Here is a 240,522-nt window from a genome sequence, read left to right as displayed (position 1 = left end):
TTTTTTTGTTCTCTTAGGACATTGTTGATAAAGCTGAAACATTTACTCAAGTTCTGCAGAATGTCATAGAGTGGATGAGACAGCGAGAACTGGGAACAAAGTATAGCTATTCCATGTTGACAGATGGGTATGTTGTTACGCAACCTTCAGCACAATCTAAAACTGCGAAACAGTGCCTAATCTTTGTGAGAGCGTTGTTAAATGTGGATCATGACACTGCCATTTTGCCATTTTATTACAGTTTTAACTTTTGGGAAAATCAGACAAGATGAACTAAACAATTTGAAATGAAGCTTAAATCCATTAGATGGCACTGTTTCTTCCCCAACTCTCTTCATGCAACTAAATGATACTGAATAGACTTTTTATCCTTTTTTTTTTTTTTTGGTTGTGATCTGTTTACATCTAGCTTTCATATAGCACATAATACCTGAAAATAACATAGTGCAGTTTCAGTTCTAAACACCTCCTGTGCTCTCCTGAATCTGAGGTTTCAGAGATGTGTGGTGGTTGTGTTATATCCTTTGCTTGTCAGTATTGCTGTTAATACATCCTGCATATTTCACAAGAAAGCAATAATGATTATGCTGTTTATAGAACAAGGAGAAATGGCTAGCACAGAAACCTCCCTGTATAGCTCTTGGTGAGTCCCACCTCTGACAAGCTTTGTGAGTGGGGGATTGACTAGTCCTTTTAACTGCCATCTGAACTTGCTCTCTTGCAAGGTCTGTGTGGAAAATCAAGTTCCCTAATGACTGCAGAGTGAACAGATCTTGAGATCTAGATATATCTGTGGTGCGGTATTTTCTTGTGACCTTAGCTGTGTTACATGATGAAAGGTACTGTTGAGCCTTATGTAGTACTGGCCAGAGGATTTTTCTGTAGGTGGTGCTTGCTTTTTAGCTGTGAAACATTACTCTTTTGTTAATATGTCTGCTTTCCTCCTTCTTTTGGAATGAGGTATTCAGGTAGAACAGGGAGTTTTTAACATCAGCCATGGTTGTGATTTAACCCCAGCTGGCAACCAAGTATCGTGCAGCCACTTGTTCACTCCTTACACCAAGTGGGATAGGAAAGAGAATTGGGGAAAAAAAGTAAAACCTGTGGGTTGAGATAAGAACAGTTTAATAATTACAATAAATATAATTTAATAGTACTACTAGTAATTATGACGATGAAAAGGGAAATAACAAGGAGAGAGATGTAAAGCTAAAAGGTGGAGGGGGGAACTCAAACAAACAAATAAAAGCCCCTCAACGCAACAAACAGCAGTGATGCACAGTACAATTGCTTAGCACCTGCTGACCAATACCCAGCCCATTCCTAAGCAGCAATTGATCGTTTATGGCCAGCTCCCCTAAATTTATACACTGGGCATGACATGCTGTGGTATGGAATATCCCTTTGGTTAGTTTGGGTCAGGGGTCCTGTCTCTGCTTCCTCCTGACTTCTTGTGCCTGTTCTCATGGGCAGAACATGAGAGACTGAAACGTCCTTGATCAGGGTAAGTGCTACTGAGCAAAAACTAAAACATCGGTGTGTTATCAGCATTATTCCCAGACTAAATTCAAAACACTGCACCAGCTACTACGAAATAACTCTATCCCAGCTGAAACCTGGACACCTGTGTTGAGGTAAATGTTGCATTTTCATGTTGCTGTGCCTGTTTTGTCTTCTGCTGTGCTGAATTAAAAAGGCAGTTCTCTGCTGCTCTGCTACAGTGACGATATTGATACAGAGGGAGATGAATCCCAAAACAAAACTGGAGTTTATGAAAAAAGAGCGTGGGGGGTCTTAGTATGATTTCCTCACACAGGTAAAACACAGATAAACAGTGGTGTGAAAAATATTGTATCATAGGAGATTAATGGATACATAACAGAAGCTTTTTTAACTAACCCATCTTAGTGACTGGGAAATTGTTTTTTTGCCATGACACTTTTTTCTTAAACCTCCTAAAGATTTGGACAATGATTACAAATCACATCTTTTCAGCTGAAGAACCCCTATCAATGAAATATGATTGTGTCCAGTGTGAACAGTGAAGGCATGTAGAAGCTGTCACACAAGATTGGAGGTGTACAGTTTAGCTCTGTGTACACCTTAAAAATAAGGAATTAAAATAATGTCATTCCAACTTTAATTTAAGGACCTGTGGTAAATACTGCTGTTTGACTATTTTTTAGGTTTCTGTCTTTGGAAGCAACAGTAAATTACAAAACTGGTGCAAGACTGATTATATTACTGGGCCTAACTGTGTCTGGAATTCCCATCCAGAGGAATCCCCTCTAGGAAATTCCCCAAGGAATATAGGTGCAGTGAAACCTCTGCCATATGGATGAGATTGTACAGATAGCTGCAAGAGAGGGGAAAGGGGGCTTTATCTTAGCTTGAAGCTTAGAAACTTGCTGGGGTGCAGGCTAGAAGTGCATAGGGTTGTAGTTTCATCTTCTTTCCATGAAGGTCTGGTTTCTCCTACAAGTAGGTGCAGTCTTGTTTCAGTGATCTATGTGAAGCAGATTGATGCATGCATACCCATTTAACTAGGAAAATTAGGAAACTTAAGGTGGCACTTGCTTCCCCAAGGGTTGCATAAGCATCTAGTTTATTGGCAGTTTTTGGAGTAGACATTATAAGTGGAGAGGTTGGCATGCTGTTTTTTTTTTTAACCATGCTGGACGTGAAACCATACTCGTGAAAACCTTGTCACGAGAAAATAATGACACAAAAACCATGTCATTATTTGTTCTCCCCACGATTAACAAATTCGTATTAAAAAATCCTTTACCATAAGTGTAGGAAAAGAGCTTTTCCTAAACTGTTTTCCTTCTACTAGTCACCGAAGAAAAGGCAACTTTTTATGCTACAGCTGTGCAATATGTAGAAAGCAGAGCATCCAAATAACATATTACTAATGTTTTTCTCTTTTGGCTTTTTAAGATCTTGGGATATGAGTAAATTTCTGAACACCCAGTGCCGTATTAGCCGTATCAAATACCCTTCTTTTGCCAAAAGATGGATCAATATTCGCAAATCATATGGGAACTTCTATAAGGTTTGTACAAATTGTTATTTCTCTTGCAGGAAGTTTTGATTTAAAAGTCTAGAATGTCCTGTTGTGCTTGTCATCTTGTGTAGTATCAAATTACCGTACTTAAGGAAGTTGCCTAAGGCCTGATTTTTAATTCTGCTTCATGCCTAAATCTCACTTTCCTAATTGAAGATCATATCATTTATGGCATTTTGATTGTAATCTTGTTTTCAAGAATCAGGTGCTCCATGAAAGGTTGTCTAGAGATAACATACCAGTGCTCTTTAAACAAGTTCGACTGAAGTAGTTGACCTAAAAAGACTCTATATTGATTTTTTGTTTCAATTCTTTTTTCTTGGTTTGTACTATAAAATTAACTTGCACCACTACCCTCAGATATCTGTGCTTTTGACAGTGTAATGGGAGACATGGGAGAGAAAGATTAGGACATACCTAATGTGGAATCAAATTGCCAAGAGAAAAGTAGCACCAAGTTCATTGCTGATCCTTATTACTGCTTTCTTTCACTGTCAGGTTACCATAAAAGGGGTTATTCGAGTTTCTAGCAAATTCCTAATCAGTCTACACTAAACCATTTGTTTGAACATGATTTCAGCCTAGCTTATGATCTTCTGTTGAAGGGCTTTTCCATACTTAATGTAACCTTTAGGAAAAAAAGAGGTTAACATTTAACAGGAGAAGAGCTTTACATTGTGCTGGGCAAATATTACAGGGTTATTCCATGTCTCCTATTATTGTGCCTTCTCTGCATAAGCATTTCTGTTGGAAACATGCTGAAACACAGAACAGTCTTGTTAGACCTATCAGCTTTAACCTAGACAGACCTTTCTTCTTTTTGCATTGAGCAGTAAGGGTGCTCGATGAAGAGCAATGAAAGATAGGTTGTAACTTAGAAGGAGTCAGCTTTGTTTTATTTTGTATGTTTTTTTTACAAGCAAACTATTTAAGCATTTATAGTTGTTCAGTGCTTCTATTTAGCTATTCTGTGCTGCTGTCAAATCTGTTGTTAAGTAATAGTAATAGGTAAAATTAAGGACAAGGAATGTATTATAACTTCCCTGTGGAATATCTCACAACATGCAGCATGTCTCCCCTGCCAGTTTGTGGGTATTGTTTTTGGAGTTGCACATTGCCAGGTTTTGGCAACTGTGTAGTCACCATTGTGCCTGGCTATTGCATCCAGCAGTATGGTGCAATATCCTGGAACTTGTCATGTCCCACATTCCCCCACCCCAACCACCCCAAGAGCAAACTGAAGTTTTCCTTTGAAGTTACCCTTATGTTTTCCTGTGGCACTTCAAAAGAACAAATGTATAGCAGTTAATCAGAAGAACACTTGGGTGTTTTGCTGGTGTAGCACTTTGCCATGGGTAAGTCAGTTAAGCTTCCTCGTCTGTTCATGCTGTTTGTCATCCATGTAAACATGGGTTGCTCTAGGTATTCTTGATCAGTTCTTTTGGTGTTTGGGGGCACCCAGAAGGTTGAACACCAAAATCTGATACCCTCTGCAATGCCACTTTGGGTGGTAGTTCCTTTTATATAAGGCTGATTAAAGCTAGCTAGACCATGGCTTCCACTGTTGCCAGTGTTGGCACATCTTGAACTGGTGCTGGTAATGGTGAGAGGCTCTTAACATCGTTCTGAGTCTAGACAAGCCCCTGTTGACTGTGTCTCCTCTGTAAAAATGAGAGTGTCTGTCTCACCAAGGTGCTTTGAAGTTAAATTGTTAGTAATCTGTCAAAAGGCAACATGAAAGTAGTATGTGACTTAAGTAAACTTAAAATCTGCATATGTTTCTGCTGCATTGTGTTACATTAAAAAGATTTTGTACAGAATCTAATTCTTGAATGCACTTCACTTTCTCCCATCAGGTTCCTAGGAACCAGACCAAGCTAACAATGATGCTTGAAAATCTGGGTATGAATTATGATGGGAGACCTCACAGTGGACTTGATGATTCTAAAAACATTGCAAGGATAGCTATAAGGATGCTACAGGATGGCTGTGAACTGCGGGTGAATGAGAGAATGCATGCTGGACAACTTATGACAGTCTCCTCCTTGGCCCCCTTAGAGGGAGCCCCTGCTCCACAGATGCCCCGCTACAGAAACTAGCAATACAGGGATTCTGCCTTAGGAACTGCTCTCAGATACCCATGAAGGACTGCTACAAAGCTTACTGAACAGACACCTCAGCCAACCTGTCTGCAGTGCAGAATCCAGAAGCACCTTAACAGATCATTTCTGTTGAAATAAAGAGTGTGGAAGCTCTTTGCTCTTTGCAGCCTGTGTTACAGCATTTTTTTTTCCTTATGATATTTTGCTGTTGCTTGCAACTTACCCAGCAGTAAGGTTGATATGTGGGATCTAGGCAATGTGTTAAGCTTTAACGAACATGTAATTTAAACACATGTAAAGATCAATTTGCCCTGTGCACGGCTGTTCCACCCCAGCCTGTGGGTAGTATATATTCGCTATGCCCTACTCTTAATGATATCTAGCATCTGATTATTCATTGCACACAAATAAGGCATGGCTGGAAGAACTGAAATAGTGAGTGGTTGGGCTGGCCTTTCCTGGTAAGGCAGTCTTCTAAGGGCTCCTGCTGGTAACTTTCTGGGGTTTTTTACAAAGTCTAGAAGAAATGGGAGAATGTTCATCAGTTCTAAAGCAGTAGAAAAGTATTGTGTTGTCTGGGTGTTGGTTTTGTTTTCCTTTGAGGGATATGTTTGTCTGCTTCCATGTTGAACAGAAGAGCTGTGTGTTGAATAAAAATTCCATTAATGCGGCATGGTAGTAATCTCCTTTTAACTTGTACTTGAGAAGGATCCAGATTTTCCCTTTGAGGATCATATCTCTTATTCCTGCTATACTCATAGCTGCACTTCATTTAATGTCACTTTTGGACACTGTCAGCCATGAGTGAAGTAAAAATAGGTTCAAAACATGCCAGGCCATCAAAATTTTGTGCTGTGTGGTTATTGCGCAAAACAAACCAAGAAGTTTCTAGTTCATAAGTAAATACATGCTCAACTATTTTTGGTAACATCCTGTGCCTCTGCCATCATAAAGCTGTGTCTTTTAATACAATTTTATTAGTGAAGGCCACATCTAATTATTAGCAACCTCTGCTTTCTTCTTCTGCCCCAGATAAGGTGATACTGAAAACAGGCCATGCTGTTAATTTGCTTTGCTTCCATGGGCTTTTAATGAAGTACAGCATTAATGTGATCAGCTTTGAATTGGAATGGCTTGTTCTCCAATGTGGGATTATGTATTTTGGTTGCTCTTAAGTCAAAAAAGAAGTTAGATTGGTATCCCTATATTACAGTTCAGTCATTCTTGCTGTGATTTGCATCCAGGAAACAAAATAACCAATTCATAATGAAGCTTTGTTGAGAACATTCACTGCTTGGCTAAAACTCTTCCCAGCTCCCCTTGCTCTTCCTGCTACTAAATTGGAATGTGAAAACATTATTTCACATTCATGTAAGAGAGAGAAATATTAGTCAAGTTTCAGTTGCTTCATATGGAGGTGGAAAGAGTTCTCAGATTTGGACAGCCACAACTGCTTTAGAATGATGTTCATTTCTTTTCCTGAAAGTAAATACTTGTACTTGCAGGGTTTTTACTTCAGAACTTTGTAAGTTCCAGCCTCTGATGTATTTTCAGAATTCATTTTTTTTTATTATTTTATCTTATTTAGAAGGATAAAATCCAGATCTCTGATATGCTTACTCTGAAAATACCATTTGTTAGCCCATGTTTGTACAAATTGTTAATTATATATTTGCTTTTCACTATAGCAACCACACTCGTTGTTTCTGAAGAACCACAGTAATTTACTACTTTGGAGTTACTGTGATGCACGTTCCTATGATAAAATTTAGTCTAGCTCAGCAGATCTCCCCTTGGGTGCGGGCAGTATCATAGACTTTGTCACTAGTCTTTTATTTACAGGTCTGTAACCAGGCTCGCAGACCAATGAAAAGGTCTGACAAGGAAAAGCTTTGGTATGGATTATACTGCAAGTTTCCTAAATGAAGAGCTTTTGTAATTTTACATCATTTATTTTAAGTACAGAGTTGTTTATTTTTGTTAAATAACTTCAGAAAGATATTTTTTAGATAAGGGTTAAATAATAATTGTTTTCTGGTTGCTGCTTAAGTAGTTTTTTATCAGTAAGTTGCAGAAATCTATAGAATTACTCCAGATATTATTTTATCTTAGTTGGATTAATGTCAAGCTAATCTGTAACTATTTTCACAAAAATGTCTGATTCGGTGACTTTGAAGTGAATTTTATGAATGTTTGCTGATTTATTTGAAATGTAAAGAAACTTATTAAAATAAGTTGGTATTTATTAACACGTCAGGTTATGAATTCACTCTACAAAGCATGAGATGACTCCAGCAGTCCTGGGGGCCTTGGTCTCTGCATGGCCCAGGGTTACTCTTCTTGAATGGACTAGTAACATTGCTGTGTACAGGTAGTTTAAATCTCACAAACATGACTAGTTCACAACGCTCAGTAACAGGATAAATCTTCCTGCATGGTTTCATCCTAAAGGGGAAGGAGGCCCTTGAGGGAAGCAAAATGTGGCACGATGATTTTAGTGACACTTGTGTTCAGCCAAATGATGTTTTTTCAGGTTGATCTTGTTTGTTTGCCCACAGAAGCTTGCTGAGTGCATCCCTGCTGTAATGAATGCTTTTATTTATTAGAGGAGTCACCCCATGCTGAAAAAAGTCATTGACACCCATGTAAGAAACAATCTCCTTTTTATGCAGAAAAAAAACCCATGCAGACACTCTCCTGCTGAGATAGTAAAAGGCCTTGTTTTGTTGTCTTATTCCACATTTCAGGAGCTGTACTTGAGCAACTCTAATGCTACTGTAGACAGACTTTGGAAAAAACACTCACAAACTAAACAAAGGAGTTGCAAGCAAATTTCAACACAAGCACTTTCAAGTCCATTTCTTAATAAGTATTTATATGAATAGGAGAGGCATTAACAAAATCTTGGGGTTAGTGAGGAAAAAAGGCCTCAGACAGGTTAAAGGCAGTAACCTCTCTTGGTGAACAAACATCGGAATAAATGTGGCTAGTTGCATGGGGAAGAAGAGGCCACAACAGCTTGTAGCCTCCCATCAGACTAGTGTGGTATGGCTACAGGGACAAGTCTCAGCAGGTCAGTTGTCCATAGAAACTGCTTCTGTCTGTGCTTGTCTTATAATAAGGTAATTTAATAATTCAGTTTAACAAGGTGGTTGTTTCCATATTTTGTTGGAAATTAACATTGCGATGAGGAGGGACTGTTCTCAGCAGTGGAAGTAAGTAAAAACCCTCAGTTTACCTTGAGCTGAGGTCATCGTGCCCTTGTAGAGCTCTGTGCCTCACTGCAGCCTTTGCTGCTCTTCGGTGACCTTGCAGAAGTAGTGCTTTTTCACCATGACTTTGCTAAAGAGCAGCTCATTTCTCTTGCCCTTCAGTTCCCAAGGCTGATTTTAAGGCCTCCCTTTCCCTTTTTCTTCCATTAGTGAACTTTTGCCTCCCCTGGAAAGAAGTTTGTCCTAGTTAAGATCTTTTCAATCTGGGAAAACAAACAAGCCCTTTCAAAAGAAGTTAGAGGTCTTACCTGGCTGGAAAGATAGTTGTCAAGAGGCCCAGGTACTGACTGGAGGCTTTTGAAATGGGCTAAATGCATACAATATCATTTCTGTTGCAACCAAAGTCATTCTAGCAAGCTAAGACCTAGTTCCCTCTCAAGAGCTTCATGTTTGACAGCCCTATGGGTAACAGTGCAGCATACCAGAAAGAATGGCAATATGTGAAGTAGCAAGGTGGTGGTTTGTCCATGCTTCTGCTCAATCTTGTATTGAGCTGTGGCCTATCTGAACAGCCGTAGTAGGGAGCTGGCTAACACTTGGTTTTAGAAGATCTTCCTGCCCATCCAGTAGAGAGTGGGGTGCTGGCCTGCAGGTATGGATGCACACATGAGGATGAGAAGCCATTTCTCTCTTGGGTTCCTTCCAGTTTGGGCTTTGCGTATTCAGAGCCCCCAACTCTGACTGGCTTTTGCCCTCTTTTAATTGGAGGACTCTGTTGTGGGAGAAAAGCCTGAAGCAGTTTTGGGTGTGTGCTCCTTAAATTTAAGGAGCGTGACTGCTTTGCACCAAGTGGCCGCACATGGAGGAGAGGCTTTTTTTGAATGAATGACAGGAGTCTCAGACACCTCTTCATGGCAGAGGTGACCTCTGGGTGTGTTCTGATTAGGGGTATGATTGCATTAGGGGTAGCTTAGGCAGCTCTCCTCTGTGGCCACTCAGTCCAAGGGTGCCCTGTGGGTAGTACCATGCCCTGCTCCCGTGATGTTAACTCAGTGCAGTCACAACCGCACATGATAATTGTAAATCTTGTAATGCTGCTTGCAGATATATGGTGGTTTGGGGTATTTTTTCCTACTTTCCAGCTATGTTATTGCTAATCGTAGGGGGTTTTGCTGTTTGAAGTGAATGGTGATAATTATCTTGCGTTAGTAAAGTACTTGCAATGATTCTGACCTCCTTTGTTTATGTTCCCTGTTTCAGCGATGTTGTTGAAGAGCACACGTAGCCAAATGGACCCAGAGATGTCCCAATAAGCAGGAATTGCTTCATCATGCTTGTGCTCAGCTTTGGGGTGGTGTGCAGGTCCAGGGCTGCAGGCTGGCCAGGAAGCATGCATGACACACCTTCCCAGACAGCTTACATGCTCAGCAAAACACCGTGCTTGGGCATCTCTTCTTTTCACTTACAACTGCAATCATTGCGATTTGAAGGTCTCCTTGCTGTGTTCTTGTCTTTATTTCATAATGTTTCATAGTTTGAATTGATAAAGAGTTGAATACTTATGCTCTGAGTAGCATGAAAGCACTTTATGTGTAGTTCAGAGGCAGGTGTAGCAGCCAGCAGTCTGAGACTCATACTGCTTCCCTTTCTCACATGAAAACACTTATATGCTTGTGATTAATTTCCATTCATGCAGATATGGGCTAAGGTGATAGACACCTAAAAAGAAGGAGAAATGACATGTTATTAGCTGATCTATGCAGGGTAAGCCAAGTGTATGCTTATAACTATCAATACAGTCTGAGTGTTTAATACAGTTGATGAACTTTGATAACAGGCTTTCTGGGATGCTTAATGCCATGTACAGAGGGGTAAAGTGACTGCTTCTGCACTAAGCGTGGCTGTACGTAAGTAGAATCTGGGGGATAGCACAGTCATATGTTGCTGTCCTCCACAAAGAGAGGGAAGATGGAGTCAGCCCCCCAGCCTTGTGTTAGTGGTAGCTCTGCTCCAAATGGGAGTCTTGACAAGAGACCTTTCCCAAATGGTTCTGTAAAAACCAGCCGGGGGAAGAACAAGGAATAGTTTATCCAGTAGTTTTAATCTGCCACTGGGATCACTTTTCTGGGAATTTTCCATGTGTTTTGAGGCACAGGCATGGCCTTCAGACCAGCTTTACTCTTCAGAGGACTCTGTTTCTTGTTTCTGATAGAGAGCTCTGCTTTCCTACCAGCAGTGTCTGGTGATGTATTAGTTTGGAAAGTTAAGCTGTGTCCTGCCTGAGAGCAGTATCCCCAGAGCTGGTCACCACACTTGACAGTCTTCACTGAACAGGCAGCCCTGTAAATAAGGGAAGGGGCATTTACTAGAGCTGAGAAGCCTGGGTGGGCATGGCTGAAAAAGAAACCAGGCATCCTTATCCAGCATGGGAAGGAGGTGCTGTGGTGCCTGCAAAGCCCATCTGCGGGTGTGCTGTACATCTTTGGGAGCAGTTTCCTTCAGCTATCTTGGTGCTTGGTCTCCCCCCGTTAAGCCATACAGGCATGTTTCTTCTTCAGACCTTTTTCATACACCTCAAATGTGCTGGTTTATGGGATGGCTTCTCTGGAATTTACTGGCTTGCTCCTTGTTCGTGCTTGTTTTCCTTACCTGAAATAGTCCTTCCCTGACCCTGCTTGTACTGATTTTCTAACAGTCATGTCTGGAAGCAGCTGTACTCTGTGTTGTAATCTTGTCTGTGCTTCTGGCTGAACTGTTATGAGCAGCTCCTACAGAAGCCTTATCAGACCAGGGACTGCTGTCTGGTTAGGAGCTTGTATAGTGTGGTGCTGCAGCTCCTCAATACTGCAGCCATTTAACAGGTACTAACAGTGTAAGTTAATGGAGAGTCTCTCAGCCTCCTTCACAAGTCATGGCAAAAAGCTTGTGGCAAGTTCTCATGCTTTAATGGTGCTTTCATTCATATGTGCTTTCATTCATGTATGCCGTCATATGTACATCTGCTCTGGGGCTGCTGCCACCATCAGTGATTAAAACTCATGGCAAGGACAGGATCATTTTGAAACTGAATGCCAGTGAAGTCAGATATGTGATGGGTATTTGTTTGTGTGATGGGTATTTGCTTCTATGCTAGAGCTGTGTTGGTAAGTGTAGCATCATGTTGAGGAGGTACAGTGATGCTTTACTAGATTCAGTGAGTAAGCATATTCAAAATGCCTTTGATTTCTGGAACATATTGTCATTAGCCTTCCAGCATGGGAAACTTGTGTTAGCCTTGAAAGAAGAAACTAATGGTTTTAAACTTACAAAAAATGTTTTTAAAGTTCGTATCTGAGGGACTGGGAAGATGAAGAGAGATGCATATGTTTTCAGGAGAACTGGGAAATTTGAAGCACTTCAGAAGAAACACAGTAGTGCTGAAAAAGTGTTTTTGTGCTGTTGAATTCCCCAGTATGTGACAAGCAAAATGGATTTTGTTCAGAGAGAGCTGTGGTAGCTGTGCAGCATTTAGAGTTGTGTAGCTGCTTAACACTTTGGAGTGCAGCACCGTGGTGCTCTGCAGGACCTTTATCAGCCTTGCTGGCTGGTTTTGTGGAGCCATCCTAGCAGGTGTGCAGCTTTTAGCACAGTGGAAGGTATGATCAGGGTGAGATGGTGGCAGCTCCATAGAAGAAGTCACTTGTATTATAAATACAATGCCTCAACGTATCAGCGGGAAGCTTTCTTCCGTAGTTCAGTCATCACAGAAATGGTGATGATCTTGTAAGCATTGGGTCAAGGCTTCCAAAATGAATGATCCTCAGACAGTGCGCTTTCACTCTGAAAACAGAATCACCATAACAGCCTGTGTTCCCTGTGGTAGGGAACAAAATACTTTGTGGTGGAAACATCAGCTTTTGTGTCTGAGAGCTGAAGAACATAGAGCTTGGCTGTGTGCCACTGGGTAAGAAGCTTGTTCAACTGTGTTTATACTGTATATGAAAGGGCTTCACAGCTTAGCGTCTTAGCTGGTGGCTGCAGCCAGGTGGCCATTGCTATGGGGAGCTTTCCATCTGTTCCTTCTCTTCTGCATCACCTTTTAAAAATTGCCAGAAATCTCAAGCACATCCTGCAGCTCAGCAGTTCCTCATGCTTTGGAGTCCTTTGTACATACAGTTGTCTCTCTTTTAGAATATAGGAGTCTTGAAAGTGCTTCCACGCACCATCCCTTCCAACCTTTGAGCTCTGGAGCACATGTGGAATGGACTGAATTGTCTTCATGTACTCTACATAACCTGTGTTCCTCCATTCACAACAACTACTCTTCCACCAGGCAGACAACCACTGCTCATTCACTGGTAGGTTTTTGGCAGGACACAGTGTCTGTAACATACCTCAAAGAACAACTGACTGCTTTCTGTCCCCCTTTTGCTTTTCTGTTCAAGCTTTCCACTCTGTCCTACACCAGCTGTGATGTTCATGTGTGGGTAAAGGTTCCCTTTTCTTTTTCCCTTTCTCCCTCTTGTTTTCTTTTCCCTAAACTGTGGTACTGACCATGGCATCCTAGTTCAGCAACTCCTCAATGTCAAGAATATAACCTCCCAAAGTATGTGTGTTGGGGTGAGCCTTATGCTTGCTTTAAGGAGAGGGACAAGTATAGTAAGTTTCATATGCTGTGGTTTACAGCGAAGCTACTAACCCTGTTCTAAAGAGCATGAAATTCGGGCATAGAATTAAATTGCTATTCAGGTTTATGCAGTAAATAAGGATAGTGTTAGAAGTGGAAATCACCTGCCTTGTCTCCTCAGCTGCTGTCTCCTCAAAACCCTCTACTATTCCTTTTTAGTAAACAACATCTTAATGTAGGTTACCACTAAAGGAAGAGGCTATGGAACTGCTGTTTTGATTTTGAATGAGGTCTTCTTTGAGACAGGCCCTTGCCTGAGGGAATTCCCCTCAAGCTCCTGGTCTCCAGAGCAGCTGGCTCTGCATCTCATCTCTGGACATGCAGGATGTATCTTCTGCACATGCTTTCTGGAGCAATGGGACGTTGCAGTCTGCCTACCCTGGTCTTAGTCCTGAGACTTCCAAGAGCTTTGAGTGGATGCAGTCACTTGGCCTGAAAACATAAAACCCTATAGATGGTGTTTGTGATGACTGCAAAGGAACATCAGCAATTGCTCTTCAGCTCTTTCATGCTACCAGTTCTTGAGATTTGTAACAGACACACTGATAGGAATGGTGAAGGAATGGGAGTGTCTAGAAGCAGCAGAAATAAGGTGTTAGTGGAGTATGGGAATGACAGGTGCTGATGGTGCATGTGTTAGCAGGTCACCAAAATTACAGTGCACCTACAGCTCTTTGGAATACCTAGATGGGATGAACAAGGGGCAGCCTAAACCAAGACAAACCTGAAATTTTAAGGCATAAAAGTATGCTGGTTGGATGAGAAAAGAATGGGTGAAAAGTGGTCTTGGGAGCATATCTGCAGCCAAATCCTCAGGTTGTGAGGTGTCTGTGGACCACTTTGCACAACACTAAGGCACCAATGACCTACTGGACAGCTGGGATCCCACATGATGTAGAGAGAAGTCTGGCTGTGCTTGGAGCCATCCATCCACAATCTGCCAGTATGAGGGCAAGCTCAGAGGATGGCACTGGCCTGCAGCATTCCACTACAAAGCAGCCTTGGTGATGCACTCTGAAGGCTACAACATCGAATGATGTGTCTCAAAATGGAAAAGGAGCCTGTGAGTCTTTCCAGGCACAGCCTACAGAACATCTCAAGGAAGCTCAATGAAGTGTGCATTATTGGCAGAGTTTAATGGGCAAGTGGAGACCAACTAGAAGGTTGTTTTCTCAAGGAGACAGAAGGGCTCTTGTTAATGGTTTAGTGTGAGGTGTCCCTGCCCATGGCAGGGGGGTTGGAACTAGATGATCTTAAGGTCCTTTCCAACCCTAACTATTCTATGGTTCTATGATTAGAAATGGTTCCCACTTGCTTGGTTTGCCACAGATTTATAGTTTTTACTCTAGTCCCATTTCCAACTCCACTTTGTTTCTTTTTATCTCAGAAGAACTTGGCACAACCAGCATATAATTTGATCTGTCTTAAGCTCTTAAGATTTAGACCTGTAGGGCCTGCTAGGGGAAAGTCTTTGTTGCCTAAACATAGGTGTCTGGTGCCCTTTTTTATCTGAGCTGTCTGTATAAGGCCTGCAGATACTATATGGGACCTGCAGGAGTCCTCCAGTGTCCTGAAGCAGCAGCTGGAGGCCAGACTGGAGACCTCAGATTATCTCCGGTAGCACTATTGCTCATACCTATGTGTGGGCACTGGAATGGTGCCCCTGGAGCAAACCAGTGGCCCAGTCAGATTAACAGGAAGAGACAAGTTCCTCTAGAGGATGAGCTGTCCCATTGGTCTTTGCTGCCTCTTAATATAACTTACCTGGAAGGTAGAAGCTCTGCTGCTTGTGTGCAGTGTATGAGCTTCTACAGACCCTTTGCCAGAGACATGGGGATTTCAGGCAGCCAGGAGAGAGAATGCAATTCAGAGGCCAAGCCATCATCTCCCACACACCAAAGCCTTTGGAAATTGAGGAGTGAAACAGAGTTCTGTTTGGCTCACTCACTAGCCTTTGCAGAAAATATGGGAGGAATTGTAGAGTGATTTGAATAGGAAGGGACTTCAAAGCTCATCCAGTCCCAACCCCTTCTGTGGGCAGGGACACCTTCCACTAGACCAGGATGCTCCAAGCCCCATCCAACCTGGCCTTGAACACTGCCAGGGATGGGCAGCCACAACTTCCCTGGGCAACCTGTGCCAGTGCCTCACCACCATCACAGGGAAGAATTTCTTCCTTTAATCTAAATCTCCCCTCTGTCAGTTTAAAGCCATTGCCCTGTCACTCCATGGCCCTTGTAAAAAGCCCCTCTCCAGCATTCTTGTAGGCCCCCTTTAGGTGCTGAAAGGCTGCTATAAGGTCTCCTGGAGCCTGCTCTTCTCCAGGCTGAACAAGCCCAACTCTCTCAACCTGTCTTTACAGAAGAGGTGCTCCAGCCCTTGGATCATCTTTATGGCCTCCTCTGGACTCACTTGAGCATGTCCGCATCCCTCTTATGTTGGTGCCCCCAGAGCTGGATGCTCCAGGTGGGATATTATGAGAGTGGAGCAGAAGAGAATTGCCTCTCCCAGCGTACTGCTCACACTCTTTTTGATGCAGCCCAGCACACAATTGGCTTTCTGGGCTGCAAGTGCATATTGCCAGGTCATGTTGAGCTTCATGTCAACCAACACCCCAAGTCCTTCTCCTCAGGGATGCTCTCAGTCCATTCTCCATCCAGCCTGTATTTGTGCTTGGGATTGCCCCAACCCATGTGTGGGATCTTGCACTTGGCCCTGCTGAAGACAGCTAGATCTGGATTTAGTTGTTTTGTTTTTGCACTTCAGTGAAAATTAGTAGAGCTAGCTGCTATACAATTGTTAAGATTGGCATTGCCTTCTGCAGTACTGCCTGATTGCACAAGGGTGGTGGAGGAGCTGGTCTATGTGGAAATCAGTTACCTGCCAAGGTCCTCAATTGCAGGCTGGCCTGCTTCTCCTTTGGCCTTTAGGAGGTCTTGAAGTGATTCAAAGTTCTGAAAAGTCTCTGAAGCATTTGCTGAAGTGAGGAAAGAGTGCTGCTTATTTTGTTGTAGTGGTTTGGTGCAAGTATTTAAGCTGGGATGAAGGATTTCAGCTTTTCAGTTTCTTAGAGCAAAATGCTTCATTTGGGATGCCTTGTCTTAGTGCTTTCGGTATTAAGCATCACTCTCTCTCAGGGCAACTTTTGCCTGCCAAACTATATCTGTGGTTGTCTGCACAAATCACAGAGCCTGAGACTTTTCTCCTTTCTGCTGGTAGAATACGAAAAGGCACTTCTTGCATGAGCAGGACAGAGCTGCTTCCTGTGCAACTGAACAAGTGGAGCAAACTAGCGTGCTAGGCAGTGAATCCAGCCTTGGAAGACACAGATATGCCTTCAGCTCCATCCTCCCTCTTCCCAGAAAGCAATCATTTATGTGCTAAAGACTGTCCCTGTGACGGAGCTCTGCTTCTGGAAAGGTTAGTGGAAGGCTTCAGAGGGATGTGCCTGCAACACGGATAGCAGAGCACTATCCTCTTGCGCAAGCAAGAGAATACTTTGTTTTGATTATCTAGCCAGGAGAGTTGGAAGTGGCTGGGAGGCTGTTGAAAGCAGAAAGGGACAGAGCACTGGCTGCAGACAGAAGGACAGCACTAGAAGTGCAGCTAATGATGGATTCTCATCACAGTGTCCAGTCTAGTTGTCCAGACAGGCAAAAAAAGCCCCAGACCCTCTGGAGAAAGATAATAACCTCCCAGAGGAGAACAAGAAAAAGTGAAAAATGGATGCAAGCAAATACATGTATAAACATCTGCAAGAAAGGACAGTGAAATCTACCCATGTGCTTCACAAGCAGAATCCTCCTCCTCCATGGGGTGTATCTGTCTTCTGCCCATGGATAGGACTTAGAGGTACTGCACGAATACCACTCTGTTATCTGAGACGTGGTATAACTCATGGCCAGGGAGTTGCAGAAGTAAAGGACTGGCAGACAGCTCCTAGGCTTTTGCATGAACAGTTTCTACACTTCTGCATAGCAGACGTCTGTAAACAGAAGGCAGTTTGCCCATAGTCTGTTAACAGGTAGCAGAGCTAAGGTTTGATGGGGAGTTTTCTTGCTATGAATAATTCAACCAGTTCTGCTGCCTTTAAATTTAGAGAATAGTGCTGCAGTCAAAGGCTTTCTGAGCTTGGCAACAAATGCTGCTGTGGGCTTGTCTCTGTGTTTGACCTGAGGCTGGCACTGTTACACATGTGGCTTTGACCTTGTGTGACAGCATCACTACAAACCGATCCCCTTTCTACCTGGTAAACCAGGCACAGGTTCTTTCACCAGCTTGCCAATACCAGACTTGTAAAGCAGCCAATGTTACTCTGGAAGAGACTGAAAACAGCTGGACTTGGGGGATGCTGGCTACAGACTGCCATCTGAAATACCTTCCCAGAGTTCAGCCGGGTGACACTTTTTCTTCCACATCACCATCTTATCATTGGTGGTGGTATTTGTTCAGGGCCCACCCAGAGCTTAGTTAGCATCCATTTCTCAGACTCTGAATCCTGTCTCTGTAGGTCATATCACCCCTCTCTTTGCCTTTTCTGATAACTGAAAGACATCTACTGTCCACAGAGCTACCTATAGGTTTCATTCCAGGTCATTTTAATCCCAATACTGTCAGGCTTAATATGAAAAGGAGTCTTAAGTGAGTACTAAGGGACTCAGAAAACAAGATTTCACAAGATGGAAAAGAAAGGGACTTCTGAATAGATTATATGCAAAGTAATTCTAGCATAACTTTAACACCCAGAGGCATTTTGGCCGGTGGCAAAGCCTTTCCTGCAGTCCGTGTTCCTAGGGATCCAGTGTCCACAAGAACACCCTCTCTCCCAGTTGCTGCTCTGACTTCTGTAGAGGTTGCCAGCATTGAGTGTACCAGTCTGTCTTTCAGAATAAGCACCACATTTCTAACCATAGTCCTAGGTGGTGCTCACCTGGCTTCACTCCAGTTTTTGGATGAGCCAGAAGTATCCTCGATGTGCTGGAGCTACACATCTTCTGTCCTCAGCAGTGATTTCTCCTGCCTACCTTGCACTAAGGTGATGGGCGCTGAGGAGCTGACTGGTCTCCCTCTGCTTGGTGCTTGTAGGGTTGTATCAGAAGTGCGGTGTCCAGTTTGAGGACCCTCAGAAGAAAGATGTCATCAAGCTGGAGTGAGAGAGGTAGCGATTATGTGTAAACAGGCCCCCAAAATAATAAGTTGTCAGAAAACCACACTCTAAGCTGTAAGGCAGGAGCAGCCCTTGGACAGGGTGGTTTCTGTTATAAATGGTGTACGTGTGATGGACAGAGACATGCCTTTCTCCTGAGCCATAACTGCAGGGGAGAGGCAGAGTGTGTGGAAATAGTGCTACTCCCATCTTTTACTCAAGGCACTCCTGAGCACCTGGAGAAATGTCACGTCAGGCAGGGAGGGTCTGAACGTGCTCAGAGAGAGGCAGGACTGAGGAAAGACTTCTGACAGGATGTGGAGCTTAACGGTTTTGCTTAGTGCCAACTTGAGATGCATTACTTGAGATGCTCAGTTTTAACTTTCAGCATTTTCTGAGGCTCCCCAAAAAGCATCCGGGTTTTTCCCAAGTTGCTGGTGCTTTTTTACTTTGTCCTGCTCTATATTCTCTTCTAAACTTGACAATATTTGATGGTAGAGGCTCTTGATTTGTTTGTGGACTGCTGAAACAGAGAACTCTTGCTTTATTAATGTACAGAAATTGTTTTGATCACTAGCAAGGAAAATATAAGGAAGTGGCAAAGTAGTGCTTACCCTACACATTGTGCCAGTTTCGCAGAGCCATTGTTCGTAAGAATCAGCTGAGGGTAAATTTCTATGCTGGGCATGTTCAAGATGTCATCAAACAGCTGAAAAAGTCCCTGGGGTGATGAGGGTCTCATCCTGAGAAAGGTCACTGCATTTTGAGATGTCCTTTTTTGCCAGCTCTGACTGAAGCAAAATGTTGGCCAGTCTTTCTCAGAGAGGCAATCACAGCTGGCAGTGAGAGGTGAAAAACACTGATGTAGCTGAGGGCAGTAACCTCCAGAAAATAGGTCCCACTGGATGTTTGCACCGCTGTAGGCATTTTCACAATGGTTGCCCATCACATCACCCGGTTGCAATAGTTTCTACTTGCACTGCTGAAAACACACTGTGTTTAAGGATTGTGCTTAACGAAAAATAACATCCAAGAAGGAAGCTTTGGGTTTCAGGGTTGTTGGGAAATTCAGGGCCTGTCCCTTGTCCGTGTTTGCCCAGTACTAAGTCTTCCCTTCAGAATTTGTTTTCTTGGCATTGCCACACAAGGCTGTAGGGCTCTGGATATTTTTGAACACTTCTGAGAGCCTTTTTCTGCTTGAGAAGACCTTCCAGTTCCTGGTGAGCTGCTCTTGTTCTGGGTTCTGCCTAGCATGGTCTACTTGGAGGCAAGCGTTTGACTTGGAGGTGGTCTGTACTCTGTTTGTCCTCAGCAACAAAAGAAAGGTCTCTGAGTGAGAAAGCACAGTGAAGTCACCTTGCTCAACTGCTCAGAGTTAAGAGTGGAGAGCATGTATTCTGTCAGAAGCAAGTCATTGGTTCTACACCTTGGACACACTGTCACTTGTACATGTAGCTCCTTCTTGGGGGTCTCATATTATGCGATTATAGTGCCGTATGATGGACATATACTGACAACCACAGCCCAGCTGTGTCCCTCCTTGGTGTGCTTGCATGTAGTGTTGCTAGCCAGTGTTCTGTGGGGCTCTGGCAGTAGGTCACATCTTTTCAGATTTGGCACCAGGACTTCCTTCCCTGCCCTCTTCCTGGGAATGGGCTGAAGGCTGCTGTGGTGGCTGCCAAATGGCATGGGGCAACATGAGCATCCTGGATCTCGTTACTTCCGGCATGGCTTCTCTGCAGTCAGGAGCCAGCAGCGACAGGGAATCTCTCATTGCCAGCTGTCCTGTATCAAGTCATGTGGAGTGTGAGATCCTTAGATGATTCCCACTACCGGTATGCTCAGTCTTGACTTTTGCTTTAAAGAAGTTGCATGTGTGTTTTCTGCTGCAGCAGACTGAAAGCCTACTGTAGCAGTTCCCTCCTCCCTGTATACTTTCAACCTTCCTAGGAGCAGTATTTGACCAAGGCGGATCTGGGTGACAGAAAGACTACAGATAGCTTATTCAGCTGTCCTGTCCCTATCTCACAGCATCAGGGACTGAGAAACTACCCAGACCTGATGTCCCTGTGCTGCTGGAGGGAGAAGAGAAAGAGAGCTAAGCACAAGTGACCACGCTGCGTGCTTTTCTCTTTTGTTGGCTGGCTGTGTCATTACAACTTTATGGGAGGCAGTGCTGCTGCAGAAGCAGTGACTGTGGGGTTTTTCTCATTGTGTTGCAAATGCTGGCCCCGTTCCCATGTTTGCATACTTCTCTCTCTCCTAAAGTGCACGTAAGCCAAACATGCAGGGACCCGGTGAAACACGGATTGCTAGCTTTTGCTCTTGTGCACGGCAAAGATGCTTCTTGAAGGAAGTGTAGTATGTTTGTTTAAAGGAAAGGGCAAAGATATAAGACTTCAGCTATGTTGGTATTTAGCCTATTTAATGACTTTGGGGGAAGAATAACTTTAAGGCATTCGCCTCCTTTGTCAGGCGCTGGCTGAGAAAGGAGCACATTAGAATAGAGACAGAGTAGATTTGTCATTTTAACCTCTTCTGAGGTCACTGGCTTTCTGCACTCCAGTCTCACAGTCCTTCAGTATACACAGCTCACGACAACAGTGTTTTGGATAGCAACTGTTCATATGGCTTTCACCAGGGGAGGCTGAACTCAGAAACATCCTATTTTTAAACAGGATTTAGAAATGCAGGGGAAGGGGGGCAGGGAGTTACACAAGGTTTGATTCCCTATATGGAAGATGGTGAGGTTCTGGCTCCAGCATGAGTCCATCAGATGACTTCACAGGGAAAATTCCACGTCTGGAAGCCTTGCCAACAGGCTTAAAACCCGGTAATCATCACCAAAATGTCCACCATGGCCTCCACCTCTTGGGAATGCCTTTGCTTCGCAGCATTCCTCTGCGGTCACATCCAGGTCCATCAATGTGAACTGGGAGCCTGTCACATACCTCTCGCTGCAAAAGCAAACCCAGAGACGTGGTGCTGGGCCATGGAGCTGATCTTGCCCGGTCAGCTGCTCCTCAGTGGTCCTGGGCAGATGTCCGGGCTTCCCTCTTCTCTGCCTCCTGTTTGACCTTCGTTCTGCCTGCACTCAGCCATCTGCACAGAAGGCTGCCTGGGGCTGCACTGGTGCTTTCTGCATGACCCCTTTATCTGCCTGCTGCTTCTTTCATCCTGAAATCCTTTGAGGTCCTCCAGGCTGGGTCTAGACAGTTGGAGACCCCTTTCTGTGGGGCTTTTGCTGTCTGTGGGGGTGATGGCTCCTTTGCACCAAGGCCCAGAGCACTGTGTATCCATTCACATCTCTGCAGGCTGCCTCACAAACTCACTGAAGACATACACCTCACCTTCTCTGCTTTTCCAGGCTTCTCCCATCTCCATTTCTCAGACCCATCTGGATCAGTCCTCGCTGTGGAAGGTCTGTGAGTCAGTGCTGGTTACCTCCATGCAAGACACTGGTTTCAGTGCTTTAACAGCATGGCCACGTGGGTCTGCAGTGGGCTCTGTTCATTTTATCTCAAAGGAGGGAATAGCTGGCACATGTTCCCTTTAGCCTGTGCCATGGAGGCAGTAAGAAGGAGGGTTGTATCCTCTCTGTCTCCTGGGAAAACCCAAAGAAATCTGGGATTCACACTGAGGGACAGGACAGGTAAGCTGTGAGTGCACAGCTGTCTCTGCTGGGAGGGTTAACCGCTGAGGAAAGGACATTGGAGCAGCTGGAGAACATACGGCTGCTTCACCAGAGGGAAGGTTTGGAGCCAACAAGCAGTAACAGCCCTGCCTGGGCAGGGAGGAGCTGGCTCACAGCCTGGCAGAGCCCTTCCAGGCAGCGGGGCCTGAGTCCCACTGGGATCTTAGAGTATCCAAGGCCTGGGTCCAGCTTTGAAGTCCAGTTTGGGTTGCTCTGCCAGCATTATGAATCAAGGAAGCCCTCCACTCCAACACAGTACCAGAGTGGTTTTTTCCATGCCAATCCCTCTTTCTGCTTAAAAGCCTCCTTGAAGAGCGAACATGAGGCCTAAGCTGAGTGCCTTGGGTTTCAGTGTGGAGAACGCCATAGCTGTTCCTTATGCAGGCACCGCTCCCTGCCAGCCTGCATGATTCTGTCATGGTAAATTCAAACACTGTGTAGAGAGGAGGTTGCTTGTGCCAAGAAGACTTCAGTTTTCACTCTTTCCTGGCCCCAAACCAGGATGGGGTCAAAGCGAATGTGCATCAAGCCTCAGGGGACACTTGATATTTGGTCTTTTAAAAATCTGGTGGTTTTCCTTGTAACTGAGCCATGGCTTAGCCCAGCCTTTTCCTATGACAGCTTAACACTAAGCAACCTCACGCTATATGGAATCACAGAATAGTTAGGGTTGGAAAGGACCTTAAGATAATCAAGTTCCAGCCCCCCTGCCATGGGCAGGGACACCTCACACTAAACCATATCACCCAAGGCTTCATCCAACCTGACCTTGAACACTGCCAGGGATGGAGCATTCACACTTCCCTGGGCAACCCATTCCAGTACCTCACCACCCTTACAGTAAAGAATTTCTTCCTTATATCCAATCTAAACTTCCCCTGTTTCAGTTTTAACCCATTACCCCTTGTCCTATAACTACAGTCCCTAATGAAGAGTCCCTCCCCAGCATCCTTGTAGGCCCCCTTCAGATAGTGGGTATCTCATGGGGAGAATTTTTTGCCTCCAAAGTCTAACTGGCTCCAGCAAAATCACAGCTGATTCTGCTGCCATTCATGAGCATCCAAGGAATGCCTTCTTAACCTACCCTACAAGCAACTTTGAGAGCACTTTATGCCTCTCTTTTGGGGTGTTTCCCATGGGCCTTCTGAGTCGAGCTGCATGTGTTTTCCTAATGAATCTCAGAGCAGTGGGGTTTGGCTCAGCTAAGCCAGAAGGCTATTTTGCAGCTTTATGACAGCTGATGTGACTGTGAGCTGCTGGCTGCCTTGTGGTCAGGGTGTGACATGCATTCTTCTCCTCTTTTCCTCAGGGGAATCTGTTGGGCAGAGCTGTTTGCTGGGCGGATGAGAAACGTGCACCTTACCTCACCTTGAGGCATCCTCATCTGTGGTTGCTGCTGTGTCTTGGGCTGAGGAGTGACCTCTTGCTAATTCCTCACTCTCCTCTGTGGAGCACTGTGGTGGAGTCAGATGGCTGTGGTGAGCCTGGGGAACCCTGCTGTCCTTCCTCGGACCTGGGAGGGCATGCAGTGCAAACAGAAAAGGCCATTTCTTTCAGACTCCCATCATTCATGGTGCTGCAGCATCTCCACCTGCCTTTCTGGCCCTGGGGCTCCTTCTCCAGGTCCCTGCCTCCTCCTGTAGCCCAAAAGCACACCCTCATACCAGGACAGTTACTTCCCTGGTGGCTGTGTACTGGAAGTGGCAGGAGGAAAGAGCAAAGCCACCAAGGAGGAGGGGGTGGGCTTTCTCCGCTTTTCCCTACCAGCCTCCTCCAGCTTTTCCCAGGCTGCCTTTCCTGTCCCTCTGCATGGCTGCCAGTCTCTCCCAGATCCCTCGCCTCTTTCCGTTTCTCTCCATGAAGGGGAGCGTATTTAGCTGTGCCCCAAGGTATCTGCCCTGTGCAGAGCACCTCAGCAGGGTGGACATGTGGATGGAGTCACCACTGAGGATATCCCCCCTCTTGCTCTAGCAGTCATGGGGAGCAAGTAGTGCTGGAAGCTGTCCTGGTTCCTGTGTGGGCAGCTGGGCTTTCCCTGGAGGCCACACCATGAGCAGCAAGAAGCTGGTTCTCTGGGCAGATGTGTTTGTTCCTGAAGGCAGCCTGGCCACCAGCAGATCTGGCTGTTTAACCATGCCGTGCTCTGCTCTTCAGCTGCGTGCTAAATGCTTCTTCAAGCAGAGTAAACCAGAGTAGCATCTTCCTCCTGTTCCTGGTCAAAATGAAATGTGAGAAGAAGGATATTTTGGCAAATGCTGTAAAATAATTTCATTTCCTCATAGCACAATGAAATAAAGAGATCTGCTTTTTACTGCTGTAAAGCAGGAGCCAGCTGTGGTTTGCGGAAGAGAAAATACTGCTGGGAAGGAGTGTGCCATTGTATCTGCATGGTGCTGGCAGGAAAGGGAGACACTCAGACTCCACAGAGGAATGGTTTGTGCTTCATGTATTAACCAGAGGTCCATGAGGTGTTGGATAGCAGACTGGATCCTATGGAAAGAGGGCTGTGGTCTGCATGCAAAAACACATTGTGTAAAGGGGAGTTTGAGACTGCACATCTCAATGGCAAGTGAAGGGGCTGACTTGCAATAACTTTCCAGGATTTTGAACATGGCAGGAAACAACAACCCAAGTTGCTCCGGAAGAAAACTAGGAAGCTGGCCAGAAAACAAGACAAGGAAAGTTACTGAGGTACTACAAATAAATGCAGTATAATTCTGAGGAAAAGGCATCTGGATCTTCAGTCCTGAGGAGGGAGGGACTTTCACGACAGTGAGCAGCTGCAGTGGATGGGCAGTCAGGTCACTGACCCATTGCCTTGTGTCCCACAGGACCAAGATCCACATGCTGCAGGGGAAAGCCTGCCTTCCTGTCTGCTGGACTTGCTGCCTGCTTTGCCCAGCCACACAGCCTCTGTGTGCTCCTGTATCACCCTGCAGGGTGAGCTGCCAATGGAGGAGTCGGGAGCAATTGCCCAGAGTGAGCCAAAGGCTTTTCCAGGCTGTGTCTAGGTACAGCAGTTCAGCTAAGTGAGGAGTGAGAAGGGTGATGCCTGCCTTTGTGACATCCTCTGCAGTGGTATGGTATTGCCACAGGACCAAACAAAGGTTGTTCATAGAAGAAGGGAACCCTCCTGGCTGTTCTGTGGTGTTTCCCTCCCAAGAACACCACAAAGCACCAGGATATTCAGTGTAAAGGTTGAGCAGGTTCACAGTACTGAGGGTTACATGTACCTCCCCATGAAGGCACAGTGAGTTGCACATACCACACGATGATGGCCTCACCATGAGGCCTGGTGACATGTGGCCTGCAGGTTACATCTCACCTATTATTACTAGCCCCATCTTGATGTCTCTTTGTGATACTCTTGCAAACAATATTTTTCTCCTTCTTCTTAGAGCCAACTATTGGGCGAGAAGCCAGGCCCTTGGACAGCATGGCTGTCACGTTTCTCACGTCACGGCATGGCTTGCTGCTCAGCCTGCACGGACAGCAGGATGCTGCAGATGCTCAGGTACCGCTTGTCTGTGGACATCACAGGAGAAACCTGGGCCATGGTTTGGCCTCTGGTAGAAGTGAGGATGAAATTATGAGCTTCTCTATCAGCAGTGGATTTCCAGAGGGAAACTGAGGTGGAGAGGGAGACCAGAAGGGGAGTGGGACAACTGAAAGGGGGGATTCTAGAAGAGAAATTTCCAGGGGAGCACAGAGCAAGGGGAAGATGGGAGCATGAGGGAGGCAAAGAGAATCAGTTTCTCTGGCCAGAAGTGGATTTGTCTTTACCTCACAAACCTGTCCTGTAGAGCCCTTTAAACATTTGTTTTCTTTTTAGGCATGTGCATTTTCAGTGCCAAACTGTATCAAAAGGAAACAGAACTACCCTCTCTCTCTCTTTGCCTCCTCTTCAGCTTCTCCCCATCCGACAGACAGATAACAGTGACCTTCACCCCTTGTTCACCTTTTCTTGGAAGGGCAGTAAGCCACGTGTCAGGCATGTCAATTTTGACATGTATATAAGGCAAAGAGAGGGGGACAATTACAGAATCTAGTTTAGATGGAGGAAGCTGAACCTGCCCTTGGAAGTAGGTGATTTTTCCAGTCTGCCAGTGATAAGGTGTTGGGTGGGACTCTGTTAATAATTTACACTGTAGACATTACATAGTGGTATCAGGTTCCATTAGAAAGTCATGTGCTGCCAGCTTTTTGTTGCCGAACTAATGGACTTTGGCTGCAGTGCAAACTATGCACTGCGTTGTCAAATGCCTTGGGGCAGAAGTGGCTGTGGCTGTCTCTTCTTCCTGCTGGGCTGATTTGCCAAAAAGCCATGGTCACCCTGGGAGAAGGAAGTTCTGTCCTTCTAACCAGCCCCTGCTGGTTAGAAATGTTCTCATCCTACCGCTCAGGCAGTTCTGTGCTAGAAGTCACTCAGCAGAGTTGCCAGGCCTGGTTTGTTACAGGCTGCTGGAGGCAGCTTGTAAGACCTACACAGGAGATGGGAAGTTAAGCACAAAAAAACCTTTACTGATCAAAAATCAAAAGTCAATGGGGAGATCTGATTTGTGCCACTCGGTTTAGAGAACTTCTTCCTGCCATTCCTACAGATGGAGACCTTGGTCAGTGTGCACTTGGTCAGAACTTGTGCTGGGCTCTGAAATTCAAGCTTGCAGTTTCTTTTTCACCCCTTGCTTACAATCAAGTTTCTCAGCTCCTGCCAAGCCGTGCTGTGCCAGTGATGACCTTTTGGCTAGCTCCTGTGGTTTGCACATGCAGAGTTGACACAGGTAATTAGAAAATCACCCAGAATAAGGCACCCACTCCCTTTGCTGGACTGGTTCTCCCTGGGTTCAGAGGAGCAACAGGAGAACCAGCAATGAATCCATATGAGAGCCACTAACCTCAGCAGGTCTGGCTTAGATCTCACACAGAAAACAGATTTCATACATAAGCAGATAGAGTTTCACAAAATCATCTCTCAGAGCACAGCTTTAACTTTAAACTGCTTTAAACCAACAGAAAAGCAATTTAAGATGAGTGGAGGCTAAGGAATAAAGATTATATTGCTTCTAACAATTCACACAGCTTCGAAGCACAAACAATAGGACAAAATTCATGTTGACATTGCAGAAAATAGCACGATTAACTTGCACTGGGTGGGTCAGAATTTGTATTGCTGCCTGAAGGAACTGGGAAGAAGCAGGCTGTCAGTGTATCTAGTTCTGGCTGCCTGTCAGCGTGAGGCCACCAAGTCTCCAATGGGAATGCAGGAAGCTGAAAAGGAGCCTGTCACCAAGATGTTTTGTCCTGGGTGAATGCCTGTCCTCAAGGAGAGTGCCACTCAAAAGGACATGCTTTAATCTCAGTTGGTTTGGCTTGGGTTCAAAACCAGAGGTATAAATATGCTTCCTCAGATACTCTCTTTCAGCACATGGGTCACCAGGGTTTGGTATCAGTGTTTGCCTCTGGCCCTTCAGTCCCTTGCCCCTGGCTGCCATGTGGGCAGTGCAGCAGAAGATATAGGAATGATCTGTGGATGCAGTGAAGAAAGATGAACATGGTGCACTCCAGAAGGCCCATGCCCTCCACAGCACTTTGCTTGGTGGTTGTCTCCAGCACACCAGCATTTTGGAGGGGAAGCCAGAAGCAGGGAGACCCCTGGATCTCATTTGCCATGTGGAGTGTTCATATATGAATACCACGTCTTTGTGCCATGAATCTTTCCCTTGGGTCTTCCTCCCCTGTTTTTGTTGAGTGGATGCTGTGCTGTTTTCTAGCACTTCAGGGGAGGAATAATAGTTTCCTTGTAGGCCACTGTGCCGGGAGTACGTGCTCAGCACTGGCTTACTGCATCCATCTCTCCTGGGAGTGCTCTAGTCTGGCTGAGCAGGACATGGTAAGGAAGTGATTCCAGGAAAATAGGAGTCACCATCAGAGGAAGATATTCACAAAACTACCCTTGGCAAGCTGACCGAAGCAGGGAGGGCTGCCTGGCAGGTTAGTTAGCCATGCAGTGCTATGAAGAGAGAGACAGCCTGGCCAACTCTACAGCTCAAGGGACCAGGAGTGGTCAAACAATGGAGCTTTTGCTAACTCTGTGGTGTGAGGTTTGTGGCACTGAGATGGGGAGAGCTCTGTGAGCTACGATGGAAAAAACAGAAACTGTCCCAAAATCTGCTGAATAGGGAAATGCCATCCCAACCATTCAGAAAAGAAAAATAATTAGAAAAGAAATCCGAAGTGCTTTCAAAGTAGCACAATGCCAGAGAAAGCCAGTGCAGAAAGGTTCCAGAGATCTAATTATAGCCTGCAATCAATGCTGCTCTTATCTGTGCTGCTAATGAACATAGATGAAAAGAGCAGTTTTGCTGCTCCAGGGTTTCCTGCAGTAGAAATAGCAGCTTGGTAATAACTATCTGCTTTACTTGATTAGGGCTTGCTTTGCCTTCTCCCAGTTTCACAGCCTTTGGTGCATGCCTTCCAGAGACATAGGAGTTATAGTCGAGGCTGTTCAGAATGGGGTAATCAGGCCAGAACGTCAGGGAAGCATGCATATGTGGCTCCACTACTGGCACACAGAGACCCAAATAGTGAGAGACAGGCCTCTCAAGAGCTGGAAAATGCCATCTTTCAGGACATGAAAGATCCCCAAATACCCAAAAACTAATTGCACAGTGGAAGAACCCTTTTCAGGTGCTAGGCTATGTCTGGCAGCTTCCTCATGGAAAGAAAAAGCAACCATCGCCCTGCTTCTTGAGGCAATGAAGCACAGAGAGCAGGGATCTGTTATCAGATCAGCTGTTAAAGTGCACAGTGAAGCGTTTTCTGGCAAGGTCTATGCCACACAACTGCTTCTCCTTTGCACACTCAGCAGTAAATAGATCCTGCACCTATGGCGCTGGTCCAGACAGCACCTGCCAAGCAAAAGAGATGCCACTTCTGCCATGGAGGAGTTGCCTTCATGCACAGATAGAGGAGGCCAGAGGCAGTTCCCTGGCATCTGTCTTTTCCCATCCTTCATTTTTTTGCTAATAAAAAAGCACAAGCTTTGCCTTGGCCTGGAAGGACCTGCAGCCTTTCATGAGGTGCTTTGGAAAAGTATTCACTGCGCTGGCTGCCGTGAATATGATGACCAAAGATCAGAGTGTCCCTGGAGCAGAAGAAGAGGACCTGCTTTGCCAGGGGCTGACCTGGGAACCAGCGTTGTCAAGAACACTCCTCTCAGAGAGCTTCCTGGAAACATGTGGTCTCAGTTTTCACATGGTTGGTGACATTTCTTCTCTGCATCACCTGGAGAAAGCTATTTGGATGATTGTCCATCTCCACAGTTCAGTCATTGCACCAGTTTGGAGTGGTCCTGCTCCCTGGGGCTGTATTTACAGCTTGGTCTGCTGAGCCGCAGAGCCACTCCGTACCAAATTGTCCATCCTCTGATAGCTTTCCTGGATCAGTGGGAAGGTTTGAGTTCTGGAGATCACCAGGATTCAGATTTGCCAGTGTTTTGTAAACTGTAGAACTTTTTTGTACCAGGAACTCCCCTTGGTCACTGCTCACCCATTCTTCTTGCTTGGACATTTGCACCTTGGAAAAAATCTGGCTACTGATTCAGGTTCAGATGGGTTAAGGCTCTGATTTATCTTCAGTGCCCCCTTTGTACAAGATGCTATAAATTGCATCCACTCTTTATTCCTGTAAGACCATATCCAAACTTCTTCACATCATTAAGGAAACAAAGGCAATTCACTGCTGGAGTCTGCAACAGGGAGAAGCAGCCAAGCACGAACACAAGCAGCAGAGCTGAAGAGCAACGTCAGAGCTGAAAATGCAGTTCCAAGGTAGTTTATTACCTCCTGTGTATTTCAGAAGAAAAGAGCCTTTGCTTTTGTTTGGCTGCAGCTAGAGCTGGGTAGAGCTTTTTTTAGGGTAAGTTGTACAGAACTGGCCACAAATCTCTGTGCTCGCAGCTGATGCTGGAAGGGTGCTCTCTCAAGTAGGCAGATTGAGTGTCAGAAATGCAAATTCCCTGCGGGTGGAGCGGCAGGGTTCTGCCAGATGGGTGCCTTTTCCAGCCTCTGCCAGGTTTCTCATTTTGTTAATTAGAAAGCTGATCTGAAGCCTTGTTGCTTTTCCTGCCTGTGATGGAGGAAGATACTTGTCATTGCTGAGGGGGCTTTGCTGTAAGGAGCCGGCTGATGGCAAGAGAAGGCGAATAACTGCATGTGCCAGAATGCCATCTTCCCTCCATTCACCAAAGGGACCACTGAGACAGAGAGGCCCAAGAGGATCAGTCAGGACTGACCTGCAGCTCCTTCCTGGCCCCATGAAAATCATGACTCAACTTGACAGCTAACTTAGGGGTGTTCAGAGAATCTGCTCCTTCTGCATTGTGGCTGTACAACTGCAATGTGTGGAGGTCTAAGCAGTGCTTTAATGCTGAGCATGGACTTAGCTGTACTAAGAAAGAGGGAACCTGAGACCTGTGCTGGCTCAGCACAGCACAGTGTGTAGGCATGGTGGTACTCTTTAATCTCAGACCTCCATCCATGAGGCAGGATTTCCCCAAACTGACATACTCCAGCTGCAGTTTTGATGGACTTAGGCCTTCCAGAGCACAGCAGGCAAGAGGAGTGTTTTTGATGCCTAGTCGTGTAAGCCAGCACAAGGACTTGTCCCAGGCCCTACAGCTTGAGACCAAGTTCTCCACTCAACAACAGGAGTCAGAGATGGCATGGCCCTGCCACCTCCCTGGGACTTGGGCTTCTCTGTCTACTCAGTAGGAGTGTAACCCATCCTATGGCTTTACACAGGGTACTGAGATGACCTGGAGCCATGGCTTCCACATGCATCGTTTTGCTTGGTAAGGCGGGTTATATGTGTATGCTATGTATATGTTATATATATATGTATATTTGGAGGTTGGTTAACATAGCCAGAACTTGGCCACTTCCATCTTGGCACCCACAAATCAGCCTAGCAAGCCATCTCTATAAAAAGGGCTATTTTGCCAGTTCTGGCTGGTACTGCTGCTGGACCAGGGGGACCATACAAGAATTACATCTTGTGCTGAAAAGACCCCACTCAATTAATCATGCTTTCTGAAAGACATCCTACAAGACAGCAACGTAGCAGCACGACAAGTAACAGCAAACATCCAGAAATAATGCCTGTTCTAGTAGACATCCATGGGTGAATAATCCAGGCTGCAGGCAAGTGGAAGGTTAGCTTTACCAAACAGCATGGAACCATCCTGGGGAACAGCATAAAACCTGTTTTGGAAGGATGCACACAACATGAAGCACACCAGCCTGAGGGTAACTGTATCATTGCTTTCTGCCTGTCAGTGTTTCTGCCTGGCTATTGGGAGGCAGGTTGATGCTCTGCTCTTGGACAGAGTACATTCTTGGGGGGGAGCAGACAGTGTTGCTCCCGCATTACCTGAGACCTGATCTGGCAGGAAAGGGGACAGGCAGACTTGGGGCACCACAGTTCAGATGCTGGCAGGTAGCATGGTAGCAAGAGATGCCTATCTTTTCCCAGCACAGCTGAGTTGCTCTATGTTGCCAGTGTGCCAGAAGAGGATGGCTAATGCAAGCTCCTGGTCCCCTCACCCAGGGAACACCTACATCCTACAGGCATTACTGTGGTCAAGACAAAACCCTGGGAGATCTTTCCTTGCTAGCAGACACTGCTCTGATTTCAGAAGGAGATAGTTCTGCTTTTCTTTCCCAGCTTTTCCAAGATGGCAGCTGCAGCCATACCAGACATCCTTGGGTTCTAATGGTCCTAAGCAGCCTGAGACTGCTGTGGGTATCCCAGGTCTCAGAGAGGGCCACTGAATCAAGTGTGCAGTGCCTGTATTTGTTGAGGTAAGTGGTTAAACACTAAATCCAGTTTGATGCAGGTAAGTAATGACAAAAGCCTTTTGTACTGAACCGTTAACAAATACTCAATTTTAGACTAAAATGGCAGAAATAGCCACTCACAAGACAGCTTGCCTGAACAAAAACCATGTTCCCGTGCAGTAACACTGACACTAAAAAAAGTAAAAATTACGAAAATGCTCAGTCATCCTGCTTGTATGGCCCAGTGAGTGCATCCCTGCTGGCTTTATGGCTCACTGTTTACCAACACTGAGCTGTTATTGCAGGGCATTTAGAAGCACTGAAAGATTTGTGTGTAGGTTCATTGCTTGTCTAAGGAATCTGTAGACCACCAACTTAAAAGTTAGTGCGTGTCTGCTGTAATTGCTTGTGTGGCTATAAAGCATTCAAATGGTAATTGTTCTGGTCTCTGAAGTGAAGTTCTCCTGCAGAAGCCACCATGGAGGCAGAAGGGTTCAATGGATTTATTTAGTTTTAGTTTGCCTCCTGTTGTGAGCTGATCTGCTTGGAGACAGCTCTTTGGAGAAAGTAGAGCCGGGCTGTGACAGTCCCCAGCCATAGGGGAGGCCTGTTCCAACATTTCCCACGCCAGTGACCAAGTGTAGTGTTGAGTGAGGGTTGGGAGGTGCCGCTCATAGTTTTTATCACCACATCACGTATAGCTGCCCTGACCCCTGGCTTGCAATGCCATCAAGGACACATTCAGCTAAACTCATAGATGAAGAAATGGTCTGCATTTCTGATGGCCACCCAGATGGCAATAACTCACAGCAAGCAGGGAAATGCAGAAGAAACACCTATCAGGTGCCCAGGGGAACACAGTGTGAAAAGGGTATGGTCATAAACCCCTAAGTTTTACGGGGCTAGAGAGGGCTATTATATTTCTTCCTAAAAAAAAGTGCCTGTCTCCATAGCACTCGAGTGTCATCACACAAACACTGAGGAATTACACTCCTGCTGATAATGCTCCATTTTTGTTCTGGCAGGGACCATAAAGATGGAAAGCAGGTGCAGGAGATCATGAGTTCCCTGCTCCTGAGTACTGAGTGCTGGGAAAGAAACTGGGGTCTGGTTTGCTCAGACTGGCCTTAATGTGTATTCTTGGAAGGTGGGCTTTAGGTCAATTTAGGTCTTCAGCTCTTGACAGCAAGGTTTTTGAGCAGCTGTATTGGGAATATGGCTCTGCCATATACTATAGGATGCCTTGGGGGATGCCAAGCGCCTTCCTGCATGTATCTCCATCATCGATGCCATCAGCATCCACATGGATGAGACCTTGACTGACCTCACCTAGCTGTGAGAGTGGTTCTGATTGGAGATCAAGAGATCTCTTCCCACTTGAACCTGTCTACTATTAATTAAAAGCACATCACCATGGTCTCCAGAATACTCCCACACCAGAAATAGCTGGCAGCTATAAAAACATTTATGGAAATATTCTCAGCATTTCTCCCTCTTTCTATGCTCTTTTGAGAAGATTTTTCCTGGGTTATGGAGTTCGAGCTTTTCCCCTCCCAAAACCACAAAGCAGCATTGGAGCAGAGAGGAGATCTGTGACTAATGCATCGTCTCAAAGGGCTTGCCCGTATCCTTGCTGCAGGAGCCAAGTACTTAACTTGGTGACTGCTCTGACTTATCTGTACCAAAGGGACAGCCAGATGCAATTATTTTCAACAAAGCAACCCTTTTTCTTTTTTATAAGCCTTGTAAAATGTCAATAACAAGTCTTTAAAGACAGCTAACTGCCTGGCACAGTACCCCTCCAAGGGGGAGGATAAAGACAGGCGAGGCAGCTTCTCTGGCTGCAGTGTAGTAGAACCTTGCTGGGCCAGAGCAGCTGGTCTGAAGCTTAGCTCTGTCAAAAAGAGACAAGGACATAAATATGTTTTATTGCAATAGCTTAGAGCCAGCTGAACTGCCCAGTAGGAGCAAGTCTGTGGAAGCACCAGGGGAGTGTTGGATCATCCCAACCCAGCCCCATGCTGCTGGCTTTAGGGCAAAGCTCTGTGCTGTTCTCAGGGGTGCAGGGTGCTCCTGAGAGCTGTGTCCTTAGCACAGCCTCCTCCCACTGCACACAAGTGCCCTTCCTGCCTGCAGACCACACACAAGCTTGTGGAAGACATCATGAAGACAAATGCAAGCATGAGTTTGGTAGTGGTTATGCTGGCAGTGACAGAAACAGTGTCATGATGTGTAAGAAAAGGGCAATGCCCTGCTATAATGCATGAGAGAGACACTACTGAGCAACAGGTAGCCCTGTTAAAAGGGCTTCAAATGCCCCCAAAGACCTTGTCTCTTTGTGAGCCTCATTTGCTGACAGTTTGTGAAGGAGAAACCGAAGAAATGCTGTCTGCTCCTGGGAAATGATGTGCTCTCTCTTCCTCCCCTCTTATGCTCCCACTGCCTGCTGTTACCAAGGCAAACACATCGTCCACGGGTCACTCTCCATTTTGAGTGCCTGTAAGAGCTACATTTAACACCAAAGTAAAATTTGCTCCAGCAGCAAAGGACTATCGGATGCATTTACACTCCCATGGTTTGGCAGTGGTGTTATTCCAGCCCTCTGCATCTAACCTTGCTGTGGGCAGTTTTTCACCAGAGCATCCCCCATGCCCCATCCTCTGGCCTGGCAAACACCTAAGGCTGTGGGATGCTCATACAACATGTGTACAGACAGATCAAGCTGAACCATCCTTTGGGATTGAAAGGATTAAAAGGAAATACAGACTTTGGATTTCCTACATTTTTGCCCATCACCTCCTCACGTTGAGGCTCATGTGTCTCAGCTGTAGCTCTGTTTGCACTGCTGCTTGGTGCTCAGTTAGCAACAGAGCCTCACTTCCTGATTAAGCAGAGCCTAGCTAAGCATGTGTTGAAACCTGAACTCAAGGACCTTCTCCAATGCATGAGCAAACTTTCTCAGCCAATCACCAGCCCTGCTCTGGAAGCCAGACAAGGCTGGGAACAACTCTAGCAGCCCACATTCCCCATCAAGGACCCTCTTGGCAATCAGAATGGGAAGAGAGCAGCCAAATCTCACCTGTGCTCTTCCTGAGGTGCTTGGATCTACTTTTAACAATGCTATTAAACACTTCTGATCTGCCAGGATGCAGGTGCAGAGATCCCATACGCTTCCTATAGGACCTGTAGGACAGCATCCCTGGGACAGTGGGAGATTGAGCTTGGCAGAGGGAGTTGGATATGAACCAGGGGAGCACCTGCCCCTTTCAGAGCTGTCCATGGAGCGCAGACGTAGGAAACCTGAACCTCAAAACACCTCTGCTGAGATCAAGACATCCCAGCTTAATTATTACTGCCAAGAGGTGGCAACAAAACCCCTCAGGATACAGAGGTTTGGGAACCTCAGGGCAAAGGCTGGGGATGCCAGGAGCATTCCAAGAAGTCTTTGCATATTAAGCAGCAAGTGAACAATCACACCTGCCACCAAAGGCTTTATAAATATAGTAATTGCATCATCTGTATCCTCTAGTATGTAACACCTGGGCATCAGGAGAGAAACCCAAGAGCATTCTCAGCTCTTGCACATCTCCTTGGCTGCACCAGATGTCATTAGGCTTAGCTTGGACTTCCTTATCTCTCAGAAACCAGTGTCACACAGGGTTTTCAGCCACAAAACTGTTACAGGAAAGGGCTCACAGCAGCTGTCTCACTCATGAGCTTGGAGCAGTGTTCAGATGTGAAAGCAGCCCTAGCCAAGCCCCCCAAATCACCTGGAGATGTGTTGGGGCAGGGGCATAATTGACTTCTAAAAATGTACTTTTTTTCTCCCCTACAACCAGAAAAACAATCAGATGGGCTTTTAAGAGAGATCTGTGCTTTGGGCTTGATTAAAAGAACAGCAGTAATAAAAGCCTGAAGCATTTTTAATGGAGAAAAGAGAGTGGCAAATGGTTGCCAAGAAAGCAAAGCCTTTTGTCTCATGCTATTTCTCATGGCAAAACTGCTGTTCTATCTGCGAGTGAAAAAATCACACGCATTAACATTTCCACCCTTCAGCACATCCTGAATCTGTGCTCTTCCCTTGCCCAGGACCCAAGCACTCCTATGGGAGCATGGGCAGCTGGAAGGATCCCACCAAGGACACTACCACAAGAATCTCTGGGCACAAATTGCAGTGGGTGACACCAACACAGGCTCCCCTGAGCCACAGAGGAAGAAAATGTCAGAAAATGTCAACAAGAAACATCATGCAATTCCCTTTTCCCAAGTGCATCCAGATCACATACTCCTTTTTTCATAACTTGGTGGAAGAGCTTGCACCTCACTATATCAGCACGCTTGGTTTTGCAATACAAAGACTGAGGGAAGGAACCTGAGAAACATGGAGTTATATCTTACCCCATTGCCAGGAAGCAAAGCACCCTGGAAAGACAATTCATCTTATGGAAGTGAAAGACTCAGAAATGGCCACATTCTGAAGGTGCTCACATTTATTTCTGTATAGAGCAAAGGCTAAGCTTGATCTCTGCAAGGCTTTGTAGCAAGGAAGTACTGCCTGCATAGCCCCCCAAGCCAGCCTCATCAAGCCTGTGCTTTTTACTCTTCCCTCTTTCCAGCTTTCCTTACCTGTAAGTGACAAAAGCCACCCAGCTCAGTAGCAGCACCTTCAGGGCATCACCAAGATCTTGTCTCTGTGGTCAAAGCCAGGTCAAATCCTGAAACTAGCCCTGGCTGGCATTTACAGCAGGATTGTTCCCTTTCTGCAAAGGGGCATATTTCCTGCCAGTGTTTTGTCTGGAACAGCTAGTTTGAGATGAAGAAGAATCTAGCTTTCACTTGATCTTGGTATTAGAAAAGAGCCTGACACTCCTCCTGCAACACCCCTCCTAGCATTCATCATACCCCAGTGCCCAGGCAGAGAGAAGGCATTAATAATCCCAGATGAAGGCAGATGTGGAAGGACAAGGACTGACCCAATGTAAACACATAAAACCCTGAAAAGGCTGTTCCTGGCACTGCAAACAGGGGAAGAATGAAGAGGAGCACAGTGGTTAGTAGAAAACTTCAGAGCACAGAGAGAAGGAACTAGCTCCTCTTGTCCTTCCCGTGGCTCCAGAGGCTCTGGAAGCATTTGTGTTGGCAGGAAGGCAGCAGGAACAGGCAGCGCTTTCCTGTTTCAGGCAGCAGAGTCCACTGCGGATGTGTGCTCCTCCCCACCAATGGCCACTTGCAGGAAGCTAGTCCCATATGCTAATTGCCTCCTCAGTCCCATGGGAGTTTAAATGAGATGACTGCAAAATACACGGCCAACATTTTGTTCCACCTTTATTTTAACAATCAGATAAAAACAGAGCCATAGTTTTAAAAGTCATTACATGGCAATTATAAAGTGCTTTTTTCCACTTGAATGTTGTGTACAAAAATATCTTTAAAAACAAACATGCAACAAACCTCCCACAAGGCACTTCCAGGCACAGAGCGAGGAAAGCGATCCCTCACTTCTATGTTCACATTGGCAATGTAAAAAGCGAAAAAGGGAAAGGCCACAAGTAGTATTTTTAAAATGCTATTGGTCAAATAGTCAGTTCCCAGCCTAGCTTTTACTTATGGCATTGCTCTTCTAGCTTATCTTCCTCCCTAAGCACTCCCCAGCCCCAGCCTGAAAGCCAACAGGCCCCATAAGGAGATACCACCATCCACAGCACCCCAGACATACATGCCTCTTTTCGGTCTACAAGCAGCTCTCCATAGGCACAAGAACACACCAGGAGAACATGACTTTTCTACAGTCTGTGTCTTACAGCATTAACACCATACACTAAAAAACTAAAAGAAAATCAGTGTCAGTCAGACTTGCTTGAAGTTTAAAATGAGGATCAAGCCAATCTAGGCAACAGTCCCATCAAGAGAGACCTGATGCAAATTGTAAGGGCTGACTCGTGAAGCTGTTTAAACAAAGGAAACAAGCCTGATGAGCTCTGGGCTAGTAAATAGATTTACCACCTTGACTAAATGATCAGGCACAGTGGTGACGTGCATTGAAGTTGGGTTTTGAGAAAGCAGCAGTTAAAGGCCAAGTATTCTTCCTGCAATCTCTTGTTCCTTTTGGCGTCCAACAGTGATCACAGTATGCCTTCTAGGTTAGGGTAAAACAGTGTGTAAGTATTTCACACAATAGAATCCAGAATTAAAAGCTGAGTTTAAAAAGTTAAGTACCCTAGCCCATTGCTTCTCTCCAGCCCACCCATAGGCTATTATAGGTACCCCAAAAATTATATAAAGCTTATACACTAGAAAAGGTAAGATTCCTGTGACCTCTATTTCTACAAACTACTCAGAACTCTAGCTTTGAGATGAGGGATTAAATTATTTTGCTCAACTAATATTCAAGAAGCTTTGTGAGGCTGCTTGGCACTGCACAAGCTGGCCACCTCACCTCAGCACAGGCCCAGGTGATGAGCAACCTCTTTGAGGATAGGGATGGCTCACACCCATGATCTGTTTCACATCCAGAGTGATGTCAGGATAACCCCACATCTCACATACCTAATGGCTAGTTTTCTGCACAGGAGGAGCTGCTTCTTATGGACACAGAGATGCAAAGCTTGGGCATTTACAGGTTGAAAAGGCAGCTACTGCTACAACAGCAAGGGAAGCCCGGCATGATGATGTTCACCCAGTATAGCCACAACATCCTTGCATGTGAGCAGGGCCACACCATTAGCTGTCAAGCAGTCCATGGCATGGAGTAACAAGCCATTGGAAGATCTTTTTTTAAAACCAGTGTCATTTCCAAAGCCTGTTTATCCCAAAACATCACTGGGATCACACATACCACCCCTTTCTCAGTCAAGGCACTTCCACCATTAGGTACACAACAGTTACCTTCTTGTAACCGGACACAGCACAGAATAGCCTTATGATCCACCTGCATTTAGCTCCTGTAACACCTGACCACAGCCTCCTGCTTATGACTCTGGGCCCCAGCCAGACAAAGCCCTGTTTTACAGTCCACAGGAGGAAGAACTGTGTTTTCAGGGCCCAACATGGCCAACAGCAGATGTCAGATGTCAATCAAAGGGAAAAAGCATCATTGATGACTTGTGATTATTAAATTTAAGAAGTCATTCAAGGCTGTCAACCCACAGCAGTACTACAAGCACCACACAGCTACAGCTAATCTCTATTTTAGGTAACACCACAAGAGATTTTTAGAGATCAGCTGATAAAAAACTGGTGACTAAGCATGAGATCTTCTCCCACAGGCACACAAGTCTCCAAATATGGCAGCCTGTAGGACAACATTTCCTGTCATCACAGTTGCATTTTCACTTCCAAAACACCCTTTCTGGATCCAGTAGGAAGGACCTCACACTACAAGGTCGCATGCAAGGATGGTACTCCATTCCATGCAAGCCACCCCCTCTACTACTTGACAAGCACAGGCCAGCTTTGCAAGGAGAGCCCTGCAGCTGAAGTACAGCTCACTAAAACTATAATAGAACATACTTTGAAAAAGCTTTTTAGCACTAGGTAAGGAATACAAACCAACCACCACTACATAGTTTGGACATGTGATACAAGCACTGTAGTGTTTCCCAGGAGACTAGCAGCTTTACAGATGAGGAGGGAGTAGCAGCACTGAAGAGAAATGCGAGCAACAGCTCCTGGTTCTTTGAGCATCTGGAGAGCCAGTTATCCAAGCTGGGGCACGGAAGGCAGCCCTTTGAGCCAGAGACACTTCCCTAGCAATTCAGTCCACCGCCAGCAGAGCATTCCACAACTGGTTTTGCTCCAAGGCTCATGCAGAGCTGCCCAAAACCATACATCTTTGTCCTTTTCATACACCTTGCATTCAGACCAGCTCTCAGGCCTGCGGACATGCCAACAACAGCTAGTCAGTCAGGACTCTGTCCTTGGGTCAGTAGTAAGGCCCTAGCTTCTCATAGCCTGAATAGCTGGGCCACTCAGGAAAGAGGCCGTAGGAGCACCGAGGGCTCCCAAATTGGTCAAAGGCACTGCCAAAGTCAGGGCCCTGGGGGGGGCAGACAGCATCCTGGGCAGACTTCAGTTCTGACCTTATGATCCTGTAATTTGTGCCTCTGTTGCTGTCCCAGTACATCTTCCCATTGCACTCAAAGGAGATGGCGAACTCCACTCTTTCATGGGACTGAATCCCCTCTGGCAAACTGATGTCAAAGGAAAAGGTGTCCCGATCTGACCCTCCATACGTATCCTTGACATACTGGCATGGGTAATCTACGAAGTTTTTCCAGGTGTCAAACGTCATCCTGATCTTCACAGTCTTTTCAAAAGCCAGGTTCCTCACCTTCACTGTTCCCACAACGGATCGCTCCTTCAACATACAGTTTTCAAGGCAGACACAGTCCACCTGGAGGCGGTTTCTGAAGTCCAGGTAGTCCACAGAGGGCTGAACAAAATCCAGGACAAAGCTGTCCCGCTCCACTGTTGTCAGGCCCACAATATTGTTTATCAGCTCTGTGATGTTGAAAGGAATATCTAGTGTATCGTCAAACTCTGAGAACACCTTCACCATTGTCAGAGCGAAGCCCCTGCTGTCTGCAAACGACACCCTCTTCTTCGCTTTGTTGTGTGTGAAGGAGTTTGCTGCCTCTTCTGGTCCGGTCAGTGCAGTTTTGCTGCTCAGCTGGATGCAGGGCCGCAGTGGCTTGCTTGGCTTCGGAGCAATTTTGCAGGCACACTTGTCTCTTAGCAAGGGTGAAGAGCAAAGGTATAGCTGCATTGCTACATCCACAGCCATTGCTTGTTTGTGAGGAAAATAGTCTAATACTCTGGAAGATAAGAAGGGTCAGTAGATGTTAGAAAATTTTAATATGACTTTTGTCAGACAAGTGCTACACCACTTCCCCCCAAGTCATCCCAAAGCAGCTTGCTTTCATCAACCCCACAAGCTACTCAACCTTAAGAAAGCAGGTACTCACACAGCAAGATTCACATACACAGTGAGAAACACACTGCAACACAAATGGCAGACGCAGAGCGTGCTGTACCTTTGAACAAGATCTGTTCCAATTGCTACAGGGCAGAATTACATCTGAAGACATGCACATAGGCACCACTCTGCTAGGCTAGCAATAACAGGCTCCAGAGCAAAGCCCATAGCTCAGTCCTGCTGATGTCCACAAAACCCAGAAATTACTAAATTTCAACGCTACATAAAGCAGTATTCCTGCTGTACTCTCTGCCCTCAAGGAAAGACTCTCCCCAGGGTATTGGCTGCTTTTGTAAGAGCACAAATTCAGTTTGCCACAACCTACTGTAAGCAACTGACCCCTCCTTTCATAGAGCCCCAGATGTCTAGTATTTTTAGAGGCTACAAGCCATCATTTGGTTGAGCTACATACTTTGCTCACTGTCTACATGATCTGCTCTATCTAAAATGCCTGCAAGTGGTATTGTAAGGATAGCAAGTGTCATACAGCAGCAGGGTAGAGATTTAGCCAACATTACACCCACTGAAGAGCCTTTCTTCCCTCTACCGCACTTTAAAATAAAAGTCAGCTCAGATGGCCCCACAGGCTTTACCTCCAGCAGAGTTCACACCTCAAGCCTTCACAGTGCTTGCACTGAACCCCCGGGAATCACATGTGTAACCACAGGGGTCTGCCAAACACAACTCACCTACCCCGGGTTGACCAAGCCTTTAGAAGCAAGTCCTTTCCCTGGGAGGAGCAGGCCATGTGTCCCTCCATCATTTCTTTCCCTTCACCAGTACCAAGCCCATTCCTCCAGGGATGCAGCACCATCTCTCTCTGTTCACCCACTATAGAACAGCTCCCACCCAGCATGTTCATGGATGTAGCCCTGGAGTTGCCCCTGCAGGCAGCAAGGCAGCTCACAAGAGCATACCTATCGCTCCTGCCCTTACACTGAGGTTAGGCTGAATACCTTTGGCAGAGTCTTTGGCCTGGCTCCAGACAAACTGCTGGACAGATTTATCACATACATCCCCCTTAAGTCAACCATATCACAGCTGACCTTAAACACAGTATTCCCTTAATAAAGATCCCTGCTTTGGCTGCAGGCCAGGCTCCAAAGCTGCTCCCACCACACAGAGCAGGACAAGCCAGCAGCAGTAGCAGTGACCGCCAGCCACGTGACACAGCAGAGCACTAGCTGCCAAAACCATGCACAGCCAGCTCTAGTACTTGACTGCTGCCCTGTGCCAAGAAAAAGCAAGACCTATGCTATCCAATTCAGTGCTTTAGCTCCCCACCCTGCAACACCAACAGAGCAGCTCTGAGCAGGCTTTCACAGCATCCATTCAGCAAGGGCATCTGCTTATTTAAAGCACATGTGCCAAGGCTTGCTTCCCAACACACCCACCAGCTAACTCCTTCTGCAGTGCCTCCTTCAGCCTCCTTTCAGCTCAAGGGCAGCTGTGCATTACAGAGAGCAGATCCACCTGTCTGCTAACACAGTTCTGATCATCTCTACCTGGTTTTACCAAGTTTTTATTCACGCACACTTTATATAGGTCATTTCCTTCTTTATGTTAATGCAGCCTTCAATGCTTCCCTCTTACTTGGGCCAGCTCAGTCTGCAGTGCATCTTTTCCCAGGGAAAAGTGTTCAGCTGGATTCCTATAACTGCTAAGAAGACAGGTTTCTTAGTAAGCCTGGGTTATTCAAGTTTTTAGAATGAAAAGGCATGAAATAACCAGCATGATCTGCATCACTTGGAGCTTTTTTCCAAGCTACAAACTATAGTAAGAGCTTTTCATACCTACTATTAGGTTGAGCTCTGAGCTTTTGCAAATTGGTTTTTTTTTTCAGCTCATTTAATACCACAGACATCTTTTCCTGCACTTGAGAACCTGCTGATGCCCAACTCGCAGCCAGCAGAGGAAGGTTTGCCTTTTAATGCTAGCATTGGCTGTCTTGAACTTCAGATGCTTTGAAGGTGGGAGCAGGGAAGCACTTCCAAGCACTCACACTGGAAAGGGTGCTCTAGGAAGCAAGCAGGGCAGGGTAGGCAGCCCTATGCAGGTGCAGAGACTAATCCATTTCCCCCTCCTCTCAGACTAGATTCTGCCTCTGGACATCCTCCCACAGCTCTACCCTCTCCAGAAGAGGATCACTGCTCACTCTTCCCTCCTCTATTTCTAGGTAGGGGAAACAAGTCAGAGTAAATGAATCATTTACAGCCACACTTACCAAGCCCCTTCAGTTGCCCCTATTCTGTTTCCAGCACTGCCTGTGAACAGGTAACCTTCTTGCAAAGGGCTCAACAAGCAGCAGCTGCTAAGCCAGAAGCTTTCAGATGTGACACACTGCTGGATGAAGCAGCGCTCGGGTTCTCTGCCTTTTCCTCCTCTCTGATGAAGGAAAGCCAAGCTGCTCTGAGGGCACAGCCCAGCTCCCGCAGGCATTTCCCTGATGGGATGCGTTAATCCTGCTGCAGCCCGGCCCTTCTGCAAACCCGAACCAAGGCGAGCCGACCACCCCGGAGAGGATACAGCAGGTCTCCGGAGAGCCCCAGGAGCCAAGCACGGAGCACCCCTTCCCCCTCAGTAGGAAGCACTGGTCCCGCTCCCGCACACCCGAAGAGGCTGCGACCCTGCACCGGGGACCACAGGAGGCACCGGGGGCAGCCAAACGGCGGCGAAGGGCAGGAGGACGCGATCCACGGGACCATACCTGGTGCAGTGCATGAGGCCAGCCCCGGCACCCTACAACTCGCCACTGCCCCGGCAGCGCGGAGCCCGGTGACTTAAGAGCGACAGCGGACACCGCCCCGCCCCGCCCGCCCGGCCAGCCCGCGCCTCAGCCAATGAGCGCGCCCCCAGCTCAGCGCGGGGCCAATCGGCAGCCGGGGGCCCAGCACGCGGAGAGCCACGAGCTGCGGCGGGGGAGCCAGTGGCGAGCGGGTGGGCAGCGGCGTGGAGTGGGCAGCGGCAGGCAGCGGGGGGCAGCGGCAGGCAGCGGGCAGCGGGGGGCGGCGGGCAGCGGGGGGCAGCGAGGGGCAGCGGGGGGCAGCGGGCAGCGGAAGGCAGCGAGGGGCAGCGAGGGGCAGCGGGGGGCAGCGGGGGGCATCGGGCAGCGGAAGGCAGCGGGGGGCAGCGGGGGCAGCGGGCAGCGGGGGGCAGCGGGCAGCGGAAGGCAGCGAGGGGCAGCGGCGGGCAGCGGGGGGCCAGGCTGCTCAGAAGGAACTGAGCGGGAGGAGCGGACTCGGTCTGGCAGCAGCAGCAAAGCTGAGGGGCGGCGGCAGCGCTTCCCCAGTCCTTCTGACCTAAGGGACCCGGTCCTCTGTGGGAAGAGCTTGTGAAGTCAGCCCCTCCGCCTTTCCCTGAGCGGACAGAGCTTCACAGAGTCACAGCATCAGCTGGGTTAGAAAGACCTTTAAGAGCATCAAGTCCAACCGTTACCCCAGGACGGCCAAGTTCACCACTAAACTGTATCACTGAGGGTCTCACCTACACGGCTTTTGGACATTTCCAGGGACAATGGCTCCACCACTCCCCTGGGCAGCCTGTTCCAACGCCAGAGCACCCTTTCAGTGAAGAAATCTTTCCTGATACCCAATCTAAAGCTCCCCTGGCACAGCCTGAGGCTGTTTCGTCTTGTCCTGTCACTTGTTACTCTCGAGAAGAGACCGACCCCCACCTCACTACAACCTCCTTTCAGATAGCTGTAGAGAGCAATAAGGTCCCCCTGAGCCTTCTGTTCTCCAGACTAAACAATCCCAGGTCCCTCAGCTGTTCCTCATCAGACTGGTGCTCCAGGCCCTTCACCAGCTTTGTGGCCCTCTTCCAGATACACTCCAGCACCTCAATGTCTTTTTTTGTCATAAGGAGCCCAGAACTGAACACGGTATTTGAGGTGCGGCCTCACCAGTGCTGAGCACAGCACTTGCTGTGGAAGAAGATGCCAGCTCTGTGTCAGGCCTTGGACACTAACAGCCGCTCTGTGTCCTGTGGCGACACATGGCTGCTGTGCCACAGTGCAGTCTCTACCCATCCAGGAAGGGGAGAGTGCAGCTGTGCAGGCATTGCAGATAAGCAGATAAGGTCTAAAGTGACTAGAATGTGTTCTTGAGGCAGGAAAGACTCTCTGGGCACTGATCTTCTCAGCTGAGCTGGCCTGGGGTGGTGGGGAGGAGGGTTACACAAATCTTGCGACCGCGGCTCCAGTCTGTGTTGGCACTGGGTAGAAAGCTCCAGAGGATACTCCAAAATCCTCTGTCCAGACAATATTTATGGTGTGGAGCGGAAAAAATTACTACCATAAGGTGACTTACAATAGGAAAGAAAACCTGCGGGGCCCTGCTGGCACAGAGACCTGCCCTGCCCCTGTCCCAAAGCTGGGAAGGTGCTTCCAACACCCTGCAAATATCTGCCAGGCAAACTGATGCTCTGAAATGGGCTATCCAGGGCCACTGGGCCAAGGTCTTCTCAGCTGCCCTTCTGTTGCCAGTTTCTATCTCTGCTCCAGAATCCACTTCAGTGCAGAGCCCAACATCCTCAGCCATATGAAAAATGCACATGGAGGTGGCTGCCCCAACAGGTAAGCAGCTCTGGGGACAAATGCCACCTCCATGAGCAAGCAGCCAAGGCCGTAAGGCTTGCTGTGGGGTGTAGATGGTGCATCTACCTCCTCCCATGATGAAGATAATAGTATTTGCCTAGTTTTGTGCCGCATGTGGTAACTGCACAGCTGTGCACGATGCTGCTCTCTCTCAATGCCCTTGCAGAGCATAAAAGCAGGATTGAAGTGTCAACATTTGTTTTCAATCAACTTGTGGAAACACACACAGAGCTATTGTTAAAGCCAGATACTTCCTGCTGCAAGCCGCCATTTCATAAACTTATTACTCTGTAAGAGAGAAGGGTTTAGTTGAGGGAAAAAAAACCCTAGCACCATCATTTTTATTTGATAAACCCTTTCTAGGTATAGGCAGTGATAAGATTTAAAGTTGGAGAGAGAGCTGAAGGATGTGCTCACTGCAGGAGTCTTGCAGACTTACAGTAGTATTTCACACACTGAGGGTGAGCCTCCCATTCTCCAGGCAGGGCCACTGCAGCCTGCCTCAGTGCTGATCTTGGGATGCGAGGGAGATTCAGGTGGAAGCAGTGAGTTTAATGGGATGAGCCCCAAAACTGGTAAGCCCTGCGCTTGCTTACAGTTGTCACTCTGCTCTGTGGCAGGTTTCTCCTGCACACTGCTGGCTGCTCATCACCACCAAAGTGCTGAGGGAGATGTGGTTAGCCTCTGGGCTGGCGGCCAGCCCCCTGCATGGGGGAGGAATGCATACAAGGTGTCTTTCTGCCCCTCGATCCAAGCCCTGTTTGCCATGAGTGGGGCAGGGTGTTTCACAACTGCTGCTTGGTGTTTGCTCCTGAAGCAAAGGTGGGTGGAAGTTGAGCCAGGGCGTTGTGGCCGGCTGTGGACACAGTCTGTTATCTCTGGGGAGCTGAAATAGTGGCTATATTTAGCTCTGTGATAGGCCCTTGCACAGTGGTCTTTGTGATTGCCCCAGAGCTTTCCACCCCTCCTGCCCTGCTGAGGGAAGAGGCAGAGCTTGCTCGCTGGCATGGGGAAAAGGTTCTGAGAGTGTCTATCCCTTAGGAAGCGGTGCAGAACTGGTTCCATCCATGACAGACAGCCCTGAAATGAAGGTCCCACTCTCCTGTCAGGTCTCATCTGGGTTTTGTTCCTGGCTCACCAGGAGGATTTATCCCAGGCCCCTCTGGGACAGGACATGGTGGTTCCCACACCACTGGGGTTCAGCCCTGCTCCCTTACTGCAGGAGGGGAGGCAGAGCTTCTCCATCCCTCCTGTGGGGCAGCCCTCCTTCCGCTGCCACTGTCCCTCAAGGACCACCTCCACCAACAGGCTTGAGCAGGTTCCTGGGGACCCTTACTGGTCCTGCCACCTCCTCCAGTGCCCTGCTAGAGGCAGTGGTGGATGCAGCATCTTCTCCTCCCGGTCGGGAAGTGGCATGCTGCTGTGACACCTCAGCCTCCCAGCAGCCACCCGTGGGGCAGCCCCGGCGGGGAAGGGGAGCAGGGCCAGGGGTGTTGTGCAATGTGTCCACACCACAGCAGGCTGTGGGGCCAAGGCTCAAGGGCGAGTGTTGTAAACTGATGGAGCAGCTGATGTAACAGTGCTGCCCAGGGAGCTACGCTGGGCTGGCTGCCATGGGGCACCCCAACCCACACCTCAGCAGACCCCTCCTGCTACCTTCTCCCTACCATCTTTCTGCCATCACCCATCACTGCCAATGGGCACCTCCACACCCAACTGTGGTCCCAGCCCAGGCAATGGCATGGCTGGGGGAAGTAATCAGTGGCTACTGGAAGTCCTTCGGGTGGTGGCAAAGTTACCACACTCCTTGTGCTTGTCACTGCATCCCATGGAGGCAGAGGGTGCACACCATGGTGATGTGGCTGATGCTGTTGCAATGTTGGTGCTTTCTAACAATTTCCAAATCACTGATGTTGAGCCAGGCCACGATTCTTACACCAAGCAGAGGAGGGGGTTTGTTAAAGTCCACCTGCCTGTGACAGGGCTGCGAGGGTAAGCAAAGTCATTTTAATCAGATGTTGCCTCAAAGCTAAAGGATAAACCAATTTTGGAGTCATTTTGGGCAGCAATGGGCACTGCAAGAGCATTGGCCAGGTCAGTGCATAGCCCCACGCGCAGTGGTGGTTGGCAGCATGGTTTGCCATCCTTCAGAAAGGGTGTATCTGAGCCTGAGCTGGGTATCTGTCCGGCTGTTGTCATTCCTTGTCTCTTCTGCATGTGCTGGTGGGTTTCAGTCACACTTGACGGGAGTAGGAAGCTTACAGACCCTTCTTAAGTTTTGTGAGCTTCAGAAGCTTGTGGGAAAGACCCAGTGAGCAAAAGCAGAATGGAGCATGGCTGTGGTTGCTTACTGGCCTGTTGGTGTTGGCACCAGCTGGCCAGCCAGCACTGACAGCCCCTTGGCTAGCTACAGTGTATTTCACAGAGCAGTGGAAAAAGCTGGGATAACAGAAGTGGAAAAGAAGGACAGCATGATAGGAATCTGTAGGAAGCACGGCTTCTCTCGCTCTGTGGTTCACCATCAACTTGGTCTTAGCTGCAATTATGTGCTGAGGCCTGATATGTTGCTTGGGGTCTCCTTGTGGTCCCAGGACCCTGTCCAGCTCCTGTAGGGCCACAGCAAACACAGCTCCACCAAAGAAAAGACTTGAGAAGTCCTGTTGGTTGATGGGATTACCCTCTTTTATTTCCATAGGTCTCAAACTCCTGTGGCCATCCCAGGAAATCAAGCAAAGAGCATTGAATGTGCCCCAGTATCAAAGGAAATCCCAGTCAGGCTTAAGGCTCTTGACTGGGTTTTGGGAAGCTGTGCGCCAAGGCAGAGGCCCCAGTGCTTCTCCTGGCTCTGTTCCCAGGTAGGATCTTTACCTTGGCATTGCTCCCTTTGGATCTCATATGCCCTTACGATCAAACACCGAGCAGAACATGTACTCTGCCCAGCTGAAGACCATGGCACCTTCACTTCCAGCCCAATGGGCACAGAGAAAGTAGTGTAGGGTTGGATGCAAAGCCTTTTCTACAATACTGTGTGTTGTAGAAAAAGACTGTGTATTATAAAACTGTGGTTTTTAGTAATAAATATGCTCAGCAAGAGGGACCATAAAAATCCTTGCAAAAAAGCGTGAGAGAATGGATGCAAATAAACTATTACAAGTGCCTTAAGGAAAGCTGCTACCCAGAGAGAAAAAAGGGAATGGGCTTCCAGCTAAGAAAAACCCCAAAGGGAAGGACAAGGAGACAAAATGACAGAAGGACAACTAAATGATAGGCAGGAACAACAAAAGGATAAGTCCTTGGCCAGGCACAAACATGCTGTAGAAAATGTTATAGCGGTGCTAAGGTGAGGCACTATATGCAGGGTACCAGGTTAAAACAATCTCTTCCCTGGAGATTGGGACCCAAGAGTGGGCAAGTCCCTTCACGAGCAGAGTACCTCCTGCTTTCTCAACATCTATGATGTTCCCCAAAGAGAGCTGCTCCGAGACTTTGCTTCTTTTCAGCCTGCAGATTTCATTCCTATCTTGAGCTCATGGAGAAATTATAGCAAAAGAAAGCAGGTTGGTTGTCTTTGTGCCCCAAGATTGCACAAAGCAGCACAACAATTGTGTACCTATCCTTACTGGTTTCTTCTTAAGAGCATCCCTTCCCCTAGTGAACATGCACTGTACAGATGTCTGGCTTCATCTCCCAGGCACTTTTCACTATTGCTCTTCAGCTGATGCAGAGAAGCACAGTGTTTTTACACAGCTTCTGCTGTTCGCTTGAACCCAGGAACTCCTGGTTGTGCAGATACGACGTTTTAATAAAAAAGGATCTGTAAGCAGTACATTCCCTCCTACATGAAGTGAAAAAGGAGCATAAAGACACAGCCTGGACTACAACCTCAAATCCCCCAATTTCCCCATGTGCAGGAGAGGGACAGCAACGGCTGGGCTGGTGTGGCAAGAGTATGAAAAGGAATCAGGGATATTTCTATTGATGCACTGATGTGACTACAGAGACAAAGGAATGCACAGCTCCTCTCAGGCAGGCTGAATCAGTCCGGCTGCATTGACAGGTTGCCTTGTTTACACTGTATAAGTGTCTGACTGGCTGAACTTGGATCTGCCTTAGATGCACAAGCTATAGCGAAGCAATGTACATTTTAACTTCAGTGCCCTACAAAGACTGCAAACTTTAATGAGTTGGACAGACATCTTGGGAACCCGTATGTATCCAGCCCTGGAACTCAGAGGGCTAATCTTTGTGTGGGAGACTGCACTTTACCTGAAAATCGCTGAAGGTGAGAAAAGGTCAGACTGAGGCGTGCATGTAGCTCTTGATGACAAATGCTATCCAAAGCTCCTTTCAGGGGTTCATGCTCTTCATCTAAGTCTCTGTCTGTATCCAGCCTCTCTCTGCTGCTGCAGAGAATGGTCCATGCCTCCATGAGGCATTTTGTATTATCCTAAGATTAGCATCAACAAAAGATGGGATCTGTTGCTTTCTGGACTCGCCTATCTCTGTGCATTCACTATAGAGGGAATCTGAAAATCAGCAGGAGCAAGATACCTGACTTTTAAATGGCATCTCAAGCAAGTACCAAAGGCAGTATCAATGGTAAAAGAGCTGAGCAGAGGGTTATGGGGAAGGAGGTCAGCTGGAGCAACCCCCATCATCAGTCTTTGCATTCTGTGAAAATGTTTTTCATGTGTAAACAGGCCTTTTTATTTGCAAGTTTTAATTTAATCCTAGAGAAACATAATGGTGATATTTAACGATTTACCCAGTTAACCAGAAGCTTGAATTTTCCCTCTTGCAGACTGCTAGCAAAAATTAGCCCTCTGGGGTTCTTGCACATATGAAGTTGCACATTAAATACAGCTAAGTAGGTCACTTGAGATCCCAGGTTTGGTGCATACAAATACCTCCACTGTCTGCAGGTAGCTTGGCGCTGTCGCCTTCCCTGAATGCTTAGAATTCTTCAGAGACAGCTCTCTCCCTGCCTCATCTCACAAGACTGGGCTAATCTCATCTGCACATAGCAGGAATCAGTTATGCACAGCATATTTGCACCAGAGCAAGGGCTTCTAAACTTGGATTGGATGAGACACACCCAGGGCAGGAATAACTCTGACGGGACCTGGAAAGCAGGCTAGATATTCATAGGAAGCATGCCTCTGGCTCTGGCCGGGAAGGAAGAAGTCAGGCCATAGGATGATCCGGTAAGCAGCGTTCCAGTGCTGACAGCTGGGAGCAGTGCATGTCCCAGGCGCATGGAGCCTGTGAACATTTTTGGCTGTTTCCTTCACCCCTCCTCCTCTAGTCTTTGCTCATCTCCTATTACTGACCTGCTCAGCTTCTCACTGCTGCATGGGCTGGCACACAAGAAGAGGCAGGTGCTGCCAGCCTTCAACAGCAGCCACCATGACATGGCTGAAAACCAGTATAGTGAAAATGCAACCCCTTCCCAAAAGTAAAACAAACTGTTCGGTCTCCATCACGTTCCCTTGATGCCACTGGCTTCTGAGCAGAAGTTAAAGTGCTAGATGCAAGTCAGGGTGGTGCAGACACAGCAGGTGGTGAAGGAGGTTTCTCTTTGTAAGATGGGAGACCAGCTTATAGTGTTCTGAAGCAGGTGGCATGGGGAAGGCTGGGAAAAAGCAGCAGTAGGCAGGGGCTGCAGGAGAATCAGTAAGTTGAAATACATGTGATGGTTCTGAAAGTCATCACAAGTAGGCTGGGAATTGAATCTGCTGACTTGCCTGCTCCTGATAAAGGAGAGACAAATCTAGAAGACTTGCAATAGCGCATAGCAGTTGAACATCCCCCATTGACTGCTGTATTTCAGATGGCTGTTTTCTGAGAAAGGAAGTGAATGCAATATTGCTTTTTCATTTCTTGTGCAAGAGGACAGCAATGTAGGCATCAGTGTGACTTTCACATATACGTAGGCACGCACGTACATATGTACTTGCATCAGCATGCTCCCGCACAAAGATGTGCATGGGAGGATGTAAGGGTTCAGTGTCATACTCTGTGCTCAAATAAGCTCAAAGAGTAGAACATCGTTCACCACTGAGCTTTTCAGTTGCAGAGAAAAAAAAAGAAACCTGGTTGCAGGCATTTTGAGCTGTCTTAGGTTTTGATCTTTTTTTGACCTCCAGAACTGCAGTGATGACTCAGGTTTTCTTTCCCTTTCCCAAAGCCAAATGCCCCTTGGTCTCTACTGATAGGTCATCTTTTCTAATCTTTCAAAAATGCTTTTACCACCACTGCAATAGTGCAGTTTTGTGCAGGACCACTCCGTCAAAACTCATACTGCAATGCTGAAAAATTACAGGCATCACCCAACTATCTGCACTGATTGTTTCCATTCATGTAAGAGTCACTTCAGAACATAAGGTCTCCTGTGACATTCAGGCTCCCAGTGTATCAACAACCTGGAAAAGACCAAACACACTGGTTTCTGAAGCTGGTGGCTGTGACGTTATCATCTGAGACTCACCATTGCCAGCATGTCCCAGAGACAGGAAGGTGCTGTCACATCCTGACAGGGGCTGCCCCATGGAGGGCTGCCCCACTTCCTATCCTGGCAACTTTTTCGTCTCTCTTTGATTGCATGGTGTTGAAATTACTTAGAATCATAGAATGGTTTGGGTTGGAAGGGACCGTACAGATCGTCTAGTTCCAAACCCCCTGCCATGGGCAGGGACACCTTCCACTAAACCAGATTGCTCAAAGCTCTTTCCTGGACTTCAAGTCCAGTCTTCCAGCTTCCACTCACTCAAGGTCACTGCTTGTTGGATCATCCATGGGAGCTCTTACAAGACCTAATGCAGGTCATTGGTGCTGTGAGATAGGTTTGAGCTATTTGACAATTTTAGGGTAACATTTGTAGCCCTTGGTCCCCAGCCACTAGAGCCGTGGTTGTGGTAGGGTTTGCTGAGGTAAAGGATTTGCTTGGGTCCTCCAAAAGGTAGGCAGAGTTAGCACAATCAAATCAAATAATCCAGCACTGTTTGATTAACAGCTCAACCCAAGCTGTCTGTGGGCAGCCAGGGCAGTGACAGGTTTTGCACCATGGTTGTGCAAAGAATGCTGTGCCACATGTGCAGGACAGAGCTACCCTGGCCCCTAAACTGCCTCTGAGCTTTTAAAACCTCCGCTTAAACGTGAGCTAAGGCAGCTATAATTAGCAAACAGTGGCCCCTGGTTAACCCAGGGGCTTTGATCACAGAGCTGGCTCTGCGTGTCAATGCTTGGCTGCTCTCAGCCCTCACATCACTTGGGGGCCAAGTTCATGAGTACTCCTGGCTCATTGCTGCCTTGTAGTCTGGGTAATGGGGGGTGGGCATATGCTTCATTAGATGCCTGTAAATATGAAAATACATATATATGACAACAAATACACTTGTACACAACTACAACATACAATTTGTAATAAAAAATATACAGCATAAATTGCTAAAAGACCTGTAGAGATTTCTAATGTTAAATAATATATTGAAAATAAATCTCTAAATAAAAGGTTAGAGGCAGCTGCCTCAAGGGTAGGGAGGATGTTTGACACCAACACTGCAAAGCAGTCAATGTCCCCATCCGGTATAGATGCTACAGTGGACAATCTATCATGTGCTGCACCACAGCCTATCGTGGTGCTGCTGGCCCCACCATTTCTTATCTTCATGAGCATGCATCCTATTTATTGAGAGGACTTCCTTTGTTTGGCAGCCCACTTGCCATTATGGGTGTGTTATCGCCTCATGATCAGACGGTTGTGATATGTCAGGCACTGTACACCAGCTTTAATTGCCTTTTCCAGATCATTCCAAAGTCTGAGGCTCTTAAACCATCATCAGGCTGTTTTCCCCCCCGCCGGGCACTGCCAAAGATGCATGTGGAGCACTGTGTCCAGTCTGGGTCCCCAGCACAAGAGTGATGGTGACAATCTGCAGCCACCAGGTTGGAGAGAGTTTAGAGCACGTGGCACATAAGGAGAGACCAAAAGGGCTGAGTTTCTTCAGCCCAGAGGGGAGATGGCTGATGGGGCTGCAGGTGCATCTTCCGCTGCCTGAGAGGCAGACAGGGAATACAAGCCAAACCTTCTCAGAGTTGTCCAGTGAAAGCACAAAAGCCAACAGGCACTTCTGCAGCACAGGGGCCTGACACAGGTGGAAAGAAAGGCTGGATCTTAAAATGGTTTAGTAAAGGTCTCAAAGGTTTTGCAGATAAGAAGTGGCAGATGAACTCACTACACTGTCTCAGAGCCCTTTAACTAATTGGTACTAATATAAAATTGTCATAACCTCTAGGAAGCAATCAAATATACAAAAGCCAAGTTACCCTAATCTAGGGCAAACACATGCATCTCTTACCAATACAGAGGTATCTGACTCTGCATAAAGCAAACAAACCTACCTGTGGGCTGTCTGCAAGTGATCTGGCTCACAGACCTTTGCCCATAGCATGTGATGCGACTCTTGCACCTCTGGAGATTGCTGCCTGCCTTAGCTCCCACTATGGGGTTGTGCTGGGTGTTGCTGGTAGCCACAACATGCTCAGCTGCCATCTGCGCTGTTGTCTTAAGTAAGTTGGGCTGGTTTGTTTCACCGCTCACTCTGGTCTGACTTTCTATGTGAATGAAGATTGTATCAGAGATCCTGTCATCCCATCCACTGCTAGCATCAGACCACCCTTGTTTTTTCCCATTTGTAAAGGAGGTGTATGTAAAATGTGCAACTCCCTGTCACAGGGCCTTGTGCATGCTAAAAACTGAGGCGAGTACAAGAAGGGACCAGACACATTCACAGAAGTAAAAATGTCACTGTTACACATAAAGACACTCCCACCTTTTCAGGGAATCCTTGATCTGCAAATTGAGCTGCTGGGAAAGTAATCCAAAGAGGAACTACTACAGGCTTGTCCAGCTCTCCTCTTTCCTCAGACATCTGCCATAGCTCCATACCAGATTGTGCGGGAGGAGATGGACAACATTTGAGCATAAGGACTCAGAGAAAAGCTTGCTCAGTGTCACAAGGATGTTGGGATTTCTCCCTAGAAATGTTCACAGTAGGAAACATCGCATGGGCAGAGGGACAGCTGCAGATCGAAGAGCAAGGCTGCCCAACTCTTCCTCCCTACCTTAGAGCTCACGTGTAGAAATGCTCCCGGGGTTTGCAAAGACCTTGAAATCACTGTGGGGACAGGTAGTGATGGCCATCCTGAGATAATGCTTCCCACATGCTTCAGCTGGAGAACCTGGGCAGCATTGGTATCTCCAACCACCCTGTACTGGAAGAACTGGGACTTGCAATGAGGGCACTGATGAGCACCACTGGTGTAGAATGCAAAGGTGCCTGCCCTGTGGCAGGAGAAAAGAGTCTCTGCTTAATAATGAACAGGGCCATGAGAAGGTGCAGCCTGAGAGCCTATGATTTCTGTGATCTGAGCAAAAAACAGCTCATCATCCAAAAGCTGCTCTTTATGTCAATGCTGGCACCCCAGCTTCTGTGCAGCTGGCTCAGTGCATGGGTAGTGAAGGGCCCAGATGTGGCTTGGTGGCATTTGAGCTCCAGGGCTCATGTGTCTAGAAAAAACCTGATAAGAGACAGGAATTCAAGTGGTCCTGAAATAGTGATAAGGGCAGCTGGGGAATGCCTCATATGGACACACGGACTGGCACTGGGGCTCGGTATGCAAGGAGGTGACACCTGCCCCACACACTCAGTGTCACATTTCCCTCCCGAGGAGTCTTGCATGGGGCAAGTGACATGTGCTGTGTCTCAAAGGCACTGTGGAGACTGTCCTTTGTCTGCCCTACACAGAGCTGCAGGAAGAGGTGGATCATTCTCCCAGGCCATCTGCAGAGCTTGAGCTGGCCTCCATGGAACCCCTGGGTGATGAGGAAGGTCCTGCCTGCCGAGCCATGCACACTGGGCTGCTTTTCTCAGTCCAGCTGCTTGCTGACTCTGTTTCTTATTGCTTCCTAGAGAGCCAGGCAGCCCTCAAACTGTGTGGCATGTGCCCTATGCTTCAGATGCAAAAGCATTGAATGTCATGCAAGAAGTCACAAAGCTTGGTCACAAAGTAGAGCCCCAGAAGCTGCACATCTCTCCCTCTGGGATGTTGCAGGCCCCATGGTGGGGCATAGCTCTCCCTGCTGCCTTCCAAGCTCCTCAGCTTCAACCTTTGCCTCCCAGGGTGAGGTTTTGGAGACACATGGAGCATTCCCATCACAGCTTGCTACTCTGCTGGCCTGGTTTAGGGAACATCACAGGGAGAAGGGAAAAAATGGTTTCCATAAGTTTCCAAGTCTCACAGGACTCTGTGGTGGTGCTTATCATTGTACTGTCCACAGGCAATCCCCTGGAGTCTGGGCTGAAGCGTCTGACCCAAAGCCACTGTAGACACTGGCATCAAAGCCAAGTGGAAATTCAGGGGCAGATCAAAGTCAGGTTTTAGCTCCAAAAACTGGAGCAGCAACTGGAGTCTCTCTCATGGTTTGTCTTAGCTATGCTGGATGAGTTTTGCTCTTACCAGAGGTTGTGACCCAGTTTCTGTTTCAGTGACCAGGTCCAACAGTGACCCAAGCTCATCCAAAAGAAGCCCCTGAGCTTTACTGAGCTCTTTTACTAGGGTCATCTCAGATATTTTGGTCTGTGGACCCCAGCATGGTTTAAAGCAGACTCCTTCCTGGGATAAGCTAGGCACTGCAAGAGACAGGCAAGGGCTGGTATCTGGGAGGAACATGGTAGATAAGCACAATGCCAAACAGAGTGGCAGCCAAGTTACCGCGTTGCCATGTGATTGTTGGAGACTACTATTTAACCTGTAAGTAAACTGTGTCCCAACCTTACTCTCCCTTTCATCTTATGAAAATGAGTATTCAAGCTCTGTCCAATTTTTTATCTACAGTTATTTATTTGTTCAATGCCTTTCAGTCTCAGCCTGGACTCAGCTGGGAGGAAAAGGGATCACATTGAGCACTTGCAGCCAACAAAGACATGGACTCTGTGGATATTGTGCGAAGTCCCCTGTGTTGGTGGTGGGTGTTTCTTTGGGGTGCTCAGGGCTAATGTCTGATTAGTTCAATCTTGAGCTGAGGTTTCAAACAAACATGTAAGCAAATGCCTTTCAGAAGATGCCTCCAGCAAGCAGCATTGTGGCCTCCCTGTCATCCCTCTGGGGGACTCAGATTTTCCCTTTCCCTAACTCTCTGGGTTTCCTGGGAGGTCCTTGCTGATCCACCTCAGGCACAGGCAGCTGCATCTTAAGCAAGCACCTCTATGCAGCCTTTTCCTCAGGGTCCCTGTTGGCACAGGGTCTAGTCTAACCCAGACTTCTCCTTTAGGCAGTCCAGGGGATGACAGCGGAAACCCATATTTCCCTTCTTGTAAATGCAAGAGGAACATGGGAGACCCAGCCCTGCAGGGGTGGTTGAAAGGCTGGCAGAGTCCATTGAGTTAAAGGGCCTGTTTTGTATCCGGTGGAGATGCAATGTAAACATGCCGAAAATCCTCTGGCAGCAATCCTCTCCCCAAACTCACAGAGTTATTGGGAAACCAGCTGCAGACAGTTGTCCAGCCTTCTCCTCCCTACTTCTCCTGGCTCCATTCTCTCTGTCTCTCTGTACCCTGTACATTCAAGAGCAATGTGAAAGAAGGGCTGAACATAGCAGTAGAAAGCTTTGCTATCTCCACAGAAATGCAGGATACTGAGCATGGCCACGGAGTAAGCTCCAAAAACCAGAAACGGAACACCAAAGGAATTAATTCTAAATCATCTTAATTCTGCCCAGTGCTGAGCTGATGGGAATAGTCCCTCTGCTTTATCTGATGGCAGGACTGTGGTGGTGAAACAGGGGATCTGAGGAAGGGTCTTGAAGGTCTTGAAGCTCCCTGTTTGTAGGTGGCAAGTATTACAGGCCTTTCCCTGCCTGGCTTGGAGCATCCACTGCCCTCATTGCCAGGGGCACAGGAGGGGGCTCTGGGGTCTGTGCTGACTGCCGATCATGTGAAGGCTGCGTGCTGTGAGTGCTTCCAGCTTCAGGGCTGAAGTCCCAGCTCCATTCTGCTGCACAGGGTGGTGAGCCCTGTACACGTGCCTGAGCAGCCCTGGAGCACAAAGTCAACACAGCCGCTGCCAGGACTTGAGCTGCAGCTACATAGAGGAACTGCTAGGTTCCCATGTCCCTCTCAGATGGCTGGGGAGTCATCCAGAAGCCTTCCCCCGGCATCCTGCTGGGATGCAGCCAGGCCTTCGTGGGTGCTCGATTGCCTCTTGGGCACCCTTGGGACAAAGTGCTTGGGCCCTGCCAGGCTGGCATGGCTCAGCAGTGAATGAGCAACACCAGCTACCCCCAGAGGGGCTAAACCCTGGGTGTCTGCACTGACACTGAGCATCTTGCTTCTTCCCTTCCCTACCCTGCATAGGATGCTTGAAGAAACATCTGGCAACTGGTTTCAGGGTAGTCCTGCATGACCAAAGCTGGCAAAGTCTCACTCCTGCTGTTTTAGCTTTTGCTGGCAGGCTGGGCCTGTTTAAATAGCCACAGTTACTTACCATGCCCTCTGGTCCCTGCGCTGTGTTATGCTCTACCCTGGAGGCTGCCTGGGCGTGGGGCTCTCAGGGAGGCTGGGAGGTGCTGGCAGGCTCAGACAGACTGTGCTCCTGAGTGTGTAACCCCAGGGTTATCTGGAAAGCCAAACAGCCTGACAGGTTATATACATACACAGCTAATGGGGGAGGAAGTTTCACAGCCCTTGAGCTTGTCGCAGTTATCTTTCATCTCCTATAGCCTCTATCATTTCCCCAAAGGGCCTGGGAGAGCTTAAATTGGAAGTGGGGGCTGTGAGGGTAGATACTAGTCTAAATGTGTGTTTTCTTCATGAATAAGGCAATCTGCATTCTGGTGTACGTTAGATATACAGGCAGCTCACACATGCTGAAGATTTTGTGCTGCCTTGTCTTCGCCATGGTATCTCCACACCACATAGCCACTCAGAACAGCTTCTGCCCCCAGTCATATGGGATGAAATGCCAATCACACCCAGCATTTCCTACATGACAGCATCCCATGCACCTTCCCCATCTTCTTCCCAGCCAGCTCAGGCAGCACTGCCTGCTTGTATTGGTGTCATCTGCCCCTTGGTACTTGCTAAAAAGCCACAGGGAACATGTTTGGCTGGATCAGCAGAGCTTCACTCCTAGGAAGCAAGAGCCCAGCAGTCATGGTCCCAAGGCTCTCACGTCTTTGTTTTCCAGAAAAAAACAATAGCCAGGTCATGCATTCATGCTAGATGCTGCAATCTGTGGCTGCCCAGGCTCTAGTTTGCAGTAGATGTGCTGCTACAGCCAGCCCCAGGGGTTCCCAAAGCAATTGGCAGCATTCATTTACTGCAGGAAAGAGACATGATGACAGCCACAAGTCTACTATTCCCTGCAAAGCTCTTCCTTCATGGTGGCAAGAGTGTATCCTGAAGGTACTCGGGGCAGGAGAAAAGCAAGCGGTCGTGTGGGCAGCAGAGCTAACATCCCACATTGCCTTGTTGCTCTGTGTCTTTGGCTGATGGGACTGCAGGGATGAAGGGGGGTCCTGTCAGGAAGTCCCCTGCCTCTGCTGGGCTTGATTGTCCTGGAACCAGGATGTACTGAAGACCTTTATGCTTGAGTCTAATCTTCACTTACTGCTTGCCATTGCCCTGTGGGTTTAAAAGGTTTTGAGAAAGGGACCCACCCCCTGAATGGCCAGTATCAAACAACCCCTGCTTGTAGGAAAGGGAGTTAAACGAGAGTGAGCTGGGAGGAATGAAAGAGGGTGCCACTCTATAAGAGTGCTTTATGTCCTGGGCATAGTCCCTCCAAGGGACACCAAAATGCTCAGCACCGACACTCCCACATTGCTCCGAAGGAAAAATGCAGAGCCTGCCTCCTTCCTGAGAGGCGGCTGTCAGCACTTCCCGGTGCATTTGGGCACCTCCTGGGAGACTGCCAGTCTCTAAGAAAGGCCTTGCACACCTTAAAAACCAGGACCTCGGTAGCTGCTGGGCATCCCACTTGAACAGACAACCCAAATTAGAGGAGATGTAAAACTCTTCCCTCGGGTTTTCCAGGGAGAGTTGGTGGAGCATCTTACCAGCAGCCACCTGAGACAATATGAGCTCACAGCGAGCAGTAGCGAGCATGTAGGCAAATCTTTTGCATGTATTCATTTGAAATGCATTAAAATTCTGGCAGTGAAATGAAAGAAAGACTACATCTTGGAAATGAAAACCCTGCCCTGAGATGGGAGACTGGCCTCCAAAGCAGCCGTGGCAAGCCCATTTGAATATTTCTCATATGAAAATTGAGGCAGCGCCAGAGTCGTGGCTACAGGGCTCTCTCCTCTGCTTGTTTCCCAGCCTCATTCCAGTGCATTTGCTATGGCAGCATTGTCCCATATGTTGAGCTCTGGAGCTCATGTGCTAACTACAGGGCCTGCTGGAGGTTTGGAATTGGTTTAAATAATGTGGGCAGCTTGATGAGCTGAGCAGCCTCTCTTGCCAACGTGCTCGCTATGTATGGCAAACACGCTCCTTTTTTGGCTTCAAGCACACTTTCCATGTCATCATTGCAAAGAATTCAGTGGGCACAATATGTCATAAAGCCACAGACATACTCCAAACCCCCCTGCCACCACAAAACACACATATATTTGATATTAGAAGAACAAAAAAAACATTTCATCTAGCGGTCACAAAGATAATACTAATTTATCCTGGTTGCTGTGTGCACTAGAAACTTGATACAGCAAGCTCCTCTGTGAGAAGGCGATTGTTTCTATTTTTGTGGGGACTGGTATTTATGGGATTAAGCAAGATGCTCTGGACACAGCCCCAGCTCCCCTGGTGCCTGCTTTGGGGCAGTACAGCAGCATTTTGCATGAGACTAAAAACCCAGTGAGTGTGAAGCAGTGTGCAGTGCAGTTTGGCACTGCAAAGCTGCCGTAAGTCATGAAATAAAGCCACAATGCTCATCTTTCATGAGACTTGCAATCAGTAAGATTTAGGCAGTGTTATTCCAGGGAGGAATACCAATCCTGCCTGTGTCTCTTGCTTCCATCAGATCTTCCCAGAGTGCTCCTCCCCTTTGGCTGAGCATTGGGATTTCTCTTCTTGTTCCAGAGGCAAACAGACACACAACAGCAAAGACTAAATACAGCACATACCTAAGCCCATTGCAAAATGTGGGCCCCCCATCACAAATGGCTGTAGATGCCTGGGCTAATGCTTTTCTTGCTCCAACTGCTGACCTTCCAAGTATCTGTTAGGTAAGAAGAAGCTTCTGGTGGTTGGCTTTAGCAGCAGGGGCTGCATGGTGATGCCAAACTGCAGGCGGCTGGCTTCATCCTGCTGCTTTTCATCTCTTAGTCCTGTGGTCTGGAGGCCTAGCAGGAGAGAGGAAGGTGACAAAAATCCCTGAACAAAATATGTGCTTGGGAAAGCACCAGAACTCATACCAAGCCCAGTCAGTATGGTCATAGAATCATAAAGTAGCTAGAACTGGAAGGGAATGATCACAACTGTTGGATCTCCTAGGCTAATATCTTCAAGGTGATCTGTGGACAGCCTGATGTTAGCATGCCATTCCTGGAACCCCACACCAAAAGGTGTCTTCTATGCTCTTGTGGTATGAGAAGCAGACAGCAAGGCACATTCCCCATTGTTTCCAGAAGTGCCAATCAAGAAAGAAGACATGAATGGGCTGTGATGAACAAAACCACACATGCATGCACTTTAAAGCAATTTGGGTCTCCAGCACTTGCCACTCTCTCCCCTGGAGTGCACAGTGCCATCTGCTCCAGTAAATGCAAGTGCTGATGCTGAAGAGCAGCATCCTGCAAGGCAATGAGTGAGCTTTCATGGTCAGTGCTAACCATGGTCAGTGGTCTTGTCATCTGTGTGTATGTGTGTGTCAGGTTGAGGAAACTCGGTTGTTTAGCACAACATGCTCTTGGCTGCCTCTGAAGAGCTTTTGGAGGAGAAGAATTAGTCTGAAAATACGTGGTAATTTGTTGCATGGTAGAGGCAGAGATGCAAGGAGTGCTCGGGTACATGAAATCCTACAGCTGGGATTTGATGGTGCAAGGTGAGAAGTCTTTGTTCTAACTGAAGAATGAGGGTTGGCCACACCACAACCCAGCAGAGCACCTGATCAACAGGAAGCTGTGCAGGTATGTGCCAGCAGAAGGGATGCACTGTTTCACCTCCTATCTGCAGTTCTTGGGATGCCAAGGAATGGATTAACCCCTACCATGTCTGAGACAGACAGACCTTAGGAATAGCTAGGAAAGGAACAAAATGTAAATGCCCCTTGCAGCAGTGTATCTGCAGCCACAGCACGCTCATGTCTCAGATACTCTGCACAGCTATGGTCATCTTATGTCAGAGGAGAGCACCAATGAGTTTCAAAGGTCTGGGATGGAAACAGGGCAGGGTTATTCAGCCTTGAGAGGACAGATGAGGTACAGCTGTGAGCAGGCAAGGAGAAACTGTCCTTCACCAGGTTAAGCTCTTGTGCATCCTGTCACAAGGAAACAAGCGGAGCTGGTTTCTGCCCACAGTGCAGAGCTGAGAGGAGGAAGTCCTTGCTGTGGAATATTGAGGTTTGCAAGAGTTCAAAAAGGGATACCTTGAAGAAAAAGCCATCAAGGTTTATTAGTTGGAGACACCTTGTCTGGCTCAAGAAAAGCTGATCACTGGAAGCTGGGTGAGGTTTCAGGGGGAACTGCGTGTTTTCCCAGTTCTCTCCTCCTTAAGCAACATTTCTTTTTCTTTGTGGCTTTTCCTCTTAATTTTGTTCAAAGCTCCTTGGGGAGCAAGAAAGGGAGCTGATGTGTGGAGCAGAGGCTCTCCCAGGGTTATAACGCTTTATTGCTCACTGGCAGTAAGATCTGCTGTGATTGCCTGAGAGGAGAGTAGATTGGCCTGGTTTATGGCCTTTTTTGTCTCCCTGCAGCTCTCAATATTGTCTAGAGTCATTAGAGAAGTGATCCTAGAAGCACTGGCAGAGGAGGTTTGCTGTTGATTCCTGCATGATTGCCTTTATGATGTGCTTCACATCACAGGGGCTCCACCATCGCCTCAGGTCTGGAGCAATCAAAGTAGGTGAGGTTTTAATGCAAACACTGAAAACAGGTATCAGTTACTCCAGGGCAATATCATGAGTTGAGGAGGACGTTCTGGTCCAGGACACCAACTGTGCCTCTGGCACTGAGGACTGAGTGTACCCAGATCCCAACCAGCACCATGGAAGGAACATGCATGGCGGGCTGGACAAGAAGCCATGATGTATGTGAGCTGGTCCCTGCTCTGACTGAGCCTTGCAGCAGTGCCAAAGTGCAGATGCACCCTTCAGTACATGTAGAAGGCTGAAAGATCTGCAGACTGTTAGAAATCAGGAAGCTAAATTCCTTTCTGAAAACCAGTCAAAGATGTGTGAGGAGGAACTGTTCTAGGAGTATGTTAAATAAAGCCAGGCTGCTTTTCCAAGCAATAATGAATCATATTTTCTTGTGGAGTTACATGTGTCTAGAGAAGAGGTGATAAAGGCTATTGTTTATCTTGGTATGCCTTACTAAGCAGATAATAAAAAAGATGTAATGCTGATGAGTATCTGTGGTGCTGCAGCAATGTTGGTTTTGCAGCTTCTGGAAGAGGAGGGCCTTTTCTCATGATGTGGGTTTTTACTCTGTTAGATAATGAACACAACCAAGGGACACAGTGAGAATGAGTCTTTGCCAGGGGTTTGCTCTATGTGTTGAATGCAGAATCAGAGACAGGGTATGGACAAGGAAGAACTTGGAGCTGTTAAGAGAGGATGGCAAAACTGTGGAGACAGTGTTCTCACAGGAGAATGGATATTTGGTACATGAGCTCTGAATATGGTACATGATCTCTGACTGAGTCCTTTCCGCGGCACAAAACAGAATAGAAAGGAAGACCTCTGCCACTTCTTTAGCAAAGAGTTTTACTTCTGTCTGGGGAAGGGCAAGGTGTAACCGGCTAGTTATTCTGGGGTAAGGAGTCCCTGACTTTTCTGCCAGGTCTTGAGAGGTAGAAACATGTTAATGTGAGGTGACAGCTTAGTTTAGCGCAGGACTGGCTGGAGAGGTGAGCAGGAAGCCTGTGTAACTGTCACTGCTGTGAAGGGTGAAGGCACTGTGCCAGAAAGCATGGCAGGGCACAGAGATGAGGCCAGAGGAGATAGTGAAGGGTCAGCCACTGCCCATGAGAGCCAACAAGACATCCATAATGATGAATTAAACGTGCATTCATTATAAGAGGCAGTGAATACTGACCCTTATCCAGCCACAGTGTTGCTTATTCGTTGCAGGCAATCTGTGCAAGGGACACTCAGCTGCTCATGGGTAGGTTGCCCATCGTCCCACACTCTTGACCATAACCTGCAGCAAGGGTAGACAGCAGCACTTCATGTTGCTTTAAATATCATGTCCAGGATAAACTGACCTCATGGACCTGTGTGGCAGGAGGCACACCAGTGGAACAGTGTATCAAAGGACTGGAAGCAATCCCTCAACATCCATATAGGTGTATGAAAAAATATATATGCATCTGTCTATATATGTGTATGTATATAGGCACACACACGAGTGTGTGGGTCACCAAGCGGGAAGCCCCTAATGTCTTACTAGCACAGCTGTCTCCCAGAGAGACCTGCATGCCTGCAACCCTGGAGAGATGCTTCTGCCCTACTGGTGTTGGCTGAAGGTGATTTTCCTTCCTGCTCCCAAGGTGGAAAGGTCAGAGCCCCAGAGCCAGGTCAGAGCTGCCAGAGCTAGGGAGCTTCCCCAACATCATCATGTCCTGGGCTAAACCTGGGGATGGCCTCCTAGCAGAGGCTGTATTGCCTTGTTGCACCTCAGCGAGGGTCCAGGGAAGCTTTGAGAAGGGTTTTGTGGTAGCCTGCGTGGCTGGAAGGTGGGATGTGTGACAGGGGTGCTGTATGGCTGGCTGTGGGCTATGGCATCTCAAAAGGAGGTCCGGATTTCCTTCTCTGTTCTCCCTGAGTGTTACAGATAACTCGCAGAACCTGAGGAGGAGGATGCTTACTCAGCAGCGGGCATCTCTGCAAAGCCAGGACATTCCTGCAGCTTTCGGCTGCTCCCCAGTGGCGGCATGGAGAGGCTCCACAGGCAGATCCTGGTGGTGAAGCCCTGATGGCAGGTGTCGAATGGGGGCTGTGGCACCTGTAAGTGGAGGTCCCAGTTGCCTTCTCCATCTTTCCCCAGGTCTCACAGATAACTGGGCTAGGGAAGAGCAGGATGACAAGGATGTGGGGGAGATACAATCACAAGACCAGAGTTTTCTGAAAATAAGCAAACTTTTTAGACCATTTTGGGCACCTAAAGCAGAAGCTTTATTTTCCAGAATCAGTGAAAGAGGTGAAAACCAGCTTAATTTCCTTATCCTGATAGTTCACTCTCTTAAAAAGATCTTTGTCTCCTGTTCTGTTCTGAAACAAACCCAATGAGGGCAAATGCATCAGGTTTCCAACCCCTTCTAGGGTGATGAGAGTAGTGTAGCTCTTGTTGTTACTGCTGACAGCAACGAATTGCTTCCTCAGTGCATTCATAAAATCAGTCCTCCAGATGGCCTTGTCTTGCAATTCCTTTCATTCCTTCCAAAATCAACCCTCTTAAATAATGGAAAGAGCACTCTGGTAAAGGATGCTGTTTGAGTTTCTTGCCAGGCTGCATCACAGCAGATGCTAATATCTCCTAGTTCTCCCCAACAGTGCCTTAGATTTGTAATTTTATTTTTCCAGAGCTGTTTGGCCTTCAGGAAGTGGGAGGATTTGTTCCAAGGTCTCAATATTTGTGCTTCTCCTGCCTGTGCTGAGCATCTTGGAGGCTGAAGGTACTGCTTGTGGGACCATTTTGTTGCTTATTAAAACATCCACCGAGGCAAATGCTGCTGCCACTGCCTTTGCATGCTTTGTGGCTGGCTCTGGACATGTGTGCTGAACAGGGGTACAGGTTGGAGGGATGTTTAAGCAAAAGAAAGACAGTGCTGCTAAGAGAAACAGGTGGAAACATGAGAGATTAAGGACAGTGTCTCCAGCTGTTTCCTATCCTACTGGTAAAGCATCTGTCACCCACTTTGCAAGGCTGTCCCAGGCCAGAGATACTGGGATTGCCTGGTGTGTCAGGGAGGCTTCCAGCACAGGGGCACCGCTCTATGTGGCTGTTTTAGGTTGCTGTGGACCAGATCTTGAAGTAGGAGTTGTTCTTGGGAGTAAAGTATTCAGCCTGTGTGTTTAGGACCGAAAAGGGGGTTTTGTTGTCTAGGAAAAGCTTCAGCTTTTGAAACCGAAATAGGAAATATCTTTATTAAAATAGTTTGGAATGCTCTGGAACTCTGGTTAAAGGAACTTAAACATTAAATAAGATGTTTCCTTGGGAAGAAATGGGTGTTTCATGAAATCCAGTTTTCCTGCTGGAATATATTTCAGACAGCTGATTGCAGGAAGTTTAGTTTTGAGCACAGATCCGCAGCACAAAGTCAAGTAGAACTGTACTTTCTTTATGGGAGCAAGGCTGCAGAGGTTTAATAACTGATGTGGGGGAGGGTGTCCCACTGAAGTACTCTTTTTAGAAACATGACATCCCTCATTTTTGGGAAAAGAATGCTTAAAAGTCACTTAAAGGAACTGAAATAGTTTTTAAAACTTCTTACACCAATAGTGAGAAAAGAATTGATTCATCATATAGCAGAAAGGATACCCTGCCCATGGCAGGGGGGTTGGAACTAGACGATCTTTAGGTCCTTTCCAACCCTAACTATTCTATGATTCTATGATAACAACATAAAATCAATCACACTGTTTAATGTGAAACTGCCTTTGGATATTCACCGTACCAGGAATAGTTAAAGGTGAAAATGTTATTTTTCACTACTGGGACATGGTGCTGGACTTTTGTATAGCATTTTGCATGCTGTTGTTCAAGCACAGATTTTCTCCCACTCATCATTTCAGCAGGAGCCTTTTCCTATCTTCAAGCCCTCCTTAGCTTTTGGAGGCAGAGAATAGAGAACTTAAGTGTCACTGAGAAAAGGGAACTTCCTAACTGATGGAATTGTAATGAAAACGCCGAAAATATAAAGCAAATCTCTCCAGAAGGTGGGGCAAAAAGAGCAAAAGCCACTCTATGCATGGGAATGTAATTAAGTACAGTGGGCCATTGCCTGTGTGTCCATACACCTGTATGCTCTTATATCTATACACGTGTATTTAAAATACTTCTATTTTAAAATCATGTTTTTAAAACAATCTTCTGCGTTTTAAGGGGCCGGCCACAGCAGATGTCCTCTTCATCACTGCTGCCGCAGCTCCCCAGACTGATGCTCGGGTGCACTGGGGATTGCTGCTGCACCCACTAACTTCTGGAGCCCTTTCCCACAGTGCCTCTGCTGCCACCTGCCTTTCCCAGGCTGCTGCTGCGGTCTGTCACTGCTTCGGTGCTGTAGCTACACCATGCAGGAGTCTGATACCAAGGAAAGGCGAAGGCCATGCTGAATTAAACTGAACGCAAGGACAGGGGGGCAAGGAGAGCCCACTAGTCCCGCAGAAGTGGGTGACTAGGATTTGGAAGTCAGTTGGACACCCCAGGGGGGCAGGAGGGTCCCTACTGGGTCCTGCTCAAAGTGCTGCCCTCCTCCTGCCCATCACAGAGGTATTTTTCCTGGGGGGAGTCTCTTTGCTCCCTTCCTTGGGTTTGCTCTCGCAGTGGTGCAGACTCACTGCTCGGGTGGAGGCTGTGCTGGACAGAAGAGTATGCTGGGGGTGGCAGAGCTGGGGTGGCCCCTGGAGGTGCCTGAATACTGCTCTGCTGTCTGTCCATCTGTCCTTTCCACTCCCTCCACCAAACACTAGGGACCCCCTTACCTGGTGTCCATGCCCCGGAGATGCTCATCATCCCTGGGCCATGCACGCTCAGGTACCCTGCACATTGCCTGGGGAAACCAGTTGCCTGGGGCTGCTGGGAGGCTGCCCCAGAGGATGGGGACAGCCAGTGAATCTGCCCCCTGGGCTGCAGCACTGGCAGGGGCATGTATGAGGGCTGTGCTGTAATGCTGTTGGTGCAAGCAGACACCTAGCAGTCATGGGCCACCACATCCTGAAACAAACGGTTTCTGGAGCATCTCCCTTGTGCCAATGCTCAGGGCCACCTGACAGAGCTGTGCAATACCTTGGTCTTTCCATCTACCTCACAGTACCTCTGCCCTGAGCTCCCAACTGACTTGACTGTGCCACAGCTCTTCTGTGCCGACCCCGTACAGCACGCAGGGGGTCATCACAGAGCTTTTCCTTCCCGAGCAAACATCCCTTGTATGTGCTCAAACATCTCACAGACAGACAGTGTTGCCAATGAGTGTGTACCCGCAGCAGCAACCACCTGGTTTCAGCTAATGAGCAGCGAGGTTCTGTGGGAGATATAAGAGGATGAATGCAGAGCATCCACATCCAGTGCATGTGCCTGAAGGACAGACTAGTCTTGGGGGTGCACAGACACTTATGCCATTATATGCAACTGGCTGGCAAGCCAAAAATTTGAGGGACAACACACTGGCAGCTTCCCCAGGGTGTGCAGCAAGAGGCCTGCTACCCCCAGTGCCCATCTCCTCGGCTTAGGTGATGCTCCTCAGCTTTCCCCTGTCAGAGGGGGCTCTTTCCCAGGTGGCAGCAGCAGGTGCCTTATCCTCTTGCAGGGCTGTTTCCTCCCCCCAGCCACTGCCTTTGCTCTCCTTGTTGTGCTCCAACGGCTTCTCCGCAGCCCTCAAGGTCGAGGCTCCCCCCGGCGCCTGTGTTTTCAGAGTGTGCCCCTCGTCCAAGGCTGCCGCTGCCTTCACACGCGGGCGCAGATGCTGCGGGGCCCGGTTCACACGGCCGGCTCTCATAACAACCGCTGGCGATAAGGCAGCCCCGGGTCAGCGGCTGTGGGCCTGGGGACCCTACGCACCCCCAACCCCCCCACACCTCTTCGGGGGGTGCTGGCACCGAGCGCGCCCGGCCCTGGCACCGCAGGTGCCCCACCGAGGTCACCCCCCCCGGGCCGCGGGTGGGGGCTCTGCGGGCGGCCCGGCGCAGCCCCAGCGGCTGCGGGGCGGGCCAGGGTCTCTGCCGGCGGCGGGCGGTGCCCGCGGTGCCCAATGGCTGCCCGCGCCCAGGCATAAAAGCGGCGGCGGCGGTCGCGGTGCGCTCCCCTCCGCTGGCCGGGCCCCCCGGAGCCCCCTCCTCATCCCCCCGCCGCAGCCATGTGCCGGCCCCCGCCGCCGCTCCGCCTGCTCCTCTGCCTCCTCAGCATCCTCCTGCCGCCGGTGCTGCTGCTGCTGCTGCTGCCGCCGCCGCGCCCGGCCGCGACCGCCGCCGGAGCCGGGACCCGCCGCGCCCGTGAGCCTGGACTGGGGAGGGTGGGCTGGGCTGGGGAGGTCCCTGCCCCATCCCGAGGGATTGCGGTGGGCGCCCGCTGCCTCCTGGCTGCCTGCTGCACCCCGTGATGCTCTATGGGAGGTCCCTATGGGCTACTATGGGTGTCTCTGTTCTCCCCCCTTCGCGGTGATGTAGCGGTCCCTGCCTCCAGTACCATGCTTCCCACCATCAGGGTGGGAAGCAGCATGGTGGGGATCTGCATCCTGTAGAGCCCTGTCCGGCTGCCTGGGGAAGCTAGGGGGTCTCTACTTTTGCGGGGCGGGGAGGAGAGGCAGCAGTTCTTCCTCCGGCCCTACAGCAGGTCCTGGAGTGCCCTTGGCTGGTGCCAGCCTCCCTCCCGATGGGGCTGTGTTGGGACTCTCAAGCGGGAATCTGCATGGGGTGGGTGCCGGAGGGTGAGCTGCATGGGGGGAGTGCTGACGGGTGAGCTGCATGGGGTGGGTGCCGGCTGGTCCGTATCCCGGCCACGCAGGCTGACCACGGGCCGGGGTCCCTCTGTCCCACAGTGCCCTCCGACCCCACATGTGCAGCCTCACGCCAAGCTGCCTGCGGTGCCAGCTGCATCCCCGTACCCTGGCTCTGCGATGGCGAGCAGCAATGTCCTGACGGGACGGACGAGCAGTGCGGTGAGCGGGGACAAGGCTGCCACCCCTCCCCTATAGTGGGGTGGCCTGGGGGATCTGCTCTGCATGGACATGTAGGGGCGCTGGTGCTCTGGGTATGGTGGGGCAGGGCAGGGCAGAGGCACCGCTCTGGCTCTGCAAGTGGCTCCCGTGTGGCACCCTGAAGGGACCCTAGAGCTCCTGGGGGATATCTGGGGCATCGGGACATATTCTGGGTCCCGTGCTGAGCGAGGCAGCACCCCACCTGCTAGAGCATCCTGACTGGGGTCAGATCCTGTGGTCCAGATCCTTGGCAGAGCCCCTTGGGCGTTGCCAGCGCCTGCCCCAGACAGGACGGTGGGGACCCTTGTAGCTGTGCCCTGTAGCTGTGCAGAACGGGAGGTCCCAGTGACTGTGTGCTGTCCCTGCAGACGTTGCCTGTGGTGGGGACCCCCATGTTTGGCAGTGTGACGATGGCCGGTGTGTTTCTAGCAGTTGGCGTTGTGATGGTGTTGCTGACTGCATGGATGGCTCTGATGAGCAGGACTGTGGTAGGTGGTCTCTGCTGGGGAGGGCTGAGGAGGGTGCCTAGGGCATAGGGTAGGGTGTGAGTGCTGCTCTGTTCCCCCAGTGTGCGGGGCAAAGAAGGTGCAGTGTCCTGGCACCCACCACTGCATCCCACACTGGGAGCTATGTGATCGGCACCAGGACTGTGAGGACGGCTGGGATGAGGAGGGGTGTCCCCAGCAGCCATGTCTGCCTGGGCAGTGGCAGTGCAGGAACAGGGTGTGCATCATGGCTGAGTGGAAATGCAATGGGATTGATGACTGTGGCGATTCCTCAGATGAAGATGTCTGTGGTAAGTATGCTCCTCAGTGGGGTGAGACCCGTCCAGACCATATGTAATGTAGGGGGCATTTTGCCTTCCTGGGCCCCAGTTTACCTTGGGATGGTGGCAAGCATTGCAGGAACCTGTTGATGCTTTGTGGGACTCTCCCCACGAATCTGGGACCCATGGCTTCCCCTGTGAGCTCTTGACAGAAGCCTTGTGTGCCATAGCTCCCTGCCCACCTGGCATGGTGCGGTGCGACGAGGGAAAGTGTATCCTGGAGTCCCTGATGTGCAATGATGAGGATGACTGCCTGGACGGCACCGATGAACCCAGCACATGCGGTGAGCTACTTGTGGCTGCAGGCACTGCCCGTGTGGCTGGGGCCAGGGGGAGCTGCAGAGCTGTTCTGTGCCGTGTCACCCCTGGGCTGTGTTCCCGTAGGTCGGAGCTGCTTTGTACGCAACGGGGGCTGCGCGGAGACGTGTACTGACACGCACTGGGGAGTGCAGTGCTCCTGTGGGGCTGGCTGGGTGCTGCAGGCGGATGGACAGAGCTGTGCTGGTAAGGAGTGGTCAGGGTGTGCATGCTTCAGGCATGTGTGGTTTCAGCTGCCAAGAGTGGAGTCTCCCTCTGGAGTGCTCCTGTGGGAACACCTACCTCCACCCTACTCCTGCCTGCGTGTCATGCCTGGCCCTGCAAAGCCTGTGTCCAGTCATGTCCTATTAGCAGCTAGTGCATTTTGGGGTTGGGACCCAGGTCCTGGTATCTAGGGAGCCTGCCTCTGGTCCCTAAGGAGAGGTAGTGATGCTGTGTGCTCCTGGCTGCACCTATCCCTGCAGATGTGGATGAGTGCTCCCTGGAGTACAGCCCCTGCAGCCAGCTGTGCAGCAACACACCGGGTGCTTTCAGCTGCTCCTGCCTCCCAGGCTACACCCTGTGGCACAGCACCACCTGCGAAGTGTCAGGTAGGGTGAGCCAAGGAGCCCGGGATGGCTGGGGGCTGCACAATGCCCAGCTAGCCATAGCCCCACTCACCTGGTGACATCCGCCTTGCCCTGGCAGACAACGCAACGCAGATCCTGGTGGCTGTGGGGCAGGACCTGGCCCTTCTAGATGTGCGGACCCAAGTCTACCGGCCGCTGCTCTCCACTGAGACTGAGCCCCGTGCCCTTGTGTACGACCTGCTCCGAGAAACTTACTACTGGCTCACAGAGGACGGCGAGCTCCGTGTTCACCACCCTGGGAAGGGCACACAGCCCCTCTACCCAGGTGGGGAGGAGTAAGGATGCTGGGTGCTTTAGTGGGGCTGAGAGAGTTGCTGAGATCTGGGCTGCCACCCCAGTCCTGCCCTACCATAGAGGAAGGAGCATCTTGGGCTTTGCTTCTCAGCCTTGAGCAGGGGTGGCATGCCTTAAACTGCTCTGTCCCTATAGATGCCGAGGAAGTGAACAGCATCTCCGTGGACTGGTTCACAGGGCAGCTGTACTGGGCCAGCAGCCACCCTCCAGCCATTTGTGCAGGGCTGGCTGATGGCCGGGGCTATGTGACAGTGCTGGGTAAGGATGTGGTACCAGAGCAACTGACAGTGCATCCTGCTGCAAGGTGAGGAGCCAGTGAGCCAGGGTTGACCTGGGCTCCTGGGTGAGCAATGTTGGTGCTGACCACATCATGCCTGCTGTGGAGCTGTGGCAGCACTGGTATTATGCCATGAAGTGGGTGCTTAGTGCTTTCCCCCAGGTCCCTGTACTGGGTCAACCGTGGGCAGAGGGGCCGAACAGTCATTGCTGCAGCTGGCATGGACGGCTCAAACCGGCAGGAGCTCACTGTGGTGTCCATGGAGGAGCCTGTGGGGCTGAGCCTGGACCATGTGGCTGGCAGGCTGTACTGGATCAGCGAGTATAAGGAGGTAGGGGTATGATGCAGTTGCCGGATGGTGATGAGGTGGGATCTGGGAGGATGGCCCTGGTTGCACTGTGCTTATGGCTAATGCACTGGGGTCAGGGAACAGTGCCCAGGTCTGGCACACATCCCTGGGCTGGGAGGGAGAAGGCACCATTGTCACCACTGTGCCTGCAGGACAGTGCCGGGTTGTGCGAGTGCCACGCAGTCACTGTGCCTTGCCTTGTCCCCAGTCCATCGAGACGCTGCGGGTGGATGGCGGCGGGCGGCACTCCTTTCCCGCTGTCCTGCGGAGCCACACGGAGCCGCTGGGCCTGGCTGTGTTCGAGAGCCGGTTCTTCTGGACCGATGGCATGGAGCTGGTGTCGGCCACCAGGGCCTCTCCCCAGGAGCATGCAGTATTGCTCCGTGCCCCTGTCTCAGCTTTTACTGTCCTACACATGCTGCAGCAGCCTCCCCGTGAGTACCCTGAGGGTACTGTGATACTCTGATGCAACTTGCCCGCACCAGTGCAGGGCTTGTAGCATCCCTACTGCTTCCTGGGGTGCTGTGGAGGACTACTGTGTGTCCTGGAGCTCACTGGCTCCTGCCTAACGTCTTCTGGTTCTGTGGTGAGGGGGTGTTGGGTTGTAACAGAAGGGATGCTGCAGAGTCCTATGGCTTCGGGTAGAGCTGAGCCCTCCTGCCTCATGTGATACTGCTACCCTGCGTGGGGTAGGCAGCCACCCCAGGACAGCCAGAGGTTTTGGGGGATCAGGAGAGGCACATGGTGTCATGGCTAACTGAGCTCTTAATGTTCCCTTGCTCCCAGGGGACACTGCTGCTTGTGCTCCTGGCCTGTGCAGCCACCTTTGCCTCCTGTCCCCTGTGCACCCTCGGGGCTACAAGTGTGCGTGTCCAGAGGGCCTCTTCCTTCTGCCCTCTGGGAAGTGTGCAGGTGAGTGGGGTCTACGAGGTGGGCTTGGCTGTCTGGGGTGGGATGAATCCCTGTGAAACTCAGAGAGGGGCCATATGGGGCTATGGCTTTGGTGGGATGAGGTTTGGTGGGAGTCAGAGGGGGGCCATAAGGGGCTGTGGCTTTGGTGGGATGAGGTTCCTGGCACACACCAGTGCTGTTGCATTTATGTCTTTGTTTATGCTGGTGACCCTGTCTGGTGCCCCTGGGGCTGCACTCACACACTGCTCTTGTACCCCACAGAGCTGTCCATTGCATATGCATCAGGGAAGACAATCTCCCTAGTGCAGGTGGGTCCTGGAGCCCACAGCAAACGGGTGCAGGAGTGGCAGGAGCCCCTCCATCTGCAGGATGTGGACTGGCAGAGGTCAGTGCTCTATGGGACAGATGACCATGGGACACTGCTACGTGTTGTGGGACACCCTGGCCGGAGAGAGGCCATTGCGATTGGGCTGCCAGGTAAGACCCTATGGTGATGGAAGGCATGCTCCCTTTCCTGGTGCTCCATGAGGCCTGAGGATCTCCTGGCTGCAGAGCACACTCCGTCCTGGAGCTGTGCTGAGGCACTGGATAGCTATGGCCTGGTTTTAGGGGCAGGGAAACCCAGGTGGAGGAGCAGGGTCATGGGACAGTCCCATAACTGCTTGTCTGCCTGCTCTCGCCAAGTGTGCTCTGCTCGTGTGGACATCCGCTCAGGAGATCTGTACTGGCTCGCATGTAACCGGAGGGACATTGGGGTGATCCAGGCGTCTGACATGTCCCCGCGCATCCTGCACCGTTCTTACAGCAGCATTCAGCACCTCTTCCTGGACTGGCAGCGGGGCACTCTGTACTGGCTAGCTGGTGGACAGCCCCTGCAGCAGCTCAGCCTGGCTGGGGGTGATCCGTGGGATGCATGGAACGAGACATGGCCTGGAGACCTGCCTGCAGCCATGGATAGCAGAGCCTTCAGCTTGCTCTGGAGCTCATCCCTAGGTGAGCCCTGGTGGTCTGGAGCAGGGAGCAGAGGTGGTCACTATAGGCAGGAGTGACCTACATGCAGCAGGTCCCTGCCCAGGCAGTGTGATGCTCATGGCTGAGCCCCTGGCCTCAGCTCAGAGGTCCTTGCCATAGCTGTGGGGCCACTGGCTGGTGCCTGCAGTCCTCATGCTCCTACCATTCCTCTGCCTTGCAGGCCTGCGGGCACTGAGTTTGACCAAGCAGCAAGCAGTCACCCTGGCACCCAGCTGGTCCCATGGCCTTGTGGCTGCCTTCGAGCCATACCTGGTGTCTGCAAATGGGACAGCTCTGCTGCTGTGGGACCGGAGGACACTGGCCCTTGTGCTGTCCATCCCAGCAGCAGGTGTGCAGGGAGTGGTGGCCTTCGTGGTCTCGGAGCCGCAGACTGGTAAGAGTGGCTGTGACTGTGTGCCTGGCACTGGTGCTGTACATGATGGGGTTGGGTGGCCTGTGCTGCTATGAGCTGGGGCAGGGTGCCTGGCTGCTGACAGCCAATATGGGGTGTTCTCAGAGGGGTCAGAAGGGACAGCTCCAAATCCAGGCTCATGTTTTCATCCCTCTACCAGAGCTACCGAGCAAGGAGTCTGCCCTGCCACTCCCTCCCCCTGTGACTACCGCTACAAGAACAGCTACAAGTACCACTGCTGCTAGGCCCACCACCTCCACCATGAGACCTGTGCCAAGCAAGACCACCACCACTGCCCTCACCACTACTACACCAACCAAAAAGGCTACCACAACATCAACTGCTACCAGCCAGTCCACATCAACCAAAACCACTCCTGCACTAACCACTGTCCAGACCATACCAACCAGGACCACCACTGTGCGGCAAGCCACCAGCACCACCACCATCACCAGCACCACCACCATCACCAGCACCACCACCACTCAGTCCTTGCCAACCAGGACCAGCACCACACGACCAACTACTACCACCCAGCACCCAACCAGTCCTGCACGGGTAGTGCCATCTACTTCATCCCTCCCATCCAGCCCTGCATACCACCTGACCCCAGTCCTCCATCTGTCCTGTCCTCGCACACATGTGCCCTGCCGTGACGGCACCGAGTGCGTGGCCCAGGAGTATGTGTGTGATGGGGAGAAAGACTGTGCCGATGGCTCTGATGAGGACGGGTGTGCCCAGCTCTGTGACACCCCAGGTAGGAGATGTTCTTCTGTCCTCTGTGCTGGGGCTTCTGGCTGCTTCCTGGTGGGTTTGGTGGGACGGGGCACTGGGGAAGTCTGAGTGTGTGCTGGGCTCTGATGCCTGTGTTGTGGCATGCTGATTTCTCCTGAGCTTGGGACTGGGCTGGAGGTGTTGTTGGAAGGGAACACTGCTGCTCACAGTGACCTTGGTATGGCTGAGCTGAGCCTGCCTCAGTTGCTTTGCTTGGGTCCTAGGCTGCTGGAGGTGTGCTGACTAGTAGGGACGAAGTCCTCCTAGTTGCTGTTGTGTGGGACCATTCTATGTCTTGGGGGGCTAGCAAAGGGTCTGGGCACTCTGGCTGCCTACTGCAGGCTTAGTAAGGTCCCTTTTGTCTCCAGGGGCCTTTCACTGTGCAAGCAGAGGTGTGTGCATTGGGGCTGGAGAGCGCTGCGATGGGGTGCCCCAATGCCCCGATGCCTCAGATGAGACGGGCTGCTGGAGCCCCACGCAGGAGTGTGCCCTGCGCTGTGACAGTGCCACCCGCTGCATCCCAGAGAGCTGGCTGTGTGATGGCCATGCCGACTGCCTGGACCACACCGATGAGCAGGGCTGTGGTGAGGCCTTGGGGCTGGATGGGACAGGGGCTCCTGGGGGATGCATGCCCCAGAGGAGGGTGACCTGGGATTCCTCTGGGTCCAGGAGCATGCACTGCCCTGGGGAACCTGCTGAGTGGCCAGAGGGGCTATATTCTGAGCTGGTGAGATGGGGATGGGGATTGTGCCACCTCTCAGCCCTCTCCCTGTCTGCAGTGTCAAAGGAGTGTGGCCCAGCCGAGTTCCCCTGCCAGAACGGGCAGTGTGTGGCCCTGGCCGTGCGCTGTGACGGTGACCATGACTGCCGGGATGGCTCGGATGAGGAGGGCTGTGCCATGCCCCGGCCACTGCTCTGCCGTACAGGCGAGGTGGCATGTCCCCACAGTGGGGAGTGTGTGCCGGAGGCCTGGCGCTGTGACGGTGCTGCTGACTGCACGGATGGCTCAGATGAGCAGGTTAGTGGGTGGTGGGGACATTGCCTGTCCCCCCCTCGGCCCTGGGAGGGCTGGTGGCCCTGCTCACCTTCTGTCTTTGCAGGGCTGTCCCTGGGAGGAGGGACTGTGCAGGGACCGGCAGTGGGGCTGCTCCCATGGCCATAAGTGCATTCCTGATATCTGGCGCTGTGATGGAGAGAGTGACTGCACAGACGACAGCGACGAGGCTGGCTGTGAGCAATAACCTTCTTTATCCCCTCTGTGTCTTGTCCAGGGGAGTTGGTGGGTGCCCAGCACAGAGGGAGGTGATGATGTGTCTGTGCTGAGGTAAAAGGCCCTGTGTGCTCTTCCTAGTATCTGTGGTGGCTCCGGGTCCTGGATAGCTGTTGTTCCTCTAAGGCTGGTGGCCCTAAGATTAGGATAGCCTAAAGCCAGGCTGCAGGCACAGCTTTGGATATGGCTGCAGTGATCCCAGGGTATCTTGTGGGAGCAGCTAAGTCTGCCAAAGCTGAGAAAAGCATCTGGTGGATGAGGCTCAAGGCAGCACTCCCTGTGTGTCCCTGCAGGCCAACCTGCTCCCTGCCAGAGTGATGAGTACCCATGTGGGCTGGGGTCCTGCCTGAATGCTTCCTTGGTGTGTGATGGCCAGCAGGACTGCGTGGATGGCTCAGACGAGGGGGGGAACTGCTCGGCGCCCTGCCAGCGGTCCTGTGCTCATCTCTGCTACCCATCACCCCAGGGCCCTGTGAGTGCCAGCAGCCCTGGTCCAGGGGCTTACCCCTGGTCTAGTTGTAGAAAGGGAGCCTCATGTGTCTCCCAAGCAGGGACCCTGACAGCCTCTTTCCCCACAGCGGTGTTGGTGTGGCTCGGGCTATCGTCTGGCTGATGACAGTCTGTCCTGTATGGACATAGACGAGTGCACAGAGCAGGGTGAGGAAGCCTGCAGCCAGACATGCCTCAATACTCCAGGGTCTTACAACTGTAGCTGTCTCCCTGGCTACCTGCTGGAGCCTGATGGCCGCACCTGCAAACTCACTGGTAAGACGTGGGATGGTCAAGCAGTGCTGTGGGTCCCTGGCACTCTGGGGTATACCAGCAGCTGGTGGGTACCTGTGCCCCCATGCCTGCTGCTAATGGGAGGAGCCTTGTAGCCTTCCCATGAATGGCCCTGTCCCCTCTGCCTCTGAGGTTCCACTCAGCTTTGAGCTGATTGGAAGATCCATCTATACTAGTTGGAAAACATGCTGTGCGGTAGGGCCAAGTCCCAGCAGGCTCCAGTGGCTGAGTGCTGCATTCCCTGCCTGCATGTGCTGAGGCCATGGGGCCATCAGTGCTGAGCAGTGTCTGGGTGGCTCTATGTTGCCCCAGGACCAGAGCCCCTGTTACTGGTGGCTGTGCTGTCAGAAGTGTTGTCCTATGGCCTGCGGAGCGGACGTGAGGAGGTGCTGCTGGCTGCTGACAAGGATCGCGTTGTCTTCTCGCTTGACTATGACCTGATGGAGAGGAAGATCTTCTGGATGGACCTGGCCACAGAAAGCATCCGCTGGGAGGGCCTCGACTCGGGCAAGAAAGGCACACTGGTGAAAGGTATGCTGACAGTTAACAGGCTTGGCTGCTCTGTGACTCTGTACTCTCCAGGTTGCAGTGGGGTGCCAGACTGTGTCCCCTTGCATGGAGAGGTGCTGGTGGGAACAGGACTGGGAGGAACTGGAGCTCATGGGATGAAGGAGATCTGGGCTGGGAGTATTGTGTCAGAAGGCCACACAGGAATCAGCACTCACCCCATGGGTGCATTGCAGGTGTAAAATCGGACTGTATAGCAGTGGACTGGCTGGGGAGGAACCTGTACTGGACTGATGGGGCAGCAGGGCAAGTGCTGGCTACTCGCCTGGCGGCTACCTGGAGAGGGACACCAGAGTACACTGTGGTGATGGATGGAGACCTGGACCAGCCCCACTCCCTAGTGCTCCAGCCTCTGGCAGGGTAAGGCTGGGACAAGAGGACATGGGGACCTCCTTGCCATCCCTGCCCTACTTTCCTCCATGGAGTCAGGCAAGAAGCTGGGGAAAAGTTGGGATCACCCCACCTGGGTGCTATTAGAGCTATGTAACTGGGGCAGGAGACAGGCACCTTCTCCTGTCCTGGGTGGAGGCTCTCTGCACACCTGATGAGATGGGAAGTTCCATACTGTTCTTCTGGGCTGCCCATGATGCTGTGGCAAGTCCATGTGCTAGCACCTCTCTTCCCACCAGGCTGCTGTACTGGTCAGAGGTGGGGAGCCATCCACGGCTGATGGAGGCCACTATGGACGGGAGTAGGCGGCGTGTGCTGCTGGCCCGGGGGCTGGGCTGGCCCACTGCACTGGCCCTCGACCTCCCCACCTGGAGGATCTTCTGGATGGATGAGAAGCTGGGCAGCATCGGTTCTGTACATCTGGATGGCACTGGTGTAAAGGTGTGTGTGGTGGGGCACTAACAATGGGGCCCTGATGGGGACCAGGGTGGGCACTCATGGCCTCTCTGCCAGGTCCTGCAGCTGAGCTGGGTCAGGAGCCCCTTCGCAGCAGCTGTGTGCGAGGGGCAGCTCTACTGGTCCGAGAGGAAGGCATGGTCTGTGCAGCAGGTGGACAAGGCCAGCGGCAAGAACAGGACTGTGCTGCTCAAGAGACACGGGCAGCCCCACGGCCTCCAGGTACCTACCTGAGGGACTCCCAAACCCTGCTGTGCCAGCCCTACTGAGGCTCCCACCACACATGGCCCTGCTGTCCTCTGAGTGTGGAGCTGCACCCCCATCCCAGTGGTCCTTGGGCAGCAGTTCCTGTGGTGAAGAGTCTCTCTTGGAGCATTCCTGCCCCACCGTCCTGCCCCCAGCCAGGCTGTGTCCAGGCCTTGGGAGCATGGCATGTTGTGGGTCATGCTCAGCTCCACTGCTGGTGCTGGGGGTCTGGTAGGGCTGAGAGGCTGAGCCTGCTCTTCTACAGGTGATGCACCCAGAGCTGCGCCCCATGGTCTCTAACCCATGCATGGCACGTGGCTGCTCCCACCTTTGCCTGCTGAGCACCAGACACATTGGGCAGTGCCGGTGCCCCACTGGGCTGACGCTGGCTGCCGATGAGACCACCTGCCTGCCCCTCCGCGACTCAGCCTTTGCCCTCCTGGTGTCCCCAGCAGCCGTGGTGCAGGTACCATCTTCTGGAGCCTGCCGTTGGGGGCTGCTGCCCTCATCACTGTCAGAGGAGCAGGGTCTACATCCTACTGCTGCCTCCTTCCCCCAGATTTACCTGAAGGACCTGCCCACAACAGCTGGATCCCAAGGTTTCCCTCCCCACCGGGCCCTGCCCTTGGCCAAAGTGGTCCACCTGACAGCCATCGACTACGCAGTGAAAGACAAGAGCCTGTACTTTGCAGAGGTGGGGGGTGACTCCATCGGGCTTCTGCGCCTGAAGGACTCGGGCCGGCTGTCCTGGAAGCAGGCGGTGGCTGTGGATGGCGCGGTGACATCCCTGGCCCTGGACTGGCTGAGTGGGAACCTGTACTGGATTGGGGGGCAGCCGTCCAGCATCCACGTGGCAGCTCCTGGGGGGCGGTGGGCCCTGGCACTGCTCAGCAAGGGGCTGCAGGGCGCTGCCTGGCTGGCGCTGTGCCCTCGTGCCTCCACCATGTGCTTTGTCACAGCGGCTGGCAACCGCAGGCCCGGTGCTGCCGTGGAGTGTGCAGCCATGGATGGCACCGGCCGCAGGGTGCTCTGGAGGAGAGCCCGGGCTCCCACTGGCCTCGCCTTTGGGGGTGTTGGCACCCGGTTGTACTGGGCAGACCGCGGTGAGTATGGGCTGAGCAGGGGCACTGCTGGGGGTAACGGTGGTGCAGGCGCTCGGCCTGGAGCCCCTTGTGTACCCACGTCTGATGTCCCTGCGTCTGTGCCCTGCAGAGAGAGGCACCATCAGCAGCATCGAGCTGGACGGGTCCCGCCCCCGGGTGGTGCGGGAGGGCCTGCATGGCCTCTCGCTCTTTGCCATTGGAGAAGGCTTTCTGCTCTGGGGTACAACCTCCACCAATGGTGAGTCCATCTGCTGTGCTCTGCCCAGCTCCTTCCACTGCACCAGAACACGGGGTCTCTGCAGCCCCTGGGGTTGCAGGCTGCTCCTCCTGGGGGGTCCCCACCTCCCATCCTGAGCACCCTTGTGGTAGAAGATGGAGCAATGCCAACCCCATGTATCCTCAGGGTCTAGCAGGATCTGGCACAGCCGTCTGGAGCGGGCTGAGAGCTGGTGGTTCCCAATGGAGCAGGAGTTGATAGCCATGAAGATTTACAGCCAGTTCTCACAGGAAGGTGGGTCGGGGGCATCTGGGCAGTTGAGCCATTCCCTGTGGTGGCCATGCTAATCCATGCTGTTCTGGCAGGCACCAACGGCTGTGCGAAGAGCAATGGAGGCTGTGCCCAGCTCTGCCTGCCCAACCCTGCAGGGCGGCTGTGCCGCTGCTCCCCTGGCTACCGCCTGGTGCAAGGGGTGGAATGCACGAAGGCACTGCCCTGCCCGGCCCCGCTCCAGGCCTGTGCTGACCTCCAGACCTGCATCTCCAGAGAGCAGGTCTGCGATGGACACCCCAACTGTGCTGATGGCTCTGATGAGTCTGACTGTGAGTGCCTGCCCGCAGCCGGTGTGTGCAGGGGTCCTGCCTGCCCAGTTTCCCCCAGTTTGGGAAGGGGGGTCTCACTTATGACTCTATGTCCATCCATCTAGGCCCTTCTCTGGAGGTGGGGACGCAGATCCCCGCAATGGCGACATCAGGAATGTCTCATGTGGAAGAACAGAAACCAACCTTACCCACAGCTGCACACAAGTCTCGGCAGCCTGGCCCCAGCATGCCTGCAGCCCCTGGTCCTAGGGAGTATGAACAGCCCTTCCTGGTACCCCCCAGCACTGAAGAGGTGCTGGGGGCTGTGCCATGCAGCAGTGATATGTGTAACCTACATGGGGACTGTGCTATCGAGGCTGGGCAAGTGACCTGCCACTGTGCCCTGGGCTACCGTGGTGACTACTGCGAGGAGGCAGAGGTGCAGCCAGTTGCAGGACCTATTGCCTTGGGGGTGGCTGTGCTCCTGCTGCTTGCTGCTGCTGGTGTGGGGGCCCTGGCCTACATGCGGAGGAGGGACAGGCGGAGGAGGTGAGCTCTGGGGTTCTGCTGGGACAGGTACAACTGGGGATGGAAAGGGATGGGGTCTGCCTGTCCAAGGGCAGCCTGGTGTCCTGAGGCATTCTTGAAAGCTCCCATCACCCTTGCAGGCTACTGCTGGGGATTGTGGCAGGATCTTGGGATCTGCCCCATCTCCAGGAGGTGGCCATGCCGTTCTCAGTTGTATTTTTGTTTTCCTTGCCAGGACATCAAGCACTGCCTCTACCCGGGTGCTGACCTTGTACCACCGTGAAAGCGATCCCGAGGAAGAGGATGAAGAGGAAGAAGAGCTTCCCCCAAAGAGTGATACCTTCATAAATGAAGCTTATGATGGGAAAGAGGTGAGAGGCATCTGGAGCAGGCTCTGATAGGGGCCTCCCTGCCACCCGAGTGTGCCCCAAGGCTCCCCTGATACGCAGATCCCTCCCCAGGCCATTGGTGCCCACTCCTGAAGTAATATCTGCTCTCCTGCCGGGAGAGAGGGAGGGTTTCTGAGCTCTGTCTGGTACAGGGACTGTCCCACTCTACCTGTGGCTGCAGCCCCTGTACCAAGGTGTAGGGTGGGCTCTGAAAAGCCAGCTCAGACTCATCCCTGATGCAGCTTCTCTGATCTCTGCAGGAGCTGCCAGCCCCGCTAAGGAAAGGAACATCTCGCTCAGATACTATATGTTCATAAAGGAACATTGTGCAGCATCTCTGGTGCCATTGTCATTTGTGTGTGGGCTGGGGAGGGGAGAATGGGTTGCTCTTCCCAGCTTTCTAAGCTCTAGGGAGCTTACAGTCCAGAGCAAAAAGCTCTGGGAGGTGTTTCAGGAAGTTTCCAGCTGCAACACAGCCTGTGAACCACTTGAATTTGATCCTCCACTGCAAGGGTACACCTTGTGCCATCCCTTAACCACACTTGAAGCCCCTTCATAGAATCATGGAATGGTTTGAGTTGGAAGGGACTTCAGAGCTCATCCACTTCCAACTCCCCTGCCATGGGCAGGGACACCTTCCACTAGACCAGGGTGCTCCAAGCCCCATGCAGCCTGGCCTTGAACACTCTCAGGGATGGGGCAGCCACAGCTTCTCTGGGCAACCTGTGCCAGCGCCTCACCACCCTCACAGGGAAGAATTTTCTTCTTTCTGTCTAATCTAAATCTCCCTTCTATCAGTTTAAAGCCACCCCCTTTGTTCTACCACTATACTCCTTGTAAAAAATCCTTCTTCAACATTTCTGTAGGCCCCATTTAGGTATTGGAAGATTGTTGAAAGGTCTCTCAAAAGCCTTCTCTGCTCCAGGGTGTACAACCCCAACTCTCTCAGCCTGTCCTCATGGGAGAGGTGTTCCAGCCCCCAGATCATCTTTGTATCCCTCCTCTGGACTCACTTGAGCAGGTTCACATCCCTCTTGTGTTGGTGCCCCCAGAGCTGGATACAATACTCCAGGTGGGGTCTCACAAGAGCAGAGTAGAGGGGCAGGATCACCTCCTTCAACCTGCTGGTCACGCTCCTTTTGATGCAGCCCAGAATAAGGTTGGTTTTCTGGGCTGTGAGTACACACTGATGGTTCATGTTGAGCTTCTTGTCACACAACACCCTCAAGTCCTTCTCCTCAGGGCTGCTCTCAATCCATTCTCCATCCAGCTGGTATTTGTGCTTGGGATTGCCCCAACCCATCTGCAGGACCTTGTACTTCACCTTGTTGAACTTTGTGAGATACATGTGAGCTCACCTCTCTAGCCTATCAAGGTCCTCTTGATGGCACCCCTTCCTGCTTCCTTTCATCTTGATCCACTGTCCCTCTACAGCAAGGCTTAGCTTGTTCACCAGGGTGTTTCGGGCTTGCCTGGCAAGCTCTGTCTGAATAGCTCTGCAAGGAAGCTGGATTAGCTCTTGCCCTGTTATTCTGGGTGCTGAGCAGGGTTTTATAGTGCATTTCTGACCTCCTGAGTGTCCCTCACAAACCAGTGAGACCAGTTTTACTGCCTCACACCAAGCTAATGATGAAAGGGGAAATATCACAGGGTAAGAAAATAGTGTATCTCTTCTCCCCTCCTCTGAAGTGACTGTGGTCAAGGAAGGAGAAACTTCTTTCAGAGCTGAATTTTGACCGTGGGGGAAAAGTCCCTGAGGAAGGTGCTATAAAAGCAACCTGTCTTCTTTTACAAACCTTTTCTCCCTGCTTCAGGCAAAGCACAAGGGAGCTGGGTTAGCTGTACCCCCTGGCTCTCAGCCTAGCCTGCTTGGCAGAAAGCCCATGCCCATACCACAGCACAGATCCGTTCCTCTTCATTTATTCTGCTGTTTGCACAGTCCTGAGTTGAGCAGAGATGTGGGAGGTGCTCCCCATCCCTATTCTCAGCCCAGAAGGCTGTACATTGCTAACCTGTACCTTGCTCGTGTTAAAGAGAAAGGTCTTTGCCTGAGGTTTCCTTCAGCAGTGTCAGACATCCAATTTCAGTGAAAACAATAATGCAATAATTGAGTGGTAGAACAATAGGGACAGCTTGAGCTGGATGTCTCTGGAGAGGGACCCAGAACAAAGAAATCCCTGGGGTTTTATACCCTTGCTATCTATGTACCTGTTCTTCGTAAGTTCTTCACATGCCTTGCACATGCCTCTTGGTCCAGTGGTGATTTTTGGTCTGGGGTGTTCTTATTTCTTATTGGATTCTTCCTCTGTCTCCAGGCATGCCATTAGCTGCTCTATCTGGACAGGTTGCAGCTTTGGAAGCACAGGTTTTCCTCTAATTGTCCCTACTCCTTTGGCATCTTGGTTTGTTTCTCATTTTCCCAATTGTTTCTTCTGCTGAGCAACCCTTCTTTTGCTCTGGTTCCCAGATTCCCACAAAAATAACATTTTTTTCCTGACATTTTCTGTTCTCTTCTATCTCCTGGACTTAGTCTGAAGACCATGCTTGATCTTTCTCTTCCTTGGCTCCTACCACTTCTCACTTGCAAATTCCTGGCTAATGCTGCTGCCAACAAATGAATCTCCTGCTATTTTGTGTTCCTTTCTTTCATTAATTTAACTTTCTGCTTCTCTTCAAGACCATCATACGTGAATACAGACACACACAAAATCTCTTGCAAACTTTCTCTTTGCCATGCTGCCAATCTTGAGTGTGTCATTAAAGGTCTGTGGTGTCATTCCTCTGTATTTGAACAGAGCTGGTTGGAGCCATCCACAGAAGTCACGAGGATGCTCATCAGGTCTCTACCTGTATTCTTGCACTGAGCTGATGGTCCAGTTCACTCCTAGCTCCCCACATGCTTTAATGGCTTCAACTGGATTTCAGAGCCATGTCTGACAAACAGCTCGATCTCATGCCCAGTTATAGTCCCAGTCTGGATCATTTGCTGGTGGGAGTTTCTCTTCCCTCCCATCTGTTGAGTCAGTTCAGCATCCTTGTTAATGATTTTTTCCCTCTCATCAGGTCTGAATACCTCCACAACTGAGATTGTACTCAGGGCATATGTTAAAGAATAGCTGAGCATTCTCCCTGAGTCTCAGCATTTTACTTCCCCGTAGGGCTGTCACTAGGATTCCAAGGTTGGTTAGTAAATACATGCAATACAGGTGGGGCTCCACCTGCCACTCCTGGTTGCATGGCAGCAGGATTAGGCACAACATTAGAAGTCAGAGGACAGACTCTGGCAGCAGAACAGTATCAGAAAACTGAGAAAGAACATTAGACATAAAAGGTGGGGTGGGACATGTTTAGGGAGTCAAAGTCCATGACCACAACTGTTACCCCAAGTCTAATTCCTCTTCCCTTGGCTGGATGCCTCCTTGCCCATGCCAAATTATCCCACACATACCAATAATCCATTTGACAAGGGCTTTCTAAGTGGTACTGTAAATAAGTGAGTCTTAATTGACCGAGTGTTCCATGAGATGGCCGAATTTCCAAGAGGGCCCCACCAGCTTCCCTAGTAATAAACAGCCATTCATTCCGGCACATGGTCACTGCTTGCTTTTTAGATAATTGAGCTGTGCTATAAATCTTTCCCCAGTTTTGCACTACATGGCCAAGTGTGTCCCCTTTCCTATGCTCAATTTATGCACCATTACCAGAGAAAAAAAACCCTGTCAGGGAGACCCAAGGTTTAGAAAGGACCATCTTGCTTTCTAGACTCCTTCTCAGAAAGAAATCTATGTGTGGATAAATGCAATCTTCATTGCAGTCTTGGTCAATAGTCTGTATCTAAAAGATTGTATTTCTTATTGCTAAGAGGAACTCAGACCCTTCTATGTGCATCTAATGCTGATCAGGCTGCGCACCCATAAGCAAGCTGCAGCAAGGAGGGACTCAAACTCACCACAGCATTGTTTCAGAATCTGCTTAGAGAATTTTTAATACTCACCTTTTGATGCCTCCTGCTCCAAAGGTCCCAGGAGCAGAATTCACCCAATGCCAGCAGCTGGATGGACAACAGAGGATCTGGAGGTGGTGGCCTAGGATCCTACCTGGGTCACCAAGCTGTTAAAGAAAGATCTTTGCCCTAAGTTTCCTGCAGCAGAGTGTCAGACATCTAATGCCAGGGGAAAAATAATGTAATAATTGAGTGGTAGGTCCTAGGGACAGCTTGAGCTGGGTGCCTCTGGAGAAGGACTGGGAACAATGAAATCCCTGGGTTTAATACCCTTACAGTCTATGTATCTGTTCTTCAAATGCCTTGCACATGCCTCCTGGTCAAACTGGGATTTTTGTTCTGGAGGTTTCTTGTTCCGTATTGGATTCTTCTTCTGTCTCCAGGCAGGTTGTTAGCAGCTTTTATCTGGATAGGTTGCAGCTCCTGCTGATGATCATGGCTTTCTTATCTTCCAGTTTGCACTGGTCTCAAGGACTCCTTTGACATAACTAAGCAACAGTTCAAGACAAGTCCAACTTTTCTAGGTTGCAGCTTGCAGCTGAAAGCTTCAGCAATGTTAGCTACTCATGCTAAGCAAAACTAATAATACAAAAGAATACAGTTAAAAGAATTCATCTGACTGAACTTTATTTACAACACCACTCACGTGGGAACACTTGAGCTACCTTTGCCCAAGCTGCTGCACAGTGCAGGAAGATGAGCTAAAAGCTGCATGGAGAGACTGCAGCCAGGGCTGATCCTCAGCCCAGCACGGCTTTGGCACAGTTGAGGGACCTGGAGCACAGCAGGCTTTTGAGGAGGTTGCAGAGACTCAAGCCGAGTCCTTGGTTTCGTTTCCAGCCTGCTCTGAGGTACCCCAAGAGAAGAACATGGCTTGGAGGGGCAGGAGCCAGTGCTCCTCTCAGTGCCAGGCAGGTACGGTGCCCACTGCTGTCCTTGTGCTGGGGCTACAAGTCAGAGTCACAAGGCAGGGTGCTCCTCCACTGCTGTCCATGTCGCTCGTCCTCCAACACATCCCAGGGATTGCGGTAAGCCCCTGTGGTGGGGCACGGCTCAACCGCCAGCACAGGGCTGGGGGGCAGTTTGGGGGCCCTGAGCTTCTTGCAACAGTGGTGGAAGCTGAGGGCAAGGGCCAGCCCCCCCAAGATCTCAAAGCAGCTTCCCAAGTAGCTCAGCACCAAGCTGTAGCCCACAACCAGTGTGCTGCCAGCCGGTGCAGGCAGTGCCCGCAGCTCATGGGTGTACCAGGAGGCAGGCACAAGGCTCAGCAGTCCTGAAAGGAGCAACACAATCCCTGCCACGCCAGCCAGCGTGTGCCGGGGCTCCTCCTGCCAGCAGCGAACCCCCAGGGCAGCCACCAGCAAGCCCACGAGGGTGAGCACCAGGGAGGAGGGCATCATCCCTTGGGCCACCTGCACAGGCACCTGTTTGAAGTAGCCCAGCTCATCAGCTTGCCCGCAGAGGCGGTTGTGGCTGCTCTGGCGCTCCGTGCAGATGTCCCAGATGCCCTGCTCCGTGACGAGGTCAATGGGCTGGTCGGGTATAAGGCTCACCTGCCGCCAGTTGGGTGCCAGTGTGCCCGTGAGCGTCAGCAGGAGTCCGCAGGGGCACAGGACCAGCCCCACGATCATCGCTGTCGGTGTCCGCATGCTGCGGAGGTGGGTGAAGGGGCACAGAGGTCCGCGGGGAGGTCCGGGGGAGCCGGGGCTCAGTGCTCGTCAGCCGGGCAGAGGTGTCCCTGGTGCCCCAGCCCTGCTCGGCACAGGCAGCGGTGCCCCGAGGAGGTGCAGCAGCCCCGGAGCCCCGCAGGGTGGTCGGTCAGTCCGGAGCCCAGCCTGTGCCCGGGGCATAGGGAGGTGCCAGCGGGAGGAGGAAGTGCGGGCAGGGAGGAGCCCGGCACAGGCAGGGCTGGCCGGCACCCAGCCCCGAGAGCCTGCACCGGCACCGGGGGCAGTCAGCCGGCACGAGATAGGGTCATGCCGGTGTCACACCCGGGCTGGGCAGCGCTCCGTTCCCACGCTTCCCTGCTGGGGAGGCACAGGACCCTGCTATAGCTCCATCCATTAAGCTATCTACTGGATTAATGTGTGAAAGTCATTGATTAAGATGAAATGCTAGCGGTTCTCACAGTTCGTAAGGACCCCGTGGTACCCCCAAGGCCCAGGAGGCCTGCCCAGACCCTGGTCTACGTTTTCATAGAATCACAGAATCATTTATCTTCTTGCTCTTCATCCCAGCAAGCATCTCCTTGGTCCCTCGAAGACCAATCCCGAGATCAGCCCTGCTCTTCCTTTCCCAGGCTGCGCTCAGAGACCACCCGCAGGGACAGCAGCCCGGCTCCCAGTGGGAAAAGTCCCTGGGATGTCCATTGAGAGAGGTACAGGAAATTACCGCATTTGAGAACCCCTGTGTGGGATTTTGAGCCACAAAGGCATTGGTTTGGGGCCTTTGAATTTCATACTGCCAGTCACGCTGAGCCCAAAAGAGGGCAGCATTCTCTGTGTATTATTTTGGGATGATGAACCCCAGCTGATCTGGAGGGCCGGCTGCATGCGTGCTCCGCAGCACCTCTGCACTGCCACGGGGTCTGCTTGGGTCTGTGTTGCAACAGCTGCTCCCCAGCAACCTTCCCTATGCCTCTGTCCTACAGCTATTCCTGTGTGTCCCCAAAGCCGTGCTGCTCTGTGGATGCCACATCATTTCAAGGACAGACAGCAGAGCTGTTAAACACTGGATCTCAGCCCAGCTGGAAGGCAGAGTGGATTGGGCTCAGTCAGAGGCTCACATCCCCAGCTGCACCTGCAGGGTAGCAATGCTGATAGCCAGCTGTGCATAGCTTCAGATGGGGGACACCTGGCTTTGCTGTAAGCAGGTAGTAGTTTGCTGAAAATTGGCACTCCTCAGCTAAGAAACTAAGCTGTTAGTCTCATTAACTTTCACCCTACTCCAGACATGCCAAGCCACCCATTTCTGCCTATGGAGCTGTGGGTCCAACCAACACACCAACTGCTGCCTGCCTCTTGTGTTGTCCAAGGCTGCCTTCTGCCATAGGACCCCAGCCCTGACCAGAGCTGAAAAAGCCTGAAATCTTCTAGTTCCGGCTCTCAGAGGAGGCTGGTTTTTTCTTTCCATTTGGACACGAGGTGCAGGTTAGGTGTGAGAAGATATAGTTCCCCTTGGGGAGAGAGAGGCAGAAGGAATGGGCTGGAAGGGAGCTGGGTGGCACAGTGATCCTGGGTGCCATGGATGAGTACTTGTCAGTGCCATTTGGCTCCTCCCAAGCTCAGGAAGCTTTTACTGAGGTGACAAGATGCAGCTTGGTATCAGTGCTGGCAGGTAAAGCACTGGTCACCTGTGGACCAGCCAGGCTGAGCTGTAGCTGTGAGCACATGGGAGCAAGCCCCAAGCCCTGTGTGGCTGACAAGGGCTTTGCTCCCCATCCCAGATGTTTGTGTGTGGGCCATGCTCCAGCTCTGCTGGAAAGTGAGGAATTCTGCATCTTGTCAGATTTGCCCTCATTTTGTCCAGCCAGGCCAAGAAACCTAGAGGCCTGTGGCTCAGGATGCAGGGGTCCCACAGGTACCCCAGTCTTGGGCTTTGCAGTGCCTGCCCTAGGATGCCTCTCTATACAGCACCTTCCTTCTCCCCTTGTCTGCTCCCCCAGCAGTGGTCAGCCCCTCCTGCCCTCATTCCCACAGGGCTGGGTATGGGAGGTGGCCAGTGCTTGGATCTGCACCAGCAAGTAGAAGCTGGGTGCTGGGAGCATTGCAATTAAGCACCAGGGTCAGGTTTAACAACCTGGGCTTTTGCAATTTATTAATTATGCCTGGGAGGATGCATCTGCCCTTTGGGCTGGTGCCCAGGCTCCTGACTGTGGGGCAGTGGTAAGGAGATTAGGTGATGTGGCCCTGATGCTAGATGACCCACCCTGAGTAAGCTCAGGAAGGAAACGGGATTAACAGAGCTGTTTCCCGATGCCACAGAGTTATAGATTGTTCATTTCTTCCCTTTTACTTTCTAATGAGGCAGTATGAAAAGCAATTCAAATCAGAGCCTGGCCTTCTCCAAGCTCTGGGGAAGCATTTAGAGCCATCTGGGCTCAGAGATAAAATGGCCTGGCTGAAACTGCCTTCCTTCCCACATTTCCCTAGCTGCTGGGTGGGAAGAGCCACCTTTCTTGGTGTTTCCTACTTCTCCAAGGCTGTGACTTACTTTTTCCTACCTTGGCAGAGTCACCTCTTTAAGAACGTGATAGAAACTTTATCCAGACCTGGCTGAGTTAGCTTGCTTTGTATTATTCTCTTTTAACCCTCCTTGTAGATTGGAGGAGCAGCAGAAGGCCTTGAACTAACTGGAACTGGAAAAGATCCAGGGCATGGTGGTCAGAGCTTGAGATTGACTACAAAGGAAAAAAAAAAAGACTAAAAAAGAAATCCATGGTGGGCTATTGGGTATTGAGTGGCTACTTCCAGACTCAGATACTCTGTGTTGTTGAAGGCTGGGAATGCACTCAAGGCAGTATTGCTGTGTTCAGCCTGTTCTCTGCCTCCCTAGGTGTCTGCTTGCAGCCACTGGTGGTGACGGGACCCCAGACTGGACAAGTATTGGTGTCTCTTATGTGACAGTGGCTCAGTGTAGGATCAGCAAGGATAAGACTAGTGGCATTTGGGTTACACCGTTATCATACAACTGAGCAGAGCTTGGTGTAATAGCTGGGCCTTTCCTAATGCCAGAAATGGCCTCAGCTGGGGAGCGCATGCACACAACAGTCTCCATAGCTTCCTCTGTAATCCTTAGTGCTTTCAAAAAGTGGCTCTCTGCATGAAGGCTTCACTGCCTGCTGTGCTCATGACACTGAGACCAGGATGGGACAGGGTGTGTGCTTGTGAAGGGGTTACTGTGACTCCTTCCCCTCACTTGCAGAGCTTGTCCCCAGCAGCAGCAGGATTTCTCAGCATCCTGTTTGTTGTGTGGGGAAGAGCAGGGGCCAGGGCTGCTCAGCAGAAGCCTGCAGCTGGCAATTCCTGTTTACATCCCACTGACCCTGGGGCTTTGCCTGCATTGTATACAGCAAGGTCCCCCCATTCCACCACTCTGCCTGCATGTCATGCAAGTTATACTGTACCTGACCGCTTCTTGGGTTCCAAGAGGCCATGCTGGACTCTGAGCCATGTGGCATTCAGGGCTGCAGGCATGACAAACACAGTGTGTGCGCTGTGCCCCGCTGGGCTCCCCTGTGCCTGGCAGATGCCCAGCAGGCACAGTGCTTGATCTGGGCTATATCTTTCACCCTCTCTCACCTTAGGAGAATTCCTTTTGCAGAGCACCACATCCTGCCTGCTGTATGAGATTGGGACTGACTGGGAATGGCACTTCGGGGGCTGCAGTTTCCCCTGGTCTAGCCCCTTGGACAGATCTACCAGCCACCTGTATTTGCCTCTCTTTTGTGGTTGAAACCCTGCAGGCTGGAAGCAAAGCAGGATGGCTCCAACAGCCCATGCTGGATTCGTTTAGCATAAGACCTGGTTGTCTCAGCCTCTCCTCAGACTCCATCCTGCAGGAAGGTCTCATTAAACAGGTGTCTGGATTGAAGGAATTGGCTCTGACCATTCCAATTTTGCTGCTTTTTATTCTAGAATTTGGAGTAGGGGAAGGGTGTCTCATTGACAACTCATTACTTTCAAGCTATGGCCCAAGCAGTGTGTGAGTGTAGCCAGGACATGCTCTACATTGTGCAAACAGCTGCAGTTGCAATGAGCTTCTCCCAGGCTGGCTCCCAGCTTCCTCCCTACACACACACACTACTGCTTTTGTGCCTGCTGGGAGGCCAAGGACAAGCCCCCAGGAAAGACAGGGTCCTCTTTGCTCTCTAAATGTGGAACAGACATCTGTGTGTCCTTCCCAGAGCATGGGCAGTGGTGGTCGGCACCCAGTATGTGGCTCCATGCTCCAGCTCTTCAGCCTTCACCGCAAGATGTCTGCAGACAGATTTATTAGCCTTCCATTTGCCAATTGACCTGCCACACTCCAGACTGGCCATGGTGCTGATGGTAGCCTTGAGGATGCACTTCAGAGGGGCTATCAGAGACTAGGGGATGTATTGAGTGTGCAATGGCTTGCAAGCCCTGTGCTGGCAGGTCCCACTCTGGGGCTGTGACCCAGCAGTGGCTTATCATGTTCAGGCCTGTGGCCCACAGGAGTCTTGGCTGTTCAACCTGCTCAAAACTCAGCATGAGGGAGCTGCATAAACCCGTGAAATTTGGGGGCAGCATCCTGTAATGCCTGCAGGGAGCAGTAAATCCATCAGTGAGCACTGAGGCTGTTCCCGCTTTGTTTCTGCAGCCCAGCTGTGACTGAACACTATTCAGACTAGGTCTTGGGAATGAGTTGCTGAAAGCCTTATTAGGTGCCCCCCAGGTATTCAGTCACCCGTTAAACTCCTTCACTTTCAAACTGCTGCACTTGAACTTGCCAGATTGCCAGTGCTGCTTCTGAGTCTTTGCTTTCAGTTCAGAGAATATCTGAAAAACATTTTTGCATCTATATCTACTTTTGTCTGGCTCAATGCTGAAATGGCTGAGAGTGGTTTGGACATGCAGTCCTCGTGATGGGTTTCAGACAGGGAGAAGAGAGCAGCTGAAGCTGTGTCAGTCTGCATGTTTGTCCAGTTCCTGGGCCACAGAGCTTGGGAGCTAAAGGGCAATGCCAATGCCCGTAGGTGCAGAGCACGTTGCAACTAGCAAGGCAAAAGCAGCACTTCATGTTGGGGTTCATGTAGTTATTGTACATGTGACTCATCTGCGCTTACTTTGATCTCTTGTTGGGCTGAAAGGCCTGAAACCAAAGCACAGATGGCTCATGACTGTGCCTTTATGTATTTTCTAGCAGTTGGGTCAGCTCTGTGAGCCAAACCGCTGGATGTATGGCCAAGGCTAAAGGAGAAAAGGCCTGCTTAAACCTCTCCTCTTGAGAAAGCCCTGGGCAGGAGACAGTTGGGTTCCATGCCTGTTCTGGGAACTGAGAAACAGCGTGACTTCTGGGCTATGGGAATTTTGTTCTGATAGTTTGAGATGGGAAGATAGTCGTGTCTCTCTCCCATGTTACTCACTGGTGAATGGATTGCCCAGGTTTGATCCACAGTAGGATCCTGCCCCTTTTGGAGAAAAGCACAGGACTCTTCCAGGTTAGTCAGGAAAATCTTGCAAATGAAAGGAAAATAATAGAAAATCATAGAATAGTTAGGGTTGGAAAGGACCTTAAAATCATTTAGTTCCAAACCCCCTGCTAACACTTCTCTTCTTAGCAAAGATTCAGATCCATGCAGCACATCCTGCCTTCAATGTACTTGATACCATCAACACATACTTTTGAGGCAGTCATTACATCAGTGGAGACAAAACTAATTGATATTGGCATGGAAAAGCCAGTGAAATCACCAGCCACAGAGAATGTGAAGTATAGGTACAAGAAAAGCAGGATTAGTCTTGGGTATCTTGTGCCTTCCCTTTTATATCAAGGTAAAATACCACCCCTCTAGACCTGTGCCCTGCAGTTCTGCCACTGTCTGCTTCTTTCTAGCCTTGTGTCCCCTTGGGGAAAACAATTGTGTGTGCTGCCTGGGCCTGTCATCTGAATGTTTGAACACACATTCATGGCCAAAAAGCCACTGGCATATGGGCTGGAGCAGGAGGAGAGTGTGTGAGGTGTAATATCACCATTTGCCATGCTTCTTATCCTCTCATAATATAAATTCACTGGGTAAACAGCATTACTGGTAGCCCTCATCAGAGGGCTTTCTGCTGCTGTGTTTCAAAGACTAATGCTAAATCATCAGGGTGAGGAAGTTCTTTATGAAGTCTTACAGAAGTCCTGTCTTGCCCTAAAATTCTAGGCTGCTTCAAAGCTTCAAGAGACTCCTCTTCTCCTAGAACGATTCCCCGTGTGCTACATGTATGAAGTGCCTGGCAGGACTTTTTTCCATGAAAGCTCACATGCGCTACAGGATCACTTGGCCCTGGGATAAACAGGTGCCCTCACTCAGAGACTGGGAAGCTTAATACCAGTGACAGCTGTCATGTAGGTGGATGGGATTTTGGTCACCTGATAAAACATGGAGGACTGCAGGATGGGGGTCTTTCCTCCAGGATGGGGTGGCCTGACCACTCTTGCCCTGGGAGGTAGGAGAGATTTCTACTGGTGATATTGGCCTGTGCCCCACTCAGATGGGGCTTTCTCACTGATGTGGCTGGGTGTTCATAGCTGGCTGCAGGGCTGCCCTTCTCTGTGGGTGTCTAGGGCAGCCATCCTTGGCCACAGATTCTTTCCAGAATCAGCTCCCTTTCAAAGCCGGCAAACCCTGCAGGCTACATGGAAACTTGGTATCCAACAGTATTTCCATCCTGGTGGAGTTCCATTAAGGGTAAGCTGTAATGAGAGCAGCTGGCCCTGGCTAGCTGCCTGTCCCCATCACCCTTGCCTCTGCCCGCCACTTGGGCAGGAAGTAGAGGGCAGGTAGACACAGTAGTCATGGACAGGGAAAGCTAGGGTCAACCATTTCCATGCTCTAAGTATGAATCCCTCTGTGGCACTAGTTTGGTCCCTAACACTTATTCAGTGATGGGAATAGAGCTGCAAACATCCTTAAAACGTGTGATGTATCCTCCTCTCCACCACTGGAGGAAGGCTTGCTTCCAGCATGTTCCCCTGTCTGGCTTGTGGCCTGTGTCATACTACATCCCACTCTTCCCTTGGGTTGGATTGATCTGATTTCAAAGCATTTCACACCTCACTTGATTGAATTTCATCTGACCGATGTCAAATCTTTACTCTGCCAGGTCTTCAAGGTTATCCAATGAATCTACTTTCTGGTAGTCCTCTGGTCTTATTTTCTTTAACATTATCCACAATATTTCTGATGCAGCATAGCATGGCTATGTCTGCAATATGCAAACATTGAATAATGCCAAAGCCATTTTCCTGCTGTTCCTTTCTACATATGTCCTTCCAGTCTGACTGTAAGCCATGAATAGCTCTCGTCATCAGATCAAGGTGCTATTTTTGCACTGCTTTTACATTCATCTTTCATCTAGATGGTATTTCCCATTCTGACAAGTATGAATGGGTTAACACAAAGCCTTCTATGGAGGTCAAAATGACCACGTCTGCTGCTTACCCTGTATCTGCTAAATCTTTGAGAGAGGAAATTTAAATGGTTCGTATAAAATAGTTCTCAAGAAATCCCAATTGTCCACTTCTCAGCCCCCATGTTAGCTTCTCAGTGCCTCTGAATTAATCCTTTGTGCAAATCAGATTTCCAGGCACTGAACTTTGGATCTATATAACTTGACTTCAAGCCTTTTAAACAGAATGCTGTGCTCGTTCTGTGCCATTTCCTTGGTTCTGCTCCAGCCCTCCAGCAGTTCTTGGAGAGCATGGCTTGGGAACTGGAGACAGCTCCCCGTCTGGTAATGAGTGTTGCTGCAGCTCATACACATTCACCTAGCTGAAAGTTCGTGAACCTCCTCTTTCGCAATCCTGGCCCATTTTCCAGCCCTTTTCTGCTCATCATCATGGCTAAATGTCGAGGTAAGAGCTTGGCTGTAGGTGCCTGAGAGGGAGACTGCAAAGTCTCAGCTAGTTATCTTTTTATCTTGGTGGTTTGTGGAGGGTAATTGATCCCTTCGGTGAGTTATTCGCCTCTAGATTCAACTTTAATGTGAAAATTAAATGCAAGAAAGGCAGCAGAGTCATTAGTTTCTTCCATTTGCTTTCCTCAAATGAACAACAGTGATAGTCTCACCCACTCCTTGGTCCTTCCTCTTCACCCTTCTGCAGTTGCTTCTCATGTCCCATCACTAGCTTTTCAGCACACAAGCTATCTTCTCACTGGTAAGCACTCATTGGCAACGAAAACACTGGGCACAGAGTTAGCTAATTCAGTCTAAGGCCACCTCCAAACATTTGAGCTTTGCTAATTCACAGATCTTTCCTCTGATCCTCTCTTTTCCTCCCTCCTCCCTTTTATAAAAAGCTGCTTGCAAGGAATTACTCGTGCAGCATTGGGATTTCAGCATGGACATTAGGAAACATCTCCCCTGAGAGGAGAAGCAGCCCTGGGACAGGTCTTCAGAGGGGTTGTGATGGCTTGCCACCTTTGGGGCTTTCTGAGTGTTGGTTAGACAAAGCTGTCTGCATCAGTGTTGGCGACAGTCTTGCTTCCAGATGGAGGTTAGATCAGAGATTGTGGAGGGCTCTTCCAGACAATGCTGCCATGAAGATATCCAACACATACCAAAGCTGGGTTATTGTCCTGCATCAGGAGCACATCTGCATTGCAGTTAGGCACAACAGCCCTTTCTTTTTTTTGGCTAGGTGTTAGTACCCTGTGAAGTGGCCCTATATTGCTCGTATGTACAATGGAAACACAACACATGCAGAAGAGCTGACCTTGCATTCCTCCCTCAGGCCTGCCACTGTATGTGAAATAGCCTTAATGAAATGTCTGAACTTGCAAACTTGCTGCTGAGATCCTGAGCACCAGAATCTGTGATTTAATAGCCCAGGCTGGGAATGGTTGCATCTTTTCCCATGGCCAGGACTGCCCTATGTGCCCTGGGTGCTGGTGCCTGTTCCATTGTTTTGCTGTCTTTGCTGTTGCAGCAGTAATTAGGATGAGGTATAATTACAAACTCTGCCCTGGGACATACGCAAGACCACTGAGCTGCATTACAAAATCCTCTGTGTTTTCTGCTTTTTTTTTGCTCTGTGACAAGCCTGACCCCTGGTTTAAAGTGAGAAGCTAGTGGTAATGTAGGTATGAGCTGGTACTGTGTTCCTTGCTCCCAACTTCATCCTCCGGACCTTGCCATTCATCTGGCCTCTCCAGAGTAACCTGTACTCTTGGCAGTTGTAGAGGCAAACAAATTCTTGTAGCTTAGGTGTCTGGCAGAGAAACCAAGGCCGAAGAATCTGGAGCTGTGTCTTGGAGGCCAGCAGGAAAGGGAAGGAAAGGTGCTGCCATATTTTGGAGACACAGAGGGTCATCCAGGCAACACCACTAAGACCTTGTCTCTTACTGCCTGGCACAGAGCAGACGTGTTCGGAGAGTGGGCAGAAGGTATCACATACAGATGGCTCAGCCTGGCTCTTCTAACCTTTCATGCCAGTGCCTACCTTTGGAGGATGGAGCAAGGGGCTTCCTCCCAATGCACACCCCAAATCTGGCAGCAAAGAAAACCAAGTTTTTCCAGGAAGTGCACTGTAGACCTTGGAAAATGGTGGCAGTTTACAGCTTGGTCCCTTAACAAACTTGTGCATGTCTCCGCTAACTACCACCGATAACTGTTCCCTGGGCCCTCTGATTTACTCAGACCTACATTGTCCTTGCATGCCAGCAATGCCTCAGGAGCTGGGCAGTTATCAGAAGACAATGAATCACCTAAAACATCCGCTAACTCATTCTGTGAGAGCTCATCTTACTCACAGCACAAATTCCAGCTCTCAGCTGCTCTGAACATTTTCTACCCACATTAAATGCAGCCGCTCCCAGTTGCATTTTGATCCATCTCCATGAGGGACATGGGCACATACAGCTACAAGACAAGGTCAGCAGCTGGAATCAGGGAGCAAGGCTTTCCTTTCCATTCAGGAAGAGTCTGGTACCAGTCCCTGACGTTTGTTTTTAAAGAAGGTAGAGGGGTTTTGTGGCAGAGGTTTCCTTTTGGATCTGAGTTTGTCTGGCATTACAACAGATGGAGAATTTCACTGGGTGATGAGTGACTCTAGCCCAGTAATGTTCCAGTAGGCTTTTCTTTGCAAGACTGACCTTTCCAAGAGATGTTCAACTAGATGTCAGCTATAGCTGCAAAGCCAAACAAGAGCCAGCTCTGATCCAGCTTTTTTTGTCTGCCTTGGCTGGAGCTGCTCTTAGACTGCTCCATAAATCACTGCCCAGTGGTAAAATACCAAGGGTGATCTGGTTTGTCTGCTGTTGCTCTTGAGAGGTCAAATCTTGACTTAGCAAAAACAGCCCCTGGGAAAGGTAATAGCACAGAAACATACTGTGTGTCTTCTCACCCCTCTGTGGGTGCACTGCTCCAAGAGCCAGTTTGCATCGACACCAGTATAAACCAGCATGGTACAGTGACTATTGCACATTACAGCCTGGCACAGTATCTTGGCATTTTGTCACTCCTGGCAATGATCAAACTGGTGTCTCCTGTCCCTACCCTGATTCAGTGCTTGTGGGGCTCTTACCACACTCTACAAGAGCCTTCTCTATAGCGATAGTCACCCAGAGACAGATGGTATTGCACTCTGCTTATAAACCAGTCTTCTCACCAGTGCTGCTCCAACGTGCAGTGCCTTGTCTCACCCCGGCATGCTGTTTGTTGCCAGGTGCTGCTTTGTTTAGGCTGTGAATACACTCCACAGGGGAACACCAGCAGCCTGGGGCAGTGCCTAGGAGGAAGAAAGAGGGGATGTCTGAGAGGCAGTATGAGAAACATTGATAAATCCATGTATACGGAAGAAGGCATGAGTGTGCACTGCCTTTCCAATACAAGAGCTAGGATCTGAATCTGCAGTGAGCCCTTCCTTGTTGGTGAGTATGAGGTCCAGCAGAGCACCTCTCCTTGTTGGCTCCCCAGTCACTTGAGAAAGAAATTTATGATCAGTGCACTTTGGGAGCCTTCTGGATTGCTTTATGTCCTGCTGTGTTATCCCTCCAGCATGTGTCATGGTGGTTGAAGTCTCCCATCACGACACCAGGGCCTGTGAAATGAGGCCTTTCTGTAGAGAGCTTAATCCACTTGTTCTTCCTGGTCAGATGGTCTACAGCAGACACCCACCTTTACCCATTCTCCCTTTGGTCCTAGCACCTAAGCTCTTGTCTGGTTCCTTTTCCATCCCCAGGCAGAGTTCCACATGCACAGCTGCTCTCTCATATGAAGGGCAACTCCCGCTCTTCATCTTCCCGTCATGTCTTTCCTGAAGACCCTGTATCCCTCCGTTACATTCCAGTCATGGGAACCATCCCACCACAAGATCACGGCCCTGCACACAGATCTCCAGGTCCTCATGTTTATTCCCTGTACTTCATGTACTACTGTACAGCCACCTTAGAGAGGCTCTCCAGCATACTGAGTTCCTGGAGAGGGTCTGGGGGATTTCTCCCTTGTAGGCAATTCCTTACCTATGTGCAGACGCTTATGGCAATCTTGCTTAAGCCCTATTTTGTTGATTTTGTGATCCATTCCCATCACACCACCTGCTCAGCCTTCCTATCTGTTGTTCACTCACAGCACTGCTGGCTATATTCCCATCATCCCTAGCTCAGAAGGTGGCTTTGAAATACAAGGGGTGTGAGCACACAGAAACTCTGACGTTTCCTCACAGACACTCCTGTGCCCATGGGTGTGTGCGCTGCCACTGACTGTGCCCATGAGCTGATGGAGTCTTGCTGCAGTTTTCTCACTCTGCACTGAAACAGCTTGTGTTCAGCTGTCTCCATTCTCCTGTGAGTACTGCTGGCTGCAGCCTGGTAGGAGCAGCAGACCTCCAGGAAGCAGATAAGTCGCCGTTTTGCATCTTCCCACAACTGAGAGAGCCCACACTGGGTGTAAGAAGGTTTGTTCTCATCCTGGGCACCTTGCTGATATGTTTATAGGGTTGGCCCAGTCCTGCTGAAGGCTAAGTGACTGCTGACTGCATTCAAACAACCCTGCTGCAGGTGAGATGGTGCCTCTGTTCCCTCCTGGGGGTAACTCCAGTGAAAGGTAAAAGGAGACATATCTGCAAATCTCTTGCAAATACATCTGAGCTCTGAAATCCACTGATTTTCCCCCAGATAAGCCCTCCTTCGGGATTTCTCAGGCTGGGTGCAGCCTAGGGTGGGATGTTCTCTGCACTTGTTGCTCCTAGGCAAATTGCTTCAGCTGCTCTTCCTTGAGTTATTGCAAACACTCAGAATGTGTCAGCACAGATGCTAGCTGTGCTAAGTAACATGTTTTTGCAGGGAAACCTGGTCATGAACGTAGCCCTGCACGGTCTCTTTTGGAGCGGGAAGTGACCCTGAAGCTGATACCAGGTTGATCTCCCTCCATGGATAGCTCCAGACTCAAAATCACCTTCATAAATTGCCCCACGTTCATGTACGCCTAAAGCTCAGTGGTTGTGCTCCCTCAAACCCTGTGCAGGTCTGTGCACTCTGGGGTCCCCTCAGGCTTGTCTCTGCAGGACAGTACAGGTCAGCTGCCTGAACTGCCCCAGACATCCCCCCTGCCTTACACTCATGTCAAAAGATTTCTGTCTTCCACATCACGAGGGCTGCTGTCCCTGCCCTGGAACTCCTTGCCTGTGCACTTCCAGTCTGTGTGGGCCTATGTGCCTTCAGCTGTGTGTTTTCGTTTGGCTCTCTTCCTTTCCCCACTTCACTTGAGTCAGGCCACTCTGTTTTGGAGGTCAAACACTACAGTATCCCCAGGGATTTTACCAACTCATACTTATGCCACCCTCTTTTCCATGTCTTCACCCTCCCTTTCCTGATGGCACAGGATATGAGGGTTGCAGCCTGCACCTTCTCAATATCCTTCCAGCAGCCCCAGGATGACATGTACCACTGGGGCCAGTTCAGCAGGTAAATGGGAAGTGACGATCTGGGAAGGAGCTGTGCAAGCTGCTCAGTACCAACACAGATCCCCACTACCTGGAACACAGAGTTTTTGGTTGATGTTCTGCCCGTGGTGTGGGAGCAGACGCTGGAACATCACCAGAAGCTGCCAGCTCCCCTGTGGCAGGATGCCTGGAGATGCAGAGCTCAGCTTCTTGCCTTGGCCTTTCTGTGTTGCTGGCCTGAGTTCAAAGATCTCTATGGCCAGAGCATTTCCCTTGTGTGAGGGAAGTGCTGTGCTGTTTGCAGCTTTGGGGTGGGGAGGCAGGGAGTCAAGGAACAGTGTGAGATACTAAGAAGCAGCAAAGCTAAGGGGTATTTTCTGTCTGAGCTCACAGACACTTCCAAACCCTCCTTGGGAAATTCCTCTTGGGAAATACCTCTTCTGTTTCACTCTGTCCTCACTTTCTGGGACACTAGTTTTGTTTGCCTTTTGTTTACTGGCTGTAGTCCTTGGGTGCTATCAGAATCTCTCTGTTTGGGCTAACCCAAGTGCTTTGCCTTATTTTCATACTTTTCCTATCAACACATGCCCTGGGGCATAGAGAACTCTCTCCTACCTTCCAGCCCTTGAAATCACAGCTGGGACAGTCCATTGGTCTCATGGCTGTTAACATGCAATACAACCAGTGGCTGGGGAAATTTCTTCCCTAAGGCAGTGTGTGGAGACAGGGACTAGGTCACAGCATTCAGTAGGTATCCTATAGGTTCATGTAGCTCTGGTCCTCCTAGGCCTTCCCATCTGGTCCAGCGAGCTGGCACGTTCCTCTGCTAGCGCTCATCCTTTGAGGGAGCTGTGTTTGGAGGCTTGCTGCTTCCTCTGAGTCATGTCAAAATCAGTCCCAAATATTCTCTTTGAAGCTCTTCACGCAGCACTGAAGCAATCTTGCCTTCAAAGCAGTTGCTGGAGACAGGCAGGCTGCTTAAAAGACACTTGATCGCTCTCACATCATGTTCAGGCTGTATTATAATTTTACTGCGCTGTTTGCACCTCAGATGAATCACAGTCACTCCTGAAAAGCATTGGGGGCTGGAGGGGGAGGGATGCGTGCGAGGAAGTGGGCTTTTGAAAGGGGTTATTAATGCACAGAGATGTTTTGGTGTCTGAAGAGGCCCTGAATGGCAGCTCTGTGCTTTTTTGCTCTGGGCTCATTAACAGTGAAGAGAGGAGCAGAGCACGGGGAGGACGCGGCTGCTGCTCAGGCAGGGATGAGCAGGGGGAGAGGACGTGGGAACAGAGGGAGGTGCGTGCTGTCTGTCTCCCTCAGAGGCAGTTTCAGGTTACTAGTTCAGTGCCTGCCTCCCTTTGGGAGGCTGCGGTACGGCAAGTTGTTTCTTGATGTGCAAACAATTAAAAGGAGGGTGTGTGCGTGGGGAAGATGGGGAGAGCAAACACCTCCGCTGGGACCTGGCTGCCTCTGCAGCTGCTCACCTAAGGCACCTCTTGCAGAGGGAGTTTCACACAAGAGAAACTGTGCTGAGGGCACCAGGTGACTTGCAGGATGGGGGTTGAAAGTGTGGGAGATCTGCCTTTGGCCTCAAGGTATAAAGGGTATTCCTCCCTCTTTTGCCTGGGCATAGAGTGGGTCTCTTGGATCGTATTAGGGTTTACAGTTGTCCTTTTGCTGGTCCCCACAGTTGCCCTGTAATACTGGAAAGAGGGGGAGGAAGGCGAGTGGGCAGGGGTGCCTTTATTCCTCTCCTAGCAGCATCCTTGGGCATGGAGACCACCTTTGCAGCAGTACTTGCCTGCAGGGGAGCAGCAGCCAGCTCACAGAGAGCTCTGCTTTCTCCAGGTTTGATGCTGTCTTGTGAGTCCTGCAGACTCCTGTTGCCTTGTTTTCTGGAGAAGAGTTTACTGGTCCCGCAGGCAAGGAAGCACATGGCTTTGCCTCTTTGTGCTTGAAAGTTCCCTGCCTCCTTGCATCATCCTCGCCTTGTCACAAATAGGCCAGTTGCCCTCCTGCAGGCTTGCCTAGCAAGAGCCCTGGACCATGTGGAGAGGCCAGGAGAGGAGGCAGGCATTGGCTGGTGGGATGGGAAGCCTCCTCCTGCCAGCACTCTAAAGGCTGAGGTGCTGGTAAGGACTGAGCAGCTGGACTGGTGTGCGTTCCCATTCCAGCCCTCAGCACATAGGGCTGACGGCACCTGATGCCTGTATGTGGCATGTCCTGGTGCAGGGGCTACCTTTGCTGGACAGATCCAGCACAGAGTAGCTGGATGAGCGATGGGAGAAACCCTGATGTTGCTGCTAACAGGGAAGGATGCTTTTGTGTTTCTATTCACTACCTTTTCACTCCAGAGCCAGTAAGCAGAGAACACAACCTCCTTTTTAATTTTCATGCTAATTTTCCTTTCTTCTTTTCTTGCCTCTGTGAGCCAAGCACCAGACCAACGGCTTTATATACCCTTCGGGAGTAAAGTGCCCCCCATATCAAGCCCTTATTTATTTCTACTGAAGCTGAAATGTGCCATTGCCCTTACCTAAAAGGGGGGGGAGGTACACACACGTCCCGTCTGCGCTGCTACCACTCCCTCCGTCCTGGTTGATTTACCACTGCCCCTCAGCTTGTACTGATGCCTGTCACTCTGCTGACAACATGAGAGACAAATGCCAGTTTCCCTTGGCCAGAAAACTTGCCTTGCAAAGAAAAAAAAGCCAGCTCAGGGCTTTTCACTTGGAGAGAAAAAGAGTGAGAAGAATAGACTTGAAAGCAAAATCCCGTGTTTTTTTTGTTTCGGGTGAGAGCTTTTCCCACGCTCCATTGGAAGGAGTGCAAGGAGCAAATGTTTCCCAGTGCTGGTAAACACCAGACACTGCTGAGGAACAAGGAAAAAAGCCAGTCCTATTGGAGAGAGTGAGAAATCAGTGGTGTGCCCTCCTACAGTGCCTCGTGTCCGTGCGTCTGCTCCTTCCATGGCAATGGATTTTCCAGACCTAGCTATGCTTTCTGGGTGCAGCTGGCGCATCAGACCATGGGGTACTCTGACATGCAGCCATGTGGTATTGCAAAGCTTCCCCACAGTGCTTCTTCCGTGAGAGTCCCAGCAGCTGCACTGGGAAGAGGCTGGTGGGATTATTTCCCTAGCTGGCACCTGGAAGGTGCTTGACATGTGTTTGCATTTGCTTGGCACTGGTCAAGGACCATTAGCTTGCTCTGCAAGACTTTTGCTTCTCCATCCAAGGAAGTCTGGGAAATCATGTCTGGTTTGCTGCATCTCCTGTATAGTCGCTTTGCCTGGCCCAAGACCTGTCCCTCACCACCTCCCTCTCTTCAGAGGACTGAAGAATCAATTCACATCTTGCTTTTTGGCAGTGGTCAGCCCTGGCTTCGGGAGCAACCTTTCCCAAAGCACCAAGTGCTTGCACCCCCAACCCATGCTTTCTAAGCCCACTTCCACACAGAGCTGGTGTTTAACAGCCGTTCTCCAGCAGGGCGATGTGAAACCCATCCGTGCATGGGAGAGCTTGCCCATGCAGCTCGCACCCCAGGAACCGGTTCACCAGCTCTGCAAGCGGAGGCCTGTCTCTGGCAAGGGAGTCTCTGTGTCTTGGCACATGAGGGGCTATGTGTCTTTAAAACATCCCAGAAAGGCAGGTGAGAGATTTGAGGGCAGCTTTTGGAAATGAGGAACCAGCTGAGGCCGAGGATGCTCAACTGGCATCCACATGGATTTCGTTCAGCTTTTGAAGGAGACTGGTATGTGGGTAAGTTTGGAAGACAGTGCCCATTAAACTTCTTAGAGTTGTGGGCCCTGCTTTATCCCAAAGTGGCCAGAAGAGCTTGGAAGTCTGTCCTGAAGAATGCCTCAGCAGCCTGGTGAGCCCACTGCTTTTCCCTACTGGCCAACAAAGAGCATTCATGACAGCAAAAGCCCTGCCCAGGAGTCCCACTTTCAAATGAAGCACTGGCATCCCATTGCTGGTGCATATTAGCACCTTCCCATCAATGAGAAATCGTTTCCTTCACCCCCTTCCCCTTGCCTTTGGTCTTGCTCATAGAAAGCCAAGACTGGAGCCTGCATGTGCCCATATCTGCTCCTGCAATCTCCCTTTGTTTGGCTGCCAGCTCTTTGCACCTGCATGCACGCCTGCTCTCCCTCCCCACTGTGGTTAGTCCTTCCTTCTCCCATCCCATGGGCAGGAAAGCGGGTTTTGGCCAGGTCCAGGGGGGAAGGCGGTGTTTGGCAAGGGCAAGCATTCCCACTCCAACAGCAGCCATGGGTGGGACGGGGGGGCATAGTCAGCTTGGTTATTTGTGGATGAAGCATCAGTTGCCCTGTGATTAACCCTCTGGAGGTCCTTCCCACATCTGTCCTGATGAGAGCTGGAATATCCATGCTTCCTTTGCTAATTGAGCCTGGATTGTATTAGCTAATCCATCTCCAAATCCCCCAGCTGTTCAGAGCTTAATAAGAGCAACCATACAGGCTGGCTGTGAGGCTGTGCTCATGTCCTGTTGGGACAGAGATTACAGAAACAAAGTGTGTGTGCGTTTTGGGCTGTGGGTTTCTGCTTGGGTGGGTTTTCCGGGGGAGGGCGGAGTATTTTTTGGCAATCTAGCCATCATCATCATCTCCCCATCCACACAGAATATGCTCACAAGAAAAAACACTGTCATCAGTCATGTAGGTGATGATAGGTGATGTAAAACCAGGGATAGATTGAGTTAATATCGATTAGGTACTGTGTGCTCTGGTGGTCATCCCGGTGCCTTGGTGCCCACCGCCAGGCTTGTCCCTTTTCTTGCACAGCTCCCTGGGACAGGCTGGTTTGGAGACAGCAGTCTATCCTGCCCTTTCCCAGGGGGATGCTCCTGTTTACCACCAGGCTCCCTCTCACACCAAGTCCCTTGAGTGATGGCAAGAAGCAAGTGAAGGCCTTGGTGAGCATGGGCAGCAGGTATTCACCAGATACACAGGGAGAGGAAGCAAACTGGACAGACACATTTGAGGGCATTCCCTGTCCAGAAGGCACCACAGCCAGACCACCAGCCCAGAGCAGCCTGTCCCCTCCAGAGCCCCTGCCTGAATAGCAGGAGGAGATGCTCTGCCAGTTTTTCCTTTTAAAGAGATTCAGGGACTGAACCATTAAAATCCTATCTATCATTCCTGTTCTCTTGAGCTTTTGTAGCCTCTTCTTCCAGTCAAATTACCTCAAGCGGGAGAGGGCACTGGAGCAGCTGTGGGAGCCCCTGGCTATGGCATACAAAGCTCACTTGTTATCAGCACTGTCATATGCCTTTCTGCCTCCTCCCCCCCTCCCAGCCCCACCACAACCGCTACATCCCGAAAGCACAAACAGAGCATCCATCAAAAGGGCTATTATCCTAAGATTTCTGAACAGCCACTGTTGCTCTTGGGTACGGAGAGCTGAGCTCCCCCCTTGACACAGTCCCCCAAGCAAAGGAATAGCAGAATAGCAGTGCCTGTCGCTGGTTGGCATACTGATTTGCAGCCTGTTGCAGCAGCCAGGGTGGGACAAGGGGCTGCTGCCTGCACATGGAGCTGCATTAGTGATTTAGGCCTTCACTTCAGTCCTACAAGGTAGATAGATCCTACTGAGATCATACTTTGGGCCTCCAGATGTTAGCAGTGGGGGTAAGTCCCATGGACACTGGTTAAGAGATCACATTAGTGTTTCATTCTTTATGGCTGATGCTTTTAATCTGCTCTTCCCAGGAAAGAGGAACTGGATTTTGAGCGGGTTTTGAGTTGGATGTTTTAAATACAGGTGGCACCTATGGCCCCAGGTATATTCTCTTCCTATAGCAAGATGGGGTGTCAGGATGGCAACAGTGTCCCCAGGGCCAAGGGGAAATCCTGGAGGTAGGAGACAGGTGCTGTGATGGGCAGCCAGCACCTCTGCTCTGGAAGGAAAGGGAGGGCTGGTGGAGAAATGGTGCATTTCAAACAAAGCCATCACCCTCTGGGGCAGGAGGAGGGTCTGCAGTGCATGGAGAGGCAGTTTCTAGGGAGGTGAACATCAACCAAAGCGGCTTGTCGACAGGCAGCAGCTATTACCATTCCCAGAGCTGCCAAAGGACGACCCTTTACTCTTTTGCCAGGCAGGCAGAGAGGGTTCTGGCACTGGCTGCCCCTGGCTCCATCACAGGTGAATTTCTCTTGCTGCTGATTACAGCACAGATGGGGCCACTCCACTTCCACCCAGAAGATCATCCAGCTGTGACACCAGGGGTGAGCTGGAGTCCTGGCAGGGAAAGGTAGATGCTCTTGTACATGTTGACCAGAAGATCTGTACACCACAGCTGGAAACTAGGGTTTGCTCATTGACACAGTGTGGAGTGTAACTGATAAGAAGTGTCACGTATTTTCCTGTTGCTGTGTTTTTTTCAGGTCCCCTGGAGTACTACTGCACTAGCAGCCTTGGGAACAGGGCAGCTTTGCTGGCCAGGAGCGATGCTGAACCCATCTTCAGAAAGCTTTGCTCTCTTTGTCTACCCACAGAGAAACTCCCTGTTGGTTTATACCTGTTTGTCTTCCTGTTAAGGGGGGTTCTCTTATAGCTGAAACACTTTGAAAGCAAGACTCAGAGATGCCCTTACTCCTTCCAGCCAGGGATAGTGCTTAAAGCTCCAGTCGGCCTGAGGTTTCCCTTTGTGCCTTCAGGGTTGCTCCAAGCCATGTGTCTTGTTGCTGAGTCAGCATTCCGGAAAACAATACATTGGAAGATATATGGCTGGTCAGGACACGTGGTTGTGTCTTAGCAGGCTTTGTGTACTGCTTTCCACATGAGAGGGCTTCTTCAGTGTGAGTTTTCTTGGACATTGAGGAAATACCTAAAATGAACAATGATGGATATCGTACTGGAGAACCCATGAGACTTTATAGCCATGCAAACAGCCATCACGTTTCAGACCTTGCAGAACAACTGTTTTATGAAAACTCGAGGCTGTTCAATCCTCCACTGAAATCTGTGGACATTAACAGGCTGACTTCACTGGAAATGTTCGTTATCCCATAATCCCGAGGCCTCTGGCACAGAACAGATCACACTCTACCTGGGATGAACACCTCAGGACAGTTCACTCAGCAGGTCCAGTGCTGTTCCAGTGTGAGCACAGGATGAATCTTAAATCTGTTTTTCTTTCCCTAAGCTGTCCCTGACTCTTCCCTAAGGGAATGCTGAGAACCTTATAGCACCTTAGCTGTTAGAAGATTCTAGTGCTCTTATTGGAGAGAACAGAGGCTCTTTTTGAAGCTCCAGGCATGAAATTCAGACTGCTCCAATCTGGGGAAGTTCACTAAAATTAACCAGCCCTGCAGACCTCAGCTACAACCCCAGCTGGGCTCTTTCATCCAAACCTTTTCAAATAAGGAAAACGTTGGACATTTGGGCCCCTCATTTTCCCCTCTCACCCATGAGATGTGGCTCTGTGCTACAAGAGAGGTTTCTCTCCTGATGAAGGTGTTTCTCAAAGCTTATTTAACCAGTAGACAGGGCACGGGGATCCTGCATGCAAAAAAAGATGCAGCACATTGAATGCGAGTGGTTTGCTTGAAAGAAGAAGTGGAAGGTGTGTTAAGCAGATGTCTTCGTGGCAATGTGGCAAGTTAAGTGGAGAAGTTCCCATATTTTCCTGTGTTTCTGCTTACTGTGGTGCCTCTGGACTGTTTAATAGTTGATCGAGAAATGAAGGGAAAGCACAGGCAGGGAGCCGTGACTGCGAAAGAGCAGCCAGCAGCGATGTTTGCAAGCAGAAAGGTTTGTGAGCTGCAGCACTGCCAAAATTCCCGAAGGAGAAGAAATTACTGAGATGATTGGTTCCTGAGAAGGAAATTTTTTCTGTGGTAAGTACTGTGTGTATCACCAGCTTCTGTTTTTCTATATGGTGCTTGGGTTTCCCATGAAGCAAGCCTATTTGCCTTTTAATCCACTATTTTCTCAGGAAATGTATGAGACCAGAAATGCTTTGTTGAGGTAAAAGAGAGAGAGCTTAAGTAAGGAATGGGGATAATGCCCTGACTAGAGCAGGGGGATACCTGGGGGGGGTTTCCCTGGTTTTTGAGAATTTAGGTGCTCAAAACCAGACACCACAGAGGAAGCACTAGGGTGAGAAAGACCACTCCAATTCCCACCCACTCTCAAGCACAGCTCAGTCACTACAGGGAGCAAAATCTCATCCCCTCCCTTTTCATGATTCCCAGCCCCACAGGCGAATGGGATTTTGGGATTTTCCCGAGATGCTGTTTGCATTTTTCCCACGGTGGGGGTCAAATCCCGCTTTCCATCCCAGCAAACTTCTCTCCCCAGCATCCCCTCGGGGTGAACTTCACCTGGCACGCTCGTCCAGGATGAGTGAATGCTCTAGTTCCCAGCATCTTCCATCTGGGCCCAGAACAAGTGTGGTGTGGAGTGTTGGGGAGGGGGCATGTGCGCCCGCTGGCTCTGCCCCTGCAAGGGGCGTGGGACCCCATGGGGTCCGTACGGGGCTGCTGGGGTATTTGGGTGCCCGCCCCCCCCGATGGGGTTGGTACCCTCTGGGGGTGCCCCCGGTGAGCGCTGCCCGCTGGTGCCCCTTCCTGCGGGGCGGGGTGGGGCGGGCGCGCTTTGTGCCTGGGGGAGACGCTTGTGTTCAGAGCGGTGCCGCCCGCCCGGGCTGGGCCCACTCCATGCCCCGAGGGGGCGGGACGGAGGCGGGACGGGGCGGAGCGGCCGCTGCCCCCGACCCACGCGGGGCCCCGCTTGCCACTCGCCCGGTGGCGGCGGCGGCCGTGGCCGGGCTCAGTGGGGAGCGGAGCGGAGCCGAGGCGAGCTCCGCCGCTGCCGCCGGAGGCTGGTGAGCGGGGAGCGAGGCAGCGCCGCGCTGGGGTGGGCACCGGGACACCGCCTCCCGGGACAAAGCCGGGCTGGGAGGGACTCCGCCGCCGCCGCTTGGGGCTGGGGCGGGGCCGCCGGGGGTCCGAGGCGGCGGGGCCGTACCGGTGCCCACCGAGTATGCGGGCGGAGGGCGGCGAGGGAGGGTGAAGCCGATCTGAGGGGCGCACCGGTCGCGACCGGCACCGCCGCCAGCCCCGGAAGCCCCGGTGGGCCCTGCCCGGTAAACTTTTCCCAGTCCCAGTGGACGCCCGGGGCCGTCCGGCAGCCAGAGCTGCTTGGGCTGCGGGTTTGGGTTTTTTCTCGCCGGAGCATCCTTGTGCCGCAGCCAGCATCTCTACCTTGGGTAGCAGGTAGCCTTTGTATGGGGCCCTCGCCGGTGTCCCGGAGGCACGGGGGTGCCTCAGACCCAGCTCCTGGCTTTCGGCGCTGGCCGGGGGGCCGAGCCGGTGTCCCCGCGCTGCGGCGTGCTGGCTGCCCCGCCGGTGTGAGGACACCGCGCCGCCTGCCCCGGCGTCTGGGCAGCGAGAGACAACGGCTGGCTTAGCTGCAGAAAGGGAAATCCCGGTCTTTAAAAGGCAGTTGGCAGCGCCGATTATTAAACCAGAAGTGAAGAGTTTTTTCTGGCTCGGGTCCCTGCTTTCCTCCCTTTGATTTTTCTTTTTTTTTTCTGGGCTGGCTCTTCTCAGGACACTTGTTCAGCTTTGGGGGTCGCCGGACACTGCCTGATAGACCTGAGAGGAAACAACGGACTATTTTTTTAAAGGTGCTTTCCCTGTAAATAATGTCCTTGAAGGTGCTGGGGTATGTCCAAGAGTGATTTGCTGTCCTTTGGTTCATTTGGTCTCTGAAGTCCATGGAAAAACCTGTCTGAAACAGCCTCTTCCCTAAAAAGAAAAAGGCATGAGCCAATCTGATTTGTGAATCCCATTGATATCCCTCTTTCTTCTGCTCTTTCATGAAATGGACTCTAATCTATCAGCCTACCAGACAGAACTACTCTGCAGGTACTAATGTGATAGCGGATCAAAGCCTCTCTTACCAAAGGTAGCATCTGAATTCAGATGATGCTTGTGGGGCAGTGGCTCTCCCACTAAGAGAGAATACTCTTACAAGTATTCTTTCTTTTTGTCATACGATAAGGTGGCTGTTGGAGAGGCTGGCCAGGGCATCTCTGAGCCCAGAGGCAAGAGGCTTTATTTAAGTGCAGGTTGGTTTAGAGGTGCAAAGGTGTCTGTGGCTACCGTGGTGTTGCAGTATACCTGCAGGGAGGAAGTGCTGAAGGAGCAGGCTGGTAAATTTTGCTCTTGTGCCGTCAGGATTGGGATGTAAAAGTGCCTGTTTGCTTGGAAGACCTCGGGGAAGGGGTCTCGGTTTGCATGGGGGTCAGCTGGCTGGGAGATGATGACCTGAAATTGGTTGGGTGCAGAAGAGCTCTGGAGCCAGGCAGGGAAATTGTGTGCCCTGACACCTATAGCAGCTGCTGCAGTTTCCCTCATCTAGTTGCATTTTCTTATCTTCCCTAATCCACGGAGCTTTGTGGGAGTCCTTGTCTGAAGTATCTCCAAAGTTGTTAGCTCCAGGTAGCTACTGGCAGAGTGCAGTCAGACCTGGCCGTGTGGGGAGGGGGGGCACAGGAATGCAGGAATGTCTTGTTCCTGGGGCATTTCCTCTTGGGGAAGGAAGATGGGACGGGATCCTCGCCTGTAAGTAATCCAAGAGAAAACGTTTCTCCTCTTGCAGACAATGAATCGTTTCAGCGAGCTGACACTGTTATTTGTGGCTCCTGGCAAACCAGATAAGAGCTTTCTGCCAGGCACTTGCTCAAATCAGTGCCAGCCCCAGCCTTGCTGATTGCTTTCTCCATTGCACTGGGTGGGAGAGAAGCCTTTGTGTCTCACAGCAGTAATCATAGTGGTGCTTCTGGGTGAAGGAAGGTTGTTACCTGTCCCCTTGGTTACACAGTCGCTGATTCTGGTCCTTGTATCTCCAGTCCTTTTTTTTATTTTCCAAAGGGAAGATGTCACTTTGGAGACAGGAATTTTTCCTGCCTGGCTTTGCTCTGTGGGGCTGTCAACAGCTATTTCCAAGACCTCTTTCCTTTACCCTTGATCTAAACCTTGCACGAGGCTGGTTATGCATGCTCATTAAACAGGGAATTAAATCACATAGGAATGCTGCTTGCTTGATGTCTTCTCTATTACAGAGCTACGCTTAGAAGTTGAGGCTTTTCAAGTGATTGTGTGGGCTTTAGCTCAGTTGTGAAAAAAGCCTTGTAAACAATAAGCCCTTGTGAAAGGCAGAGTAAGTGTAATTATCACCTGTCTTACTAAAAACCATCCCATTTTGGGGCATAACCAAACTAATCGGACAGTGTTGTACTTTTCCAGATAACTAGGTGATCCTTAAGAGCGGCTCTGGGGAGCAAATGCAAAATGAGTGGCGGACGACAGTGCAGAAGACGCAGAGGGCTCTCGGTCTGACCCACGAGGATTTGAAGATGTCTGCGTGCAGTGACTTTGTAGAACACGTTTGGAAGCCTGGCTCCTGCAAAAACTGCTTCAACCCAAAGAGTTCCCATTGGCTGCAAACACCCCCAGACGTGGGAGCTTGTGCCGTGCTCCCGAATGGAGTTAGGACCAAGCCTGAGAGCTTGGAAGACGAAGGTGTAAACACTTCTCCCTTCTCAAAGCCAACAATTGCCGTGAAGCCAACTATGATAAACTCAGATGTTTCTGACTCGTGGGCGGACGTGAATATGAATGCAGATCTGTCACAGGTAATGATTAATCCAGTCAAACATGACTTCCTTGTACTTACCTCCCCTCAGGAGTGCTAGGAATATCTGTTTAAACCATTTCCTTCCCTTTGTTTTTAATTCTGATCTTGACTCAGGTCTTTAAGACATATGTTGGCTTGTCAAAGTACCTTTGGCTGAAGCTGAATGAGCTGTTGCTCACCAAGCATGTGCAAAGGAGCTTAAATATGTGTTGTTTGTTTAGGTACTTCCGGATTGTAAATGAGGATGTAGGTTATTTTCCTGGGGAGATGTACTGGAAAGAAGCCCTGTCTGATTGCAGACAGTGCTAACTGGATCTATGGTCCTCATGGGTGAGGAAGAAAAGCCCCCTGCCTTCCTAGCCCAGCTCTTTGGGGTCCCAAGCTCTGCCAGAGCAGTAGTGCCCTCTGGGTGTAGCACTGCTGCCAACCCCAGTGCTTTGTGTTGCAATCCAGGTGGGTGATTCATATCCCTGACCAGTTGATAACAGTACTGCCCGGTGAAACATGGGCTGCGCGTCACCTTGCCCGTCGTGTAGGTGTGCTCTGTCTCACACCCTTGCCCCAGAGGAGTGTCAGAGCTCACAGCTCTCTTCTTAGCCTCCCACTGGTCAACTTTGCTTTCCTTCTGGGGGTGCAGGGCACCTGAGCACAGGCTGCCATCACTGGTGGGGTTCAATCTGTGTGCGCAGAGTTGTCCCCAGGCTGAATGTTGTGCTATGGGAGAGGGTATGGGGGGGTTGTTTTGCAGGCACAAATCAGGCACTCTGCCTTGCCCAATTCCTCCCTTGGCAAGCAGGATAGATGTCCCTCAAACTTTTATTTGGTGGCCTTTCAGTACCTTCATTTCAATAGTTAATACATATAATAATTAATTTCAGTACCTAAAGGGAGGCTACAAGAAATCTGGAGAAGGACTTTGTACAAGGGAATGTAGTGATAGTTCAAGGGGTAATGGCTTCAAGCTCAAAGAGGGTAGATTTAGATTAGATATACTGAAGAGGTTCTTTACTTATGAGGGTATTGAGGCACTGGCACAGGTTGCCCAGAGAAGTTGTGGATGCCCCATCCCTGTCAGTTTTCAAGGCAAGGTTGGATAGGGCTTGGAGCAGCTTCGCCTAGTGAAAAGTGTCCCTGCCTATATCAAGGGGGCTGGAACTTGACAATCTTTAAGGTCCCTTCCAACCCAACTCATTCTATAATTCTATGAAATGAAGAGATTTTGGATGTATTTCCCCACCTGCTTCCCAGTCCTTTGTGCTGAGCGTAGCCAAGTTGCTATCCCAGGATAACCTGTGATAGTCTGTGTCTGTGCTCTGGAGTAGAACTCCAGAGCAGCAGTGTGAAATGAAATGAAAATAAGCAGAGAGAAGTGCAAATATTCCTTCCCTCTGATTATTTTTTTCCCCTAATTGCACGGTGATTCACAGGCAGGATGACAGGTTGGACATGTTTCTGGCACAGAACCCATAGAAAGAGAAAGGAGAGTGCCTTATTTCAGTTGCCATTGATGGTAATGCAATGATTGCAAATGGTCCAGGAAATAGGACAAGTGTAGGTTAAGTAGAAAAGGCTGCCAGTAGTTATTGGTGAGCACAGAGCAAAACAGATGATGAACACCAGAGGACTTTTTTACAGAGCTGAGCTGGTTTTTATTGTTATAATTTTATTATTATTTATTATTATTATATTAATTTCTCTTCCATTCTGCCTATGCACATCCTGACAGTGCACTTGTCTTTTTGGCCTGCACAGGTTAGCTGGGGCATGGTTTCTGGCAAACAGCTCCTTCTGAGATCAGGAGATGCGCAGCGGATCTGTCTTGACACTTTTGGCAACGGAGGTGTGAGAAAGCCCTTCCTTCACAACCCGCCCAGCGACTGCTTGTCTTGCTGTCCTCCTAGCTACTCCATGGTGGGCTTGCGCAGCTTGGAGAGTCACGTGGAGAGAAATGTCTCCATCCACAGCCTGGTGCTTGTGGGTGAGGTGGGCAAGCAGGAGGACAGAGCCAAAGACAAGTTTGTCCTGCCGCATCATGCCCCCTGCCCTAGTCTGTCTGCATTGAGGGACAGAAGCACCACAAACCCCAACAGAAACCCTTCTTCCCAAGCCAGAGAAGGAGCAGCGCTCCCCTTGGAGGGTGACTGTGGTCACCTCTCCTCCAGCTTTGAAAGCGAGGGGGGCGAGTACTGCTCAATCACGGAGTGCCACGGAGAGCACCCTGTCTCGTGGGAGCCGTGCTGCATGGAGGGGAAGGGCACCCGGTGTGAGGAGGGCTCTGCTCCATGCGGATGGAGGCAGCGGGATGCTCCTGAGATTCCCAGGCCAAGTGGCAGGGCAGTCAAGTTCAGTGATGAGGAGTGCAGAGCTGTGAATGTGGCCTTCTGCATCACGAAAAACCAGGGTGATCATCTCCCCTATGCCTTGTGTTCAGAGAGGAAAAAGCTGGCTTTCCATGGTGAGCCTGCTGCCCTCCCTGAGAGCACAGGGAGCAGCAGCGCAGCTGCCTTTGCTTTGTCCCCAGAGGACGAGGACTCGCCTCTCCCTGGAGAGGCCTCCGTCACTGAAGGCCCCCGGCCTGAGGGTTCAAGCCCCCCTCAGCAGGCTCTGGTGGAGCCGCAGCGTCCTTGCCTCGCTGCACCAGCCCGCAGTGATCCCATCTACGCCGAGAGCACCAAGAGGAAGAAGGTGCAGCTGAAGGCTAGTGGAGGACAGGCAAAAGCAGAGAAGCTGGCTCGCAGCACTGGCAAGGAGCAAGCCGATGGGATGTGGAGGGATGGCAGCTGGGCTTCAGGTGGTGAGAAGGAATACCAGGACTCCACTGGCCAGGTGGCAGCCAAGATAACTGTAATGACAGCGCACACTGAAGATGATCACAAGACAATATTCCTCAGCAGCCCTGACTCAGCAGTGGGAGTTCAGTGGCCATGTATCAGCCCCACTTCCCACCCTGATTACGGGACTTCATCACCTGCCATTGAGCATGGAGAGATTTTTCAAGCGTCTGGAAGCGAAAACAGCACCAGATTTCATCTGGCAGCTCCTGCCAAGGCCTCAGTTACTGAGAGCCCCGCCATTCCCCCAAAGATGTCCCGAAATGGCCAGCTGGGCAGTGAGGGCAACCGTGTGCCCCCAGTAAGCTCCCATGTGGCAAGGCTTGGTGACGACAACAGCCACGATGGAGCTGGTGTTCAGCTGCTGCCAAGGAGCTATACGGATACAGGCACCTTTGGGGCGTCCCCTTCTCTGTGCACTCATGTCAATGGAGTCTCAGTGGAGGAGTCCAGCAGAGCCCTGGCAGGCTTATCCTATGACAGAAGGCAGAAATACTTCACCCCAACATGGACCAAGCAGTGCCGGATAGAGGAGGAGGAGGAGGAGGAGCAGGAGGAGGAAGAGCAGGAGCTCTCAAGGCACCCATGGACAGTGGGAGCTGAGAATGGAAGAGCTCGGGCTGACCTTGTGGATGATGGCCCGATGTTGGAGAACCAGGCTAGGATCAGCAAATCATCATCTTTCTCCTTTGATTTCCCTAAGGACAAGAGTAATGGAGTGGAGTTTGCACCACCGCCGCCACCGCCGAAAAAGCAGTCCAGGTACAGCCCTGTGAGTGTGTGTGCTGGTCTATTAAACACTTGCAATGGTGATGTTTGCTGCAAGGATTCATTTTCCTGAAGATGCTTCCCATTCTTTTTTGTCTTCTGTTCAAAGGTGGGCTTTCAGGAGGGTGGGACGTGACTGCATGGCTGAAAAGCTATTTACCTTCTTAGTCCAAACTGCTGCCAGATCTTTGCAAGTCCCAGTTTGAATGCTGTGTGTATTTGCAAAAGCCCTTCAAGGGCTGCAAGGTGCAGCCTTGGGTTCCACTATTCAAATGCGAACAAGGTCTGCGCTCAGAATGGCTGATGTTTCCCAGGTCAGCTTCATTCTGTCTCAGCACAATTCCTTCTCGTTGAATAGGATAGAAAATCTGGGGTTGTGAGCAGCTACTGTAGGTAGAACACTCTGGAATCCACATTTGCAGTTTGGCTCTGATGTCTTTTGGCTTTCAAGGTTAATTCTTGAAGATGCAGTTTCCCAGGGAGGGCTCCTTGCCTGCAAGCAGGTAACTGGAGCTTGCCCAACATGCGCTCACGGTGTGCGGGAGCTGCTTGGCTTCAGGCAGCCTTCCCCTCCCAGCTCTCCTGAAGTCAGGTTTGCACACAGGGCCACCGCAGGCCCTAGAAAACAAACGTGAATGAGGGAGAGCTGTCCATCTGGGAAGGAAGTAGCTCTGTGAAGCAACTGAAAACCCAGGCTTCCGATACTTTGTGTGCATTCAGTGTCTGCAGCTGTGTTTGTCACCAAAAAAAAGGGAAAAAAAGGGGAAGAAAATCGGCAAAGAAAAATTTATTTCCTCTCCATGCAACTAATGGGCTAGGTTGTCTGTGCATACTGGGGAGGGATACATCTCACATTCTGTAGTGCCCTGTATTTGCTTTATTGTGTGTTTTCAGTTTCGTTACCTGACTGTGCATTGCACAGCAGATTTGACTTCAGCTCCTTGATGTAAAAGTTCACAGAAGAAGGGATGGGTGCTCAGAGAGAGCACCCATGTCAATGAGTCACAAGTGCACCTAGCACTTGCTCTTGGAGTCCATGGTCAGGCTTATGCACAGGCCTCCATGACCTCCAGGCTGAGACTGTGGTTGAGTTGGCCCACCCTATGTTCATTCTCATACTGAATTGTCAGTGTTTTAGAGATTAGCTAGCCCATGGAACTAGTGTTTTCAGTTGACCAAGTGGTGAACAAATTAGGTTCCTCAAGGAAAGGGGAAAGATGAATGAGAGGTTTTAGTTCTCTGTAGTGCTGGACTTCCTGCTGTGATGCTGCATGTCTGCTAGAGTCAGAGCAAAGCAAAAGTCCACAAGTAACTGAGCACACAGATGAGCTTTATTGCCTTTAAAAGCAAAGAGAGCAGTAAGATGTGCTTAGTTTCGATCCTGTGAACTTTCCTCCTTGGCTGCTGCCACTTGTTGTCTCTTATCAGCTTGTGGCTTGGGGTTGTATTTGTCACACAAGGTGTTGCAGAGATGAGATGATGCTAGAGAGGAGTTATCATTTAGGAAATGCCTAGTTGCCTGGCAAAAGTCCTCTAGAACTTAATTCCTTCCTCTGCAGAGCAGAGGTCACTGGGTAGGCCAGAAGGGTGGTGGCACTCAAACTCAGCAATATATCTCCCAGCAGCATCTTCCACTTGCAGTGCTGGGACCTCCTCCCACTCATGGAGAAAAGAAAGCCCTCTCTGTACTGGGGAAAAAGATGCTTCCCTGGCAGAGCTTGGAGTCTCCTTTCTCCTTTCATGAGGGCTGGGAATGGAGGCAAGGGGCTCCTTGATGTGTCAGGGTGTTACCTTGGCTGGGTGACTTGGACCAACTCTGCTCCAAAGCAGGAGCATGCCCTGCTGTTGCCTTCCATAAGGAGTTATGACACTCTGTCCTGAGGGGTGTGGAACATTTTCTTCTCTTTGGAGGGGCTGTTTCACGCTCCTGGTGTGATCTGTCTTTGCCAACTGTAATGCTGCTTCTGAGTCATGCTACAAGCATCTGTGTGCTAGAAAGCCTGTGTGAAAATGGGCAGGGAAGCTAAGGTCAGGGAACAAGTGGCATTGATAGTCATGATCAGGATCCCTGGCATAAACCCTGCCAGGTGGTTCAGGTAGGTGATGGCATTGCTACTCCCTGGGGCTGTAGGCCATGTGTTGTGCTGCATGTATTTGCCTCCTGAACACCTTGATAGCTGCAGCTGAGCCGTGGGGCACCTTACTTAAAGAGCACAGCCCTCCCTCTGGCTACCAAACCCCTGCACCGCCAGCCTGAGCAGCAGTTTCATCAGATGGCAGGTTTCACAAGCTGTGAAAAGCCAGCTGGTTGCTTTGTTTGTTTGCTTTGAGGGTGCTCTTGTTTTCATCTCGAGCGTGGCTTCTTTGAGCATGTCGATGCAGGAACCAGGGTGTTGTTACCTGCGTGTGATGGTGGGAGGGATGGCTACATGCACAACTGCTTAAAATCACCATAGCAGGATTGTGTTACCCTGGGCAGTCATTGCTTGTAGCTTTGGGTCATGACATGGCTCTGATGTGGTGCTGGGAGAACATCTCCTCTGGTCCTCCTGGGCTGCAGCCAAATGCCTTAAGAAGGGAGGAGGTCTTATACACAAAGATAACTCTGAGACATATCCATACTCTCCTGTGCCAGGGCAGTCTGTGGGTATGTCCTTGCCTGTAATGGAAGAACTACCAATACTTCTGTTATGCTTATGTAGTCCTTGACACAAAGAGAGCACCTTGGCACAGCTGGAAAGGCTCCTTTTAGGTGTGGATGGAGATGAAGCCAGTGTAGACCTGGTTGTGACACAGTCTTGGGGCTTGGGACTTAGCAAATCAGGATTCATGTCAGCAGCAGGAAAGTCATGTAACCATCCTTTCCCTTCTAGATCTCAAAATGCAGCAAAGTAGTTGATTGCATGCTGGAAAATGAAGCCTGCCTGATTGACCTTCCTAATTAAACTTAATTGCTCATTTTAAAGAAAAAGGCGCATGTGTGTTCAAGCTAATTTCAAAGCAGAGAAGGAGAAAGCAAGTCTGTATATTTTGTTTTGTTCAACTGGGCTCTAACAGTTAAAAGGAAAAAAGTTTTAAAAGGGTAAATTCCTGCCAGGCACTGAGGGAACTCTGGTTTTGCAGTAAGTTTCTCTTAGTGTGGCGGAAGGAAAGATTTTAGGGATTTTGAGAATTGGTGCAAAAAATGAAAGCAACAAATTCATGCCTATTTCATCCTATGTAAAGCTACCCTGGACCTCTTGCAACTGTTTCTTCATACAGTCCTTTTTTTCCTGCTTGTTTGAAAGATTATAGATATTTAAGGTTCGCGTGGTCTGAAATGGAACAGAAAGTGAGCTTCATTACAAGAGATTGGACGGGGAAGATGGTGGCTGGTCTTCTTCCAAAAGCTGGGAAGATAGTTGGCTAAGGAAAGGGCTCACCAGGGGAACTGGGATCCCCAGGACTTGTATGTGCAATGATGATTTAAAGATTCTTCGCTGTGAAATGCGTGGCCTTCAGTTTCTTGGCACGAGCAATAAATCTTTGCTGAAATTTATGTCTCTCTTATGCAGAGGGTCAGGCTAAATGATCCTCACGGTTCCTTCTAGCCTGCAAAGCCTTGATGGTAATATATTGCATGTGCCTCAAAGCAAGGAAACGGCGATGCTGTTTTGCATCTCACACTGTTGGCTCTTGAGCTGTTTTTATCATAATTAATGCCAGCTTCCAGAGGCAGTGCCATAGATAGCTTCTGAAATATGCTGAACGTGCTTGCTTGGGGTAACAAAGGTGTACAGCACAGCACATCCCCACACCTGCCGTCGCTGAAAACACAAATGAGCATGAGCTGTGCCAAGACTGCAGGTTACTGTGCTGCTGCTGCCACCGCCGCTTTTTGCCAGAGGGATCACAGCAAGAGCATCACAAAAAAACCAACCAAGTTTGGAATTGGATCACCAGGAAAAGAGGCAGGTTTGTTCCTTGCTGGGGAGGTGGTGCTGGCTGGCGGGACTGTGCTGTGTTCTTTGCCAGGAATCGGTTTGTGACAGAGCACCTGAGATGGAATGTTCCCTGTTTCTTACCCTTCCCGAGGCAGCTGTTTCTCTTTTGGAGCTCAGTGTCAGGGTTTAACCTCTAACTAAAGCAGACTGGTTACATGGAGCTGCTGTGGCAAATACAGATGCAGTCGGAAGTCATCCGTGTCCCAAGTTCTGACCCTCCTGTCCATGACAGTAAATGACAGCAGGGACTTGACTTGTCTAGGACAAGACAGATTTATTACTTTGAAAATAATAAATAATAATAAGAAATTGAGTAGAGTCTATTTAAATACATAAATAAGTAAATAAAGAAAATAAAGGAGGATATGGCTCAAGCAGGAGAGAGAATCACACTCCAGGACAGGGAGGGAATATACCTTTTGGATTCCTCCTGTGTTGCTTTTTTTGTCCAAAACTAATCAGGAATTTCTCATGCTGCTTTTGCAGTGAATATCTTTTTAAAGGTGGTGATTTATCAGCCCATCTTTTGAGAGAGTTTGTTTCTTTTAAATGAATGTCATTTGCTTTGCTGTGTGGCTCCTATTCTTACCACTTAAAAAAGCAGAGCTGGAAATGAGCTGGTTTGTCCTCTTCACCACATTGGAGCATGCAGTGATGTTAATTTTTGACCCATCTACTGTCTTAATTCTGCACCTTATCTGAATTTTCCGTTGCACCTCCAGACCCCAAACCCTTGTTTCAACTTAACCTGCACTACATAAAACCTATTTGGTATAGGAAGGAGCCTCACAGTCCTCTGGACAGAGCTAGGACAGTTTCAAATCCTGCCTTTCCCTCACCTCGATTTTGGTTTCTAAACACTTGCCAACTGGTAGCATAAGGATAAGTACAAATCCAAGCCTCAAGTGTTGTAAGCTGCTGTATGCAGGTTTGTAACTGCCTTGTGCATCTGGGAGAAGATGCTGGAAAAAACAGCAGCGGAGGGAGGAGGAATTTGTAATTATTCACATTTCATGATAGACAAGCATATGGTACAACGGTGCTTCCTCTTGTGTAATAATTATGTCCAGCCATATGTTGTATTTGATGCTGTCATGCAGTCTGGCTTTTCTTTCTGCCTGCATTTATTTTGGGACAGGGTGTCCTGTTCACATTGTCACCAGACCTCTCCTGGACTGTGGTTTGGTTTGTGGTGATGTGTAGGTGGTTTTCTGCTCTCCTCTGCTTCCTTCCCCTGTTGCGTGACTTAAAAGCTCAGCATCTCTGTTATCTGTTCAGGTCCTGCCATATGTGCTGAGGAGGAGTGACCCCTCCTGCCAGCACAGCAGGCACAGAAACCCCTGTGATGGGGCTGCAGAGCTGGTGCTCCTTGTGATCAGGTTTGTGAGTAAGGGAGAGATGCTTTCCAACATCTTCCACTGCTGTCAACAGGCTGTGTGTGTGTGATGGCTGCTGAAATGGAGCAAGGGGGAGTATTCTCCACTGTCAAGACCTCCCTGTCCTTTGCACTTTTGGAAGGTAACCAGATCTCCATGTCAAATCTCAGGCAGGAAATTCAAGCTGAAAGCATGCCTAGAGTCTGAGGGATCCGTGGGGTGGTACCCCAAGGCACATATGTCTGCTGCAGTTACAAGAGCCAGGCTTTGGTGCCCATATCCATTCTCTCTCTCTGAGAAGTGTAAGGTGTGCAGTCAGCAGCACTGGAGTCCCGCAGCAGCATTAGGTAGAATCCCTCTCTGTTAGGAAATGTGAGATTAAACACATGGCTACTGCTCAAACACAAACTGTGGGAAAGGCAAAGCACTCCCTGGCGAGAGATGCAATGTGGGGCACGGCAAATGATCCGGGTCCCTTTGCAATGTTACAAACCTCCACACTGGTGGGGTTTTGTTTGGTTGGGGTATTTTTTTGTTTTCTGTTTGTTGTTTTTTTTATTTTTCCCAAGACCACTATTTTCCACCTTCCTTAATTTTAGGCAGGACTGTGGGAATCGTGTGCTAAGCCAGCTGGATGAAATTGTTTAGGGTGAGAAAACTGGGGAATAGTGAACGGGAAGGGTTGCCTGAATTTGCCAGCGTGTTGCATAGAGGATGTTGAGTAATTGAAGTGTATTTAAAGCCACCAGAGTAATTTGGAGAGCTGGAAATCCTGTCTTTTATGGTAACTAGGTTGGGAGAGCTGACTCTTGTGACGTGTTTTCTGTGCGCTGGCACATGAAGGAGGCTCTGGTGCTACTTTTGAAGGTGCCATTTACATTGAAGGCACTGAGATTGTATTTTTTTAAATGGAGGTAGATTAAGAACTGCCACATCTCTCTGAAGGGGAGTGGAGCCCATGGACGTTAGCAAGCTACAGTGGGGGAAATCCCAGTTATTCTTTCAGGTTTAAGATGGGTTGATGCTCTTTATTTCCAGTCTTCTCTGGTGAAAAGAGCAAGAGAGGAGCATAGTCACCTCTGCCCTTGCAGTCACGCGTGGTGGAAGGAACACTAGTGAAGCAGAGGAGGTTTGGGCTAGCTGTGAATCAGGATCCCGCAGGCTGCCGCAGTGATGAGCTGTTCCGCTTTGGGGTGGAATTTTACTGAACTGGGAGAGTTTGAGCCCATTGAGTGTTTTCAGTAAATCTCTGGTATAGTGGCCAGTATTTCAATCTGTGGAGGCTGCAGTCCGGGCTTCAGGCAGCCCATAGGAAAAGAGGGAGATGTAAAGCAGCACTATTTCCAGGCGGCATTAGCTGGCCCGGCTGTAATATCTGAAACAAGAGCAGGATGTCGTTTAAGCGGCAAACAATTTCTATTTCAGTGCCTATTCAGGAACTGCATTTTACATAAGTCACGGCGGCGCGGAGAGGAAACGGGGCTCTCTGTGCATCCGACTTCACCGCGGAGCTGAGCTCAGCAGAGGCAGCAGCCAGCACGGTTCTGGCAGGCGCCGCGTTGCGCCCAGGTTGCTCGGAGGAATAGGTGTGGCTGTGTGCGGTGGACCTTGGACCCCGCCGAGCAAAGTCCCATCTCTCTCTGAGTGCAGGAATGGTAAGGCAGCTCTGTGCATTTGTGTTTAAGTGATGGGAAGGAAACAAATGCACCAACTGTTTTGGGGGGGGGGGCGGTGGGGAAGGGAGGAATGTGTTAGAAAACCTCTCATCTGTGCAAATGGAGACCAGCTCTGGTGCAAAATCTTCTTCCTTTCTTATGGGTTCAATCGCTTTCTTGGTTCTTGCCAGGTCAGAGAGTGCACCCACACAGGTGTTCACCCATGCGCTTTTTACCCCCAAATTACTAAAAGTTGAATGTCTGAGAAAGTTATAGGATAAGTATGTATCTTTATGTACATATGTGGATATTTATATGCATATATAAAATTGAAGACCAGTTGGTTGCTTTCAACAGCATCAACCATAGCAGAGCTAAACCCCTCAGTGTGTGTGTCTCACTGTCACTCTGTCTCTATTTTCCAACTGTCACTTGTGTGGCGCATTGCAAAGTCCTGCAAATCACCCCCAGGAGGCTTGAGAGGTAAACTCATCACTGGTGCAAGACCAGTGTCTCTGCTGCTCTCCACCTGAGCTGGGTTTACAGCTTCGCTTTCATCACTGCCTGAATATTTTTAGACTGAGGCTGCTCGGGCAAATGAGGAAGTCTGGCAGAAGTTTCTTCCGGGCTTCTCGTGCACTCTGCTCCCCATGTGGTGGTGTGGGCAGGAGAGTAAGTGCTTTGTCTGGATGGGGAACAAAACTGTTCTCGGTCTTCAAATAGAGGTCGCTTGTGGCATCTGCCGTGTTTGGGGGTTGTGGAAGAGGAGGGATCCCGTGCGCGTGAACAGGGTGCCACAAGAAAACGGTCTTGCGCGTCTTTTGTTTGTCCTTCTCAGCAGCCATTCAGCCTCCTGATTAGGAAACGCTGGATACCTTCCTGCAGGACAACTGAGGGAAGTCCTTTTTCTTTCCTTACGAGTCTGCCACTAACCTTTTTACATTCTTAATCAACAACGTGTTGAATTCTGTCAGCAGATTGGCAATGCTACTGAAAAAACCGTGGACTGATAGCCTTCATTTGCTGGATGATAGAGTCTGAACTGTACCAGGCTGGGAGGAGTCTTGGTGCTCTGATGTGCTGCCTGGTTTCAACAGTTTCTGTTGTTTTCCAAGGGAGAAAAACCAAAGAAAATGCAGGGGAAATTCTTTATCTTAGTAAAAAGTTCTGCTTGCCTACAATGGATCACTTGAACTGTGACCTGGCAGGTTATGAGCCCAGTTTATCTTTCGTTTATTTATTATTTAAGTAGAAGCTGCATGGGAAACAGTAGCTCTTGCATTAAAAGCTGCATGGTAGGTCCTGAGTCTGGCAGACACTTGTTTTCCGCAAAGGCACTTCTTCTTTTCAGGGTATTGGTTGTAACTGTGATGCACTGAGGGGACAACAGCTGCTGGGGATGGACCTTTCTTCCACTAATGTCTCCATGAAGGAACTGGGTTCTGACACGCAGCCTCAATCTGTAAAGGAATGAAGAAGGGAGATGTGATGTCACTCCCTTCCTTTAAGAACTTTACTGAAGGCAGACACTGGTGGGTCCCCACTCCCTGTGATGGTAGCCAAGATGGGATGTGGTCCAGGACCCCACATGTGCTGGATAAAGTAGTCAAACACTGGGGCTGGATGCTGTTGGTTCAGTGCACTCTGCTCAAGCACAGCTGGTTTGTCATGGGGGGCTGGCATGGGGGCTGCAAGCCTATAACCTGCTCAGTGTCAGGGAGATGTGATCCCTGGGTGCCAAAGAAGAAAAGTGCACAGGAATGAGCTGCTGTGATGTGGTACAAGGCTGCCCAGTGTCTGCATGCATGTGCAGAGACCAAGGCTGTTCTCAGCTGGAGTCTTCATGCACAAGTGCGTGCAGGGTATTTTTTGCCATCTGTCTCCTGACTCTTCTTTTTCACTCTCTCTAGGCATGCTCTGAAAATGAACTCAAATAACGCTGAGTTGGAGAGGGCCAGCAACAGCTCTGCCGAGAGCCTCAGCCCACCATTCAGGAGCGTCCACGTCAGCTTCACAGCTGGCTCCAGTGACAGCCTCGACTCAGACACACAGACTGGCAGCGACGGCAGTAAGTGACCATTGGGAGAGGTGGCACTGGACCTGAGGAAGGAGGTATCTCCATCCTGAGGCCCACTGCTGGGGCAGCATCCTCAAAGCAGAGATCACAAGGGTTCAATCACCTAGTTCACTCAGCAACCCTTCACCTTTCCACTTCTACCTTTCTGCCTCTTAATGCACTTAAGATGAATGTGACAGAGTCAAGCCAACATCGTGGGATTTTCCCTCTTTCATTTGGCAAGTGCCAAAATTGTTCATCCTGTAGCTCTCCTCTTCTTTGGATAAAACCTCTGTTTGAAAGCAGTTGTCTTTATCCTGCTCGTGCTTCATACATTGCACAAGGTCACAGGTAGCCCTACCATAGAACATCCTTCATAGATTTGAGGAGTACCAGGAGGAGTCTTGTGTGAGAGGTGATCTCTCCCTCTCATTGTGTTGCCAGTTATTTCTTGAAGGGGAAAAATCTGCCTGCACTCGTTTAACTGAGATTAAAAAATACTATGAAGTCACTTTTTTCATCAGTGCGTAACTTAGACATGCACTAACGTGTTCAGCAGCTCAGAAAATATTTCCTTTGCAAAAGCAACCTTCGTGTAGTGGAAGTTCTGCCTTTCCAAGAGCAACAATGTGCAGCAATAAAATTAAGAGCCAGGGCTCTGGAAACTCCATTTTTCCACCGCTAACTTGGAGCCTGAGAATAAAACTGTGCCAGGAAATTGTATGGGGGAAGAAGAACTCACATGTGTTGGATCTTTACTTGCTGGGCACAGAAGCAATTTGCTGTCCAAAGTGATATTGGACAAGATGATTTCACTGCCTCCACTAACAGGAGCAACTGTTTCAACTCACCTTGGGAAAGCTGAGTTTTTAAGTGAATAACCCAAATGCAGTTTTTCTTGCTGATGCAAGCAAGAAGCTGTGCAGTCAGTCACTGAGTCAGGTGAGCTCCAATTAATTGCCTGTGCTGTCAGATGTATGGGGGGGGCTAGTTTTTAAGCCCTTGACAGGCAGAAGGACTCTATGCTGAAGGTGCAAAGCAATGGCAGGAAAGTTGTGAAAGGTTTCTGTTAGTTACCCTGTGCTTGGGGCAGAGCCCAGCACCGCATGAATAAAGGTGAGAGCAGTTTAGCGTTTGCTGGCCAGGTATGTGGACCAGTTGCCAAAGTTTCCAGTGCTGACGTTTGTTCTGTAAGACTCTGTCAAGTAAATCTTGCCTCTTGAAACAGGGATTCAGCTGCATGTCCTGGCAGAGATGCCTTTGTTGAGTTGCTCTTGAGCTGCGCCCTGAGGAATTTCTGTTGGCTGTATCCTCTGTCAAAGCCCCTGGGACTGGAAGTGGCAAGAGATGCCATGCTGAGTGATCCCTGCCTGTGGATTTGACAGGGTTTTAATGGAAGGGATCTTTCTCATGGACCTGGCAGCGTATGATGCAGATGTCTGGCTTTCACTAAAGCTTGGGGCACGCATCTCTGTTGAGCTGTGAGCTCCACAGTTAACTGTGCAGCCGCAGAGCAGCTGAAACTGGAGAGAGACTGGGTGTACAATGCAGGCAGACACCTGGAGCAGGGGCTCAACAGGGGGCAAATAGCTTGGCACCCAGGAACAAGAGCAAGAGAGACGTGTGCTGATTCACAGCATTTCCCACAGAGCTGTTCTTGAACATGTTGTCAGAAATGGGGGTGCCAAAATTGCCTTGCTTGGGAAACTCATCATCTGCAGAAGGCGAAATTGGTGCTGCTCATTCCTGGGGTGTGTCTCAACACTGCTGCTTAGGATGGGGTGTACTGCAGCAGGAGCATACAGCCAGTCTTAGCAGTGGAGGGGACAAATGAAAACAGATGTCCTGCTACCAGACTCTGGTGAGGAAGGACCAGGACAGGTCATCTGTGGTCTCAGGTGGTGAGCAGGTAGCGGGGTCTGCTGCTCTGGCACAGCTGGTATGGCTTTGAGCCTGTATGTGACATGCCAGGACAGGCTGTGAGCTCAGGGATCTGAGTCCCTGCACTTGAAGGAGGTTGTGCATGAGAGCTGGTGAGTCACTAGGGTTGTGATGGAGACAAGTGCCTGCTTCAGGCTGACATGAAACTGCCCCAGGGCATTCCTGTGGAGCAAGCAGAAAGCTACTGTGAGTGAGGAAGTGCCTGCTGGCATCTGAACCCTCACCAGCAGGATGGCTTGCTACCGCTCTGCAGCTTTGGAAGCTGGGTGCAAAGAAAGCAATAGGTCCCACTATCTGCTGAGCTTCCTTGGAGCAAAATTCCACCATACATCTTCAAAGGTCTCCACTTGCATGAAGTATGTTAGCAGAGCTCAAGTTTATCAAGAGTCCTGCCTGTCATTCAAATGGCATAGAAAATTCCGTGCAATAATTATGTCTCTTTTTTACTTCCCCCTGCAGACCCCTTCACTCATTATTCATTCTGTCTCTTTGAGCTGAAATTATTGCTATTTATTTCAATGTTAAATCATCCATTTTTCCTTTTCTTTCCCTTTCTTCCATGACATGCAACTGTATTACCTGTCTCCAGTCTGCCCACGGTAGGAAAACAGCTGGGATAGCTAGCCGAAATGAGACAGCTATCCCAGCCCAATCCATGTGCAGATGGCATGTGAAGCTGCTAGGGGTTTAGTGGTGTGTAGTGGGGCCAGGCTGCCCTCTGAGCAAAGAGGTCTGGCAATAAGCGTGGGCACAGGCAGTGACGAGGAGGCCAGATTTTTGCAGGAGGATGGACATTGCCAAAATCCTAAGTCTTGCCCTGTGGCTCTTGCCCAGTGTGAGGCAGAGAGACAGGTTCAATATACTCCTTGGGCTGCTCTGGTAAAGCTGGAGGGCTGGAGCTGTGTAGCCTGAGTCACTGTCCTTATCACACTATGGCACTGAAGCACTGGGTGGCAGCTCCCAGGTGAAACATTCAGGCTGTTTAGAGATTGTCCTCGTATCCAGAGTGCTTCATTCTCATCTCCCCATGGATGACATCACAGCTTAAATATTTACCATCTACTAGCATTTTACTACTGTGTGTGCAGCCCATAGGGGAGTGGTTTTGGGGGGGGGGGGGGGAAGGGGTGGACACTTGCATCCTGTTTTGCAAACCTGCTGTATTAAAGCAGATTAAATCCCTAACCCCTTCTGTGAAGCTTTGCAGTCATGAATAGATGAGGCTTGGGTGCTGGGGTTAGGTGTAACCTGACTTGCTGCTTTATTCCCAGCCAGGAGCCTGGAAGAAGTAGCCTGTGCAGGTGGCTGGGAGATGGAGGGGGAATTGTGCTTCCAGCCCACAAGGGACACTCATGGCATCTTCTTGTGTGTTGCTGTCTCCTAGGGCACTCCTCTGAGCTGAACCACTCACCTCCTCCAGCTGAGAACCAAGTGTTTCCCCCTGTCCCTTTCCTTCCTGTCTCCGCTGAGGATGGTCCCTCCTCTGCCCCCAGCTGCCCACCCCCTCTGCCCCAGAAGAAGACCGTGAGCAGAACAGTGTCCTCTCCAGATGGCTTTTTCGGAGGACAGGCATCTTCAGGCAGAGCAGCTGATGCTCCCAGCCCCAGGCTGAATGTCAGCCACTCCGAGACCAATGTCTGCCTCCGCGAGGAGCCTCCCTTCATCCACCCAGCCAGCCTGGGGGTCCGCCCGGGCGCCTTCTCCTCTGCTGAGTCCCTGGAGAAAAGCTCCAAAGGAAACAGCTACAGGGGCTCAGCCTCTGGTAAGAGCACCGGGGCTTGTGTCCCCAGCAGAAACCTCCAGTCCCTTTCCTCCTCGCAGCTCAGTGTGTCCAGTCAGGTGTCATCGGGCTCCAGCCTCCAGCTCCACAACCTGCTGAGCAATATTGACAGCAAGGAGGGGGTGTACGCCAAGCTGGGGGCCCTCTATGCTGAGTCTGTGCGCCGCCTGGTCGCCAAGTGTGAGGACTGCTTCATGCGGGAGCAGAAGAATGAGCTGCACTTCAGTGAGAACAACTGGTCCCTCTTCAAGCTGGCGTGCAACAAGCCCTGTTGTGACTCAGGGGATGCGATATATTACTGTGCCACCTGTTCCAAGGACCCTTCTACCACCTATGCTGTGAAGGTAAGCCCCAACCCAGGAGGTACCAGGTATATCTTCATCTTCCAGTTGTGGGGATGAGGCAAAGAGATGCAGGATCCAAGGCTGCTTGGGGGTCCTCTGAGCTGGGACTGAACCTTTGAGCTTCTTTTTCCCCCTTTCCAGTGTATGGATTCAAATGAAAGACTGGGAAACAGATTCAGTGGTACACCTTTGACACTCACCATCTGCACACAGTGGCCTGTTTTCTCTGCTTGTCTTTGTCACAGGTGAAGTTTGGCAAGCAAAACCCTTTCCAAAACTGCTGTTTTCCCCCCGCTGCTTGCAAAGGTTAATTTGGAGTAGTTTTAGTTGTAACAAATGCCATTCAGATGCATATTGCTGCAGAGTAGTAGGGTCTGAAACCCAACCAGTTTCTCTCTAAAAATAGCTTTGTGCAAATACTACCTTGTAAACTCGGAGGCATTCGCTTCTGATGACACAAGCTGATGAAAGGCTTTTCAAAAGACAGCATTTTTGTCTCTGCTTGCCTTTTAAAGTGGAAGGTTTGACCCAGAAACCATGTGAGTGCTTATATGATCTTGAAACTACAGGCATTAAGATACTGCAGATCTCAACTAAACAATGTGAGGCTGACCTAGACATGCTGTGTAAGGTCAGGTCTGAAGTATTTTTCTGTAACTCTGTGAAATCCACGTTTGAAATGGAAACTTGAGGTGCAATAGTTCAGCTCTTTAAAACCTGGATAAGTAAGCTTATCCAGCCTGTTCCATGGACATCCCATGGATTTTGGGTTCTTGACACATGTTATTGTTTGAATACAGAGTCTTTCATTTCTATTCTGACTTAACCCTAGGGACATCTCATTGCTGCTTACTCTTCAGGCTGTTTTCAGAACCTAAAGTAATTCCCCAAAAAGCACTGTCAGAGATGCATTAAGCAAAGGGAAAAAAGAAAGAATCTCTGCTGAATCGTTTCAACTATTATGAACCCCAAGGGGATGTTTTAAAAGCAGTTCATAGTCTAAAGTAAGTACAGTCAGCCCAACGAGGGGGGGGGGTGGGGGGTGGGGGATGTGCTGTAAATAACTAGAATGGAGTTAGATGGGATCTTGCACCAATACCCCTAGTCCGGCACTGAAAGCTGCAGCTTCTTTTGTGTGTTATACCTGAATCCATCGTAACTTTCCCCCTGGAACCTAAGAATTGTGTGGTCCTTTTCAAATTGGCATTCCCTGTGGCACACATCCCCCCCTTTGCTCTTGCCTGCTGTATTATGTGGGGTTCAGACGCTCAGCTCTATGGCTGTAGTGCATGAATTCTTGCCAAGGCAGAAACAGCACATATCAGCCTCTTAATGTGACTGCACTCGAGTCCCTGCATGTGATGTGGGCTTACTCTGCTCTCTTGATACACTGCAGAGTGCCTTAGCAAGGCCAGAACCACTCCAAGGGGGTCGTACTTTGCACCAGCATTAAGTGAAGTTGTGTCTGTGTTTACACATGTGCGTGAGTACACTCCCTGCAATGTTCCTGTGTGTCACCTTCCCTTTGGTAGCCGAAGGAGAGAAATTTGTGAGCCTTTACAGCTGCGTGATTCCTAGCTGCCCCTCCTGGCTCCTGGTGTAACTTTCTGACATGAAACTGATCACAGGCCTGTCTGTAGTCAAAGTTGGGCTTGAGACCTCAAAGTGGGCAGAAGATTTGACTCAAGCCAAGGAGCCTGCTGAGGAGCTGGAGCCAGGGTTTGGGCTATGCACAGGCAGACACAGCTGTGTACAAAACAGTTAGAAGGAGCCAGAGTTACATGAACTGGCTTTAGAGGAATTAAACCAAGATATACTCCATGCCTTGGCTTCTTTCTCCACTTGAAAGATGTGTGACTAAGTCAGCACCAGGCTCCTCCTTGGAGCTGGTTGCATGGGAGATGCCTCTGGTGCAGCCAACGTCATGAAGAATGGCTGGCTGGTGGAGATTGCCCTGTCTTTGGTTGCAGTTATTCTTCTAGAGACTTACAGGAGTTCCTCCCCTTTTTCTAAGGCTTATGCAACTTCCCGATGTGTGGAGGAACACACAGGCTTGTTCCACAGAGGGCTGGAAGGCCTCCTCCTTGGGGACCTTCTGCACCTTCCTCACTGTCCTAATCTGCAGTCTGCGTAGCTCTCCAGAGCTTGTCTTTCCACAAAACAGGCTTGCAGCCATGGCAAGGTATTTTTGTTTAGAAAAGCGAGGACAATAAGGATTTGAAATGCCCCATCTCCGCAGCATCGTCTCAGCTGAGTGAATTACCTGCGATTGCCTGGATTGAAACCCTTGCTAGAGGAATACAAAAGCAGTCCCCTTCTCCAGCTCCTCTCTATTCTTGCATTTATTTTAACTGGGAGGCAAAATTGATTTCTTGCCCAATTTTGCACACATGCTGTGACTGGCAGTGGCACGCTCCAGGGTTTGAAACCTTTTATGCTGAGTTTCAGCCTGTTGCTGATTCCTGTGGGTGAGATATAAATACATTGCTAAATAAAAGGGGGGGGGGAGAACCCTGTGTATAATAGAAATGCCAGAAGGCCCCATAAGCTAATGGATCCTCCTATAATAAACCTGGGTTTGAGTTTGTTTAGTCTTTAATGCAGTCATAAAGCTAAAATCCGGAACAAACGGAAGATAAAAGTCATGTGGGTTTAGGAGAGTCTAGATTATAAAATGCTTTTATTTTCCTTGAGTTTGCTGAACTCTCACTTATTTCCAAGCGTGTTTTTAGCTTCCACTTTCTCTCTGGTGTTTTTTGCCTGTGCTGATAACTACAGCTTGTTGCTGGTTTCCTTAGCCATTGATCAGGGATTTGGGAGTAATTGCTGATACAAGGAAGTGGAGTGGTTAAGAAAGATACGGAAGTGGCTCCAGGACCAGAGAAGGGTTAGGTGGGAAGAAAGTGCTGGAGTTCTCTGTCCACCCCTTGCTCCCTTCAAACAGGGCCACCCTTGCAGCCACATCACATTGCATGGGGCCTCATCCAGGCAGATGCTAACCATGATCTCCTGAGGCAGGAGGAGGAGAAGGCAGTACATCTTCTGCCACAGGCTTTGCTTTTCCCTCTGCAGAATGCCATTTGGGTTGCAGGAGGGAATCTGAATGATCTCATGATGCCAAAGCTATGTTGCTGCTGTCAGCAATGAAACCAAATCTCCAGGAGTTACTCATGGGAGGACTACCTTCCTCCTTTCCTGCAAATAAGATGCATTGCCTGGCAAAGGAAGCATGCCCAGAGATGCAATCCAGACATCTGGTTGATATGGCTGGGGTGTTGCAGGACAAGAAAGATCCTCAAGCCATGAAATACTTTTAAGGACTAAAGGGACCAATGCACACCCTGCTTCTAGTTAGTGATGTCTTCCTTAGGAAATCTCAGCTTAGGAACCCATCTCTCAGCTTCTGTTCTCTGCCCTGTCTCTGTCTCTGACTGATGAGGCTCTTCTTTTGGTCTCTCCTCACAGATTTGTAAAACCCAGGAGTCCAAGGTGGCTGCTTCGTACTGCAGCCCTGCAGTGCCAGTCCACTTCAACATTCAGCAGGACTGTGGGCATTTTGTGGCCTCTGTCCCCTCCAGCATGCTGCTGGCCTCAGATGCAGGGAAAGGCATGCCTGGGGATGGCCTCCATCCCTCCCGCACTGCCAGCGAGCATGACTGTGTGGTGGTCATTACCCGAGAGGTGCCGAGCCAGACCACTGCCGACTTCGTGAGGGACTCGGTGACGTTGCACCAAGCCAAGCCAGAGCTGTACGAACGTCGTGTTTGCTTCTTGCTCCTCCAGCTCTGTAACGGCCTGGAGCATCTCAAAGAGCATGGCATCATCCATCGTGACCTGTGCCTGGAGAACCTCCTGCTTGTCCCCTGCAAGCCCCCCATGAGCTGTGTGAAAGCCAAAGATGACAAACACTTACCCCGGCTCATCATCAGCAATTTTCTGAAAGCCAAACAGAAGCCAGGAACTGGAGACTCCAAACTGAAGAAGAGTCAGGCCCGGCTGGCCCCGGAGATCGTGTCTGCTTCTCAGTACAAGAAGTTCGATGAGTTTCAGACTGGTATTCTCATCTACGAGCTGCTGCACCAGCCCAACCCCTTTGAGGAGAAGGTGCACCTCAGGGAGCAGGAGTACAGCCCTGAGGACCTCCCTGCTCTGCCCAGCCTATCCATCTATTCCCGGGGGCTTCAGCAGCTGGCACACCTTTTACTGGAAGCGGATCCCATCAAGCGTGTGCGGATCACCGAGGCCAAGCGGATGCTGCAGTGTCTGCTTTGGGGGCCCCGGAAAGACCTCACTGAGCAGCCCCTGAGCCACGAGGAAGCCCTCCGCCATGTGCTTCAGAACTGGGTGGACATGAAGCGTGCCCTGCTCATGATGAAGTTTGCAGAGAGGGCTGTGGACACGGAGCGGAGCGTTGAACTGGAGGACTGGCTGTGCTGCCAGTACTTAGCATCCGCTGAGCCGGCCTCCCTCTCACACACATTAAAGCTGCTGCAGCTGCTCTGACCTTGCATGTGGCTCGGAGGCAGCAGCAGAGGGCTCCTGGTTGCCCTGTGGCTAGAGGTACACAGCTCCTTTGTATGTGAGAGGTTTGAACCTTGGCTGCAAATGCATGTCCAGCTCCTGGCCCGCACTCCAGTCGGAGTGCATGAGACCTGTTCAGGACCCTCAGCATCATTAATCTGTGAGCAGGAAAAACTGGGAACCTACCCCTATTTTGGGGGATTTTTAGTTTTTGGGGTTTTTTTGTATGTTAAGTCTGTGGACTAATAAACCGCTGCCTGCGTGTGTGCATGTTCCTAAAGAATCCAGCGTACTGGAGTTGATTTCTGCACCTTTGGGACAGTCCTCTGATCCCTGTCCCACCTAAAGCATCAGAGCCTTTTTGCTTGGAAACAGCACTGCTCTCCGGAGTGAGCAGCAAGGATGAATTTCTGCTGCTTCTCCAGGGGTGCAAGTGCAATTCCTGTAATGCTCCTTTGCAAGGGAGAACCAGGGAACCAGGAGGGGCTTTCAAATGGGGTTTGGCATCTTTTTTGCTTCTCACTTTAAAACCAAAAAAATACTGCTTGTTTCTGTGTATCAGCTGTATTTTCCACTGTGGGCAATTCAGTATCAGCTGCCTATTACCTTGGTTGGTTACTAATAGAGCATGGCTTTCCTGTCTAGTGGTTCAGCTGTGCAGGCTGTTGATTGAAAGGGTGAGACACAGCCCAGGATGGGTCTGTTCATGAGGATGATGCTGTGTGCTGGGAATTACCCCTTGTAAAATTAATGAAATGGAAAATCCCCAATTCACCTCCAAGGCCTGGTGGGGGGGGAAGTCAGGACCAGGTTCCTTTCCTCAGCCCTCTTGTAATTCACCTGTCCCTTGTGTCTAGCATTTATTTAACCCCTTTAGCAAGAGATGAGCTAACATGTGAAAGGCCAGTGCCACTGGCCTGTGGCCTGGGAGGGTCTGACTGCCGCTGGTGTTGGAATTAGAAATGCATGGGGCTGGGTGTGCTGCAAACACATTCCTCCAACAGATGCAATGCAAGAGCAGCTTGATGGAAGATGGAGAAGTTGGCCTGGCTCCCCCCAGCCACTGTTCTTCCATCCAGACATGTAGCAGCCACTCAGCTTCATAAAGTGGCCATGGTGCTCCTCAGAAAGACTGGCTTTACAAAAGGCTGCAGGCTGCTTTTGCTCTTCAACCCCAACACAAGGCAGAGATGAATGGCCCTGTGCCTCTCACCAGTTCTGCAGCCCTTGGAGAAGGACTCGTGAAGAGAGCCAGGCATCAGCTTAGCTGAGACAGGATGTCACCAGCTGAGCTGCTCCCCTGCCAGCTCCAAGCAGGTAGAAATTCACAAGCGCTTTCCTCCAGCCTTGATTCACCTCCAGATCAAGGCTGCTCTCTCGGGGGAATTTTAATTCCCCAGGTTTTTTGACACTTCATACACTTTCTGTGAATCTTTTCCAGGCTTCTCATCTGGAGTATTTTATCTGTTTGGCTATGGTTGCCGCTGATGGGAGGGGATGGGTTCCTTGGCTGGGCACCCATTTGCAATGAATTTCCCCTGATCCCCTCAGGGAGGAGGCTGTGCAGGTCCCTGCCTGCTGAAAGAATGTGGGATGGCTCCAATTGTGGCCATCGGGGATTTTTGCTTTCTTGCATCTGACTCTTGGGTCCATTTCCCTCCAGCAGAGGTGTCAGGAGCCGTCTGGCTTGGGAACCACTGTCCTGTGGTCCATCCTGAGCCCATCACCCTGGCAAGTCTGGCCCTGGCTTGCTGCATGTGGTTTCACATGGGCCAGCAGGGTGATGAAACAGCTGGAGAACCTGCCTGAAGGAGCCCAGCATGTTGTTCAGAGATAAGATGTAGAGATGACTCAGTTTCTAAGCATGGAGAGAGGAAGTATGTTGGAGATACCTCTGCAGGACAGCACTAAAGGAGAGAGGACCTGGCCATGATATATCCAAGCTGAGGGATAATGGGGAGATAACATGTGGGGTGAGTGGCTTCTAAAGTTTAGTTTGGGTACTCAGCAGCACTCAGGGAGTATCCAAATATCCAACCAGCCCACATAAACCAAGGCTGGATCCATTTTGCATGATGTCAATCTAGTGACAAACACTGATACAGGTATTGGCACAGGGCCTGCACAGCATGAGATGTTAACCTGATCAAAATGGTTTCTCTGAAGTTTCGGCACTCGACACTGTCTCTGGTGTTGGTCCTGGTACCCTGCTGCAGCATGGTACCAACAGAACAGAAGTCAGCAATAGTCCTGGAGCCATTTCCACTGTATTATTTTGAGATCTGGTGGGTGGCTTCTTGCTCTCATGTAAACAGAAACTCTTAGCTTTGTGCTTTCTTGATACTTTCCCCTATGGTAGCTCATGCTTCTTCTCCAGCTTTGGGTCCTAGACCAACATAAGAACTGGAGAAGTCTATGAGGGTTTCTGCTGTGTAGCTGTTGTGGGGAAAGTGACACCTAAGGCTCGGATGAATGCCACAGCTGAGTGTGAGGACTTTGCTGGCTTACTCCTTCTTGCCTGTGCTGTTCTCAGCATGCCATGGGCAGCAGCCCCTCCTTTTAGCAGGCATTCTTGCCCAATGTGCTCGGAGTCCTATGCAAGAAGATGGAGGGGATGGACCATCCCTCTTCCCCATGTGGCAGGGGACACAGCTGGCCCTGCACCCTGGGGCCCAAGCATGTCACCCGCTCAGGGGGAGCAGGGGTTGCAGGACATGTCTAATTGGGAACACAGTTTGGGGTTTGCATGCCACAGGGACAGTGCTGGGAAGCAATTGGTGGAGAAGCACCACAGACCTATGCATCTCAGTAGCACTGCTGTGTGGGGAAAGGGGTGTCTCTTGTCTTCTGCTGCCATAGGCAAACTGACAGCCCCTTTTGCTGTGCTCAGGCTCCCAGTGGTCCATGAGAACAAGAAGGGTGACAAGAGAGCTCTCTCTGCCAGTGCCTGCCATCGCCATGGAGGACAAATTCCTAGGAGCTGGGCACAGCTGCTGACTGATGCATCTGTAGCACAGATGAGTTTGGTGGGGAGGTTGTGTGCTTCTTACATGAGAAGATGCTGAGACCCAAAGCCCCAAGACAAACACTGGGCAGGCAGCGGTGCTAGCAGCCCTCTTGCCCAGTGATCTGGTGACCTTACTTCCCTGCTTCAGAGCATCCCTCAAAGCTGAGAGATATCCCAGTTCCAAAAGCCAACCTGGTTCTCTGGAGACACTGTTACATGAAATCGCTTGGCCAATAGCACTTCTCACCCTGTGAACTTGTGTGCAGGGACATGCACTGCCAGCTGCACAGATTAACCCAGGACAGGCTCATTTCTGCTTTGTCTCCTTGGCAAGCAGAAGTAGCATGAGGCCCTAGAAGAGAGAGGAAAGCTGCTGAACTTAATGCAGGTGAGGGACCAGCCTTGTTGCCCTTCCTTGAGCAGGCAGTGGCAAGAGAGGTGATTTATTTTCAAGGCACAATCCTATTTAGGAGCTCCTTATTCTCTTTTGGTGTTGAGACCGAGGCCAGATGGAGACAGATCTTCTTGTACCTCCCAAGGTTTTTGGACATTTACAACAGGGACTGACATCACTGGAGACCATCCCCTGTGCTGGTTCCCTTCAACCTCATGCCAGAGCTCCTGAGACAAGAAGTATGCAGCTCCAAGGACCATGCACAGTAGTGAGTGATGGGGAAAAAGGTCTAGGGCTGCATGCTGTTCCCCTTCCATCCCATTTCACACAATATGCGAGCTGCATAGACAGCCAGCTCTTGTCCCGGCATCTCCTTCAGGAGGGTGCTTTTCTGATCCTTCTTATGAAGCCTGGAGATTAATGGGTGCTTTGCCCTCATGGATAGAGTACTTGGGTATGATCTGCATTGACACTGGCTGCCAAAAAGAGTAGACGTGTTAGCACTGTCAGGATGATCCTGATTCTTTTGTGGCTGATGTTTTTTACCCTTTAGCCTTCACAAAGAACAGACACTAACATGCTGAAGAAGCAAAGTTGCTTTTTGGGGGAAAACAGAGCAGAGGGGTGAACTAACAGCACAATAGTGGGATGGGACAGGATGGGATGGGAGGTGTGGCAGGGGTGGAGCTGCTCTTCAGACAAGGGGAGATGCCAGGAACAACCCAGACTTTCCAGCACACGCAGGTAGACCCAGTGTGCAGTGCATCCCAGAACTGGCAATGCTGCTCTGCGACTGCTGCTCAGAGTTGTCTTCCCAGTGTGGGTGCAGTCATGCCTCCCATGCTCTTTGGAGCCTGCAGTGCAAAGCTTGTAGGGTAAATCACAGTGGTGATATGTTAATCTCTCTGTGTTAAGATGATCTGAGCTGACAGGGAACAGGAGGAGAGGCTGGGGTCCTCCTCCAACCCTTGGAGAAGAAAGGCAGAAAGAAACAGAGCAGCAATCAAATCCTTGTACTTGTGGAGACCCCAGGCGTTTCCTCCTGAATGGCTCAGCCCACCCAGCTCCCCCCATGTGAATCTCCTGGAGCTGCCAGGACAGGAGTGCTCCAGGAGCCCCTGAAATACCCCAGTTCTTCTCCAGTGTATGGGCAGTAGAGCTTTCCTCGCTGGGGCAGTGCTGAGAGTTGGAGCTCCTCAGTCTAAAGGCAGCCTCCAAGCACCTTCCCACTGAATTCTGAAAAGGAGCATCTGAGTTACTCAGGGCACAGGAGGAAGAGGCCTCTTGGACACGGAGCAATTTTGAAGGCATCAGGAAGACCATTTGCTGCACTCTTCCTCCTCAGCTACGATTTAAGAGAGCATTTGGGCTGTCAGCGCTTCCATTGCAGTCCTCAGGGCTCTTTCAGCAGCAGAACTGGAGCAGAGTACCCCAGCCCGCTGGGCTGCTTTAGGCAGAATGTTGCCATCAAGTGGAGGGAGCTGGTCCTGCTCCTCTGCTCGGCACTACCGATGTACCTGCACTGCTGGATCCAGCGGTGGACTCCCCAGCACAAGAGCAGACATGACCATACTGGAAAGAATCCAGCAAAGGGCTGATGATGGTGGGGGGACTGGAGCGTCTCTGGTAAGAGGAAAGACTGTAAGAGCTCAGACTGTTCTCCCTGGAGAAGGCTCAGGTAAGGGAGCTTACCAATATACTGGTAAGTACTGATGGGGAGGAATGGAGAGAGGAGCCACACTGTGCTTAGTGATGCCCAGCGGCAGCATAAGCGGTGAACATAAACTGAAATCCCATCCAAACCCAAGAAAATACTTGTGTATGCATGTGCATGCAGAGTGTGTGCTGTGTGTATGTGCTTCTCTATTGTGTGTGTTGTGTCTGTATGCATGTTGTGTGTAGAATTTTGTTGTATGTTTTGTGTTGTGAGAGTGGTATTTATGTTGTGTTGTGTGCACAGTGCATGCTTTGTGTGCACGTGTGGTGGTTTGGTGTTTGTTCAGTGTTCATCAGGCGGTGGTCCAGGGTATTTGGCTCCATGGGAGGTGCCAAGGGGCCTTAAGAGCAGCCTCAGCCCCAGAGAGGCTCCAGATAGGGTCAGAGGCATGTGGAAGAGGGAAATGCAAGGCATATGAGGGTTTATGGGGCATGCACTGGGGAAGCTGAGGGTACCCAGGGTGTTATGAGACACGTGGGAGGCCAGAAGATCCTGCAGGAGCTATGGAGCATCCAAGAAAAGCAATGTGACACCCAAAGGGTCAGCATACCACAGGAGAGTTTGGTGCACATCCAGGGCAACAGGGAGACCCTGGAGGGTGTGATGAGGCACCTATGGGAGATGTGGAGCACCCAGGAAAGGGAAATCTATGGGGCACAGGAGAGGTCAGAGGCACCCTAAGGGGCTATGGGACACCCAGGAGGCTGGAAAAGCCCAGGTTTTTATGAGGCACATGGGGAGCCATGTCTGCCTTGGACAGCATTGGGAGCACCCAGAGAGAGGGGTAGGATCGCAGGGTTGCCCAGAAGCTGATGCCAGAGCCCAGGCCTGTGGCATCTCCTTTATTGTAGGCCTTAACAGAGCCTCCAGTGGGAGGGAGAATCCACATTCCCCCCACGTCAAGCCTCACTGGGGAGGAGCATAGGTGCCAGCAAGGTGCACGGGCAGCCCATTACGGCAGGAGACACGCACGTGGTGCTGGACCTCCAATGCCCGGTAGGAGCAAGGGGGCCGGTTGTTCCCCCCGCGCAGGCGGCAGGCTGTGAGGCCCATGGGTGTCGGGGTGCTGTGGAACCCTGCTTCATCGGGTGCCTGGGTGCAGGCAGCCACCAGCTCCTCGGCCGGAGCGTGCACGAAGGTGTTGGAGGGCTTGCAGGGCCGGCCGGCCGCCGTCACCTGCCGCCGCGCCAGCATGGTCTCACAGTAGCGGTGTGCCGAGAGCGGGGATGTCCGGGGATGGTCCACGTGCTGCCGCAGGAACTTCTCATAGCGGGTCTCACCCACCGCTCCCGACAGTGCTGCCAGCACCAGCGCCATGCATAGAGCCCAGCCCGCCATTGGCACCTGTGGGAAGCGGGGTCAGGGACATCCGGACTGCTGGAATCCCGACTGGAAACCCCATGCTGGATGCTTGATTCCTTTACAGGTTCCCCCTCCCATACACCTGGTTTCCCTACAGATCCCTTCAAAATACATGTGGACCCCCCTTGGACACCTGGGCTTATGTGTGGATTTCACCTGGATGCCTGGGTCCCCTACAGAACACCCCATTGATACCTGAGTCCCCTACAGTTCTCCACTCCCCAGAAGCTTGTGTCCCCCATGGATCCCCCCTGAACCCCTATAGATCCACCCCCTACCCCAGCACCTGGATCCCCTACATATCCACCCTGCCCCCTTGGATGCTTGGGCTCCTCAGTGCCCTCCCGCAGACACTCTGGTCCTCTGCACATCCCTCACGCCCACCTGTGTGTGTGTGCCTCAGTTTCCCTTATGGCCTTGGGGTCTCCGGGATCCCTCCCACTCCCTTGCACCTCTTTTATACCGGGCCCAATGGGCAAGGATCCAGGAGGAGGCGCAGGACAAAGAGCAAGGTCCAGCGGATCTGTGTGGGCAGGCAGGGGAGGTCCCGCTCCTCCTGGTGCCCTCCCCCAAGGTCATTAGGCAGTCATTAACGAAGCACGTAACGGGCTGCGCAAATCCCCTGGGATGCTCCCTGCCCATGCTGCTCTGGACCATGCATTTGGCCTTGCCACGTGTCCCGCAGAGGGGCAGGACACCTTGGTCCCCTTGTGTGCCGACGCAGATACCCGGTTCGCTGGAGAGGCAGCATGCTGTCAGCATCACCTCTGCGGCAGCTGCCAGGTGCTCCTGCCCCTCTTTCACGATGTGGTATGTCCATGGCTGCCCTGCACTGCCTCAGGAGCTCCGTCCCTTCCATCTGTACCCCTTGGAAGTGCCTCACAATTACTTCACATGGTCCTGGCTGCTCCACTGGGGCAGGAACTAGCAATGAGACCCTTTCCCTCGACCATGAGGGAGCGCCTCATGGAGTCGCATAGAGAGCGCGTCTCCTCCAGAGGGAGAGGCACCACCCTCCCCAGAAGAGCTGGGAAAGCTCTAAGACCAGCCATGATGAAGGCGGAGAGTTCCCTGCTCTGTAGTGACATCTCTATGGCCCTGCGTGTCTCTCACGGCGGAGGAACACCCCCAGCTGCCCCACACCTAGCGCATTCCCGTCCCACCCTCCCACCTTCCCCCTCTGCCCCTACCACCCGCACCATTGGTCCCGTCCAGCAGTGGTAGGTCCCGGCGAGGAGCGGCCCTTTTCTCGCGAGAGAGCAGCCGCACTCTCGTACAATCCCGCGCGATCTGCTGGTTCCGGTCTTTTCGTGGCCAGGGCGGGACCATGGCGGTCGGCAAGAACAAGCGCCTCACCAAGGGTGGCAAGAAAGGCGCCAAGAAGAAAGTGTAAGGGCGGCGGGACGGGATGGCGCGGGGCTCGGGGGCACCGGGCGGGACCCCGCGGCGCCGGGATGCCGCTGATGCGGGGCGGATGGCGGCGGCCGGCAGCGGGCCGCTGCTGTCATGGCGGCGGCCGGGCTTGGGCCTCGCTGCATGGCAGCGGGAGGGGAGGTGCGGGCTGGGGACCGCTGTGGGAGCGCGGGTCCCGCCCGAGCTGGGTCTCCCGTAGTCCCGCTGTGTGCCCGGTGCGAGGAGCGCTCCTGGCGAGTGGTAGGGCAGCGGCAGGGCTGTGCCCCGTGTCCGGCACCCGTCCCAGCGCCGGCTGCCCAGGCGTAGTGGGTGTAACGTGGTTTGCTTGCTGTGGAAGCAGGGGGTCTCGGGTGGTGGTGGTGGTGGTATATGGTTCGTTGTATGTGGTGTATTTTGGCTGCAGAAGTCAAGGAATAAAATGGGGTACTCGTGGAGAAGTTAAGGGAAGTTAAAAAGCCTGTACTGCTGAGCAGTAGCTGGAATTGTATCACTGTATAGCTTGTCATTTCAGCTTCATGATGTTTCTGCAGTTGATTTCAGGCTTTCTGAAGTAAATTGAATGCTGCCTCCCTGTAATGGGTAATGCTGTCACTGTTCACATACTTGCCATCCTGTCCACGTTAAACTTGACAGCACAGAGTGTTGCCATTTTCATTCCCATTTCAGAAGGCATATGGGGAGGATGTTCTTACTTCAGCCCAGTTTCATCTAAGAAAAGTCAGTAAAACGAATCTTGTCTGCTTTATTTAAATTAAGGGTTGATCCTTTCTCCAAAAAGGACTGGTATGATGTCAAAGCACCAGCAATGTTTAACATCCGAAACATCGGGAAGACGCTTGTCACCAGGACTCAAGGAACTAGTGAGTAGTGGGGCTTTATGCAGTAAAGGGAGAAGTGTTGTTCCATGTGCTGGATCAGAGTGAGACTCAGTTAAAGAACTGCTGACATACAGTTTTTACTCATATTGTTATAAACCTGGAAGCTTAAAAACAAGATGAAGGGCACCTCTAACTTAACTGCTCAATTTCAGTGATTTTTCTGAAGTTGGCAGAGTGTTTAAATGAATAAGCTCAGTTGCAGGGAAGTTAATACAGTGGGCTCCTTGCTTGTCCAGGAGTACCAGAATGTGGCTAGAGTACAGAAGGGCACACCTGAAGTTTCTAATGAACTGATGCTGGGGTAACCTGATGAGTTCGAGGGATGTTAAGAACCTAGGAGTCATTCTGATTATCAGAGGCAGATGTGAAGACTGGTACAGAAGGGTACTGCAGTTCTTGTATCCTCAACATAAGAAGGATATGGAGCTGTTGGAACAAGTCCAGAGGAGAATGATCAGGGGGATGGAGCACCTCCTGTATGAAGACAGACTGAGAAAGTTGAGGCTGTTCAGCCTGGAGAAGGCTGCGTGGAGACCTCATAGCAGCCTTCCAGTATCTGAAGGGGGACTATAAGGATGCTGGGGCAGGACTCTTCAGTAGGAACTGTAGTGAATAGGACAAAGGGTAATGGGTTAAAACTGAAACTGGGGAAGTTCAGGATAGATATAAGGAAGAAGTTCTTTACTGTGAGGGTGGTGAGGCACTGGAATGGGCTGTCCAAAGAAGTGGTAAATGCTCCATCCCTGGTGGTGGTCCAAGGCCAGGGTGAACAGAACCTTGGGCAATAAGAACATGTGAGGTGTCCCTGTCCATGGCAGGGGGATTGGAACTGGCTATTCTTAAGGTCCTTTCCAAGCCTAACTATTCTATGATTCTATAAAGACCCATCATGTTTGAAGAGACTGAAATGTGAAACTTACAGGTCAAGTGATCTCTTAGAGATGAAATAGCTAACTTTGTGGGAACACAGGTACATGTGTCACTGAATGGTGAAGGCATTTTGTGTGGTCTGGCATACCTCAGGAAAGGGGAGCATCTGTTAGAAATGCAGGGTGATCCACGTAAGAGGCATCAGTATTTTTGGAAGGTCAGCTGTGTAGAATGGTTATATGGCTGTGTTATACTATTCTAGTTTCACTTAAATTTACAAAGATGAGCATTATTTTCAACTGTATACATGTGAAGTAAAAAAGGGTCATGTAAACCAAGCAGGAGTTGGCCAATGTTAAAATGGTTGGTTATTAGAGCAGTACTCAATATGGTTGTTGCTGATTGAGCTCTGCTGAGCACATGCTTCTCTTTCTGTTATTGTTCATAATTTCCAAATACTTTGTAACCACTTCCATTGAAATAAAAAAAACCCCAACCCCAAAGCTCTTGTATATCCTGGGATCTGCTGTGTACTGGTATTTGTGTTCAGTGCCTGATACAATTACCCTAAAAAGATTCCTCACCAAATTAACAAAATACAGTATTTGGTTCTAGGAGTTGAATTGATCTTGGTCAAGATGCATATAAACTTCAGAGCTGTGAAGCTAGTGGCATCCCTTACTGTTAGAAATCGTAAAATGGAAATTCAGTATTTGATTTGAATAATGTGTTTCTAATGTTAATAAAAGGTTTTATTTGTTTCATAACACAGAAATTGCCTCTGATGGGCTGAAGGGTCGTGTATTTGAAGTGAGCCTGGCTGATCTACAGAATGATGAGGTTGCCTTCCGTAAATTTAAGCTGGTAACTGAGGACGTTCAGGGCAAAAATTGTCTGACCAACTTCCATGGAATGGACCTCACCAGGGATAAAATGTGCTCCATGGTCAAAAAGTGGCAGGTGTGTAAAGCGCGAGGTCTGCGTTGCTGTCAGTGCCTCAGGGAAAGGAGGCAGCCACTGGTGCATGTACAGCTGCATTTGCAGTGGCAGCAGCAGATGTTAGTGAATGTCAGGTGGGTCAGGTTGAGAAACCTGTCTGTCATGTTGATGGTAAATGGCTGTTTTTCTTTTAGACAATGATTGAAGCCCATGTAGATGTCAAAACGACCGATGGTTACTTGCTGCGCCTCTTCTGCGTGGGTTTCACAAAGAAGCGCAATAACCAAATCCGCAAGACCTCGTATGCCCAGCATCAGCAGGTGCGGCAGATCCGCAAGAAGATGATGGAAATCATGACCCGAGAGGTCCAAACCAATGACCTGAAAGAAGTTGTCAATAAGCTGTAAGCTCTCCCTCTGTTTTATTGTTTGGTTTTTTTCCCCCCCTTATAGTTTACATGGTTGCTTGTTAGCCAGTTTTCCCTGGGTACTTGGGGATGGCAGGTGCTTCACGTAGTGTTTAGCAGAGATCAGGCAAAGTGCCTCTCATGTTGAAAACCCAGCACACTGTTCTTTTCAAATACTGAATCTCTACGTAGTATTTGGCTTCCATCAACCATCATAAATAAGTTTGCATAAGTTTGCGTAAATGTAGAATTAGGCTCTCCAGAGGTTTTTTTGATTCATGTAGCTACAGACTAAAATTGTAACTGATCAGTTGGGGCTGTGAATGTTCTGGGTTCTTCTGATAGAAGGACGTTCTCCGAAGTGTGGTTTTTGCTTCCAGAAGTTGCACGTTCAGCTCTCAACATGAGCACACTTACACTATATCTCTTCTAATACTGCAAGGAAAATGTTTTGTAATCTAAATGTACTTAAAGAACAGAGTGAAGGTTGTGTTGATAATACAGGCTTCTGTAGAATATTATGTATGCTTAAGAATTCTTTTAAGCCTGTGCTGTTGAAGAAGCAGAAACAGTGTTTAATGTTCTTGGGCTGCTGTGCTCTGATTCCTCAGGATTCCAGATAGTATTGGCAAAGACATAGAGAAGGCATGTCAGTCCATTTACCCACTTCACGATGTCTATGTCCGCAAGGTTAAGATGCTGAAGAAGCCCAAGTTCGAATGTAAGTCAGTTACTGCAGACTTCGATGCTCTTAGAGGAGGAGGTGGGAAGCTGTTGGTTTAAAATGCATTTGCTCTTGGAAAACATGTTAAAACAGCATCATAAGCTTCAGTAGCTTCTTTACTACTAGTAAAGAAGCATGTCCTAGTCCAGTGTTTGGCTTTCAGGCTTGACAGCCAAGCAGGATTCCTGCACTTCAGAGCTTTTTTGAATTCTTGCCTGAAACTGCTGATGAATGCTTAAAGGCTTTGGCGTGGGAATGAGTGATGACAAAATGTTTCGGTCCCAAATGACATGGAATGATTCTATCTTCCCATTTTCTGACATTCCCGTATAATTCAGCAGCCTGTTGTTGACTTTCTTTTAAACAAAAAGTTTAATTTGCAATTTCGCTGTGTAGCACTTTCCTCCCTGCTTGTTTTTGTCTGTCAGTTGCATCTCTTTGCATGAGCCTTCTGAAGTGGCCTTGATCATGCCCACATTGAATCTTCTGGTGGTTTAATTTGTATCTGATGAGCAATTCAGTAATTTAAAACTGTTTGAGTAGGTGCATCTCTCACTGTTTATAACACTCCTTCTTTCTAGTGGGCAAGCTGATGGAGCTGCATGGAGAAGGTGGTGGTGCTGGCAAACCCTCTGGAGACGAGGCAGGCACTAAAGTAGAGCGGGCTGATGGATACGAGCCACCCGTGCAAGAATCTGTCTGAAACTAAAAATCGATGGAAAATAAAAGTTCTAATATACAGAGCTATTGCTTGGTTGCTTGTATTGCTGCTAGACAGAGTTGGCACTGGGTGTGTGGATGGGATTTTCATCAGGTAAACCCATTGCCTTAATTTAAAAAACCCTAAACTGGAGATCTGCTTTTCATGGCTGGTGGTGTGAGATGGGTGGAAGAAAGCAGACTGTGCAATGCTAAAGGTTCTGAATGTTGGGGTTTCCCAGGAATTTTGGTCCTTGCAAAAGAAATTTTGTGTGCATGTGCAGAGGCTGCTGTGGTAACAGGTGCACCAAGGAGCATTGTGCAGGGAAATGGGGGTGTCACACAGGGAAACCTGTTGTTTCTGGGAGTTTAATATAGGGAAGTTTTAGGGATTTATCCATACTGCTTCCTTAATAAATATGTTTAAGCTTGGTGGCAGTTAGATATGACCTGTCATGGGATAGACTTTGTCTCTGAAAGTCAAAAGGTGTCAAATCTTGAGTCAAATACAACTCAGATTTATTTGATAGGGAAGCAGGGTTTTGAGCAGTGCATAATATGCTCAAGAACAGGGTTGTGTGTTCAGCCTCTGTGAGAACTGAAGGGTAGGTGTAATCACAGTTAAAAACCCAGTGGAACTTGAGGGGGAAGAATTCTGCCATGAAATGGCAAAAGTCAATGTTCAGAACGTAAAGCACACTGAAGTGCTTTGCTGAGTAATTCTGAGTTTTTTCCATCATCAGGTGGCATTTTTGCTGCTTGTTTGGCTTATGCAGGCTTAAAAATTGAAAAGAGTGTATTTCTGGCTAAGTATTGCGCACTGTGGGCATGTTTTGATTATAGAATTCGGCAGCAAACCTAAACCTGTGCTGTTAAATTGTTTGGAAGTTTGTGATTTAAAATCAGAATAAAACAGTCTTGACCTATCTGGGAAGGTCTCTGAGGTAGTGGTGGCTTGTGCAGTCAGCTCTGAAATAGCTTTGGGCAAGAAAGGGAGGAAAGTAATGAAATGTTACTGTTGTAACAAAGATACTAGGGGGGAGTAAAGGAGTGCTGCCTACGAGGGCTGTACTCTTCCATGTTGCGGACTTCTGTCTTTTCCTGGTTAATTCTAATGTGGAGTAAATTGTGGGCAAAATGAAAACATGTTTCTTAATTTATCTGAGAGACTGCACAGATTGGATATCGTGTTGCGATTCCAAGTTGATGTTTTAATATGGGGAATGATACTGAAACAGCCCGTGACTTACTACTCAGGTAACCATCTTTTTGGCCTGTAAATGCAGGCCTGCTCATCCTGCTTTTTGTTTTGTGAAGTGGAAGTATAGTGAGTTTATGAAACTGTCATGATGCTGAAGCAGGCAGAAGGAATGGTGCCACTTCTAATCTGCTTTGTTCTTTCCATCTGTAGTGTTCAGGCAGATGTCATTCAAGTCAGTCACAGTCACATTTTTGAAGACATATATTACCATAAAAGTCTCTTTGCTTCCTAATAAAAATGAGCATTTTTTGCTGGAGTTGGAAAACTGATTTAGCACAGGTGTGGGGGGATTAGTGATCTTTGAACCTACTGCAGTAAGTTTCAGTGCAGGTGTGTACATACGTGTCTATGTGCATCAGAGTAAGATCTGCCTGCTTTCTAGTAATTGACATGTGCTGGCTGTGTTGTCTCCGTGTGGCAGTACTGCCACCAAATAAATCCAAAGGGACTACAGGTGGCCTGTACCCTCTGGACTAGAAAAGTTAGAATCTGAAGGAGTAATTTCTGAGAACTTGTGCCTTTTATCCTGCTAGTTTTTCCTTCAGCTGTATATCTGAGGAGGAGTGTACGTTGCAAAAAGGCTAGTCCAAGAGGATCTGGGGAAGGAACAAGAACTTGCTTTATTCATGTTGGTTTTAATTTGTATTTTGGAACAGTAGTCTGCTGGCACTACTATGTAGGCACTGTGGGTAAATGTATGCGTTACAACATGAGGTCAGATGGGGCAGAAGTAAGCAGGAAGGAAAGTTTTGTGCATCCCCTGTATTCTTTGTACACATACCAGCTGAAAAAGCATGTATGAATAGGAGCAATCGGCAAAGCACGCCTGAGGAATTGCTAATCAGCCCAGGGTCAGCCTGTGTGTTTGTCTCAAATGATCTCGCCATGGTGAGTAATGCTTTGCTCTTGTGTGATACGTGCAATGACAGCTGATTGCTGCAGGTCATAAGTGTGAAACACACCTGAGTGTGAGGGCTGGAATAAACTGTGTTACAGCCATCAGGTTTCTCTGAGGGGTCTGGGCCACTTGCAAAGTGATGTGATACTACTGCATTGTTGGTTTGGGGGTGGGTTGTTAGAATTAGTCTTTTTGTTTGGGGTTTTTGTTGCTGTTGGGTTTAAGCAGAATGAGATCCATAAAACTTGTGGAAAGCTCAGGGCTCACCAACTGCAATGCCATTGTGACTTAATTATAAAAATTTTATTGGTTAAATACATTCTTAATTTACAGAGGTACCATAACAAACTTACTGGACTTAACAAAGATTTATTTAGGACACTTAGTTGTACACATAACACAGATGTCTTCCTGAAGCTATCTCCAGAGGGTAGGTCAAACAGAAAAGGGTTTTGATAAATGAGGCTTTTACTATCGTACTAATGTATGTGGGGTCTAGCAGAATTTCAAGGCTACAGCTGAAATTTGCTGCTATATTGCAGATAGGATTTGTGCTCCACCTCATTCTCCCTTCTTTTTTGCAGATTCTGTACTGTACACCTTAGGAATTTCACATTACCATCAGTATGCAGTTTCATGATGACATGAGGAATCAGTCTTAAGAAAATCCCTTCCTGTAAAAGCCGAGCATGGAACTTGTTTGGGTTTTAAGAACTGGGCTGTAGTAGCTGCCTGCAGTAATGCAAGCAGCCTGTAGATGGCACTCCTTGCTCTGAAGATAAGGCTTTGCTGCTCTTCCTGCCCTGCGTGACAGGAGATGGTTCAAATAAAGCAGTGGCCTTAGTCAGGCACTGACTTTTACACATTCAGTGGAAATTACGAAAAAAACCTGGTCAATACAGTTATAAAAAGGGGAAGAGGAAACTGGAAAAAAAAATAGAAAAAGTCGGTTCTACTTTTGAGACTTGTATCAAAATCTTAGAAAACTGCCAGACAAACAGTAAGTAAACATTATACACTTCAGCCTTATCCACCACCCCAGTGATGTGGTGGGTCTTGGGAGGAACTGGGAATCGTGTTGGTATGGGCTCTGCTTGGTTCTGCTGTTCTCCTCACACTGAGATCATTGGAGGATCAGGGGCTGCAGTGGCCCAGGTCATGGTGGAAGAAGCCTGTTCTCAGTAGGGTGACCCACTCAAAGGTTGTGGTTGAAAAGCTTTCAGTGTGCTTGCAGGTGTCAGGCAAGCTAGATAACTGTGTGTTTTCCTTGGATTTCTCCAGACAGAGATGGCTGTCTTATTGGAGTAAACAACAAGAACCTTTGAATCTCCTGGCAGGATAGCTTGGGGAAGTGGGAAGGTTTGTCCTTGGTGGATTTACTTACACTGAAGTTTGATTCCACAGGAGTTCTGGACAGGCTTGCTAGGGATGTTAAAACTGAATAGTAGGTGTATAAATTGTCATGTTCCCATCTTTCTAGACTAGCACATGATTTATAATTGTTTCTATGTTAATCCCATTAATGAAAGCAGAAATCCAGTTTCTGCTTAATTAAAACTGCGATCTACCTCCCCCAGTTGTGTGAATGGTATTGCTGCAGTTTAAATACAAAACATTTCACATTCATGAAGCTTCTAGAGAAATAGAAAAAGGAGTACTAAGGTCTATGTCTGTATTTGCACATACTGTGCCATAACTGTGATTGATGTGCAGAGTAAACCAGTGCTGAGGACCTCATGCCTGTGCTACATGTTCCTTGGGCTCACTTAGCCTGTTCCCTGCTGTAGGGGAGTCCTGTGCCTGCTGTGATGGTAATCAAAGTGCAATGCACAAGGAGGGGAGGGTTGTCCTCACCAATTTGCTTAGATACTGAATTAGATGCACCCCGATCTTTGGCAGCAGTAGGTACTTGTCATAGTATTACACCTCCCCTTGGTAAACTTGTAGGCAGGTATGTGACTAAGTTAAAAGCATCTCAAGATCAGTCACGATGCTTCTAGTTTCTAGTCTCCATCCACCACTCAACTGTTGGCCTTTTTGCAACCTGAACTTCCAGACCCACAAGAAAATCCTGTAAGAGTATCCCAGTACCTAGTGACATGCATTTCTTCTGCAGTAAGGATTTGTGCTTACAGTTTACTGGTTCCTTTTTGCTATAGTACAATAGTGCTGGAATACAGTCAGCAATGCAAGAGCCAGCTGCAGGGTAGTGTTTTCCATTCCAGTCTGATGAAGTTAGCAGTTAATCAAAATGTGTTCAACTATTTTGTCAGAAGTCAGGTGTTGCAGAAAAGGAATTTATAGGAACTTCTGGTAATAACATGAAGGTACCTCAGCCATGTCTTCCTTAGTTTGTTGTTCAGGTCACGCTGCTGCTTTTCACTAAATGACTTTGCTCGAAGTAACCTCTTGCCAGGCGTGTTTTCCTTAAGGCCTCAACAGACCATTTATAATGATGCTCAGTATAGTCGGTATGTGGTAACAAACTGGAAACTAATCCCATGTCTGCTGAAAGCTAAAACCAAGGCTGTATAATATTCTTCATGTTAAGGACAGGAATGGTGTTACTGAAGTATGTTCCAGTTCTTGAGTGGCAAATGAAATGCAGGCTGAGCAAAGACTGGCTTTCCACTTTACACGAAGGGGGTGGAGGGGTAAATAGTTGGAATAGTGCAGCTACTGCATGGAGGGGGTCTGTGAAAGCTCAATAAATGCTGTCTGTCACAACTAACTGCAGCTGGGAAAGAAGGGCACAATGGTGCTTGAAGAACAGTGGGTAGTAGGAAAATGTAAACCTGCATCTGGAAAGGATTCTGGGGGAAGGAGGTCTAAGATGATTCATACCAATTTGAACATTATTCATTGAGAAGCAAAATACAAGTTTTACTTTTGTGATCTTCCTGTATGAGCAGCTTGGGCTAATAATGGAAGAATATTACATAAGGATTTGCTTTGAGTCTTCCCTCTCACCTGAATTAGATTTGATATTTTTCTGCTATGACATATCAGTTATCTTCCTTATCTTCTAAGCCATAAAACAAGCAGATCCTACTGCTAATGTGGAAGCCAAGTGGTAATGAAACCTGACTATCAAACTTGATCTACATACTGAGTTCTGTAATTAGATCTTAAAAAACAATTTTAAAATTTGGATTTAAAAAAGATTGGAAAGAAGCCCAAAGAAGCTTTATGCAGACTTTGTGCATGATAAATGTAATACCAGATAGTAAATGTACTAGAATGCTATTTTTAAGTTAAAATGGTGTTGCACCACAGTATTTCCCTAGCTGGAAACTACTACAAACCCTGCTTGTATTTGGAGCATTCATGAAGCTTGACTATATACACTGTCATAAAAGACTCCAATTCTCTTATTTGACTTCAAGATACTAGTATAACTGTCTAGAAAAAGTAGTGCAAAACATTGATAGTCAAAACACATTGATGTCTTTGCTGTGCCTTTAGGATAGAAAACATTCTCTCCTGTGTGCAGGAAGTACAAAGAGAAGCAACGCTCATGGTGCCTTTAAAATCTGAACAAAGTTCTTGGGAAATATCCCAGACTTTCCTTGTATCTCTCCACTCATCCAGTCCTCGTCCACAGATTCCAGCTCTGTTATTATCTCACCTGTCTGTAAGAGAAGGAGTAACGTGAGCCTGTGCAGCTTACCCTGCAATGCTAACACATGCATAGCTGATGTTACTCAGAAGCAATTAATACCAATCAAATAGAAGTAGGATATGGCCAGTCTCTTCTATTGGTTGTATCTCTGAGATTGTTTGTCCAAACTAGCTGAAGCTTCTTTTAGGGTAAATACTTGTCTATACTGAAAAAGCACTGCTGGGTAACTTCTTGTGTTGCTGAAGCTCTCCAGGCAGGCAGGTACATAAGAGAGTTGTCTCACTTGTTATTTGTGTGTTTCCCTGCTATTATTAGGCTTTCTTTTCTGGCAACACTTAGACTGGTTTTTTTTCTTTCCCCTTTTTTTCCTTCTTTCAGTTTAGTCCCAGTATTTGGAAAGTTTCCAGAGGAAAGTGTCCTGTCTTCAGAAGGAAAATCATCATCTACATATCTCAGTGTGCCTGTTTAAAATAATCTGCAGCTCCTGTGTTTGATCCTTCCTCCTGTTTTCATCATCTCATGCCACACCCTTCATCTGAGGTACTGTCATGGCCCTGACCTTTCTGCCCTTTCTGCCAGTACCTTTGTTCCCCTTTTCTGCTTTAAAAAATCATCTGTCGTTTCAGCATTGCAAGCAGCTAGTGCTGAAATTTATTATTTTGCTATTTTAGAAGGGAAAATAGTGTGTTCCAGCTGATACACAACATTTTGGACCTGCTGTAGAAGTCTTGTTTCTCAGAAACTCGCTTTTGAGGACACAGTTAGGTAAGTCATGACTTTGAATCCACAAGGGCATGCTCACTGTTTCTTGTTCAAGCTTCTTAACACTATCTGGGCATCCACCAAATATTTAATTTCTCCCTTTGTTCCTTTGACGACTTCATATTGTGCTGCCCAATTGAGATTTTGCTGTACTAGGCGTCTCTTAGAGTAACTGTTGCTGTAGCACTGGCACTCTTACTATCATCCTCCTTCTTGTTGCTGCTAAAAAAAAGATGTTCCCTTGACCATATCCACTGGTCAAGAACTGAAAGTACTGCAAAATAAGGTTGGTTTGTTTCTAGTTGTTTTCTGGATCAGAGAAGTCAGAGGAATTCTGTACCTCCTGACCTCTTTTCAATGTCTTCAGTGAAGACTGCCAATATGAATCAGAATGGTAAGGGCAAACTTTGTTGAGAGACTATTTATCAAATGTATTAATATCTATTCCTATTACATGTACTTTGTTCTTTCTTGTTCCAAACCTACTTTCACAGTAGATAATCTTTTTTTTTTTTTAGCATTCGTTAGCAGCATAAGACCTTTTGGAAAAATGTCTAATAGAGGTACTTACTTTGAAGGAAAGCTCATCTTCATTTTCTCCATGAAAATCATAAAGAGCTTTGGCTTTTCCTTTCTTTCCTCCTACAGACTGTGACAGCTCTACCTTGGCTGCAGAACATGGACAAGACAAGTTATTTGGGTTGGAATGAAATAAATCTGTTTCCAGAAAAGTTCTCTGTCATTCTCGTGTTTTCTCCCTACTACTGTGCTACAGGCTGTCCAGATGGTATTACTATTGCTACTTGGCAAATTCACTGTCCTACTGGAATAAAAATCTCTACTGCTAGCAGTTCATTTTACAGTACTAACACATTCTCATAGTTCTGCTTTTACAAGGACTAAAATGAAGGTTCACTTGCGTAACTTTCCAATAATGATACCTAGTAAAAGGTGTCTTTTCCTCTTTGTACTTGGAGATGAAGCAGCACCTGGTGTGTGCTATTTGCCAGTCAGGTGGAATTTATTCCCTGTCAACTTTCTCTCATAGCTTTACTTGCAAAAGCAATGGGAAAAAACAGTGACATTTTATGTCCTCTGTGAAGGTTTTGCCTGCAGTGATTTGGGGACCAAACAGAAGCTTCGGGAGAGCAAGCAGCCTTTGTTCCTTGCTTCACCAAGGGCATTACAATAGATCTGTGCTAAGATGCACCAGTTGTAGTTATCTACAGTTCTGCCAGCTCTTTGGCTATGCTGCAGTGTTTTCTTCAGCTGAGGGAGAAGCTGGTTCTCTAGTCATCCCCTGCACCTTTTGTACCCCTGGATTCCTACTAAAGGCAGCTCAAGGGTCCTGTTTTGCCTGTGCCTAAACCACATTTTAAATCATCCTATAATCTGTATTACCTCCCAGATAATTTACTGACTAGAGCATTATATTACCATTAGAAAGAGTGATTCAACACTTACTTAGTTTAGCTTTAGGATATTAAGGACTGCAGTGGTGTGTGGCTTGTTAATGCAGTGGAATAGTTGGGGTCTCCCAGAACCCAAATGCTACGACTGTCACAACCCAAGGAATAATGAATTGTCAACTAGTAGCAGCACTGTACCTGAACAGATCTGAACAAAAACTGCTGGGAAAATCCCTTCCTTTTCATCCAGTCTTCCTCTATACCATTGTGGATCTACTTGTTCCAGTATTTGGATGTAGTCGCCCTTTTTAAAGGATAAATCGTCTTTGGTTTCTGCTGTGAAATCATGAAGCGCTTCACACCACTGTACTGAGCGTTTGTTGTTCTATTCAAGTGAACAGAAGAAATGCATTAATTTTAGAAGCGCTAATGGTGCCCACAAGCTGATGGATACTGGTGAAAGCAGCTGTACAGAACACGGGTGTCCTGACTTTCTCTCGTACAATAGCGTTGCTGCAGATGTAGATGAGAATGGCATTTCAGCAATTACCACAGAATTTCATCTGGGCTCAGACACATTCCTTTTTATCACTGATGGCAGGGGACAGGATTAATCAAGTCAAAATTAGACCACTGCAGCAATACTTAAAATAGAGCTAACAAGAATTTGCTTCAGCACAAAGGATAAGAATTTACTGATGTTAATTTGCCAGGAGCTATGAATTCAATCAGTTTAACCCAACTGTCAGACTTCAAGACCGGGACCAAGCAGCATTGTGTGCTGTGGGCATTGTGTTACATCCAGGGATAAAGTTGTGCAGCTAATCTGACATTTGAATAGAAAGTCTATGGAAAGGTATGAAAATGCTGTTTAAATTCTGGCCCTCACCTACAAAGTTTTATTACCTCAGGAAGGGAAGAAGAAACCTCCACCTTGTTCTTTAGTGTTGCTCCTGTACCTACACAAGTAAAGCACAACTTAGAATGACAGCAATGACTATTCAAAACCTTACTAATGATAGAGATTTTAGATATTTAAAGTTATTATTAAGAATAGCTTCTTAAGAACTCCTGCTATTCCTTTTGGGGTTTTAATGTGTCTTTTCTCTCTATCTCCTCCCCGCATTCATTGTCCTTTTGCACTTTTCTCCTATACACATGCAGTACAAAACCATGTTCCTGAATATTTTCGCATACCTGTTCCAGGCAGATCTTCAATTACTTCCACAAAGTTCAAGGGGAAGATTCCAGATATGCCTCTAAGCTCTCCTTTGGCCCACTCCTCATTTACATAGTCTTTCAGGATAATAGTTTCACCTTCTGAAAAACTGAGCTCATCTTGCTGATCTCCAATGTATTCAAATCGTGCTACACATCTTGGGCCTCTGCACAAAAATAAAGAAACTGACTTGTCTTATTTATTATTATCACCCACTTAATGCCAGCATTGTCCAAAATATGGACTGATATAATAACTTAAATGACAGAATGCACTGAAGACAAAATGGGTGGAAAACTGGTGTCTAGCCCTGGTTCTCATCTCTGCTTTCTGAGGAGGATGAAGGAGCTGGATGCAACTTCTGCATCACAATCCCTGTTACAGTATTTTGCATAAGACCCTATTTCTCTTCCAAACGACAAAAACAATGTCACTTTGTTTCTGGGCTACCTGACCCGTTTTATAGTTTTGCCTATATCCAAGTAAGTGTCCTGATACACTGATGTTAAGAACTTGATATTTTTTTTGAGCAAGCATCAAATTTAGGTGCAATCAAGCATAGGTAAGGGGTGGGTGTTGTGTATTTGTCCCAGATCCCAAATGCATGGAGGTTTCACAGGGGAAAGATAGTTTTAATCTACGTTGACAAACTTCACTCTGTAAAATCCATTCCAGGCACGGGGAAATAACTTATTTATCAATGAAACATCAATGCATCTGATAAATTTCACATAGTTCGTTGAAATGCTGAAAAAAAGCCTATATTTTTCTTTCTTTAAATATACATAATATGTAATAAACTAATAATGAAATAATAAGAAATTAAGAAATTTTTTAATTTCTCAGACATGAAAAAGTGGTAACAGGCGTCAGTTCTTTATATAGCATCACAGCACACAACCATTGTCAGTAGCTTGATTCTCACCTCTGTCCCCCATTCCTATTTTTGCCAAAGCTTCAGGACAGAGCTAGCACTACCTGTTTCTTTCTTAGCTGCAGAAGCAGTTTTTAAAAATAAAGTTTCATTTAAGGCAAGCCAAGCTCAATCTGAAGAACAGACTGAATTATCCCATTGATACTGATAGCTCTTCTTTCTCCCTGAATTTGTTTTAATTGGTGTAATGAATGATTACAAAATCCAATAAATCATCGAGTAAAAATAGTACAAAAGATGTTTCTTGCCCACAGATCTTAGTACAAGTGTTTGCAAATTGAAACGAATGTGCTTGAAGTATATTTGATAATTTCATTTGGGGAACTTCATATTCACCTGTATAGTTATACACTTTTAGGTTAGATAGATTTCTCTACTTAAAGTACAGCTATATTCTGTCCCATTTTATCTTGTTCTTTCAAATGAGTGGGAGCTCTACCACATTGTGTCTTATAAGGATACTGGAAGAAAGCTGGCAAGGCCAGGAGCAAAGAGAGAAGTGTGCAGTGCTTCTCAAGTTCATCAGATCAGTTCACAGTCTCTGTAACCAGTTTGCATGAAGAATTATGGGAAATGCTCTTCTAATACAGCTCATAAGAGGAAGAAAAGTGAGTGAAGGGGACTATATCTACATGAACATCTATTATAAACATTATAACATTTATCTTATAAAAATGAAGTGTTCTACCAATTTTTGAAGCCACAAAGTGAGTTTTTAGGTTTTTTGTTTTTTGTTGTTTTGTTTTTTACCTGAATACGATGTTTTCACCAAACCTGTCAGTTTTGAGAGCTTATTTTTTTAAATATATTTTGGTGAATAAACTATTCACCATATTAGCCCCAATGCAGATAATGCTTCAAAGTTATCTTTCTTTTTACTTCCTAGTAAATCAACATGAAAAAGAAAATAGTATTGATGTGACTCACTTAATACATTGTGATGAACAGAGTATTCTTCTCCTGTTGCCTTCTTCTGGAACATCAATCTAGTAAGACAGCAAAATAAGTAAAATCTTCCATTTCAAGCTCATGGCAACACAAGTACAATAAACTTGGAACCAGTTACAATAATCTGTTTTTCAGCTAGGCATCAGCTCCAGTTGTGACCTCCATGTGACACTCTATAGTCACTGGCATGCTATGATATCTGATGATATTAATGTAGATTTCAGTTTTGTATGTCTGATTTCTCATTTTCCAATCTCATGCAAACAAGGAGCTCTAATGTTTTCTGTTGTGAAACTGATTTGCTGCTTCTACTTGGGGCATGACTGCCAGAATATGGGACTGGATGCAAGTACATGTTGTTGCATTTAACTCTCAACTTTCAATTGGTAATTGCTCTCTATTATTTACTAGCACAATATATTACAGCAGACAAAATTATTGTTTACACTTATCCTGTCTGGGCTCTGGTAGCCAGCTGTCCTCCAAACACAAATACATCTCGCAAATCTCGCTTGAATTGGAGAAAGACAATTTAGAAAATCAATACACAGATACATCAAACAGACAGCATTCAATGCCTTTATCATAAGAGGACTTCAAATGTAGTTTTGGTATCGTATTTATGACATGAAAGATGATCTGTGAGATTTGTAAGACCCTAGAGGCCCTGGCGAGGAGCTTTGGGTTACAGTTTGCTATCACATTAGCCAGTTCCCATAAAATCAACAAGAATGTTTCATTAGCTTATGTGAAGGAATGGAGATCATGCTGCCTTTTAGGACAAATAATCTTTGCTGTGCTCTCTCTGGAGCAGTTGGCATCTGTGGTGCTCTGAAGGTTCTAAGTAACAACCATGTATTATTGTTGGGTATCCAGACCTAAGCTGTTACCTAGCTCAATACTGTAAACCACACTGTAGCATATAGTATAGAGACCTTGTATCAACATCAGATCTGATAAGAATGAAGTCCTCAGTAAATAACCTCCTGTACTGTGCTATTTTTTTACACCCCCCCCTTTTTAAATTCTTTTTGGAACAAAAGATTTTTGCACTCAAAGGTTAACCACAACTAAAATAGGAATTTGAAACACACCTTCCATAGCTTTCACAAAGTTATATCTGTCTGTATCAATGCTGAATTCAACCCAAATAGCCTTTTCACTGTTTCAACATAAAGTCTTTTCTCTATTAGCCATCAGTAGTAACAAAAGCTTTTAAATTAAATTGTTGGTCTGCATAGAAGCAGCTATTCAATTTAGCTAACAAATCTTTCTCATGAAAGTGAATCAAGCATGGTTCCATTGTTACTAATGCCATGTTTAGCTTTCATTCTTCAGTATTTCTCTTAAAATCTTAAACACCATTACAAGCAAAACAGACACCCTACTCTCTTTGTTGGTTACCAAACACTTGGTACTGCCCATGTAGTGGCAGTGCTCATCTCTGCCAGCTGTCCTGGCTTGACACAGACACTATCTTTAATGGATCACAGAAACCACACTGGAAGGGACCACAGAGATCATCTGGTTCAATCTTCCTTGGGAAAACATGACCTAAACTAGATGTCCCAGCACCCTGTCCAGCCAAATCTTAAAAAGTGCCCCGTGCTGGAGAATCCACCACTTCCCTGGGGAGAGTATTCCAATGGCTGATTGTTCTCATTGTGAAAAATTTTCCTCTTGTATTAAGTTGGAATCTCCCCAGAAGTAACTTGTGCCCACTTGTGCTGTTCTCCAAGTGAAATGGATGCCCATGTGAATGCCCAGCCATACAACTTCACTGCATCCTGGTGTCAAGTTTAGCATTCCTCCATGTCCATACAGCTAGTGTTGATAGCCCAACGACCCTTCCCACTGTCACAGAATGGACTTTAATCTCAGACTCGGGCTTGCAATATATTTGACCCAGCTTTTGATGCAGTGAACCATACTGTATCCTTTTTAAGGATGAGGAAGTAAATTAATCGCTACTGGGCTCCAAAGCAGCACCTGTCTCTTGCTTGCCATTTACTGTCACATTCAGTAACAGGATTGCTTTAAGCTGCTCATTTGCAACAACACAATCTCCTTGCACTGTGCCAGCACCACCACTTGTGCAGCCACTTAGTAAGCCACTTAGGCAAATTGATCCAGCTGGAAAAAAAAAAATATTCTAGGAAGAAAAATACCATGTCTCATTGGGCCCAACTGTTGCCCTGACCTATTTCACTACATGGTTATGAAAGTGGTGATTCTAGCACAGCACAAGGGACAAGAAAATGAAACTGGGAGATTGGGGTGAGGCACAAAATGCAACCATCTTACCAAGTGTTGATTCCTACATGCAGCTGTGAACAACTAATCTGCTCTGTAGACCCTGAGAAACTACCCAGGTTAACAAAGAGAATCTGGTAAGGGCCATGATTTTCTCACTTGGCTTCAAATGACAGCAAGACAATCCCCATAACACAAGCTGGTCCTGCCAAATCAAGCATCTTTCTAATACCATACAAACAATATCTTCTGTCTTCTGCACTGCCAGAGGGAAAAGAGATTATGTAAATATAGCATGCAGTTAAACACACAGGAGCTATAGTAAAACAGAACCAGAAAACAAATGCAGCAGGATCTTATGTAGCAATGAATACAAAGCCTACATACAACTACTTTAACAAAGCTGGCAGGAAATATCCCTGTGCGATTCCCACATTTTCCTCTGTACCACTCAGTATCGATTTTCTCCAAAAGACAAACAGTATCTCCAGAATGGAGTTCCAGGTCATCTGGATGCTCTGTAAGACAGAATCATTTCAGTTAAAAGTAGTTGTCACACTCCCTGATTTTCTTTAAGTAAAACCTTCTTAATATAAATATCACAGACAAAACCAGAATGGGTTTTCAAAAAGACTTAATTACACTTGATAAATCAGTTTGCTTTAACTAAAAGACTAGCCCAACTATAGCTAAACCCATGGATTTGAACGACTCCACATGCAGGCTTTACAGGCTGAGCTTCCTCATAATTTTTAAGCAATAATTCCTAATAAAATTCCAATTTGAAAATCTGGGAGTAAAACAAGCTTCCAAAATATTCACACTTGCTTACCTGCAGGAAAATCATGCAGGACTACAGCATGAGGTGCACTCGTGTCAGAAACTTTTGGAGGGTGGTTTGAATCCTGACAACATATAAATACATGGAGTTCATAAATCATGGAAGATACAGAGATTCTCTGTTACGTGCTCTGAAAATAATTTTGTGACTTTAGACACCATGTTTTTCTGGTATCAGATCATCACTTCTGGAGGCAGCAGTTAATATTGGTCACAGAGCTATGGGACTGAATCCTGTGTGCTGTTTGATAGTGTAAACCAAAATCCATTTCATCAAAATCTACTTTTGAGCCAGTAAACTGAAGGAAAGGCATGTAACTTTTCCCAGTATAGACAAAGCCTCAACAATCAGAAATCAGGTCAGAAACCTGGAGCGTTGACATCAACTCTCATTGCAAAGGTTGTGGTCAAATTTTGCACTGCTGCCCAGTACTGCATGCTGTCAGCCACTCTCGCTTTCTTCGAGGGAAAACCCCAGCCCAGCTCTCCCCAGTACACTCATCAATGGCAGCACATCTGCCTCTCAGCATTTCAGAGGGGTGAGCAAGCCACAAGGCCTTTGCTTACCAGAGGATAACTCTGAGGGGAAAAGACAGTTTTGCTGTGGGATCTTCATAAAGGGAAATTGTATTCAAAATGCTAAGCCTTTTTGTTTGGCTCTCCCACTAGGAATTTTTAGACTGTATTGATGACAACCACTATGAATTACATTCAAAGTAATCGATTGCATACAAAAAAACCCAATCAAAAAAGACCAACATGGCCAAAGATAAGGCCACAATAATATGAATGACAACAGAAACCAACAGATTGCATAGAAATATCTTTCAGCCATGTAGGTTTCTGTTAATAATCAAAAAAGCTGCTCAAAGCTGTAATTTATACTATTTAATATTAATCCAGTCATGCACTAAAACCATGTTAGGTTCTGCAGAAGCAGAAAGAGGAATATACTTTGAAGTCCGTATGTCAAAGCCAATTTACTGATGTATCATGTACAGTACTTCATAAAGCTACTCACTTATCTTACGCCCACTTTTCAGATATTCAGCCAAGGGAGTGATTATCTTCCAGTGAAACAGAGGAATGTTACCAGTTTCCTCTGCCTTCTGGCACTCCAAATAATTACTGTTGCTCTGCTAAGGAAGCAGAATGTCCTTGTGCTATGAGGCAAATCATGATTATTAGGTTTTGTTTTGGTAGTTGTTTTGTTTTTATTAAAGAAACACAAGGATTTAATAAAACACCATTATATTTCTCAGTGTAACCTTTAAAACCTAAAGCACTTGATGCTGTAATGCAACAGGAGTCTTACTCATTAAATATTTATCAGAAGAAAAAAATGCCTTACCTTACAAGACAGATCTCCAGTGTTCCTGGGAAGACAATCTTCCTTGGCACCTCCATGAGGCACAGGTAGCTTGAACAGAAACAGAGGCAAATGGAAATGTCTATATTTCACTTCTAAGCACCTGAAATTCACACTGCAAGTGAAAATGGTCAGACAATGGAATTATTCAAGCCACCTACTGCAGGTAACTAATTTAGGAGTCCAGTGAAAGAGGACAAGCTCCTTTGGAAGGCATTCAAACAGACTGCTGGTGATATGAACTGCCACTTGAAGAAACCCAGGTGTTGTCATCTGCTTTAGAAGTGTCTCAGCCGTCTAACTGATATCATACCATAAAGTAATGATGTTCAGCAACACACTGGCACAAAAATGTATTCATTTGTCATAGAGAGCACTGGAAAAACAACTTGATGGAAAACTTCCTTGATGGCAACATTTGAGGGCAGGAAGTTCTAGTGATCTGCTACTGAATAAAATCTCATGTACAAAAATATGTCACACGTTTCTTACGCAAACAGGGGTGGCTGCATCAGAGAGGAAGCATCATGCTTCCCTTATCTCAAAGCTGTTCCTCCTATCAACTTAGATACATCTTTCTCTCTCTTTCTTTCTCTTCTGCTCCACCAAGGAACTAAATTCAAGAGTGAAGATCAAAGAGAAGGCAACAGAAAGCTTCCACATTGTACTGAATGTTGATGTTTGTGCTATGGTTGTATGGGTGGGCTTTTTTTTTTTTTACAACAGCACTGGTTCAAGGAGCTACCAGCTCTGATTGCTGATCAGTTTAAGTATCTGGGGAAAGACTCTCCTTTTTATCTGTAATATCAATCCACTTATATTTACTATTCCATAACAACACATGCAATACCAAAAAGAAACTATTTTATAATAAAAATGGATGGCATGAATAGGATGAAAATGTAAAGGTAAGTAATATTACATTCCTCACTCTTTGCAGGCTTGGTTAAGCAAGGTCAACTACTTTTCAAGTTAAGCACTTTGACATATACAGGGAAAACCAATATATGAACACAATCATTTAGCATCTTTTCATGTGCTGTGATAGAATTCAGAACTGGTGACTATAAAAAGAACTCCTCAAACCCAAAAGATATGCATTAAAGATATATATGTATTAATGATACATATACACAAAAATACACACACATATCTATACTTCGCTTGTATATTCCTTTCTCCAACATAACCTTACAGTACTTACTACTATTTATCTATCAGTATTTTTTAAGGAAGTTTATGCTGATAGATGCACTTTGAAAGCCCCATCATAGTAGCCTTCCTTGCTACCTCTTTCACTACTATTTAAAGCAGCACTGGTTTATGATCAACAGTCTCAGAATATCTCAGTTCTCACCATGTATTTATTGTAGAGAGGATGACCTGGTTTAGGTCTAGGAGGTAATGCTGGATCTGAATTTTTAAAGACTGAACTTTTTGTTCTCTTGGGTCCCAATCTGAACTTGCTGTTTTTTCTGTCAGGAGCAATGTCAGACGTAGACCGCGAAAGAACTTCCTTCTGGGTGGAGGTCTTGGTTGCAGAGAGTTTTGGTGGAGGTGGTCTCCCAGGAACACTTCTAGGTGGGGGAGGTCGAGCAGGTATAATTTTTCCATTCACAGGCCTAAAAATCAGGTAAGGCATAAAGGAAATATGCATATTAATAAGCCTGCTGCCTCATCCTCCACCACAGCCCTAGATATAGAATATGTAATAAGGAAACATGACTCAGGGTGATCTGGACTGTAGAGTTTGTAGTATCTGAAGCTCTCTGGGAATATCTTGAGATCCTTTCCAATCCTAACTATTCTATGATTCTATGATCCTATGATTCTATGATATGAACTCTTCAGACACTGGAAGTAGAGGATCAAGTCCTTAGATTGCTTGACTATGTATTTTTAAGTCAGTTCACCTCTTTCACTTCTCAATAGCCTGCCAGCTTTCTGAAGAGTCCACTACATAAGCCATATTTCTTTCAGCAATCCACCCTGAGAAAGAGCTTTGTCTGAAGCTGCCTTAGGATGGAGTTGTCCTAGTGGAGAGCTTTAGTGAAAGCCCTGAGAATCCCTGCTGATCTAGCTGGTCTTCAGCAATAAGACTAGCTCATTCCCTGGGATGTCACTTACCTCAAGTGACTTCTGGGCCTGCTGAAACTCATGACACATAACACCACTTTGCACTATGGCATCAATAGCAGAATTACCCCTTTTATGCAACTGATGTCTACTGCTGAAAGAAAACACTGGTGAAAACACTTAAGTTTTCTGACAGTGCTGGAGGTACCACACTCTCATTAGTGTGCCAGGAGTTTAGGAACCAAAATCAGAAACTAGTAGGTGTCAGTGGTAATTAATCTAAAAAATCCCCCTTACTAAGCATTGATTAAAAAAAGCTGCCTATAAAGTACACACAAGCCATGATTTTTAGAATCAAAGAGCATGGCCAAATCAGTAATTTGCTAATGAAAAAAATCACCTCTGTTATAAACAAGCATTATGTACATCTAACTTTGGCTTTCTGTTATTAAGAACCCTGGCACTAACACTATTCCAAAAATACAAAATTGTTTTATTATTAATAGGAAATATTTGGCCATTTACTGCAAGTTTCTGCTACAGTTGTCTCTCTTGCATGCAGTGTAATTAATCACAACTATTTTCTTACATTAATTCCTCAAGAGTCTGTAAAAATCATCAAGCACAACAAATGTGCATTAGTGGATCTCTGGAGTCTCCCTCTGACATACTTTGAGTGTCATCCACCACTTGAGAAGACACTAGTGTTCTACGAATGCTCCTGATACTATTTCTCCATTACTATTTGAGATTGGGTTAGTTTTTGAATTAAAAAAAAATAATCCACTTCTGTTCAACTTCCACCTCTCCCCTTTCCGGCCTCATCCTAAAGTAAGCTTTTTTAATGTTGACAGAACGAGAAATTCCAAGTTAGACTGCATTAAATCTGGAAACAAACCAACCCACACATTTGCAACGCAACTCAACTAAACAAGAAAACTCTATCAAGCAATTAAAATAATTATTATTGCTCACTTAAGAAAAAATAAAAAGAATCCATTTGAGCAGAAAAGACAAAGGATAAAATGTTTACTGCAGTTCCAGAGACCCTCAGGAGCACCAGGAATGCTGCTACACTAAACAGAACAGGGGAAAGCAACAACCCCATAAGGGACGATAATGAGGTGTTTCTTTGTGGGTACAACCACATTCTTTCCTGTTAATGAATTATTATTATTATTGGTAATCTAAGTTTAATAGCTAAAAGATTCTCTTGTTCTGACACAACAGAGGAAGCTCTTGCGTTTAAGCCCATAGATTTAGAGTGCAGATGCTGAGATAGCCACAGTGGCCTAGCTAGCCAATGCTTTATCTTCCTCCAGTTTGTCTCTGGCATTCAGTGAACCTGATTTTAAGGCTGGTCCAGTTACTTTTGCCTCCACAGACCTTCTTTCTTATTGGGTCAAAAGAATAAAAACTCGAAGGTTATCATTGATTCTGCATCTTCACAGGTATTTTACAGCTGAAGTGAACTGTATAAACTAGCCAGTACTTCTGGGAAGGCACCGGCCCAGCATCTGCCCTTTTCAGGGTGACAGCAACTGCCACCTCCATTCCTTTACCATTCAAACCCAACCACAAGCGCAAGTGCTGTGGGTGAAAAGGTTAAAGATGCAAAAAGGAATGACTGTCAGCAGCCACTGTACATTAGCTGAAGAGCCAAACAGCTGTCCTCCTATAATCTCCCTGCTCATACCAATAGCGTACAAACAAGTATTAATCAGCTAGCAACTTGGTCCTGCCTATTTATTAGTGAGCATACTACCTACCCAAGCTTATTGAGTTAGCACTAGAGTTGGTAGTGTCTACATTAAGACTAACTAGGCAAACTAACTTAGAAACATCACCTTTAAGTGAATCACTGAAGAACTGCACTTACCTTGGGGGTAATAGAGCATCTAGCTGAGGCACTCCACCCTTTTCTAAATGATCCAACTCCTATAAAGATTCAAAAGAAAAAAGCCATTTCTTTAAGCCTAAGAAACAAAAATGATCTTGTTTAAATAATGCATTTCTTAAATTATATCCTACATACAGGAAAAACAGGAGTTTCTAGAGGTCTGGGAATAAAGTGATAAGTATTATGGTGCATTCTAGCATTTCAAAGTCTTGCTGGACACAGAAGAAAATGTAAATCATCTGGGTGAGTACCTGAATCACAGCTTGAGTTGTGCATTAAGTATGACCCAGCTCTCTTCTCCTACCACATGGGAGTTAGGGCTCAAGAGCCAAATTCAGGAGAGTCATACAAATGTACAATTTCACTGACCACAGAATTCCAAGTGCTGCAGTTACATCATCAGTTTTGATCTTTGACAGATGAAACACTTTGAATAGGCTTAAAGCAGAAAACATGACATTAATGAAACTCACACAGGACAGCATCTCTTGCAAATAATATTAGCTCTCATTAAAGAAGGCATCTAAGTATGTTTCTTAGAGATCTAAAAGACAAATCCTGGTGAATTTTGCTTTGGCATATTATGGTGTTACTCCTCTCAGATGCCCATCCTGACCCTGCCAGAGATTACTACCCTGTAACAGAGTCAGCAGAGGGGAACATGTGCCATGTCTGAAGGGCTTGGATTAACAAGTTACCATCCTTTCTGCCTCCTGCTGTTCATTGTCCTCCCAGTGCCAGAAAGTACTGCCAGCTCCTCTGAACAAGCACAGCTGCTTGTGGAACAGCATGGTAAATTAAAGTGCTGAATCTGGGTTCAAAAGTATCATTTCTGAACCAGTAATATCCAATAGGTCTGAATGGTCTTGGTTACTTAATTAGGGATATATGTTCTTCAAACTGCTAAACAATTTTGGTGATTTTTCATCCCTAGAAAATATCTAGGTGTATTCTGTGACAAAATTTTGACCCTTGATTAAGTCCCCAAATGAATACTCTTGACTGAACAATCCTGATTAGAAAAGAAACCTGCCACTTTCAGGTGGGGATGTTATACCAAAAAATTTCCTCTTCTGTGTGAAAAGGAGGAAATCTGTGCCAAGTACTGCTTACACTCAACAATTTTTACTGTTGTTGGTTAATCACTTCCACTGACAAACAATACCAGCTTCAGAAGCACGGAAGTTCATACCTTTTCAAGCATAAGATTTTAATGTTTCAGTGAACTTGATGCAATCTTTTTCTTAAAAACATTATCTGAGTCTTACATATGCCTGTCACAATAACCTGGATGACACTGGAAAAGTTTTGAGGTTGCATTCTTTAAAATGTTATTTAACATCTTGCATTGGACATTATTTTTTCAGCATTATTCAGAAGAGATGGAACCTCTGTGAATAGCCTCTTGAAACAAGACATTTAAAAACCACTTTATCCTATTAGCAGAGGTAGCCACAAAGAAATTTCATGGCAATTCTCTAGCTAGTGAGGGCTTTTGATTTGACTTCATATTTTTAGTGCCTGTGGTTTCCAAGACTGCCATTCTTGCCATCACAGCACTCAATATTTGGGAATTCTTCTGTCAATTTCTAGTTTGTTCTAATTCCCTTTTGTAAATCCATGTCAAAGAGCATATAGGATCACAGCTACAATGTCTACCATAACTAGGTGCTTGGGAGCAAGGAGCAGAGCCTTACTTTCCCAAATAGATGGCTCTACTCTGGCTTTAACAGGACCAGAAGAAAACAACTAGAAGGAAAGAGCTGAAGAAAACAAGCTTCTTTCATCTACAGAAAAGTTTACTCTGCCTGGAAATTAGTACAGACACTGAGAAGTACTATGTGTATGGAGTTAAAAAAATACATTTCTAAAGGACTTTGACAGCATTTCACTATGTAAATCTCACTGGACTTTGAACCACTTTGCAGTGCTTTTGAAAGTAAATTGTAGAATATCCCGATTCCAGCTACTAAATACAGAAAATTGAAGATAGATGTGATCAAAGTTCAGTAAAATCAACAAAGTGCTCTTCAGAACTGACAGCAGTCTAAATTATCTGATTAAATCAGAGAACGCAATTAAAAGAAAAAAGCCTTATATTTTTGAATAGTACTTTTAATCCTTTGGTCCTTCACATAACTTACTTTATAAATGCTTGAGAGTCACAAGAGATCTGTTAACCAAAGCAGACAAAGCTGTAATACAGGAAAACAGTCCTAACTTACCACTTTTTTTACTAGTTCACCACTGTTCTGTTTTCCCACTGTGATATCAGAGGTGTTCCCAATAGGCTTTTCAGCAGGAAGTGGCGGAGGGCTATGCAGGATTTCATTTAAAGCTGTAAAAAACCCAAAAAGTTCCCAAATGAAAGTCTAATTAATAGCTTCTTCACATGAATCAACAATAGGTGAGGGAATGCATATTGATTCGGGGCATTTTTTTTGTGAACACAACTTCCTTACTGAAAGTCAGAGCAGCCAATGGGCAGGAACACTTAAAGACTAGTGAAGAAAAAAGGGACATGAAGGGAATATTGCTACTCTGGGGTTAATTTCAGGAGTACCTTCCATGCTGCATAATGGATCTTCACTTTATGCTCGGGACACCAGTAACTTATTCTAGAGTTTCAGGGTTTCAGCTGCAATACTTGTTGATATAATATTAGACGAGTAGAAGAGTTTCTATCCTTGGGAATGTCAGACCCATGATGGGATAGCCTGAAACACCATCACCATCTCTCAGCCACATTTCTAAAGTAGCTCACTTTTTTCAGCTGTCAGCTCCTGGAATATCCTTCAGGCTGGAAAACAGCTGAGGGTTATTTCAAGTAACCCTGAAAGATCAGGAGACTTGGATGGAAGAATCTCCAGAAAGGTAAAGGCAAGAAAAGAAACTGTTGCCTGCTTCAAAATTCATGGTGACAGGAAGAAAACAGAGATGAAAGCTCTTTGGTAGTCTTTAAGGAGCTAAGCAAATACAGGAAATGGAAGAGGAAGCAGTACAGCTCTTACTAGGAAGAATGATGATGTCTTCAGTTTCAATAAAGAACATAAAAAGCTGCTAATTATATATCTTTTACTGCTTTCAAGGTCTCTCCCACTGAAACCTGGGAAGCACTTAGACAGGTTTTGCCAGTATCATTTTGTCTTTATGTACCAATCATTTTGTCTTTATGTATTAGAACCCTGCCATCTATTTTACAAAGTATTTGTACACCAAGAATATTAATTTCATGCAAAGAACTTCAGACACTTAAGCTCTTCTGACTTCCAGCCAGTCTTGGAGTTATGTAAAAATATATGCAGACAGCCTAGACATTTATAGATCAATGACAAAAAAGATTCTATCCAAATGAAAGCATTCAGTTGCTGATTTTATGAAAAGTACATTCAAAGAAACAACCTGTAAGGAGAAGTATTGTTTGTTTTTAACATCTCTTTTGCATTATAATGATATAAAACACTGGTGTGATGTTTAAAAATGGATCAGTTCAAGGATAAATCCCTTATTCTTTGAAGCAAGTCATAGTTACCATGTTGGTTTCCTGTGACCACCTATCACCTAGCACAGGAAAAACAAAACTAGTGCAGTTCATCACTCTACTAAGCTAGTGTGATGGATGAAAAATAAAACTAATACCTGACAATATCTGCAAGAGAAATATTCTCTAATCATGCCTTACTGATCTATAAAAAGCACGAGAGATTTATTTATTCACGCCACTTCAAATCTTGATGTATACAGCTGGCCTAATTTCCTTGACTCTACTCTTTACAAGACCATAATTAAAGGAAATAAAGGAAGAAAAAACCCACCCAAGAATTACAAGGCAGGTGTTATTTTCGGTGATTTCTAAGTGTAAGAACTGAAGTGGAAGTTTAATGCTTCCTTTCTAATGAAATCTCAACAAAAATGCTAATGCTAAATGAGTGCTTTACCAGAGTTCAAATTCTTAAGCATACAGCTCTGTTCCCTTTTTTCTAATGTTTTTGGCAGTTGTTCAGGGATATTTCTTTTAGGTTTGCAGTGGTTCCTGGCAGAATTAATCTCCTTCCACACCCAACATGGTGACAGACCCCTTTATGACAGGCCATTTATGTGGCCCTCTTACAAGGTAAATCCTACTGTATCCATGTTATACCTTGGTCCAAGTAAGTGCAAATTACTTTTCTAATTTTTTGACTTTTAACATCTTACATTTCTACTGACATATGGTTACTCTGCTTTCCTGGAACCTGCTTCTGTCCCTCCACATCCTGTTAATCTTTCAGCTACAGCCTCCCATAGAGTAGTCCTTCGCACTCCCCTGATAATTGCATCCAAGTACAAGTAAGGGCGGCAGCCTCCTTGTGGGAAGTTCCATTACCACTAGAGAGCAGCAAGGGACCAGTTATTTACAAGCTCAAAAGAGAATCCAGCTCAGGGGAGGAAAAAAAAGAAAAAAAAAAAAAGAAAAAAAATTGCCAGATCTTTTTCTCCTTCCCCCCCCAAAAAAAAAAGGGAATCACCATTTCCTTTCTGGAAGAATTATGTCTTGGGTTCTTTACAGTGATTGTAAATGTATTCATCCAACTGAAAAAAACTTTATCTATGATCAGAAAGATCATAATTAACAGAAAGACTTGTTCTCATAGCTTTATTTCCAGCCTTCTCACCATTTTGAATAATTTCAAATGCATTTCTCACTTATGCAGAGGAAAGGAAATCCTAGTAGTTTAACTCTGGGGAGGTGGGGTGAGGAGGGGAAGAAGGGAACTTGGGAAATAATGAGAGAATCTTAGGAGAAAAGGCAGCTGAACATGTGGTTGCTACAGACTGGCTCTACATCTAGTCAGTGTAGTAAAACATGATTTTGAAATACGAGTTTTAAGAGCTATCTCGTGACATTTCTCCCTAAGCTTTGAGGATAAAACATAAGGCTAAAGAGAAGCAAGAGTGTACTCTTGCATACAAAGATCAACACAAAGACCTTGTGTCTCTGATAAATTTCCACTCTGAGATACTTCTGGTGTCATTTGTAAAGCCGTAAAGGATTAGAGGTGAAAGGCATTAGGGATATGGTAGCTGTCAGAAAATTATAGTCAAGACCTTGACACAAAGTTGAACGCATCAGAGTTTTGCATCCAAGTTCTCACATGCCTTTTTTCACAAATTTCACAAGGGTCAAGGAAAACTATTTGATGTAATCTGTGAAAATTATCCTTACGTCCCAACATACCTGTGTTTGAAGTAGAGTTTAATACGCTAATATCGTTCCTTTGGCAAGTGGGAGCCCTGCTCTCAGGAAGTTCGGGAGCAACAGCTGATGTCAGAAGTGAATTTGACCAAAGGTACAACTCCAGTGATAGGGTTTAGCTGACAAAACAAGCTTACTTCTGCTGAAAAAGGTCTCCCTCCAGCTGTTCCCTGCTGCTTCCCTTAGAAGTCCCTACTGTTTCACCTCTGATATGCATTAGCTCCATAAGGTGCAAGGGACATCAAACGCAGTGCAAAGGAGGGAGCCAGACGAGGTAGATGGGAAGCAGGGAGAGGGGAACATAACTCCTAGCTATTTCTCCTTCCCATAACAGCCCTTAGGTCATCTCCTCTGTCTCATCAAACTATACCACAAAATTCCTTTGGTAGCTAATATAGCTAATAAACAGCAACTCAACGAAGTAAATGGTTAAGTCACAGTTAAAAAGGCTTTCTGAGATTTCTCAGAAAATTTGAGAGAAGAACTTACATTTCCCGGGTTTAGCTGGGATTCGGATCACAGTGGGTTTTCGGGCTATAGCTGGTTGAACAGTTTGTTCCTTGGCAGGTTCACTTTTGGCGAGGAACTGAAATGGATCTAAAAGGAAAGAAACAAAAAACAACCCCCCCCCAGTTTAATATTTATTTGTTGAACAAAATCTCACTAGGTATTGCTTTCATTATTGAGGACTTATATATTTTGCATGCAGGAAAGTGATAATAATAATAAAATCAGGCTGATGCAAATAGAGTACTCAGCTCTTTGCAAATAACATGTCTTTTCTGTACATCTTGCATTCATAGTTGACACATACACATGCTCCAGATGCTTTCCGGGATTATATAAGCCACAGAACAAGAGGAACTGCATTGCTTCCTAATAGGGACCTGAAATCAGGATGGCTTTAGGGAAACATTTTCAAAGCAGTAGCTCTAATATGCAAACATAGCTGTGAACACATTCACTAAAGAGTTTTAATCAATAAAATCTTGCCAAAGCAAAACAGTCAGCACTGCAGCAGATAACATGCCTACAGAAACAAAGCAAAGCAAAACAAAGCATTTAAATATTACTGATTACAAAATGCCTTTGCTGTAGAACAACTAATTCTCTGGAAGATTCTGCATAATACTGTTGATTACAAACTTGGTGTCAAGCAGGAGACTGGTTCAGACCAAGAACTGGAAGACGTGCCTGAGCTCTGCCCCTGCCTGTATCACTCATTCCTCTACAAGCCTGTCCAGTCATTCCATCAGTAAGATAGGAGCACTGTTTTCTATGCTTCATAAACTTAAGCACTGCTCTCTTATTAATAGGCATAGGAACATATGTGCATGTAGAAGGCAGCTGTAGAAACACTCGGACATAAATAAAATCCAAATCAGTGGGTTCTTCTCTCAAGTATAGCTTCACGTCAAAGAGCAATACATCCTATATATCTCTTCTTTGCTGTTAACTGCCACCTTTTTCTCTGACATTACCAAAAACTGTAGTAAAAAGACAATGCTTAACAGAATTGTAAATATGTGAAGTAGAAACTGGAGAAGGACTCCAGATAATAAATTCTCCATGACACATATTCATAGCCCCAACAACTGAGTTTGATCTCCTCTGGTGGCCTTTTAAGACATGTAGCTCAATGAGATGTTATTTATGGAGTGTCAGAGTCTCAGAGAGGAGGCATGCTGGGCATCTCTTTAAATTCTTCAGGCCTTTCTATAAAAACATACCCTTGCTCCAAAGTACTACCACACTTTTTGATAAATTTGGAAGTCCTGTATTTGATACAACTTTTTATTCAACACAAAACCCCCAATTCTAACAATTATGCAATATAAAATCACAATTTCTTACAGATTAACACAAAGATATTGTGGCTCTGATAAATTTCTACTCTGAGATACTGTCAGTGTCATTTGTAAAGCCATAAACAATCAGAGGTGAAAGGTATTATGGATATGGTACTATCTATAGGAACTCTTGGAAAACTATAGTCAAGACCTTGACACAAAATTGAATGCATCAGGTTTTTGCATTCAAGTGGACACTTGGATAACAACACCAAAAATAACATAAGATAGGCCTGAACTAATTTCAGGGGGAGAAAATACAGTGTCATATTGAGCTGCTCAATTACAGTCTAACGGACTGCCCTCCCGCACGCACACAACCTGGCAGTCACAACTCCTCCAACCACTGCTGCCACTTCTCTTTGCAGTCCCCTCTGTCCATGCTCCCAGTCCCCTCCAGCTCCTGCTGCCAGCATGCAGTGGAGCAACATCAGGGACAACATACTGCAGGGCCTGTGCATGCTCACCCCTGCTCACATGTCCACCTCCTACTAGCCCCTTGCTCAAGGCTCTGTTTGTAGGCACATCCGTCATGTACAGGTGTGCCATGGGGGTTTGTGCCACGGTCTTTTTCAAAGTCAAGACATCTACCTCTCTACAGGTTCCCCAGAAATCTGCCTGGGTGCCTTCATGTCACATCTTAATCATTAATCAAAGTGCCTCAATTCCTTCTGTCAAGCTGCATGTACAACAGCTTCAAGCTTACAGTTCAGGTCACAGAATCACAGAATGGTTGAAAGGGACCTTAAAGATCGTCTAGTTCCAACCCTGCTGCCATGGGCAGAAACATCTTCCCCTAGACCACTTTGCTCAAAGTTTCATCCAACTTGGCCTTGAAAGGTCAATGATTTTTCTACACCTAAAGGTATACAGACTATAGTTAACAATGAGCTCTGTTACCATCCAGGCAGAAGATAACTCCATTGCATTGTCTTCAAAGACATTGGCACATCCAGAAACCAGGCACAGGCAACCCACAATGTTTTAGAAGGTATCTTAAGTTATGGATTAGCACTATTTACTAGTCAGTAAAAGGTTTAGGCCTCTTCCATGAAAGCCGCACCAGAGCCAGGGTTTTTCCAGCGGACTAAAACCCAGACCACAAGAAGGGTGCAAGCATTCTGGCAGTATGGTCACTACAGGAAACAAGAATCCCACTCTTGGAGCAAGGCTGCAGGTGTAATTTTCCTTTTTTCCTTTATCCTTATGTCTGCCAGGTACAATGCTAACATTTGAATTGCATTAAGAAAGATTTATCTAATCTTAACTCTTACACTAGTGTTCAGAGTGGCTTCAGTGCAGCTGAAAAAAAAGAAAACCAAACCTGGACTTTCTGCTCTTTCAGTTATCTGGCAACTCTGACTGATTTGAGGAGTGACCCTGGGTGAGGTAGTAGGGCAGTGGAGCCTCAGTGCTGCACTGGCCTGTTGGGAAGCTAGAGCCAGAGGGCGAGCAGAGGAAAAGTGAGCAGGTCTAAGTCACAGGCTCCTTGCTTCAAACAGCAGACCATAGAAAACACACTGGCACACAGAGCACATCTCTAAAGGTCTGGTTCTGCAGAGGTTAAGGAAGCTCTGCATGAACGATGAAGAAACAATTTTCCAAAGCCTCCAACTTATAAAAATATAGACATTGTGAGGCCAAGTTGAAATGCTCTAAATACCCAAAATAATAAATCAGAGATCTATGTTCCTGTAAATTTACAGAAGATTTAAAATTGTACAGAATTCTTGTTTGTCAGCTGTTAACCACTGCTATGCATAGAAATGGTTTTCTTGACCATTGAATTGTTGGCAGAGGTCTCTACATCACTAAATCTGAGAAGTAATTTTTAAGTCTGAGGAAAGTAATTTCTAAGGCTGAGAAAACCACTTGATGAACCTTGGCTTTCCACTCATTATCGTATGTTCAATTATACTGTTGTCACCTCATAATTAGTTTAAAACTCATTACCTTGTTTGTGTTATTCCAGTCCCCAGTGCTGGGTTTGCAGCAGGAATTGGCTGAGTAAACAACTGTGCTGCTTTGTGCAATGGGACTGACAACATATCAAATTTTTATGTTGTTTAACAACAATTGGGCATCATCTGATCATAATTCACAGAGGTGTGAAACCAGAATTGTTAATATACTAATTTAAAGCTTCTCAGCTCAAGGAAATTAATCTGCAAGGCATTTTTCATAACACATATCAGCAGACTTCTATTGATTTTTTTTTATTAAATTTTTTCAATGATGCTTAATGCCTGCTTCTTCCTTTGTCTCACTTCTTTACAGCTTCTGTTTCAAAGGTTTATGTGGTAACATATATTGCTGTGCTTGTTCACAGGAAAGACAAATGAAAGCTGTGTATCCAAATACACTGAATATCATCTCTTTCTTTTACCAGTTTAGGAGAGATGTTTTTTCCCCCCCACACTCTCATTTACAATCCTTGTTTAAAACGAAGTATTCGGAGGTTACAGAGCAAACACAAGGCTTTTCCCATAGGAGTAGGACAGATGGGTATCTTTCTGAAATATTTATTGATAGTCTTTAAGCAAGAGGTAGTAAGGCAGTAACAGAACCTCAGCAGCAATAAGGGGAATCTCCAAACAAATCAGATGTGGAAAGCTAAAAGTACAGAAGAGTGATATCTGCTGTGAAGATGCTTAGTCCAGCCAGAAGCACTCTCAGTACATGTGAGCTACGTAGTATGAAAGGTGCTGATGCTAACATTACAACACTTGCCACTACAGAAGTACACAACTGTGTCTACTTTGAATGTTTAATTAAAAGACCTAAATCAGCTGTTAGAGGCACAGCTCACACATTCTCTTCACACAGAACACTATTGTTACTGGCATCTTCCAGGAACACATATTAGAGCCAACCCTCATCAACAGTTTTATTAAAACATAGCCCCATGAAACCACTCTGGTGTCTGTGGAAGCATAATTAACCCATATTTGGAGGCAGATTTTCAACAACAGGTCCCTCCTAGTAATATAGCTGGAGATTCAATGGAAATCTGACAGATGTCATCCCAAAGAGGAATGTGGTGAAGCATTGTGAAATGCTATAACCAGAAACCTGATGTTCACTAAATCGCAACAACTATAAGTAGACATATTAGGCAGGTACCCTACCTAAATTCCAACATCAGTAATTTTCCCAATCTTGGTTTTCCCCAGCATTTTCATCACCAAAATTAATAGTTCACCATCCTCAGAAGATGCTATTTCTGATGAGATGGAATAATATAGACTAAACACCTTTCTCAAAACATGCAATTTGCAGCTCTCTCTGCAAATAATGGAAAATTGCCATGATCTGGTCATGATCTTTTAATAAGCTGTGAAATTAAAAAAGAAAAAGAAGGGGGTTGGGAAGGGGGAGAGAGAGGAAATGAGATGCAGCTCTTTCAGGATGCAATCTGTGCATAACCTGAAAGTAAGCTGAGGTGAAACTCAGGCTTCTTGGCACTGTCTAACACTAGGAGAGTAGATCAGGTCACTCAAATAAAAGGAATACAGTATTCAGAAGTAGTCTTAGTATGGTTTCAGACTTAAAACTGGAAAAGACACAAGCAAATCTGCTATCATAACATTCTAAGATTTCTTTCTCCCCAGTCTACACAGAGGTTTTTCATGACTAGTCCAGTTATTTTGGTAGAGAAAAAACACTGTGGTTCTGCTTCATTCAAAGATTCATCAGGCCAAGGACATTTGCTTTACCTGATACAGCACTTTTAGACAAACAAGTACTTGAGTGGGCTGGTAAAAAACTCTTCTATGTAATAGCCTTTACATATAAGTAGCTTTTCTAATGTCATTGCCAAAGCATTAGTTTTTATTTCTGCACCTGCTTTTGCTGTTTTATCAAAAGCACCAGAGCAAGCACATAGTAATTTCAGAAAGTTTGATCTTGAGGATTATCTTTCCTCAGAGAAATACTATGGGCAGGTGCCAAAACAGAAAATTCAAACTTCTCACATATTAACAAGATTTTTTAAGAAGAGTTGTGCGAAGATTTCAGGAGAGGAATAATTTATCCAGCAATATTTACTGGTGTTCAGAGCAGACAAAATGTAGTGAACTACTTGCACAGGTTTTAGGCATTGCTCACTGTTCACTGCTGACATGTGATATATCACCAACAAAGGAAAGCAACTCAAGGCCAGTGATCACCAATTTTGAGGAACGAATCCAATTCAAACAGTAAATGATGTTAACAGGATACATGTGGAGCTTGCAGAAGGAGCCTAGCCATCAGTACAACAAAAGTGCACGAGGTCAAGTAATGATGTAGAGTTTGATTTTCTCTGGAAAGTATAGGGGAAAAAAATGCTCACAGATGCAACAGAAGATCCAACCTAAATGTGGTATTTGAAAATGCAAGATGTCCTTAACTGAGCAATGAAATATCTGGTCCACAGTGTTAGAAAGTTGGAGAGCAGATAAAATAAAATCTACTACTAGAATAGCATAATTTCTTGGGCTATTGTAACACTTCATGGCAATACAAGCTTTTATGGTGTGGAAAACTACAGTGCTACATTGTACACACAGACAGATATAAATGGACCTTTTCAGAGCTTTCAGCACTTCTCTCTGGAAGTGTGGCAATGCCCACACTTATTATCTGTGTGTATCTACAAGTACAGCTGTTTGGGTCATTGCTAGCTTGTCCGTAGTAGTAAAAGTGATAGTAATTACACTGCCTTCTGCGCAAAAGGACTGTGTACACCAGCATGAGCCATTATGTGAGAGTCTGGAGGCTGTTCCTACATCATTAATCTGTTTTGCTGCTTGAAGTAAGACTAGGATAGTTCAGATTGTGAGAGCCTTCAGGAGGTCTCTAATCCAACCTCCTGCCCAGAACAGGTCAGCCATGAGGTCATGTTGTTAGAAATGGGTTGCATAACCTGCTCTAACTTCAAAAACTGGATGCCAGAGGGTATTTGGGCATACAGTGGGTAGTGAAAAAACAACCCCCCAGGTTACCCTGGAGATTAAGAAACACAGCCTTGTCCATTCTTGCCAGGTGAATGGATGTTTGTTCATCAGCAAGAGATTCAAGTGCCCCAAACAGGCAAACTGGAAATCTCCAAAGCTGAGGACTTGTGATTGAATGCAGTAATGCATACAAAATCTTCAAAATGTGAAGGGCAAGGAAACGTATAATGTTGTTTAAAATATGAACCTTCTTGCAAGAATTTCACATGCTTTCAGCAAAGGAAAAGAAATATTTATAAACACACTTTTAAATAAGGATTTTGTTGTTCTTTGACAACCTTTCTGATCAAAGGATATCTGCTTTTTTAGGTGTGATTGTAAACCAAACAGATATAATCATCAGAGAAGACAATTATTATTAAGATTATTACTTGTGTGTTACCACTTAATAGCATCTCTGGACATGGAACTCAAAAGCAAAATCATTTGCATTTGGCAACCTAAAGGGCTCCTTATCCATTATGTAGCTATGATTTAAAAAGCCTTGTTTCCTGAAACTAGATATAAGGCTCTCTCCTGTGATAACAGTAGAGTCACTTACAATCTCCATGAAGGCTCCAGTTTCTGTTTACTAAGCAAATATCTGTAACATCTGAAGAATGAATGGATATTGTTACCTCTTCTGCTGGAGCTGGTCAACCAACAGGACATAGCACAGACCCATACCTCCACTACTCCACCCCACAGTAGTGTGCCTTCAGGTATACCTGATTTTGTGATGTGTTTAAACCAAATAGCAGATTAAAATGGATGAGATAGTTTACTCTTCCCTGTGGATGATACTTTTGGTAGTAAGTAAAACAGGAGACAGGTAATTTTAAAATAACCCCAACAAGAGTAATTTGAAGTAACATAGCAGAACCCTAAGAAAAGCTGCATTATTTTGGACATATGTCTGGGCTAATGTGCAAGTTAGAACTATTTCAGTTGGTTTTAATCTTCCTTCCTGAGGAAGCAATTAAAAACAAGCAGCTGGGCAATATCCCAACAGCAGACAACTTTAGAGTTACTCAAACAGCAGTTTTTCTGAATTGACTACAATGTCACACAAATTCCACCATTCACAAAATCACAGAACCATAGAATAGTTGCCACAGGAAGGAGCAATACATTGAAATGGAGAGCAGCTCTAATTTGGTTGAGAATTTTTTTTTTACTATACAGACAGAAATGAACTTTTGAACTGCAATGAAGTAGACAGACAGACAGGCAGATAAAAACAGTTAAAAAATGCAGCAGTTGTATTACTGTTAGAATTGAAATACATGGCTATAATGAAGATAGCAAGAGAGAGCTGTCTCCTGCTGGTAAGGTAAGGCTCTCTCTCAACTACATTTGGCTTAAACTGAGTTCTGCTATACCAGGCATAGAACAATCAGTGAATTTTATGCTCTTTTAGAGATGGAGAGAAGATGAGACAGAAGAATAACTCTTTGTGTGCAAAAAGGAATGAAAACATTCCAGCACGATCACCTCCAGGTTTTCATTTAAACGTGTGCTTTAAATTCACTATTATCTTATTTTCTTTATCCAAAATAGACATTATGAGAACATTTAGCAAACATGCACACTATATGCTTTAACATAGCGACTAATACAAGTTATAGGTGAAATCATGCATCTTCTGAAGCCACAGAATTTACACTCAGTTCACCTTGCACTAGGATTTTATTTCCAAGCCTTTGTAAAAATGAGTTAGTGAGAACAGAGCCCACCTGACAGATTACCACAAGTTTTAACCTTCAGGAGCTGCACAAATCCCTGTTATCAGCCATAAGAGAAATATAAAAATACCCCAGGTGATCCCAATATCACAACTGTCATCAAAGCATTAGCACCTCAAGATTTAGTGTCCCAAACAGATGCCTTCACATTCTAAATAACTAACTTGAAGACGAGTAGTTTCATTAGGATACAAATGGCTTTGAACACTATCCCTAGCCTCTGAGTCCAAAATTATGGCACCTAAAACTGGCATCGATTTTGGCTGCTGATGAAAAGAGCAGTTCTACAGATCTGTCATTCCTGACTTCTTCCTGGCATTTCCTTTGGGCCAGCATCAGATACATGAGTTGGATTCAAGGTTCTGCCACAGCTCACCTCTAAATCTCCAAGCTGTTGAACTTTCAAAGCTCCCACAGACTTCAGCTGGCAGAGTGGATGCTGAACGCTTTGAAAGAGATTTCATTACCCAGAGTCTCTATTTGCACCAGAATGGTTCCCCCTCTCCATATGTGTAAGACAAAGATAAAATCATTAATGTTTGGATAAGGGCAAGTACTAACAGCTGTGCTGTTGGAGATGCTGTCAAACACTAAGGACACCTATGTGATTGCCTGAGGTAAACTTGGAAGAAAATCATCCAGGAGCTTTGGTAGTTAAACTATCAGTTAAATACTGACAAACTGATGAAACTATAAACTGTTCTGTTACCAACACTTTTGATCTTAGCACATATATAAAATTCAAATATCTTTCAATACTGTGAAGATGATAGCCTTCTGTCAGAGGAAGCTGATGCCTTATATCAGTTAACTAAATTGCTGTGAGGACTCTGAATTTGCTTTGCCTGTTTCACCTTTGCATTCACATGCTTACTTCTACTTCTGCACCCTTCTCATCATCAACTGCGCCTTCCTTCACAACAGGCACTAGCTGCAGCAGTGATAAATCCATCCAGTTCTATTTAAATTACAGTCTAATTACCAAATGTGTTTGTGCTGTATCAGAAGAAAGTTAAGTTCTGTGAATGCTGTAATCTGTAAGGTAACACTGCTCTTTGACAAACAAGCTGTTGGTGGTTAGTTTCATATACCGCTGCATAAAAGCTTCCTTCCTTTCCTGTGGTTGCCATAACAACAAGCAGAGCACTGTCATTTTGCTAAGTGATGACAATGACAAGTATGTAAGAAATGCAAAGATCTGGGGAACTGGGAGCAAGATTAGAGCTTCTCTTCCTGCCTTTACAAAACATTTTACTATGGATTCATCTTGCAAGTCCTAAGCCGTTCCTATGGGAACATGAGAAAGTGCTCCACATTGCCTCATTTTTCATAAAGCGAGTGTTCTTCTTGTGGATGCTTTGTCAGGACATAGCACAGCATTAGTAACCAGGAGTACAAGATATGATCTTGAACTCACAAATGCCTCCAAAATCTGGAATGAATCCTGATTTTAAAGTGTAGAAGTGATAATGCTATCAGACCTTTCTCTCTTTAGTAGGCAAGAAGGGGTTGCAGAGAAGATGCCATTTTACTGAATGAATAAAATCATGGACAGGTGACTCAAGAAGTCAAGAAACTATTATCTGAATAATTCTTCTGTAACCATGAGAATGGAAAGTATTTTCTTCTTAGTTAAATAAAGAACAGCTAGGACACCAACCAGAAAGATGAAGACTGGCATTCTTAACACTTCATTGTGACAACTGTTTTTTTCAGGTGATTTTCTTTTGGGATCGCTCGACCTCTGATTTAAGAGAATTAGTGTTACTTGATTTTTCCAGGTTGGAAGAAAGGCAGTCTTAGTGTACATTGCCAAAATATCATTTTTATGCACTTTCAAAAGGTAAGTATCCTCTTTTCTTGCTTGCTACTTAGAACAGTTACATTTTCTTACTGTTTGTTGCATCTGTTAATCGAGGTTCACCCTAAATGCATAGAAAACAAGAGTCATCCATCACGCTTACAACTTTCTTCTAAAACCGTTACACGCACAATGGCTTCTCCATGACTCCAGTCTCCAGACATGACCAGCGTGACTCTGTTCCCAGCTAGACACTGTTAGTCATACCCTTCCTTGATGTAAGTACAAACTGCATTTCTAGTCACCCTGTACTCCTGCCTCCTTCACAGCTTGGTACAACATCTGCAGTGCTCCTGGCATGTCAGTTCAAGAGAAAAATAGACTTGTTGAGCTAACCACCTCTCCTGCAGGATCTTCAGTTGCCTTATTTCACTGCTTTCATAAGTTTCCGTGATATCTGTATATCCTAAATACGCCTGTCTTAACAGCTTAGGGCTTTAAGGGACTTTCCATACCTGTCTTGGGGGTTTTATGTCAATATAGAGGAGAAACAAGAAAACAGAACTTCACCTAACAAAATAATCCACAAACTGTGAAGAAAGCACATTTATTAACCGTTAATATCAATTGACTGTGACAACTACACAGTATCTGTGCTCCTCCTTTCTGAAAACTGAGATGTTTAAAGATAAATGAGGTGTGGTGGGTTAACCCTGGCTGGACACCAGGTGCCCACCAAAGCCACTCTGTCATTCCCCCTCCTCAGCTGGACAGGGGAGAGAAAATATGACGACAGACTCATGGTTTGAGATAAAGACGGAGAGAGATCATTCACCAATTACCATCATGGGCAAAACAGACTTGACTTGGGGCAAAAATTTGATTCATTAACAATCAAATCAGAGTTGGATAATGAGAAATAAACCCAAATATTACAACATATTCTCCCTGCCCCTCCCTTCTTCACAGGCTTAATTTTAGTCCAATTTTCTCTACCTTCTCCCCACCAGTGATACAGGGGAACAGGGAATGGGGGCTTGATCAGTTCATCACATATTGTCTCTGAGCTCCTTCCTCCTCAGGGGAGGACTCCTCACACTCTTACCCTGCTCTAGCATGGGGTCTCTCCCTCCGCAGCACCTTTTCACCCTTAAATGGGTTATCCAAGAGGCTCTACTACCGTCATCTATGGGCATGGCCTTGGCCAGCTGTGCACCCATCTTGGAGCTGGCTGGCATTGGCTGTATTAGATTCAGGGGAAGCTTCAAGCAGTTTCTCACAGAAGCTACCCCTGTAGCTCCCTCATTACCAAACCTTGCCACACAAACCAAATACATGAGGGTTTTTTTTTTTTTTAAAAAAAAGGAAAAAAAGAAAGAAAAGATTAAAAATCATAGCTACTTCTTTAAACAAGCATTTCCTGTGACACATCACCTGTTTTAGGGCAAAACTCTCCCTGAACTGCAATGGGGCTGGTAAGCCACATCAGGACATACCTGAATATTAAGAGGGAAAATCCTATTGCTATAAAATTTAATGACAGCCCAACACCCACCTGTATCTTAAACTATCTAAAACAGCATTAACAAAAACCAACCCCAAGTGTTTAATGGAATCAAACAAGGTTTATACAAGGGATTTGGCTGTAGTAATTAATCTGTCCCTATGAAGTAATTATTTTCACTTATTAAAAAAAAAAGCGTCACAAGCATATAGTTGCATGACAATAGGAAAGAGAAAGTAGTCACTGGTAAGCTGGACAGAGTATCCCAGTATGTGTGATCACAAGTTTCCCTAAATGCCACAAACATTACTGCTTCTCTAGATGACTGGGTTTCCACTACAGAACTTCAGGCACTCAAATAAATTAGTCAGATTAAATGGCTAGACATACGATATCCCAAGTTCCCCAGAGAGAACTGTGATACATTCTGGAGGTGTCATCTAGCATATAACATTAAGTTTTTTATCATTATTTAGTAATCACGTAGTAAATTCAGCACACAAGCTGTGAGATTTATACTTCCTTGGAACCTTCCAAGACCCCAAATCCAAGTAATTTCACAGTGATCTTGACATAATAGAAAACCAAGAATTTTATATACAAACATAAACCCCGTCAAGACAGGTAGACATAGTTCACAGGATCACACACCTGCAAAGCGTAACCACAGGGAGTTTAAAATAATTCTTCTTACCTGCTGCTGCTTCAGGACTGATGCTATCATTGACTATGGAAGTTGGACTTAGGGGCAAAACGTCATCATCAAAACTGATCAGATCTCCTTCCACATCTGGTTGATTTTGCAAAGCAGGTGCTGAGGAGTTGGCTGCAGATGACAATTCCCCCAGAGACTTGAAAACTTTCTCTTGGGCAGATACAGAAGCCCGTAGGGGAGCAGCTATCGGCTTCAGTGAGGCCAAAGAAAGGGCAGGATTTTCTGCATAACATGACTTTTTAGGAACAAGAGGCCTTGGAGCAGGAACAGGAAATTTCTTTTGTCCATCACTGTTCTCTGCAACTGATCCACTCCTTGCATCAAGAAAATCACTACTACTACTTTTAACGAGGCCATATTTTGGCTTCTTTGGCAGTTCAGGTTTGGCTACAACACTGCTCGCAACTACTTCAGGTTGAGGCTGCAATTCCTTGGAAGCTGTTGATTTGCTTTCTGTCCATGCATCCCAGTCTCCTGAAATTCTGTTTACCCCTGGCTTTGGAGCAACTACTGGCTTCTTTGCAGTACCAGGTCTTGGGGCAAACAAACGAGGGGCAATTTCTGGCTTTTTTGTTAATCCTGAGGTATCATTAGTTCCTTGGGATTCAAAAACTTTGATCCTTGAAACAATACTATTTTGGCTCTTTTCTGTACTCATGCTGTCCATTACCAAGTGATTGTCTAGTAAGCTATCATCTAAGACAGGTGACTGAATTGGAGGTTGTTGCCTTTTTGTGGTAGTCTGGTTCACTTCCTCTCCATTGTCATTCTCACTTTCAGTATTTTTGACCACAGGTCTGAGATTGCTTCTTGATCTTGGCTTTGGCACAGGACATATCACAGCATTGGGATTTTCTTGGCACCTCTGACCTTCAGAAATTTCAAAGACTACTAAGGGATTCTCATTTTCTGATGGAGGCCTATTCAGGATTGATGCAGAAGGCCTAGGAGGTTTAAGAGGACTCTGCCCTGTTAACATAAAAGAAAAAGTTTCAGTTATCTATTCCAGAACACTTTATTTACGATATTGTCTGTCAGCCTTCAGGGTGGTAAACATGATCATTTTCATTCAGGATTTACTGCTGATTGTGAAACTACAGCTCTCTTTCTATGAAGGTTAATGAAAAAATAGGCAAACTCTAGGAAGAAGCTGGAGGTTGCTGCAATGTGTGGTGCCTACATGTTGTGAGTTCAAAATTACTTGTTAGCTTGCAGCATGAGGGACATGCCAGCAACATCTAGACCAAAGAATAGCAAAGTAGCTTCCTCAGCTTGGTTTGCACGCTTTGCAGTCTGAATGTGTAACACTGCTGCTATTCTGATTGGACACCTGAGCTCTTCTGGCCGCAAAGCAATTGCCACTGTGGCTGAATCGAGCAAAACTTCCCAGATTTAATTACAGTCTCGCCATGAATGCAATGGTAGCTCTTCAAGCAGAGAGGATTTTTACAGAAATTTATAGCAGCAAGTCTTCACAGAAATTTAACTGCTATTCATAGTAAATGCTGCACAGACCAATAATAAAGAACATCTTCAGGTGACAGAGTAATATTTTCATCAGTGAGAAATTCGAAACAGCCTCACCTGGATAGCCTGCAGATTCCCAGTGTGTAGGCACACTAGTTTTTACATTACTTCCTGGCAAATGGCTGATTAGTTCCTCTGGAAAGTCAGTTTGTGTTGCAGAAGTAGTGGTATGTCTAGGAGCAGCAGCATTATTGTTATTTGTTGTATTGACTTGCACTTGATTGATTTCTTTTATCACCTGCTCATATGATGGTGGAAGCTACAAAATAGAGATATAAATATTAATGTACATCTAGATGTGATCCTTTAAGAAACTGAACTAACATGCAGAGGAAAAGAACACTGTCATAGTCTTTTATTCAATGTGATGAAAATCCAAGCAAGCAAAACCACTGTTCTGTAACTTACTGTGCTTTTTACCTTCGTAAATCAAAGATCTCTCATGTAAGTTCACCCTTACCTCAGCTGGAATATGCTCATTTCTCCTCCACTGAACATGAGATGAAGCAGAAGGGAATCCTAATCCCTGAGGAGTGACAGGGCTTGCACCTGGAAACCAGGAGGATGACCGGAGGGGTTCAGCAGCAACTATTGTAATTTCAGGACGCCTAGAAACAAAGGCAAAGGAGAATAATTACCTAAAACATTTTAAAATAGTTCTTTTAAATATAAAAGACCAAGGATTTCTCAGCATGGGAAATCAAAATAGCTTAGGTCTTTTTGATTTAACCAAAGATGTTTTTTCATGATTTCAAAGTAATTTACCTGACCTTTCTAACAAGCACTTAGGCTTCCATTCAAAGCACCTAATTAAATGCCTAAGCCAAAAAGTAGGTTTATTGGCTTCAGTGAAATAATTTACATGCTTAAAGTACTTAAACACAAGTGTAACTCAATTAGATGGAAGAAGTCTTAGTCTTCACGGGATAATGAGAACTAATCATGTGTTTGCCCTTAGCCTGCTACAGCATGAAAGCAGTAGGACAGTTAAAACTGCTTCTGGCTGGCTACCTAAAAGCTTGTCTGTTCTCAGACCTCTAGGGAAACCTCCCACTGTGCTAAAGTGGGGCAGAGCAAGCCCCATGAGGCCTTTGGGACAGGACCTATTTGCTTAAAGCATCTAGTACAGCAGGGATCTGTAGGTAGTACCCCTGTTTTATCACCATAACAACAGCTTTAGAGCGTAAGGTGCAGTGATGGCCCATGTTCCTGGACCATGGCCACCAGAGCACCATTGTTCAATCCAGAATCTCACACAAAATACTCTTTGAGAAGTGAGTTTTGTGGGTAGACAAAGCATTTGCTACAGAAGCTCCTGTCTGCTGACAGAAAAAAAAAAAACCTGCAGAAACACAACTTCTTGAACTGTTATAAAAAGACATTTTTTTAAGCCCTCTTTTGAGGGCTAGAGTTCCTTCACACCTGAAGTACTGACTCAGTTCACCAGCTATCCAGGTTGATGACCTCCTTTCTCAATACCCTTTGAGAAACTGGAAGGAGGCCTGAAAGTGTGCTTATTTTCATTGTGAAGCGATCCTGTAAATAGGTGTCAGGAAAGTAAAACAGTTCTGCAGAGGTTTGATGGTTGGTTGCATTCTTTTTTTGAGGACACATACAAAAGTAGATGAGAAAACTCCTCAAACTCTTAACCTACCCTGTGCTTAAGAATCACAGTATTTTATTTTATTCCAAGTTTAATTTATTTTTAAGCACACCAAGGACAGAGAGAACAAAAAAACCACCAAAACCTAAAGAGAGCACTACATAAAAAGTAGTGCTGTGATACAATCTAACAGGTCTTACAGTAACAATAGTTGCAGTATAAATAACAGCCTCATACCTTCTATCCCTCTGCTGTTCGCTATGGCTAGAGGTCCGGGAAGCTATTTAAATGAAACAAAAGTTTTGAAGAGGTTAAAATATACTGTCATAACAATAAGATGAAGATAAGAGCAGAGTCCCTGCTAATCCACTATCAGTGAAATGGAGAACACACAGCAGCTGATCGTAAATTCCAGATTTTAGGAGTGGCCAAGTTTTTTAAAAAAAATTATCTGTCATAAATATGAGAAGTTTTGAAAAGGTTTAGGGTGCAGTTTCATAACCACATTTAAGTCACTTCATGTCCAATTTAACACCTGTAGAGGTGATCTTACCCCTTCTTTTCCTTGCCACATGTTCTGGCATTCTGCATTGTGGTGACCTTAGAGTTGAAACTTCCTTTTCTTTAGTTAGAACAGTCCATGAATAAGACAAAAAGAAGTGTTAAACATGTCTGGCTTTGCTTTTGATGTCTGGTTTCCAGTATGTGTTCTTTAACCTATTTTTAATGTCTCTTTTTGATTGTTTTAGAGAAGAGAAAAGTACTAAGGCACGAAAATTATTTCACCTTTATGTAAAAGGGAAAAATTAAATGCTCTCAGCTAGGAATTTCTTCAAGTTTTATCACTTATGGATTAAAAGTCAGCAACATTTCTTTTTTTTTTTTCCTAGACCATGTATTTAAAATTCCACAAAATAAGTGAATCCTGACCTCTTCATTTTTTCAGCTTTGTCATATTTATATTCAAATAATTTTTTCAATGGCCACATTATATTTTTATTTTGTTTTCTTCAGAGAAAAGGAAATTACCCAAGGGACAAATTTTTGCATAGCAAGTGCAATTTAGGAAGTGGTAGAGTCTTGTTGAGCAAAAGCCAAAACTATGCTGTTCCTGTGCCATCGCAGAATCATTAGCTGAAATCAGAGTAATATACTTGATTCAAGAGTTGCATAGTGTTGTATCAGACATACCTCTTCCACAGGGCATTTTTGATGTGCACTATTCATGAGTGCTAGAGGAAAAAAAGAAGGGGTTACAGAAGAGGAAGAAGAGGTGAGGAGAACAAACCAAGGCCAGAAACCATGATCAAACAGGTTAGTCATGCAAGTGTAGTGAACGTGCCAGTGTGGGAAGAAAGCAACTGTAATGTCTATTCACAACATAGTGCCTTAAACAAGCTAAAATAAAAGCAGAATTTAGTTCTAGTCTCATGCTGATTTTAACAATGGCTGCTTAGAATTTTCCCTTACAATAAATTAACCATGAAGAATATAACTGAATATGGAAATGCCCACTGTATAGCTCTACAAAGAGCCATTCTAAGCATGAGGAGAAGAAAATCACATCTCTTTGAATGCTTTATTTAGTTTAAAAATCATGGTTTATTTGAGTCTGTGCTTTTTCCCTTCCAAAAAATAATGAGTTACCCTAAGGAGTTAATAAAGATGCAGAGAAGCTGGGATCCCATAATTTATACTCCCACCTATCAAAGAGGCATAGACAGGAAGGTTGATCCTAATAAGAGGCACACCTTAAAGTTTCAGATATGACTGCACATTCCTAAACCGGTTCTGTACAAACTGTTTGCCTAAAATATGTAAATGAAAATCCCCTACATGACACCTTAACTTTCTTCTTCACAGATCTTAACACAGCATTGATCAAACACAAACATTAAAGAAAACCAAAACCAATCAACCAAACACCAAACTGACCCAACCCAACCTATTTCAATATTACTTTTGCAAAGAGGATGGAAGAAAGTTCATTTGGTAAATGTATTCAATACAGCTGCTTGGGGTATACTTAAATTATAATGATAAGGCCATTAGAAATAAAAGCTAACTAATAAGGGATGGAAAACTGAATTGATAAACTGGACAAATTCTTTAATGCTTTTTTTATTTCCAGATAAATTCTATGTGCTGTTTTCTCCTGTGAGACTCTAAATGTATTTCTATTTATAAGAGTTATTAAAACAAATAAGAACAAATGAAAAAAGTCTGAAACATCTTTCTCCTTCCTTATCATAGGTAGAGAAACTCCAGTGAGGCATCTATGCAATACATCAAACTCCAGATTTCAAGTAAACAATTAAACTCACTTAAAAACAACTGTTTTAATATATTTATATATAAATAACTTTACTAGTAGATATAAATACATCTCTTCAAAAGGGCTAACATCCAACCCATCATAAATGTTTTCAGAATGTGCTCATTCTGTTATAAAAAAAACCAACAAAACAAACAACTAATCTCCCAAGCATTTATGGAATAAAGCTATTTCCATGTACATAAATATTTAATACAAACATTTATTTTTTAAGGACCTTGACAAAGTGTTTTCCTCCTTCCATCAACTGCTCCCCTCTTTTGCTGTCACACTTTTGCTACAACCACACTTTTAGAACATTTTGTTTTGGAAGCTCTTAAATCCACAGTAGGAGCAGAGGTGAAAGCTACTTCATCTTCTGCTCTCATGCATTCATGTGGAGTTCCAACAAATGCTAGGGAAAATATAAACTTCCTAAAAACTGCTTGCCCCAAGACTTGCACAGCTTTTATTCCTTCATTTCAAAGAAATGAATTTAAATTAAAAAGTGCATGAGAGAAGACATGAATTTTTAAAATATAGGACACACCTGATTTAAAAAACAAAAGAAAAAACCTACAGCCATTTTTCTGGCCCAGTGGTCTTTTGATCCTGTAAGTCTGTTCTGCCTTCCCTTTGTGGATTGCCTTGAAAAAGTTTGCTACTAATTTTCTCCCCAGAATTCAAATTATGCCAACCTTAAAATTTCTAAAACCTTTCTTCCACCAGGGGAGTCAATGGAAATGTATTTCAGTGCTGGTAACAACAACTGTTGTTACCTCCTCAACTTCCACACTAAGAAGTGCTCAGGGTGAGAAACAGGTGACATTTGCTGAAGCATATGCTTAGTGGTGTTGAAGTAAAGGTAAGCAAAATGGTTAAAGAAGGGGTGGGAGAGGAAAAATGCAGTGCATAAAATCAACACATTTTTATCTTAAAACTTTATCTCAGGGGAAAAGAAAAAACTGTCAAATCAACTCATAACATTGTCACTATTTCTATTAGCATAAATGAGGCATCTAAATGTGTTTAACTTAGTATAGTGGAATTTAAGCAAGTAAAGGACTAATGGTATTGCCGTATATAGAGAACAAACTAGTGATTTATAGATTTTTTCACATATTTCTTACATGCACTATTCAATGGGCTTTATCCAATTATTTTTGAATGTGCAATGGTATAGGGTACTCAGTTTGTGCTGTATACTTATGCTTCAAATGTTTTTCCTCCACTGCTTCTTCTATGGATCTTACTTTCCAAGTGCACTTAATATGTCATTTGTATTTGAAACACATACAGATTATGGTACAGGGGGCATTTTAAGCTATGAGATCAAGATGCCTGTATACGTACAACTAGCATTATACCACAAACCCACTACAAGCAGGTGGCAACAGAAGTCTGACATGCACTTCTGAATCTTTGGAAGAGAGCAGGGCAAGAATTTACACTCATTCAGGCAAGCTTTTAAAGCACTATAGAAGCAACTATAAAGTTCATTCAGGGATCTGTTCAGAGATACCACCCTGCTGTTAGCACTGAGTGCTTCTACAATACAGACCCTGCGTAACAGTATTCCTATGTTTCCATTAGGAAATCTGTATGAAATACTTAACAATTTTGTCATTGCGAAGTGTTTTAAAAGCAAGTTTCATTTTTTATTCAAGACTGGGACCACAGCCTCAAACAGATCAAGCCTTGTGGGAAATCAAGCTCCGCATTTTTATGATTATTTTTATCTATTGTCCCAGCAGCTGTGAATAAACATAATCCCGCCAATTAACTATTTCACTTAATTCATATTAACTATTATTAATAGTTTTAAAAGTGATTATATTATTTTCAGCAACAAGAATGTGTGCTAATATTTAAAACCACAGCTTCTTTCAGTGCTCTTCTAACACCGGGCTAGACATTTCAACCATCAATTCTATTAAATACATAGACTATTAGACTGAGAAGTTATTCTTCTCACCATGGAGCTGCTGATGAATAAAGATTATTCATTACACTACCTCAAGGAGAGCCTCAAAAGTAAACAAATGCTCCCTCCTTTACCTACAAGGTAATACAGCAGAAGAGCTGACAGAATGATTGCTTTCAAGAGGCTTGCGGTCTTTGCAATACAAAAGATGTTACATGGCTGTGGAGGCCCTTCTTCAGGGAACACTAAATGGATCAGATAATCCTCAAGCCAAAACCAGAAAAAAAAAGAAGAAAAAGGGAAAGTATGATTTCACCTAAGATCTGATTTGACTATTTCTATAGAAGCAGAGGTTCAAACTCATTGGAAATTTTCTAAAGAGTTGAAGCTTTTCTCCTGAACTACTTCTTGGCACAAGGGGGAGGTCTTGCTCCTTTTCTTCTATTTCTGTTTCCAGACACCTCAGGGAAACCTTAGGCTGTCTGACATTAGAGCTGGGCTGATTTAATGCTTGAATGTAGCTAAAAGAGATGGTGATGCTCAATTCCCTTTCCAAACATGGACTTTTGTCCCCTCTTGAACGAAAAGCAGCACTCCTATGACCCCACTGGAAGTGAGTTCAGAGTGTTAACTAAAAAAAAAAAGCACTTTCCATACAGTTTTTGTCCTTTTTATTTCCCTGAACCTGCTCACCTTGGGCTCAGATCACTAGCAGCACAGGGGAAGGAATGTGACATCCCCAGCAGCAGTCTCTGTTTCCTGCCTCTGTTTCCCATCTCCAGTTCTTCTTTGTGCAACTTCAGTGAGGGAACTGATCAAAAATAACCTATGGGGGTGACAGGGATTCCCTTTCCCACCCCCAGTGAGGTCAAATACCCTTTTCACAGCTGACTGAACTGCTGAGCATCACAGAGGCAGGCATTGCTTGTAGCTTCACTCAAATTTGACAATAATGATTTATGAAGGCACTTCACTCCTTCCTACACCTTTCCTTGGGCTGTATGTTCCTGCCTCTGCACCATTCCCAGCATTATGGCAGCACAAATGTTTGTGCAGATGGGGAGTGAATGAGGTCATGGAAATGATCTGGTTGGGAAAAAGTAGGAGCCAAAAGAACCTAGGAAGCCCCCAAGCAAAACAGAACAAAAATGAAAAACAAACAAAACCCACAGCCAAAAATGGCTGCAAAACTGCCAAATGGGAAGCCAGAGTTTCAGAGTGCATACAAGCTGTTACACATCCTTCATTCAGCCACATGTTTGCTTAGGCCAGAATGAGAATGGAACAAGCTTGCAGGTTCCTTCAGCATTTTAGGGCTGCAGACTTGCTTCTGTGGTCCTGCTCCTTAACACCATCATATTCTGGAAGAGTAGAGAAGTGAGCGAAAACATTGTTCCCCTTTGACTCACTACTGCAGCTCTTGGCTTGCCTCTGTTTACTTTCCTTGGCACTCCTGTGCATGTTGCTACACTGGCGTCAATGGAAATAGTTTCACTGATTTCAGTGGGAGGTGGATTTAGTGGTGCGTCCCAGTCTAAAACCATCATAAAAAATCCAAAGGTAACTTATGAAAAGTTGAGATTAAAATATTACTTCCAAGCACACTTCATGTTCACATGCTTGCTTTCTCCAAGCAACTGGGCTCACTTTTCTGAATTCTGAGCTGTCAAACAACTGAAACAAAATGGTATTGCCTTCCTATCTAGAACTGTAGTCAGAGGCTAAACATTCATCCTTTTTGGCAGCAACACAGGGAGAGACTTATTGATACAAAGTCATCTAAAGTGTTGTCAGCTGTTTGGAAAGCTGAAACCCTGCACATGCCTATCATGTTTATTGAAAATCAGAGATAAACAGCTCACGTAAACTGCAAGTAAGAAATTAAAATAGATTTGTAACTCTGTTAGGGGAAATACACTTTTTCCAGAGAATACCATACTTTTTCCAGGTTAATGACAGGGGGAGTTAGGTTATTATTCAGGGTTCATTTTTAATTTAGGTCCATCCACAGGTATGGTTACTGGGATACAAAGAACTGTGATTTCACATGCAATGCACTGGTATGTGCATGGGGATTTTTTCCTATCTTATAATCTGAATAATTCACATGATACTTATATTTCATCATAGTTGCTTACATATTAATATTATTAAGTAGAATGTTATAGGAGCCAGGGATTCTTGACAAGATTTTTTTTTTTGCTTGATTGTGCCTTAAAACAAAGTATCACTTGCAACTATGTTTTTAAAAACAGAGATATCAATTGCATAATGATCTTTCAGGTTTTCCAGTTAGATGAGGTACTGGGGATTAGGTACTCTGAATCAATTTCTCACTCCACCACAAAAGGCCCTCTGTAGTCTGGTGCTCGCTCTTTTCCAGTTTCCTATCCATGGCAGCAACAGTAAAGATAAAATGCTGCATTTTAACTACAGCATCATGTAGACTGCTTTGAATAAAGCTTTCATGATCCCCTTTGACTACCTTCAATCTAATCCATACTAATGAGCCTTTGACTAATAGGTCCAGGAGAAACAAGTCAATAGAACATCCACTTATTTACTTTTCCCTATAGCAGAATCCTGAGGGTTGTTCCATTAAAAGGAAATTGAAATCATGTATAGAAAGGAAATAAAAATGAAAAGAAGAAGAGAGAAATAGCATAAAAGACTTCAGAAGACTAAGTTAATGAAATTATCTGCCTGGAAATATCACAAACAGGGAAAGGGAAAGACGAGTTAAACAATGAAGTCAGGGAAGCAGAGTTTGGACTTTCATTCAAGAATTATAAACAATTTTTTATTTTCCAATGAGAGCACAATGCATGAATCTAATCCTGTCCCCAGTTTTTTGTGGATTTCTGCTAAAATAGAACAATCTTCTGTTTTGTAGAGTAAACTAAAAATTGGGCATGTGTAATCCAAGTTCTTCAGAGATGGATCACATCTGTGCACAAATACACTAGTGATAAATAAGAACATGTTAGTAACTGGCAAGAAGGAACAGTCCGTCAAGATGGTCTAATGTGAAGCAAAAGAGTAAGGAAGAAATTATAACCCCCAAAAGCCTGCTAGCTTTTTCTTTTCTCATATGAAGTTAACCAGTTACTAAAAACAAAGATGTAGCAATCTTACAGTACTACAGTTCTAAAGAAAAAAATAGGAAAATTAAGACTTACATCTCTTGATTGCTGCTCTTATGGATGACAAGGGTCCTTGGCTTAATGAACAACAACAAAAAAAACACAACATGGTTAATATCTCAAAGAGAAAACAAGTAAGTAACTAAAATGCAGAAATTCCCCATCTATTGTAAAGGGTTTGCCAAGTGCATTTTCCTCTAGGTTATTATCTAACAGAAACTTGCCCAAAACTCCTACAGTATACGACCATACCAAACCTCTTCTAATGAAAACCAGGTTACAGCTTAGCTGCAAGAGTCTGCAAAGATAGAAAGCCAATTTTTAAACCCATTTGCTGAAGTTCACATTCTATCTCATCTGTCAGAAAAGCTTGGAGAAGAGCCCATGAGGTTGTGCATACTCTCAGATTATAAGCATTTAATGACTTAACATTCTTGTAAATAAATAAACCTTGCACAGATGAGTAAAAGCCTACAACTCCTTTGCTAAATATTTCTAACAATTACTTAACAACTTATCTCCCCTTTCAGTTGAGATTGCATTTTTTAGGAATAAGTTGGTGGGTGGAGTTAGACAGGAGGACAACATGACCAAAAGCTGTTGATACACAAGAGCTGAAAAATGATTCCTTTTGCCAACTCATCTGTTTTGTTGGTAAGACTAAGGTTTCCAATGCCTCTCTTCTGAATGTCTTCTTTAACAGATACAGCAGTCCTTACTATTTTCATAAGGTAAAAATCAAAACTAACTTGGAGTTACCATTTTCAGGAACTGTTGCTAGCTTGAAGAACATGGAATTAATAACCTGCCTCCTACAGAAGAGATTAAAAAAAAGCCAACACACAAGTACTTCAGAAAAGTACTTTTTTGCTGTTCATTCTTTAAAACACAACATGTAAAGAACACTTGCGGATGGGAAGCCTCTGAAAGTGCTGAATAGTCTTTAAAAGCTGAAAATAAATAGACTATATCTGGTTCAAATTAATACATTCTCTTAATTACAACAGAAAGGTAATCAAATCTTTTCTGGAAACTTTCAACAGCAGTGTAACAGCAGGAATGTTAGTACAGGGAGGGCATTAGCATTTTAACACCGCTTTCACTCTGCCTACAGCAGGCATGCTGCAGTTCTGTCAGGGCTCAGTTCAGCTCCACATGCACTTCCCACTGCAATTGCTGATGGCTGCAATTACCCCAGTGGGAGGAAGAATAGAGGTATTTGAGGAGGAAAGAAAGAGACTATCAAAAAGGACATGGATGAAAAATGTCCTCCCTCTACAATCATTCTGAAAGCTAATTAAGACTAGAAATGAATGTGTGCTCTGACTGAACTGTTTTATGAAATAGTTTGGCTAGTCTAGGATAAACAATGCCTATTTGTCTGGTTTCAGAAAGAGTTCAAATGTGGCTTGGCCTCTATCCACACAGCTAGCAAAGCTGCACTAGAAAACATTTCTATCAGTAGTATTTCACTGTGCATTCTCAGCAGAAAAAGATTCTAATTTTCCCTCAAAGTGTCCCATCATACTACAACCTTATCTTTAAGAAACACTTTTAGTTTTAAGTTCCTCTCAGATGTACCCCAGGCTCCTTTTATAATTCTTTGCAACTCAAGTCTCTTTCTTCTGTATGTTCATTTTTGAAGCTTTATCCTCCTGCTTTTATTGCCATAAATCACTATGATCTTTAGGGTTTTATTTTAATCATATTTAGTATTAGACAGGAAGGAGACTGAAGTCTGGTAATGTGGATCTGAAATATTTTGGAGTGGCAAAAAACTTTCTGTACTCAGAATTAAAGATTTACTGAAGTTTTATAGCAGGAAATTAGGATATCCATAAAGAATGCATGTTCAAGTATTAGTAAGAACTAAAAGGAACAAGTTATTTCTTCTGCTGGCAAGAGTGCTTTGACCCATTGCAATTTGCCTTAGAATCTGATGAGCACTTACAGATATGAGCTGGTATTTTTTGCCAGAAACCATAGGTGTCATCACGCAGGCAAAAGTTCAAGTTGTCCACACAACGTGAGGACCAAAAGGGTATAGAAAACTATTTTAAAACCAAAAATGCAAAGCAGCTGCAAAATCTACAAAACCATACTAGTGAAATTGTAGTATGGATATATCAAGAGCAAGGCACCTCAAGTATGCAACTATCTGTGTAATTCAGAACCCAGGATAACATGGTTCCATTAGAAAATTCATGAGTGCATAGGCAAAACAAGCTGCTAGGAGATAAGATTTCTTGGTTCACATTTAGCTTACAATTATTTAAGTCCTTTAAAAACATGAAAATTGGAATGGATTACCTCCCCCCACCAAAAAAAAAAAATCATAAAAAAGTCCTGTAAAGGAGCTGCAAATTCCATACACTAAACCCCACTAATTTAAGTAAGATGCTGGGTTATTTTGCCCATACCTTATGCTGAGCTAACCCCTCTCTGTTCCACAGGCAACAATTTCTTGCCTCCTATTATGTCTTGCAAAGAGAGAAATTAGAAGGTTAGCAGTATCCTCCCCTGTTCCACAGTTAATGACACATTTTTTCTGAAGCCATCCAAATAATTAACCAAATCAAATTTAATTTCCTGTTTGATGAGGTAGGAGCTGCAACAATTACACTGCTGTATGGAGTCCCTGCCTCTTTCCCACCTCCTCCTCCTGTCCATAAGGCACAGCAATGAACCAGAGCACACACAAAATCCCCACAAACACGCATGTTAAGGAAATACAAAGAGGAAAGAAGTTTAATTCATGTGAGACCTCTGAGACAGTTATATCAGAACACCTGAGGTGATAGTGTGACAATAGTCCCTGGCAGGATGGGGGGATGACACCACAGCTCCTGTGCCTCCCTGAAATATACATAAGCAAAGTCCGAACTCATACTGCTGGAAGAAAACAGTACAGAGAGCAGGAAGTTTCAGAGCATTAAAGGCTCTGATAAACACTAGCTCCAACACCCCCTCAGCCGTATCAAATATGGAATAAGTAAAGATGCAAACTATTCATCCATCCCCACAAAGGATTTAGCATGCAGGAGTGGACAACCAGAGCAATTCCTTGGACATCTGCACATTTATCCTAGACCTCCCTCACTTTTAATTTAAAGCACAAACTTGGTTTCATTTCCCACTAAGGCAACAGCTTTGCTGAGCTTCACTTGCTAGCCCCTCAAAAAGGGGGAACTAACCCACCTCAGTTGTGCCCTCTGTGCACCCAAGCAAGCCCACTCAACAGGTTCAGAGGAGATCTGTAAGCTGCTGTACCTATTAAGCTGAAAGCAGCTGGGTACTTTGAGTTTGCAGTAATATGAAAAAGGTCCCATGGGTCACCATTTCTGAAAGATAAAGAACCTGGAGTGGTTTGTTTGAAGTTGTTAGACACCTGCTCACTCTTCCCGGCAGGCTTTACGCTGGGTTTCAAGGACAGATTTTCTAAATATAAACACTTGAGGAGAACACTTCAAAAACATCTTTCAGGTCTGTATACTGGGGAAATAAATTTGCCACCAACTAGACTAGGTAAAGAGCTGTAAACTGTTTAGTGGAGTAAGTGCACTTAATTGTGCATAAACCATGGTCTCTTCCTCATTAGGGGCTCTGCTCTGACACTTTACTTGCACTGAGCAGTGTCTCTCATCAAACACAACTCCAGTGTAGCTACAGTATTTCTCAAAGGCCTGCTCCTGCAGGATGACTCCTGATCTAACAAAGCAGTGTGCGAGTATCACTCTCCTGAACAGTCCCCACACAGCAGAGGAAGGGAGGCGCTGTTTGGGTGCAATAAAGCTCAAATCACACAGGCAGGGATTTGTGTGTGCCCGGAGCAAGGCAGCATTCAAGTCACACGCTACCCAAGGAAAGAGGACAGGAGGTTCTGGGTTACCTTTTCACCCACAGGTCTTTTAGCTGTTTCAGGAGCAGCAGTGGCTCCAGCCCAGCCGCGAGCATCTCACGGACCAGCCAGCTCTGCTGCTGAGTGCAAACAGGTAGAGGAAGCCTGCGCTTTACCTGCCTTTAGAGAGCGTAGGCAGTACTGCCTTGTGATTGCTCCCTCCAGCCCCTGAGCACAGCCATTTAAAAGGTGGGTGTCTCCCTAGGTTATCTACAGCCTTCTACCCTCTAGGTTGTGGTACTGCATGGGATACAAAAGACACCCCAAGGTACAATCCTGTCTCAGCATCCCTCGTTCATCCACTTCCACTAGTCTCCTATTGGCTTGCATGTGATTCTCAGCAGGAATTAAGCAATCCTCCTGAATGCCTGCTTCCTTTATCAGAACCAGGACCTTTGGTTTCTTTATCATTGACACAACAATGAATATTCTACAGGAAAACTGATTTTATATGTCACTCTAGTCATACACAAAAGGCTAGTGGGGAAAAAAGAGAGTGAAAAATAATGAACAGTTGTTCTAAAAATGAATGTACTGAACTATCTGCTGCCAAATCTCAAACTTTATCTTTCATGTCATGTTATACAAAGCTTTTTCTAAAGTATTGTTCCATAAGTTCACATACCTGTGTAAAAGCTTTTAAACATAATTTTAATTGTCATGGATACAGACCTTGTCTTATACACAGCACATGGAGTAAAGAAAGTTCAAATGCTGCTATTTTTAATGTCTTGTGACTTCTTGGAATGTGAGCCAAGAATTTTTAAATTGCTGATGTTGAAATGACTGAGAGGCAAAACACGAGTTTAAGAAAAGGCATCAAATATTCCCCTCAGTTGCTTTAGAAATCATGCCATCTTTATAACAGGCAGTGTACTACAGTGTAACATTTAAAAAACTTATTATAAAACATTATTCCAAACACAAAATGTTTAAAATGTCACCTAAATGATTTCACTGCGGGCTGAGTCACAGAAAAATAGTAGTAACCTTATAGTTACATTAAGGATGGTCAAAAGATCAGACTTACTACCACCCTTGACAGAGGGCCGAAAACAGATGTATTAGTTCACCTAAAAAGCTCACAAAGTTAGGACAGAAGAGTCACAGCTATCTCATGTTCATGATGTGGATACAGTAGACAGAACTGTAGTAATCCTATGGATTAAGTGAACGTGCACTGAAAATACATTCATAGTGATCAAACTCTTCAATGCCTCCACTGCCTCCACTGCAGAGGACTCCTAGTCCTTCAACTGATAAGCGTAAATTAGGTGACACAACGCACAGACTCTAGGTTCAGTTTGCCCATTACTGTAAGATAAGCAGAGACCGTGCAGCCGTCCGCACGCTCACTACTTTCACCAGCTCTCTCGTGTTAGTGCTGACATGGTCACAAGCCTGCTGGATCAGCCATGTGATTTTGCTAACAACAAACAATCCCATCCCAAGCATTGCAATTACTTTTCAGTCAGAGAGGTGGACTGCTCCAGATGGCTGCAGAGCCACAGGAGCACTAGGGTTACACTGGAGAAGTGGTGGGAGCAAACAGGGAGGCTGGGCAATCCTTGGGGTAAGCAGCTCGGCCTCTACTCACAAAAACAAACCTTAAATCCATGACTCAGCAGCTAATCTGACAGCAAATTACCAGATACTGACTATGCCTCTGGTCAGATGTTCTTCTCACTCCTTACTATCAGCTAATCCACTCTTTTTTTCCCCCTGTTGGTCAGGGTCATCCAGATTGGCTATCTGGGAGATCAGACAAGCACCAGGAAAAAGCAGCTGGCAGTAGCCTGGCATCACAGTGGCCTCTATGTAAAATAAAGACATACTCTCACATTCTCTGCTAAAGCATGGGTATTGCCATGGCCCTGCATGTACAGGAGGCTAGCAGAGATACAGTCACATAAGAAATCTCATGCTCAGTACTACAGATCTGGTTCACCAGGAAACCAGACTCAGCCTGGTACAACTTTACTTCTCTCTTGCGTCTAGCCCCAAAAGCAAGTAATCCTGAACCACTAATTAAGTCCGGTGACAATTTAATCCTCATCACTATGCTGAGGATGTCTGCTTCTGCATCACATAATGAATGCTGCAACTGCGACTTCCCGCTGTCTGGACAAGAGAGGATGTAGTTAAGAAGCAGCAAAAATCCAGCTGCTCAGCTAATTAAAACAGCTCATGTTAACCAGCAAAGGGAAATCCTTTCAGGAATTGCTCTCTAGCTGTTTCTTCAACCATTTATTACATATTCATGTGCTTGTCACTGTCATACTTGGAAATCATATTTTAGCAACTGAACCTTCAATTTCAAGGCAGAACACAGGCAGGAAGTCAAAGCAGATCATTGCAGCAGATGGTAACATTTCACACTCCGATTCTCACAGCAAACTAGAAGTCATGAGGCTGCAACAGCTTCCACACTTAATAATGTCCACCTTAGATATTAAAGCTGGAACACATCTCAAGTTTTTTGCGAATCTGAGTCACCCTGAATTAACTTCTTCCTGATCCAGGGCTACAGACATGCTGGCTAGACTTCCCCTAGTATTTTCTTACAGACAACAACCTGAGCAGAACTGCACCTTGCCCCTGAAGATGACTGTATGCACACACTCATTCCAGAAAGGCAAATCCTTAGAGCACTATTCAAGATATTCTCAGTCTTCATTGTATATTGACTGATTTCAGCTCCCAGTAAGGGCTCTGCTTATTGAAGACTTTGGCATTGCTATAACAGCTAAGGAGGTTCATCTGTTGTGATAACCCTGCTAGGATGTTTTGATTAAAATTAATAACTAGTATTCGTGCTTCAATGACAATTTAACCTTGGTAGTAAATATTTCTAGCAGTAGAAAGCACCTATAATTTTAATAACAACCTAATAGCAACATAGTACTGTAAATGTAAATGCAAGTATCACTAAAATGTCATAGTGATAGTGACAGGATATTTGGCCCCAGCCAGCAACATACTCAAGCACAAAAGTAAGTGTTAAAAAAATGAAGGGAAAAAACAGCTTTTTCAGATAAAACAGAGGTAAACTGCAGTTTCTTCTGATAGAAATTCACTGCCGTTAAAAGTCTATGTAGTTTCTTTCATTTGTAAATGGGGAAATATGACAGTGTCCTACTTCTACAGTTAAAGAATGGTTTTTTGGATTAAATGCAGTAGCATTTCAGCCAGTAAATCAAAGCCCTCTCTAGCCACTCACAGGACATTCTGCTTGCTTCATACATCCTTGTACATCAAATACAATCTGGTGGCTGAATGAGCTCCAGCACCTTTGTAATTGACATCACAGATGAATAAAACCTGGTTTAATCACGAAGGATGAACACGACAAAGGCATAAAGAAAATCTGTAGATCTGGATACACAGGATTCAATATACTTTTACAAGGCTTTAACTATTATTAAGTATGGATATTAGATTTTCTTCAAATCGTTTATGTACTTCACAGAACAGATAGGTATAGTGTTGAGGTTTTGTAAAGGGGGAAAGCAGCATGTGAACTTACTCATATGAATAAAAGCATAGTGATTACTAACAAAACAGGTAACACTCAGTGAGTACTTAAACCCCCTACTAAATCTGTTGCCTACAGGTCAGCAGAGAAAAGAATAGGGAAGGGACAGGGGCCTTAAATCACCCAAAGTAATGAAATGTATTTTGGCTGGCCTTTTGAAAAGAGGTTGGGAAGCTTAGGTAAAGAAACACAACAGAGCGTGGCTCCTGAGAGGAACAAATTAATTAAAGGGCACTGACTGCAAGGGTGAGAACTCAGCACGACCCGCAGGATGCATGAGCTGGAGGTGAGGAATCCAGAGGAGAAGGCTCAAGTGCTTGCAAGCATACAGACTTCAAAGACTTCGGATCAGCAATCAAACCAAGGGAACAAGGTATAAGTCTTTCTTATTTTGCCTAGATATGTTTATTTCCTGTGTAAAAATAATCTATAAAATAGAAGCCCATTTACTTCAACTATTGTGCATTCTTTGAGGAGGAAACTAGGGTATGTATAAGAAAGGAGTTCCTGGGGAATCCTGAGGCATCTTAAGACCTCTGTCAGATGGATAATTGAGTCTCACTTCCAAAGGACAGTATCAAATAGCTTCTACACTCAGCGGTTAAGATAGTGTCTGGATCCTACCTAGTCAGCTCTGAAAAACAAAAGAGAGTTGTTTGAGAGACATCCAAAATGTAAAGTTCAACAAAGCCACAGAATGAGATTAGGAGAAGTGTTGGATACTAGTGTGACCTCAGTGCCAAAAAAATCAGCTAAGCACCTTTGAGAATTTCAAAGTATAGCAATGGCCAATGCTGAACTATTTGACAAGTCCCATCCCATAGGATTTCCATGATCCTTTAGCCTAATTCAACTTCTTCATAGGCCATCAGAGTGTGAAATGTGCTGGAGTTCAAGCTTTATCCTAGTGAGAAAACAAAAAGAATTTCCTCATTGTTTTACTTGTAGAGTAAAACAATATAAATATGTTGAGGGCAAAAAGATCTATTGTGAAGATACAGTTTATAAGACAGATGTATTGATACATATGCATAAAATACAGTTAAGTCTTAGCACTGAAAAACAAGAAACAGGAAACAAAAACCTACACTGTAAATTCAAATCAACAGTCAAAAACTGTGTGCATGAATATCACAAGGTCATCGTATAAAGGTTTACTGGCTTCAAACTAGCCATTTATATTAATAAATAAAATAATTAATATAAGAAAAGGCAGAAACATTCATTTTCAACAGTCACATATTAAAGCTTCACAAAACTATCTTCATGTGTGATCACATCTTGTTCCAATGGACTGCTGACTCACCCAGTTACACCCTACAGTACATGAGGTCCATGAACTTGTAAGAGCAGCCCTTACAGAATACACAGTGCACAGACATTGTAAAGTAAGATCTTATAACCACACCCTTCATGAGACCTGTCTTTCCAGCAAGTGCCCTGCATGCAAATCAGTCAGAGAAATGGCATGTTTGCCTTACACACTCTTTACTTGCCATTTCTCAAGAAAGCACTGAAATGCTTCCTTTTCTTCTATACCACAGATGAGCTTTTGGTTACAAAATACAGAAAATTATTTCTCAGAAAATAATCCTAAGTAACAACAAATCATACATCTGTAGGTCTACAGTTTTTAAATAAGACCTTATACTGAACTCCTTTTTTATTCATTCACAAAGATCCAGCAACTCTGAGATTAAGGTCAATCAGAGATAGGTATCAAAGTTTACTTTTCAAGGCTTGTAATCTTGACTCTACAAGGATGTACGTAAAGTACAGTGTATAGAGGTAAAGGTAATATCTGTTAGCCCAAGGTGGGCAAAACCAGCCAAGTTTTTACATACTCAAATGCTTTCCAAGTGTGAAATAGAAGCATCAACTATCAGAGTGAAACAGATATACCTATACCTACAAAACCTGCACCTATTTCAAACACACTGCAAAACCCTGATAGGCTGACACAGCACGGAATTTGCCTTAAAAGCACTCAAAATACCTACCTTAATAACTGAAGAAGACCTGGGGATATTTTTCCAATTAAATAAATCTCATCTTTGAGTAAGTCACTATGCAAACATACTACAAGACAAGGGAAACTTCCTCCACCCTTATTCATACACCTTAGCTTCTTACAACGTCATAGACCACAAATTATATAGCAAATCAATAAATATGGCAGCCTCTAATGGATGGTTATAGCTTGGAAGAAAAAATCATTATCATCACCTTCACCACTCAACTAAATTCAGCTTCAGAAACAAACAACTTGTAGAACAGATTGAACCAGACCTTGATGGAGCAACAGTCATGAATGGCAACCTGCCAAAATATTTCATAGCCACAAAAATTAGCACCCCTCCCTAGCCTGTAAGAACCCCCAGTCACACAGCTCTTTCATATGCTCCTCCATGCACTTCAGCCAGTGCACCTATGCTATCAGATATATTAGAGAGAGGAAATTACAGAGACACTAAGTATTGGGTTCAGCTTACTCATGTGACCGAAAGAACAGAAAAAAACAGGGACCAGTGTGGCTACCCTTCTCTCATAAAAACCATTTAGTCTCTGACCTCTGACATTTGATTTCAAATCTTTACAGGCTTAGAAAATTACTTTTTTTTTTTTTTTTTTTTTTTTTAAATCTCCAGGACAGCTTAAAGGCTCTGGATTCAGATAACACAACTGGTAATTTCTGTAACCTCCACTCTCAGTGATGCTCTGAACTCCAAAGGCAATGAATTCTTCCTGTCCTTTTTCTCATATCAGCCAATAACCTTATCTCCCTTTTCCCTTGCTACCATGCCTCTGGGCCTCCAAAAGTAATAGTGACCTTTTCCTTAAGACTGCCTAATTGATTAACACTATCCATTTAAACCCAGAACAACGGCATTTTGCCTTTCACAGGAAGTAGCAGAGCTATAGAAAATGGCAGCTCAGCCTCTTACACTACAGGATGTAGAAAGCATTATATAAAACTAGCAGATACCGAGTTTGAAAGACTCAAAGAGCCTTGAAAACATGAAACATGAGGTTAAGCTGTGGCAGTGCTTGCCACAAAATTTTATGGGTACTAAAAGTGTATACGAATTAAAAAAATGTAAATACAGAAACCCCATTGAGCGCTATTTAATACCAAGCATCCCCTCTCAGATGTTCTGAGCTGTACAAATCTGGATGCTGACAAAAGCATGGATACTTTCCAATGCACAATTGCTTTTTCCTTATCTTCTTCCTTAGGCTTCTGTTTCACAAATAAGCAAAGACAGAATAAGAATACTGGAAGAATTATTCTCCATAAAGACCATCTTTACACCCTTACTTGTCTTTCAGTATGAAAGGAGGTCACCTGTCTGAAGGCTTTGCCATTTTAACCAGATACTTCAGTTCTAATATGATCAGTTGCCAAGGTGAGTGGCTCTGGTGCTGGCACGATCGGCAACAGAGCACTCTAGCATAATGCAAAGAGGGATTGCCAAACTGGGGAACCTCAGGGGAGCAAAGAGCCACCAGGAACCCACAGTTTGCACCACAGTAGCAGACGGGACCTGGGCTGGACCAGTAGCAATAGCAGCCAAGCCAGTCACACATATGAAAGAAGGCCTTATGGTACCCTAGTGAGCACAGCATGGCCCATCAGCTGATTTGTGCAGCAGTTCACACAGAAGGGTGCTGATGCCCTGCCAGCTCCCCCAGGGAGCAGTGGTACCCACCCAGCAGAAAGCCATGGCCTCCCTGAGCTATGCACCCACCAAGACCGATGTGGCTGCTCAGACAGAGCTCTGGCAGGAATACAATGCTGTCCCAGTGCCAGGCAGTGGGTGTGCCCTGTTCTTGTGCCAGTATAGGACAGCAGCAGTGAGCATGCCTGTGGAAGGTGTGCCCATGTGGAGGAACTTCCCTGCTTAGTGGTAAGAGCTCTGGGAGGAGAGTGAGAAGTATGAGAGAGTGCAAGGGAGGCACAGACTATTTGACCTGCACCCCACCTTCCTTGGGACAGGCCCAACAGGCAGACAGAATGATCTTCATTAGGGACTACAGTGATAGGACAAGGGGCAATGGGTTAAAACTTAAACAGGGGAAGTTTAGACTGGATATGAGGAGGAAGTTCTTTACTGCAGGGGTGGTGAGACCCTGGAATGGGTTGTCCAGGTAAGTTGTGAATGCTCCATCCCTGGCAATGTTCAAGGCCAGGCTGGACAGAAACTTGGGTGACATGGTTTAGCATGAGGTGTCCCTGCCCATGGCAAGGGGGTTGGAACTTGATGATCCTTTAGGGTTAGTCCTGTCCAGCCCTAACTATTCTATGATTCTATGAGAGGGAAGATTCCCTCTCCTTTGTCCACCTGGCTGAACGCAGTGACTTAAGGGATGGGGGCAATGGCAACACGTTCCTGCCTGAAGCAGCCAGCGCATCCCCTCTGTGACTGCCCCATCTGTTCAAGTGCCCCTGCACAAAAGCTATGAGGTTCCACAAGTGCAAGGAAACGATGAGGATGATGGTTTACCTAGCACAGAGGTGCCGCCTTAAGTCAGCCTGTACCCTGCATCAAAACTGCTTCCATAAAAGAAAAAAGATGGGTTGCAGTCATACAAGACCCTTTTCTGAAGGAGAGAGATGGCTCAATACGCAGACTGGATCCACTTGTTAGGGAAGTCTGGTGCCTTCCAGGAGCCTTGGTTAAATATGAGAAGAGGAAGCTTCCTACCCTGCTATGGCCCTCAGATGATTGTCCATTATTGACTTTTCAGGTAGGCAGCAATGAAGTTGCAACAAGAAATCCAAGAGCAATTGAGACTTCAGGGCTTGGGATGACAGGTTAAGGGTTCAGGAGCGCAAGCAGTTTTCTTTTCTGTCCTTCCAGTTGTAGGAAATTATGACGGAAGAAACAGAAAAAGCCAGCAGATCAATACCCAGCTATGAGACTGGTGTCACCGGCACAATTGTGGAGTTTTTGATCATGAGTCAATTTACATGACACCAGCCTTGCTGGCCACAGATGCAGTATACCTATCTCAAAGTGGGAAAAGGATCTTGGCACAGGAGTTAGCAGGGCTTATGGAAATAGAGCATCCTGGCTTGTAGCAGAAATAGAGTGTCCATCAGGACTAGGGAAGTGGTCATCTCCCTGTAAAAAAAGGTGTAGGAAAAATTTCTTTAGCGAAAGGGTTGTTAAGTACTGGGATAGCCTGCCCAGGGAAATGGATAAGTCACCATCCTTGGAGGTATTTAAAAGATGGGTAGATGTGGCACTTGGAGACATGGTTTAGTGGTGGACTTGGCAGTGTTATGTTAATGGTTGAACCTAATGATCTTACACGTCTTTTCCAACCTAAATGATTCTATGATTCTAAAATAAAACTCAACACAAAAGGACAAATTCTGGATTAATTTTAAAGACATTTGAAAATTCTGAATATTTTTTTAAAGATGAAAATAATCTTGGTAATTGATGTTTTATGCCCTCCAGGAATGTTAATGATTTTGCTTTATATCTCTATTCAAGTACATCTTTGTTTAGCGCAAAATACCTGTTTAGCGCCTTCAGCAAAGCAGTTACTTCACTCAGAAACACATTTTGTCAATTCACATACTAACAGACAAAAAAAAATAATAATACAAAAGACAGTATAGGAATAGTAATTAAAGGAAATACAGAGAACTGCGTTGTCATTTCAGGTCTGTTCTAGGTTGAAAAAAAATGCTGATATTAACAAAAAGCATTGGTAGTCTGCCTACACTGTAAAATGTTCATTTAACAGAACACATTTCCTTGTCAACAGCCTCAGAAGGAAGAGGACAGATTTGGCAGTAACGCAAATAATCTTCTGTCCTATACAGCAGTAAGGTGTGGTTAGAAAGCCTCTCCTGCAGCTGTCATGACTGTACTTGGACCATGATACTGCCCTCTTCCTTCCTAGCTGTCCAACCTTCACCCATCAGCACAGACCTAATATTTTAGAAGGGGCAATAGAAACACAGTGGTCTTAAAAGCAGTTGCCCAAAAGAAATTGGGTTCTTGGGAGAGGGAAGAAACTTCCTGAATTCATCCAATCATAAAATGATATTAGAATTGTTTGAACTTATATTAATACTATATGCTGGTGTGTGAAGGGATGGGGAAGCAAAAGCCCAGATAACATGGAATAGAAGAATTATGATAATAAAACCAAACCTATTGCTTTTGACTAAACATTTATCCCAAGAAAAAAAATATTGCTTAATATAACACGAGATCACTGATGTACTTCTTTCACTTGAACTTGATATTATGCTGTAGTTCAAAAGAAAGATTTAACAAAGTAGTAATTGCTTGTGGTTGCAACACTACGATTAGATTTGGACCTTTTCTTTCATTATAAGTCAACCTTTGCCTCAAGGCTCAGGAGATAGGAATGTCCACTATACCCTGAACAAAACTCTCATAACAACACTCCCAAGATTCAGATGTAGCTATGTATACTTACGAAGACCATACTTACATTAATACTTTCCACATTTAGGGTTGTGTGGTCTAATTTCAGTCCTCTGTAGCAAGGGACCTGCCCGTGACCTCTCTGGTTGTTGCCTCCAAGGGATCAGGCAACATGACTTTTTGTACCACTGAATCATAGTTCTCTTCCTGAAGCTTAAGCAGCTGGAAACAGATGCAAAAGCAGCTCATCCTTGTCTGCACTCAGGGCTAGTACTATCTCAGGTGAGACTATGGTTTCTCATAGATAGTCAAAACTAGGCACCTGCAGTGAGCAAAATCCTGCTTTTGAAAAGAGAAATACTGTAGCAAAATCAGAAATGCAATGCCTCATAAATGACAGGATCAGAGCCTGAAGTACAGCTGTGCAAACTGCATAGCAAGCATTAGACAGAAATACAGTAGGAAGAAAACAACTAACAATGCGACAGACCTCACTAGGAATATTTTTTCCTCATGATGCAGTGTGGATGCAACAGTATCATGCTTTGAAAGAGTACTTATCAATCATTTCAATGCTCAACCTGCCAAATCAGATGCTACTTAAGGTAACCTATTACCTGTACTAGAATGATCTGCAGACACCAAAGAGTAACTTACAATGAAATGACAAAGTAGGGGAGCAGTAAGAAAAAGAGAAGAAAAAAAGAAGCAGTAACGATCATTTCTCTCTTGTGCACAGCCGAGTAAGAGGCCCTGGAAACCAACACAATACAACGGCAAACTGAACTCTCCCACTCAAATTCCAAAGGTGAAGGAAAATGTAGATACTGTCCTAAACCAGACAGAAACCTATTTAAATCCTATGGGAAATAAACCACAGCTCAAGTATTGGCTCCAGTACTCTTAAAATATCAACTTTTTTTTTTCAGAGAGAACCAAACTACTGCTACTTCTGAGCCTGAAGTGTACATACAACCTGCTGAGTCGCCTTCCTCAGCCTTGACACCTACCCAAAAGGCTTCCCTTAGCAGCCCTTCCTCCTCTGTTTCCTTTGATCCTATTACAAATACTTTTGGAAAGAATCCTCTTCCAGCACTTTTCCCATCCATCAGATTAATTTCATGTGCTATTTGTCGTTAAAAGACAAAGTTAAATGTTTTCTTTAACATGAATTATTTTATAAGAAAAATTAGAAATCTGGTCAAAATTGCCTTCAAAAGGAAAGTGCCATGATTAAAAAAATGTGATGTGTGTAATTTGTGTTTCCTGAAACCACTTTTTCTAGAATTAAGGTCTACCATGGCTTTTTATGCCCCAAACAATTCTAATGCACAAGGAGAGTGGCCTTGTATCTGTATTGTCCTCAGTACCTTCTGTAGGAGTCTCTTCTGAAGGCAACTGGAAAGTGAAACTTGCTCACATATACAAGATGCCCAAAAAAAGCACTGAAATCCTCTGAGTGAGGAAGGATGGTGAACCTTTTTTGTTTATTCTTTCACCAACCATCTCTTTCTCAGCATTACTTTCCATTATGAATTAGCATAAGCACTGGAGGGCAGCCCAGACAACAGAAGGAGGTGTTCAGCACACCAAATCAAACAGTCGTTCAAAATTCCCTTTGCAGAAATGAGGAACAGAATGCTCTTTTATTAAAACCAATCCCTCTTCTCTCATTAAGAATAAGGAACCTGGAAGGCTGGCTAAGATGCACCCTTCACAGTAACTCTTTACTGCTATCTGTGAGATCAATAGCCAAAAATCCCTAACACAGTGATGAACTGGCAGCATTAAAACAAATACCCACAGGCTCTAGATACCCATACAATCCCCAATTGCCAGCAACTAAGCTGAACTCATCTGCCATTTATTCCTCTGCTCTACCTATGATTTTTTGATTCTATTTTCCCCTCACACGTAAGTATAAATTGAACAGGGAAAATTAACATTGCAATGAATAAAGTAAACATAAAGATTTGTTGTGGCAAAGGAATCCATTGCACAAAATTGCTCCAGCTTATTCTACTCCCAGGAGGAACATCTCTGACGTGCACAGCACATGCTGCTGACCAGAAACACATGATAAACAAAAGACAGACACATAAGCAGATTCCAACCTCAAATTTCACCATTTTGAATCCATAGTTAACCAGTCGGATTGCATCACGCTCCAAGTGATTAAGTCCAAAATTTAGCTCTCAGAATGAAAAAAATGGAGCCACACGATCCTACTTTTTACATACCAACAACAAGGTCATGACACTGAGTCCCTGCTGCCAGCTCTGCTATTGATCTATGTGTGACTTGCAAGAAATTACTCTGCCCCCTCTGCTGAACCTGCTTCATCTGTAAAGTGGAGACACAGCTATTTTTTTTTTCCCCATGGAGCCCACCTTTTGATCCAGCTAACTACATGAGCACTGATTACAGCGCAAAGGAGGGAATGAGATCCTTCTTTCTGGAGTGGCACAGGCTGAACTCAGCTCAGGGCAATCATGAAACTGCACCCCAAGGGTTTAGGACGGAGACTTGACACTTTTTATTACATAAACTTCTGACCTACTCAGGGTATATAAAAGTAGGACATTGCTCTTTTCATTACCTAAGAGAATGCTTACTCTAAGAGTAACTTGCTACTCCCAAGCCTTAAAAAATCATAAAAACTAAATATAAAGAATAAGAATGTAATGGTGAAATGAGCATCATCCCCCAACATTCATTCTTTCTTTGCAGAAGATGAGTATCAGCAAGGCTCAAAGTCTGAAACTTCAGGTCTGTATTACAGCCTATAACATTGGGTGGATGGGCAAAAGCTTGACATGTGCTTGTGGAACAGCTGCATTGACAAGGTAATACAGACTTTGCCAATGAATAATATCAGACTTTTGAACGACAGCAATAAAAAACTATATTTCACGATGTTTGTGGGAATGAATCTGGTCCTTCTGGGTATTAAGTAGTCCAGTGTTTGAACTGAAGAGCTAGATTTAGACTCATTCTTTTGACACTGTCTCTCACAGCATCATCATTTGGAAATCCAGTTAGGATAAGACAGACAAGCAGCCTGTAAGTGGGCTGCAAATAAAAATTGACTCAATCTCCCTCTCCTGGGTGGTTTTCAAGACTTGGTTAGAAAAAGATATCCATTGGCCTGATCTTTCCCCTATGAACAAGATGTTTGACTACATGATCCGCAGAAGTCCCTTACCACCAATGTTTCCATCATTCTGTGATTTCTCAGTGCAGAAACAGCAGTAGCATCAAAAGTCTCTCCACACTGCCGATTTGACTAAGGCATAACAGAGAAGTACAGGTCCTAGGTAGGGGTACAAGACCACCTCTCGCTTTTTTTCACATTCTTAAGATACAATTAGACCATTACTGTAATATTTATTAAATATAACTTCACAAGATCAACATTACATAGCAGAAGAAATACAGAAATGCTGAGAAGCCTTCACTAATGGCATTCTGCAACACAAGAAAAACTAAACCCAAAGTAAGATACAAAACGCCTTTCATAAAAATGATAGCTTCATTTACCAGATTCTCACTAAAGGGGCCTGTAAACCCTTTGATCAGCCACTTCAAGTGCTCCTTTATAATGGAACAAAATAAGGGTTGTGTCTATTTGCATTGTTGACTTCATGTATTTAAAATAAAAAAGACCAATTTAGTTCAATCAAATGAAGTCAAGCAGCTGTTAAAGAACTTAAGCACATTACAATCAGCAGGCAGACTATATGCCAGCAAAACCTAGAAACTGTTTCTAGAAATGAACTAATTATTTTCTTTCCCCTCCCCAATTTGAGGGCAAGCTTTCACAGTAGACTCCTACATTTTAGAAATCAAAACTCTCTTCAAGTGATTGATATGCTACTAAGTCTCTCAATAAATTGTTGCAGTGTTTAGCTCTCATCTCCAAGGTCAGGGCAGGTACAGTGAATGATATCACATTACAAGACTGTGTTTCAGGAATTTTTTGATTCATAATCCTTACCCCAAAGGGAAAAAAACCCAAAAGCATAATGAAATTAATCTAGTTCCTCCTATGACCTTTAATCATGTTCAGAGATTAACTGCAAATACGTAGATGCCTGAAATCTTCTGTTCTATTCTCATCATATAATTTTTAGTTTGAAAACCTTTAGAAGCATAAGACTAAAGGGGCTGCTTCTTTTGACCTAATTGACATGTGTTATAGCAGTGCACGATCTGAAGCTATCAGAGCCAAGAGTCCGTGACCTGATGGTAAAACCAAGAAATAATGATAATTACAGATCACAGTTGCCAGTACAGACATATCTTTAGCACTGTCTGAAATACAGCCATTAAAGGATGGTTCGTATTAGGTCACGAAATTAAACATATTTTTGATAAAAATTTAACACAGCAATAAGCATTATTTAGATTCAGAGACCATCTGTTTTAATCTTACTAATGTGCTAATATTTAACAAAAAAAATCAGTGCATGAAAAAGATATCCACAGACCCCTGTTCTGCTACTCCTCTCTATCTAAACTCTCCTGCATGCCAGATGGTTGCTAATTGCCAAAAGAGATAAATGTGCATTAATGCAAATTTTGTGAGCATTATCTAGTATCCGTTTCCCTCCTTTTAAAACATTACCCATGCGTTTTGATTCACCCCCTCCCCAAACGTCTTCCCAGTGTTGTGCTAGATCCCAGTATCACCACTCAGGATACTCTACCTTCTTGCGGCATTTCTTCCACACTAAACATCTGTTAGGCTAGTAACACAACCAGAATATTTGTCACAGATTTTGATTTGTCACAGACCCTGATACCGCTATAAACATGCTTCACCCTGCATTATCTAAATGGTATCATCTTATAATAAAAAGAACTATATTAAGCATCATTTTTATACTGTTCTATCTAGACTAGGTTTTTATATGCTTCTCACTGCAAATGAATTATGTCCAAGCTATGCTTTAAAACTGTTCCTATTTCATTGTATAAGAGCACTTTATCCCTCATACTGTGGAGACTCAAGCACAAGCTGATCTAGAAATACACAGACACAGAAACATGTAAGAACACAGTGTTGGAAAGGACAAGTTTAGATCCCTGCAACCGCAAGAAATATTTTTTATTAAGCTGATCATGTTCCAGACTAAAACATAACCTTACAGAGCCTGAGGAGGCGGTGGTGATGGTTGGATTTGTTTGGTTTTTTTTCTCTTCTTATCCCAGTGTTCCACATTTGTAACTAATTTAATCACAACTGCTGGGCAAGAACTCATCAGGGCTTTTTATGAAATAAATTTCTACTTCTCTGTCTCTCTCTTGGAAACACCTACACCCACTATTTCATCTTAAGCTATTTACCTTTCTTGAGGCTCACTGGATAGCTCTTTATCTGGTCACCTATTATTCTCATGCCCATCTTCATTATTTTATAGTGATTCTAGTACAGAAATTCTTGTTACTAGATGTTAAGTCCAGCTACAAAGGCCTGCAGGATCATTTTTGTTCCACTTTAGATTATGAGAGGGATGGCATGTTGTTCTTTTGACAGATGCATCCCAGCACATACAGCTTAAGAAGAAAGTAGACAAGATGCCCTTGAGCCACTTTATTTTCTTCTTCCTTTGTCATGAAGTGTCCCCAGAGAGAAAAGTGTTCTGTGTAGTAGCTCATTATAAAATGGCATAAGCCATAAAACTGTCCCAAATGGAACTCAAAGAGCTCTGAAATGCTGCCCATTTTACACAAGAAGTGTGCTTTGCACTTTAATTAAAGTCTTGCACACTTCACTATTTAGTTTTCCCTCAGCTCTTACAGCAGGGGACTCTAGTCTTCCTGTGGCTGCAGCTCTTTTCCCAGACATGATATGGCCAGACTGGAGATAAGAATTTGACCCAGCAATTTGCTGCCACAGGGTTATGCTTCCAACTATAATGAGAAATGAACCACAGAGTGTAGCAATATCAATTAGCACAGTACATCATATAAGTAAGGCAGGCTGCTTCTGCTCTAGCCTAGAAGCAGCAGCAAGGTGTGCATAAAACCACACTTTCTTTCTCATAGTTCATCCTGGAAAGCGGAATGATTATGACATGATGCCCAATGAGACTGAAAAGGGAGCAGAAGACACATAATACATGGTTAGAAAGCGCATGCACTACTAGTTGGAATAAAAGACTGTTGAGAGCTGCTTTTTTCTGAACATTATGAGCCACCTACATCATCCTGTTAATTTCCCTGTGTTTTCCAAATGAGAATTTGGAATCTGTAACCCAGACAACTGACAGAAATGTTCTATTGTGAGGGCTGGTCCACATGTGAAATTCCTGTTCCATGAAAAAAAATCAGAAGTTTCACTTTGCTTTTGGTTCCAAATTAGAACTTCGAATATACTCCAAAACAAAATGGTACTGGTGGGGAGGATCAGCCAGAAGAAGGGGAAACAGACTGAAGCTGCTTCAAGCTTAAACTAAACACCTTTATAAAATCAGATTTCCTTTTGATAATGATTTGGATTTGACATTATTGTAATATGACATGATCTAGTAAATCTTCAGACATGTAGAACTCCATGTAACTACATCATTTTGAAGAAAAAAGCTAAATATTTTTAATTACAGAAGGAAACCAGGACATACAGTGATGTTTTAACTAGACATAAGTAATGTAGGTAACCGAAGACAAAGGCAATACTCCCCTGCAACTTAAACACACTGTTGGAAACAGCTACAGTGCTGTTGTGGATATGGGAGGAAAGTGAAAAGCATTCTCTCTTCCATTACATCACACAATAGATACAACTCATCAACTGTGCTATAAGAAAAGGCTACAGTTCCCTCTGTTCTTCTAGCTATAAAAGCTACCCCACTGTACCATAAAAATATAACAGAGAAAAAAATCAGACTGTAAAAGTCAAACAAAAAGGCCATGTTATGTCAGAAGGCTGGACACCAGAGCCATCCTTTGGAAAGGCTTTTCAAAAAGGAGTGGAAGAGCCAGTATTAGCTGGTCTGCTCTATCACTTTACTTCATTAAAATCCCATTATCTACCACAGGATGTGGCCGAGATCCTATTCCCTGGTGGAGAGTTGAAAGGGAGAGCTTAGAAATATGGAAAAGAGAACGAGATTGTTTTTAAAAACAAGAGGAGAAGAAGGAGAACTACAGAAGCTAAAGGGAAGATATGGCCTTGCAAATCAACATCTGAGAAGTTCATGGGAATTGCTGATGGAAATTCTAAATCCAGAATGTTTGTGCGCATGTCTGTTTTGTTTACAACCCATTTGTTTGCTTCTCTCTGTATTAAACCCTTAGGTATGATGGTTATGAGTTTAATGGAATAAATAATAAAAAGTGTTGCTATTCTTGACTGAACCAATAATTATTTTTCTTGTTACAGAAGCAAACAAGCCAAAGAAGCAAAAGTCATGAGAGCTTCTTGTCTTAAGCCACAGTTTTACCAAACAACCCCCTATGTGATACATAAACAAGCCTTTGGATTTGAAGGTGCAGAATTACAGTTTAATAAGCCCTGTTAATTCATTGGAAAATTTTGCCAGTAAGGAATATAAAAACATTACCCTTAACACAATTATTTTGGTATTTCATTACTGTTACCAAAACAGAGAAGTAGAAGAATGGCATTTTATTTTTCTGGCTGATTTCCTAGTTCATCCCAAACAAGGAAAAAAATAAGGGAAAAAAAAAGGAAAAGAAGGGAAGAATAAATACAGAAATATGGTTCTTACCCTGAAGAGCGGCAGTCTGGTTTATTTCTTTCAGAGCGATCTGTGAGAAAGGAGGCATAATATCAGCACAAAAGTTGGATGTTCTTTAGCAGTACTAGTACAGAAGACTTAAAGGAACTGTGACACTATATGACTAGCAAAACCAAAAGCTAATTCTGTCATAAAACTGTTTTTCTGCACTGGACTACTCTGTCTGAGACTAAGTAAAATTACTGCAAGTTTAACGTTTGTTAAAATTCCTCTAGTCAAAACACAGCGTATGTAATGTTTTGTATTAATGCTTTGGAAGCTTCCCCTCCCTTTAGCTGAAATGAATAGGACTTTAGTTTAGGGTAAAAATAAGGAGAGGGAAGAGGAAAAAAGGAAAAACCACAGATTACTCAGCGCAAAAAAATCATTCCATGAATCACGGCTGGCAGAGTTCCCTGACAGGATGGGAATAAAATCAGCAGTTGGTTGCAGCAACATCTGCAAATACACTGAATCCAGTGCAGCCCCATCATTAACTCTTCAGTTTCTGGGTGTTCTAGATAATGAACCTTTCTGTGCTTTTAGAAAGGGTTTTGTTTATCCCCTATTTCAATTAGCTTATTTGCACTGATGAGACTGACCTGCAAATAGAAATCTAAACAATACAATCACAACTCAGACTTATTTTGCGGAACAATTTATCCATTGCTAAAGCCATCTCTAGATACATTTCCAAAAGTTTTATTTTTGAAAGCTCTGATATAAAAAGTATAAAACACTTCTCATAAGAGTTAAGATTATCATGCAAGCATTACAGAATAACCACTCTATTGTGTTATTAGAGTTCATATATTATCACTTACATTGTAAGTCCAGAATATCTCTTATCACATGAATGTTTGAAATACCTGAAAGAAGCATTGAGATTTGTGTTCTCCTAAAATACATATATGCTAAAATCAGAGGGGATTTTAATAATTTATTATGGAAAGATCCACCATGCAATTAGAAGGATAGTCTTACAGCTATATATAACTTCCTTTGACCATGGTAATTTTGCTTCTGATTCCATCTGTGTGTATATTAAACAGAAGGCTATTTTTCTTATGTTAGCAAACACTTCACTAAAAAACTTGTCATTACAGAAGAATAAGAGTCTTCCTAAAAAGATAAAAAATGCTCAGATTGTATTTTTAAGCTTAAAGCTCTTGCATTTGAAATAAAATTTCTTCTCTTAACACACATTTGTTTCTGTAGTTTTATTTCATGTACAGAAGAAATATTTTCCTCTCCACATTTTATGTGTTCATTTGATTATGTTTTCATTGAAGCAGTAAAAAATTACTGCATATCAACACTGCTCAAAGAAGTATCTAATGCTTTTTCTATTCATAGGTGCTCCTACTGAGCTGTCATAGCCACACAATGTATAATTTATTGTGTTTCTGACTCACAGTGATCTCCATTTCATCACACCATGCACTATGCTGATAGCTGGAAACAGGACGGTAGAGCTCAAACCAGATTTACAGCAACAGTTGTTCAAACACACCCAGAAAGGCTCTTTCCATCCTCATAGTTTGTTCATGTAGCTTCCTTACCTGTGAGCACTATCAAAAACAAGGCAGGACTTCCTACTGAAATCTGTTTGCTATGTGTGGCTTGTTACTAGTGTTCCCTGTTACGTATGCAGCCGCAGTCTAACAGTATTCAGACAAAAATCTTCCCACTTCTAAAAGACTGTGTGAATAAACCAGTGAGAAGGAAGACAAGAAGTCAGAGCACATGTAAATACAGCATCTGGGAGCTCTCCCCCTCAGCCCACATCCAGTCGATACATCCACCACTGCTTGGCCACACTGTTGCAACCTGCTCGTCCCGGAAGTCAATGCAATTGCCTTTTCCTTTCCATTTAATTGAAATTAAAGTTGAAACGGGAAACATTACCTTTGTTTTCACATATTTTATTTACCACTAAACATAGTGAAAGCACATCACCCACATGTACACTGGTCTTATGAAAAAGAACAAAGGCAAATATAATTCTATAAGCACACAGTTAACATTTTAAAGTAGAAATAAAACTGCTCCTGTTTAAGGTTATTGTGAAGTTAATCTTTTAAAACTGATTTAGTACCAAATGTAACAAGAGACTCAAAGAGCTGAATGTTTCAATTTAGTGCTTAAATTCTGCAATTCTAGATGCTAGCTTGGCATTACATGCAAGCACCAGTTCAAGTAATGTCACACACCTCTTGAATACGAAAGCCCAGAAGAAACAAGCTCACACCAGAGACATTGTTTTTCTCTGTTTATTTTGCAAGCTTCTTCAAAGTATCTTGTTGCTAAGAATGACTTCAACTGAAAAGTGTGCTCTCACTAGAAAAAAATTTAAGTATAAACATTTAATGCTATTGAGAAATGAGTGGAAAGTTAACACCCATTCTGCTGCTTCGAACTACTGGGGAGCTTCCAATGCAGTTACCTCCCAAAGTAGAACTTCCTCTCACCCCCATCCCACAGCTTTTAAAAGATTAATTGGCTGAAGGGAGTAAAGAGGGACACATAGCATTTCCATTTCTGGGAAATATTGTATTTTTTAATCTTAATTATGGGTCCTGAATTGAGCAGCCACCAGAGGGAGCAGGATATCATAACACGCCTCAGGAAAACATGTAGCTGTCTCCATCTCTGTTGGGTTTTTCCCCTGAGGGCACAGCAGTGGCTTCATAATGATAAGTAATGAGATGCTTTTAACAACACTTCTGTAACAATAGCAATCCTCTAGATAAACCAAGCAATGGGAAAGTGGACTTTTACACAATGCTGGCAACACTGAAGTACAAAATATACAGAGAAGTCAAATTCTCACAATGGGCAACTGTTGAAAAAGTTATACACCTTGTTGCAATCTGAATGCATTAATCCCCAACCAGCATACTTTTGCAACCCTGCGGGCCTCGCCAAGATTGCTAAGATTGATGCAGCAACTTTACAAGGCATCATGTAGAAATGCAATGGATCCTACCATATGAGTATTTTGGTAACATGTGTCTTGACTTTTATCCAGCTAAATGGCACAACAGTCCCTGTTAGCCAATTGCATCAAGTCAAGAGCCTCACATTTTTCCATTTAAAAATTCTCCATTTTGAATGCATTCAAACTAAACTGCATTTTCTGGGGAAAAGATCTTTGTGCAGGATTTCTAACACTAGTTGCTTTACTTGCACTGAGATAAGCAGTAACTGCCATTGATACTGCAATCTTTTTGGTTTCCATCCTATTAAGGCACACTGTGGCTCAAAGCAACTCTTTTTTTATAGCACTTCTTTCAGCTAAGGAGTCAGAACAATGCAAATTAATTCCACTGTATAGGATCTACTATAAATTTCACTCAATTCTGTTAGGAACTGATATACAACAAAACCCATAAAACTGAGCATTTATTTACGTATTTTAGCATCATAACAGCAGAGTCCCTTATCTGTTGTTTAAAAGGCAGAAGGTTCAAGGAGAGATCAATGAGCACCTTGGAAGAAACTTTCTTAGTTTAGTTTATGTATAGCTTTCCCTTTACTCCAAAAGGCCACAAAACCAGGACACACTCAAATTTGTAATTGTGAAGACAGGCAGTTTTTATACTTGCTTTAAATTCTACAGTATGCTGCTGAACTCCGGAGCAGTACATTGCAGGAAAAGAAACAAAACATTATAATCCCCCCAAATGAAATGACACTTGTCTGTCACTTTTAATACTAAGCAGTACCACAGACTTGTAAGCACAAAGCATCCCTGCAGCTTTTTATACTTGGAGTAATGTTTTTCCCCCCACTCTTAAGCATAACTCACACATGGCTCTCAGTGGGAGGACCCCAACACATACCTAAGAACGCATTTAACCCCTGTGGTTGCGTATTTGAACTTGAAGCCTAGTGACCAAAAAACTTGTAATTATCCAAAGACCATATTCTTTAACTTGCTGAAGAGATTAACTACAGTCACCTTTAAAGTCTTTTGTGTACTTTTACAACATATAAGTGGAAAAAAAAATTACTGGACAACAGATGACACATTTGCCAATGATACATTTGCTGCTGATTTGGTTTTGTGAGCCTGAATTTCCACCCCCTCATTCTTGCTCCTATGTTACTCCTGCATTGCAACAGCAAAAGTGTGTGTACATCAGTGTGAACATATGTGCCAGCCTAGGAGTGGGGCTGATTGTACAAACAAGAGAGAAAGGAAACAGACTGTGTAAGCTCTCACCACTTCCCAAAAAGGTTCATATTATAAGAACCTAGACCAGACTCAGCGCTGGGAACTGGTCTTGTTCTCAGGCCATAAACGATAAACAAAATACATACCCAATCAAGTATAGGCAGATACACGTGTTACCACACTTGTACCTTCTACCAGACCTTTTTGAAGAGGGAAATTTAGGATACAATTTTTTCTAAAGCTCTTTTTGCAAGAAATGAGCAACTTCTATAAGTACAAATTGCCGCATCTTCGTACAAGTCATCCCAGCGTTTAGTGCAATATAATTCTTAGATTATATACTTCATGTACAAGCAGACATAAATACCCGTACACCATCATGATCACAGAAGGAGCAACTCAAGACGAGCCCTAATACTTTTATTTTTATACTTCCATGAGAAAAATACCAATTGACTCAAACCTTCTGAGACACAGGGTTTATAATCACAAAATCCCTTTCTTCCTAGGCTTTTCAGAAATGTTAGGTCTATGTTTCTGAAAGACGTTTCTCTGATGTTGCTAACAGCCAGTAAAAGGAAATTAACCATTCAGGAGCACGGTACTATTTTTTCTTCCCAAACCAGAGATTTAGCATGCCTGTAGAGACTGTATATTCCTCAACTAGACAACAGAGATCAGCTTTATGGTATGTCTGCCTGCCATAGGGTGTTGATACATGACATATAATAGATGCAATACACTTAGACATGTGTGAATAAACACTGTATTAAAAGACCATCTTATAAGCATTCATACACCATATGCCAAATCCAAATGTATTCAAATATTTTGCTGCTAAGGGCTTTGCCCTGCCTGTGGACCAGCACTAAAAGAGCTTCCAGCTTTGAACACCTGTATGTAGGTACACTTTCCTGTCACAACACGTCCTTTACCACACTAATCAAAGGCACACTTCATACCTGGGGACCTAAGATATGCACAGAGAAATACTGTTGTTGACTAAGACAATCACGATAAAAATAAGAAGAACCATTTTCTTTAAGTTAGGGCATTTGGCTTATTTGTTTTGTATATTTTTCTGTTGAATAACAGTTTCCTAAAAATATGCATTCCTGGCCACAGGCAGGATAATTTGAGGCTATGACTGCACGGGATATCACTTCCACTGCTTAAGCAATTTCCTTTGACTTACAAAGTACAAAACCACGTGTGGTAGAAACAGCTTTTGTTGTATACATTTCAGATCATTGTTTACACTTTCTGAGAAATCACACCCTAACTTACTACTTTCAAAAAAAGGAATCTCCATCTATTACGCTCTATTATTCTTGGATATAAAACACTCTGCAAATCCCACCCTTCCCATCCTCCCCGCCAACCCAACAATCCTTTCCCATTAGGCAATTAAAAATTTCCTGAATTTGCTTATCCAAAACTGTATGTTTTTATTGTTGAGATAGCAAACCTCAACAACAAATGACTCCAGTGTGATCTTATGCATTACGCACTTGGAAGTGCATAATGGAAGTGCACTGTGGGTGAGACATAGATTCACAGTAATGTGCTGCCTATCAATTCAGCAGAACCTATTCCCACTTCAATATCATAGGAAACTAATTCAGCTTTAAAACAAACAAGAAAAATCCTCTCTTGATTATTTCCCCCTGTGAGGCCGCTGACAGCATTAGAGATGATGCTGTTTTCTATTTAGAAATCAGACATTCTGGTGAGTGCAAATGCAGAGGTCTGAACTTAGTGAGGAACTTGGAGACCAGAGGAGATGAAATGACAGAGAGAGAAAGAAGTTTACCTATTAAAAGACTGCAACACACTCAGCCATAAAAGCACAACCTCTATAAAAATAGAAGAATGTACCAGGCAAACAACAATATTTTTTTTCTCTTAAGATACCACTGAAATACTCAATAGCTTGTTATTGGAAAATTTTGCAGTCCCTTGTCACTATTTATTATGAAAGAATCTCCAAGTCATTTACCCAGTTCACATAAACCACCAAGAGAGCATTCTTAAACCTCAATGACTTTGTTGCAAGTACTGATTTTCTAGAGAAGTGCATTTAAAAATAGCCTATTAACAAAATATTTTCCTCCAGTGACATGGGTAATTGTGCCCAAAAGCCACACAGAAATAAAAGTACTGGGAAGCCGAATTGCTTCTCACATGCATTGGATTTTTCTTGAGTATCACAAAATGAATTATTCCCCAAAAGGTCTCTTGCACTTTATCATAAAATAAACATTACAAGATCTAGAAACATCATAAAAGGGATTAATTTGAAATTGATTTGTTCAATAATGTTGGTATATACTGATAAATTGTTGCTACCTGAGATAACCCTCATCCATTAGCATTGAGCACATACTTAGAAGTTGTGCAACTCATAGTATTCCACAGAACAGGAAGCCCAGCACTTGTTTATTCTTGAAACATGTAATATTTCAAAGCATATAATTTCATAACATAGAGATCAGCATCCAAAATTCATTTTTTAAGATGTGAGTCACGCGGCATTCTAAAGACATTTTACTGAGGGGTGTGATGAGTTTATCCACACCTATTCCAAGGTGTTAAACATCTACCAAATCCCATTTAAGAACCTATGACTCCTTTGTTACTGGTACAACATGTGTGTGTGTAAATCTGCATATGTGTGCCCTTCGGTCCTTGATGGCCATCCGGATTAGAAATCACTATCTACAGCTGAATCCCTTGCACCAAGATTCTACCACCTCCTTCAGAAGGTAGTAAAATCTGATCACTCAGCCATGCCTTCTGTGTCCATGGGAAAATGAAGGTGTGCAGATTTACATGAACAACACTAAATTAGGGTTTTACTACAACTTGAGATAGGAATTTGAAGCAGAAGGCAAATTCAAACAGTGGGGGTGCACCAAAGCTCCTGGCTAATTCATAAAAATGCCAAAGATCAGAGAATTACTGCAGCAGCCCACAGGTCCCATGTGACTGTGCCAAGGACAGAGAGATGCAGTCACTGGACACCAGTGACATTACTTTTTTAACACAGGTCTGCATGCCTATCCAGTGGGGAACATACAGATTTCCTCTCAAGCCCTAAAACTAAAAAAGACAACAATGGTTTACAAAGAGGGAAGATAGGCGAAGAAAGGAAGGGATCAACAAGGAAATGGCAAGTCACAGAATAGAAACACCACCTGCTGTGATGAAAGGAGGCAAACAACCTCTACAGAGCACAGGGATTTTATACCACTTAGCAAGATTTTCAAGGATGCTCAGCAAAAAAATAGGTATGGTTCAGAACACACAGCCTGGCATATTATATTTTATTTAAAAATTGAAAATATGGTTAATTTTCAACAACTTAAAAACATATAAATCATAGTAAAAATACTGTGGCCTCTCTGTGTACAAAATGAAATCAGTAAGTCACAATTCCAAGAATTGCCTTATAAACAACCCCTCATATTGGACACCTACACCTTTCATTCTCCACATGTGACCCTTTTACTTCAGACAAAAGCTGACTGCACCTATCTCTGGGCTCCTGAGAAATTACAGTATTTCACAGAGCTTTCATATCTGTTTTTCCAAATATTTAGCAACTGTACTTTCTCCTTCTTCCAGCCTCTCAAAACATACACAATAGAAAAAGCAGCTATTATAAAAGTAATTCTTTTAGCTGCCTCTAGCCTTGACATCAGACAACGTGTCATCAGTCTTCTAAACACAAAATCCATCCATTCAGTTGCCATTCATGGTAGCATAAAGCAGTTTTCTTACTGTTCAATGAGAGACTTCAAAAACCATAAGGCAACTTAAAATGACCAAGCAAAATGATGGCAAAACCATAAGCATCCAGAAGCCCTCAAAACAAAAGATACTGCATTTACCACAGATAAACCCAGGGTTCACAAGCACTCTGGTAATGCTGGTAAAGACTGTTCCAATTCTGTAGTACCTTGGAGAGGTATCTCTCCTTCCATATGCTCCCAGACCTCTCCTCTTCCCACTCATGTGCACACATCTGAAAGGCCTACACATCCTGTCAGAGGCATCCAGCCTCTGTAAATACACTAATAACTACTTCTACATTGCTATGATGCCAAGAGCAAAATGCCATAATGATACACCTCAATTAAATAGTTCTTGATAATGCAGCCACCAACATCAAGCTAGTGGACAGCAATTAGAAATGAAATGCGCGTAATATCATGGCAGGAGCTACCACACACTTTCTAAAGCTCATACTGGTGATCTACAGCAAGCTTTCCACACCAGCGTGGAAAACTTTTTTGTCGTCATCATAAAGCTATGCTCATGAGCACTGGTCACATGAGGTCTGCAGCATTATTCCATCTCATCATTCTGCAACATTTGTCCCATTCTTCCAAGCACTCTCTTGACCTGCTTAAACAACATACATGGTAGATGGCAGCAATTGTCCTACCCTCAGGAACTCCATTCTCAGGTGAACTTCAGTGTTACAGTCAGGAGAACCCTGGGTGTTTTGTCAGACATACTTGCAAAGGTTGGCAAGCATACACAAATGACAAATCTTACAGCATTTGCCTTCAGATAAAATGTGGCACCGGAAAATGCTGTTTTCAAAGTACTAGGTAGAAGGAGAAATATTTGTTCCATAACTTTAACTTTGATCCCAAGTCCCACATTTCTATTAGTTTCTGCACCCTAGATTTATGGTGCAGACAGTTATAAAATGAATACAGCACACTGATGGAGAACTTTATTATGAAAAAGTTATCAGAATGCTGAGCTTTTTTCCAGGCGTTTATGTCCCAACAGGATGAGCTAACAATATTTTAATAATGAATAACATCACAGCACACTGTACAGTCAAATATTACTGTGAATGATTTAGCAGAGATGTGCACAACCTGAACCAATTTTCATGTGCAGATCTATGATATTGAGTGCTCAGGTTTTAATGCAAGCTGCGTGATGAATACAAATGTATCACCTGAAGAAAACAGCTGATATTAGTTTTAGCTGATCTCTTCTAAATAGAAGCAAAATGTTATGGCTGAAGAAAAAAAACCCAAACAAATGGCAATTTTTTGTGCATACAATATTCTATCTAGAGGGTGAATGGATCAGAAACCCATTTGTAGGAAACAGTGCTTGAAAATTTACCCAAGTTTTTAACAGTGTGAATTATCATCCTCAAAACCATGTTCAAAAAAGCAAAATATCAATGGGAAATTTATCATTGCAATTCAAGAACTAGCAAATACCCAGTAAAAAAAAAAACACCAGCATGTAAAAGGTAAGTGATTTTATGCAGTGAATAATTGTGCTCCTTACTATCATGTAAGATTTGAAGATCAAAAGTGCAAGTGGATTCAAACAAGGAATTGAACTTCTGAAAGATAAATCCATTGGCAAAGATATAGCAGGGCCTCTCATATGCATCCACTGAGAAGTTGCTAAGACATTGACTGTAGGGGAAGGAATCTCTTCTGGAAGTAAAAATCAAATAGGCAATGTTGGTTGCATACTTTCCTGAAGACATTTATAGGCAATCATAAGAAACAGGTTACCTGAGCAGTTGAATCTTTTGTCTGATCCAGTAGGACATTCCTAAGAATATAAAAAATTATAAAATTTTTGCTCCATGTCTTTTTCCAGTTTGCACACTGGGGCACATGAGAGCTACTACCATGGCTCTGAAAGGGAAAGCAACATTGTCAGTCATTTGACATTTTCTGCATGTTCTGATCCAATCACATTTTCTCCAAAAGCCTGAACAATCTGACTGAAGCAGTGACCCACACACAAAGTAAATACAACTTCTTTAACAGCTTGAAGGAAAAAAGGCAGTAGGAAAGACACAAACAATAAGATCTGCTGCATTCATCTCCTACTATGGTATGCAATTTTTCAGCCTTGCTGTGAGCCAACCCTTTGAGCCAGACTCAAACACAGCTACATACAGCTATAGAAAGCAGGTATAGATTTGTTTTGTAACATATGCAAGACTTCATAAACCAATTAAATTCATCTTTGAAGCACCTTGTTTAGAATTCCATTAAGTCTTGCAAGAAGACCCTAAACTTTTAAGTCAGAATGTCAAACTGATGTTTTTAGAATAACACATGAAAACCATACAAATCTTTCCTGATTTACAGCACCACCTGAAGCAGTTAAGGTAACACAGCACTACATCAGATGGTCAATTTAAAAATACCAATATCAATAAAAACCTGTCTTTCACAATTCATACAGTTCAAAAGGAAGTTTTCTTCCTATATGCTATCAACCACTTAATCTGTGCTTTCCTGCAAAACTTATTTTTGTCCTTCACTGAAGGGAAGGATGCTTGCCAAGCATAAACCACAGATAAACAGATGATACATTGTCTTCCCAAGTTGGCTGTTGGAACACTTCAGTAACTTTGGTGCATGCTGATTTTCAAGAGAACAGTAAAAAAAAATCTTGGCCAGCAACAACGCCATTCCACTCCATTTTTGTACAATTTGAGAACCCAAGTAAGTAAGGTGGGACTGCGCATTGAGAAGGTTGAGGAGGCTGGACTTCTATAGTCTGGCAAAGAGGAGGCAAAGAAGCTGCTGCAAACCCCTCTCTTTTGATAGACTTTTCAAGATACAGCTAGACAAGGCTTTGGCTGAATGGCTCTAGCCTTGGCAACAGTCCTGCCTCAAGCATGAGGCTGGAATAGGTGACCCCAGAGCTCACTTCCATGGCCACAGACAAAATCATCCAAGCAGAGAAACTAAGCCACACTAAATGTAAAGCACTCTATTTAACTATAGATAATAAACATCAACAGAAGTTTATGTCAAATGCCTTTAAGAGCTATCAAACTTTTTTTTCATACTGTATATATTGTACAAGATACTTGTTGAAGCAACACACAGAGAGATATATCAATTTTTAATGGAGAGTCAACACTGCTTCTCTGTGGGTCCCAGACTTTAAATCAAAGTTCACCTCTCAAAATTAAACACTGGCAAATTTATTTACAAATATTAAAGTTTTTCCCATCTGTAAACAACCACCACTATGATAAAAGCTTCTTGCAATGAGGTTATGATTCATTCTGCCCTTTGCTGCCCATCCCTATTCTTTATGCAACAACCCCAATTTATCATTTGTTACCTTGACAGGAAATGATTGCTTGCAACACAGTTAAAAGCATGGTCTTTAGGCAACCATAACTCAGTGGGCTATTCTCTGGTTACAGACTCACTGCTCCTTATGCAATGATACATTTTTGTGCCTTGCTTTGGCTATAACCTAAATGAAGAAGGTCCATTTAATCATTTAGTACTACCATTAACATTTATTTATAATACTTATTATTTGTCCTACAGTTTCCTTGGCTAGGGAATCACCGTGTAGACTATCAGAAGTTACTGTTATTTTTCTTAGAGCAGCTTTCGTATCTAGAAGAATTGTTTCTTCAGAAGACATTCTTTGTGGTTCAGTCTACACTCTTGGCCAAGTAACTGCAAACACGTTTTTTCTTGCCACTGACAGTACACTTGAATTTCAAGATATGTTGGTGAATTTCCATGTATAGGCTACAATATTTAACTTCCTTAAAAGCTTTAGCTAGTATCTTACAGTGACCTCAAGCAAGCCACATTCAAAGCCTATGAAGTTTAGTAGAAATGTGTACATCATCTTAAACTGGCTATGTAAAAGGCCTAATCGGGTAATCCCTTTAATACTTCCTTGATATAACATATCAGCACCAGTTAGAGATTATTACAGCAAAACTACATTATTTGTGCTCCTCAAATGCCAAGTGTTTTACCTTGGTGGTGTCCTGGGCAATTATTAAAACTGAAGCCCTTCAGCCTGCACTGGGACTACAAAACCAAAATAGACTAAATCCCCAGAGAAAGATGGAAGGGAAATACCCAGCTGACAATCAACGCTACTGCTTCCTGACCGTCCGAGAAAACCGATCAAATATGTAAAACAGATACCTGCTCACATACTGCCCCCACTCATTCTTCGCTGAGTAAGAGGCAATAATGGTTACCCTCACTATGGACAAGCAGAGCAATTTCCCGATCAGCACTGAAGAACACAGGCATGCAGAGGAAGAAGTTTCCAACTGAACAAAGCTGAATTCCATTCTGTAAGGTGCAGCTCTTTATGCTTCTTAAATATAAGATTTAGTTAGAATTTTAAGAACACAGCAACTAACTCTTAGAGTCACCTTTCCCCTAATCATGCTTTCTCTCTGCTCCAGAGTCACCAGCACCCCTTGGGAAGTACTAAGGTCAAGATGTTCATGTTATGATCCATGAAGAATTTCAGACCATCTTATTCTTTACTTCTTAAGGCCAAACACACATTTTGCATTAACATGGAAACAACTGCTGAGCATTCATTTATTTGTAAAAAGTCCACAATGCCTGCAAATCCATGTTCACTGAATTTCATCAGACACATTATACAAATGTACCCCCACAATCTCTCAGCATGTTGAGCAGTGAAATAGTCAACCTTAATTTGTTATATTGGACACAGCTCATTGTTCTCAGCTTCCAAAACAAGTCAGCACCAGTTTGATGTGGGAGTTGTGGGAGTGTAAAGAATTGATCCAACTCTGAACTAGATCTTGTTTTGGAAAAAAAAAAACAAACAACAAAGCAAGCACCAACAAAGGACTCAGTCAATCAACCAACCACAAATAGATTATTTCACCCATAATCTAAAATTATCTTATAGACTTTAAAAGGTTCCAGAAAACACCTGGAATGCTACAGAGAAATGAGATGAAGGGGGGGGGTGTAGACAAAAAAAAAAAACCAAACCAAAACAAACCAGAGATATTTCAGTCAGCAACAGCAAAACATGCAAAATTTACAGCCACTGTGTAGGAACAAACCACAGACAAGCATTTGTGATAAGTAAAACAGAGCAATATTAAATTAAGTCAAAGCCTTGCCTTGTATTATTGACCATCTGTACTTTTAACCACACAATAAAGTACAAATCCCAATAGCTCTTCATTATGAACCCAAATAAATTTCATTATTGACTTCTATATTGGGCAATTCTATTTTATTTCTAAGTAAAGAAACATCTGCCACATCCATAATGGGCTATTTTTTCTCAAGGAACACTGACCAGAATTCAAAGAGAAATAATACAGATACTGATTATGTTAAGAATGCCTTGTGCACTTTAGATAACATCAGAATACTGGGATATTCCCTCAGCCCTAATGCAGCAGCAAGGACACATAATTAACTAATGTTAATTCATAACTAAGATTAACTACATTCACTATAAACTTTACTGCAAGTTTGCTTATGTTAGTCAGTAGTCACAGAATAAAAGGCTAGTCAGAATGGAAAAGCACACCAAATTAAGGTCCAAAGTTAGGCTGGGGAGAGCCTGCAAGTCTATAAGGAAATAGGATTTTAGTTTCATTTTTTTTGCTACTGTTGATTGTTTGGGGTTTTTTTGCTTTCATTTTATTAAAATCAAACTAAATAAAACCACTAAACATAAAAATTCCAGCATTTTCTATTACTTACCAGAGCAATAATGTATGTAACAGAAATATGCAACAACAGGGGTAGAAATCAATTATGTTATTTTACTTATTTATATAGCAGTAAAAAAGCCTAAAGGTTTCCAGCAAGTCTGGCCTCCTTTCCCACAGCAAATGACCAGATAATTCAGTTTAATGAACTCATGCAGCTACTTTTATTCTTCTGAATTTTTAAGAATGTATCCTAGTTCTCCTCCTTATCACTTAATGATACTATACATGTATAAAAAAAACCTAATCAAATACTCATCATTTTCTCAAAGCAAAAGTCATTTCATTAGACCAGTCTCAGATTTCTCTACTTAACACCTTCTCACAGGTTTTCCAGAATTTTTCTTGAATTCAGAAAAACATTTCCATTGTCATGACATGCAGTGGGGCAAAAGCAGACAGACAAGTCACCTGAGCTATCAACAACTGCTCCATGGACAAGGTATGGTCCTGCCAATCTCATCTGCTCATGTCTCTAAGTTTTCATTTCCTGCTTTAACATCAGCTCTACCACTTGTCTAGTGCATAAACAAGCCTATTCAGCTCATTAAACCAGCAAAAATGCCCCCAGTCCAGAAACAAACAAAAAATGACCAACCAACCAACCTCCCAAACAACCAAATAAAAACCCCCACATGAGCAAATTTCTAACAGCTTGCAGGCTGCAGTTTCACAGCAACCTAAACCAAACTAACTCCTCACTGGCATAGTCTCTTACCTCCCTCTGGCTGCATGTTCCTACTCTTTCCCTTGTGCCAGCTTCAACATCCATCACAAACTCTACAAAACCATTCCAGACAGCTGAGTCAACAGACTCCCATCCACTGAAGTGGACAAGAAAAATGGTTCTCAGCTCAGCCAATGCACCAGAACAGGTTGGTGCAGGTTCCAGTGAGCACAAGGGCTCCAAGCGAGCCCTCAGCAGCTACTGGGTAGTTCAGCCCAGACTGCCACCAAACCACAACTTTGGCAACTCCACTCACCAGCAGGTCAGGCAAGCAGCGGAGCTGACACACAGAAGTGAACATCCACAGAAGAAATCACACCTCCAGGAGCAAAAAGCTGTTAGATTAGTTTAGCTGGCTTCATCCTACAGTATGTGGCGTAGCACAACTGTGACTAGCTTCGAGGGAAAATACTACTTCTTTGTTCCAGTTTCCTGTGTTCTGGTCCTCCAATAAAACATTGCTAATTACATGTCTGAGTATTTAGTAAGACAGAAGCATTTGTGAACTTTCACCTTTCAACCACCACTTTGTATACACGCCTTATACGTGCAGGACAAAGGTGAACAACTGCGTTTATGCACTTTCATGCATAACCTGCACGCTCACACCAGAAATTTAAGTTGCTCACATTCACAATTAGTTTAACAGACTGAAATGCCTAAATTGACTGTCTGCAAAGATGGAACTACAACATTTCTTAGGCCCTGCAAAAATATCCAGCAGGCTTATTTAACACATATTTACATTACCATTTTGGCAGTGTAACTGCATATTACATGCAAAAACAAAAAAAAAAACCCAAAACAACCCGACTTATTTCCACTAGGCTTATAAAAAAAGGCGTAAGAGAATTGTCAAATATGGGAAGAACAGCAAACTCATCCACTTTGGGTGATACTCTTCACAGTTGCCTTAAGAAAGCTCTGCTGGGAATCTTCATGTGGCATGAAGATTCTGTTTTCAACTGTAGAGTGTTGTGAACAGATGGAAAGAAGGCGAGACAGCTAAAGCAGAATGCCATTCATTCACACACTTTACACTACTAAGGTAAACAGTGCCTGGCCCATTTCAAAGAGGGATTGTCAGCAGGACAAGATAATAATAAAAGTTAAAAAAAAAGGACACAGGTCCTTTATTACTGATAGTAGCATTGTGTTAAAGACAAACCGTGAGAACAAGTTTTGCTCTACAAGAAGGCAGCAAAGTTTATATATATATACATATATATATGTATAATATATATATGAAAGGAGCAGAACCAATAGTATGTTTTCCGCTAATAAAAATCTCCAAAAGAAGTACTTTAAAACCCAGACATTGTGACCAGCATCATGAACATCCAGCTATTGAGGAAACCATTCAGGAACCAATGCTTGTTTTTTTGCACCCTTTCACCTAGAGAATGCAAAACCCTGCACACATGCCAAGCCACAATGGTCTCAACAGGCTCCTGTTAATCCTGCACCTGCCCAGCTATCCAGTGCCATGTGCAGGGTCACCGGAAGCCACAGGACCTGCCTGTCCTGAGTTGTCCTCCCCAGTCCCTCAAATTGCTGTGGTTTTGTCATCTACAAAGGAACACTCAATTTAGTGTTGCTTATGTAAAACCACATGAATTGTATCAGCTGCTATATCATTAAGGTTGTATCAAAATTATACAAAATCAGAATATTTGGAATTCAACTTTAAATACACAGTGTGGCTGATATTTTCACCGGAAATGGCCCTTACAAAAATGATTCATTCTGGAGGGATTTTTATGCTGACAGAAAAAGAAATGCTTACATTCACACCTGAGTGACTACAGGAAGGTGATACATGTGTTGTCCCTCAGTTAACAATGATATCTGAATTATATACTATCAACTGCTGCCAGGGTCCACTGGATTTTGGCATTTCAAATAAATGCTTGTTGTGACCTTCTAGTCTCCCTATAAAGACATTGCTTGCTTCCAAGCTCCTATCTCCATGCCTTTTCACATACATTGATTCTTGCCTCCTATTTGCAAGGCCTGATGTCTACATCCACATGGAGATGGTTACATGTGGTCAACTTTGACATCTAGATGCTCCTCCACCTTGGTACTCCCAAGAAAAATCGGCATTTTATTTCTTTATGTGGCATCTTAAGCATCTGGATTTGTCTCTGGTGGTCAGCGCATGTCCGTGTCAGCATTAGTTCAGAGAAGGCACGGGCTCTGGGGCTGACCCTCAGGGAGGAGAGCCCGCAGTGTACGGACCACGCCGGCCCATGGCTCGGCTGCACCTGAGCTGAGGTGACCGTGGGTGAAGCCGCCAGGGTCGGCACACACTGGGGCGGCACCGCCAACGTCACCCAGTCCCTTGCAGGGTCTCAGAGCCGGCGACCGGGCCAGGGCTGGCCCAAAGCAAGAGACGCCACGGCCCGCCCGCCCCCCGCCCCTCACCTGCCGCCGAGCTCAGGGCGACCCTCCGGTGCCTCCGGCCGAGCTCCCGCAGCTCCTCCTCGTCCTCCTCCAGCCTCCAGGCTTCAGCCATCGGCGGCAGGGGGGCGGCTGACAGCATTCAAGAAGCGGGGGCTGCCATGTCCGCTCCCCTCAGCGCTGCCGCCCGGGCCTGCCCCGCACCTGCGCCCTCTCCGCCCGCTTCTCCTGGCGGGCTTTCAGCGCGGCCCGCTCCGCGCTGCTGCCGGCGAGGCGAGCGGGGCCGAGGCGGGAGGCAGCGGGCTGGAGCAGAGGCGGCGGTGGCGGTGGCGGCCTTTCCTGCCCATCCGCGGCTCTCCGGCGTCAGCAGGAAACCCGGCGGCCGCCCGGCACCGCCACAAAAGGGGGCGGAGGAGGCGGCGGCGGGGGGAGGTACCTGGCTGCCGCCGCCGGGCAGCGCTCCTCCGCGGCGGGCACCTCGAGGTACCCCCTGAGGCTGGGCTGGGCTTCGGGAGGGTTTGTCATGGCCGATGCTAGTGGGGGGTCGTTTGAACCCGAGCACCCTGTGCTAAGGGGGAAGAAGGGGTCGAGGCGAGGGGATAGGAGATGTTCCTCCCCTAGGGGCGAGGGGAAAGGGGTGGCCGCAGCAGGGCCCTGCTGAGCCGGGCACTGGGTGGCCCATAGGCTGAGGAAGGCAAGCGTTCAAGCGGCGGCCGGCTGCGATTCGCGGACAGGAGGATGTATTTCTTGGCGTGGCGTTGGTTAGGGTGGTTTAAAGCACCTAAGGAGAAGTAATCTTACGGACACACTTGAAACGGTTGAGGTACACACTTCCAGCGCAGAAGCGATAGGAAAAATCTGGCCACGTTTCAAGGTGGACAGTTCGAAGTCAGGTGTAGTTTTAGTTTTAACCTTCATACATTTATTTTCTGGGCCTCAATTGCTCATATCTAAAATTGAAGTTACAGTGCTTCTTCAAGTCATACAGTTACTGCAAAACCAAGTCCTAAATGCTTTTACAGATGACTCTATATTAAGCACCACTAAAAGCATATAAAGAAGTTAAATGCAGATTCAACTTTAGAGCAGGTGAATAAGGTGCCAGTATGTGGCCACAAATTAGACCAGAAAGATACAACAAAACATTGAGTAATTCTAATGTTGAGCAATATCTGTTCTGACTCACTAAGCACCCTCTGGTCTGTATAGTGAATAAAGGAGATTGTGCAGGTTGAAAACAGAAGTATGTGATCACAAAACTGAAAATATATCATACAAATTATTGTCTATGCATTTCTTAATGTTTCAGATGTTGTGAAATGTGCTTGTCAATGTGCTTTACTTGACAATCATTGATCCTTAACAGATGTTTTTTTCCACTGGAAGGTTTAGTGTTCAAATGGTATAATAGTTCTACTTTGAAGTACATAAGACTTTATAGTGTAAAAGGACATAAGGCCATAAAAAAACTGGATGTACAGCAGATAGGCGTTTTCAGAAGCTTCATGCTTCAGATGGGTGGATTGCATGGAAGCCAAAGATTTCACCTCACAAACTTCAATGCAAGATCAGCATTCTCTGTACATGATCTAAGCTGGATGCAAAGTTCCTCAGTGAAGCAGTGCTGCCACAGATAAGCTCCATGGCTGTGTCACAAAGCCTCACCTGTACTGAGAAACACATAAAGGTAGTTCCAATGCGGAAAGTATGAGGAAGAATAGCAGAAGAGAGGGAAGTCACCAGTATGTGCATGTGTGAGAGACAAAAGAGAACCTCCTTGTAAAACAAACAATATCTGTTGTGTTCTGGTTCTTCCCTGTAGAGCCAAAATACAGCACCTGTGTTCAGTTCCTAAACTCCACTAACCACAAAGAGCAACAAGGACCATCCATTTTCCGTGTCAGCGTATCTCCTTTTTTAATACTATGTGTTTCACTACTGCTGGGTGGTGGAAAGGAAAGGAAGCTTGCTATCATGTAACATTACCAAGGAAGGAAAAAACAAAAATGTACTATAGAATATAACACAAATTCAAAGAGCCCAGAAAATTGAATTAAACCCTCTTTTGTTGCTGAAATTAATACAGCAAGGTGTCCAAGCATATAAAACTGAAAAATACTTTTGGAGAGATCCTAGGCCTAAGAAAAACATGTCGAACAGAGTAGTTCCAGCTATGGGTAAGAAATCATTCCTCAAGTTATCAAATAATACAGTATAGAAGGATCATAAGTATTTAATGTTGACAATCATCAAGAGTTCTGTAGTGTTCACAGGGAAAGTCATACTTAGAAATAAATATATCAAGTGATGAAGTCTCTGGCCATATACTGAGCTCTGCCAGCAGGAAATGCAGCTGGGACAGGGACAGAATTTTAGAGGTAGAGGAACCGTTCAAGAAGTGCATGGAAGTGATTGAAGACAGATTTCAAGAAAGGAAGGGATCAAACTAAGAAAGGAAATAGGAAGAGATTAAACTAAGATACAATCTGTATGTGGATACAAGATTCAGGTAGCAATAACCAACATACTGCAGTAAACAGTACTGGAAAGAGTTTTTCAGTACTACTGGAAACAAGTAAAAATTCCCAGCACTTAAATGAGATTCAAGTGCAAGGCAGCACTACATGAGATACTTGAATCATATTTCTGAAACATTTATTGCAAAAAACATGCAATAATGAGCTTTGCCTCCAGAAGGAGTTTGCTTAACAGTAGCTTGAATTCTTCAGGGTATGTTTTCTGTAGGTGTATTTATGTTGCCTGTATACAAATGCCACAAGCATTCAAGCTCAGAGGTGTTTTTTAGGGTTTAAATGCCTGCAGAACAAGTGTATGTAGGGTAATATACAGGAATGTGCAAGACAGTATATTCACATACTCTTCACTTCTCTCAGCTGCAAAATCTGCCAGTATGTAACTCTAAGGGATAGAGGGCGAAGTTCCATTTCTTACAGATAATTGGAAGTGCTTGCCAGATGTACTCATCTGTACATTGACTGAGCTGTGACTCACTTGTACTTTATGTTGGTATTTTCAAGAGATAAACAGTTTTAGGGTTTCTTGTCAAATACAACAATACATTTTTTTATCAGGCTTGATACCTGATAAAGGTGCGTAAATAATGGAGGTACCTAAGAAGGAGGTAGGCTTTCACAAGTCTGCAGGAGCTAGATGGATGGGACTGTCGGAGTGCTCCAGAGCAGCAATGGCAGATCTACCTTAGCAGTCTTGGAAAAGATCCTGACACAGCCCTTTATCTGGGTAAGCAGTTTCTAGAGGGAGGAGGGTGCTGTGCTTTTGGGTCTTGAGACAAGCAACAAAACCAGCTGGTGAAAGCATCAAAAGAGCCACAGTTGCTGGCTGGTCTAATAATAGCATAGGCCAGACAGTGTAATTTGTGATAATTTGGCTCAGATTGGAACACACACACAAAAAGAGTTCTGCTGGTTTGCTGGGTCCAGGGAAAGAAGGAAACAAAGAGGAGGGAGGGATGGATTGGACCCAGCAATTTGAAGTGCAACAGGAATTAAAGCCATGTGGGAAATCCTCTCCAGAGAGTCAAGGAACGAAGCTCCTCTATTCCTTTTCAGTGAATAAACTGACAGAAATTATAAAATAGAAGGGGAAGAAAAAGTGCACATAGGAGCAAGCTGCAAAAGTTTTATAAGAAAAACAAACAAAAAAGCAGCAGAGCACTTGCTGTAGTCTCAGGTAGTTAAGAGGAACACATCAGCATGTAGCATATGCTGCTTTAAAGCCCTTCATGAACTACAGTGTATTTGTGTCTCAGAAGCAGGGTAAAATAATTGCATTCTTGTACTTTAGTGAGAATCTCTGCTGCATACTGTGCGTAGGAATAAAAAGATTTTTGTATATCTTCATAGCTACTCTTCTCCAAGAAAACAAACCTTACATCTCGAAAAGTCTACAATTAGCTTGTTAAAACCTGGAAATTTCTCACTCAAATCCTACTTTATAATATTTTCTGTACTGTATATGCTTGGGCTTTCACAATGGTAGAGTAAAAGAAAGAAACAACTGGGTAAATGGGTCTTTGAACTCTCTGCTGAATGCTTACATTTAGTCACCTTGGCAGTTATTATTTTTTAAGTAATCTGTTCTGACTTGCATCCCTGGAATTGCCACTTTGTTTGGCCCTGCAAAAAGACACTGTTTTTCAACAAAAAATACCAGCTCTATAGAACTGCTTAATTGAAGTCGCTCGTGTAGTCTCAATGTCTATTCAGGTTCTGCAAAGCAGCTGAAGCCTGCAATGAATGTATCAGTGTTTGGCTGAGATACAGGAGCCTCAGACCACAAAAGAATGCAGACAAAGGATTTTTTTAAAATGCAAAGGATGAAAAAGAGTGTTTTCAAAAGGGAAAATGTAGCCTTTGGACATGACAACATTATTTTTGTTCTGAGTAAAAATAACACGGGTCTCGTTCAACAGATGAATGACGTTGGCAATATAGCCAGCATAGGAAGCTGATGTTGCTGAGGGCCAAGATCTGATAATCTGATCTCCATTTGTGTTCTCCTGGTCCAATGGGTTTTAGTGTAACTGGAGAATGACGTATCAGGAGCCTGCATGCTTCCTGAAATGTCTCCAGCTAAGTGCAGGTTCTTCTTGCAATGTTGCAACTGCTTGTGTATCCCAGCGTATCAGCATGGTGACAGTCTAGCGGTAGATGGTTTTATGATGAGTGAAGATTATTAAAATAGAGGATTATCGATTTACTTGAATAAAGACCTCCTTATTGAAACACTGGGAAATTACCTTAAGCAAAACTGGGGATTTTGAGACTGCTCTCAAGAAATGAGAAGGATCTCTGCTTGAAAGCAGCAAATCCAATTATTTCAAAAGACCAAAATTGGCAGCCAAGTGGGGAATACCTTTTCAGGGGAGATTCTTACAGTTGTTAGTTTTTAATATTAACAATTATCAATAATAAAACCCACTAATAATATAAAATAATTTTGGTTACTTTTTCTGTATTTCCACTTTTGGCAATTAAAAGCACCCTTTTCTCTCCTGACGTGTTAACAAACATCTCCTACTAGTATTTTTCTCTATTGTTAGTATTATCATTCACAGGTTAATAAATATTCTACAGCCTTCATGATTAAAGAAAATAAGGAAAAGAAATAGAAAAACTGTGAGGAAATATGGAAAGGAACGGAGCTGGTTCAGAGGTTAAACACTTCTTAGAAAGAGAGGCTGTCAAGACTAAATTGATTCGTAGTTTAAGTCCTGAAGTATTCACATTTATCTACACCCAGAGAATTAACAGCAGACAGTGTTGATGTTGTGCTAAGTGAGCTGGCAACAGCATGATTTAAGAAGTATTATCATATTGGACACACATGAGTCTAATACCTAGGAACATACAATGCCAGCCCCTGGATGTGAGTCCAACGTTTCTGCTGCAGTTTGCACTTCAGTATAAGAAGCTGACAAGGGAAAAACTCACAGAAGACAGCAAACACAGTCCTAAAGAATCTTCAAAAGGTGAAGTGGGGTCATGAATTTGTCTGTTGCAGTATATTTAGAAGTTACTCACAGTACTGAAACTGGTTACAGATAGGAGTAGCTCCAATTCTTCCTTTTGTTCTTCTGCCATGAAACACATCAACTGCCTTTCACTGGAAATATATATGACATATAGGTGGATAATCTTCACAGTTCAATACAAAGATTTGCAGTCTCCTGGGTTTTTTGTGGTTTGGTTGGTTGATTTGGTTAGGGTTTTTTTAACCCATGGTACCACCTGTGAGCATTCAGGCATTCTATCATGTTTTTCTTATGCTGAACACTGACACAGTTCACATTTACCTGAAGTGTTCACAAAGGTATGTTAATATTCATCAGTAGGATAATTCTGCAATTAAATATTCTTATAATATTTACTATTTTGTGAATTCAGTGCTGAAAAGTTTAATATTAATGAGGTTGTAACATTCTACTTACATTAATGTGTGTTTTCTAATAGAAGAACACTTTACTAGTGTGAAAGATTTTCAAAATAGACTATTAAAAATAGACTACTATGAGTTTCCAACTTTAAAAACAAATATTTTGATCACTTACAGACATTATTTTTCAGTCATACATTCAACAACACACAGCTTCTCTAAACAACTTGTTTTTTATAAAAGCTGAAGAATGGAAAAACTGTTTGAGAGCTTTGATTGAATAGTTGGCTAGGACTCTTGACAAATTTTGGATGGCACCTGCTTATTTTAAGCCAGACAGCCAAACGTGATGCAAGATATAGCACTGTTTCTCAGACATTCTTTTTTCAATTTAGCTGCTCAGAAGGGAGGGCCTGCATACCTCAGGAGCAATTAAGGGAAAAATAAAAATAGTCCTACATGATAACATCAGTCCGGTCTCTTTCAATTTTACACAACTTGTGCTTTAATCACCAAATGCCAATAGAGGAATACATGATGACAAGCATTCTCATCATCAGTGCCTCCATACTGGCTTTAAAGAGGCTTGAGGCTTGACATCGACATTCACGTTTGTAAGAACCTATTTTGCTAGGCTTTTAGAGGTCCTGCACTCCAGTCATACCTACTTATTTAAACAACTGTAGTTTCTGAGATGACAACTCCAGAGTAATCAAGGAGATACCTACACTATTTACATAGATGGAAAATTGATCTGCAGAACTATTCTTTTTTCTGACTCTCACTAATAGTTTCATGTTATTTATACATTGCTACTGCAAAACACTGGTGATTTTAGTGTCAATGACCTCTTGCTAAGCTCTTTGATGCTTAGTTTTGTTAGCAATATAGTCTAACAATGGAGGCCTTATCCTGTTATTTTACCTCCTTATTATTTTGCATATACACATTCAATGGGTTCAGATTTTTTATTTCCATATTCACCAACTCTAATCATAGGATTACATCATTCCAAAGAAAAAGATTCATGTGATTAAAAAGTACAAAGTTGAAGTTTAGAACATGACATCACAACAGTAACCAAATTTACTCTGTTTTAGTTATGTAAGTGAAAACCAAGTGTCTGCCCAAGTCTGGAGCTCCCAGTGAGGTCTGGACTGATGAAGCAGGTACTGCTGGAAAAATCTTGGGTTGGATGAACAGTTTCTCACAGAAACCTCACATGTTACATCAGAGCTTTGTGCTAGCTGGTTTTTGAGTGAGGTCTGTAAACAACAGTTCTCAGCTGAAAACTGAAGCAACTCCGATTTTCCATGAGGCATGATTTTTGAAACCTTTTTAGACTTCTCTCACATCTTGTCTGTAGCACTGTATGTCACCACAGTCTCTTCTGCCCTTTCCTAATGCATATATATTGTAACTCCTCTAACCTACCCCAAGCCTCTGCTTCCTCAGATTGCAGCTACTTGTACTGTTTATTCTTCACAATGTTTATTCCTTTCCCAAAAAAGAAATTCCTCACAGAGAAACAGCCCATTCAGTCCAAATCTTACAGCTGCTTTTTGCAATTTCATTAGCTCAAAGGAAATTCCACATTCTTCAAGGAGCTGCTAAGCAGAAAGCTTTAGGAGTGTGGAAAGCACGAAAAAAAGCCTGGGTAGGATTTCTTGGGGTTTTACACCACAGAAGGAGGTGTGGGCTGTTCCTGCTTTCTCTGAAAAGGCTTTGCTCCAATTTACACATTTTTGTTGTTTCCAGGGTAGGAAGTGGCATCCTGAAATTACTAGGGCAAAAAGCATTCCAGACACACTCACCTGTGCTTTCTACACTCTTTCTGGTTGTTCCCATTGAGTAACTAAATTATCTTTACGGACAAAAGCTCCTAAATGCTTATCTCAGGTTAACTTTATCATCCAGGAATTACTTCTCAAAGAAATCTACTATATCTACTAAATCTACTGTGAACTCTCGAACTCCTATCTAAATGCCAGAAGTTGTTTAAAGGATCTCTACAGTGTTCAATTCCTGACCAGTAAGAGTTCAATGGTCTGGAAAATAAGGAAGAGAGTGTCAGAGTCAGTTTATGGGATGCTTTCACCAAAGCCGGGTGTTCAGCACTGTGCTGAAGCGAGGAACCTGTCAGTGCTGAAGCAGCTCTCAGAGATAACTTTATTCCACAAAACCTTCAGGGTTGTAACACAGCCTTTATATTCTGAAAATCTATGGATGTGGTCACGCAGCAGATTTGTACCTGGATAACAACTTCAGACTTCCTCCAAATGAACAGAAAACAAGTGAGATGTTCAGATTTAATGAAAAACATAATTAAAACAGGCTTTGATCCAGAATTCAGTTATGAAATCTATGTACACCCCCCCTTTGCCCAGATTGGAGGGGTGCATATAAAGGAGGTAGGTTTGAATTACTCTCTTCTCCGCATTTCATCTGTGCAGCAACCATGGAGTTTTCTTCTGTCAATAGCTCTTGTGAACACAATTATTATTGGTGAATGGAATGCAAAAATTTGCAAAAGGAGAATGAAAAATATGCAGATAAAACCTTAGTCCCATCTCACAGAATTACAGGACATACAGCCTTGCAAGGGGATTAA

The 240,522-nt window shown here is 45.8% G+C and overlaps 7 protein-coding genes, 1 long non-coding RNA gene and 1 other non-coding gene across 15 annotated transcripts in view; 5 read left to right on the top strand and 4 right to left on the bottom strand.

Moving 5' to 3' along the window:
• The window catches only part of ERI1 (exoribonuclease 1), an 11,558-nt gene extending 5,718 nt beyond the window's left edge, over nucleotides 1-5,840 (top strand). The window contains exons 5-7 of one of the 2 annotated variants that reach the window (XM_034064998.1): nucleotides 18-127; nucleotides 2,941-3,055; nucleotides 4,924-5,840. In XM_034064998.1, coding sequence (XP_033920889.1) covers nucleotides 18-127; nucleotides 2,941-3,055; nucleotides 4,924-5,166 — 468 coding nt within the window. In that variant the 3' untranslated portion in view covers nucleotides 5,167-5,840. The remainder of the gene's footprint in view (nucleotides 1-17; nucleotides 128-2,940; nucleotides 3,056-4,923) is intronic. The other variant, XM_005148960.4, reaches the window with a different exon arrangement.
• Nucleotides 5,841-37,022: 31,182 nt separating this feature from the next.
• PPP1R3B (protein phosphatase 1 regulatory subunit 3B) lies at nucleotides 37,023-43,447 on the bottom strand. 2 transcript variants are annotated; one of them, XM_031048831.2, is made up of 2 exons: nucleotides 43,405-43,447; nucleotides 37,023-40,536 (listed from the first exon to the last, which is right to left on the bottom strand). In XM_031048831.2, the coding sequence occupies exons 1-2, from the start codon at nucleotides 43,416-43,418 to the stop codon at nucleotides 39,645-39,647; spliced, it is 906 nt and encodes a 301-aa protein (XP_030904691.1). In that variant the 5' UTR covers nucleotides 43,419-43,447; the 3' UTR covers nucleotides 37,023-39,644. The 2 variants fall into 2 exon arrangements, with proteins under 2 accessions (XP_030904691.1, XP_030904692.1); XM_031048832.2 differs by lacking the exon at nucleotides 43,405-43,447 and adding an exon at nucleotides 42,922-43,392.
• A 42,998-nt stretch (nucleotides 43,448-86,445) lies between these two features.
• Nucleotides 86,446-87,611, bottom strand: CLDN23 (claudin 23). The gene has a single exon (XM_005148958.3). It carries the CDS (start codon nucleotides 87,410-87,412, stop codon nucleotides 86,711-86,713), a length of 702 nt encoding a protein of 233 aa, XP_005149015.2. The 5' UTR covers nucleotides 87,413-87,611; the 3' UTR covers nucleotides 86,446-86,710.
• Nucleotides 87,612-107,759: 20,148 nt separating this feature from the next.
• Nucleotides 107,760-133,589, top strand: PRAG1 (PEAK1 related, kinase-activating pseudokinase 1). 4 transcript variants are annotated; one of them, XM_034064577.1, is made up of 7 exons: nucleotides 109,124-109,232; nucleotides 109,960-110,036; nucleotides 111,661-112,049; nucleotides 113,804-115,644; nucleotides 124,575-124,732; nucleotides 128,046-128,785; nucleotides 132,251-133,589. In XM_034064577.1, the coding sequence occupies exons 3-7, from the start codon at nucleotides 111,699-111,701 to the stop codon at nucleotides 133,286-133,288; spliced, it is 4,128 nt and encodes a 1,375-aa protein (XP_033920468.1). In that variant the 5' UTR covers nucleotides 109,124-109,232; nucleotides 109,960-110,036; nucleotides 111,661-111,698; the 3' UTR covers nucleotides 133,289-133,589. The 4 variants fall into 4 exon arrangements, with proteins under 4 accessions (XP_030904582.2, XP_033920469.1, XP_033920468.1 ...); XM_034064579.1 differs by having other exon boundaries at nucleotides 109,960-110,074; XM_031048722.2 differs by lacking the exons at nucleotides 109,124-109,232; nucleotides 109,960-110,036 and adding an exon at nucleotides 107,760-108,243.
• A 5,633-nt stretch (nucleotides 133,590-139,222) lies between these two features.
• Nucleotides 139,223-141,082, bottom strand: LOC101879763 (ribonuclease CL2-like). The gene is made up of 2 exons (XM_005149017.3): nucleotides 140,986-141,082; nucleotides 139,223-139,768 (listed from the first exon to the last, which is right to left on the bottom strand). The coding sequence occupies exons 1-2, from the start codon at nucleotides 140,986-140,988 to the stop codon at nucleotides 139,331-139,333; spliced, it is 441 nt and encodes a 146-aa protein (XP_005149074.2). The 5' UTR covers nucleotides 140,989-141,082; the 3' UTR covers nucleotides 139,223-139,330.
• Nucleotides 141,023-145,759, top strand: RPS3A (ribosomal protein S3A). The gene is made up of 6 exons (XM_005148953.3): nucleotides 141,023-141,175; nucleotides 141,956-142,059; nucleotides 143,720-143,907; nucleotides 144,081-144,289; nucleotides 144,904-145,013; nucleotides 145,598-145,759. The coding sequence occupies exons 1-6, from the start codon at nucleotides 141,114-141,116 to the stop codon at nucleotides 145,717-145,719; spliced, it is 795 nt and encodes a 264-aa protein (XP_005149010.1). The 5' UTR covers nucleotides 141,023-141,113; the 3' UTR covers nucleotides 145,720-145,759.
• LOC115946505 (small nucleolar RNA SNORD73) lies at nucleotides 145,271-145,340 on the top strand. Its single transcript, XR_004080564.1, has one exon. It is a non-coding gene; the product is annotated as a small nucleolar RNA SNORD73 (small nucleolar RNA).
• A 2,396-nt stretch (nucleotides 145,760-148,155) lies between the features above and the next one.
• Nucleotides 148,156-232,294, bottom strand: SH3D19 (SH3 domain containing 19). 2 transcript variants are annotated; one of them, XM_034064736.1, is made up of 20 exons: nucleotides 232,020-232,294; nucleotides 215,127-215,166; nucleotides 193,581-193,621; nucleotides 186,401-186,443; nucleotides 185,021-185,168; nucleotides 184,618-184,819; nucleotides 183,013-184,002; nucleotides 170,932-171,039; nucleotides 167,432-167,544; nucleotides 165,186-165,244; nucleotides 162,588-162,852; nucleotides 161,213-161,281; nucleotides 159,854-159,926; nucleotides 159,409-159,539; nucleotides 156,748-156,806; nucleotides 154,865-155,052; nucleotides 154,574-154,626; nucleotides 153,866-154,052; nucleotides 152,830-152,927; nucleotides 148,156-151,506 (listed from the first exon to the last, which is right to left on the bottom strand). In XM_034064736.1, exons 1-20 carry the CDS (start codon nucleotides 232,135-232,137, stop codon nucleotides 151,390-151,392), a joined length of 3,102 nt encoding a protein of 1,033 aa, XP_033920627.1. In that variant the 5' UTR covers nucleotides 232,138-232,294; the 3' UTR covers nucleotides 148,156-151,389. The 2 variants fall into 2 exon arrangements, with proteins under 2 accessions (XP_033920627.1, XP_030904629.2); XM_031048769.2 differs by lacking the exon at nucleotides 232,020-232,294 and adding an exon at nucleotides 229,584-229,636.
• On the top strand, nucleotides 148,745-153,027 carry LOC115946481 (uncharacterized). The gene is made up of 3 exons (XR_004080551.2): nucleotides 148,745-152,036; nucleotides 152,168-152,261; nucleotides 152,777-153,027. It is a non-coding gene; the product is annotated as an uncharacterized lncRNA (long non-coding RNA).
• Nucleotides 232,295-240,522: the final 8,228 nt, after the last annotated feature.

Source organism: Melopsittacus undulatus, chromosome 7 (genome assembly GCF_012275295.1).
Source record: "Melopsittacus undulatus isolate bMelUnd1 chromosome 7, bMelUnd1.mat.Z, whole genome shotgun sequence".
NCBI classification, from domain to species: domain Eukaryota; kingdom Metazoa; phylum Chordata; class Aves; order Psittaciformes; family Psittaculidae; genus Melopsittacus; species Melopsittacus undulatus.
This window is presented reverse-complemented; position numbering and strand designations above follow the sequence as displayed.

Coding starts and splice junctions, on each gene's coding strand:
- RPS3A (XM_005148953.3), top strand. CDS start 141,114: ATGGCGGTCGGCAAGAACAAGCGCCTCACCAAGGGTGGCAAGAAAGGC. Junction 144,290..144,903: donor AAAGAAGTTGTCAATAAGCT/GTAAGCTCTCCC, acceptor CTGATTCCTCAG/GATTCCAGATAGTATTGGCA. Junction 145,014..145,597: donor GAAGAAGCCCAAGTTCGAAT/GTAAGTCAGTTA, acceptor CCTTCTTTCTAG/TGGGCAAGCTGATGGAGCTG.
- PRAG1 (XM_031048722.2), top strand. CDS start 111,699: ATGCAAAATGAGTGGCGGACGACAGTGCAGAAGACGCAGAGGGCTCTC. Junction 115,645..124,574: donor CCGCCGAAAAAGCAGTCCAG/GTACAGCCCTGT, acceptor CACTCTCTCTAG/GCATGCTCTGAAAATGAACT. Junction 128,786..132,250: donor CTACCACCTATGCTGTGAAG/GTAAGCCCCAAC, acceptor CTCTCCTCACAG/ATTTGTAAAACCCAGGAGTC.
- CLDN23 (XM_005148958.3), bottom strand. CDS start 87,412: ATGCGGACACCGACAGCGATGATCGTGGGGCTGGTCCTGTGCCCCTGC.
- SH3D19 (XM_034064736.1), bottom strand. CDS start 232,137: ATGCTGTCAGCCGCCCCCCTGCCGCCGATGGCTGAAGCCTGGAGGCTG. Junction 193,622..215,126: donor CCAGACTGCCGCTCTTCAGG/GTAAGAACCATA, acceptor TTGTTCATTAAG/CCAAGGACCCTTGTCATCCA. Junction 162,853..165,185: donor GATGCTCTATTACCCCCAAG/GTAAGTGCAGTT, acceptor CCTGATTTTTAG/GCCTGTGAATGGAAAAATTA.